This window comes from Macaca nemestrina, chromosome 9 (genome assembly GCF_043159975.1).
Source record: "Macaca nemestrina isolate mMacNem1 chromosome 9, mMacNem.hap1, whole genome shotgun sequence".
Classification (NCBI taxonomy): Eukaryota; Metazoa; Chordata; class Mammalia; order Primates; family Cercopithecidae; genus Macaca; species Macaca nemestrina.
The window spans coordinates 122,173,123-122,461,480 of NC_092133.1; the positions used below are offsets into that span (position 1 = coordinate 122,173,123).

Sequence of the window (288,358 nt, forward strand, 5' to 3'; positions counted from 1 at the left end):
TGATCCAAGATCTCTGAGCCCGAGGTGGGTTTGTACTGCACACTGCTTTACAGAATGCCTTGCACATCGTATAGCATTTGCTCATGAGTTTCCATTAACTCCGGGGCAATATACCAGTGCTCCAAACACAAAACACAGGCCAAGACTCCCTGAGGAAGCAACATGGATGTACCCCCTCCATCCTCTCCAAATGAGAATGGCACGGAGTTATAAACATTATTAAATTTTATTAACAAAACTTTGTACACTTTAATACATGTGGAATTTTACATCTAGGTAAAATAACAACACATTCAAAATTTACCATTTATACAAACTGTTACAGAATAACAACCAGTGGGTTAAATAAGTAAAATAAACCACACTGATTTTTTAAATTATCTACAAAATACTTGACTTTAAAATTCCCCTGAACATATAAAAATAAATTAATTTTACTTTTCAATTAAATCTACCAATTAGAAATATTACAAATCAAAATATCAATGTTATCTTATGAATTTTTCACAATACAAAACAGATTCACAAAACTTTATTTACAGAAATGAGGTAAGAACTGTGCAATGTTTAACCAAGAGACATATTGCAGAATTAACATGTTCTTCCAGCTAAGTACACAGTGGAGGTCTAATTACAGCTGGGTCTTTTCCACTAATAATTCACACACCAAAGAACAGTTTGGTGATTACATCCCCCATGGTGGATCACTCTGCGGTACTGTCACATCAAAAGTGTGGCTCCCCAAAGTGGAAGGGCTGTCATACAGGTTTCCCCTGTTTTCAGGAACTCTAGTGGTGAGCTTTTGTTTTAATGGTCAGTAATGGGAAGTGGTTAAAATAAAACAACTCTCTATTCTTACCAAATCCACTCCTTTTCTTGTGACTCATTAGTGGATAAATACCCAGGTAATAGTTTTGCCTGAGCTATCTACAGTGGCACAGAAAGTTCTGAATAAAGGCGGAAGCATGGGAAGGCTGCAGGTGTGAAGGGATGATTCCTGCTGCTCGGAGGACTGACTGTCCCACCCTGCTGTCTAGAGCCCTTGCAGCACAATGGAGGCACTTGATCAAGGGCAAACCCCACCAGCACTTTCCAGAGTGGCCCCTTTCTGAAAGAAGTATTTCGCTTTGAATTGATCTGGTTCCCCCAGCAGCCTCAGAACTCAGTTAACTCAAGGTTTCTTTAAAATATGAGTAGCTCTTAACACTAAAGAAAGCAATTCTCAAAAGAAAATTACCTTTAGCAGATGCAGACATTACCATCCTAACTTGATTACCAAAACTGGCTAAATCCCATTAGAAAGGAAATATTTTTTAACAAAGAATGCCAAGTCCCAGGTGATGCGCTATATATTTGTAATATTGAATCAATGGAACTCCAGAAGAAATTAGTTCCTTGGAATTTGACTTAGAGCAAGCATACTGTAACCCAAACAAAAGAGCGTATTTCAACTTGTACAATAAAATCAAGTAGTTTGTAAATGGAACAAGTATTTAGTTTTGCTATTCGTATCTCCAATTTATAAACCTAGTTGTGTACCAACTATATTCTTGAGTTGATAAACATATTGCATGTAAATTATATCACTTTAAAAACGTATTAAATTTTCTTTCCATGTTCAAAAAATTGGGGTAAGGGGTAGGGGCACGGGAATTCCATTTCAGTGCAACAAAGCAACAAGAAAACTAATCAAAGCCTTACAAGAATGTCCTTGCGGCAATTAATCCTTTGTTGTGCATTAAGTTTCTTGTTGCGTTTCTTCATAGCTGTAGTAAAAGGACTGCAAAGGCAGCCAGATGAAGTGCTAGAACAGCAGGACAGGCAATTTCTAGATGTTTCTCAGGTGTCAACTTTTCTCTTGAGCTACAGGCCCGGTTTTATCACTAAGTCTCTGCAGTTAAACAAAAGAGCAGATGCGTTAGCTAAATCAACTTTTGATAATATACTCCCAATTTGAAACTGAGATAAAATGTGGTATAGAAAGTTATTCCCTTTTTTCTTTTAAGTTGGCAAGGCTACTTGCAACATAATATATAGACATGAATTTACTAGTAAATACTTCAAAAACATTAAATTCAACAGTATAAAAAGACCAAAGAGGTGGGCCCATCTGAGGGACAGAACTTCTAAAGAATGAATGCAGAATTCATCTTCCAAAATCAACTTTTCCACAAAAGTAACATGGTACTGTAGAGAACAAAATTTTTATGGGCCAAGAAAGTCATGGGCTGTGATTCCACATTTGCTATTTGTCCTTGGGCTTTCTTTGCATTTCCTTTTACTAATCTATAAAAAATGGAGTTACAGCCTATTATTACTTTAAAGACTGAAATCAGATGTCACGGTATCTAGCAAGGACCCCAGCACATAGCAGGGTACTGAGCAAACAGCACCTCCCAGCACTGTGTTCCTCTATTATCTCATTAAATTACTGTGATTTTCCATTAAATACATTTCATATTGTATAACCTAGGAAAAGTTTGTAATTAGTGCATTTCTTAACACAAGAAAAAAACTTGTGAAACACAGGGGGAAAAAATGCTACCAAAGAACTCAATACAGAATCACTGAAAATTGCCCATGTCAGCAGAACACTGGAGAGGTAAACGCCGTGTGTGATGACAGGAAGTTGGCGAGACAAGAGGGCAAACAGAAAGCATTGAAGAGTTCATGAAAAACAATCCTCTATTTTGAATAATTCTCATTACTAAGTACAAACTAAAGTTTCTGAAGACTAAAAGCACAGTAAACAAAATTTTCAAAGTAACGGGAAACAGCAAACACTGCAACTTTGAACACTCATTTGCCAAGTCTCCCACCTCAGTCTCTCCCTTCTTCCTTTTCCTGATGTCCAGTCTCCATTCTACATCCCCATAGCCTTCCTCTAACAGGGTTCTGCCCTGAACTGGAATTTAGGGGAAACATTTATACTCCAGTAAAGTAGATCTAACTGAAGGGGAGAATTAATAGAAAGAAACGGCCTTAAAATGGGTTCTCCTGTATGTGTAGAATACTGTTCCTGCATCCATTTTTAATTTAACTTTCACATTGAAAGGGTAAGATGCCATCACTTACATGAAAATAACTAAAAATTTGAATTCCATTATAGATGTGACTGATTTACTTTCTCTTAAGTAATCTGGTAAAATAATTGGATTGTGTGCCCTAAAATGTATGTATTAATCTTGGTAATAAATATACTTAATCAGTAAAAAGCACTTTAGAGTAAAATAAAAATATTTTCAAGTTACATAGACTGGTTCTATAACTAAACAAAGCTTCTCAGAAAGCGCCAACCATTGTCTTTTGATTTGATTGTCCCATATGACTTGCTAACTAAAATATACTGTCATCTTGAAAATTGCTGAATTATAAAACAGCCTTCAAACCTAATGTGCAAATTCAAACTGATACACTTAGGGGATGTATAAATTGGCTTAGATCCTTTGCCTATAATATCCATCTGCTAAAAGCAACGGGTTTTAAGAAGAAATGATCAGGGGAACAGAATTAGGCTGGAAAATGATCATCTCTGATTATTCAATACAGTTCTTGTTTCATTAGATGTAGTAAGGAAAACATACTTACTGCTACTTTCTGACTTGCATTATCTCCATGGATTGTGAGAAATGGGTTGGCGGTAGCTGTGTGAAGTGGGGGTGCCTGTGTACCTGCAAGAAGGTTGTTGATGGGTATTTGTGTTGGTCCAGGGATCTGCAGCTGCTGAAGTTCAGGCTGGTGGTGCTGCTGGTGGTGATGTTGCATTAACTGATACAAAAAGGCTTGATGTTGTTCCTTAGGGAAAAACGTGAGAGAAAGTGAGTTCCCAAGCACAGAATTCAGCAATCAGATGAATCTGCCTTTTGTTTTCTTTCCTTTAATATTAGATATTTGCTAAGAAAGAAAGCAAGTATCTAGGAAAATATGCTGTACTAGATAATAACTATCTGCTATAAAATGTCAATATCTTCAGTGAACAGCTTATTTTTAAAACAGGACACACATAGGAAACTTCTATTAGGTTATCCGTGATGATCAATGAGGGAATGCAGCAGCTTAGAGAAATCAAGGTGGACATTTGAATGTATCATGCGTGGTCAAACCCTTTCCAAACTTAAAACAACTTTAAAGTTCCCGTTCCTGCCTGTCATTAGGGTGCTTTCTTGACACAGTTACAGACCACTCTTTACAGCAAGCACATACTTCATGCAGCATATATTTATAGATTTCCTGAGCGCTTACTAGGTGCCAGGCACTGCTTTTGGTGCTTGAAACACATTGAGCAGGGAAAGGCAAATAAATGAAAACGTTCAAATGTGATTACTGCTCTGCGTCAAGGGAAACAGAATTGTGATTGAGAAAGTCTGGAGGGAGTAGGGTTTAATGGTCAGGTTGTAATTTTAAGCAGATTAGCCAGGGCAGTTTTCATTGCGAAGTTAACATCTGGATGAAGATTTGGAGATGAGGGAATTAGCTGGGTGGATATGGGGGTGGACGAGGATTTCCAGGCAGTGCCAAGGGCCTCCAGAGGGGCAGGTCCAGCAGGATCCAGTAGCAGCAAGGACCTGGGGAGGGTGGAGGGAGCCAGGAGGAAGTGAGAAGAACGCAGAGCTTGCAGTGGCAAGGCATGGCCAGCCTGGCTTGTATTCATAGTAAAATGGGAAGGTTTTGAGAAGTGGCAGAGTCTGATTTCAGGATGGAGTCAATGTGGGGTGTCAGAGTGAGGATGGAGCTGCCATCAGCTGACGTGAGGAAAACGATAGGTGGGGCAGGGTTGTGCAGGAAGATCAGCTGTTTGGTTTTGGACACGTCATGTTAGAAATGTCTTTTAAGATATGCCAGTGGAGGCCCGGCGTGGTGGCTCACGCCTATAATCCCAGCACTTTGGGAGGCTGAGGCGGGCGGATCACGAGGTCAGGAGATCGAGACCATCCTGGCTAACATGGTGAAACCTCATCTCTTAGTAAAATACAAAAAAATTAGCTGGCCGCCTGTAGTCCCAGCTACTCAAGAGGCTGAGGCAGGAGAATGGCGTGAACCCGGGAGGCGGAGCTTGCGGTGAGCCGAGATCGCACCACTGCACTCCAGCCTAGGCGACAGAGCGAGACTCCGTCTCAAAAAAAAAAAAAAAAACCAGTGGAGCTACTGAGTGAGCAGATGGATTACAGGAGCTTGAAGCTCCACAGAGAGGTCTGGCTGGAGATGTAAATCAGCACAGAGATGCTATTTAAGGACAGCGATAGGAGATCACTGAATTCCACCTTGGGCGCACTCAAGAGGGTGAAGAAGAGGACCAAGAAAGGATGCTAAAGAGGAATGACCAGTTATAGGAAGACACCAAGATGATGTGGTATCCTGGAAGCTGAGGGGAGGAAATGTTTCAAGGAGGAGGAAAAGTGATCAACTCTGTCAAATGCTGTTGCCAGGTCACATAAGATGAAGAATGAGAACTGACCACTGGATTTAGCACCATGCAGGTCATCTGGGGGAAGCAGGGTCAAGCAAGAGTGTCGGGCGGAAGCTGTGCGGAGGCTTCCAACAAATTCTCACCTACATCGTTTGATCCCTGTAAATGAACAAACTTTAGCCCACAACACTGGCGGATGAAGGAAAAAGTACAGTCCTTTAGTCCTCATGGTCTCCAAGCAATAATTTGTGCTGAAAATTCCTTAACCAAGTTCTGGAAATGAGACATCTACACGTGCTATTATTAGAGTAAAATCTTGATTAATAGGAAGACACCCAAACAAATTGAGTTTTAGTACTCATATTAAGATGAGGCAACAGATAAGAAAAACAAGATCCCAATCTTAGTGTCAGCATTTTTTTTTTTTCTTTTTTTGAGATGGAGTCTCGTTCTAGTCGTCCAGGCTGGAGTGCAGTGGTGTGATCTCGGCTCACTGCAACCTCTACCTTCCGGGTTCAAGCAATTCTCCTGCCTCGGCCTCCTGAGTAGCTGAGATTATAGGGACACGCTACCATACTCAGCTAATTTTTGTATTTTGGCCGGGTGCGGTGGCTCAAGCCTGTAATCCCAGCACTTTGGGAGGCCGAGACGGGCGGATCACGAGGTCAGGAGTTCGAGACCATCCTGGCTAACACGGTGAAACCCCGTCTCTACTAAAAAATACAAAAAACTAGCCGGGCGAGGTGGCGGGCGCCTGTAGTCCCGGCTACTCGGGAGGCTGAGGCAGGAGAATGGCGTAAAAACCCAGGAGGCAGAGCTTGCAGTGAGCTGAGATCCAGCCACTGCACTCCAGCCTGGGCGACACAGCGAGACTCCGTCTCAAAAAAAAAAAAAAAAAAAAAAATTTGTATTTTTAGTAGAGACGGGGTTTCACCATGTTGGTCAGGCTGGTCTCGAACTCCTGACCTTGTGATCTGCCCGCCTCGGCCTCCCAAAGTGCTGGGATTACATGCATGAGCCACCATGCCCGGCCAGCAATTAAGAATTTATATACACTCATATGCAGTGTGCCTTTAACACCCCTCTAAAAACAGACTGAAAATCATTCTCCAAGCAGCCCAACTACATGAAGAGTGCTCGGGAAATGGGTCTGGAGGAAGCCCCATGACTGTCCACAGGGCCAGGCCTGCCCTGCACCTGAGCCACAACCCCACTTGGGTCTCGGTCCATACTTTCTCCCCTTCTCCAAGTTCTCTATTTCCCATCTCCCCTCTCATCTAACCGTTAACACCCATCTCCCTCCCTTTACTTCTTTTTTTTTTTTTTTTTTTTTTTTTTTTTTTTGAGACGGAGTCTGGCTCTGTCGCCCAGGCTGGAGTGCAGTGGCCGGATCTCAGCTCACTGCAAGCTCCGCCTCCCAGGTTTACACCATTCTCCTGCCTCAGCCTCCCGAGTAGCTGGGACTAGGCACCCGCCACCTCGCCCAGCTAGTTTTTTGTATTTATTTTAGTAGAGACGGGGTTTCACCATGTTAGCCAGGATGGTCTCGATCTCCTGACCTCGTGATCCGCCCGCCTCAGCCTCCCAAAGTGCTGGGATTACAGGCTTGAGCCACCGCGCCCGGCCCCTCCCTTTACTTCTAATTAAGAAAATCAGAAGCATTGAAAGTGGGATTGCTTCAACCCTCCACATAAAACCCACCTCCAGTTGTTCTGCCTGCCCTGCTGGTGCAGTGAAATACTGTTCTCATCTCCTCCTCTGCTAGCACCTTTCTTCTCTCCTATGCCAGAAATGTCCCATCAGCATACACACATGCTGTCACATTCAAAATGAGTCAAAACTGCCCCGTGGTACTACTACATCCGCCTCCTTCTTCCCTTTCCTCTGCTTTCCAAAGTGACATGTCTTAAGGTGCCCATATGCTATCTTTACTTCCTCTCCCTCCCATTTTCTTTTGAACCATTTACGAGGTTTTTACTTTTATCACACCCAAACTGTAAAAAGTCTCTAGACAACCTTTAAGAAACAGTTCCTGCCACCCAGGCTGAGGTGCAGTGGCATGATTACAGCTCACTGCAGCCTCAACCTCCTGGGCTCCAGTGATCCTCCCACCTCAGCCCCCCAGTTAACTGGTATCACAGGTATGCACCACCACGCCCGGTTGGTCAATTCTTTCTTACCCTACCACAGAAGCATTTTACACAGTTGACTCCTCCCTTTCTGGAAACATTTCCTTCACCTGGCCCCTAAGATGCCACAGTGTCCTTGTCTAGGCTCACTGGCCACTGTTTCTCAATAGCCTTTCTTTACTGGCTTATTCTTTTCTAGGGTGTCCAGGACTCAATCTTCATGCTCTAGGAGTCTGCATCAAATCTCATGGCTCTCATCACCTGTGCAGCACTAACCCCAGATTTCTATCTCTAACTGCATCTTTGCCTGGGACTCCAGACACCTACTATGCAACTGTCTTATCTCCACTTGACTTGCACATCTAAAGGGATTTCAAACTTAGTGTGTCCATGACACCTATTTTTCTCTCCAAAACTGGCTGGATTCTGTTCTTCCACATCTCAGTAAAAGTCACTATCCAACCATTCAGAATTCTTCTTTCTCTTGTATGTCCAGCAAACAAGTCTTGTTGGTTCTATCTTCAAAACATCTGGGCTAGGCACAGTGGCTCACACCTGTAATTCCAGCACTCTGGAAGGCTAAGGGCAGATCACTTGAGGTCATGAGTTCAAGACCAGCCTGGGCAACATGGTGAAACCCTGTCTACAAAAAAAAAAAAAAAAAAATTAGCCAGGCATGGTGGGACATGCCTGTAGTCTCAGCTACTCAGGAGGCTGAGGCAGGATAATCACTTGAGCCCAGGAGATGGAGGTTGCAGGGAGCCCAGATTGTGCCACGGCATTCCAGCCTGGGCGACAGAGCAAAACTCCATCTCAAAAATGTAACTATATATACCACAATTCCAGGCAGTTTTCAATACATAGCCCATACTATTTTAACACCTACGTCTCCTGCCTGGGTCACTCCCTCCCTGTTTCCACTTTTGCCTGTCTTCACTCCCCCACACCCTATAATACACACAGACTATTCTTCATATAGCAGCAAAACTAATCCTTCAAAATGTAAATCATTATTTCACTATTCTGTTCAAAACCCTCCAATTCTTAATCCTGAAAAAAATGGAGAATGAAATAAGATAAACAAAACTGAGATTGTCAGTGCCGGGTGAGAGGAGGAGGACTACACAGGTCTTCAGGGTGCTCTCCGCTCTACTTTTGGTACACTTGAAATTCTCCGTAATAGATTTTTTAAAAAATCGCCAGTGGCTTTTCATCGTATTCAAGATAAAGTCCAAATTTCTTGCCACAGCCAAGAAAGGTTGTATGCAATCATCTGAGACTCCCTGCTTGGCTCTGACCTCTCCCACCCTTACCACACTGCTGCTGCCTCCTCTTCCACACACAAGCATGCCCAGGCCTTTGACAGCAGTTGCCCCTTTACCTCCAACATGATTTCTCTCTATGGCGTACTCCCTGAGCTCTTAGGTCAGTCTGTGCTCAAAAGTCACCCCTTGCAGAGGCAGGGCCATCCTATATAAAATGGTCCTCGGTTCCCTATGCTCTTCCCCCCTTATTCCACTTCCTTGTTCTCCTCAGCATTTATCAGAACCAAAAAGCGTTCATCGTGTCCATCCATCTCTTATATCAAAATGAAGCTCCGGGAAAACACACACCACATCTCATTCGGCACTGTGTTACCAGAGCCTATGGAAGCACCATGCCACGTGCCCTGTCACTTTTAAGTTCAGGAGTGAATGTGACATCACTGCAGGTATCACAGCCTGTATACCACATGGCAAGAAAAACTTTTTGGATTATGCATTCAATAATGTTATTTAACAAGGAGAAATCTATACCCACACTGAATATTACAGCTTAGAACACATGCTCCTAATAAAATATTATCAAAAGAAAGAACTTACTGGTGTGAGCTGTTGAGAATTTAACAACTGCTGAAACTGCTGTTGATGAATAAGTAATTGTCTTTGCTGGTCAGAAAGTAATCCTAGTCCTGAGGCACTGAAAAATGATTACAATTCTTACTTTTTACTACACACCTCTAACGCATTTTTAGAAGTTTAAACATGAAAGACAACTTTTCAATTTGATGTTTAATAACTTAAGTACAATTTTTAATCCAAACACTTTGAAAACAATTATGTACAAATTGTGTGTGTGTGTGTATATATATGTATGTGTACAGCTAAACAAGAATTCACATTGTCAAGAAATGTTTTTATTATAAAACAAATAGGCCCTACCTTATTTTATGGAATAGAAATTTACATGTGTTTCTAACAGGCATATGTAATAATTTATCTTTAATTATTCAAAGATAATTTAACTCACACTAAGTAAACACATATTTGAAACAAAGAATCCAAACATACTACTGATTTGACTTATCCTTTTCTAATGGTCCCAATGGTAAAACTAAACACCAATGAAGAGAGCTAGAGGAAACAGCTTTCTAGTACCCACTGCAAATCCATTTAAAAGTATTTATTCCCCCAAAAGTATGTTTAATAACAACATAGTATGTTTAATAACAACATAGCTCTAGTCCCCTAGTTTTGAACAAGCATTCAAATGTAGTTCCAGTACAGTGAAACCAATGAGTCTCACTTCCTGGGAATTCAGATAAATAAATGACCTTTATCCTATACCAAAATCTTTGATTAGAATATTAAAAATATTACATACATTTTAAGAAACTAATATTCATGTTATCTCCACTATATTACCTTTCTTCAGAATTTGATACAGGAATTCAATATACAAATAAGAAAAACTAGTATTTAAAAATAGACGTCACAGATTAAGACTAATTTTCAGCACAAAACATATTTAATGCTGTCACTATAAGTGAATTCATTTAAATCTAAGTTTCAAAAATAAATGTACTCTGTGTATAATATACTTAAAATTTTTGGCAGACTTCTTAAGGTATATCTACAAAGAAACACATTGAAAGCCCCAATCTAAGGCATAGACAACACTGGTACTCCGTTAGTTACACTAAAAAACCCAAAACATACTTAAGTTTCTTACCTGTTAGTCAGTGTAGCTGGCATTGGATGTGTTGCATTAGGTGGTACAGTTGTGTGAGTGAGAGGGGTAGGGTTCTGGGACATTGTGACAGGAGTCTGCATAACCCCATTTAAAGCTCCTACAATGCCATTAATTGCCAGTTGGTTACCTGGCAAAGCTCCAATTATTCCACCCACTGCAGACACGGCAGGAATGGTGGAAGTTACAGGCTGCATTCCACTAGCTAGTGCCCCCACTGTCACACCATTGACCTGCTGAACTCCACTCACTCCTGAGCCTTGTTGAGCCGGACTCTGCCCAGCAGGAGGTGGGGTAGAAAGAGCTGATGAGCTGCTGGTGCTTTGTCCACTGGAGGTTAAGTCCTAGCGTAAGAAGAGAAACTAAATTTAAAGAACACAGTAAAACTGTTTAAAATAATTTAAAACCATTTGACATAATATACTATTATTTACAAGTAAATCACACAGATGAAAATAACCACACAAAAATTACCTGATTTAATACAGGAAGAGAATTATCAGGTAAAAAGCTGTTTCCTATATGAGGGCTCTTACTGCTGTTCAAGGAATCAGTAGTAGGAGCTAGAATAATAAAAGACAAAAAGAAACCTATTTACCCTATTAAATTACATTATGTGTAAGATTAAAGGCTTATTTAAAAGCTTATGCTGAAGCCCATATCAAAACCACTTAAACATCAAATCTTGCTATTCCTAACTGACTTAAACAGGAAAAAAAATCTATATTGAATACCATCACTTTAAATCAATAATGAGATCATTAGACATTTAAGTAAATGTTACCATTATATTATGGACTAAGGAAGTTACAGTAAATTCAAGTTGATCACTTAACAGGATTCTTTATGCCCTTGAAAAACGACCTATCATTCCTTTTCTACATCTTCATATAACTGGTGACCAATTATTACTCACTTATAATACAAATAACATTGAAAGCCTATTTTCTTTACATACAAAATAAATATTTTCACACTTACCAGTCTGTGCTGAAAATGTGTGTATTTGATGAGACGGACTAGGATTTGCTGTTATTGTTGGAAAAGGCACTGAAAGCTGTGCATTCAATAACTGAAGCCGTTCCTTTTTGGCAGTCAAGTTTTTAATTTGTTCCTCTAATCTTCGGTTTTCAACTTGAAGTTGGTGTAATGACTTCAGCATTCCTAAAACTAGCACACATTTGGATAGTTTTTAATAACAAGTACACACATGAGACTAAGTATTTTACACAGTGCCAGTAACCTTAGAAATTAAGTTACAATAGAACAGTAGAAATTCTGTAAAGTGTTTCTAAATGATTAAGTTTTGTTCCTAAATTTGTATGTGGGATTACATTTCCTATCTATGTATTTTTATAAGCACAAAGGCAAAGTGTTCCTGGATGTACCTTCTGGAAACTTTGTTGCCACATACCAAAACACACACACCAGCATCAGGTAATTTTCCATTCTCAGTGAAAAGTGATGACATTTTATTTTTGTCAAAATAAAAGCCTATTAAAAATTCAAGAGCCTGTCACTATTTTTCATTGAAGTCATATATAGAATGGTTAAGGATCGCACCAATACCCTTTACCAAAATAACAAGCACATGTTTTTGTTTGTTGTTCCATTTAAACGAAGTGCTGCCATCAGACTTCCTGGCAGGAAGCCCCTAATCCCAGCTGCTCAGCATGTTGCTCTGCAGGTCACCCAGCAGGGAGCGCTATGTGTGCGCCCAGCCACGTCTCCAGTCCTGGAGAAAGGCGCATCCCCTGTGAACAGGCTGGCTTTCGGTCTGGCCCCCATCACCTCAGGTACTTCAATTCCTTCCACAACTTGGACCTCCCAACTAACAACACAGAGTGTTACTGTTAAGATTTTTGAAGTGTCCATCACATACTAAAAAGTTGTATTTGTTTAACATGACCTCAGGGCCTTCAGAAGATACAACTCCTCTGGTACAGACACATCTGGCCATTTCCCAAGGATTTAGCTTTTATCCCTTCCCTCCAAGATCCCACAAAGAGATCTTAGTGGGCCCAAATGAGATGCAATAAGACTAAGCTAAACCTATCCTCCAGCTATCGTGTTTAAAGGATTAGCCCGGCATGAAATTTCCTCACAATTACCATTTTTTGTCAGGTTACCATTCACAAAATACCAATTTATGGCACTTAGCCAACAATAAGCAAAATGTTTCAATAAAATGAAGCAGCAAAAGTTTATACTCCAAAATGACGAAAATCACCTATTTTTCCCTAAAATTAAGACAAGGCCACATCTCCAGCTAACCACCACCTATTTTAACTCTGCATTTTACACCCATGGCCCTAACACTTAAAATGGTGAAGATACTGAAATATAGATATATAGTACATGCTCTATAATCCAACAGATGATAAGCATAATATATATTAATTATAGATTTAATTCAGTAATTATTAGTCTTCCTCCAAATTATGAAGAAGCTAGCCGGCCATACTTGACTATATGTTTTTTTTGTTTGTTTTTTTCTAGAGACGAAGTCTCGCTCTGTCGCCCAGGCTGGAGTGCAGTGGCGCGATCTCGGCATCCCCTGAGTTCACGCCATTCTCCTGCCTCAGCCTCCCGTGTAGCTGGGACTACAGGCGCCCGCCACCATGCCCGGCTAATTTTTTTTTGTATTTTTATTAGAGACGGGGTTTCACCGTGTTAGCCAGGATGGTCTCGATCTCCTGACGTGATCCACCCATCTCGGCCTCCCAAAGTGCTAGGATCACAGACGTGAGCCACTGCACCCGGCCGACTATATGTATTTTTTAAAGTAAGTTTTCCAGAGGTGAGCAACGTTTTCTTCAAACAATTAGGCTAAGAGAAGACAGTGCTCATATATTTTAGTAAACTGGTAAGAACAAAGTACAGTGGAGACACAAAGTACCGATATGTATAATCATGGTAAGCACCGAGACAATGCTATATATGAGCCAGGCAGTGGTCCTAATATTTTTCATGTCATTTAATCCTCACAATAACCCTCTGATATGGGTGCATTATTATTCCCAATGGTAAAAATAGGAGACTAAAGAACTTTAAAAAACATGCCCAAGATTATACTATTAATAACAGGTAAAGACAGGATTCAAATATAAGCAGTAACACTATAGAATCTCTTCTATTAAACCACTACCTTATACTTTCTCTCACTGTATTATATGAAATGTATATCATAATCCCATTACTACTCTGGATGAAAAGTGACTTCTGCATCCATCTGCCTGTTTGTCCATCTGCCCATCCGTCTTGACTTACACGTAAGAAAATGAATACTTACTGTCACTAGGAGTACCCTGTTCTAATAAAAACTGCTGTCCTTCACTCCACTGCCTCTCCAAAAGCTGTTCTATGCTGGCTGCTACTGGAGGCAGATTTTCCAAACTGCTGTTGCCTGGTTGATCATAGCGAATCTGTAAGCTGCTTACAGGGGATCTGTTGAAAACAATTCTCAAGTTAAAAAGAAGGGGAATGCTTTTAAGAGAGTGCAGTTTCTTACCTAAGCTGATCCCTTTTCTCCTGTATGAGTTATAACATCAAGCTGCCTATGCCAGAAGTATCAGGTTCCTGGATTTAGAAAACCATAATCTACCCTAAAATTGAGTAATTATCATTCTTCCTCCCAATATTATAGAATCAAGGGAATAGCTAGCCATCATAGATAATTAAAAACCACTAGAAAATATAAACACACCACCAACAATCTCTGAAATAGGCTGTAAAATAACTTGGTATGGCATAAGACAAAAGGGTGAAAGACAAAATTAGACTTAAAAATAATTTTCCAGAAGAGAAAAGAGTTCCACCACTCTGCTTTGATATATTTGCTATCACAATAACCCTGAACAATTATAATACTGTGAAAGATATTTGAATTTACAACCAACTAAAATCTCAAATAGCACTAAAAAGAAATGTTTAACAATCTTGAAGCAGCCTTTTGTTATAAATTAAAAATTACTCATTTTCAAGTATTTTCACAATTAAGAAATAAGACCAAAGCATTTTTTTTCTTTCATTTCTGGAAATAGAGTCTCACTGTCAGCCATGCTAGAGTGCTGTGATGCAGTGATGGCTCACTATAGCCTTGACCTCCTCGGTCCTGGGTTCAAGCGATCCTCCCACCTCAGCCTCCTAAGCAGCTGGGACCACAAAATCACACGCTACCATGCCCAGCGCTTTTTTTTGGCGGGGGGTGGGGGGGGGTAGCGGGGAGGTTGGGCAGGGGAGACGGAATTTCACCACATTGCCCAGCTTAGTCTCCAACTCCTGGGCTGAAGTGTTCCTCCCACCTAGGCCTCCCGAACTGCTGGGATTATAGGAATGAGCCACCATGCCCAGCCCCCAAAGCAATTTTCATTCGATCCTTTTACATGAATATTTCTAAAATGTCTTAGATCTATACTTGAAATGATAAACAACCCTCTAAAACAAATAGTACTTGTATTAAGATGAACATGTAATGTTCTCTCCACTTTTTGTTTTAAATTAGTAAGTGTGGCCATTTCTGATCTCCAGCTACCATGCTAACATAATACATTTAAAGAGCTTTAGAATTTCCAATGTGTTTGTATATATCTCATATGATCTCCACAACAACCTAGTGAGAAGTTGAAGCCTGGTCCATTTTCAAATGAGGAAACAGGATGGAGTTTTAGTGACTTGTCCACACACTGCTGGTGAGGTGACAAGAGCTGGGCTACACAACTCAGGTCTTCTAACAACCCACTAGAATTCTTGACACTGCCTTAATATGCTGCTCTACAAAATTTTCGTAAGATGTTAAACAAATGGGGTTTTTATTCCATATGTAAACATTATGGGCTACATACAATTGGCCATCCCTCTGCAAATAGTACATTATGCCAGAATAATTTAGGCTGTTACATTTCAGGCTGATTTCTAAAGAGTAATATAAAGTTGGAAATAATATGCTAAAAATAATTTAGTACCATTTGTTAAGTCCCATTTCACTAATGAAAAGGAAACACTATACTAAGCAAAATAGCACTAAGAGATTTTTAATAATTTCTCGGTAGCTTGTAGTATTTCAAGTTTAAAAGGGGGACAGAGAAGTGCTCTTCCACTAAACACCGAGCAAACATCCATTAACTTTCTTCTTTGAAAAGAAAAACAACATAGAAGTAATCACAACATAAAATCACAGACTAGTTAGATAATTTTATCACTGTGTTCTTCAGATTCCTGGTTTCCAAAGAATGAATATTTGATTTTCTGCAGAGTTCAATCAGGGAAAATAACACTACTTTTAGTTCACCCAGGAATTATATAGGAAAAAAGGCACCACTAGAGATGTACCATTAGAAAATAAAGTTAGTGGTTACTGAACTAATCTCTATGATAAAGAAGATGTTCCTTAACAGACATTCCCCAAATATATCAGCAATACTGTTATTCATGATCTGTCATCACATGAAAAAGTTCATTTTGGAAAAAGAAAAATTTGTAGACATGGAGTCTTGCCATGTTGCCCAGGCTGGTCTTGAACTCCTGGCCTCAAGCAATCCTCCCAACTTGGCCTCCCAAAGTGCTGGGATTATAGACATGAGCCACGACGCCTGACCAAAGTTTTCATTTTTAATCACATTTCTCCCTTACTTAGAAGAAAGACCCTAGAATGGGTTTTTCTCTTACTCTCCTTTCTCACCCATTCTCACCCAGTCTAACACCATGCTTGAGGGAGGGTTCCTAAATTAGAGAACACGGAGAAAACAAAGAGAAGGCACAGAAGGGAAATAAAATTAATAGATAGCCATCACCAAAGTTCCATTCTCCCCTACAAACAGACACAGTATCTCATACAACATTCTCCCCATTTAGAACAGAAGGAATATGCAGTTTGGTAACCCCAAATATACTAATTATATTTTAATAAATGGTACCTGAATACTGTCATAAAATAATTTCAAAAAACTTGTAATACATTTGCTATAACTGATTCAAACAATTTAAGAACTAGTAGGAATTTAGTGATCTACCACAGGACTTTACTGAATTAGGAACTGGAGACTAAGGGATTAAGTGCTATACCTATAACAGAGCTAAAACGAACCCAAAGTTGAAAGTCTTGGGTCTACAACTTTAAGAGATCTTGAAACTATTTTATGATCAAAAAGAATTATTCAAATCAATATACAAGTAATAAATAAGAGTTCGAACTGATTGGAAACCAAAGGAAAGGGATTTGTTTTACTTAGAAATCTAATGGTGTTTAAATTAGTATTTAAATTAATTTGGAATCATTTTTCTTGTCTAGACATGCTTCTTATCTGTAGAATGCTTTTATAACCTCACAAATGTACACTCTACTGATATGAGATAAGAAAGTTTCCAAATCTCAGTTTCCTTTGCCTATACTTTGCAGTGTAAATAGTGCTTACCGTGGCGAGAGACTTCCTCGGGGTGAGCTTCCTCTGCCAACTAGGTTGCGGCTATTGTCTCCAAGATCTTGATCTGTAGTGTAAATATTTCAGAGCTGATAAAGTGACTCTCACTAGATAAGAGGTTTTAAACTCTTGCCCTGATTTTTCCTAAAACATACATTAAACCTTTACCACTATCTTTGCAGTTCCCATGAAAGGAGAAGATCTAGCATGCTGCTAGTTTAGAATTGCTGAACTGTGGCATGTAAGGCGTTGTCCCTACACGTTTTTGTGGGTGTAGAAGGCCATGGATTATGTTCTGTTCTTTCATTCCTTTCAATTTTACAGCACGGAAGCGTGGTTTGCATTTGCTGTACCCTCCCCTCAGCCACTTTTAATTTCTACGGTTAAAGTAATGAATCACAGCTGTGGACAGCTAATCTGTATGCTTATCACAGCAACTCCGTATGCTTTGTATTTTTTAACACTTTGCATCCCAAGACAAGCCATAAAACACATTTACATAGAGCTGCACACCAAGACTAAAATTATGGTGTTAGAGCCTTACACCAAGAATAAAATCACATACAACACTAAATTTCCAAATTGACAAAAACAAGCAGGAATACAGAATCCTGAATTTTAAAGAAAAAAAATTAACTTTTCAAAATATTCCTTAGGTAATATCAAATATCTCTGCTTGGAAAGTAACTTGTATTTCCCCTGCAGTTACTTCCTTATAAAAATCACCTTATCTGGCCTCTTTCAAGGTTGTCCTCTTATTCTGAGTCAGGTAACCTCTGACCCTTAATGAGTAAAGACAGACTGATCCATTCTTGGTGAACTGCTAAATCCATTCCCTTCCCCCAAACAGGCATGACTACTTGGACATGTCAACCAATCCTTAAGGATGGAATGAAACAAAGCAAATCCAGTGGCTCATTAAGACAGTACAAGAGACAAATGCGACAAAACGTCAACTGGTGAACATTCACAGGATTACTAAACACTGCAGAAATTCTCTAACAGGATTTTTTTAACCAAGTTTGTGTAATACAATTTCATGAATTATGCAAATAAAGGTTTAGGCTATTCACAGACAAGCCCAGTGTTATGTTACTTTCATTGCATAGAACTGAGAACTGAACACATCAATCACAAAAGTCACAGGAGACACTGCTGCATTCCTGCCTGCTGATGGCTCTGCTGAAACATTTCCATTTCAGACAGTAAAAAAAAAAAAAGTACATCGCTATTTTGCAGCACAGCATACTATTGACTTCCAACTGTGATTCTTTTTTATTGTAAATTGACAATTTGTAATTATATAAATTTGGAGTACAAACTGATGTTATGATATATGAATGTAATGTGGAATAATAAAATCAAGCTAGTTAACATATCCATCACCTGAAATATTTAACATTTTCCAACTGTGAATCTTTTTTTTAAGTACAATCCTCTATTAAACCACATCCCTACATGTTTTCAAATAAAATGAACCAAAAGGGGAAAAAACTTGAAGTAGGTGAGAGTAGAGTTTTAGAGTTTACTAATTCTTGAAAACTTACCTGTTGGATTGTTTTCAGACTGAGCTATAAGAGCTGCCATTGATGAGTTTGGATTTAATCTATTGCCATACATAAGAGACGGTGCCTGACTCAGCGAAGATCCAGATAGGGTATTTGCCTAAATGGAAAAAATTACAATGATAAATGAATTATATTTGAAAATATATTAAAGTTTTCCCTTCTAATAGATCTAGTAATTATATTCTCCAACTTAAGAATATAAGCAAAATGTGTGACCTTCTGAAAAGCAAATTTCATTCTTACTTGTTTTACCATTTCAACATGTCAATTTTTTAAAAAGTTACATAACTACAAAAAAAATTTTTTTTTTTTTTTTTTTTTTTTTTTTTTTTTTTTTTTTTGAGACAAAGAGTTTCACTCCTACCCAGGCTGGAGTGCAATGGCGTGTTCTCGCCTCACTGCAACCTCCACCTCTAGGGTTCAAGCAATTCTCCTGCCTCAGCCTTCCCAGTGGCTGGGATTACAGGAGGCACCTGCCACCATGCCCAGCTAATATTTGTTTTTTTTTGTATTTTTAGTAGAGACAGGGTTTTACCATGTCGGCCAGGCTAGTCTCAAACTCCTGACTTCAGGTGATCCGCCCGCCTCGGCCTCTCAAAGAGCTGGGATTACAGGCGTGAGTCACCGTGCCTGGCCATAACTACACATTTTTTAAAAAGAAGGATTGGCACATTCAAAGGTAACTATTCCTACTTTTAATTTTCAACGTATCTAGCAGATACCAAAGCCCAGTGGCACAGTAGCCATGTGGACATGTGACTAATTAATCTTATTAAGCCATCTATAACATAAAAGCAGGAAGACAACAGGTATCTAACAAAATGCTTCAATCTCTCGTATCACAAGCTGGCTAAGAAGGTCAAAAGTCCAACTTTTACTTCTAGTATTTTAACTACACGGAGCTGTATTTCCATTGCTTAACTCTGTCATCATTAGTAAAACCTGCACACTATTTTGTTACTTCCTGTTTTGATAGACTTGGAAGCCTGCTGCTTTTTCTGTTTTGTTTTGTTTTTATTTTAAAAGAAAGCAAACAGGCATCCCAAGTATGTTTTCTATACAATGCAGGACTCAACGAATCACAGCTTTGCCCTGACCCCATATAAGGCACTGTCTTTTTGGCAGCAAGCCAGCTCTACTAACTGAAGAGCTCGTCCAAAGTTTGTAATTCATTCATGTTGCTAACCACAATTCTGAAGGCCTCTACTGGGACCTGTGCCAAACAAGCGAAAATGAACCCTTAAACAGATGAAGCTAAGGAGGCTGGCCAAACTATTGCGTAATCCACTGTAATAAAAATGCTTTCTTTGATGTGCATGCTCTCTCCCACTTTCCAAGAATATTATGAACTTAAAATGTGACATTTTGGAGGCAAATCTCTTGTATACAAAATGCTGTTACTCACAGAAGACTCCCAGTGGCCTGAAATAATTTTCAGATTTAACAGAACCACAAATGTTAAAGTAGAATTGTTCTTTTTCATGAATGAAATCAAACTGAAGCTTTTATAAACTAAAATCATTGCATAGTTATTTCAGAACAAAACTCTTGAAAGTATCAAAGAACTAAAGCACTTCTATCATAAAGAAGCTGAATAACAAGAACAAAAGATGTGGGACATTTGGACATGTGTAACTGCACATTAGAGACTAAGACAACACAGTAGTTATAATAAGCAAAATAACACAGAGAATAAGCTGTATTTCTGGACAGACTCACATCATGACATTGCATCTTGGCCTTTAGCCCACTTACAAAGCATGAAAACACAGAAACAGTCTCTGGGATGTACCATCCTTGCTTTCTATTATCTCAAAGCGTGTATTTTATAGTTCACACTTTAATGTGTAAATTAAATCTGTCAATTTCTGGGTTTTGTTTTTTCTCTTATTAAAAATAAGCAGACAAAGTCAGTAAGTTGGTACTCTGCAGTCCTGTTTAACAATCAACTGTCCCTCAGGAAAAGGTAAGTTATAACTTCAACATGAAGATCGTGCTATTCACTTACCATGTATTTAGTAGTAGAGGGCACATAAAACACACAGTTTATAAATAGAGATACGGTTAAGATTTTTTTTATCTCTCCAGAAGTCAATTCTTTGGGAATCTTAGCTATTCATAAAACAATATAGAATACGAAAAATACAAACAATTCAACAGAAAAAAAACAGATATTACCAGTCCCGTCTATTAAAGTCTCAGATCCTAATACTTAAAAATAGCTTTTGTAGAGCCAATTTACTCTTACTGTAGATACAATTCTAAAAAAGATCCACTACACATTTAATAGATTAGAAATGGAAAATTAATTAGACGGAGGAAGAAAAAGTCTTATCTTGAGACAGTTTGTTGGCAGCAAGAAGTAACAGCTGACCACAGGACAGGGGAGAGGAAAGTATGACCAATAGAGAAAGCACAGTACAGAATGCGAATGGGGTGGTCCTTAAAGAAGACACTGAGGATGGCATTCTCATTTGAGTTTATTATTAACTTTATAAAGGGTACCTCTAGATGCCTTAGCACTTCCAAAGCAAGGAAACACTCTCAGCCTTTTGACTCCTGTTCATACAGTCATCTGTGTTACATATCAATATACCACTTGGAATACCTTTTTACTTTCAATTATCAGTCTCATCAGTTGCCTTGGATAAGAATCTAAAGATCCAACTCTTACTAGAACTAGAAATATACTCTTTTTTAGGAAGGGTTCCTTCTGCCAAGGGCTTTACATTAATATTTATCCTTATTAGCTTCAAATTTCAGAGGGGTGGCATTTTCTTGATCTAGTCTCTGAATTATCTTAGTTTCCCTATTTATTATGCCCGCTATATATACTAAAGATCAAACTAGAAAGGACTATGGCACAACTAATTTGCATGACGATCATCAGAAAGATAAAGTATCTTTAGCATATGCTAAAGAAGGAAAGTATCTATTTTTAAAAGATGGCTGGCGAAAGTTAATACAATAAATGAAAGTATTATTGGAAACGACCAATTTCCCAAACGGGACAGCTAAAATTAATCTGGTAGTTGTTTTGCTAGTAAAGACATTTATCTAAACAAGAGACTTTCAAAAGAGAAATTATAAGTTATTAATTTGACAAGACAGAGTCATTTTGGTGTATAAAAACATCTACATTCCATATTAATTTCTGCTGGGAAACTCAAATCATGAACATCATTTTAAGGTTGGTAAGATGAGATACCAAAGACTACACAAATGACTATCACTGCTTAGCCTACATTTCTTAACTGATGTTTGGCACAGTTAATACTGGGACCCTCGATGAGTCTTTTGGAAAGACTTGGTGCCTCCAAGCCAACAAACCCCCACCTTTTAGTGGAAAGATACCGAACCTTCTTAGCACTGAAGATGGAGAAGTGGAAGAGCTGGGAAAAGAAAGACGGCTTACTGAAGAGAGCACACACACAGTGTCTGGCGTTTCATTGACTCAAAAACCTTTGCTGCCATTAATAAGCGAAAGCACTAAGATTCAGCAGAAAGGAAGTCCATGTTAACCAAAAGTAGTAAGGGTTATGAAGCATAAAGGGCATGAAAGATTTTATATTAAAAAACTGGAATAAGAAATAAAGGAAACATTAACATACACATACTTCTCTACAGCATACTTTGGAAATGGATTTTGAAAAGTGCATTGAAAGCGAATTACTAATGTACCAGAAGACTGATTCAGAAGATTTGGTATAAAGACTAGAAATTCTTTTTGGAAAAGAAGTACCTATTATATGACATTTCAATCTTAATCTGCCCAGGTAAGGAGAATGGCTATTGTGAATATTCTCCTTGGATCTGTTGGTACTGTAAGAATATAAGTTAACACTAGGGGAGGCTGACTGAAGGATATCCATGATATATCTAACTCTCTGTACTGTCCTTGTAACTTTTCTATATATCTAAAATTATTTCAAATCAAGAATATTGCCATAACAAACTTAAAGAGGAATCTTTCAAATATATATATAAAATTATGTAAGGATCATATATATAAGAATATATGATTTTTTATATATATGGATGTATACATCCTTCATATAATATCTTAAAGAAGAATCCTTCCTCTTTCCCAAGACCAGTAACTGACAAAAATCACTTCTGCTCAAGATGTTATCTAACATTTATTCTAACACTCTAGTAAAAACCTCATTAAGAGAAGTGTGGCCGGGCGCGGTGGCTCAAGCCTGTAATCCCAGCACTTTGGGAGGCCGAGGCGGGCGGATCACAAGGTCAGGAGATCGAGACCACAGTGAAACCCCGTCTCTACTAAAAATACAAAAAATTAGCCGGGCGCGGTGGCGGGCGCCTGTAGTCCCAGCTACTCAGGAGGCTGAGGCAGGAGAATGGCGGGAACCCGGGAGGCGGAGCTTGCAGTGAGCCGAGATCGCGCCACTGCACTCCAGCCTGGGCAACAGCGTGAGACTCCATCTCAAAAAAAAAAAAAAAAAAAAAAAGAGAAGTGTAATTATTTTACAAGATGGACTGAAAGACCAGTAGATTAAGAATAAATTCAATAATTACTGAAGTAAATTTAAGTCACTTTTAAACAATATATGTTCAGGTGTCTGAGTTAAAGAATATCCTTAGCAAATTTAGAATAACTTAATATATTAAACATCTGCAAGTCTCTACCAAGGCAGTATTCAGACTCAAATAAAAGAAACTTAGTATTTCCTAAGTAGACTAGCATACCATATTAAAATATTAACAAGATAAAAATATATTTCAGCTTGAAATTTCTCCTGTTAACAGTTTACCTCTTATATTTTCAAATGTCTGCCTATGACTACAGAGATGTTTTAAAAGAACTTGCTTATAAAGTAGTAACTGTCAAATTCCTAGGAACTTGGCTCATTCTAAAGGAGTTGACTGCATGGGGAAAAGGGCTAAAGTCTCCTCAATTATCTGCATGTGAAACTTAAAAAAGTGGGCACTGTTTTGGTAGATTTTTTTCCTGCCTAATGTTGATATGGGCAGAATAATAAGAAAAATTAGGTTCAAAAGACTAATACCTATGAAAATATTTCACCTTTGTAAAGCACTGTATTAATAGCAATGTATCATCTAGAGATAGATCTGAAACTTCATACTTCAATCATACAGGAACAGGTTATATATAGCAAGCATTTTTTTAAAATGTACAATTAACCTGTCAATAAACATTAAAGTCAAGTGATTCAAAAAAGCTCTAAAGTAGCTGCTTCAAGCTTTTCAGCCCTGACACATGACTTAAAAAATGCAATCTTCCAAAAATATTCAGGCTCACTAAATTGAGTATTTACTTTTTAAATTCCTAATTCATATATACTTTCAGGAGGAAAAACATTTTATTATCACCATATAAGCCAAGCTATCTCATTTTGGGTAAATTATTAAACCTCTCTGTCCTCAGTTTCCATCTGGAAAATGAGGATAACTGTATCTACCTCATAGAAACACTGTGAGAATCGAGTTAATATATGCAAAGGGCTTAAATAATGCCTGACACATGGTAAGCGCTCACATTTTAGCTTAACTTTAAAAATTATTTTCACAAGTTATTGTGGTTTCTATTTTTCCATTAAAATCATTAGAAAATATAACTTACCAATTATATTCTGAACTGTGGCTATATTTCAAAGATTAAAACCTATTTCCCTAAGAAAAATTAGATAGCATAAATGCCTCATTATGCAGTGATGTTTTAAACTATGTATTTGATAATAAAGCAATGCTGCACATAGAATGCAAGGACTTGAATGTTTCTAGATCCAATTTATATTACTGTTTGAATTGCAGAACACAATATATTTGATTAGAAAAGTTTCCAGGAAAAACATGAATGAACATTAGACATGGATTAGGGAACAATGGAAAGTTTCACATATTCTCCAGCTCAATTCAAACTTACATTTACTAAGAACATATTCTGATAGCAGACCCATTTCTGTGTCAGCTACCACCAGCAAGGCTTCAATACTCAGCATGTGATGAGAGGTGAAACCAAGTGTGAACAACTTTCAGGTCCCATGAGTAGGCTGACTGTTGAAGCTGTCAGGTTCAATTGCATCATTCCACATTATTCAATGCTCCAAACTGCTCCCTAATTGTTAGGAGCTTAACGTATTCAAAACCATTGTTTAGGCTAATGCCAAAATGCCCCACAATGAGTTTCCATAAAGTAGTAGGAGGGAATGAAGTGTAGTTAAACCATCACTGAACACTCATGATCAGACAACAGGACTGTATAGATTAACCAACCAATTCTAAGTAGGTTTCTTAATTGGTTAATATCAATATGGGTCTTACCTTTCTGGGAAAAAATTACTTTAGGACAAAGGCAGCTCTGAAATAATTTTGGAACTGGAAAAGACCTTAATCCACAGCTGAACCTATAATGGCTAAAATTCATTTATCTATGTTAGCATGAAATTATATGAGTTTTAACAGAAATTGTTAATACTATTTCCAATACAGAAAGTGTTCCCGTACAGTTTCTTTTCTCACTGGTAATCAGGCTGAAAAGTAACAACTGAAGTCATAACCATGAATTCTAAAGTATTTTATGGTCTGCATTTGAACTTCATAAAGCATCTGTACAGCAGGTACAATAGGTATTTAAAGTATTCCCATTTTACATATGGAAACACTGAGGCTCACAAAAATTAAAAGACCTGCCCAAGGTTATATGAATGAGTAGCAAAACTCCTGGAACCCTGGACTTTTGCTGACTCAAATTTCTGCTCTTTTGCATTGCATCACACAAATGGACACAATAAAACTGCTAACAATGTTTTCGAACGAGGTACCTCTTAGCATAAGAGGTACATAATTGGGAAATTCATTTTAACAGTAACAATTAGTAATAAGAGAGCAGGCTAAGGAATCAGGCTGTCTTAATTCCAGACTTACAGATATGTGACAGTCACTGTGACTGAACCTTTTTATCATCTGATAACAAGAGATGTTACCAAGCTTATAAAAACTGACTGCTCAGAAAGGTAATTTCCTTAAAATTATAAGCCATTATATTATTTAAATCAGAAGACATTTACATTCTGACTAATTAAGTATAAACACAAATGTCACCCCAAAAGTCAGCTGAATCTGCCTGAGAAACTAAACCATTTTCTCAAGTAGAATTTAAGGTCCTTATTAGACATCATCTGAAAAGAAATCGGAGACTACATCTAAGACAACTTCCCCTACATAAACACACACATACATAATAATATTGGAAAACAAAATATCCAAAGCTAATTGAGATGAAAGTGTCACAGAAATCTGCAAAACTCTAGTCAATAATTGTATCTTTTTGGTTTTTTTGTTTTTTTTTTTTTGAGATGGAGTTTGGTTCTTGTTGCCCAGGCTGGACTGCAAAGGCGCGATCTCAGCTCACCGCAACCTCCGCCTCCCAGGTTCAAGCAATTCTCCTGCCTCAGCCTCCCGAGTAGCTGGGATGTAGCTGACATCACAGGCATGCGCCACCACACCTGGCTAATATATATATATATTTTTTTTTTTTTGTAGTTTTAGTAGAAATGGGGTTTCCCCATGTTGGTTAGGCTGGTCTCAAACTCCTGACCTCAGGTGATCCGTCCACCTCGGCCTCCCAAAGTGCTGGGATTACAGGCGTGAGCCACCGTGCCTGGGCAATTGTATCTTTAAAATATCAAAATATGCCCAGGCGAGGTGGCTCACACCTGCAATCCCAGCACCTTGGGAGGCCGAGGTGGGCAGATCACAAGGTCAGGAGTTTGAGACCAGCCTGGCCAACATGGTGAAACCCCATCTCTACCAAAAATACAAAAATTAGGCAGGCGTAGTGGTGCACACGTGTAGTCCCAGGTACTCAGGAGGCTGAGGCAGGAGAATCACTTGAACCCGGCAGGGGCAGAGTTTGCAGTGAGCCAAGATCATGCCATTACACTCTAGCCTGGGCAACTGAGTGAGACCCCGTCTCAAAACAAACAAACAAACAAAACAACAACAACAAAAGAAACACGAAATATCTGCATTTACTAAATATCACATAAATAAACCTTGGAAGTTTACTTTACTTTAAATGATGTTTAAGTCTACATCATTTTGTTTAACAGTAACACGGGATAGGACAAGAAGCCACGATTATCACATGAAGATTGTATTTCAAAAGCAAAACTCAGAAAGTAGGATGTAACAGAATGCAATTACATTTCACTGCATTCAGTCTTAAGTTCTTCTACTAAAGAAATCATCCATCAAACAAAAAAAAGCACCTGCATTCTCCCAAAGACAGAATGACTGTAGAACTATGAAACAGTGGGATTTGAAAGGCGAAATGAAAAATTAATGACACTCCTACAAAAACGAATTTATACCTCTACTCCTGATCCAACAAGGGCAGAGCACATTATTAACAGTCACATGGACAGGAGTCCACTCTTTCCGCAATGTTAAGAAACTACTCTATTACTGATACACTAGTATGTAGTAAAGCAGGCTTCCTATCAATTATTTGTGAAAGAACCATTACTCTAAAAACAAGTCTGTTGAAAGGAAAAAAAAAGGCGGGGGGTGGGGGGGGGTGGTTTAACACTTAAGAATATAAAATAGAGGCCAGGCGCGGTGGTCCACACCTGTAATCCCAGCACTTTGGGAGGCCGTGGTGGGTGGATCACCTGAAGTCAGGAGTTCGAGACCAGCCTGACCAACATGGTGAAACTCCATCTCTATCAAAAATACAAAAATTAGCCAGGCGTGGTGGTGGGTGCCAGTAGTCCCAGCTACTCGGGAGGCAGAGGTTGCAGTGAGCCGAGATCGCACCACTGCACTCCAGACTGGGTGACAGAGCAAGACTCCATCTCAAAAAAAAAAAAAAAAAAAGAAGAAGAATATAAAATAGGTTTATCAAACAGTTTTTTAAAGTTTTTTCCCCCAAAATTTGTGCTATCAGACTCCCCCCCACCCCCAATTTTACAAGTGTCTCCTTTTCCCCCCAATTAAAATCATAAATCAACTTATTCTAAGTTTTTAACTTCTACTAGCCCTTCCCAATCTTAGCTCCTTTACCACTTTCCAGGGAACAATTCTTAAGATACCAAATAAGCCAATGTAGAGGTCTGTTTACTTAAAATGTGTATCACAAAAAGCAAAAATGACCTCTGGATTTTATCCTGCTGGCACCAATCCAATCAATAAAAACTACTTTCATTAAGGGCATGGGGGCACAAAACGGTATTCAAGTTTAATATTTCCATTATCTATCAATATTATTAAAGTTTTTGCTTGCAAGTGTGATGGTTTTCTTAATAGTTGTGGTAAGACTTCTAGAATTCCTTTTTTTTGTGGCGGGGGGGGGGGGGGGGGGAGACAAGAGTCTGGCTCTGTTGGTTGGCCCAAGCTGGGGTACAGTGGCGCGATCTTGGCTCACTGCAACCTCCGCTTCCCGCATTCGAGCGATTCTCCTGCCTCAGCCTCCCAAGTAGCTGGAACTACAGGTGTGAACCACTATACCCGGCTAATTTTTTAATTTTTTAGTAGAGACAGAGTTTCGCCATGTTGGCTGGGCTGGTCTCAAACTCCTGACCTCAAGCGACCCACCCACCGTGGCCTGCCCAAAGTGCTGGGATTACAGGCATGAGCCACCATGCCTGGCCTAGAATTACATTTTAAATATTGATAATTTTTATTCACCCATTTATCTTATTGCATTGCTCTCAAATCAACTACTTAGAGCAACCCTAAATAAAACACTACGATGTGACTATCTAAATACAATTAATGTATGACTTGAAAACAAACAGGGTCTATATAAGAGTGAAACAGGAATAAACTTTATCATTTTGAAAAAAAAGATTCAACTGCTAAGTGTCCTATCAATTTTAAGAGTCCTATCAATTCTATTTAAATATTTCTGTATCCTTTCTTTTGCACATTGCCTAGAAAATTTCACATTTTTCACATTCGACACCATTATTATTGTCTCAGGCGGCTAAATTGAAGTAGTTCAGCACTCACTTCAACTGAGAGGTCAACGTGCCTCAGTTGCCTGGAGACTGATGGTTGCTACAGCAGCACCAGATAAGCCAGGCTAAATAAGCTTCAGCTTGAAGACAGAAAGCATTTACTGCTGAACAGAAACACAGATGCAGGTATCTCAGTACACAGCATGTAAATCTAACTGGATGATCACATTTGTAAGAGACCCATCTTTCTGAAAACTGGAGAGGGGATTTTAATTGAACTGAATCCTGGGTTACTTACAACTATGATTTCTTTGTTCTTCAGATGAGTCACATGTTAAGTGGAATTTTGCCTCTAGCTATAAATTTCTCTTCACTACCACTTCCCTAATGCCAACCCCCTGGCTCACAAACATAATGAATGAGAAGAAATGAGGATTTTTGCTTAATTCAGCTGGGAATTAACCAGAGAATAATTAAACAGACTTTTATAAAGACACAAAAGAAAAAAGCACATTGAAAATGTTCATGTGAGACTTTGTCCAAGGATATAAAACTATCAACAGCATACGGTTACACTTAATTAAAAGAGATAAAACCATTTATAAGAGCCATTCTTTCATTTATCCTTTCACCCTCTCTAACCCCAAACCCCTGTTATGGCTACCTCACTTTTAGTGAAATGAACCACAGAAAAACTCTGCTAAAGTAGTCAAACTCCTTTAACTCAATTTGGGAGGTTCACCAAATAGTTCACTTTCAACTTCAAAGATGATACTACTAAAATCATGCCATTGATTTTCTGTGCTGAACTGTCTGGGGTTGATTCTAATAGGTAATTTTAATAGCAACTGCTTGCACTGTGCCATTCACACAAATGCATCAAAATAACCTAATGCTGTGCTTGCTGGAAAAGCGTATGTATCCTAACGACACACGCAATGGAAATTATGCACACATCCATAAAGCTTAAGTTGACAGGAACTTATAAACAACTATTTTAACTAGTTGTTCATTATTAGACATTTGTCCCTGTGATCATTTTCTTGACCATTAAAAGACTACTAGAGCTTTGGAGAAATGAAAATAAAATTATACATAATTCCAAATAAATAAAAATATATATTTTGGAAATCTTAAATGATTATCTCTAGGGAAGGGGGGTGTAATGCAGGTGGGTTGGGTACAGCTTTCCCCCTGCACTGTCCTGTTTATAAAACAGGATTACAATTTCTTTTATTTGACTCTTACTTTTAAAACATCTTGGCCAGGCGTGGTGGCTCACACCTGTAATCCTAACACTTTGGGAGGCCGAGGCAGGCAGATTACCTGAGGTCAGGGGTTGAAGACCAACCTGGCCAACATGGCGAAACCTCACCTCTACTAAAAATACAAAAATCACCTAGGCAAGGTGGCATGCGACTGTAATCTCAGCTGGTCAGGAGGCTGGGGCAGGAGAAGCACTTGAAACCAGGAGGCGGAGGTGCAGTGAGCCAAGGTCACGCCACTGCACTCCAGCCTGGGTGACAAGAGTGAGACTCCGTCCCCAAAAACATCCTATAGACTAGGCCACCTATCAAACTACAAATCTAAAGTCAGATAAAAGGGGTACACAAATGGAAAAACCTGTATATTCATCATTATTTACAATATTTACAAACACTGTTCTCTCCCACTAGGAGGAAAAATGTCTAGTGCTTGAAGCGATCATTCAGTCTTTTAACCTATATTCTCCTACACTGGTTTTTTTAAAACTTTAAAAAGATTTCATATATTATTTGTGTAATTTTAAAAATTATGAAAGGAATTTTAAAAATCACAAGAGTCCAAAACTGGCTCATATTTTGTGGATCCTACTTTTTTAAAGAAAAAATAAAAGCTCCTCTGAAATTATATTTTATATCATTCGGACAAAATTTAAAACCCAGAAATTAAGAAGAATTAGTTGGTGCCCATACATTCATCCATCCTCTCTCATGAATACCATGTAAAAATACCTATCATTTTCACTAACACATTACTACAAATTGAGATATTTCATAAATTCCTGTAGAAGGCCCTATTTCATTTGTTTGTCCTCTAATGAAACTCACTTTAAAAATGAGAAACCCACCTACTACCTCTCACATCATAGTGTAACAACTTACCTGAGTTGTAGCAACAGCAGGGGCTGCAGATGACACCGCTGAGGGAGAGAGTGCTCCTACTTGTTGCAAATGCCCAGAAGACTGCTGAGGTAAGTGAGAGCTGGAGACAGGAGTACTAGATCCCGAGCCAGATACTACATTTGGAAATGATACTGCTACATCATTGCTGTTATAAATACCTGCAAAAAAAACCAAATTTTATTTAAATATAACTTAGCAGTCAAATTTGTTACAGACACACATAATCAGTAAACTTGCATTTCCTCCTGGATCCCTCCTCCAATTATAAATTTTATTGTTGGTATTTTAAAAATATTGTGCTAGTACTAAACAAATAAACACTGGCTTTTCATGAAGCGGTTCCCTAAAAGAACCTACAGCATTTTTATTTAGCAAAAAGGCTTTTGTTAAAAGCAGGGGATAGCAGGAAGAGCTTTGTAAAAAATATATAATGGATTTTAGGAGTTTCTAAGAGCAAGAAAACATTTCTTAAGTAGAGGAATGAAGCAATTAGAGTTCCATAAAAATCACCTAATGGGCCTTCCAAAAGGCAAATACTAAGGCCCCAGAAATCATGACTGAGAAAGTCTGAAGTAGGAAGAGACCTTGTTCTAGAAAGGTGACAGGGTAGAAGTTAAAATGGAATAGGCCCAACTTGAAATTCAGAAACCAACAGAGGAGCTGATGACATTGGTGGGAGACAGGCGTGGGAATAAAGAATGTTGGTAGATTCTAGAGACATTCCAGAGATAACACAGACAGGACTTTGTGACTGACTGTATGGGGCAGCTGCAGGGATAGGAGAGGAGGAAGGATTAAGACATGATGAACTGGGCTATGAGTTGGCAGCTCCATTTACTCCAGAGAACATAAGAGGTGAAAATCATGGGAGACTTGATGAAATCACTTTGAGAGGAACCATGGGGATAAAAGCCAGAAATAAGGTGGGAAATGGAAGCTACTCATTCTAGAAAAGAGGATTTGGGGGGGGCGGGGGAGGGGAGGATGAGCATAAGTTAATAGGAAACAAGTTAATTTTTTTAGAAGTGCTGATTTTTAAAAAAACAGAAAATCATGCTCAGCATAGACAAGGAGAGGCTTTCAGGATAAAGAAATGGGAATATCTATAAACCAGCTGTTTTCAACAAGGGGTGATTTTGTAGGACATTTCACAATACCTGGAGACATTTTTAGTTATCAAGCCTGGAGGGTGCTACTGGCATCCAATGGGTATAGACCAGGGATGCTACTAGACATTTTACAATGCACAGGACAACCTCTACAAGAAATAACTGGCCCATAGTGTTAATAGTGTGGCAGCCAAGAAAACTTGCTATAAACCAGAGCTCCTGGGAGGCCAAGAGGGAAGAAGAGCCTGAGACCCAGGTACAGAAACAGGAGGAAAGAATGAACCTAAGTGGGCTGTAGAAAAAAATATATAAATAAATAAAAATTACCAATTGTAGCCCTAGAGGGCAACAATAATCAGTAATTTATATCAACAACACAATTTACTTTGTTCTAAAGAACATCAACATAGCCCGGACAACAAAGGGAGATATTGTCTCTACAAAAAATAAAAATTAACCAGGCATGGTGGCACACGCCTGTAGTCCCAGCTACCATGGGGACTGAGGTGTGAGGATCACCTGAGCCTGGAAGTTCGAGGCTATAGTGAGCCATGCTGTGATTGCACCACTGCACTCCAGACTTGGCAACAGAGCAAGACTCTGTCATAAATAAATAAATAAATAACGTTACTGACATATAATAAATTAAAGCACCTACAATCTTATTCAAACAGGGAAAACAAAACAATTCGGATATTTTAACAGGCCTTAGAGCTATAATTAAGGCTTCGAGATCTTTTTTATATCTACAGTTTCTCCAGAAAAAATATATTCATTTAGCCAATGCATTCATACTCCAAACATCATTGAACTCATTATTTGCCAGGCATTATTCTAAGCCCTGGAGATAAAAAGGCATTCAAGATAGGTAGTCTTTGCCTTCAAGAAGTTGCGTAGAAAAAAAAGGCATTACAAACAGCTGTGAAGAGCACAACAACAGAGACATCCTCAGGGGGCTAGGAACACAGAAAAAGAGGTATCTAATTCAGACCTGGAGTGAGAAAAGTGGTGAGCCAAAAAACGTACTGGAAGAGATGTTGTTGCTTTTCAGGCTAATTTCTTTTCTATCTTTTGTTTGTTTTCTGAGTCTTTTGTTTGTTTTCTGAGACAGTCTTACTCTGTCATCTATACTGGAGTGCAGTGGTGCAATCATAGCTCACTGCAGCCTTGACCTCCTGAGCCAAGCGAACCTCCTGCCTCAGCCTCCCAAGTAGCTGGGACCACAGGCGAACACCACTACACCTGGTGTTTTGTTTTGTTTTTTTTTTGGGGGGGGGTAGTCGGGGCAGTAAGAGATGGGGTCTCACTATGCTGACAAGCTGATTTCAAACTCCTGAGCTCAAGTGGTCCTCCCACTTGAACCTCCCAAAGTGCTGACATTACACGCATGAGCCACCATGCCCAGCCTCAAGCTAGTTTCTTTTTTGAGGTGAAGTCTCACTCTATTGCCCAGGCTGGTGTGCAGTGGTGCAATCTCGGCTCACTGTAACCTCCACCCGCAGGTTCAAGTGATTCTCCTGCCTCAGCCTCCCTAGTAGCTGGGATTACATGCACGTGCCATCACCCTCAGCTAATTTTTGTATTTTTACTAGAGATGAGGTTTCACCATGTTGGCCAGGCTGGTCTCAAACTCCTGACCTCAGGTGATCTGCCCGTCTTGGCCTCCCAAAGTGCTGGGATTACAGGTTTGAGCCACCACACCTGGCCTCTCAAGCTAATTTCTAAAGGCACTGCAGAACACAGGTGAAGGACGGTTTGGGGAAGAAACATGCAGTAGAGAGCAGGATAAATTCTAAGGACTTGGTGACTACTTAGACCTGAAAATTCTATTAGACTAATAGAACTTGGTGACTAATTAGACCTGAAAAATAAAAATAAGGGTAGAGTCACCAATGACTCTTAAGCAGCAGTAAGTGCATGTAGTGATACCATTCACTGAAACAGGAACAGCAACTGAAAGCAGTGTTTGGTTACTGTACGCAAGTAACTGTGCTAGCATAAGAACTCAATGAAGTAAATATTACTCCCATTTCACATATGAGCAAACAGAAGTTTAAAGAAATAAAGTAACTTGCTTGGTGGGCTAGTAGGTGGTGAAATATTGATTCAAACTCACAGGTGTCCTATAAATGAAATCACTTCCTAATACAAATTAGAAGTTCAGGGTCACGGTCTTTGAGATGCCTGTGGGTGACAGAACTCCTATATATAGCACACAATGGGATAAGCCTAAAACCCAGCAGAAAATTCAGATCTGAAGACAAATAAAATCTAGGAGTGAGAAGCATGGTAAGTTACAGTAAGTAAACTTGCAAACTAAAAATACTTACTATTGGTCTGCACTATGGTTGAAATTTTAACCAGTTGCTCATAATTATTATACAAATAAGAAATTTCCCATTAAGAATTCTGGATGTCTAATATCTCTTGAAAAACTGAAGATTTGCCAACACTGGATACTATATTATAAAAGAGCAGCAATATGACCAGAGCTCTGAACAGGGCATGGAGACTTTAATCCAGCATCTCCATCATCCCTGACCATGTCACTCATTTATGTTACCTACGTGGCCCCGTAAGTATTTTATTTACAACTCTTGATACGAACAGAATGGTCAAGGCCAAGGAACAAAAATGGGATCACCCAGGGAAAGTTTTCAGCATGATCAAGAGAAGAGAACCAAAGACAGAACCCTAAATAACATTACCATTTAATGGGTAAACAAAATTAGATCACAAAGGGCAAACTTAGAAAACTAAGATTGGCCGGGCGCGGTGGCTCAAGCCTGTAATCCCAGCACTTTGGGAGGCCGAGACGGGCGGATCACGAGGTCAGGAGATCGAGACCATCCTGGTTAACACGGTGAAACCCCGTCTCTACTAAAAAATACAAAAAACTAGCCGGCCGAGGTGGCGGACGCCTGTAGTCCCAGCTACTCGGGAGGCTGAGGCAGGAGAATGGCGTGAACCCGGGAGGCGGAGCTTGCAGTGAGCTGAGATCCGGCCACTGCACTCCAGCCTGGGTGACAGCGCGAGACTCCGTCTCAAAAAAAAAAAAAAAAAAAAAAAAAAAAAAAAAAAACTAAGATAGAGAATCTTATAAACTGCTCTAAGAATTTCAAAGGAATGGCTGGGTGCAGTGGCTCAGGCTTGTAATCCCAGCACTTTGGGAGGCCAAGGTGGGCAGATCCCTTTGAGCCCAGGACCAGCCTGGGCAACATGGTGAAATCCTACCTCTACCAAAAATACAAAATTAGCTGGGTGTGGTGTCAAGCGTGGTGGTGTGTGCCTGTAGTCCCAGCTACTTGGGAGGCTGAGGTGGGACAATTGCTTGAGCCTGGGAGGTTGAGATTAAGCCAAGATTGTTCCACTGCACTCCAGGCTCAGTGACAGAACAAGACCCTGTCTCCAAAAAAGAAAAAGAAAAAGAAAAAGAGAGGAAAGGAAAGGAAAGGGGAAAGGGGAAACAAAGGAGAAAGGAAAGGAAAGGGAAAGGGAAAAGGAAAAGGAGAAAGGAAGAAAAAGAAACAAGTTTGGCTGAGAAGGACAGGAAAGAGCATGTTAATGAAGTGATTATTTATAAACCTTATATTCCAAATAACACATAGCAGAGAAAAAGATATGCATTTTTAAAGGTTGCTACTCCATAGCTAATTCAACAAATACTGAGTTTCTACTGAATTCAGTGTTTTCAAAGTATCTTAGAAGATAAAATACTGCAGTCAGATGCGGTGGCTCACACCTGTAATCCCAGCACTTTGGGAGGCTGAGGCAGATGTATCACCTGAGGTCAGGAGTTTGAGACCAGCCTGGCCAACATGGCGAAACACATCTCAACTAAAAATACAAAACTTGGCCGGGCGCGGTGGCTCAAGCCTGTAATCCCAGCACTTTGGGAGGCCGAGACGGGCGGATCACGAGGTCAAGGAGATCGAGACCATCCTGGCTAACACGGTGAAACCCCGTCTCTACTAAAAAATACAAAAAACTAGCCAGGCGTGGTGGCGGGTGCCTGTAGTCCCAGCTACTCAAGAGGCTGAGGCAGGAGAATTGCTTGAACCCAGGAAATGGAGGTTGCAGTGAGCCGAGATCCGGCCACTGCACTCCAGCCTGGGTGACAGAGCGAGACTCCGTCTCAAAAAAAAAAAAAAAAAAAAAAAAAAAATACAAAACTTAGCCAGGTGCATGCCTGTAGTCCCAGTTACTCGAGAGGCTGAGGCAGGAGAATCACTTGAGAGGCGGAGGTTGCAATAAGCCAAGATCACACCACTGCACTCCAGCCTGTGCAACAGAGCAAGACTCCATCTCAAAAAAAAGGAAAAAAAAAGATAAAATGCTGATTATCTAGTTAATTTGAAAGTGAAAAGTGTACTACACAGGGAGTCTCCAACTTCTAAAATTAGAAGACAAAAGTTAGCTGGAGGCAGCATGCTGAAATTGAAACAGCAGAAGCTTTTGACTTAGACAAAACTGGGTTCAAATGCTGGATCTGTCACCTATGTGACCCTTAATCAAACTACTTAACCCTTCTGAGCCTCTATATTATTATTCTCTATAAAACAAAGATAATGGCTACCTTAAAGACTTTTTGTGAGATTTTGAGAATATCCATATAAAAAAGCTCTAGCAATGCCTACCACAGAGTAAGTTTCAATAAATGGTAGCTAGAGCCATTCTGGTGTTAATGCTTTCATTAAAAATGTACCTGTAAGTCAGGAAAGTACAATGTTTTAACTAGCAGGTCCTCCAATGTCTCTACTACACTTTGAAAGCTGCAATTACCATCACAACATGCAGCAAAACATCTTGGAAGAATAATATTGAGAAGCAAAATCATGGTGATTAAGGATCTTCAATCTCAAAACTTAAAATTGTTTTTATATTATTACATCAACCTATACTTACATAGGAAATTACGCAGCTAAATGTGCAATCCAGTAATCACACTATGGAACAATATCTGGTACTCAGTTTACTGGTAAAAAAAAAAAAAAAAAAAAAAAAAAAACAGAGCAAAATGTTCTTTCCTATCAAGGCAGGAAAGCTTAAAATTCTAAATCTTTCTTTGAAAATGAAAATAAGTATTCCTTTCAACTTTCTTGCTCCTCAGGTAGCACTGGTACAACATCCACCTTAAATTCTTCTGTATCTGCTTTCTATTTAACTTCACTCTATTTTCATCTTATTTAAGTCATATACTGTTTTTTACTAAAATCAAGGTGGTATTCAATTAATTAAATAATTGTTTAATTAAACAATTAAATGTTACAATGCATGAGCTCTAGGAAAATACACTGAAATTCATCTGTTCAGGATAGGGAGGAGAAACAAAGCTGCAGAATGATACAGAGGGTGGCAATGACATACTGATTCCTTCCTTTCCTTCCTTCCTTCCTTTCATCAAACAAATATTCAGTAGGTATGAGGAATCAGGCTAGGAGCTGGAATAATGTAGGGAGCAAGAGAGAAGATTTTAGCTCTCTGGGAATTTACAATTTAAGGAGTGAGGCAAACATTAAAACAAATACATGAATATAAATTCCAACACATACTATAACAGAAGAGAAAAAGGTACCACAAGAGTGAAATATTAGGAAGCAAGAAAGACCTGTCTAAAAAAATATTTAAGACAAGTCTTAAAGGTTAGGTAGGTGTTAACTGGACAAAGAGTAAGACAGAAAATCTTGTTCAAAAGACCCAGAAATATTGAAAGAATTAAAAACAGGTAATTCAGCTAAAGCCTTGTGGAGAGGCTGGTAAAAAGACAAAGCTGGAAAGAGGGGAAGGAACAGATCATAAGGCCTTGTGAGCCATGTAGAGGTGTTCAGAATTTTTGCTAAGATCAATAGGAAGACACCAAAGGAAAATAGTAGGACTCACTTTTTTAAAAGATCATCCCTCTGACTCCTATGTAGCAAAGGGACTGACGGGGATGAGTGGAAACAAAGATATTTTTTAGGAGGCTATTTCACAATTTGGATTAAAAATTATGTCCCACCAGACAAAGATGGTAGTAGTACTGAACAGGGACAAGGACTTGCAGTGCATCTAGAAGTTAGAATCATCTAAACTTGATGACAAATTTGATTTGGTACAGGGCAGAAGATGATGAGTCATGGGTTTCTGGCTAGTGATTAAAAGTGCCATTACTGAGGTGGTAAAAACTGGAACAGGAGGAATGGAAGTTTTCTTAAATGCCAGCCTAGGACCACGTGTTGAGGCTCTCCAACATTTCAAGGATGGGTCCTGGAAGAGGAGTTCATACAGAAAATTGACACCAGTGAGATAAGAAGAAAACCATGACTATGGTGTCACTGAAGCAAAGAAAGAGAGCCTGACGAAAGAGATGGCACTGACTTCTCAAATGCTGCATTTTCAGTCCACCAGATGTGAAAAGATGGAGACAAACAGTGATCTCAGGAGAAGAATATAGTATGAGTAGAAGCCAAAAGACTTCTACTTGTTTAGACTTAAGTTTTTATTAGTAAGCCAAGGCAATTACTCAAGATTGATAAATAAGACAGAAGTATACCTGTCTAATGACAGAAATAATAATGTTCACCAACCTGAGTTCCTATTTCCCACTTTCAAACTGCCTAGGAGGTCAAATAAGTACCCATCCAGTGGCTTACTCAGGAAAAAGACAGTGAATGGAATAGTCTTGAGGAGTATTTAACCAAGTAAGTAATTAAGCCTGTAAGTTATCCCTAACCCACATCCCGAGAGACTGAATTATTTATTCTTTCCTAGAGGTTAATATGGTGTGAAAATAGTTAAAAGTCCAAATCCTGCTCCCTCATGCAAATAACCTCACACAACCTCATATACCTCATCTATAAAGTGAAGGTGGTACCAACGATTTCATAGGGCTGGGGCAAGGATGAGCTTACATATGCGAAGCATACACTAATATTGTCCTCAGGCCCCTGATGGTATGTGCAGGCATCAGTCATGGTAGACGTCTACCACATAGTAAACATTTGACAGTGTCCATTATTATTATGAATTCATTATTAAGAATTAAATAGGATTGAGAGAGGGATTTCAAGATGGCTGACTAGAGGCATTTTGTACTTGTCTCCTCCACTAAGAATGAAAATAGTAGGTAATCACAATTTGAACAGATTGTCCAAGAGAAAACACTGGAATTCAACAGAAAACTAATAAGACAAGGAAGGAAAGGGAAGCAAGGCAGCCTGCTTGGCCAGGAGCCAAGAGAGGCTCCCTAATGCAGGAAAAGGACAGGTTAGAGACCCTCAGCTGTCAATGTTCCCACATGGACTTCTGCAATCCTAGCCATGGGAGAGCCCCTAGATCCTTGCAGGCTCTGAAATAAACATAGGGAGCTGCGAGGAGATTGTGTTGACAGCACAGCCACAGGAAAGATGCTTGTGCTGTATCCCATACATGTTCTAAGACCTAAGCAGCAACAGCAAGGCACCAACTTAAGAGTCTTCTCCCCAACAGACTATGCACTGTCCTAGCGCCCAGCAGTGCTAGGACTGAGGCCAAGAGATACACCAGCTGCTGCTCCCACGGAGGAGGCATGAAGGAGCGAAGCGTGAGCTATTGCATACATGGCTGAGATGTGGGGTACCACTGCTAGGGCTGATGTGTGAGTGTTCCCCATCTGCTGGCCTATGCTTGCCTCCACTAACACGGCCCTGGGCTCTCCAGCACAGGGCAACAGTGTGACCAATGCTGTCCGCACTATCTGAATGTCCCAACCTCAGCCCATGCCAAGTCTGGAGCACACAAGTCCAGAGTACAGGGGACTGCCCAGCGCAAACCAACATCATTTGCACCTGAACACTTGTCCTGAGGATCTGAGGTTAGGCCTACCCACACCCTGCTGCTACTGCCACAGCTGGCACCTATCTGCACGTACCATCTGCAGGCCTGGAGACTGGCCTGCCCGGCCCATTGTAGCCACCGCCAATACAAGCACACTCTTCCTGGGATCCAGAAGGTTGTCCCATCATTGCCACTGTCCACGAGCACCACATTGGCTGGCCACAGACCCGAGAACCGTCCAACTGCTACCGCTACTGGCATCTGAGGAAGTATGGGTCTCCACCTAGAGGCACAAGAATCAGCCTACCTGGATCCACTAACACCAGTACCAGCATATGCCACCCTGGGCCCAAGGTCAGGCATGCTTGGTCCACCAATGTGGTGCAAAGGCTGGTCTACTTGGCATCCTAGTCCCCAGCAAAACTTCACCACTGCCTCCACTAATAATTGCACCCTAAACCACTGAGAAAAATCACAGACACTGCTGATACTGTTTAAGCCAAATAAATCATCCAGAGATTACATGACTGCACAGATTCAGAATCAAAACTACAGTGCCTACCCAAGCAACACCATAGATATATCTTCAAGAAAACGTTCTCCCCTATGAAAGCAAATTTTAAAAAAGTGGGAGAAGCTATTATCACATCAGATGCACAGGTATCAACATACACAGGAAATATTAAAAAGCCAAAAAAAAAAAAAAGAGAGAGAGAGACACCTCCAAAGGACACACAATAATTCCATACCAATAGATAGCATTAAAAACAGTTTTTAAAAATACTGGAAAAATAATTCAAAATTTTAATACTAAAGAAGCTGTGTGAGATACAAAATAATTCTGAAAATACAAAGAAATAAGAATAGTTATTCAGGACATGAATACTAAATTAACCAACAAGATATATATATATAGAGAGAGAGATATCGAGAGAGAGAGAGAATTTAAAAAGAACAAAACAGAGGCTGGGCGCAGTGGCTCACGCCTGTAATCCCAGCACTTTGAGAGGCCAAGGCAGGCAGATCACTTGAGTACAGGACTGCAACACCAGCCGGGCCAACATGGCAAAACCTCATCCCTACAAAAATACAAAAATCAGCCAGGTGTGGTGGTACATGCCTGTAATCACAGCTACTTAGGAGGCTGAAGCAGAAGAATCGCTTGAACCTAGGAGGCAGAGGCTGCAGTGAGTTGAGGTCACTTTAGCCTGGGCAACAGAGCAACACTCCAACAAAAAAAAAAAATCAACTGAAATCCAAAATGTATTCAGAAGTTTCAACAATAGACTAGATCAAGCAGAAGAAAAAAATTCATAACTTGAAGCCAGTCTTCTGAAATAACCCAGTCAAAATATAGTGACCAAATATTCCAATAATATGGAAAACCAATTCATCAAAATACTAGATTAAAACTTCCCAGGTCTGGGCCGGGCATGATGGCTCACGCCTGTAATCCCAGCACTTTGGGAGGCCGAGGCAGGTGGATCACGAGGTCAGAAGTTCAAGATCAGCCTGATCAACATGGTGAAACCCTGTCTCTACTAAAAATACAAAAATTAGTTTGGTGTGGTGGCATGTTCCTGTAATCCCAGCTACCTGGGAGGCTGAGGCAGGAGAATTGCTTGAACCCGGGAGGCTAAGGTTGCAGTGAGTGGAGATCATGCCACTGCACTCCAGCTTGGACGACAGAGAGAGACTCTTGTCTCAAAAAAAAAAAAAACAAACAAACAAAAACAAAAACAAAAAACAACTTCCCAGGTCTGGCAAGAGATACAGACATCCAGATATAGGAGGCTCTAAGATCCCTAAAAACAATGCATAAATTTAGGTCTTCTCTACAGCACATTCTACTCAGGTTGTCTAAAGACAAAGACAAAGAATTCTAAAAACAAGAGAAAGGCATCCAGTCACCCATAAAAGAACCCCCCATCAGACTAACAGATGTCTCAGCAGAAATCTTACAGTCAACAGAGAAGGGGATGATATATTCAAAAGTGCTGAAAAAAAAAAGAAAAAAAAATCTTTCAGTCAAGGATATTATATCCAGCAAAATTACCCTTCATAAATGAAGGAGAAATAAAGTCCTCCAGACAAGCAAAAGTTGAGGAAATTCATCACCATTAGACCACCCTACACGAAATGCTCAAGGGAGTTCTAAACCTGGAAGCAAAAGGATGACATTTGCCACCATGAAAACATAAAAAAGTACAAAATTCGCTGGAGCAAAGCAAAAACACAAAGAAAGAAGAAAGAAAAGGACTCATACCACCCCTACAGAAAACCACAAAACCACAATGACAAAAAGAAAGGAAAAGAATATACAAAACCACAAAAAAAAATTAACAATAGGACAAAAACAAAACCTCACATATCAATAATAACCTTAAATGTAATGGATTAAATTCTCCACTTACAAGATATCAACTGGGTGAATGAATTAAAAAAAGATCCAACTATTTACTGTCCACAAGAAACACACTTCACCTGTAAGGATGCATACAGATGGAAAGTAAAGGTATGAAAAAAGATATTTTATGCAAAGGGAAACCAAAGGAAGTAAGCAGGAGTAGCTATACTTACATCAGATAAAAGAGATTTTAAGAAAAAAAAAAAAAAACTGTAAAAAAGATTAGGTCATTATATAATGACAAAGGGATAAATCCAGCAAGAGGATATAACAATTCTAAATATACATGCACCAAACTGGAAAATTCAGATTCAGAAAGCAAGTACTACTAAACCTAAAGAGAGGGATAAAAATAGTGAGAGACTTCAACATTCCACTGTCAACATTAGATAGATCACTGGCACAGAAAATCAAAAAACAAACATTGAACTCCAACTAGACTTTAGACCAAATGGACCTAACAGACATTTACAAAACATTTTATCCAACAACTGCTCTCATCAGCACATGGAACATTCTCCAGGACAGACTATATGTCAGGATACAAAACAAATCAAAATCGTATCAAGTATCTTCTCAATTTACAATGGAATAAAATTAAAAATCAACACAAAGAGGAACTTAGGGAACTACACAAATACATAACAATTAAATAACATGGCCAGACACAGTGGCTCACACCTGTAATCCCAGCATTTTGGGGGGCTGAGGTGGGCTGAGGTGGGCGGATCACGAGGTCAAGAGACCAAGACCATCCTGGCCAACATGGTGAAACCCCGTCTCTACTAAAAATACAAAAATTAGCTGGGCGTGGTGGTGGGCACCTGTAGTCCCAGCTACTCGGGAGGCTGAGCCAGGAGAATCACCTGAACCCGGGAGGTGGAGGCTGCCGTGAGCCGAGATCATGCCACCGCACTACAGCCTGGCAACAGAGTGAGACTCTGTTTAAAAAAAAAAAAAAAAAGGAAACAAGAGGGGAGGGGAGGGGAGGGGAGGGGAGGGGAGGGGAGGGGAGGGGAAGGGAGGGGAGGGGAGGGGAGGGGAGGGGAGGGGAGGGGAGAGAGAAGAGAAGAGAAATGAAGTTAAATAACATGACCAGGTGCAGTGGCTCACGCCTGCAACCCCAGCACTTTGGGAGGCTGAGGTTGGTGGAATTCCTGAGCTCAGGAGTTTGAGACCAGCCTGGCTAACATGGTGAAACCCATCTCTACTAAAAATACAAAAAATTAGCCAGGCATGGTGGTACATGCCTATAGTCCCAGCTACTCAGGAGGCTGAGGCAGGAGAATTGCTGGAACCCAGGAGGCAGAGGTTGCAGTGAGAAGAGATCGCATTACTGCACTCCAGCCTGGGTGACAGAGCAAGATGGATCTTAAATATACATATATTTTTTAAAATAACACAATCCACCATTGCGCCAATGAAGAAATTAAGATGAAAATTTAAAAATTTCTTGAAACAAATGAAAATGGAAACAGCAAAAACAGCACTAAGAAGTTTATAGCAGTAAACATCTACATCAAAAAAGTAGAAAGACTGCAAATAAACAATCTAATGATGCACCTCAAGGACTAGAAAAGCAAGAACAAATCAAACCCAAAATTAGCAGAAGAAAAGATATAATGAAGATTAGACAAAAATAGAGACCCCCCTCTACCCCCCCCCCAAAAAAAATCAATGAATTGAAAAATTGGTTCTTCAAAAAGGTAAACAAAATTGATAAACTGCTAGCTAGAGCAGGCAAAAAAAAAAAAAAAAAAAAAAAAAAAAGAGAGAGATAAGAACCAAATCAGCAAAATCAAAATTGAAAAAGGAGCATTACAACTGATACCACAGAAATACAAAAGACAGCAGAGAATATTATGAATGCTAACAAATTAGAAAATCTAGAGAAAATGGGTGAATTCCAAAAAACATACAACCTACCCAGACTGAATCAGGAAGAAACAGAAAGCCTGAACAGACCAACAATGAGTAATGAGACTGAATCAGCAATAAAATGTCTCCCAACCAAAAAAAAGCCTAGGACTGGATAGATTCAATGCTGAATACTAACAAATGTATAAAAAGGAACTAATACCAATCCTCCTCAAAGTATTCCAAAAATTCAAGAGAAGGGAATTCTCCTTAACTCATTCTACAAGGCCCTGACCAGACAAGGATACAACAACAAAAAAGGAAACTACAGGCCAATATCCCTAATAAACATAAATGCAAAAATCCCCAACAAAATGCTGGCAAACCAAATTCAACAAAACATCAAAAGGTAATACACTGTGATCAAGTGGGATTTACACTTGGAATGCAAGGATGGTTTAACGTAATAGACATCACATCAATAGAATGAAGGACAAAATCCATATGATCATCTCATAGATGCAGAAAAAGCATTTGAAAAAATTCAACATCGCTTCATATTAAAAACTCTGAAACTAGGCACAGAACAACCATTCTGCAAAATAATAAAGGCCATATATGACAAACTCACTGCTAACATTATACTGAACAGGGAAAAGCTAAAAGCTTTTCCTCTAAGACCCAAAACAAAACAAGAATGCCCACCTTCACAACTTTTATTCAACATAATATTGACAATTCTAACCAGAGCAATCTGCCATCAGAAATAACAGGCATTCAAGTTGACTTCCATATGGAAGTAAAATTCGCTACTTTGCAAATTACACGATCTTATATGCAGAAAACCTAAATACTCCACCAAAAGACTATAAGAACTGATAAATTTAGTAAATTTGGAGGATACAAAATTAACATACAAAAACCAGTATTGTTTCTCTACACCAATAATGAAATAGCCAAAAAAGAAATCAAGGCAGCAGTCCTGTTTACAATAGCGTTTTAAAAACAAAAAAAACAAAAAACAAAAAAAACCACAAACACATTAACCAAGTAGGTGAAAGATATCTACAAGGAAAATTACAAAACACTGATGAAAGAAATTGAAAAGGATACAAACAAATTTAAAGACATCCCATGCTCATGAATTGGAAGAATCAGTATCATTATAATGACCACACTGCCAAAAGCAATCTACAGATGCAATGCAGTCCTTATCAAAATAACATTTTTCATAGAAATAGAAAAAACAATTCTAACATTCGTATGGAGCCAAGAAAGAGTCAGAATAGCTGAAGTAATCCTGAGCAAAAGAACAAAGCTGGAGTCATCATGCTACCTCACTTCAAAATATATTACAAAGCTACAGTAACCAAAATAGCATGGTATTGGTATAAAAACAGATACCAATGAAACAGAATAGAGAATCCAGTAATAAACCCACTTTTTTACAGCCAATTGATTTTTGACAAAGGCACCAAGTACATACACCAGGGAAAGGATATCCTCTTCCAAAAATGGTGCTGGGAAAATTGGATATCTGTAGGCAAAAGAATAGAACTGTACCCCATTTCTCACCATACAGAAAAGTCAACCTAAGATAGATTACAGACTTAAACATAAGACCTGAAAGTATAAAGCTACTCGAAGAAAACACAGGGAAAACACTTCAGGACATTGGTCTAGGCAAAGATTTTATGGCTAAAACATCAAAATCACAAATAGACAAAATGGGACTACATTAAACTAAAAACCTTCTGCACAGCAAAAGACATAATCAACAGAGGGAGACTAACTGTTGAATAGGATTATCTGCAAAGTATTCACCTGACAACAGACTAACATCCAGAATACACAAGGAACTCAAACAACTTAACAATTTAAAAAGAAAAATAAAAGATACCATTAACAAGTGGGCAATGGACATAAATAGACATTTCTCAAAAGATGACATACAAATGCTGGGCACGGTGGCTCACGCCTGTAATCCCAGCACTTTGGGAGGCCAAGGCGGGTGGATCACCTGAGGTCAGGAGTTCGAGACCAGCCTGGCCAACATGGCAAAACCCTGTATCTACTGAAAATACAAAAATTAGCTGGGCATGGTGGCACGTGTCTGTAATCCCAGCTACTAGGGGGGCTGAGGCAGGAGGATTGCTGAACCTGGGAAGCGGAGGTTGCAGTGAGCCAAGATTGTGCCACTGCACTCCAGTCTTGGCAGAAAAGCAAGACTCCATCTCTGGGGGAAAAAAAAAAAGGAAAATACATACATGAAAAAATGCTCAACATCACTAATCAGGGGAATGCAAATCAAAACCACAATGAATGAGATATCCTATTACTCCAGTTAGAATGGCTATGATTAGAAAGACAAAAATTACAGAGGTTGCTGAGGATGTGGAGAAAAATAAACTCTTCTTATACACTGTGGGTAGGAATGTAAAATTAGTACAACCACTATATAAAATAGTATGTATATTTATCTAAAAAACTAAAAATACAACTTCCACATGATCTAGCAATCCCAGTATCAGGTATTAAAACCAAAGTAAAAGAAATGAGCGTACCAAAGGGTTACCTGCACTCACATGTATATCACAGCATTATTCACAAAAGCAAAGATATGGAATCAACCTCAGTGTATTTCACAATGGACAAATAGATAAATTAAGTATGGTATATATACACAATGGAATACTATTTGGCCATAAGAAAGAATGAAATCATGTCATTTCCAACAATATGGATGGAACTGGAGATCATTATGTTAAGTGAAATAAGCCAGGCACAGAAAGACAAATACCACATGCGCTCAATTCATATGTAAGACCTGAAAAACATGGAGACAAAGAATAGAATAACAGATATCAGAGGCTGGGAAGAGTGTGAGGGTAGGAGGGAGAAATGAAGAGAGGTTGTTGAATGGGTACAAACAGTTAGATAGAATAAATAAGTTTTAATGTTCGACAGAAGGCTAGCGTGACTATTGTTAGCAACAATACATTGAATATTTCAATGAAGCTAGAAGAGAAGATTTGAAATGTTGCCAACACACAGGAATGATAAACATTCAAGGTGATGGATACCCCACAGACCCTGACTTGGTCAGTATACATTCTATGCGTGTAACAAACACTCAAATGTCCCCCATAAATAGGTAAATTATTACACAGCGATAAAAGAAAATGTAAATAAGCAAGTATCTTTAAAATAAACAGAATAATATATACAATAACTAAACACTTCTGCTGTTAATTACTCTTCCCTTTTCCTTTGGCAACTAATGAATAAATACAACAGTCTTTATCTTTGGTTTTCCCTTTCTAGACTGTAGAGTATATCACCATAGAGTTAATCCATTCATTACTTAGAAATGGTAAAATACAATTTAAGTTAGACCTTTCTTTCCTGAGACTCTCAGCAATCTCAATGGAATACTGGTGTTCCTAAATCTCTCTAGGCAAGCGTTAACTATTTCATGGGCTGCTCTATTTTTGCTTTATTTAAAGATGGACATTTTTATTCATTATGTATTGCTTCTTTTGACATGATCTATAAAATTGAACACAATCATTTTTAAAATTTGAAATGCATGCAAAAGTAGGAAAAAATCATCAACAAACTTTTCTTTTGTTTTTGTTTGTTTTCAGATGGAGTCTTGCTCTTGTTGCCCAGGCTAGAGTAAAATGGCACAATCTCGGCTCACTCCAACCTCCGCCTCCCAGGTTCAAGCGATTCTCCTGCCTCAGCCTCCCGAGTAGCTGGGATTACAGGCGCCTTCCACCATGCCTGGCTAATTTTTGTATTTTTAGTAGAGGTAGGTTTCGCCATGTTGGCTAGGCTGGTCTCAAACTCCTGACCTTAGGTGATCTGCCCGCCTCAGCCTCTCAAAGTCCTGGGATTATAGGCATGAGCCACCATGCCCGACCTATTTCTGTCTTTTAATTCTCTAAATTAACTATACACACCTAATAAATTCTCTCTTTTTTTTTCCTTAAATTGGACAGAATTCCCTTCTGTGGATTATGTAACAATCGACTCTAATTAATGGTATAATAAGTAAAGAAATAAGATCCTCAAAGATGAAACCAGGAAGTCAACTCGTGTAGAGTCTCGCAGGCTATAAAGGACTTTTAAATTTAAACCTAACAGAAAGCCAGAAAGCCATTCTGGAAAACCAGGAGAGTGGCATGATTAGAATTACGGTTTTATAAGATCACTTTGGCTATAGTGTGGATGACGCCCTGAAAGACAACAGAGTGGAGTCAGGGAGATGACTTAAGTAGCTATTGTAATATTGTAGACAAAATATTTTAAGTACCAAATTCTGGCCAGAATTATGGAATGAGAAAAGCAGCAGCTCAGGGAATTTTGATACTAAATTTGGATACAGGGAAGCCACCAGAAAACCAAAAAGAAATTGTGGAAGAGATGGACACTCATGCTAAGCATAATGTTACAAAAGCAAAAAAATTTAAAATAACATTAAAATAGAAGGTGTTTCTAAAAGAAGTTCTTAGGCAAAGACAAATCTGCATAAAGGTCATCTAAGATGAAGACTAAAAATACCCACTGACTTGGCAATGTGAGAGCCATTCCTGACCTGACTGGAGTGGTAGTTGTAGAGGTCACTAAAAAGTGATTGAAAAAAATCAATCAATAGGAGAATTTCTGTTTCTAGCAATAACGCAGACCAGACAACCTAACACCCTTCCTAATTAAAATTACCTAAAAATGAGGGTACATGTTCTCAGGATCTCCTGAGGGCTGTGTCATAGGGAAAAAAATATTACCTAAAAACGAATACCCGAGTCCACTAGAAAAGGAAATATCTAGGGGTCAAGAATAAAAAAGGAAACTTGAAGACTTAAAATTCAAAAAATAAATAAATAAATACTCAAAAAAATAAATACTCAAAAAATAAACAATAAAACTTAAAGGTCAAACAGCCTGCCATAGCAGAGTCAGCCTGTCTCAATAATGTACGAACTTTGGTTTTAATGCCCAAAAGGAAAAGAGATGAGACCTCGGGCCTCTAATGGATGGATGGAAGGATGAAACTGAGATCCTGTTTATATGGCTGAGACTGTCAAAAAGCTACACTTTCAGTGGAAGGGTAGACCACTCTAAAAAAAAAAAAAAAAAAAACCCCACACACAAAAATCACCCAAAAACCACATCATAGGGAGAAAATAATAACACTTGTCCAATTTGGTCTATGCTCTGGATAAGTGGTAAAAAGTCTGCCATATGAATTTATAGCCACATAGTCTGTGTTCAAGTAGACTTTGGTTTGATAAATCCCAACATTAAATTAATATAAGAAGGGGCAGGGTGGTGAAGCAAACACAAATTTGACTGAAGGAATATATCCTCAACCTGGGATAAAACGTAAGTTCACAATCCAAAATAAGGAAACATGGAAGCAACCAATCTCCATGAAGACAAATTAGCAGATACGAACACTTAGACTGCCCTCTAAGAAACTTCGAAAATAGAAATGGCAAATAAAGATTATAAGATAAATATTTTAAATAATTAAGAACCTAAAAGGATGCATTTTTTAAATGTGAGAAAAGAATACTCTATATAAAAAAGAGGAACAAAGAATATCTTGCAGTGGTAGGCAGAATTCTAAAGACAGGTTGGTGTTTCCTGTCCCCTAGTTACTCAGTGAAATGCTAATCTAGGTACTGCTATGCAGACTGAATTAAGAATATTGGTTAGCTGACTTTGAAACAAATTATCCTGGGCTATCTAGAAGCATCCAATGTAATCACATGAGCCTTTGAAAGCAGAAGAGGAGCTGGGTGCAGTGGCTCACTTGAGGTCAAGAGTTCGAGACCAGGTTGGCCAACAGGGCGAAACACCTGTGATGGCGCACGCCTGTAATCCCAGCTACTTGGGAGGCTGAAGCACGAGAATCGCTTGAACCCACAAGGCAGAGGTTGCAGTGAGCCAAGATCAGGCCACTGCACTCCAGCCTTGGGCGACAGAGGAAGACTCTGTCTCAAAAAAAAAAAAAGAGAGAGAGAGAGAGAGAGAAGGTAGAAAGTCAGTGAAAGATGTGGCAGAAGAGAAAGTGAGAGATGTGGCAGAAGTGGAAGTCAGACAGATTCTAAGTGTGAGAAGGATTCAACTCAACTGCTGGCTTGAAGACGTAGGGACATGTGCAAGGTCTTTATAAAAGCCTCTAAGAGCTAAGGGTTTCTTCCGAAGCCTCGATAAAGGCCCAGCTGGCCAGCACCTGGATTTCAGCCTTGCAAGACACTAAGCAGAGAACCCAGCCAACCCAAACTTCTACTGGTAAAATATGATAAATGAAAGCTAACAAATGTGTGTGGTTTTAAACTGCTAACTTTCTGATAATTTGTTATGTCAGCAATGGAAAACTAACGTACTTACAGTGCCAGAAAGTAAGGAAGCAGTCAAAGAATAGCAGGGATATGTCAAAAGAATAGAGAGCCAGCTCAAAGGGGCTCCCATTGGCTAACCTGAACAATTTTGAGCACCACAATAAATCATGAATAATAAATTATAGCCCATAGGAATCCTTAAACACATACTGATATACACTGAAAATCTGATGAGGAATAGAATATTACATATAGTGTCACAATTTATTCCACAAAATAATTACTAATTGTAAAGGGGGAAAGAAAACCTTTACATTGGGAAAGCCTGATTATGTGTCATTGATGATATGCACTGCAAAGATGATTTCTATAAAATTAATGCCCCCCAAAACATAATCTGAATTTAGTAATAAAAAATGAAATCCAAAACAACTACCCTGTGATCTCCAAAAACACTGACAACTGTCAAAACTTGAATGGCATTTGAAAACCAGATGGTAGTAATATAGCAGTGTTAATTTTCTGTTCTTAATAGTTATACTGTGATATTGTAGGAGAATGTCCTTGTTTGTAAGAAATACATAAGCATTCAGTGCTGATGGGATACTGTGCACAACTTACTCTCAAATGGCTCAGAAAAATAAAGTTCTCTCTACTACACTTGCAATTTTTCCATGAGTTTGAGATTGCTTCAAAATAAAAATATTTTCAGATGTGGGAAAAAAACTACATAGTTCTTTTTTAAAAAAGAAAGAAACAGAAAACCAAACTCGGTTCATTTTAAAAGAGACTTCAAAGAATTCAAACTTCTGGAAGAAAGAACGGAGAAAATGGTAAGATGCTGTATTTTGAAATATAATGGCTAAGACTGCGTAGGTTATCAGTGAAACACATGAATTCTCTCAATCAGGAAGCACAGTAAGTCCAAGGAAGACTTAAGTCATACATAGACATATCACAAAAATAAAACAAATGATCTTAAACGAGTGTGTGCTGGTAGAACAGTTTCAGAGGTAGGTGCACAAACAGGAATAAGTTAAAGTAAATTGGTTTTTGTTTTTTTTTGGGGGGGGGCTGTTTTCAAGAGGAAAGATACTAAGAGCACGATTAATGAAAACATAAGAGATGGTGGAAAAAAGAGGGTGAGGAAACTAAAATGACAAGGTTTTTTTTCCCCCCCGGGAAAGACATCTAATATCTTGAGTACAGGGAAAGTGAAGGAAGAGTATGAGGAGTTAAAAATATATATATTAAACAGTCATAGCAAAAAGTAAGTTTCCAGGCCGGGCACGGTGGCTCATGCCTGTAATCCCAGCACTTTGGGAGGCCGAGGTGGGCGGATCACAAGGTCAGGAGATCGAGACCATCCTGGCTAACACAGTGAAACCCCGTCTCTACTAAAAATACAAAAAATTAGCCAGGCACGGTGGCGGGCGCCTGTAGTCCCAGCTACTCGGGAGGCAGGAGAATGGCGTGGACCTGGGAGGCAGAGGCTGCAGTGAGCCGAGATCACGCCACTGCACTCCAGCCTGGACGACAGAGCAAGACTCTGTCTCAAAAAAAAAAAAAAAAACCCTAAGTTTCCTAGAGAAGTATATTGACATTGCAAAGCAATTTAAATGTCAGCTGCGACTGTTATGAATCAATGAATGACAGGAATTTTTATATAGTGTGATTTTTTTCTCTATAAACAGTAAGCTCGAATAAAGTATAAAACTATGAGTCACCAGGTTAATGAAGGAGAGTACTTCAACTAAGAGATGAGACACACCTAAATGAGTACAATCATAAGCCTAAGCAAGAAGCATCATGAAACATATATACTACACAGTGATTTTTTTTTTGTTTCTTTAAAAAGAGTAAAAGAAAGATTTAGTGGGGGAAAAAGTATCAAGTAAAATGAAGAACATAATCTCTTTTTTTTTTTTTTTTTTTTTTTTGTTTTGAGACGGAGTCTCCCTCTGTTGCCCAGGCTGGAGTGCAGTGGCCGGATCTCAGCTCACTGCAAGCTCCACCTCCCGGGTTTATGCCATTCTCCTGCCTCAGCCTCCCGAGTAGCTGGGACTACAGGCGCCTGCCACCTCACCTGGCTAATTTTTTGTATTTTTTAGTAGCGACGGGTTTTCACCGTGTTAGCCAGGATGGTCTCGATCTCCTGACCTCGTGATCCACCCATCTCGGCCTCCCAAAGTGCTGGGATTACAGGCTTGAGCCACCGCGCCTGGCCGAAGAACATAATCTTATCAGATATGGTGGTTATCAACATCATTTGCCATTCTTCATGAATATTTTTGTTTTAAATAAAAACAAAAAAGAACGGCCATATTCAGTTTTAGAAAACAGAGACAAGAAAACACAATACTCTTGAACCATTGATTTTAATACAACCACTATGGCCAGGTGTGGCAGCTCATGCCTGTAATCCCAGCACTTTGGGAGGCTGAGGCAGGAGGATCACTTGAGCTTAGCAGTTGGAGACCAGCCTGGGCAACTTAGTAAAATCTCATCTCTACTAAAAAGGAAAAAAAAAAAAAAATTGCTGAGTGTAGTGGTGTGTGCCTGTATTCCCAGCTACTCAAGAGGCTGAGGCAGGAGGATTGTTTGAGCCCAAGAAATTGAGACTGCAGTGAGTTATGATGGCACCAATGCACTCCAGCCTGGACTAAGCAAGACTCTGTCTCAAAAATAATAGAAAGATGTGGCAGAATAGGTCAGGCACGGTGGTTCATGCCTGTAATCCCAGCAACTTGGGAGGCTGAGGTGGGGAATTCACGTGAGGCCAGGGATTTGAAACCAGTCTGGGCATCAAAGCAAGACACTGATTAAAAATAATAATAATAATAATAATAATATAACCACTGTGATAATTTTGTCAATCCCTAGTACTTGCAACTTTTTGCTATGATAAATATCTCTATATGTCTAGTCTTGTCATATTTTGTACATTTCCTTAGAACGGAAGTCACTTCTATTAAAGTCCTTTTATTTTTTATTTTTCTAAGACAGGGTCTCATCTGTCACCCAGTCTAGAGTGCAGTAGCATGATCTCAGGTCACTACAGCCTCCGCCTCCCAAGTTCAAGCAATTCTCATGCCTCAGTCTCCCAAGTACCTGGGATTACAGACGTGCACCATCCCACCTGGCTCTTTTTTTTCTTTTTGTAGATATGAGGTTTCACCATGATGACCAGGACGATCTTTTAACTCCTGACCTCAAGTGATCTGCCTGCCTCAGCCTCCCAAAGTGCTGGGATTATAGGCATGAGCCACCGTGCCCAGTCTATTAAGTCCTTGGCACCACAGTCTTGGTACTTTCCTTCTTTCTAGGAAATTTTCTTCATCTGATTTACCCATTTATTATTCTGTTTCTTGGCTGTAACCATTGCATTATTACCCCTTTACTGTGTTCTTTGCTTTGACTATTATAAAATATAGCTGAATATATAAAATTTCTCTTTTAAAATTTTGTTTCAAGTTACTACTATCTTCCCTCATGTCTTATGTTTATTATGCTGATTTGTTTTCTCTCTATAGTTCTATAAAAGACCTAATCTGGGTGGAAAATCAGATTTTATATTATTGGCAACATGAAATAAAGTTTTTTGGTTTCCTAAGCCAAAGCTATAAGCTTTCAATACACCTTTGAAATAAAATATTAGTTGCTACTAATGCATGCATGATGGAAAAAAGTATGAGAAGAAAAATTCCAAATACCTAGCTGTTATTATATAAATATGCTATTCTGGTAGGAATGGACACATACATATATCCAGAGATATATATCCATATATATATCAAGAGATCCTGAAATAAAATGACCCTCTGAGTGTGAAACAAGTATATCAGCCATCTATAGAAACAGCCCACTGAGGACATGGTCTACAACTCCAGGTTTAATGAAGGTGATTGGGACATAGTTTCTACAAATGCAGGACCAGAGTTAAATGTGAAAGGAAGCTGCAAAGCAGTCAAATACATTATAAGAGTGAAAAAAAGTATTATCAAGATTATAATATTTAAACATGATCAAACTGCCTTTATTCTGATGTCCGATTCACTAAGCAAGCACTTTCCAATTATAATTTGTTTTCCCAAGAAGATTACCATAAGGAAGAAGAAGACAAGCAACATTTGGCATTCTTGGCAGTTATGTTATTTTTTTTTTTAAATCATAGATGATTAAATGACATTCTTCCTTACCTTCATTTCTGAGATTCTGGCTTGAGTAAGCCCATTTGATGAACTCTAGGTATACTGACAAAAGTAAAAAGAGGATAGTAGAATAACCTGTGCAAGAAATGATAAGCACCTGAACCAACATTGAAGAAAAGATGAGTTTTGAAAACAATGAAGAAAAATTAAATATAAAAGTCATGTCTAGAAAGCCTCAAATTAGTAAATTAGAAAAAATGTTCAGAAGGCAGCACTTGGTGATTTATGTAATAGTAAGGAACAGGCAGAGAAAATGACACATAGGCAGGCACAAACAGTAACTCCAGGATAGAGGTATTTCGGACAAAAAAATACAAGAGGAGAGGAGAGAGATCACTTCTCAGGCGATATTGAGAATTTAAAATAAAATAACTAGCTGAGATGCATAACCTTTGCATATTTAAGTATTATTTAATACTCTTATTTAATCATTAAAGCCCTATTCTGAAGTACACTAAAGAGAAAACGCTTTTGTAAACACATTCAAGTTACTACACATACCTGAAAGAATCAGTTATTTTAGGGGGAATCTATTTTTAAAATTTATAATAATTTAAAAATTCATTAATTCAAATTAAGAAGGTTTTAGAAAACTAATTCGGTTTGGTCAGGGGTTTTCTGACAGCGAATGTTTCCACAGTGATTCCCTGTCTTCCTTCAAACTTAATTTTTCTACATGTTCACTTGATCTCTTCCCATCTGTTCCAGATTCTATGAAATATCACTCCTTGAATCTTAATCTCCTTCCTACTATTAAGATTTCCCTATCTTACAATACACCTGATTCAACCTCTTTCTCTGTCTTCTCTATCCACATTTCTCAGCCTACACCAGTCTCAGAGTTTCAGTTACTACCCCCTAAGTGGCTTTCAATTCTCTTTGGTGCCCAAGCTCTGTGCTAAACATCTCTACCTAAATACTGTGTTAGTAAATGAATACCCATCCTTTCCAGCTTCTGTCATCACCAGTTCTTCTTGGGTAATACACATCTCATCAGTTTGACTTCCAAGATCCTCATTCAGGCCATCAATAAATTTGGTTAGATTATAACAAAAAACTATTGGGTTACTCTGTTTCAGCGTTAGCTCTTTTCCATCTTTTTACATGCTACCCACCAGTTGAAGCTTCCTAAAGTACAGGTTTGATTATCTTTTTTCCAACTCAACACCAACTGCTTTCAATTCCTTGGACTAATAGCTAATGTTGTTATTTTTCATGTCAAATATCAGTGTCTTGGAGGTAAAACATGCCAAGAAAAAAAAAATGTGTATATATATGAAAAACACACATACGACATATATTAGTTTACACAGCCTGTGTATTCTCATTCTATGCCATTGCTCATGCTAACTGTATATAGCTCAGACTAAGAATCTAGCTCTGATCCCTATATCTCCAAATAACAAAAATTTACATATTCTTTAAGCATCAGGTCAAATGTTACATTACCTGGATAGCTCATTCCCTCAGCTGAAAGCAATTTTCCCTGGCCTTGAACTCCTCCTGACCATTAAAGAAGTTGTAAGTACATCCCTTGAAATTATTACTTATATATTTATTTTAGATTTCTTATAAGTACATCCTTTTATATTTCTTATAAGTACATCCCTTGAAATTACTGCATATGTGTATATATATGTATTTTTTTACATTATATATATGTGTGTGTATATATATAAAAGATATATATATTTCTTTTCCTTTTAGAGTGTATGTTCTCAAGGGGAGGACTCATATGCCACATATTTATCTTTTGCAGTATACTTATTTCCCCAAAGCAACTAACCAGGACCTTACATATAGACATAAAGAAAGAACATAATATATTCTTGTCAAATGATAAAAAACTAAGACAGTCTCAAGAAGGAAAGTGCCATACTGAAGATACAGCCTATAAAATTAGCTTTATCAACATGTTAAAAATGAGGATTTTAGGGGAGGGAAATGAGCGGATGCATACCTCAAGTGGTTAAGAGTAGTAGATTTCATTCTGTAGATCAGAATACACATGTTCTCTCTGAACTGATCCAGAGTATTTGAGATATATGTTAAAGAATCAGAGAATTATCATGATTATAAAACATGAAATATGGTCTCATATTCTTCCTGATCTCAGTGAGAGAAGGGACATGGGTGTAGAAAGTGGTCCTTACAAAATCAGACCTAGGAGCCTAGGTCCTTACAAGTAAAGTTTTAGAAATTCTAAGATCTATCTACCATGACTTAAGCAACATGACAAATCCAAATAAGTACAACGATAAGAACTTATAGTTCATCCCACCTACCATCCAAGGTTAAAGATAATTCCTTTCAGGCATCATTTTTTTAATGAGTACATACTGCTAATACTGCTTTGTATGGGAAGGTTTCCAAGCTACAATAGGATTAATTTAACACTACTATGTTTAGAACCATGCTGGAGTTTGGTACATACCTATGAATTTAAGTTCTTGCTTTGTTAGTGTAGAACTGTCATCTCTGTCTAAAGAAAAGACACACTTTAATTTCAGCTTTTTAATCACCACTTCCTAAAAACAATCATGATAGACAAGTTGAAAAACTGAAGATACTATGATGGGGGCAGGGGTGCAGCGTGGGGGTGGATCATTGGGGTTAAAATCCCATGAAACCTATGTAAATTTAAAAAATAGCAGTGCTCCAAATAAAGCGAGTACTAATGGCATTACCATTTAACATAAAAGTAATTATTATACAACTCATTCCCATTTGCACTGCTTCCCTCACTCAATTGGAACTTTTCAGGTTCCACCCCTCTCGTAGTTTCAATGAAACAGTGTAGATTCATTTTGCATTATAAAAGTTAACTTGGATACTGGAAACTACTTTTTCTCCCCAGTGGTGGACTCACCAGCCAAACGTGAAAACTATTTTTTCTCCCCAGTGGGGGACTCACCAGCCCAATGTGTTTACCCCTTAAGAGTCTTTGAAGCCTATCTTCAAGGAACCAAGAGCAACAAAGTAGCCTGGATACTTTGAAATGGAAAGTCTTATCTATAGTGTAAGTCTTAAACTATCTTACTATCAAGGCTGTATTATATTAGTCAAACTCTTTCCTACACAGGCATAATCACAGCCCTGCCAATAAGACTTCTTATCATTTCATCATGTGTTCTATCTCCCACAAACTCATCATAGCTCCTTACCATTTTTCTGATTCAAGACAGCAATTCCAAGGTCTAGGTTTACTACCCATCAGGTGCCTTTCTTTAGAATTTCATTTCAACTCCGTACAATCAATGTGCTTTGCAGCTCTTTACTATGCCCAAGGCCTAGTTCCCTTCCCCTTTTTTAACCTAATTATCCCTTACCAAGTGATTCAGTTTGCGTGTATTGAAACAAACTTAGTAGCACTTGATGTATCCTAGGATGTGACAATTTACTGTATAAGCATAAAGAACACACTAACTCATATAAAGAAACAATGTCTGTTGTGATTAAAAGGAAATCAGATTTAGAATGAGTAGATTCTCAATCTCCATACTGCTCACAGCGACAACTCATCCCCCATCAGTAATATCTCATTACACATAGTGAATCTCAAATGATATTGGCTTTGGAACAATTATATGAGTATTACTCATCCCACTTCCATGGAATCCTATCCACTTAATGCTTCCCTGAAATAAAAAAGGGACACATATGAAGGACAAAGATTCAGTTTCTTATAAACTAGTCTGACAAGCCTACGTAGAACCCTGTGCTTGAGGAAGAATGTTCACCTCTAAAATCAACTGGCATTTATATGTATACTCATCATAAAGCACATATATACGAATAATTGGTTAACATTACCTCCTCCAACAAACCCTATTTGTTTAGTGAGCACAGCTGTCTCAAACCAGAAGCATCATAATTAAAGGGAATTTAAAAGCGCAATAAATGGGACGTGGAACTCAATTAGCAATATACTGCTATGAAACTTGACCTAAGTAAGCTCTTTAGTACTTTATTTATTCATTCATTCATTTATTTTTTAGGCAGAGTCTTGTTCTGTCACCTAGGCTGGAATGCAGTGGTGCGATCTCACCTCACTGCAACCTCCGCCTCCTGGGTTCAAGCGATTCTCCCCACCTCAGCCTCCCAAGTAGCAGGGATTACAGGCATGTGCCATCACGCCTGGCTAATCTTTGTATTTTTAGCAGACAAGAGGTTTTGTCACGTTGACCAGGCTGGTCTCAAACTCCCAAAGTGCTGGGATTGCAGGCATGAGCCACCATGCACGGCCCCAAGGAAATATTATATATTAACAGTCATAGATATTGAGATTAAAGCATATGTCTTGATTTGTTCTTTCTCAGAGAGGATCTTAGGACTTAAGGTGATTCTTTTGGGTATGTGAAATAACTTCATAAACTTTTGAAATTGGGTGTTTTCAGGTAAGGAATTAAGGATAATATTGATACAAAGAAAAGTACTTTAGGAAAACACCTTACCAATTTCAAAAACCAATTTAGGTCCACTAGGATAAATTGCATACGATCAGAGAAATTTAGGAAATTTAAAAATGGAAGAAATAATATTAAAATTATTGTCCCAACAGAGGAAAAAGGAAACAGAAAAGTTACGAAAGGTATATTATATATGTAAAGATATATTTAAAGGTATGCAAAGATATATTATGTAAAGGAAATTCCGGAAACTTTTAAGGCAGTTTGGAAAGGGTAAAACATAGTTATTTAAATATCTTAAAGAATACTATATGGAGAATTAAACAGATGCCCATAAAAGAAAGTGCCTTGTATTTCATGTTTGGTTTTGTGGTGGTGCCTTGGAATGATGCAGCCTAAGAGATTTCATGATCTTAATAAATTGTAAGTTTAATTTCTCTATTTCACTTAATAGAAGTATTTTAAATGCTTGTAAAAATGATGAAACAAGTAGTATGTATTAAAAGATTATAGTTTAGTTTTATAGTCCAGTTGAAAACTAGCATATCATCCTCCTAGTTTTCATTGTCATGTCTCAGGGATGATTTTGCTCTAGTGTTTGCCAGGTTCTTTAATAATTTATTTATGAGCTTTTTTTTTTTCCTGACTGGACTATAAACTCATTTAGGATCGAAGTTGGCTTTTATTCATCTTATTTTGTCAGTATTTAGCTAATCATCTAATAGGCTTGCCATAACTGTTGAATGAATGAAAACAGCTGTTAATTGCTACATTGTCCTAGAATAAGTTCCATATATATTCTTGGGAATATGTTCATTTTCTTTGGGAATTAACTTTGTATTAGACTATCTTGTCTCTTTCAGTATAGTAACTTGGTTCTTTGCTAAATAGAGTTGTTTCATACATTTGTTTTGGCCTTTCTCACTTTTAATATTATTTTGAAATGCTGGTTTAAAGTAGCCAAAGAGGCCGGGCATGGTGGCTCATGCCTGTAATCCCAACACTTTGGGAGGCCGAGGTGGATCACTTGCAGATCACTTGCAGCCAGGAGTTTGAGACCAGCCTGGCCAACATGGTGAAACCCCGTCTCTACTAAAAATACAAAAATTGGCCAGGCGTGGTGGTAGGCACCTGTAATCCCAGCTACTTGGGAGGCTGAGGCAGGAGAATCGCTTGAACCCAGGAGGCGGAGATTGCAGTGAGCTGAGATCGCACCATTGCACTCCAGCCTGGCAACAGAGTGAGACTCTGTCAATATTTTCTTGGTCATTACACTTGTATTAATTTTTCCAGAATAAGTTTTGTGAAGTAATAAATTTTAGTTTTATAAAGTTCTATTTAAAACATTTTGAAATGCATCAGTTGCCAGAATAAATGATGAAAATAATTCAGAGTTTCAACTGTCTAATGAAAGATTTTTTTTGAAATTTCGCAAATGTGAGATAAATATGACTAAGATATATTTCACAGAAACAAAAATAAGTGCCTAGAGAAAGAGTAGAAACCAACTGGAGGAAGTATTAGAACATCACATACGAGAACCCGAAAGTATTGAAAAAAGAAAGGGTTCTTTTTTTTTCTTTTGAGACGGAGTTTCACTCTTGTTGCCCAGGCTGGAGTGCAATGGCATGATCTCAGCTCACCGCAACCTCCGCCTCCCGGGTTCAAGCGATTCTCCTGCCTCAGCCTCTTGAGTAGCTGGGATTACAGGCATGCATCACCATGCCTAGTTAATTTTGTATTTTTAGTAGAGACAGGGTTTCTCCATGTTGATCAGGCTGGTCTCGAACTCCCGACCTCAGGTGATCCACCCGCCTCGGCCTCCCAAAGTGCTGGGATTACAGGTGTGAGCCACTGCACCCGACCAGAAAGGGTTAATTCTATCAAAGAGTCTGAAAAAGAAAAAACTTTGCAGGAAGTAAATAAAACTACACTTAGTTTTAATGACTACTTTTACTAGATAAAGTTGGAAGTCCACATCAACAGATACAAACAAGGTCTATGTCAGAGATGTTGCATATAATAGTATAATGTATCAGGAAACTACAAATAGCTTCTATTGATGCAACGTAAAGTTGGGGAGAAGAAGGGATGACACTGGAGAGTCAGATTACAACGAGATGAAGAAAAACTCCACATGCCATGTGAAGGAGTATAAATTTTATCCCGTAAGTCCCAGAAAATTCTCTAAGTAAGACAGTTTAACATGGTCTGATTTGCACTTTAGATTGACCATTAATTCCAGTAGCATCTAGAAAAGGGACTGGATAATGGAACGAAGGTTAGGAGTTTGCTGAAACAGTTCAGACGACAATATAGGACATTACCAAGTGGGCAGTGGAAATATAAAAGAAAAGGAAGTTAAACTGATCAATAATAGAAAAAAGCTTTTTTAAAAAAAGATGACTAGGAAAATGAGAGGGCAGAGTTGAGGTTAACTTCCTAGCATAAGTCTGGCTGAGGTGGCTGAGTACCATACGGAAATGAAGCTTCTTAGGTTTTTGGAAATATAAATCTGCAACTCAGGAGAAAAGTCTAAATTGGAGGCATAGATTTGGAAAGCTAATAAGCACAGGAGATATTTGAAGCTGTAGGTATGCAGATTTTCCAAGGGAGTATGTAAAAGAGTCAAGGAGAAAATACTGTGAGAAAAACAATCAAGGACTAATCAAATAAATCATAAAAAGCAGATATAATCTCAGAAAGAAATGTATTAGCCAGGCATGGTGGTACACACCTGTAGTCCCAGTTACTCAGGGGACTGAGGTGGGAGGATCACTTGAGCCCAGGAGTTGAAGGTTGCAATGACCTATGATCATGCCACTGCACGCCAGCCTTGGTAAGAAAGCAAGATTTTGCTTCTAAAAAAAAAAATAAAAACTTAGAAAAAAAAACTAAAAATATATAGCTGTAAAGAACTATGTTCATAAAGATAAAAGATTCCAATCAATAATCCAACCATCCATCTTAAGTAACTAGAAAAGGGTATGGCTGGGCGTCGTGGCTCACACCTGTAATCCCAGCACTTTGGGAGTCCACCTGGGAGAACCCAGGAGGCAGAGGTTGCAGTTAGCTGATATCACGCCACTGCACTCCAACCTAGGCAACAAGAGCAAAACTCTGTCTCAAAAGAAAAAAAAAAAAACAAAAAACCCGAACACAAAAAAATTTCAAGAGAAAATAAAAGAGAAAGAAAAGCTAACCGTTGGGGGAGAAAAAAGAGAAAATACAGTACAAATTTTTCCAACAAAGTCCAAGAGACTCTCCCTCAATCACCCACAGGATAAACATCATTCACTAGGTGTCAATCCTACACTTGCACTTGCAATGAAAAATATAAATCCATTACATTGGTCCCATGATGTCTACTTTCTTTGAATCCCAAGTTTATTTTCTAAAGATGTTCAGGATTAAAGAATAAAAGAACAATTCTAAATTTACTTATGCAAACTGAAGATGATGTTAAACAACTTCAGCTTTTATACTTCTCTCCCAAAGAACAGTAACAAGTTTATTTTATTTTCAAGGATGCTGCCAATCACTTTTCCCTGTAGATACCTAGTGTTGAGGGACTCCTTGTTATCAAGAGTATTCATTATCTAAGCTTCCACAAGCACAGGTTGCATAGGGAGGTAAGAATTATGAATCAATCTATTAATTAATAAAAAATAACTTATAAGATAAGCCTCCCACCCTAACAGCGCCCACCCTTAAAGCAACAAGAGTGTCTATGCCTGCTCATTATGCCATTAGTCTCTTGTTGGCTGTAGATACTGTAAACATCTGACAATAAAATCCAAGCGCAACACATATTGACTGCAAATTAAACCACATTAGCAAAATATGCAAGATTTCATGAAGTTAATGAAAAATGTATTGAAAAACTGCTTGGAATCAAGCAGTCTTGAACAAATGAGTCTTGAACATAAACAGTCTTGAATAAATGAGATCAGTTAATAAATGAAAAAGAAAATCAACAAAGTCGACACTACCCTCAAAATGAGAATTTTTGAACATCAAAGGGTTATGAAGGTTCTTTGAGGAAACTGAAGAAACCTCCGAACATTTTTTGCAAGAATAATCTTCATTATAATTACATTACAAAGACAGTATTTGCCTTATATGCTGATTTCAGAACGCAATGCAGCAAAAGATACAACTCCGCTGTAAAAAACCTCGTACCAAACCAGATGTAATTTAAAATACTATCTTCCATTTATTCACTATGTGGAATATGGGGTTAAATAATTAAAGTATTCTATATATTAATAAACCCAAACCCTAAAAAATAAAATTCATATTCCAAGCAAATTCTTCACGTAGGTACCAATAATTACCTGCACTGGCAAGAGAGATCTCAAAAGAACTAGAAAAACCATTTGTAAAAATAAAAAGATTTTCAGAAACTTTAAACGCTATTATCATTTTGCCTTAAAAAGAAACAATAAAAGCCAAACTGATGAACCATATTGACCTATCATCCTCTTATTGGCAATCTACAAAAATTTTTCACTAAGGTGCTGAACAATTGACTCACTGCAGCACTGGATTTCATCTAATCAATAGAACATGCCAGCTTTCAATCGAGATTCTCTACAAAAGGCAACCTTTGTGATAAACGAACCACTAGAGAAGATTCTAATAAAACTTACCATTGTGTATTGCATTCAGCAACTCTGAGAACGCTTTTAAGTAAGGAAAAAAGGACTTCAGGTTAAGATCATTCTCAAACACACAAAAGAAATACATAGCCATAGACTGAATCAGTATAATAAAATTTCAGTAAGTCTATCATGTATCATTGTTTGAATCATTAAAACTGCAAGCTTGGCTCCATTTTTACATGGTATAAATTTTTAAATATTGTATTCCACTTGCCAACACATTATCAACTAAATTGAGATATGTTAGATATATTGCCATAATGACAATAATTTCCTTAGTAATAAATATGTATTTCAAATCACTTTTAAAAGACATTTATGTCAACGTAATGTCTTGCTAAAAGCGAGTCACTATAGGATGCAATTCTATATAGGTAAATCTGCCTTAGGGCACACTTAACAATATTTATCATAAAGAAAAACCTCATTATATCATCTAACCCTATCGAATATTCTCATTTCCTAGACTTCAGTATAAGAAAGCCTCAACACATGTAGAAGACTAATCAAGAAAGCCACCTAGTGCAAATATACAAATATTGAAACATTATAAGAATAGAAAACAAAATGTTAAAAAAAAAAAACATTATTTCAAGAAGGAGGTGAAGTTACAATTCTGGAATAAAAGCACCATAATAAAGGACCAGCAATAATTAAAATTTATACACAATTTGACTGTACTATGGGCCCATAACAAGACAAAGCAGTATATTATCTCTGCAGGAGAAAAAATATGTTCAATTAAGAAAAACTTGCATTTTGGAAAATTAAAATTGAGCGGTTCCCAGGTGGCATAACATACTAGAAAGAGCACCAGAGGAGACAAAAGGCCTGGGTTATCAACCCAGTTAGACAACTTACTAGTTGTTGGGCAAGCTCCATCATGCCGATACTGCATGGAAATTTCTGTTGAGAGGAAGGAAAAAGGAAATCAGTGAATAAATTGTCAGTGACTCAAGGGTAAAAAAAGAAATAGGCTGGAAAAATGGAGAGAAATTCACCTAAAAGTGTAGTTAAGTAGGCCAACTAGAACTTCAAAAACAAAAATTATAAGCTAATAATTGGGATGTGAGGGGGAGAACCAAATGTGACAGAATTCTCATAAATCTTAATGGGAGTGTGTGGAATGTATCTGTGTGTTTTTACAAAGAGTGAGGAAAAGACATAAGGGCTTACAAATGAATCTGTATAACAAGTGTCTGAGAATATAAGGCTTCATTAATGCGAGAAAGTATGATTCGCAACATGATACACTAATACGCTTTAGATTTTCGGGTTTTTTTTTTTTTTTTTTTTTTTTTTTTTTTTTTTTTGAGACAAAGTCTCACTCTGTAGCCCAGGATGGAGTGCAGTGGCACAATCTCAGCTCACTGTAACCTCTGCCTCCTGGGTTCAAGTGATCCTCCCACCTCAGCCTCCCAAATAACTGGGACTACAGGTGCACGTCACCACGCCCAGCTAATTTTTGTATTTTTAGTAGAAACAGGGTTTCACCATGTTGGCCAGGCTGGTATGGAACTCCTGACCTCAAGTGATATGCCTGCCACGACCTCCCAAAGTTCTGAGATTACAGATGTGAGCCACCGCTCTAGGCCTAGGTCATTCATTAGATGGGAAGAGTTTGCCAAAAACATTTGAATACTGTTTTCATGTGGAAATCACAATTTAAGTATGATAATTTAGTTGCTATATGAGCATAAATACATTATGACTTACATAGCAGCATAAAACTCATTAAGTTACACTTAGCTCACTATCTTGAACCATTCATTTTTGAGAAAGATGGCTGCGTGTGGTGGCTCAAGCCTGTAATCCCAGCACTTTGAGAGGCCAAAGTAGGCACATGAGGTCAGGAGTTTGACACCAGCCTGCCCAATATGGTGAAACCCCGTCTCTACTAAAAACATAAAAATTAGCCGGGCATGGTGGCGCATGCCTGTAATCCTAGCTACTTGGGAGGCTGAGGCACAAGAATCGCTTGAACGTGGAAAACAGGTTGCAGTGAGCCGAGATTGTAACACCGCACTCCAGCCTGGGCGACAGAGCAAGACGTGGTTTCAAGAAAAGAGAAAGATAACAAATGAATAAGACATTATTACCCTTACTCTTTTATTCCACCGAAACAAGAACAAGCAGAAGGTGCAGAGAACAAGGCAATAAAACACTACTAAAAGCAAAATCTGCTCAGAATATGAGAACTTAATTTCTATATGGCTTTCTAAGGGAAATATAACTGATAAAACTGGACCAAGGCTGTGACTCAAAGGACCTGGGTTTGCTAATTCTGGAAGCAACTGGTATTCCCTTATGGCTAACACTGTTGGCAAAAGTTTTTTAAAGGAGGGATACCTGGGAATTCCTTGGATATTATTTAACCAAAAACGTAGCCCCCAAATCCAAAACTTTTTGAGTGCTCCCATGACTCTCATGCTCATTGCAGCATTTTGGATTTCTGATTTTCAGATTAGGGATGCTCAACTGGTAAGTATATATAATGCAAGTATTGCAAAATCCCCCAAAAATCTGAAATTCCAAACACTATGGTCTCAAGAATTTTTAATAAAGGTTACTCAATCTGTACTTTGAAAGGACATAGTACGTCCCAGGAAATGCTAAACCATCAACCTCTTGCACTTTGAGTTCTTTATGCCTCGTGTTCCATTACTGGAACCTAAATTTGTGGGAGTTCTTTATATCCTACTGCTCAAGGTCATCACCAGGGTCTGATTTTTCACATAGAAAAAGTTGCAACCTCCAGCATAAATGGGTTAATGAATATCAGACTTTTCTCAGAGAAAATAACAAGATGATTTTAGTGAAGAAAAAGATGTTCTCAACTTTCACTTTAGTAAATCATAAATTTTTGTAATGTGGTGAAGATAAATAGCAAGGAGGAAAGGACAGATTGTCAACTCTTCCAAAACGGTTTTTGATGTTTCAAAAGACCCTGTGCCTAACTGTTCAGAACTCAAAAGAACGTACATAGAAAAGAGTTCAGTCAAAAGACGAACAAAACCTATAAGCCCCAAACTTAAAACTCTTAGAAATCACTTTTAAAAACACACTATTTTTCCATTTTGTACAAGTCATTATAAAACAGGTCATTTATCAGGACACACTTCAATCCATAATAAAAATTTTACAATCTAAACTCTGAATCAAACATTTTATAGGTGTTTTTCTAGGCTTCTACTCTAATTTGATCTACGGTTCCCAGAAAAAATGTACTCTGCTACAATTTGAACATGTCATGAGAGAATTTTGATCACTATTAAAACTAATACTTCTAGCCAATAATTTCAAGAGGGAATCACAACATTAGAACCTGACTCTACTCCTGCTTTACATCCTAGTCGTAAAGGAGAAATAACAACATCAACAGGAGCTATGCTATTTCACAAGGCTGTTCCAAGGATCAAATGAGAGAGTAACTAAAGAGTTCCTAAGAAACTTAAACGTACTCAAATAAGACATTATATAAGCATTGCTAAGCTGAATGAGACAGGATTTTTTTCCTTTCCATTAATGAAATTCTTTAATAACGATAATTAGCCACAATAGTTGTTTTAAGAAAAAGATCATTAGCTTATCAGTCTGATTTCTTCAGTCTGGCATTCATTTCTCCATGAACCCATCCTACCCTATAAACATTACCTTCACAGTGCCACAAACACAAGCTTCCTGTTCCTATTAGGCTTTTCCCTCAAACAGACCTTTACTTTCTTTTCAGGTAATGTTGGCCTTCATTTTCTGCCTACTTCAAAGTACAATTCAACCTCTCCATGATCTTTTCCAACTTAACAATATTTTTCATCACAAACTGGCAAAATAAATACTACATGAAAAGCTCTAAAAATAGCCGGGCCCAGGGACTCATATCTGTAATTCCAGCATTTTGCAAAGCTGAGGCAGGTGGATCATGAGGTCAAGAGATGGAGACCATCCTGGCCAACATGGTGAAACCCTGTCTCTACTAAAAATACAAAAATTAGCTGGGCGTGGTGGCACGCACCTGTAGTCCCAGCTACTAGGGAGGCTGAGGCAGGGGAATTGCTTGAACTCGGGAGGAAGAGGTTGCAGTGAGCCGAGATCGGGCCACTACACTCTACCCTGGGTGACAAAGCAAGACTCCAACTCAAAAAAAAAAAAAAAAGAAAAGAAAAGAAAAGAAAAAAAGCAAAGTTTTACAAATAATTTGTGTTACAGCTTAGCTATTAACACTCAGAGGGCAAGTACAAAATCATACAGGATACTACTAACCACATGACATACACTCATGAGAAAACTAATGGTATTCATTCATTTTTAAAAATGATGTTTAACATTTACTATGTTCAAAGCACTGTGTTGGAAGTGGGGATACAGTTGTGAATGTCAGAAACAGCCCCTAGCCTCAGGACTATTATAGAGAATGTTACAGTTTAACGTGCTTACAAAGGTCATCTTCGATATTACTAAATTATCAACCTGTCATTCAAGAAAGTCAATCTTTTAAAAAGAGCATCATGAAAAACAATTTGTGATGATGTAATACATAATACAGTTGTCTTCTGTATTTGCGGGATTCCACATCTGGGGATTCAACCATCCTTGCATAGAAAATATCTGGAGGAAAAAATTGAGTCTGTAATGAATGTGTACAGACTTTTTTTCCTGTCATGATTCCCTAAGCAATACAGTATAACAACTATTTACATAGCATTTACATGATACTAGATATTATAAGAAATCTAGAAATGAATAAGTACACAGGAAGATGTGCATAGGTTATATGAAAATACTATGACATTTTATAACAGAAACCTGAGCATCTTGGACTTTGGTATTTATTTGCAGGAGGTCCAGGAACCAATTCCGCATGGATGCCAAAGGATGACTGTATACATTTTCTCCTTCCTAGTTATTTATTATATGGGGGGGGGAAGCTTCTTGTTTCCCCAATTACTAAACGATTTCTCAATTTCAAATTAGTTCGAAGGAAAAATTAACTTTTCATACTAGTAAGAAACACTAAGGCCGGGCGCGGTGGCTCACGCCTGTAATCCCAGCACTTTGGGAGGCCGAGGCGGGCGGATCACGAGGTCAGGAGATCGAGACCATCCTGGCTAACACGGTGAAACCCCGTCTCTACTAAAATACAAAAAATTAGCCGGGCGCGGTGGCGGGCGCCTGTAGTCCCAGCTACTTGGGAGGCTGAGGCAGGAGAATGGCGCGAACCCAGGAGGCGGAGCTTGCAGTGAGCCGAGATGGTGCCACTGCACTCCAGCCTGGGCGACAGAGTGAAGACTCTGCCTCAAAAAAAAAAAAAAAAAAAAAGAAACACTATTGCCAAAAGTTAAATTATTGGTTCAAATTTGTTCAGGGATCTCTTTGCTTAAAGTAAAACTGACGTTACAATAGTGTGGTGTTAGACACTCATCAGCAAACACCTGTTAAACTGTCTAATTAAACGGCTCTGGACCCAGGGAAAATGCATATCTCCATCACTTAAAACCTAAGAGAATTCTGTCTCAGTTTCTTGTCCTATATAAGAAGGAATAACACTTAATGCTTATTAACTGCTTAACACAGTGTGTGGCACACACTCAGTGTTCATCAGCAGTTAGCAATTCTTAACTTATTATGACTAAAGCAGTGTAATTCCTAAATATTCATGGCATGAAGCCAAGCCTCTTCTGGATAAGGATACACTTTTTACTATTATCAATAAATGTTCTGCACTAAGTCTTAAAATGTTTATTAACATATATAAAACTAAAGAATATATCTCAAATAGTTTTCAATAATCTTATTCCATGATTATAGCTTTAACAAGACATATAACATCTTCAGAGTAATTTTGTTTGTTTGTTTGAGATGGAGTCTCGCTCTGTCTCCCAGGCTGGAGTGCAGTGGCCTGATCTCGGCTCACTGCAACCTCTGCCTTCCGGGTTCAAGTAATTCTTCTGCCTCAGCCTCCCTAGTAGCTGGGACTACAGGTGCGTGCCACCACGCCCAGCTAATTTTTGTATTTTTAGTAGAGACGGGGTTTCACCATGTTGGCCAGGATGGTCTCGATCTTTTGACCTCAGGTGATCCGCCCGCCTCAGACCCCCAAAGTACTGGGATTACAGGCGTGAGTCACCACGTCCAGCCTCAGAGTAATTTTTAAACACAACGTTTTAAAAATTTCTCGGCAGATAAATTTCTTAGGTCATTTATTTTTGTGAACTAATACTTATAAGAATTTCCCCCTAAATTACTATATTTACCTAATGGTAAGAGATACAAATCCTTTTTTTCTGCCACAGGAGTAGCACAAACACTGCCCTCTGAAAGCAACCATCCTATAAGGAACACTACTCCTTATACTTAACATCTCCCCAAATCTGTAACAGATAGGAAAATATTTTCAGGGATGTAAATCAATATCTTAATTTTATTAATTTGGAGACGTGTTTCAAATAAGCATCCAAATGTAATTTCTGAAATTTAGAAATTATCAGACTATGCTTCAAAACTACAGAAAATCAGTAAAGAGGTCTCCCTACAAAAGCAAATCTAGCTTTATCTTCTCAGTAAGGTACTCCACGTGATTAATTACGCCTCTTGCTAAAAATGAAGAGAAATTCGATTTTTTTTATTAGATTTGTCTAAAGGTACTTTTTGTGACAAGGGGGCTTATTGCTAAGCCCTTCTAGTCTCCAAGGAAACATATAAATAAAAGCATACATTCAAATATGCAATATATTTAAACCTTTTCTATGAACTTCTTTCTCACTACAATTTATATATATTTTCCCCCTCTAAAATAGTGAGCCTCAACCAGAGGTAGTTTTGGTCCCCGGGACACATTTAACACATTAAACAATGTTTGGAGACATTTTTTATTCCCACTGTGGGAAGGGAGAGTGTGATGATGCTCTTGGCCTGTAGGGGGCAGGGACTGGGGATTCTGGTAAATATCCTGCAATACACAGGGTAACACATGAAGACTTGTCGGATCCAAATTGTCAGTAACGCTAAGATTGATAAATCCTGCTCTAGAACCATCCTTAATGCATATGTAGATTCCACTCATTTCTGAATACAAAGAAACTCCTGGCTACGTGATCTTGGGCATCTTATTTTAGCTTTCAAAGCCTTAGTGTCACCAGCTGTAAAATGAGGACATTTCATAACCGTTGTTAAATGAGATAATAAATGTTAACATAACTGGCACATGACAAATCACAGTTATAGTTACTATTTCTCACATCTGACCTTTACATATAATATTTTCTCTCTTGGAGTGGTCTTTTTTCTGTTTGTTTACTGAAGTTAGTACTCTGTATTCACAACTATTAAAACAATCTAAAACTCTGTATTTATAAAATAAACATGAGCATTCTTCATTAAATTGTATCATTTTTCCACACCATTTCCTACCTACCCTTGCCACCAACTAACAGAACAAATACAATCCATAATTTATCTTAGCTAAATTCTTGTTATTTCAACAATCAGAAATCTAAAACTAGAAGAAAGGTTTCAACATTTATTGAAAACCATTTATCTTAAATTCAAGATGCAATTTAAAAGATAGATGCTGACATTTCAGTTAATATCAACTGTTAAGGGTCTGTCTAAAAACATGCATTTTGAAGAAATTTTTAAAAATTGAAAATAATATTCATAACACAAATTGCAAGTTACAGAAACATCCCAATGGTGTGAATAACAATGTATATCAACTCACTTGTCGTATAATAAAAAGAATGGTAAAATTATGAAGTATATTTGAAAACAAAATGAAATCATTTCAGATACCTCCTGAAATAAAATGTGACTGCTAGATTCCACAAACTTAAATCATTTATCACTGATATAAAAATGTCCCAGGATAGAGTAATTCAAGTAATACCTGTGTGAGAAGTCATTTAGAAAATGATGACTAAGGCCGGGCGCGGTGGCTCAAGCCTGTAATCCCAGCACTTTGGGAGGCCGAGACGGGCGGATCACGAGGTCAGAAGATCGAGACCATCCTGGTTAACACGGTGAAACCTCGTCTCTACTAACAAAAAAAAAAAAAAAAAAAAAAAATACAAAAAAAAAAAAAAAAAACAAAACAAAAAACTAGCCGGGCGAGGTGGCGGGCGCCTGTAGTCCCAGCTACTCGGGAGGCTGAGGCAGGAGAATGGCGTAAACCCAGGAGGCGGAGCTTGCAGTGAGCTGAGATCCGGCCACTGCACTCCAGCCTGGGCGACAGAGCGAGACTCCGTCTCAAAAAAAAAAAAAAAAAAAAAAAAAAAAAAAAAAAAAAAGAAAATGATGACTAAAATTGAAGTTTAGAGAAAGGGAGCTCAAAACAAAACAAAAAACAAAGGGTAAAAACACTCACACCCTAAATGTAAATTCTGCATTGGTTTTTTAAAAATACTGTGCAGGTGAAACAAAAATAGGAAATAAATTCTAAGCGTTTTGTAAGTAATGAATGACTGACCAATAGACTGTTTAGCCTACATAAGTAAAATCAAATTAGTGCCGAACATCTTTCCCAAAAACCAAATCATCTAAGATTTTAAGACATTTTTGTATTTTCCATTAGAGAATTTAAAAACTAAAAAATTTCACTTTAATTAAATGTCATTTAGTAATTCCAAGTATTATCGTAACAACAGTTGAAAACATTTTGAGACGGAAGAAGGGAGGTGGTGGGAGTGAAGGAAAAAAATAATAGGCAAACCCCTACCTGAACCAACTGGAGATGAGCCAACACTGAGGCTCTGTAAACTTCCATTCCTGAGCAATGTAGGAGACTTCTGCAGACTAGAGCTTGTTATGCTTCCTGCAGCTGATGCTACAGATGATGTTGGTGAAGCAGAAGAAACTGAGAGATGAGAAACATTCTCTTGATTTTTGTTTCCTTTGGGTCTACCAGGTCCATGCTTACTTTGTTTATTTCCTTTCCTTTTCTTTTCCTTTACAGTTTCTTCTTCTATGCCAGAAGTTTGAGCCCGCTTATATCCTGCTGTAGGAAGGCTGGAATTACCCAAATCTCCAGGTGAATTTTCAAAGCTTTTAGGCTGTGAAATAACAGCTGAGGTTGAAGGGAGACCAATTAAGGTACTAAAACTATTTACCCCCCCTTCCTGGCTTCCAGACTCTCCTTTATGTACATCTTTGGTTGTTGATGACTGTTGGGAGTGAGAGTAACTGTCATTACGCAGATCTGAGTCTGTAAAGCTCAGGAAATCCTGGGGAGACTGTACTGAACTTCCAGAAGATGATTTTACACTGCCTGGAGTTCCTGAAAAACTGCCTGTAGTTAAAAAAAAAAAAAAAAGGGCGGGGGAGGGGGGACAGAAAAATTGGATGCTAAAGTTCCCATAAGCAGCAGACATGATATAATCATTAAAGAGAAGAGAGAGTTAAAAAAAAATTAACTACAACACTTAGGACATCAGTATATTAAGACTTGAAAACTTATTACTGAAGTCAAATTTATCCCTAAAATTACCTTTAAAAATACGTGTCATTTTATAGATGGTATTAATGTTTACTGTGGAATTGCAAGCTATTACTTGTAAGATATAAGATGTTTTTTATTTCACCTACCTTTTGCCACAGCAACATCCGCAATTCTCCCCCTAACACCTCATGTATGCCTGAGGAAGGACTAAAGAACAGTAGTCTCCTTTCCACAGTCATGCAAGAAGACGTTAACAAGACTATAATCTGACTCTAAATGTATAGGGGAACTTCTTTTTTGAATATTGAAGGTATGACTGAAAATGTTCCCAATATACAATAAGAACCTAAAGACGTTTCCTAGGTTATGAGTTCTAAGTTTTAAGACATACCAGTCATTGTTATTGTTCAGCTGAATCTACCACAATAGAAAATGGATTTGACAAAATAATGATCATATGGAATCTAATCTATGCCTCACATTCTCCCAATCCAATTTTCATGGAACTTCATAAAGACATCAGCCATCACTGCTTATTCTTTCTTTAAAGAACATCAGTACCCCACCATGCCATTCTAAGATATAAGAACCTTAGGCTGGGTACAATGGCTCATGCCTGTAATCCCAGCACTTTGGGAGGCCAAAGCAGGAGGATCATGAGGTCAGGAGTTCTAGACCAGTCTGACCAACATGGTGAAACCCCGACTCTACTAAAAATACAAAAATTAGCCAGGCGTGGTGGCATGTGCCTCTAATCCCAGCTACTCAGGAGGTCGAACCTGTCTCTACAGAAAATTTAAAAATGAGCTGGGCATGGTGACGCATGCTTGTGGTCCCACCTACTTGGGAGACAAAGGTGGAGGCAAAAGCTAACTGAGGGTCTGAAGCGGGAAGAATGCTTGAGCCCAGGAGGTCAACCTTGCAGTGAGCCATGAACACACGGCTGCCCTCCAGCCTGGGCAACAAAGCAAGGCCCTGTCTCAAAACACACACACACACACACACACACACACACACACACACCCTAGAAAACAGGTTAGTGTGTTAATCTGTTAAACCTCAAACTTCGTAACAAATGCATTATTAATCAACAACTTATTTACTAAGACCTATGTAAATCCCCTAAAAATTGTCCAGTATTTATCTACTAACAAATGTAAAATGTAAACCTTAATTGTATTTATTTATTTAGTGGGTTTTGTTTTTGTTTTTTGTTTGTTTGCTTTTTGAGGCAGGGTCTTGTTCTGTTGCCTAGGCTGGAGTGCAGTGGCACAATCACAGCTCACTGTAGCTTCAACCTCCCTGGGTCAAGCAATCCTCGCGCTTCAGCCTCCTGAGGAGCTGGGGCCACAGGCGCACATCACCACACCTGGCTTATTTTGTTTGCCTCTCCAAGGAGACAGGGTCTCACTCTGTCACCCAGGCTGGAGTGCAGTAGTGCAATCTCAGCTCACTGCAGCCTCAACCTCCTGGGCTCAAGCAATCTTTACACCTCAGCCTCTGAAGTAGCTGGGACTACAGGCATGTGCCACCATGCCCGGCTAATTTTGTATTTTTTAGAGAGACAGGGTTTTGCCACGTTGCCTAGGCTGGTCTCCAACTCCTAAGCTCAGATGATCCACCTGACTGAGCCTCATAAAATACTGGGATTACAGGCATGAGCCACTGTGCCCAGTTCACACACAGCTAATTTTTAAATTTTTTATAGAGATGGGGTCTTACCATGTTGCCCAAGCTGGCCTCAAGAGTTCTGCCCGCCTCAGCATCCCAAACTGCTAGGCTTATAGATGTGAGCCACCATGCCTGGCCAACCTTAATTGTTTTTAATGTTCAGGAAATATAAATAAAGAACACTTATAGAAAAGATGCAGGAACAGTGGCTCAATCCTGTAATCCCAGCACTTTGGGAGGCCAAGGCGGGAGGATCACCTGAGGTCAGAAGTTCGAGACCAGCCTGGCCAACACGGTGAAATCCCATCTCTACTAAAATACAAAAATTGGCCAGGTATGCTGGCATGCACCTGTAATCCCAGCTACTCAAGAGGCTGAGGCACAAGAATCACTTGAACCCGAGAGGCGTAGGTTGCAGTAAGCCGAGATTGTGCCACTGCATTCCAGCCCGGGCAACAGAGCAAGATTCCATCTCAAACAAAAAGAAGGGCTGTTCTACAGAACTCAAAGCAAAGCTCCAGCTTTTATTATTTTTCTCCCCAATTTTAAGCATTATTCCATGTCTAGTTAAACATTAAAATTACAATTCAACTCTGGAAACACAAATCATATTATAAAAGGAAAGAAAAAGTACCAGAAAAATTTAATAGGAAACACTATCTTTAAAGTAATCTTACTATAGCAACTAATCATATAATAATCTAGAACATCCATTAGTTATAAGTTCCCAAAAAAAAAATAATTCTTTTACAAAGCATAACTATTATTAACCATCTTAAAGACAAGTATTTTAACTAAAACATCACTAATACCTTGAGGAAAAGGGCTAGCTGCTGACACAGTTGTTCCTGGATTTCTTCCACCACCAGGCTTTCTTCCCCTTTGACCTGAGCTGTGAGCTGAAGATTTCTTCCCTTTGCCCTCTGACCCTCTAGTCTCTGAAACATCTTTTCCACTAGAGGTGTGTGCAGAGACTTCCTGGAAATTTGCATTTGTAAATCGTGCAGTAGTATCTTCCAAGCGCTTCAGTGATCCAGATATAGAGTTGTTGCTAGTGCTTGTATAAGTCTAACATTTTGATTCAAAAGGGAAGGAAAAAGAGTTGATTACATTTTAGTTACAGAAAACAATAGGTGACACATTAATAATAAGAACTTGCAGAATAAACACAAAGTTTCTGTTCTAAAAATAAGTCGGTTCACCTAAGAAAATCATCCAAAAACAATTTAAGTCATTATAATTACTTAAAAAAAAAAGAAGAAGAAAGAAAAGAAAAAGCATAGATAATTTAAAGATGGCTGTTTCAGGATCAAATTGCAACAACTAGTAAAAGTATGTATTAGTTATATTTATGAAGTGACACACAGTAATACTGAAGATAAGCATTTGTCAAGCAACATCATTTTTTTTTTTTTTTAACAATGTCTACACTTCTTAGACATGAAATTAAAATAAGCTTTAGTGTTCAACACAGGAAGGTGACAATAAGGGACTAACGTGCTACAAATCCATTAGAGGACCATATCCATGAGTTTATAAGGCTAGCGGAGGACAGAGCGAAACTTTTTAAAGAATTCAGGTGAGGGTCCCTTTGCAAAAAAAAACAGAAAGATTTGAAACAGAAATCATTTTTCCAATTGTTATGTTGAGGAAAAAGTTATATATTGCAAAGGTAAGATTTTATAACTATCCCTAAAAGTGGCTCTCAATTATTCCCTTGATCTGCATTTGTTAAGGAAAAAGGATGAAGATCTGTATTAACAGTTTCCAGTTTTAGCAATCATTTTTATTACAAGGTATACCCAAATAATGGTGAATACATGAAAGTATATTATACCAGATGCACATTAATCACCATGTTTTGAAATCAAAGGTTTATAAAGTCCACTAGGGCAAAGGTTTTGATGTCGCCATTAAGTTCACTAAAGTATCTGAGGCATGGACAGCATAAAGTTCACGAAGTGCTTGCAACATAATCGGCACCAAAGTTTTGTTGGATAAGTGAATACTTTTTTATTGTATGTATCTAAAATCTCTGCTATAAAAATGAAAAAATTTGAAAATATGCAAAAGTGAATTTTCCCACATACAGCCACCACTCAACACAATCAATCAGATGAATATGAAAAACGAGAACATGACAATAAAATCAAGTTTCAAAATGGCTGGCATTTTTAGCAAAAACAATTTCAAAAAGAGGAATAAGAGAAAAAATTAAGTGTTTGGAAAACCAAATCTTTCTTGCGGCTTTTCTATCAACCTGTTGCCATCCCCAGGCCCCATTATCTCAGTGTCAATAACGGATATGCATCATTAAATAGAAGAAATATTTCATAAAAACAAAGTACTCCACTATTCTAACAAACTACAATCCACAAACAAGAACAAACGTTTCAAAGTAAGTTTAAAAGGAAAAAAAATCCCATTTTACAAACCAATCACATTTAAGCTGATGAAACTTCATGGCTTACTTTAGAAATATGAACCTTTTCCATGCTGGGCAGGTCAATTTGGAAACCACCCCACCTCATTTTTCAAATACTTTTTCCAATTACTTGAGTTGATCCTGAGGTTCTCCATTCCTCTCACATCTGATCCTTGCATGACCTAGTGAAGTTTAAAAGTCATCTAAGAAAACACAGTGGTGTTCTTCACTCACGTATTTTTGTTCATGTATCAAATAAAGAATGGAGAGAAAATTGGGTAGAGTACTATAATGAAAATACACTATTCACTTCCACATGACAATCTACATTAGAGATGGTCATTTTTCCCACTTACTTGACAGAACGTCCTTGCTCAAACCCTCAAGTATAAATCTGTCCATAAAAACCCATGAAAACATGACATTTGGAAGAAACAGTATTACAAAGAAAGCAATGAATAAAGCAATCAAATTTCAGTGACAAAAAAATCACATTAAAACCATAACTGAACATTTTTAAAATGTCCAAACCTACATTTCAGAACATAATCAGACTTAATATGAAAAAAATGAATTTTAGCTTTAGATGTTAACAATTTTTAAATTATACATAATGACACTCACTAAGGCAATGCAGGGTTCATTCAAAGAGAAACCTCTATTTTAATTCCACGTTTAAAAGTGATTTTAAAAGTACTTATTCCATAATGTGCTGTTGGGACAATATGGCACTAGGGAACTCCATTATAAACGTACAACAATCAACTCAAAATCGAGGAAAAGACAGGTAAAAGGAGACCAGAGGGAGGTAGGAGATGGCTGAAAGACACACTATGAGTAAGCCCAAGACTAAATTCACAAAATCTTGTTTCCTCACTTTTGTATTCTAAATGTCTATCATAGTACGAACATCTCACTGCTCTGAGTGTAATTCTTGTACATAATAATATTTATTTTTTCAGGCAAATTGGACCACAAAATGCAAACTACTTCATTTGCTGCTCTACTGAAAAATATAAGTTCTTTTGTAGTTGTTCTTTTCTACTGGAGATAAAACTGGATATCTGGCTGTATTGAGAGTCTCTGAAGTGCTGCATAAATACTTTGTTCTACATTGTGATTTATAGGCAACTTAATCTTTTAAAAGGCTAATTCAGAATACATGTAATTTTTATTTCATGGCCAACTATTAGTCCAAAGATAAGCTGCAACACCAATATACCTACACAATACCATTAAGTGGGAACAAAAATTATTTACTTCAAACAAAAATTTAAAACTAGATCCAAAATTAAATAACGACTCTATAACAAGTAACCAAAAAAAGCAGCTATGATTATTTACAAAAGGTATGGTTGCCTCAGATTAGTCTACAAGGCTCTGTCATCTAAATTGGTGACAAGAAGTGACCATTAGAAAACATAATGTACTGCTTAAAATTTTTAAATAAAATTATGTACTATTCAAGTGTCCCATAAAAACCCACATACTTTGTACCAAGCCTATCTTGAGACTACAACATGTAAATTACCCAACATAAATCACCAAAAAAATGATTTAAAAAAAAAAAAAAAAAAAAAAGAACAGTGAGCTGTAGAACAACTTTAAGTAGCCTAATTTACATGCTACTAGACTACTCAAAAAGAATGGGGGGATGAAAACAAACGAACAAAAAATCCCCACAAAACTGAAGAAATAATAGTAGGAAAAATTGTAAAATTGATGAGGAAAAAAAAACCTCACAGTTTAAGAACCTCAAGTAACCCCAAGAAAAATAAATATGAAGAAAAGTAAATGAACTCAGTTCATTATCAAATTGTTTATCATTAAAAACCAATGATAAAGAGGAAATGTTACAAGAAACCAGGCTTTTCTTTTCTTTTTTTTTTTTTAAGGATGTCTTACATGCCAAAAACAAAGATAAGAATGAAAGCAAAATTTTCCCTAAAAACATTCAATCTAGAAAACAGGTGAGTACTAAAAGAAAAAACTGTCAACTTAGAATTCCACGGGCAACTATTATAAAATATCTTTCTAAAACAAGTACAAAATAAAGGGTTTTTTGGATATAAAAGCTGAAAGAACTAATCACTAGCAGACCAACACTACAATAAATGCTAAAAGAACTATTTCAGGTAAATAATAAATGAAATGTGAATATACCAAAAAGAATGAAGAGCATTAGAAATATTAATTGCTAATGGTAAATGTAGTACAAAGAGATGAAGCAAGATGATGTGAAATTTCTCATCACACCACTCAAAACTGTGCAAATTATAATTTATTTATTTCTGGAATTTTCAATTCAATATTTTTCACACCTCAGTTGACTGAAGGTAATTGAAACTGTGAAAAGGGATAAGGAAGGAGTAACAGACAAATATAGTAAAAATGATAAATAATAAAGAATTGTTCATAACTTTTTTTTTTTGAGACGAGTCTCGCTCTGTTGCCAGGCTGCAGTGCAGTGCTGCGATCTTGGCTCACTGCAACCTCCACCTCCTGGGTTCAAACGATTCTCCTGCCTCAGCCTTCCCAGTAGCTGGGACTACAGGCGCATACCACCATGCCCAGCTAATTTTTGTATTTTTAGTAGAGACAGGGTTTCACCATGCTGGGCAGGATGGTCTTGATCTCTTGATCTCGTGATCCACCCGCTTCGGCCTCCCAAAGTGCTTGGGAGGACAGGCATGAGCCACCGCACCTGGCCTATTTTAAACTCTTTATAAGACAGCTGATGTAGAGCAAAAGGAGTAACAATAAATTGTGAGTTTTGTAACATATGTTAAAAAAAAAAAAAAGTGATAAAAATAACACGAAACCAAAAGGGTAGAAGTATATAGCTACAAGGTTCTTACACTATATGTAAACTAGTATAATTCTGCTTGAAGGTAAACTCTGATGGACTAATGATGCTATACTGTAGTCTCTAAAACAATGCAATGGAACAAAAAATTATTGCAAATCAGGCAAAACTGAATCACAAAAAAGGTTCAATCAAACATACAGCAGAGAAAGAGAAAGAGAGAGAGAGAAGGAAAGAGAAATGATGGGCAAAAAGAAAAGGATTAGCAAATGTTAGATTAAAATACAACTACCCAGAGGCCAGGTGCGGTGGCTCACACTGTAATCCCAGAACTTTTGGAGGCCAAGGCAGGCAGATCAACCAAGGTCAGGAATTCGAGACCAGCCTGGCCAACATGGTAAAACCCCATCTCTACCAAAAAATACAAAACTTAGCCACATGTGGTGGTATGCACCTGTAGTCTCAGCTAATCAGGAGACTGAGGTGGGAGAATTGCTTGAACCCAGGAGGCAGAGGTTGCCATGAGTTGAGATCAAGCCACTGCACTCCAGCCTGGGAGACAGAGCAAGACCCTGTCTCAATAATAATAATAATAATAATAATAACAACAACAACAACAACAAACAACAACAACAACAACACAACAACAGTATTATAGTAAAATACAACCACTCAGAGAATCGTATTATATGTAAATTCTCTAAACATCCCAATTAAAAAGCAAAGATTGCAACAATGAATGAATAAACTCAAAACATGACTATACGCTGCTTTAAAGAAACCTATTTTAGCTCAGTGCAGTGGCTCACACCTGTAATCCCAGCTACTGGGGAGGCTGAGGCAGGAGAATCCCTTAAACCCGGGAGGCAGAGGTTGCAGTGAGCCAAAATCATGCCATTGCACTCCAGCCTGGGCAACAAGAATGAAACCCCCTCAAAACAAGCAAGCAAACAAACAAACAAAAAAGAAGCCTACTTTAAGTTAATTTAACTTCAGGCCAGGCGTGGTGGCTTGCGCCTGGAATCCCAGCACTTTAGGAGGCCGAGACAGGTGGATCACTTGAGGCCAGGAGTTCAGGACTAGCCTGGCCAACATGGTGAAACCTCATCTCTACTAAGAATACAAAAGTTAGCCAGGCGTGGTGGTACACACCTGCAATCCCAGCTACTTGGAAGTCTGAGGCAGGAGAATCACTTGAACCTGGGAGGCAGGGGTTGCAGTGAGCTGAGATCATGCTACTGCACTCCAGCCTGGGTGACAGAGTGAGACTCTATCTCAAAAAAAAAAGAAAAAAGAAAAAAGAAAGAAAAAAGAAATCTATTTTAAATATAAAGGCACAAAGAAAGTATAAGCATGGGAAAAGAAACATCAAGCTAAAGCTAATCAAAAGAAAGCTAAATTCACTATATTAATATCAGCCAGTAGATTTCACAATAAAGAATATTAACAAAATACAGTGGCGTACTCATCAAGAAGATACAAAAATCCTAATTGTTTCTGCACCTGCTCACAATAATTGACAGAACAAACAGGCAAAAAACAAGTAAAGATATAGACAACTTAATATAAATCAACTTGACCTAATGGACATTTACAGAAAAACTCCACACAACTACAAATGAATACACATTCATTCTTTTAAAAAACACACAGAGCCAGGCGCAATGGCTCACGCCTGTAATCCCAGCACTTTGGGAGGTTGAGGGGGTGGATCATGAGGTCAAGAGATCGAGACCATCCTGACCAACACAGTGTAACCCTGTCTCTACTAAAAATACAAAAATTAGCTGGGTGAGTCCCAGCTACTCAGGAGGCTGAGACAGGAGAATCACTTGAACCCGGGAGGCGGAGGGTGCAGTGAGCTAAGATCGCGCCACTGCACTCCAGCCTGGGGACAGAGGGAGATTCCATCTCCCAAAAAAAAAGCCACACAGAATATTTAACAAGATAATCCATGTTCTGCATCAATAAACTTAAAAGGAATGATATAATATAAAAATATTAAATTAGAAATCAGTAACAAAGTGAATATCCAAATATTTCTAAACTAAATAACACACTTTTAAGTAACTCATAGGTCAAAGAAGAAAAGGAAAACCACAAAGCATTTTTTTAAACTAAATAAAAATGAAAACACGACATATCAAAATTCATAAAGCCCTACTTAAGAGGGAAGTTTATATCGTTAAATGCCAATACTAGGAATTCTGGTTACTCGTTGAGCATATGAGGAGGAAAGAGAAGTCTTTGCTCTACCCTAAAACAAATACAAAGCTCAACAAACTGAAAATCACCAACTCTTACATTAGTGAATGGAGAGGTCATAGGGCAAACTGCTAAACAAAAAATTGGGGCTTATACCTGTAATTCCAGCACTTTGGGAGGCGGAGGCAGGCAGATCACAAGCTCAGGAGATCGAGACCATCCTGGCCAATAAGGTGAAACCCCAACTCTACTAAAAATACAAAAAAATTAGCCAGGCGTGGTGGAAGGCGCCTATAGTCCCAGATACTCGGGAGGCTAAGGCAGGAAAATGGTGTGAACCTGGGAGGTGGAGCTTGCAGTGAGCTGAGATCATGCCACTGCACTCCAGCCTGGGTGACAGAGCGAGATTCCGTCTCAAAAAAATTAGCTGGGTGTGGTGGAACATGCCTGTAATCCCAGCTACTTGGAAAGCTGAGGCAGGAGAATCACTTGAACCCGGGAAGCAGAGGTTGCAGTGAGTCGAGATCACGCCATTGCTCTACAGCCTGGGCAAGAAGAGTGAAACTCAAGTCTCAAAAAAAAAAAAAAACATGGCACATTGGCACATGTATACCTATGTAACAAACCTGCACATTGTGCACATGTACCCTAGAACTTAAAGTATAATTAAGAAAACAAAACAAAAAAAAAACAGAAAGACAAATCAATGCACAGAGAGACTTACAACTTACCTAAGCAAACCCAGCAGCTGAAACCTCTGCAGGAACCAGCATCAGGGAAAGAAAACCTAAACTATTTTAACTGATAAACTGATAGAGGCACAGTGTGGACAAGGCTGAAAAAGAAAACCTCCAGGGGGACCCGGTCTTGGAGGACTCTCACACTTTTGTGAATTTTACCTCTAGGACCTCTAGCAGGCCCTCAGAGTGAATACCGGAGAAAGAGTCCCCCAGAGATCCCTCCAATAAAGGGGGAAAAGGAACCATTTTGAAATAACCAGAGCTTTGTTTTTCCTAACAAGGCCTGCTTTCAGGAGAAACTATTTAACGAGATTCTAACCTGTGGAGGTTTTTGTCAGAGCCTAACTAACCTAGGGAAGGGAAATGTACAACTTCAGGCGACTCTAACCATCATCCTGTTCCACTTGCAGGAGAAAAAAATAACTAAGAAGCCCCTATGCAGTTCACCAGGGGAGGTTCACCTAAAGACTGAAAATTATAGAAGTATAGGATGCCTCTTGTTCCCCGCAATTTACTAGTGTGTTACTAAAGGTCTATTTAGAGTGTAGTTCCTTTTGACAGGACATAATGTTCAACATGAAACAACAACACAAAAGGCAAAAAATGCAGTTTAAACAAAGTGAAAAACCATTAGAAACTAAGTCAGCCATGTCAGGAATGTTGGAATTATGAGACCAAGAATTTTTAAAATCTATGACTAATACGATAAGGAATTTAATGGAAAAGGCAGACAACATGCAAGAACATATGCATAATGAAAGCAAATCAGAAATGCCAGAGAGATCAAAAACAAACAGAAATGAAGAATGTCTTTCAGGGAATCATCAGCAGAGTGGGACACAACTCAAGAAAAAAAATCTCTAAGCTTGAGGATATGACAATAAAAACTTCCAAAATTGAAACGGAAAGAGAGAAAAAGACTGGAAAACAAAAGCAAACAAAATATTCATGAATGCTGGGATGTATACAAAAGGCATAACATAGTTAAAATGGGAATACAAGGAGGAGAAGAAAGGAGAAGCAATATTTGAAATCATAACATCAAGAAACTTCCCCTCGAACAAATGTCAGTAGCCAAACCAGCTATCAAAGAAACTTAGAGGACGCCAAGCAAGATAAATGCGAAAAAGGAGGGGGAAAGGGAAGTACACCTCCACTCTCAAAGATTAAAATCCATGAAGGAAGCCAGAGGAAAACACGTTACCCACACAGGCACAAGTATAAGAATTATATCTGAATTTGCCTCAGAAAACATGCAATCAAGGAGAGGGTGAAATAAAACACTTAATGTGTGATGACAGGGTGGAAAAAAAAAAAGACAAGAAAATGCAATCATATAAAATACTCAGTAAAAACCACAAAAGCTGTGAATGACAAAAACAGTAACAAAAATGTAAAAATGAAAATTAGTAATAAATATGGTAGATATTAACCCAATTATATCAATAGTCACCTTAAATGGCAATGGTCTAAATACCCCAATTAAAAAATAAAGATTGTCACAGATCCAAAACCAAGTAGCAACTGTATGTTGTCTAGAGGAAACCTACTTTAAATATAAAGACACGTAGAGTTTAAAGGAAACAGTGCTCGCTTCGGCAGCACATATACAAAAATTAGAATGATACAGAGAAGATTAGTATGGCCCCTGTGCAAGGGTGACACGCAAATTCGTGAAGTGTTCCATATAAAAATAAATAAAAAGGAAATGGAGAAAGATATACTATGCTAATGCTGATTTTTTAAAAGCAGAAATACTGTATTAATTATGAACAGAACAGACTCAAGAGCAAAGAAAGTGATCAGGTCTAAAGAGAGTAATTACGTAAGATAAAGGTGTTGATACTTCAAAAAGACATAACAATCCTTAATGTGTATGTGACTAACAAAAGCGGTCAAAATACATGAAGCAAAAACTGATAGAAATTGATATCACAGCCAGAAATTAACAGATACACTAGTGAGAAAATCAGTTAAGGACACAGTTGAGCTAAACAGTACTATCAATCAACTGTATATAATTGACATCTGTAGACTACTTCATCCAACAACAGCAAATGACACATTCTTCTATTCTCCAGCTTACATGGAACATTAACCAAGATGGACCACATTCTAGACCATAAAACACACCTTAACAAATTTTAAAGAACAGAAATCATACAGTGCCTTGCTTTCTCAGACCACAATGAAATTAAACCAGAATCAATACCAGAAAGGTGGCCATAAATCCAAAAATACATGGAGATTAAACAAGACACTTCTAAATAACATATAAGTAAAAGAAGAAATATAAAGAGAAATTTAAAAATATTTGGAACTAAATGAAAATAAAACATAAAAATTTGTGAGATGCTGGGAAAGCAGCATTTAAAGAGGAATTTATCGCACTGAATGTATGTATTAGAAAAGAAGAAAGATAGAACAATCATCTTTTTTTTTTGAGACACAGTTTTGCTCTTGTCACCCAAGCTAGAGTGCAATGACGCTATCTTGGCTCACAGCAACCTCCACCTCCTGGATTCAAGTGATTCCCTGCCTCAGCCTCCTGAGTAGCTGGGATTACAGGCGTCTGCCACCACATCCAGCTAATTTTTGTATTTTTAGTAGCTACGGGGCTTCACACCATGTTGGCCAGGCTGGTCTCAAACTCCTGACCTCAGGGGATCCACCACACCAGGGGTGTGTGTGTGTGTGTGTGTGTGTGTGTGTGTGTGTGTGTGTGTGTGTGTGTGTGTGTGTGTGTGTGTCTGAGATGGAGTCTTGCTCTGTAATATGTGTGTGTGTGTGTGTGTGTGTGTGTGTGTGTGTGTGTGTGTGTGTGTGTGTCTGAGATGGAGTCTTGCTCTGTAACCCAGGCTAGAGTGCAGTGGTGAGGTCTCGGGTCACTGCAACCTCCGCCTCTCGGGTTCAAGTGCTTCTCCTGCCTCAGCCTCCCAAGTAGCTGGGACTATGGGCCTGCACCACCATGCCCAGCTAATTTTTGTATTTTTAGTAGAGAAAGGATTTCTCCATTTTGGCCAGACTGGTCTGGAACTCCTGATCTCAAGTGATCCGCCTGCCTCAGCCTCCTAAAGTGCTCGGATACAGGCGTGAGCCACTGCGCCTGTCCTTAATCTTCAGAATAGAAAAAGAAGAGCCAATTAAGCCCAATGTAAGCAAAGAAATAAAAATTAAAGTGGCCAGGCGTGGTGGCTCATGCCTATAATCCCAGCACTTTGGGGGCTCAAGCGGGGGCAAATGGCTTAAGCCCAGGAGTTCAACACCAGCCTAGGCAACATGCGAAACTTATCTCTACAAAAAATTACAAGAAAAGATTAGATGGGCATGGTGGTGTGCACCTCTAGTCTCAGTGAATCAGGAGGCTGAGGTGGGAGGATGCTTGAGCCTGGGAGGTCAAGGCTGCAATGAGCCACTGCACTCCAGCCTGGGCAACAGAGCAAGACTGTCTCAAAAAAAGTTTAGGCAAGGTGGCAGAATACAAAATAAACAGAAATTTCAACAGGATTTTTATACACTAGCAAGGAACAATCAGCACTGTGGTAACCTCCAAAGAAATTAATAGGTGGTTTGTTCAAATCTATTGGGGTCTAACATGGATGGGCTGAAGAAGAGAAACAAAAAGAGCAAGAATAAGGCCAAGCATTGTGGTTCACCTATAATCCCAGCACTTTGGGAGGTCAAGGAGGGTGGATCACCTGAGCTCAGGAGTTCGAGGCCAGCCTGGCCAACATGGTTAAACCTCATCTCGACTAAAAATACAAAAATCAGCCAGGTGTGGTGGTGGGCGCCTGTTAATTCCAGCTACTTGGGAGGGTGAGGCAGGAGAATCCCTTGAACCCGGGAGGCAGAGCCTACAGTGAGCTGGGATCACACCACTACACTCCAACCTTGCCAACAAAGCAAGACTCCGTCTCAAAAAAAAAAGCGCAAGAGTAAGAAGAGCAAAGTAGCCCAGTGAAGGGCACCAACTTTCCTGCTTTTACCAACGAACCACTGAATTGCTATTTTTCCTTTGGTTTTTACGTGTTGCCTCAAATCTAGGTTTCTGTTTCTCCACAGTAACTTTTTTTATGGTCATTCTGGAGAGAAGAAGGGTGGCAATGTTCACATGTTAGTTGTGATAAGAAGCCAGTTTCTTTTAGATTTGGCTAACCGGTCTAGGCTTCATGACTATATACTCCTGAATTATAGTTTAAAAGCTTATAAAAGAAAACACAAAATAATTCATAAACTAAATTTCATAAAGAACGTCTGCTCTTCAAAAGATTAAAAGAATGAAAATATAAGCCACAGAGTGAGATAAATATCTACAAATGTGTATCTGATAAAGGACCTGCATCCAGAATACATAGTCTTACAAAAGTCAGTAATAAGAAAACAAGCCAATAAAAAAAGGCAGGTGGTGGGGAGATCTTAAAAAACACTTCACTAAAAATAAACAAATAACAAATATGAAGATATTGACTAAGCGCAGTGGCTCATGCCTGTAATCCCAGCACTTTGGGAGGCCGAGGTGGGAGGATCACAAGGTCCGGAGACTGAGACCATCCTGGCTAACACAGCAAAACCCTGTCTCTACTAAAAAAATACCAAAAAATTAGCCAGGTGTGGTGGCGGGCGCCTGTAGTCCCAGTTACTTGGGAGGCTGAGGCAGGAGAACGGCATGAACCCGGGAAGCAGAGGTTGCCGTGAGCCAAGATCACACCACTGTACTTCAGCCTGGGTGACAGAGCGAGACTCTGTCACACATACAAAAAAAGCATATATACCTACCATGGTGAGTCACACCTACCATGTGGCCCAACCATTCCACTCCTTGGTATTCATGCAAGAGAAATAAAAACATATATCTTGTAAGATTTATACAATATTCATAGCAGCTTTATTTGTAACAGCCCAAAACTGAAAACAACCTGAACGTACATCAATTGTTGCATGGATAAGCAAATTAATAGTATATCCATACACAGAATTGTAGTTAGCCAAAAATTGAACTATTAAAAGATACAACAAGAACAAATCTTAAAATAATTATGCTGAAAGAAGCCAGACAGAAAAAGCATACATACTATATTTTTCCATTGTTTAACATTATAGAAAATTCAAACTAATTTAAAGTGACAAAAAGCAGATCAGTAGCTACCTGGGGAGGGATGTGAAGACAGGGAGGAGATTAAAAGAAGTCACAAGGAAACTCTTGTCTGTGATTGTGGTTATAGTTTCACTAATGTGTACATATGTCAAAATGTTACCAATGTTTCTATTTTAAATATGTGCAACATTTCATGTATATTTATGATACATTAGACTTTTGAATACCTTATGGCCCTAAGATTGTGTGTGTGTGTATTTCCTTCAAAATTAAATTTACTTTTTAAAAAAGTTTAACTTTCAAATATAATTGTGTTGTAAAATACAAGAAAAGAACAAAGAGATAAAGTGACTTAATAAACAAATATTAAATCTCCACTTGGATTTCATTATAACTTTAAAGTTCTAAAGATTTCTTTAAAAGATGATCCTTAAAGAAACATTAAAATTTTTAAATTACACAAAAATTAACTTATTTTACCAAAAATTTCTTCTGAAAGTCTTAAAAAATCAGTACAAAATTTAACAGCTAATTGAAAAAATTTACTTAAAATTAGGTTCTCCTTTATCCTCTTTTAAAAATGTTGCAAAGAGAAAGAGACAAAAACCTGATCATGTATCTCTGGTACACAAAAAACTTCCTTAAAACAAACAAAAACTGTACTTTAAAAGCTAAATTACCTCAAAATTCAAACAACTAAAAATTGTGAGCTATTTATAATGACGCTCAGAAATAATGACGTCTTCTAATAATAATGAAAGGTAATGTGTTAAAGATTGCTTTTAACAAGGTGTGATGTTCAATTTTGTCAATTTAAAAAGAGAACTGTGGCTTATAAGCATCTACAAATTTCTTTACCAAAATAACATTGACAGCAAGCAAATCTCTATTTGGTCAAGAACGAAGACTTTCTCCCTTTTTTTTTTGAGACAGAGTCTCACTCTGTCGCCTGGTCTGGAGTGCAGTGGTGCCATCTTGGCTCACTGCAACCTCGGCCTCCTGGGTTTAAGCAATTCTCCTGCCTCAGCCTCCCGAGTAGCTGGGATTATAAGCACGTGTCACCATGCCCAGCTAATTTCTTGTATTTTTAGTAGAGACAGGGTTTTATCACGCTGACCAGGCTGGTCTCAAACTCCTGGCCTCAAGTGGTCCACCCACCTCGGCCTCTCAAAGTGCTGGAATTATAGGCGTGAGCTACCCCACCTGGCATCTCCCCTTTTTTTCCTTGGCAATATCCTCTTCTACCATGGGAAGAAGGAAACCAGTCTGAAGTGCTTAGAAATACTATAAATTGGGGAAATCAGGGGAGTAACCACACTTCCCTAAAAACATAAGCTGTCTCTACTTGTTTTGTCATATTAAAGGACTCCCTACATCAAGTTCCTGCAGACACGGAAGCCTATGTGTTCCATCTAATTATCTTTTACCTAAGAACTGAAATCCCCCAATCATAGAAACAAAGAGCTATGGTTTCTGGAAAATACACTTACACTTTTACTCCCTTTGATAACAACCTTAGTGAACAATGCTTATGTGTCACCGGTGGTCCACTACCATCGCTGCCAAAGATTTGTGTGAAAATACTATACTAGCAAATTACAGTTGCAATATTTAAAAGGTGATAGTGATAACACATTAATATAACATAATATTAAAGTAAATATTTGTTGCTAATTTCTAGTTTTAAAACATTTATAGTACAAAAAGGTTAAAGGTTAGTCACAGAAAAAGTGCACTAAAAAATATAAGGCAGTATAATCTAAGTTAATAAAGAAATAAATGAAACAGAATTTTTTACTAAGGCAAAACAGATGGTAAACTAAGGTTAAAAATGTGCAAACACTACATGATACAGACATTTAAAAATTACAGTAGCGAATTAAAGTTCCCTTGACTTTCAATTTACGTGTGCTCTACCACCATCAACCATGGAGTCTACACATTGTGTACATGTATCAAAATATTACATGTACCTCCAAAATATGTACAACTACCATATATCAATAATTTTTAAAAATCCATACAGTCTAGAAGGAGCCCTAAAGATCTGGGTAAAACAGCCTTTCTTTCCCTGAGCTATCCCTATCTTTCCATCAAGAGAAGAGTGTGGTGAACCAACAGTAAAATGACACCCTTCCCCCAAAAGGAACCTATGACTGAAGTCTTCTACCAGCCATCAGGATCAAGAAGGAGCCCATACTACCTCTCTACCCAACCTCTTCAAACACTCAAGGCCTCATCTTATTTGCCTGAAGTCTCCTAGGGTCAATCTGATAATGACTTTCTCCCTGTTTTTATGTCAGTCATCAGGACTCCAGGTCCATCCTCACCTGCCTCATCCCCACACAGTTGTGAACCTCCCCTATTATGTCCACACCTGCCACCCCTCCCCTTCAACAGCTGAAAGCCTTCCACTGTGCTCTGAGAACAAGGTGCAATGTACCCCATCCTTTTCTCTGAACATCTCTTCTGATTCTTGTTCCAACAAAAATGTAGATCGACCTTGAAACCCACTGTTTAATCTGTAGCTATCTCAATGTTACTTTGCTACCACAGCTCTTGTATCACTGGGTATGGAAATGAAGTAAGTTTCCTCATTCCTCAGTGTTAATTCTATAACTCTCTAAAACCTTCCAACAAAAAATTCTCATGTCACCAGACATTAGCAACCATTAGGTTTCCTCATTAGGGTAGGATATAGCAAACTACAGGCCCTCTAGTCATCCGCCTGTTTTCGTATAGCTCAACAGCTAAGAATGATTTTAACATGTTTAAATAGCTTTTTTAAAAAATCAAAAGAAGACTATTTCATGACATATGAAAATTATATGAAATTTAAGTTCCAGTGTCCATAAAGTTTTGCTGGAACACTGCCACATTCACTTGTTTACAAAGTGTCTATGGCTACTCTGTTCTACAGCAGCAAAGGTCTGAGCACTAAAAAGAGCCAGTATGGCCTACAAAACCTAAAATATTTAGTATTCAGCCCCTGACAGAAAAAGTTTGCCAACCACTGCCGTAGGACCTACATTACTGTCAGTCTTCAACACTACTATTATTTTACTTCTTAGAGAATTAATATACATCTAGACAATCTTTTATAACCTCCAGTCTCTCTGTTCCTTGACAGCCTCTCTTCCAATGATCTTCTCTTCTGCCCCACATGAGCCCCTCATGACCTGATCACATCCTAGATTCTGATACGATTAAATAATCTCAAACCCTCAATAATTTCCATTTTATACATCATACTCTTAAATACCACTTCATATTTCTAATTCACTCTTTACTACTTCAACAATCTTTGGGGTCTTACTGAGTTGCCCAGGCTGGTCTCAAACTCAATCAATCCTCCTGCCTCAGCTTCCCAAAGTACTGAGATTACAGGCATGAGCCACTGTGTACAGCCTTCAACAATCCTTTAATTTCACCAGAAAACATTAACCAGTATATACTATCCCTCATCTATTGTCCTCATTTCCCTACCCATTGGGTTTAAATATAATGATCCATCATTATAACCCCCCTGGCATTTACCCTCACTCATTCACTATATTAGATGGTAAAATAACAACCTGACCAAATCCTACTTTGTGCCCACATCCATAGAGATGGACAAGAACAGAGAAAAACAAAAAGCTGTGTAAATCTGCCTCACTTTTAAGTCTTGACCATGAACCTCAGGTGGAATATTGTGACTACCCAGAAATCATAGTAAAACATCATCGCAATTTTCTTTTGCATTATTATAGTTAACTATCTCATGCCTTTTTTTCTTCGCTCAAATCTAATACTACTCAAATCATCACAACTAAAAGCATTGCTTTTTACTGAAAAAACTCTGGATTTATCAAAAGATATTTTCCCCAAAATCCCATCCCTTCTCATATTCTAGGGGACATCACTGTAGCAATATTCCTGTCTATCATTTCATTACTCCTCCTCTCTATTGAATCATTCCTATTAGTGTACCTAACATCCTATTATTTATGTTATTTTAAAAATACCCTTCATTATCTCCACTTCCCTATTCTTCTTCTCCTCTTCACGGCAAAGCTCCTCATTTATACACACTGTCTGACTTTTCTATCCCATTCTCTCTATAAAGCACTCCAATCAGGCTTGTGCCTCAATCAGTACTTTAAAACTGTTAAAGGTCAGTAATGACCTCCAAATGACTAAATCAAAGGGCTAGTCCTTAATGTACGACACAGTTCACTTATCCCCACCTTTCTTTAACTTGGCTTCCAGCACACCACATCCTCTTAGTTTTCTTCCAAACTCTGGCCTCTTCTCAGTCTCCTTTGTCAGTTGTACCTCCTCTTCCAGACCTTTCGACACAGGAGGTCCTGGGCCTCCTAAGGCCTATTCTCTTTTCTACCTGCACTCACTTCTCCCTTAGTGGTATCATTCAGTCTTGTGACTTTAAATAACTCCATATGCATACAATTCCCACATTTAATATTCAAAGTTGAGACCTCTTTTCTGAATACCAGACTAGGTATTCAGCTGGCTAGTCAGTATATCTACTTAGATGTCTAATATTAATAGATATATCTCAACCCCAAAATATCTGTGGAAGGCAGGACAGCACCCCTCAACTAAGATGTCCACATTCTAATCCCTGAAACCTGTGAATATGTTATATTACATGGCAAAAGGGGCTTTGCAGATGTAATTAAACTTATGGATTTTAAAATAAGGACGTTATCTTGGACTTTTCAGGTAGACCCAATCTAATCACATGAGTTTAAAAGGAGAACTTTCTCCAACTAAAAGCAAAAGACATGCAAAAAAAATTCCAAGTATAAGAGGAATTCAACATGCCATTGCTACCTATGAGATGGAGGGGATCATGTAACACATGGCACAAGGAAATAAAGAGAGGCTCTAGAAGCCAAGGGCTGACCCCCACCTGACAGTCAGCAAAGAAATGGGCACCTCAATCCTACAACCAATCACAAGGAATCGAATTTTGCCAATAACCTGACCAAGCATATAAGCAGATTCATTATGCCAATAACCTGACTAATGGTAGAAACAGATTCTTGCAGATAAGAACCCAGACCATCCAACACCTTGATTTTGGCCTTGAGAGACCCTAATTAGAGGAAATAGCTGAGTCCACCGAGACTTCTGGCCTACAAGATGACAACTAGTAAGTTTATGTTGTTTTAAACTGGTATATTGTAGTAATTTCATCTGCAATAGAAAACTAAAACCGTATCCCAAACTGAATTCCTCTCTTTCCCCTCAACCTGGTATGCTCCCCCATCTTTCCTGTCTTTGTTAACAGTAACTCTGTATCTTCTAGTGATCTGACCCAAAATCTTTGGAATCATCCATGGATCCTCTCTTTTTCATATGCCTCTAACTTATCTGTAAGAAAATCATGTGGGCTCAACCTTTGTTTTCAGAATCTGATCACCTATCACTACCTCTATTGTTACCGCCATCTCTCTTTGGATGACTAAATACCTTGCTAATGGCCTCCCTGCTTCCATTCTGACTTTCCATAGCCTGTCCAAAACAAAGCAGCCAGAGGTCCTTTCAAAATAAGTCAGACCACATTACATCTCAATTCAGAAACCCCCAACAGCTCACTTTTCGATCAAACTAAACACAAAGTCCTCACACTGGTTTATACAGCTTTGCATAATGGGCCCTTCACCCTAGACTCATCTCCTACTGCAGTTCCCGACTTGCTTATTCTGTCCCAGTCTCCCTCTATTTTCATATTAACCACGAGATAATAATTCTAATAATACTTAATAATTACTAATTCTCACTATGAACCAAAAACTGTTCTAATTGCTTTACATGTAGTCTATCATTCAATTTCATTAATAATTTCCCCCACTTTACAAATGATAAAATTGAGTTACACCAAGGTTAATTAACCTAAAGACTCAATCAGTAAGTGGCAAGGCCAGAATTCAAAATCTCAGGTGAATGAAGTCCACCCACAGCCAAAATTATCTGTCTCAATGATGGTTCCCACTTGTTATCCTTACTTAACAACAGGCTTTGGAGACAAGCACAGAATAAACAGAAGGTAGAATAAGGTAAGAAATGAGAATTCAGGCTAGGAACAGTGGCTCTCGCCTGTAATCCCAGCACTTCGGGAGGCCGAGGCCGGCGGAACACGAGGTCAGGAGATCGAGACCATCATGGCTAACACAGTAAAACCCCATTTCTACTAAAAATACAAAAAATTAGCCAGGCGCGGCAGCACGCGCCTGTAGTCCCAGCTACTCAGGAGTCTGAGGCAGGAGAATCACTTGAACCAGGGAAGTGAAGGTTGCAGTGAGCTGAGATTGTGCCACGGCACTCCAGCCTGGGTGACAAAGCGAGACTCTGTCTCAAAAAAAAAAAAAAAAAAAGAGAGAGAAATGAGAATTCTAGGCCAGGTGCGGTGGCTCATGCCTGTAATCCTAGTACTTTGGGAGTGCTGAGGCAGGCGGATCACCTGAGGTTAGGAGTTCAAGATGAGCCTGCCCAACATGGTGAAACCCCGTCACTACAAAAAATGCAAAAATCAGCTGGGCATGGTGGCAGGTGCCTGTAATCCCAGCTACTTGGGAGACTGAGGCAGGAGAATCGCTTGAACCCGGGAGGCCGAAGTCACAGTGAGCCAAGATTGCGCCACTGTACTCCAGCCTGCGCAGTAAGAGCAAAACTCCGTCTCTCAAAAAAAAAAAGAAAAAGAAAAAGAAAAAAAAGAAAGAAAGAAATGAGAATTCTAAGTTATGTGGTTGAAAATGATATGTGGTTGAAAAGCTGGGAAAAGTTAGGGAATGAAAACAGTTTTTAGAGGTGAAAATCAGCAAAATACCTACTTATTACATAAAACAAAATATGATTCTTAAAACTTACTTTTTCTGTAGTAACAGTCAGGGATGGAACCAATGCAGGTGATGGTTCGGGCTGCTTCTTGTGTTTTTGTTTGTGTTTGTCCTTCTCTTTATATTTCTAAAAACGAATATAAGTAAAATCCAATTTAAATTTGAACTATAACCCCATATATGCAATAATTTTTTTATAACTAGTAATTTAAAATATTAACAAATACTTCTATCAAAAATCACTTTCTCTGATCATCGTGTTGTTTTACAAACAAGTAATACCAGTGTGAGTTTCTTTTTAAGTAAGTTCAGCTCTTTTATTCTTGATCAGTCTAAAATAATACTAATAAACAACTGAAGTCTGTAATTATTTGCCACATTTACATTCAGCAAAATATATACTTTTTCTTCTTAAAAACACCAAATACGGCTGGGCATGGTGGCTCACACCTGTAATCCCAGCACTTTGGGATGCTGAAGTGGGCGGATCACGAGGTCAGGAGTTCAAGACCAGCCTGACCAACATGGTGAAACCCCATCTCTACTAAAAATACAAAAACTAGCCGGGCATGGTGGCGAGCGCCTGTAATCCCAGCTACTCAGGATGCTAAGGCAGGAGAATCGCTTGAACCCAGGAGGCGGAGGTTGTGGTGAGCCGAGATTGTGCCACTGCACCTGAGCCTGGGCAACAGTGTGAGATTCTGTCTCAACAACAACAAAAAAAAAACCACCAAATACTTTTGTGAACAATTAAAAATAGCACTTTAAAGTTTACATAGCACTTCACATCTGAACAGTACCCGATTTTTCTCTACCATGAGAATTTCTCCAGAAACTAGAGGCACAGAAACTCCAGCAAAAAATTCTTTCCTGGGTTTACTCAAAAAATAGATGAATTAGTTATCTCTAACAACAACAACAACAAAATTAGATAAAGTTAGGGTGTGCTCTAAAGTGCTAAAACTGATGAGCTAAATATAAAAAGGAATTCAATAAAATAAAAAATTAATTACATATTGCAAGTCAAACTTAATGTCAGATAATTTTAACCAAAATGTTCTATTGTGTGAATCACTAACTACTGTAGAGTTATACAGGTTAGAGTAGAAATTGCCCTAGACTGAGCTATAGGATTCAGCTCTTAATCCTACCCCTTAATTCCCGAAAATTCTGAGAATATAACCGAAAGTCCCAAATCTGAAGAGAGGCAATTTTATGTGTTCTTACCTACTAAACTACTTTTTCTGCCTAAAGAATAGTATTAGCTTCAGGGGAGAAACAGGAAAAACTGAAGGTGAGAGGAGGAAAAGTGAAGAGGTGCTAACTGGAAGTAAAGTATCAAGGCTAAGAACTAATTACATAAAATCCTAGCAGGCCCAGTGTAGTGCCTCTCCTCCGTAATTCCAGTGCTTTGGGAGGCCTAGGTGAGAGAATCACTTGAGGCCAGGAGTTAGACATCAGCCTGGGCAACATAATGAGAACCCATCTCCACAAAAAGCACAAAAATGAGTTGGGTGTGGTGGTGCAAATTTGTAGTCTTAGCTACTGGGAGGTTGAGGCGGAGGACCCAGGAGGTGGAGGCTGCAGTGAGCCATGATCATGCCACTGCACTCCAGCTTGTGGGACAGAGTGAGACCATGTCTCAAAAAGTTACAATTAAAATAAAAAATAAAACAGAATCCTAGGGTATTCCCCATAAGACTAAGATACACCTGAACATCTGAGATATAGAACCTGGTGCAAGACATTTAATAACGTACTGTGTTAAAAAAGGGAGCCCAGCCTGGAGTTATACCAAAAAGTGCATACTGCCCTAAGCCAAGCTCTTTATACTGCACCCCTCCTCCCAAGCTTTTATACTGTACCCCTCCCATTCCCACAGGCTTCAGAAAAATGCAAAATACATAGCCCTTAAACCATCATCTCAAAAACGATGAGAAAATTTTCAAAAAATTACCTACATTATAATGGAATAAGTGTCAAAAGTGAGTCTACCAAGCATAAACAACATTTTTAAAATTGTACGGCAAAGAAACTACAGGCAAAAAAAAATACAGAGTCTAACGTGCATGAGATAGCCAAAAATCACAACCTAGAAGCATACAGAACTGAGTATGAAGATATTTCTCAAAACTGTCCGCATGCCAAATAAAAAATATAACATGAGTTCAAACAAAGCTCAAGAATGAGATAAAATAGGAAAAGGTAAGAAGGGAGATAATCAAAGTAATAAATTTAAGACAAAAACAGTATCATTACAGAATAAGCAAATACAATAAAAACAGCAAGGAAAAGAATACGCATTGCCGAAAATTTTTAAAGTGTTAAAAGAAAGGTTTGAAATAATCACAGTAATGCAAATTTTAAAAAAGGTATTAAAGCAGGCACACAGCATCTGATAGGTATAAAAAACAGAGATAATCAAACATAAGGATAACATGTGTCCCTCAAGCAGATAATTCAATGAGTGGGGAACAGAAGGTATATTCAAACATAAAATTCCATAAAACGAAAATGGGAAAAAAAAATTCTGAACAATTCTGTTACAGATTGTGCAGCACCAAGACTTACTGTAGTTAAACTTAGCAGAATACAGGGAGAGGGAGGTGTCGTTAGTCATCTCCACAGCAATATTCCAGGACCATTATGTTTTTAGGAGAAATAAAATGTGACCCAACAATATTATATACAGCCAAGATACAGTTCAAAAATTAAGGCAAAAGAAAATGCCCTCCATTATGAAAGAAATCAGAGAACACAAGTTCTAACAACTTATTCTTGAAAAAAGTTAATAATAAAATTCAGCCAATTTAAGAGGTACAATGAACTTACTGGAGAAGCTGTGGTAAAAAGACTAATAGTGAGCAGCTAACAAATTTAAATACAAAACAAATACCTACACAACTATCAGGATTATGTTTACATAAGAGAAAGTCGCTACCTGAAAAAATATAAATGTCTTCAAAAACAAAACCCTGGCAGGGCATGGTGGCTCACACCTGTAATCCCAGTACTTTGGAAGGCCGAGGTGGGCAGATTACTTGAGGTCAGGAGTTCGAGATCAGCCTGGTCAACATGGTAAAATCCCGTCTCCACTAAAAATACAGAAATTAGCTGGGCATGGTGGCATGTGCCTGTAGTCCCAGCTACATGAGAGGCTGAGGGAGCAGAATCGCTTCAACGGGAGAGGCAGAGGTTGCAGTGAGCCGAGATCGCACCACTGCACTCCAGCCTAGGTGACAGAGTGAGACTCTGTCTCAAAAAAATAAATAATGAACAAATAAAAATTAAAACAAACAACCTGGATAGCAGGAAAAGCAAAATGACTATAGAGATACTAGCAGCCTTCACTGTAGGAGCTCAATATAAAATCTGACGCATGTAATTAAAACAAAACATAAGTCTGCCAAACAGTGACTAAACATAAACCTCTTTCTTGCTGACAAAGTCCTGATTTCTTAAGAAAATTCACGATCACCTTCTCATGTCCTCATAAAAGTGTATCTATTCCCCAGCCTAGAGGCAAACATGGAAGAGTCCAAGGCAATTAAAAGGAATTTTAAAAAACCATTCTCTTTAGCCACTGACTGCTTTAGGCCTGGAATAGGTTTCAATCAGGATAATAAAACAGAAGTTAAAATTTTCTTTCTTTTTTTTTTTTTGAGACAGAATCTTGCTCTATTGGCCAGGCTGGAGTGCAGTGGCACAATCTTGGCTCACTGCAACCTCCGTTTCCCAGACTCAAGCAATTCTCCTGCCTCACCCTCCCAAGTAGCTGGGATTACAGGCACGTGCCACCACGCCCGGCTAATTTTTGTATTTTTAATCAAGACGGGGTTTCACCATGTTGGCCAGGCTGGTCTTAAACTCCTGACTGCAGGTAATCTGCCCACCTCAGCCTCCTGAAGTTCTGGGATTACAGGCGTGAGCCACCGCTCCTGGCTGCTGCTGCTTTTTTTTTTTTTTAAACGGAGTTTCGCTCTTGTTGCCCAGGCTGGAGTGCAATGGCACGATTTCAGCTCACTGCAACCTTCGCCTCCGGGTTCAAGCCATTCTCCTGCCTCAGCCTCCAGAGTAGCTGGGATTACAGGCATCCGCCACCACGCCCGGCTAATTTTTTGTATTTTTTGTAGAGACTGGGTTTCACCATGTTGGCTAGGCTGGTCTCAAACTCCTGGCCTCAAGTGATCTGCCCGCCTCAGCCTCCCAAAGTGCTGGGATTACAGGGTGAGCCACTGCACCAGGCCAGATGTTGAAATTTTCTAGCTGTTCTCATTCTTAAAGGTCTTCCCTTCCTGCCTTTAGATGCTCAAGTGTTAGACCATGATCCTCAGAACAACTGCAGTGACCTGGCAACCATGACTGCAAAAGTCAAGAAAATCACAAAAAAGTCAACAATGCTGTGCTACAGCTGAATTGGCTATTGTTAAATTAACCAATCTTAGAAAAGCCTAGCATCTGAACCTTCATGAAGTAATAAATTTCGAATTGCTTTAGCCACTCTGATTTGAGTATTCCATCACTTACAGCTAAAAAGCACCCCAACTAGAAAGACAGTCTTACCTCTTCAACGTCTTGTTTGCTTTTGTAATTTCTTTTTTTTTTTTTTTTTTTTTTTTTTGAGACAGAGTCTTGCTCTGTCGCCCAGGCTGGGGTGCAGTGGCCGGATCTCAGCTCACTGCAAGCTCCGCCTCCCGGGTTTAGACCATTCTCCTGCCTCAGCCTCCCGAGTAACTGGGACTACAGGCGCCCGCCACCTCGCCCGGCTAGTTTTTTGTATTTTTTAGTAGAGACGGGGTTTCACCGTGTTAGCCAGGATGGTCTCGATCTCCTGACCTCGTGATCCGCCCGTCTCAGCCTCCCAAAGTGCTGGGATTACAGGCTTGAGCCACCGCGCCCGGCCGCTTTTGTAATTTCTATTATTAAACATAAAGGTATCTTTGAGGAAATAGTATTTCTTGTGGTAAAGGAGGAAAAAGATTTTTTTGATCTCATTCTTCCACCCAGGCTGGAGTGCAGTGGTATGATCATAGCTCACTACAGCCTCAAACTCCAGGCTCAAGGCATCCTCCAACCTCAGCCTCCAGAGTAGCTGTGATGACAGGCACATACCACACATTCAGCTAAATTTTGTTGTTGTTGTTTTTGTACAAAAAGGGTTTCTTTTCCCTCTATACAGTCAAGTAAATCTGCCTTTGGTGTTTAAAACATCACTAGGTTTCACTCAATTTAATAATTTTTTTCTATCCTTTTTATGTATGTATGTATATCTCTATGCATAGAAAAAATCTGTGATATTTGCTTAGTAGTAAGTGATAGCTATTTCTCAATGGTGAGATATGTAGTGGGATTTTGTTTTTTAATTTTCATTTTTTAAATGCTCTGTCTTCTGTCATTCTCTGTAATTACATACAAATTAACAAGAATGGGCGAAAATGAGGCAGAGACAGCCTATTCGCCAAACTCATTTCTTTTTATTTGGCATGTAACTAGACGTTTCCCAGCTTCCTTTGCAGTTACATGTGGCCATTGCACTGGGTTCCAATCAGTGCAGTCTGAATGAAAATGATGTGTGTCACCTCTAGGCCTGGTCCTTAGTAGCCCCAAATTTCTAGTATCCACACTGGTTACATAGATAACTGTTACATAGATAACAAAAATAAGCATTCAAGCCATAGAGGCAGCATTTTAAAGAAGGTAGTCACAAGATGGAAGAAACCTAAGCCTGTGATTCACAGCTTAGAAGAATGTTGTCTGTCCATCAAGGACACCTCTTTTGAACTTAGCTGTGAATCAAAAACATTGTGTAAAGTCAATCATAATTTGAGAATCATTCATGTGTCAGGAAACCATACTGCATGAGTCTTTCCTATTTCTGCATGTCTTTTGAGTTAGGCTAATGGCAGCCCATTATTCTGAACTATCTTTTCAAGGTTGCTCATATAGTGAATAGCCTCAGAAGACAGAAAGCAAAGGTCAGCTACGCTTACTGTCTATTACAAAAGATTCAGGTGCCCTAAGCTCAGGGCTCCTCTCCTGTAATGCAACACACAGCACGAACAGATTTTATCTGGCCCTCTTTGCAGTGCCCTATGGGAAATGGCCAAAAATTACTGATACTCTGGTTACAGCTATTGCTCTAAGTAATAAGTTGTCTATCTCTTGACCCAGAAGTTGCATCTCTTAATTAGATACTTTACAAGTAAGGTCAAATGACAGACTTCTGTGATATGATATATACATATACATATATACACATACATACACACACATATATATACACACACATATATGTATACATATATTGGTTTTGTCCACAGTCCCTGAGTCACAACTCCCATAGTCCTTGTTATTTTTTAAGTAACTAAAAAAACAGGTGTATCTTTTGTTAAAGTATTTGGCCTTTTGTCCTTGGTTCCTGATGCAGCTTCAGAACAGCATCAGAGTAACAAAGGTGAAATGACAGTCCTTTGTTATAATGGGGTGCTTTAGGCCTCAGAAAACAGAATCTCTCTCGGACCCTTCCTACCCTCCTTTTTCTCCCCAAGACAGGCCATAAAAATTAAAAATATGCTCTAAACTTCTCCTACTTTTCTATAATGGAGCTGGACATAAAGAAATTCTCTGACCTACCCTGTCTGATTGTGGGTCATAAAACCCCCAATTCAGAAGGGGTTCTGCCCCAATACCCAGAAGAAAATAATGTTGCACAGAGAGACCAAGAAGCATTGTGAACATACAGGCCTGCCTGGGTTTCCCTACTCAGTCTATTAGTGTTCGATCATACCTTTGTCCAATCACATTTCTATACAGGTGTCCATGCTTCAATCATGCCTATCCAGTGAACTCTGTATAAAAGGCCCAAGAGGATGGGGAAGCTCTGCCTCCCTATCTCCTGACATACTGCACACTATTCATCTATTCATCTGTATACTTTTGTAATATCCTTTATAATAAACCAGTAAACATAAGTAAGGGTTTCCCTGAGTTCTGTGAGCCACTCTAGCAAATTAATCCAACCCAAGGAGGGGGCTGTGGGAACCCCAAGTCATAGCCAGGTGGACAGAAGCACCTGGGGCTTAGAATCAGTTTCAAAAGTGAGGCTCAGTCCTGTGGGACTGAGTTCCCAAATTGTGTAATCTGATGCCATCTCCAGGTAGACAGCGTCCAAACTGAACAGAATTAGAGGATAAGCAGCTGATGTCTGCTGCAAAACTGATAGCTTGCTTGTTGGTGGGGAGAAATCGCTCTACATTTATGGGTCACAGAAGCATTCTGTATTGTGAGACTACAGCAGGAGAAACTGTTTTTTCTGCTCCACCTCTTTCATAGTTCTTCACAGTTTGGTGATGAGAGAATATGATGCTGTTAGGGGCATGGCTATTCGGAAGAGGAAAATTAAAGGCCTCACAGGCCAATTAATGGGATCTGAGCAAAGTCAAAAAATGAAAAATTGTACAGTCAACTAGGCAGTTAATGGGTCTTCATTTTATTGCCTGAATAATGAAGAGAAACTGAAGAGGTGGCTGCAGGTTAAGCACCAGAAACTATGTTTAAAGAGAGCTGCCCAAGGATGCTCTGCTGGCAGCTAGCCTACTCTGGTTAGGTGGAGAGGACTTCCTCACCAATTTGGCAGTCAGCTTCATTTCTACCCCACTGTAACAATTAGGTGACCTCAGTGCTTTAAGAAGAAAAATAATTAGAGATGGGGATGTGCACTCCCTATCCCCAAGAGGCCTCAATGGCCACATGCACTCATCCAAGCATGCTAAAAGGAATTTGAGGAGAGGAAAAGATACGATTTATTTTTTTAAATAGAGATGGGGTCTCACGCTCCTGGGCTCAAGCAGTCCTCCCACCTCGGCCTCTCAAAATGTTGGGAATACAGGCATAAGCCACCGTGCCCAGCCAGAAAACACAAATTTTTAAGACTCTGTTGGATACAGGCACCCAGATCACTATCCTACCCAGGATTCAGTTGGCAGGATTCTCAGGGGGTAAGGAAGCTAACATGACTTTGTAGGTGGGGTCTTTGGGCAATTAAACTGTATATTCATCATTGCCTGGACATCTGAAGTATAGTGTAAGAGGAAATGATATAACAGAAGTCAGCAAATTATGACACCTGAGCTAAGAGTAATGTTGCATCTTTAAAATATTCCTTAGCACCCCCACCCTCCCCCCCAAAAAAGAAGAATATATGATAGAGACTAAATGCGGTCCACAAAGCCCAAAAACATTTACTATCTGGTCCTTTAGAGGAAAAGTTTGCCATCCCCTGTATTATATGCTTATCTTTACCCATCCATAAGTGCAAAAGGTATTCCCCCAATCAAGAAGAGCAACACGTAGAAATACTAATGAGACATATAAATCACTCTCTGAACCATGTCTCTTTCCTGGGTGGTTCAATAGAAACAGCATAGGATTCCAGAAGGACAAAGGGAAGCCACAGCTTCGATAAAGGACTCAAAGGTTCCAGGGGTAGGAAGAGATGCAATACCTCAACACAAAAGCCCTACAAGGCCAGTGAAAAAAGGCTAATAAGAGCTGGAAGCTAACAGTGAATTAGTGCCAAGTGAGTTTAGTTATTGCTCTTATACCCCCAGCTGTTAGACTAAATTCACTACACAGACTGATGGTACTTGGTAGGCTGTTCTGGACATTTCTAATGCCTCTTTGCCATAACATTCATGCCCAAGGATCAAGATCAGTTTACATCCATGTGTCAAAGTCTCCAATATGTCTGAAGTGCTTTCCCAGAGGCGTGACCTAAACTCCCTTGCCACTTGCCACAGATAAGTATGTCGGGACTCAGTACCTCTATCCTATGATTGCCAAAGCTCTCACTATTGGCTGTTAAATTAGAAGCCTCAGTCTCAATAGCTCTGTAATGTTATCTCCTCTGTCAGCATAGCTGGTGGAAAAACTCCAATAACAATCAAAGACCTGCTCAACAAGTTTCTGTAAAGTATAGAAACAGATTTACAACACCAAATTCCTCTGCAAGTCAAGGAAAAGCTTTGGTCTCTTCAGACTCCCACCATCGAAAAGTAGGCTGAACACCTTACTGAACTCTTTCAATAACAGGGGCTCTATGATGGTCACTTCAACATTCTGCTTATCCTTTAAAAGTCAGCTATCCTGCAAATATGCATCATATGAGAGTAGCCCAAAACCAACACACTGTGTTGGAAGCTAGGCAGCAAGATGAAGCACATTCTCTACCTTTGGAATCCCACAGTCCTCATTATGCTTTTAAGCTACCTGTTTGTATGAATTATGATTTTGCCAACTGAATCCTCTGGCAAAAAAGCCTCCATCCACAGGCGCCCACCGCCCTCCATTTGGACTTGATGCTCCAATGACATGGCTATTAAGTGCACTCCATTTTCAAAAGGAGCTATTAGGTTGCTACAGAGTTCTTATTGAAACTGAACCCACGAAGGCCTTTTGAGGAAGGAAGAAAAAAGAAATGATGGCTTTCCAGGACTTCAGCAAACATTTCTTACTCCATTAGTACCTCCTGATTGTGTTTCCTATTCCTAATTGCCTATAATGTATACACAACTATCATATTATAGTCAATGCAACTAAAATTCGTTAAGTACTCACAAGCTGTCAACAACACTACCTTTCTTCTATTACCTCACACCTGACACTCAGGATTTTTTTTTAAAAGCTACTAAAAATACAAAAATTAGCCAACGTGGTGGCACATGCCTGTAGTCCCAGCTACTTGGGAGTCTGAGGCAGGAGAATGGCTTGAACCCAGGAGGCAGAGGTTGCAGTGAGCTGCGATCATGCCATTGCACTCTGGCTTGGGCAACAAGAGCGAAACTCCGTCTCAAAAAAAAAAAAAAAAGAAAAGAAAAGAAATCATATTAGACATTGTAAAAGAACATTAAAACATAAAAAATATAGATCGGCTTTGAGACGTGATACAGTCTGACAGTAAGACATATACATATATAAAGACAGTATAAAAGTGAAATGAAAATAGAAGAAAATCATGGGCCGATCACAGTGGCTCAAGCCTAGAATCTCAATACTGGTAGGCCAAGGTGGGAGAAGGATAGCTTGAGCCCAGGAGCTCAAGACCAGCCTAGGCAACATAGGGAGACTCCATCTCTACAAAAAATTTAAAAACTTAGCCAGGCACAGGTGGTGCATGCCTACGGTCCCAGCTACTCCAGAGGCTGAGGTGGGAGTATTGCTTTAGTGCAGGAGGTTGAAGCTGCAGTGAGCCCTCATCATGCCCCTGCAATCCAGTTTAGGTGACAGAGTGAGACTCTCATCTCAAAAACAACAACAACAAAAAAAATCCATGCAAAAAAGAGAGATACAGTACGAGTCATATAAGTCAAAGGAAGTCTAGCTTCACCAGAAAGGCAAGGTTAGGTTAAGTGCTGAATTTGGGTACAAGAGGAGCAAGAAAGATTAAAACAAAGAGAGCTATGATTTGACAGAAGAGGAGAAAATAGAGCAATGTAAAAAAAAAAAAAAAAAAAAGCCAGGTGCGTGGCTCACGCTTGTAATCCCAGTACTTTGGGGAGCCGAGGCAGGCGATCACCCAGCTACTTGGGAGGCTGAGGCAGGTGAGTATCTTGAACCCAGGAGGCAGAGGTTGCAGTGAGCCGAAATTGCACCACTGCACTCTAGACTGGGAGACGAGCGAAACCACATCTCAAAACAAAAACAAAAACAAAAAAAACAGCAAGACAAAATGGTGGCAGCAACATAGTTTCTCATCCTTTCTGAATCCCAAATATAAAAACAAAGCAAAAAACCTATAATCCCAGCACTTTGGGAGGCCGAGGTGGGCAGATCACTTGAGGTCAGGAGTTCGAGACCAGCCTGGCCAACACGGTGAAACCCCATCTCTACTAAAAATACAAAAATTAGCCAGGTGACATGGCATGCACCTGTAATCCCAGCTACTGAGGAGGCTGAGGTAAGAGAATTGCTTGAACCCAGGAGGCAGAGGGTGCAGCGAGCCGACTCCGTGCCACTGCACTCCAGCCTGGGCAAGAGTGAAATTCTGTCTCAAAAAAACAAACAAAGCAAATAGATAATAAAACCAAAAACTCATAGAATAACACAACAAAACTGAGTGTAAAAGCATCACCATCAACCCCAAAATACAAGCAGGTAAGGAAAAGAGTTACAAGGCCCACATGGTAACAGCATTCATGAGGAAGAAGGAAGCCACAAGAAAACCACTAAATATTTAGTCAACAGTACTTACTGGAAAGCATTGAGAGCCAATTTGAGAAAGGCAGCTGAAACCAGGAAGAGTTCTGCACTGGCCAGTAACAGGTAAGCGTATGGGGCACACAGTAAGAAGGACTGGTATGACCTCTCAAACTGCTGAAGGGTCCATTCTAGGACAGAGATACACTCCAAGTAGATAGGCTACCTCCACTAAAAGAAACCAGCATTAGAAAATGAGCTGATTCAAGGTCTGGGGCAGAAAAGAAGACAAGATAAGCCTACATTATCTGTTTTACTAGAAATTAAGGAAATGCTTATAAACTGTTGAAAAATTTCAAAAGGGCACAGTTGCCAAGTTGAAGGACTCCCATTGGCCAAATGTGGGACAATCTGAGCATTGAGATGAATAATAATAGGAATTACATAACACGGTGAACTTAAAAAAATAAACTTGAGTCTACTTGATAATGGAGAGATTAGTCAATGGATGGATGTTTGGATGGACAGATGAAGTTCTTCATAATCAAAGCATGCCAAGAAATAAATATGGAAGCATTGATAGAAACAGAAAATCATCACATTATTACCACCATAGTTATAACAGATTCAGGCAAAGATCATCAACGGATATATCAAACACACTGCATGAAAGACTACTGGGGAACAGACATTTCAAAGCTTGAAGTAACATTTCACAGGGAAACGAAAGCTTCACAGTAGATCTGACAGACAACACCTTAACCAAGTGATCAAACTTAGTGCCACGGATGATGGGATAAAATAATATCATGTGTCCCTTGATATAATACACTGAGAACAAGACATCATCAATGTGATATTTCCATCAAATATGCTTAACACGAATCTTTTCAGGAGGAAACAAATCAGACAAATCCCAGTTGAGGAACATTCTGCAAAACAACTAGTCTAAACTCAAGAAAATGTCACTGTCATGAAAGGCAGAAAATCCTGGTAACTATTTTATTTTCTGAGACTGAGTCTCGCTGTGTCACCCAGGCTGGACTGCAGTGGTGTGATCTCGGCTCACTGAAACCTCTGCCTCCTGGGTTCAAGTAATTCTCCTACCTTAGCCTCCCAAGTAGCTGGGATTACAGGCATGAGTCATGTAACTCGGCTAATTTTTGTATTTTTAGTAGAGATGGGGTTTCTCCATATTGACCAGGCTGGTCTCGAACTCCTGACCTCAAGTGATCCACTCACCTCGGCTTCCCAAAGTGCTGGGACTATTTTAGATTAAAGGAGACTAAAGAGACAACAACTAAATGCAACGTTTGATATCTGACTCCTGCATCAATTTCTTCTTAAACTGGCTACCAATTAGGACATTACCCGAACAACGAAATGCTGGGATATGGATTATATGTTAACAGTATTAATGTTAAATTTCCTAACATAATTACATTGTGGCTATGTAGAATCAACTTCTTAGGTGATAACATGCCTAACTGTGTAGAGAAAAAGTGTCACAATGTGAAAAACTAATTCTCAAATAAATCCATAATAATTTTTTGAGACACGGTCTCTGTCATCCAGGCTGGAGGGCAGTGGCACAATCTCACTCAGCTTTTGCAGCCTCGACTTCCTGGGCTCAAACAATCCTCCCACCTAAGCCTCCTAAGTAGCAGGGACTACCACAAGTGCATGCCACCATGCCCAGCTAATTTTTGTATTTTTTGTAGACATAGCTTCTTGCATGTTGCCCAGGCTGGTCGGTCTCCAACTCTTAGACCCGCCTTGGACTCCCAAACAGCTGGGATTACATGCATGAGCCACCATGCCTGGCCTAAAAATCTCCTAACCAAATTGGGAATATACTATGTATCTTTCACTTATATTAAAAACATCTTTGCAGTTCACTAGTCTTCTAAAATCATGATTTTAAATCATAAGTGTTATAATAATAATGTTGGTTAATACTAAGATGCTCCTGTGTTTTCTGTCTAAACAATCAGGTTTTCAGTTAATATGTGCCAGGACATTTTACATGTACTAACTACTTTAATTTTAACAACTCTATGAGGTAAGCACTAAAATCAACTTGATGCAGATTAAGAAACTGAGACATAACATAATGCCCCATTTTACAGATATGCCATAATTTATTAATCTGTTATGGGCAATTTACATGATTTCTAAATGTGAGCTACTATAGTGATGAACAATCATATACACATCTTTTAACTTTATATGCAACACCTGAAAGAGTTAAAAGGAACTCTAAGTTCTCTGACATGCCATATTTAATAGATCCTAAGATATTTATATATTTAAATAAATCTCTAAAATCAGGTTATGTATTATAATATTGCTGTGTCATAGTTTACTTGGCATGATTTTTTTCTTAGTGGCACATAAAATGAAGGTGCATCCTACAATCAGTAGCAGATTAGATTATATACCACAGTTAAATGGCTTTTCAGATAAATCAGACCTATCGACTATTAACACTCTCACTGCTTATAGCTACATTTCTGAAAAAATAAACAAGAGAAGCCATAGAAAGGAGCAGAAAAGTTTTTAAAAATAAACTGGATTCTACTGGTGTTATGCCCCCAAAATACAAAACTTTAAACAAACTGTTCAATATTGATTGTGACTCTCCAGATTTTTAAATTCTGTTTTCCCAAGAATTAAGCATGGTGTCTTGAATTCAGTAGACGCTTTGTAAACATCTATCAAATCTAATTAAACTTTCATGTCCCTATTCTTTATCTATAAAACTGGAAATGAAAACTAGAAATGGAAATGCCACAGGTGATAAATACATTTTAAAAGTTTATACTATTAATGGAAAACAACTGGCTATCATTACTTCATCTCCATGATGCTATAATTAGATAGCTGGAATATAATTCTAAACACCTAAATGAATTAGACCTGAGTCTTTGCATTACATCTCAGCCTTCCAAGTTGCAAAAAATAACTCTATTAAATATAGTTAATCCTCAGCCAATTCAGTCATAAAATTCTATTTCATGGACATGCCATTTAATTGATGCAAACTATTACTGTTTGTCTTCAACATCTGTATTCAAGCTACATTTCAAAAAGGCTATTCACATCTACTTTCACTTTTTATCTTCTTTTAACAAGTTATTTATCCCTTCTAAGCAAGGAGGTCTTTAAAATTTCTTCTCCCAAATACTACTCAGTTAAATAATAACTTCCTGGAACAGAACAGAGGATTGATAAGGCATATTCTGTATTAGCATTCTTTTGAAAACATGTGAAAACTTCACTATTGTACTAAAACAAACAAACAAAAAAACACCCTTGAAGTTGTAATATAGATTTATCTTTCAAAGGGGATATGATTATTATTACCTCTGATATCGTTTGGCTCTGTGTCCTCACCTAAATCTCATGTTGAACTGTAATCTGCAAGGGTCGGGGGAGGGACCTGATGGTAGGGTGATTGAATAATGGGGGCAGACTTCCCCCTTGCTGTTCTCCTGATAAGAGTTCTCACCAGATCTAGTTGTTTGAAAGTATGTAGCACTTTCAAACTTTCCCTCTTCATTTTCTCTCTCCTTTTCCACCATGGTAAAGATGTGTTTGTTTCCCCTTTGCCTTCTGACATGATTGTAAGTTTCCTGAGGCCTCCCGGCCATGCTTCCTGTACAGCCTGCAGAATTGTGGGTCAGTTAAACCTCTTTTCTTCCTGAATTACTCATTCTCAGGGTAGTTCTTTACAGCAGTGTGAGAATGGACTAATACAGCCTCCAAGCAAAGGCAGAAAGACGTATTTTAAAAAAAAAAAAATCCACGGACTTTGTAATCAGACATAGTTCATTTTTAAATCCCAGCTCTATCATTTATTAATAGGTATCTCTTTATCTCTTCTTTTTGTCTGCCCATTACTTTTCTTTAGGTAACTCTTTCCTACTGCATGTGATCTTGGTAAGACCTTCAACCACAGTATCCCGACACCCCTGGACCACCAGAGTGGGTGTGCCAGCGAGTTAAGGCCAACTGTATGAACAACTCACAAAGTCCTCAAATATTCTCAATTTCAACGGCTTTCATTCAGACTCTTCTTCACTATGCCTAAAACCACATTTCAGTGTCAAAAACTATGAAGAGTCTTACTGTACTTGTAAAGTGACAAGTTACTTGTCTTGGACTTATCTTACTCTACTTGTAAAGTGACAAGTTAGTCTACCACAGTTTAATGAATGTAGGCAGAAGATAACACAAGACTCCTGCATTGGACACAGAGGACTTTAATACTCATGGCAATAGCAAAAGCCAGACTGTTAGCATTTGCCTAAATTCCCCCTTCTGACAGGGTGACCTGGGGCCAGATGACATGTATACACACAGTGGACTGAATTACAAGAGAAATTTGAATGACAGTGCCTCCATTTTCCAAGGCTGTTTGCTTGCTATATAAACAACCTTGAACAAAAGCAGTCAGGGCTGACACTCACGAAATGTGTATAAATGTGAGAACCATGGAGAACTGTCTTCCAACACCTGGAAGCTGCCATCACTCAACATATCCCAATCGTTTAAGGATCATTAAATCACAATGATCTACTCTTTCTTCATAACCCTGCAATTAATTCACACTCTTACTATACTTATTCTTGAACCTCACTGAGTCCTCTAGGCCCATGCTCCAACATCTCCTACAACTCTATGTTCCAGCCCTTCCCTAGTTCCACTACATCTATTATCCCACCTCAATCTCATGATCCATTATTTTAAACACTTTTGAAAATAACACACTTGGCCTCCTTATTTGTATACCCAATCTGCCTAGCAGTATCTCTGATAGGGTTCTACCCACATCTACTTTTCTTTGCTCTATTATCCAGGTGACCTAGTTATTCACCTACATGCTTCTCTTCTTTCTTCCCCACCAAAACAGAAGAAGACACAGTATTATTTTTCCTGCCTACTCCTTTTGTCTTCAAATCTGAGATTCTTTTTAATTTTAAGAGATGAGGTCTTACTCTGTTGTCCAGGCTGGAATGCAATGGCATGATCATAGCTCACTGCAGCCTTTAACTCCTGGGCTCAAGAGATACTCCCACATCAGCCCTCCAGCAGCTGGGACTACAGATGCAAGCCCAGCAAATCTGAGATTCTTAAAAGTTAAGTACTCTCACTATCTGTACTTCCTCACACCCACTTTATCTACCAATAAATATACTGAAACTCTACATTGAAACTCCTCTTCAACGACTTCCTTTGTGCTAAAACCAAAGGACATAACATTTATCCTTCTACTACTCAAACTACTCTTTTATTTCCTCTGTAGACTCCACCCCTCCCCGCTACTCAGAATGATACAATTAGAAAATTACCTTTTGTCATGTCAGCTATTATTTATTTCAGGCTAGACTCATCAGTAAATGCTAAAACTTGTGGGTAAAAATTTAATAAGAAACAGGATATGTGCCCAAATCTCAGGGTGTGGTAGACAGCCTCCATGCCCCCAATGATCTTTGCACCTATGCAGTGCCTACCCATACTGAACAGGTTTACCTATGCATCCAATAGAGAGTAAAAATAACAGGATTTTTTTTGTTAAATCCAAGTGGTTAAAATGGCAAATGTTATGTTATATATTCTTACCTCAAAAAACCTTTTTAAAAAAATAAATAAAAACACATTCAGCCAGAAAAAGAAAATGATACTGTGTGACTTCCGAGGCCAGGCCATAAAACACATGGCAGCTTTTGCCTTGCTCTTAGATCAGTCACTATGGGAAAAGTTAGGTGCCATGTCACATGGCACTCAAAAGTCCCTAAGAAACAATTCATGCAGCAAAAAAACAGGCAGCCACCAAATCGTCAATCATGTGAATAAGTCATCTTAGAGAATATCCTCCAGCAGCTGGGTGTGGTAGCTCCTGTAATCCCAGCACTTTGGGAGGCCAAGCTGGGCAATCATCTGAGGTCAGGAGTTGGAGACCAGCCTGGCCAACATGGTGAAACCCCATCTCCACTAAAAATACAAAATTTAGCCGGGCGTGATGGTGCGCACCTGTAGTCCCAGCTAATGGGGAGGCTGAGGCAGGAGAATCGCTTGAACTTGGGAGCGAAGGTTACAGTGAGCCAAGATCATGTCACCTCACTCCAGCCTGGGAGATACAGCAAGACTTCATGTTCAAAAAAAAAAAAAAAAAAAAAGGGCAGGGCACAGTGGCTCACGCCTGTAATCCCAGCACTTTGGGAGGCCAAGGCAGGCAGATCACCTGACGTCAGGTGTTCAAAACCAGCCTGGCCAACATGGCGAAACCCCATCTCTACTAAAAGATACAAAAATTAGCTGGGTGTCGTGGTGAAAGCCTGTAATCCCAGCTATTTAGGAGGCTGAGGCAGGAGAATTGCTTGAACCTGGGAGGTGGAGACGGTAGTGAGTCTGAGCCAAGATTGCACCCCTGCATTCCAGCCTGGGTGACAGAGCTAGACTCCGTCTCAAAAAAAAAAAAAACAAACAACAACAAAAAAAAAAACGAGAGTATCCTTCAACTTTAGTCTGGCCTTTAAATGACTATAATCCAAGCCAACAATGTGAAGGCAATCTGATAATAGACGCTGGGGCAGAAACACCCACTAAATCCAAATCCAAATTCCTGACCCACAGAAGCTATGAGACTATAAATGTTTATTGCCGTTTTAAGCCAGTATATTTTAGGGTAAATTACTGTGCTACAATAGTTAACTAACAACACAGATTTACAGATTACTCCTGGGTATATGTTACCAGGAGAGGGGTGTTCCCATACAATAAAACCTGAAAATGCAGGCGCTGCTTGGAATCAGGTAGTAGACAGAAGCTGACAGGACTTGTAGTAGAGTATCAGCGAAAGCTTGATGAGCAATGAAGACACTGTCACTAGAAACCTCATGATCCTTAGGAGGCTGCTACTAAGGGCTTTAAATGAAAGTAAGAAAAAGGTAACTGAAAATTGGAAGAAGCTGAATACTTCATAATTAGTAACTGAAAGTTTAGGCACAACATGGCCTGTGGTAACATGAAAAATAGAAAATGTATTTAACGAGTTGCATAATTTAACATGGAGATTTCTAGGTATTCTGTGGGAGACGCAGTCTAACTCCTTCTTACTGTTTATAGTAAAAAGCAGGAGTACAGAAATAAGCTAATGGAAAGACTACTGACCAAAAAAGAACAAAGCCTTGCTGGTTTTAAAAATTCCCAGTCTCTCCAGATAGCAAACAATGCTAAAATCAAAGAATGGCTCCCAGAGAAAATCTCGGCCACTGTTAGAAAACAGCTGTATGAAGATTAAAACAAGAGTGTGGCTGTAAACTCCTTTGTTAAGACCTAAGAAAGACAGAAAGCAATACCTCAGATAATCTGAAATAGGACTTTAAGAGATGTCAAGGTCATAAAAAACAATGAATGAGGACATATTCCAAACTGGGAAATACTGAATAGACATGACAGCTAAATGCAACTTATGATTGGATTGCATCCTGGACCTGGAAGAGTAAAAGGTTTCCCCCTTTGGTGTAGATGACATCAGTGGGTGCAATCTGAATATGATCTGTAGATTAGATAATAATCTGTAACAATATTAATTTATTGATTTTGATCACTATACTTTGTTTAGGAAATTCCCTTTAAAACTATACACTACAGCACTTGGGTTAAAGAGGCATTGTATTTGTAATTTACCCTGCAATGGTTCAGAAAGATTCTATAGAGAGTAGAGGAGAAAGAGAGCCAGCAAAAGAGGGTAGAGGGAAGGACATGGTAACATTAATATGGTAAAATGTTCACATTTTTGGAATGAGTGAGTAGTATAGCATTATTATTTGTAGTATTTTTGCAAATTTAACTTTGAAATTATTGAAAAACGAAAAGTTAAAAAAAAAATAAATCCTACTGGCTGCCTGGCTCAACGCCCAAGAATGAAGTCTAAAACTCCTTATAAATTCTTCATAAACTGGCCTCTTCTTAGCTAGTCTCATCTTACCACACTCTTCAGTCTCACCCAACCTACCCTCACATTCTAAACTGATGTTCCTGAAAAGACCTGTCCTCTCTTAACTCTTCACATAAATAGACTCTGAAAGGTTCAACTTGAGCGCAAGATTCCAAAAGGAAAGGACACAAAAAGGACAGAGGTACCAGGTAACTCTCAATGCTAGAAAACTTTTACAAAGACATAGAAAAGTCATTCCAATGATTTGACTGAGAGTTTTATTCCTTTGAGGGCCACAGAAGAAAGTAGTCTAGCTCTCTTCAAAGAGACGAGTAATCCTATTCTATGGTTTAAGTGTAGTGTGTTCCTGCCAAAACTCACGTTGAAATTTGCCAATGTGATAGTATTGAGAGCTGATGGGGCCTTTAAGAGGCATTTGGGTTACGGGACTATCCTCATGAATGTATTAATGCAGCTTTCGTGAGGCTGGGTTGATTCTTGCAGGAATAGATTAGAAGGCTGCCTCTCATGTTTGGTCTCCCATTCTGCACATGTGTACCTGTTTCCCCTTCAGCTTCTTTGCCATGTAAACATAAGAATCATAGACTGGAGGGTAGCATGCACATGTGATTTCTAGTAATTTTCAAAGTGCCTTGTGCTGATTCTCACGGGCCTAGACATCTTCCCCAGCTCTGCCCTGGATTAATAGCTTGTATCGATCTTGATGAAAGAGCAATTGATGCTTTCAGGGAATTTAATGAAGGAGCTCTGTCTGTACTACAGCACTTCAAGGAAAGTGACTTATCACATGTTTAGAACAAAAGTGCATTTTTATGTGGAGTTATGAAGACCTATAGGCAGAGAGAGAAACAGGGGAGCTAGGTGCAAGAGTCCACAAAGGGACCTGATGAAGCAAAGATCAAGGCCTTGCTTGAGAGAACTGGTTATACTCTGAATGTAACCACAGGACAGAGGAAGTATGGTGGGCCTCCATCAAACAGTGTGTACTCTGGCGTGCAACCTGGAATTGGAACAAAGGTATTTATAGGTAAAATACCAAGAGATTTATATGAGGATGAGTAGGTGCCCCTTTTTGAGAAGGCCAGTCCCATTTGGGATCTATGTCTTATGATAGATCCACTGTCTGGTCAGAATAGAGGGTATGCATTTACCACATTCTGTGGAAAGGAAGCTGCACAGGAAGCTGTGAAACTGTGACAGCTATGAAATTCGCCCTTTGGTAAACAACATGGAGTTCGCATTTCTGTGGCAAACAACAGACTTTTTGTTGGATCCATTCTGAAGAATAACACTAAAGAAAATATTCTGGAAGAATTCAGTAAAGTCACAGAGGGTTCAGTGGACGTTATTCTCTATCATCAACCTGATGACAAAAAGAAGAAATGGGAGTTCTGCTTCCTGGAATATGAGGATCACAAGCCAGATGCCGGCTGATGAGTGGAAAAGTAAAAGTATGGGGAAATGCAGTTACAGCTGAATGGACTGACCCTGTGAAGAACCAGATCCAGAAGTCATAGCTAAGGTAAAAGTATTGTTTGTGAGAAATTTGGGCACAGACGAAATATTGGAAAAGTCATTTTCTGAATTTGGAGAACTTCAAAGAGTAAATAAGTTGAAAGATTATGCATTTGTTCATTCTGAAGACAGAGGAGCAGTCGTTAAGGCTATGGATGAAATGAATGGCAAAGAAATAGAAGGGGAAGAACTTGAAATAGTCTTAGCCAAGCCACAGACAAGAAAAGGAAAGAGCGCCAAGCTGCTAGACAGGCCTCCAGAAGCACTGCATATGAAGATTATCACTACACCCTCCTCCTCGCATGCTGCCTCCGATGAGAGGTTGGGGGAGAGGTGGATATGGCTACCCTCCAGATCACTACGGCACGAAGATTACTATGGTTATTATTATCACAACTATCATGGAGGTTATGAAAACTCCCTACTATGGCTATGATGATGGCTATGCAGTAACAGAAAGAGGAGGAAGGGGAGGGCAGGGTGCTCCACCACCACCAAGGGGGAGGGGAGCACCACCTCCAAGAGGTACAGCTGGCTATTAACAAAGGGGGGCACCTTTGGGACCACCAAGAGGCTCTAGGGGTGGCAGAGGGGGTCCTGCACAACAGCAGAGAGGCCGTGGCTGCGGTTCCCGTGGATCTTGGGGCAACCAGGAGGCAATGCAGGAGGCAAGAGAAGGCAGATGCTTACAACCAACCTGATTCCAAGCATCGTCAGACCAACCAGCAGAACTGGGTCTCTCAACCCATCGCTCAGCAGCCACTTCAGCAAGGTGGTGACTATTCTGGTAACTATGGTTACAATAATGACAACCAGGAATTTTATCAGGATACTCATAGGTAACAGTGGAAGTAGACAAGTAAGTGCTTGAAAATGATAATGGCAAGATACGACTGGCTCTAGATCTACATTCTTCAAAAAAATTTTTGCTTAACTATTTCATCTTTAAGTAGCAATTTGCTGCCATTTGTATTGGGCTGAATACATCACTACTGTGTATATACTCAAGTACGTTTATTTTTCCTCTTTTCATAAATGCTCTTGGACATTATTAGGCTTACAGAGTTCTCTTATTCTGGGAGTTATAATGTTTTTTATCACTTCAGGCTTCATTTTAGCTTCAAAACAAACTGAGCACACTGTTAAGTCATGATTTTGCAGAACCTTTGCTTTTGAAGAGTTTCATTTTTTTGGATCTAGGATAAATTACGTAGAAGTATGGAGTATGCTGTAAATAAAAATATAAGCTAGTGCTATGTCTTAGTAGTTTTAAGAAATTAAAGCAAACACATTTAAGTTTTCTTGTACCGAAAATAACCTATGATTGTGTTTTGCATTTTTAGAAGTAGGTTAACTGTGTTTTTAAATTGTTGTAACTTCACGCCATTTTGAAATCTGCCCTACAAAATTTGTTTGGCTTAAACATCAAAAGCCATGACAATTTGTTCTTTGATATGATTGTATTTTCAATTTCTTGTTCATGTACGATTTCAATAAAACTAAAAAATCTATTCAGAAAAAAAAAGAACCATAGATTAAAAGTCAACACAACTCCATTTTCTTCTAACCACTGTAAGTTACTGCAAATCATTGACCTTTGAACAAGTCATTTAAACTCTCCATGAAAACACAGCTTCACAATTCTTAGAGGGCTTTCTAAAAGATTTAAAATTGAGTGGGGTAGAAGTGAGGCTGGTGCTTTTAAAACTTTCTAACAGGTATAAAAAGAATTAGAAAAAACTAACAGAGTCCTTTGACAGCAATAACTCCCTTACTAAAGATCATTCCTAGTGATTTTGACTAGTCAAATCAACTGTGCATTCTATGTATCACTTGTGTTACTGAAGGAAAATACAATTCTGTTTTACAGTTGTGACATATATTTTGTGTGTGCGTGTGTGTGTGTCTTTGTGTGTGTATTTGATCTCCGCCCCCAGTTTCTGGCACAGAACTTCTAAAAACCCTTTGACGTCCTGAGTGATGGGGTGGTAAGAGCATTTTTTGTTATAATAGTTGGTCTTATTCTCAGATTCCTGGCACAGAGCTTGTAAAACTCTTTGAATTCCCCTAGTGATCATAAGCCCCTTTCAACCACACTTGAGTTTACACTAATAAGGTAAATCTTGGAGGATAGATGCTGGTCACCAGAGGAACCAACCATGTGATCAGAGATTTGGAACTTTAAGCCCTACCCTAGTACCTCTGTGGAGGGGTGAAGGGCTGGAGGTTGAATTCAATCACCAATGACCAAACATTTAATAAATTGTGCCTACATAATGGGAAATCTCCACAAAAAATCTTAAAAATGAAGTTCTGAGAGGTTCCTGGTCAGTGAACACAATGAGATGTTGTGTGGGTGGAGCACCTGGAGATGGCATGGAAGCTCTACCTACCTCCCCATAACTTGTCCTATGTGTCTCTTCCATCCAGCTGTTCCTGAGCTGTATCCTTCACAATACATAATAATAAATAGTGTTCTGGAGTTCTGTGAGCTACTGTAGCAAATTACCTAATCTAAGGAAAAGGTTGTGTGGAATCCCTAATTCATAACCAGTTGGTCAAAAGTACAGACGACAATCTGGGACTCGCAACTGGCCACTGAAATGGAGGCACTCTCATGGGACCCAGTATCTATGGAATCTGCACTAAGTCTAGGTAATATCAGAACTGAATTGTAGGACACCCACTTGGTGTCCACAGAGAATTGGGTGATTAATTGGTGTAGGAAAAAACCCACATGATTGTTGTCAAAAGTGTAATTATAGAACAACAGTACGCTTTCCTTTTACTAATCAATATCAACTAACATTAACAGGCATAATAAATATTAGAAGGCATTCTACTGAAATAATAATTCACAATTTGAACTCTTAGTGACTGAATTTAACCCTGACAGACATGGCTTTAAATAATTTCAAATATATACTCTGGTTCCTTTTAAAATATATACCAAATTTTCAATTTTTGCAGAAACTATCCTTTAAATCAGCCTGGGTGGTGGCTCACGCCTGTAATCCCAGCACTTTGGGAGGCCAAAGCAGGATGGCTTCTATGCAGGCATTAGAGACCAGCCTAGGCAACACAGGGAGACCTCGTCTCTACAAATTAAAAAAAAAAAAAAATTGGCCAGGCATGGTGGCACATGCTTGTAGTCCCAGCTACTCAGGAGGCTGAGGGAGGAGGATCCCTTGAGCCCCAGAGATCAAGGCTGCAGTGAACTATTGCAGTGCCACTGCACTCCAGCCTGGGCCACAGAGCAATACTTCATCTCAAAAAAAAAAAGAAAAAAGAAAGAAACAAGAAAAAACAAAGTATCCCTTCCTTATTCAAAGCCATATTTCACCATTAACTTTTCTTCTCCCCTTGCTCGCACTATAGGTAGTACCTAACCAGTGCTAATACAGCTTGAATCACACAGCACTTCTCTGCAAAGCAAAGGCTATATATTTTTAAATTTTTCCTATAACCATATGAAATTATGTTAAAAGTTGTTGTTTATTTCATTTTTAAATAATTTGGATACCACAGTATTTAATATTAAATATAAAATAACAATATCACTTATTTATACTTCAATAAATAGTATTTTTAAATACACAAAGAGAAACAGATGCCAGGATCAATGTGGTGGACCAGGCCTGAGGCACGACAGAAAAGGGACCCACATTCATGGAAAATGAAACTGGTCTTCTTTTGCCCTGCGGGCCTCTCATCTCTCGTTTACCCCCATGGGCAGTACATGAGGCAGGGGTATGGAATCACACTCAACCTCCCTGCCTCTGCCATCTCCCTTGTGGCACCAGTGGAGATGGCGGGGGTGGGAGGGGGGAGAGAAGGGGTCGTCCAACACAGCAGGCACCCCTCGATCACCTCCTTTTTAAAAATTAAATTCTTGCCTGGGCGCAGTGGCTCACGCCTGTAATCCCAACACTTTGGGAGGCTGAGGCGGGCGGATCATGAGGTCAGGAGATCAAGACCACCCTGGCTAACACAGTGAAACTCCGTCTCTACTAAAAACACAAAAAAATTAGCCAGGCGTGGTGGCGGGCGCCTATAGTCCCAGCTACCCAGGAGGCTGAGGCAGGAGAATGGCGTAAATCCGGGAGGCGGAGCTTGCGGTGAGCCAAGATCGTGCCATTGCACTCCAGCCTGGGCGATAGAGCGAGACTCCGTCTCAAAAAAAAAAAAGGGGGGGAAGGGGGGATCACGAGGTCAGCAGATCGAGACCATCCTGGCTAACACGGTGAAACCTTGTCTCTACTAAAAAAAAAAAAAAATTAGCTGGGCATGGTGGCGGGCACCTGTAGTCCCAGCTACTCAGAAGGCTGAGACAAGAGAATGGTGTGAACCCGGGAGGCGGAGCTTGCAGTGAGCTGAGATTGAGCCGCTGCACTCCAGCCTGGGCGACTGGGCAAGACTCCATCTCAAAAAAAAAAAAAAAATCCTTGGCAGGGTATGGTGGCTCACACCTGTAATCCCAGTACTTTAGAAGGCCAAGGCGGGTGGATCACCTGAGGTCAGGAGTTCAAGACCAGCCTGGCCAAACCCCGTCTCTACTAAAAATACAGAAAATTAGCTGGGCGTGGTGGCAGGGGCCTGTAATCCCAGCTACTCAGGAGGCTGAGGCAGGAGAATCGCTTGAACCAGGGAGACGGAGGTTGCAGGGAGCCAAGATCAAGCCACTGCACTCCAGCCTGGGCGACAAAAGCAAGACTCCATCTCAATAAATAAATAAACAAACAATCTTAAAATTGTAAATTTAAAAAAAAAGAATAGGTGCCAGAATGAAGGCAGATAAAAGATAAAAATTCAGAAAGTGGTTCAATGTATATCTTACGAACAGTATCACCAAAATTTAGCTCATAATATACAACACAGATGCTCCTCACCTTACAATGCAGCTACTCCCAATAAACCCATCATATGTTGAAAATTTCCTGTTAAAAATGTGCTTTCAACTCACAGTATTTTCAACTTACAAAAAGTTTATCCTGACATAACTCCATGGTAAAGCAAGAAGCACAATAAATGCGTATTATTTTCATACCACTGTAAAGTCTAAAAACCGTAATTCAAACCATTTCAAGTTGGGAACTGTTTTAAAAATACTAATGTCTGACTGGATTATGAGCATTACCTTTCAAATGCAACACTAAAAACATACTGGGCATATTTTCAAGACAACTGTACTGAACATAAAAAATCTTAAATTTTTTTATGATTTAGGTGCAGTGGCTCACGCCTGTAATCCCAGCACTTTGGGAGGCTGCAGTGGGTGGATCATGAGGTCAGGAGTTCGAGACCAGCCTGACCAACATGGCGAAACCCCGTATCTACTAAAAAATACAAAAATTAGCTGGGTGTGGTAGTGTGCACCTGTAATCCCAGCTACTCAGGAGGCTGAGGCAGGAGAATCGCTTGAACCCGGGAGGTGGAGGTTGCAGTGAGCCGAGATTGCGCCACTGCACTCCAGCCTAGGCAACAGAGTGCCAGCCTAGGCGACACTCCAACCTAAGTGAGGGAAAAAAAAAAAAGCTTAAAAGAGGTAAGGAGAGAAGGATAAAAAGATAGTCTGATAGTCTGTAACACTCAATCTTTTAACTATAGTATCACTTATATCATTATAATCATCCCATATTTTTAAAGTCCTTTCCCAAATATTCCCAAGCCAAGCAAGCATGTCTAACAATAAACTTATAGTATGTTTACTTCATTTACAGTGTGCCTACTTTATAGCCGACCAGTAAATCTGTTGTTAAAAACAAAATGTAAAAATAGATTCAAGTTTGACAGCAAAAAAATCAAGTTATGTTAAACTTATATATGCCAAAAGTAAAATCCAAATAGTATTTACATACTTCTAAATATTAAAGCTAAACAAGTTTGACTAAACCAATGTTTTTTAATCTAGCACCCACTCGACGACCACAAAAAGTTCTTAAAATACAAAATTTAATTCATTCCCAGAGCAAAAAAAGATTTATACATGTAGTCATCAGCACTATACTCACTCAACACAATACCATATTTAATAACTGTCCCTCAAATAACATGACAGGGCATATCTTAAATACAATCATAGAGTAAGCGCTTTTTAAACAAGATAATATGCATGAAATGGCAGAACAGAAGACCATTAATAGACCTTCACAGTTTATAATGAGTCCTGCGTAAGAATCCCTAGTGGATGGCTTAAAAAGCTTAAATAAACTTTCATGGTGCTTATTACTAACACTGCTAATTAAACCAACCCCGCTATTTTTTATCAGCAATCTAATCAACAATAAACAAGACAGGCTCCTCCTATTGTCACTTTATAACAAAACCACTTCAAAAAGAAATCAAGATATATATGTTTACTTGCTGCCTGAGATCTAAAAAACAGTGTGTGTATGTGTGTGTATGTGTGCTTATGTGCGTGTATGTATGTAGGTATGTCACCAGGCACGGTGGCTCACGCCTGTAATCCCAGCACTTTGGGAGGCCAAGGCAGGCGGATCGCATGAGGCCAGGAGTTGGAGACCAGCCTGGACAACATAGTGAAACCCCGTCTCTACTAAAAATGCAAATAAATTAGCCAGGCATGGTGGCATGTGCCTGTAATCCCAGCTACTAGGGAGGATGAGGCATGACAATCGCTTGAATCCGAGAGACAGAGGTTGTAATAATGCGAGATCACGCCACTGCACTCCAGCCTGGGCAACAGAGCTACTAGGGAGGCTGAGGCACGAGAATCATTTGAACCCAGGAGGCAGAGATTGTGGTAACTTGAGATCACACCACTGCACTCCAGCCTGGGCGACAGGGTGTGACTGTGTCTCCAAATAAATAAATGCCTAACAATGACCCTAAAAAGTTATAATTATTTCACTCATAATAGATAATTTACTCTCAAAACTACTTAAGTTTTTTAAATGTTTAACTCAAAAAAAGGCACAAACAAAGTCAAACTAAAATGTTTGTTTTCTTTTTTTTTTTTTTCTTTTGAGACACAGTCTCGCTCCGTCGCCCAGGCTGGAGTGCAGAGAAATGATCTCAGCTCACTGCAATCTCTGCCTCCGAGGTTCAAGCGATTCTCCTGCCTCAGCCTCCCGAGTACCTGGGATTACAAATCACCACCACCATGCCCGGATAATTTTTTTTTTTTCATATTTTTAGTAGAGACACAGTTTCACCATGTTGGCCAGGCTGGTCTCGAACTCCTCCACCTCCCTCAGCCTCCCAAAGTGCTGGGCTTACAGGCTTGGGCCACCATGCCCACCCCAAAATGTTTTTAAACAATTATTTGTTGGTATTTACCAAATCATATCTACAAATATGAAAAAGATACAGGATCTAAATTTTAAATACAGTCTGCAGAAATATTTCCAAAACTAGCATATACCAACTTTCTAAGAAAAATATTATTTTCCAATTGACAATGTCCTTTTTATCTTCACTTCCTTAAAAACAATTCATAATAGATTTTTTTTTAAAGAGACAGGGGTCTCACTCTGTCACCCAAGCTGGTATGCACTGGCACAATCCCAGCACCCTATAGCCTCCACTCAAGCGATCCTCTCGCCTCAGCCTCCTGGGTAGTTGGGACTACAGGCATCCACCACCATGCTCAGCTAATGGCAATATGTTCTTAATGAACAAATTAAGTACAAATGGTTTTCCAGTATTATTTTTTAGTTTATTAAAAAGTATTTCCTATAAAGCAAGTAAAAATGTAAGCAGGAAAACAGGCAAGTCAGAAAAAGACAGATTAGTATTTAGGCAAGCTTTTAGTGTTTTAATTAAAAGACAAAATATTCTCAAACAAAAGATATGACATTTAGCCACTGGAAAAAACAAACCATTAGCACCACTGAAAAAGAAAAAATAGCCAAGAATATATAGAACTTCAAAATTGTTCTATTATAAAGGAAAAAAGCTGATAATTACTTACAGGTGAAGTAATCAGTTAATAATATATAGCAACAAACTATTATTGCTGAAGTCACCTAAAGATTTCACAAGATGACCACAGTAACACATGCAAGAAATCTCTCTCATGCTTTCAATAAAGCTATAATCTAAATTTTCAGTGGCAATGGGTAAAACCATATTCACAAATATGGCATTAAACCTATCCTTTCATTAAATACTCATTAGTCAAAATGTTTCTATATTTCAATGTTTCCATTTAACTATCAAGAACGTATTTTATCTAAAAAGGCAAAAAAAAATTCTATTAAGTAGATGTGCTACAAATTTAGCAACAACAAATCCACTTACTTTTTTCTCTTTCTCATGATGTTTATCCTGAGAGTGAGAGGAAGAATCACTTAAACTTTGATCATATGACCTATTACATCCCCGTTTGCTCTTTTTCTAAAAAAGAAAATATATATACATATATGTATATGTATATAAAATAATCTTTGTGTTAGGCTTAAACCAATTCAACTATGAAGTATTTTTAATGTCTACTGAAATTTTTTAAAGTCTATTTCAATCTATATAATCCAGTTTAGACACCATTCATATATTATCCATTGCATTATAAAAGAAAATCTAAACATTAATGCCATATTTTTGTAAATTAATTAAAATGTGTGAAAATAGATCATCTATTTTTAAATAAGCTACTATATATTTTCAACATCAGCTTAAAAATAAAAAGTTTCAACAAAAAGAGAAAATGCCATATTAAAAAAGGGTGCCAAGACTAGAATAGAAAAGTAAACATTTGAAGTGTTACTTTATGCCACTAGGAAAAGCAAGAAGACTTTTAATCTTATACCATCAGTATTAAGGTATACAGTTTTCTAAAAATTTATCTCTGCAGTTCAATAAATAATCCCTGCACATTATATTTGATAGAACATATAAAGAAAAAAATTTAAAAATTAAAGGAAATGTCAGTATTAGACTCATGCATTTTTCAAAGCATTACTAAAAAGCATCACACATTTCTGTTTAAAATACTTGTACCATTGCATAATTAAGTATGAAGGTGAGAGTTATTTGAGGTGTTTAAAAGTTGGTGGTACCACATCTAATTGGTGTAAACTAGATAAAAATGACTATTAAAAAGTTCAAATTCCATGCAAATGTAAAGATTATACAAACTTATTAATTAAAGACATTTTTCCCAACTATCAAATGGGATAACATCAAGTCTATAATGAGCAATAAGAAAATTCTATTTGCACAAACTTCAAAATCCATTTTTTTATTTATATCATCTCTCATTTAGAAAATGAACATTTCACTATGCTTGTAACACCTAGGAAGAAAAATTTTCAATTTTACAATCTCAAAATTTTTATTAGTCATTAAAATAAATCAAAGCATTCAGCATCAAAGGATATACAGATACACACTCTTAAGCAATTCATATACAAAAACCAAAATATTAAGAGGCCTAAGCTGCTCATTTCGTAAGACAGGAGCCCCTTGTGGTATTTATTTTCAAAAGAAATAGCACTATTCACAAGGGAAATATAATAATTTAAAAATCAGAAACTAAAAGAAAAATAAGCCTTAAATCTTCAGTGTATGAATATCTACCACTAAAAAGAATGAGAAATAGACACTTGGGACATCAGACACACTGACCCTTCAAAGGAACATGGATACAAATATGTAACACCCAATCAAATATTACTAACTCAATCACCATGATCCTGTGTGACAGCAAACAGTGACCAAATGTAAAGAATTCCCAAAGTTGTATTTAAATAAATTTTTCTGAAGGTTTTTAAGCAAGTTACAAAAGAGCCTTACTTCAGTTTTACTATTTCCCAGTAAATAAAAATGAAAATAAGTAAATGGGTAATGGTAATCAAGCAGAAAATGAGAAACAAAGCGATAATCACAAAATGTATAATTGGTGCCAAAAATCCAATTAACTAAAGATGTTAAAAATATAAACAGTTTCCTACAGATTAATTTTTTTCACTAAATGTACACCAACATTCACTATCAATATTAATATATATTCTTTTTTTTTTTTTTTTTGAGACGGAGTTTCAATCTTGTTGCCCAGGCTGGAGTGCAATGACACAATCTCTGCTCACTGGAACCTCCACCTCCCGGGTTCAAGCAATTCTCCTGCCTCAGAGTCCCAAGTAGCTGGGATTACAGGCATGCACCAGCACACCCCGCTAATTTTGTATTTTTAGTAGAGACGACGTTTCTCCATGCTGGTCAGGCTGGTCTCCAATTCCCAACCTCAGGTGATCCGCCCGCCTCTGCCTCCCAAAGGGCTGGGATTACAGGTGTGAGCCACAACACCCGGCCTAATATTAATATTTATTCTAAATGAGAGTATTTAAGAATATTCACCTTTACAAATACACTGAAACAAGCAAAATCTTTTAAAATTACTATTAATAGATCTTTTTACTTCCAATAAAGAACATGCTAAACACAATCTCAAGCCAAAAACTCAAGGACAAAGGAACTGTTACATGCTTTTTTAAATAAAAGTGTCATTCTATTGTCAACACTAATCATAATCACTTCATTAAATCCAAGACAAATTCTTACCAGCTTACTAAAATGGTATTTACAGTAGCCACAGTATTGGACATTATCGGCACCATTACCTTCTTCTTCACAAAGCAGTCCGGCAAACTGAGCGCTGAAAATAAAAGCCAAGTACATTATTGATATTCTAAAATCACAGTACCTGTATATATATAAGCAAATAAAATTTACTTCCAATCATTCATGTTCTGAGAAAATATAACTCCTAAGAAAAAAAAATGAGAAAATAAAAAAGCTTTATTCTAGCTGTAACCAAGTATATTTCATCCCAACCTGCAACTGATCTTTTTTTAAAGTTATGTTTATGGCTTAAAACAAACTCTTCATACAATCTCTATTAGGATGAAGATGTATACATGTTTTATGTCTCCAAATAGACATTAAGTTTAAGATCCATTCTCTTCCCCCTCAATTCCACCCCATCAGTTAACACTTTGTTTTATTTTTTCAATCTGTCACAGGTACAAACGGAAAGGCCATGCCTCTAAAGGGCTAAAGTGATGGTATTTAGCCCATGGATGCAGATTACATAACATTACAAGGAAAACATGCATTCACTCAAGACTCTAAGTGCTTTAAGTCACAGCACAATAAGCAAGATAAACATAAATTGTGCTTTTTTCAGTCAAAAGCAATGGAAGAAATGAAAATGAAACCTAATATCACAATTTTATTTTTTCGGAGACAGGGTTTTGTTCTGTCACCCAGGCTGGAGTGCAGTGCTGCAATGAAAGCTCACTGCAGCCTTGACCTCCTGGGCTCAGGCAATCCTCCCACCTCAGCCTCCCAAATAGCTGTGACTACAGGAGTACACCATCACACCTGGCTAATTTTGTTTTTATTTTTCGTAGAGATGAGGTGTCTTGCTATGTTGTCCAGGCTGCTCTTTAACTCCTGGGCTCAAGCAACCCTCCCACCTTGGCCTCCTAAAGTGCTGGGACTACAGGCTAGCCACTGCACCCAGCTAATATTCTTTTTTTTTTTTTTTTTTTTTTTTTTGAGATGGAGTCTCATTCTGTACAGTGGCACGATCTCAGCTCACTGCAACCTCGGCCTCCCAAGCTCAAGCAATTCTCCCACCTCAGCCTCCCAAGTAGCTGGGATTACAGGAGCGCTTTACCACGCCTGGCTAATTTTTTTGTATTTTTAGTAGAGATGGGGTTTCACCATGTTGCCCAGGGTGGCTCTGAACTCCTGAGCTCAGGCAATCTGCCCACCTCGGTCTCCCAAAGTGCTGGGATTACAGGCAAAAGCCACCGTGCCTGGAATATTCATTTTTGAAAACAAAACGCTGAAGTTTCTAATCATCATCTTTTCAATTTGACCTTTCACACTTTTAACATTCCAAAATTATATTAGTATACAGATCTCATACCCCAAAAACTACTTTCATCTTTGAGAAATTTGGTACAGTCATTACGAGAATTTATAAAAGTCAAAAACCGTTTTCCATTTCACAATAGTAGTATAAAACAGATTTCATATAATCAAACACTAAAAACTCAGGAAATGAGCATGTACCTACACTGGCAATGAGGCACAGACTGATTCTTAAAATTAGTAAGTGCACAGATTATTCCTGACCTTTTTATTTGGAACTGTTACCTATTGTGTAAAATATATTGTTGTAAATAATTTTTGCCCTTGAAATTTTGTTGCTGAAAGGATATATTTTTTTTCTTTTTTTTTTTTTTTTTTGAGACAGAGTCTTGGTTGTCTCCAGGCTGGAGTGCAATGGTGCAATCTTGGTTCACTGCAAATTCCACCTCCTGGGTTCAAGCGATTCTCTTGCCTCAGCTTCCTGAGTAGCTGGGATTACAGGCACCTGCCACCACACCTGGCTAATTTTTGTATTTTTAGTAGAGACAGGGTTTTGCCATGTTGGCCAGGCTGGTCTGGACCTCCTGACCTCAGGTGATCCACCTGCCTCAGCCTCCCAAAGTGCTGGAATTACAGGTGTGGGCCACTGCACCCAGCATGAAAGAATATCTTAAGTAAATTTTTGAGAAGTCGCCATTGTAATATTGAGAATGACAATGGTTACACTACTTCTCACTTGAGACACAGAAGGTAAGGAGGTACTATCATTCACTGAATCCTTGTATTCAGACACTGCACTAAGCTTACCTAGATTAGCTCATTTAATCATAATAACAAACTGAAGGATAGGTAATCAATACCAAAATTTAAAATAAGATGAAACTGAAGCTTACACAGAATAAGACATCAAAACCAGGGTCCACTTACTGCAAAATCACTCTGGTAAATACATTTGGTTATTAGAATTATCTTTATTACAAATAAGTAAATGTTAACAGAGAAACTACACCAATAAAGTTTACTATAATTAATATTTGAGTATCTAAGTCTTTAACTTATGATTGTCATGCAAGGTATTTGCCAAGTTCAGTTCTGTGCAACAATGGAAACATCCTTACCATGTTACATGGAAAGCCTGTCGACATCCATGTTTATTACATGTCATGCAAGCACCAGTGGCTGCTTTGCTTTCTCTTCCTTGTTCATCACAAATGTAGCAAGTCTTGGGGTAAAAAAAAAAAAACAAAAAAAAACAAAAATAAGACAAAAATCATACATGTTCTTAACATGAATCAGAATTTTACAATTATCTTCAGAAATAAAGATCAGGTATACTAACTAACCTACCTTAACTCAAAATATGAATTCATTTTGGACAAGAATCTAATTTTTGCATATAATACAAACAGAAAAATATAAACAAAGACATACAAATAGTCCTATTAAAAAAATTCACAAAGGCATTGTCTTCATCAGTCTCACAAACTTTGCAAGACAGGAAGACTCTTCCCAGGCACCGAGGCCGCGGGCCAGGACACAATCTACCACACCTCTTCTTCCCAACACCTTGTCATCAAAACTGATTCTTGTACCAAGGGTGTAAAAACAATGTTTATCTTTCCCCTCTGCAGGAAGTAATCGTATCTAAGACAGTTTGAAATAGGGTGTTGGGACCTAAGAGACAAAGAACAGCCCTACATGAATGAGCAAGGTTTAGGTCATTTATTTCAACTGTCTGTGAGGAATCCTGTCATTCAGCCCCACCAAGCTGATATATGTAGGCTACAAAAGAAGATACTTTACCTAAGTAGGTCAGAAATGCCCAAGAGATACAAAGTCAATGAACACTCCCAGAAACTTTGACTGACATCTTCCATTTCCCATGTGCAAATAACAGGCAATATTAACTTTTCACAGCTCAAAATCATGACTGGTCATGTGACAGAAGACTGAATTGCAAAAACAACAATCTGTAAGTATCAGTGTATAATTAATAAAATCAGCAGACTGCAAGTAGAGGATATAAAAAGTTATGTCTAACTGCATATGATCAGGTGATACATGTCAAAAAAGAAACTAATTTATAAATAGTAATAAAGTATAACCTAGCCCAACTTCAGTACAACCACATGGTTTCATTCACTCTGCACTGTGGTGCCAAATAACACCATGCAACAATATTTACAAGGACACAGTAAAACAAAAAAACAAAAAACAAAAAACTAATTATCTAACTAGGTACATGATTTCAACCCCTCTATGGAAAAACTAGAATTCGCTGGGCATGGTGGCTCACACCTGTAATCCCAGCACTTTGGGAAGCCAAGGCAGGTGGATCACCTGCAGTCAGGAGTTCGAGACCAGCCTGGCCAAAATGGTGAAACCCCATCTCTACTAAAATTGCAAAAAAAAAAAAAAAAATTAGCCGACCATGGTGGTGGGTGCCTGTAATCCCAGCTACTCAGGAGGCTGAGGCAGGAGAATCGCTTGAACCAGGCAGGTGGAAGTTACAGTGAGCCGAGATCATGCCATTGCACTCTAGCCTGGGCAACAAGAGAGAAACTCCATCTCAAAAAAAAAAGAAAAAAGAAAAAAAGAAAAACTAGGATTCAGACTCAACTGAATTACAAACATCATTTTATATCTCTAAAAAGTAAAATCCCAAATAACAACAAAACCTATCTAGACACACTGAATAAAAGTATTTCTAAGTACCAGTTACAATGGAAGAATTTTACATGCATTTTTTCCTGCAAATGATCAAAAAAATTTTAAAAAGATTAGAGCACACCGAAACAGTAACATTCTATATGGCAAAATTTGGGGAAAATATGCAAAAGAGGCCTCAAATACCTCAGTAACTTCCAAAGAGCGGACAGTGAATAGAAATCATTTTTTTTTTTTTTTTTTTTTTTGAGACGGAGTCTCACGCTGTAACCAGCCCATAAAACTTTAAAATATGATAATTTTTTTTTTTTTTTTTTTTTTTTAAAGAAAGGGAGTGAAACATCCAGAATGGGAGATCTCCCCAGAGAAGTAACCATTTCACAGGTGAAAAACAGTCAAGTTGTCCCTGGAATTGTCCTACTGACATACAGAAAAAAAATTTACCCAAGTAAATCTACTAAATCTCAATAATGACACTAAGAGTCTGTAGCATTTAAGCCACAACTTGCTCCCAGCATCCCCACACCAACAGCTCCCTATGACAAATGGTCCACTCTAGATGGCGTGGCCAAGAAGATGAGGGCTCCCTCCAACTCAGCTTCTAGTCTAGGACTATAGTTTCATCCTATGAGGGCCAGGCTGCCAGTGTCTCTGATCCAACTCAGACCTGGTAGCTCCCATTCACAGATCCCCATCCTCATAAAAAGTCAAGAATATTAGGGCCCTATCATCCCTGCCCCAGCTTTTAGTAGAGTGGAAAGTTCCATATTATGAGAAACAAACTGAAAAAACAAGAAGCTATCATATCCTTCCCTTCTCTCAATACCCTGTTGTAGAGCAAGAGTATCTCTTCAGAAGAAGGCCATTCATCCCATCCCCAGTTCCAGAGCAGCAGGGCAGAGGGTGTACACTTAAGGGGACTGTAAGAACCAAAGAATTCAGCAGTTCTACTTGAGAGGACAGACTTTGCTTTTTAACGGGCTTAGAGTTCATGCTTAAGGGTGTTGTCAAAAATAATGGAGAATTCACAATTTGTGTGTGTGCGTGTGTGTGAAAACATCACACTGTACTCTGCAAACATATACAATTATGATTTGTCAAACAAAAACAAATAAGAAAAAAAAAGAAAACTAATAAAGAGTACCTGAAGTCTATTTTCCAGTGTACTCACTACAATTTAAGTAAAGTCAGAGGGAAAAAACCGAACAATGGAGACTTGTTAGCAATTAGGACAAGAATGATAGTTACAAGGAGAAACAAGTACAACAACTGAACAGCCAGAAGATTAAAAGAGTGAACGAGAGAAAGACAGCAAGAAGGGCCCTCCTGGGATCACACTCATCCCTGGGGTTCTAGAATGTTGTGCACATGAACTTGGCTGCGCCCAATGGGGAGAAATTGTATCAGGATTTGTGACCTACCTAAAAGCACTCCCCAAGCCAAATACAAATGCATCAATCAATAAAGCTCAAGGGGCTACAGTACAACCTCTGATCAAAAACTGCCTGAAAAATTAGTTACTCTGACCCAGGGGCAATTCCTCAAAAGTCAAATTTCCAAGCAAAATCACATTCATACCTAATGGTCAAAAGACTGTGTACAAGCTCAATTGTACACCCTCTAAGAAATGACTGGAAAATAACCTCTGATATCCTTGGAAAATAGTCTCTAAGCAACAATCACCTCCAAAAGGAAAGGGTGAAAATATAACTGGCTAAAAGGTTAAGTACAATAAGTGGTTTATGTGGCCCCAAGGTGTGGCAATCCTAGGAGGTAAAGCTAAAAAAATGGGGCAATGGTGGGGGGAAAGTGGGTCCTACATTTGTTTGAGCAGGGCCATCTGAGGGTGTATACCATTGGAAAAATAGACTTCAGAAAATCAGTCTGGCAAAGTGATTAAGCAAATAAATGACCAAACAAACAATAGTAAGACATACAAGGAGAAAAAGAATCATTATCCAGACAGGCTATATTACCTAAAATAGGTATTCAACAAAAATTTAAAAATAAAGAACACACACAGGAAAAAGGAACAGGAAGAGAAACTGTCTTTGGAGAGTGCCCAGATGTTGGACTCAGGAGATAAAGACCTCAAACAAATGGAAAATCTAGAGTTTAAATTTTATTTAAAACACTCAAAAGCTGATTGAATTGGGAGAAGAAAAAAATTAGCAAACTTAAGAAGAGATCAATACAGATTATATAACCTAAAGGACAGTTTTTTTCTTAGATTATACAACCTAAAGAACAGCCTGAAAAAAATGTGGGACACCATTAAATGCACATATGTATCAACAACCAGAAGGAGAAGAGAAAGGGAGACAGAAACTACATTTGAAAGTCCAGTGCTGAAAACTTCCAAAATTTGATTTAAAAAAAAATTATACATCCAAAAATCTCAACAAACTCAAAATAAGATGAAAACAAAGAGATCCACACTAAAAATTATGAAAGTGGCCAGGAGTGGTAACTCATGCCTACAATCCCAACACTTCGAGAGGCTGAGGCAGGAGGATCGCTTGAGCCCAGGAGTTCAACACCAGCCTGGGCAACATAGCAAAACTCCACCTCTACTTTAAAAAAAAAAAAAAAAAAAAAAAAAAAAAAGGCCGGGCGCGGTGGCTCAAGCCTGTAATCCCAGCACTTTGGGAGGCCAAGACGGGCGGATCACGAGGTCAGGAGATCGAGACCATCCTGTCTAACACGGTGAAACCCTGTCTCTACTAAAAAATACAAAAAACTAGCCGGGTGAGGTGGCGGGCGCCTGTAGTCCCAGCTACTCAGGAGGCTGAGGCAGGAGAATGGCGTGAACCCGGGAGGCGGAGCTTGCAGTGAGCTGAGATCCGGCCACAGCACTCCAGCCTGGGTGACAGAGCGAGACTCCGTCTCAAAAAAAAAAAAAAAAAAAAAAAAAATTAGCCAGGCCAGGCATGATGGCACAAGCCTGTAGTCCCAGCTACTCAGGAAGCTGAGGTGAGAAGATGGCTTGAGCCTAGGAGATCAATAACTGCACTGAGCCTTTATTGTGCCACTGCACTCCAGCATGGGCAACTGAGCAAGACTCTGTCTCAAAAAAAAAAAGCCAAAAATAAAGAGAAAACTCTTAAAACAGAATGAGAAAAATGACCTGCCACATGTAAGATAAATACAATAAAATTAACACCTGAGATCCAATCAGTAACTATGGAGGCCGGAAGGCAGGGGAATAACATATTCAAAATACCCAAAAAAAAGAAAAGAAAAGAAAAAAAACCTGTAAATCAAGAATCCTATAACTAGCAAAACTGTCTTTCAAAAATAAAGGCAAAATAAAACATTTTAAAATAAAAATTTAGAGATTTTCTTGCTCCAGATGTGACAAAAAAGAAAGACTAAAGGAAATTCTTTTAGCTAAAATCAAGAGACACCAAACAGTAATTGCAATCTACATGAAAAACAAACAGCTCTGACAGAGACCATGTAGGAAGTAAAACAGTGTGATTAGGTATTTCTTCTTCATTCTTCTCTTATCTATTTAATTTAAATAGTTGAATTAAACAATGTCTACAAATTGTATTGCCAAGACTGTAACATATACAAATGTAACAATGTGACAATGACAATACAATGAAACAAGATTGGGTCAAAGTTATAAAGAATAATTAATACCTAGGCAGGGGTGGCTCATGCCTGTAATCTCAGCACTTTGGGAGGACAAGGTGGGCGGATCGCCTGAGGTTAGGAGTTCCAGACCAGCCTGACTAACACGGAGAAACCCTGTCTCTACTAAAAATACAAAATTAGCTGGGCATGGTGACGCATGCCTATAATCCCAGCTACTCAGGAGGCTGATGCATGAGAATTGCTTGAACCCAAGAGGCGGAGGTTGTGGTGAGCCGAGATCGCGCCATTCCACTCCTGCCTGGGCAACTAGAGCAAAACTCCATCTCAAAAAAAAAAAAAAAGCACATATTATATAAAACAGTAAGTTTACCAACATATTGTTGAGTTTTTAACATATATAATGTTTATTATAACAACAGCAAAAGGCGGAGGAGGACAATGGAGCTTTACAGGAGAATACTGCTTTCTGCAAGTCTTTATCTTTTTGGTGGTAAAAACTCCTGCCTCAGAGTTGATGGCTTCTGACTCACTGAGGTGGTGGTTGTGGCACTTTCACTATCTTTCTTTCTTTCTTTTTTTTTTTTTTTTTAAGTAGAGACAAGGTCTTGCTATGTTGCCCTGGGTGGTCTCAAACTCCTGGCTTCAAGCAATACTAGTGTCTCTGTAAGGGATGGGATTAGAGGTGTGAACTACCACTCTTAGCCATTTTTTAAATTAACAATAAAGTTGGCTATATCAATTGACTCTTCCTTTCATAAAACATTGCTGTGTAGCATACGCTGCTGTTTGACAGCATTTTACCTACAGTAAAATTTCTTCAAAATTGGGGTCAATTCTCTCAAACCTGGCTGCCACTTTATCAACTAAGTATAGGGGCATATTCTACAACCTTTGTTGTCATTTCAACAATGTTTACACCATCTTCACAGGAAACAGATTCCATCTCAAGAAAGCACTTTCTTTCTTCATCTATGAGAAGATATTCACTGAAGTTTGACCATGAGATTGCAGCAATTCAGTCACATCTTCAGGTTCCACTTCTAATTCTAGCTCTCTTGCCACTGGCCACCACATCTGCAGCCTCCATCAAAGTCTTGAATCTCTCAGTCATCCATGAAGGATACAATCAACTTCTTTCAAACTCCCGTTCATGTTGATATTTTGACCTCCACCCACAAAACACAAATGTTCTTAATGGTACCTAGAATGGTGAATTCTTTCCAGAAAATTTTCAATGTACTTTGTCCAGATCCATCAGAGGAATCACCCTCTATATAGCAGCCATAGCCTTTCGAAATGTGTTTCTTAAATAAGACTTATATGTCAAATTGACTCCTGGATCCAGAGACTGCAGGATGGATGTTGTGTTAGCAGGCATGAAAAGAACATTTTCTTGTACATCTTCATCAGAGCTCCTAGGTGACTATGTACACTGTCAAAGGGCTACTAATTGGCCTACATTCAACATTGTTGTGTCTTAGGGAACAGGGAGGCCTGAGGAGAGTAGAGAGAGATGAGGGAACAGCGAGCTGGTACAGCAGTCAGAATGCATACAACATTTATTAACTTCACCTTATAGTAAGTAACATCAAAGGTCACTGATCATACATAACCATAACGGATATAATAATGAAAATGTGTGAAATATTATGAGAATTAACAAAAAGGGACAAAGAGTCACTAAGTGAGCACATGCTGTTGGAAAAATGAAACCAACAGACTTGCTTACTCCAGGGTTGCCGCAAACCTTCAATTTGGTAAAAAAAGAAAAAAGCCATGCAATTCCTGTGAAGTACAATAAAAAGGAGCCCAATAAAATGAGATATGCTTAAGAAAAAAAAAAAAGATATGCTTATACATCTTACTAAAATTAAGTAAAGTAAGTTAAGATAAAGATAGTAAGCCCTACAACAACCACTAAGAAAATAATTCAAGAAAAATCGTTATAAAAATCATAAAGGGCCGGGCACGGTGGCTCACGCCTGTAATCCCAAAACTTTGGGAGGCTGAGGTGGGCAGATCACGAGGTCAGGAGATCAAGACCAGCATGGCTAACACGGTGAAACCCTGTCTCTACTAAAACTACAAAAAAATTAGCCAGGCGTGGTGGCAGGCCCCTGTAGTCCCAGCTACTTGGGAGGCTGAGGCAGGAAAATGGCGTGAACCCAGAGGCAGAGCCTGCAGTGAGTCGAGATTGAGAGATATATATATATCTCAATGTGAGTGAGTTGAGAGATATATATGTATCTCAAACATAAGAAAGGCCAGGCCAGTAAGCCAAACACCTGTAGCTCCCAGCACTTTGGGAGACTGAAGCAGGAGGACAGCTTGAGCCCAGGAGTTTGACACCAGCCTGGGCAACATAGCCAGTCACTACAAACAATAAAAAACTTAGGCATGATGGCATATGGCTATAGTCGCTGCTGCTTGTGAGGCTGAGCAGGAAGGATCACTTGAACCTGGGAGGTTGATGTTGCAGTGACCGTGACAGTGCCACTGCACTCCAGACAGGGTGACAGAGCAAGACCCTATCTCAAAAATAAAATAAAATAAAATGAAAATGAAAAATAAAAGAAATTAAAATGGTATACTAGAAAGTATCTGTAGGTGGTATCCAACTTAAAATCATTCTACTTAGAGTTTCTCAACTTTACCACCATGATGCAAACCCAACACACAATAGTACAATATTCTCTTGTGATGCTGGGAAGCGGCAGCAAGCCACAACTCCCAGTCAGCCATGCCATCATGAGACTAAACAACCAATGCTTGCTTGTCCAGTGTACTGTGTAGCCAGATGATTTCTCCCAACTGTAGGCTAATGTAAGTGTTCTGAGCATGTTTAAGGTAGGCTAGGCTAAGCCAAAATGTTAGATCAGTAAGGTATATTTCTTTCTTTTCTTTTTTTAGAGATGGGGTCTCACTATGTTGCCTAGGCTGCAGTGAAGTGGCTGTTCACAGGTGCAATAATCACAAACGAAAGCCTCAAACTCCTGGGCTCAAATAATCCTCCTGCCTTATTAGAATGTAAGCTCATCATAACTCAAGAAGCATCTGTACTTAAGATTAAAAAGGTAGGAAAAAAAAATAGGAACTAAGTAGGCATAAGAAAAAAAAAAAAAAAGGGCAGGCTGCCAACCCAGGACCAAGGGGTAAGGCCATGTCAATGGGCCTAGGGAACAGAATATCAAGCCACAGAGAACTATTTTCAAGTCTCAGAACTGAATGGAATTTGTCCTGCAGACTTATAAACCTGCTCTAAATCCCTATTTTCCTTCCAATTTCTCTCTTTTGGAATAGGAATGCTTCTCCACCTGTCCCACCACTGCATCTCAGAAAGATAACTTGTTTTCTATGTATCACAGGTTTAGAAATAGAAGTTGCTATTTTTTTTTTTTAGACAGAGTCTCACTCTTGCCACCCAGGCTGGAGTGCAATGGCACAATCTTGACTCACTGCAACCTCTGCCTCCCGGGTTCAAGCGACTTTCCTGCCTCAGCCTCCCGAATAGCTGGGACTACAGGCAGGTGCCACCACACCCGGCTAATTTTTGCATTTTTAGTAGAGACAGGTTTCACTGTGTTAGCCAGGCTAGTCTTGAACTCCTGACCTCAGGTCATCTGCCCACCTTGGCCTCCCAAAGTGCTGAGATTACAGGTATGAGCCACCAGAGATGCCCAGCAGAGACAGAAATTTTGCTTCAGAATTAACCAAAGTCTTAACCCATCGCCAATTCAGATGATTCAGAAGATGAGATTTGGGACTTTCTGAGTTTATTATATTCAGGTAAGATGTGAGACTTACTTACAGAGTTTACATCAAAATGGATTAATACTTTTGGGGGATATTGGGATACAGCGCATCTATTTTGTATGTGGAAAGAACATAAATTTTGGGGGGGCCAGAAGGCAGTCTGCTATGGGTTGAATTGTGAATTGTGGTCCCCAAGAAATGTATGTGAAGTCCTTAACCCCCAGTATCTTAGAGAGTAACCTTATTTGGAAAAAGGATCATTGCAAATGTAATTAGGATGAGGTCACATGATGGAGTAGGGCAGGCCTCTAATCCAATATGACTCATCTCCTAATAAGAAGATAGCCATATGGAGACAGAAACAAAGGAAGAATGGAATGTGAAGACAGAAGCAGAGATTAGGGTGATTAAAAAAAGAAAAAGAAAAAAAAAAAAAAAAAACCTGTCAACCATTGACACCCATCACCAAAAGCTAAGAGGCATGGAATAGATTTCCCTTATGAGTTCTCAAAAGGATCCAACCCAGCTGATATCTTTATTTCAGACTTGTAGCCTCCTTAATTATGAGAAGAAATTTCTGCTGCTTTAAGCCACCCAGTTTGTGATATTTTGTTACAGCAGCCCTAGGAAACTACTACAGGAGATGTATGAAAAATTGGCTATGAGCTGGTCAGGTTTTAGAATTGGGTGATGAATGTATGCAGGGTGTTTGTTATATTATTGCTTACTGTTTTACATATTTGACAATTTCAGAAATAAATTCTTAATAAACAAAAGAATGTTATAATAAGTAGAGTAAGTATTAAAGTTTTAAAAGCAGAAGCAAACAAATTAGAAAACATTTGAATAAAATTGGAAATAAGCCCCAAAGCTGCTCTTTACATCAGGGATAAAAGAAATTGATCGAGGCCAGCACAGTGGCTCACACCTGTAATCCCAGCACTTTCAGAGGCCAAGGTGGGCAAATCACCAGATATCAGGAATTTGAGACCAGCCTGGCCAACACGGCGAAACCCCGCCTCTACCAAAAATACCAAAAAAAAAAAAAAAAATTAGCTGAGCGTGGTGGTGGACACCTATAATCCCAGCTACTCGGGAGGCTAAGACAGGAGAATGGCTTGAACTCGGGAGGAGGAGGTTACAGTGAGCCAAGATCGCACCACTGCACACTCTGTTGTCTGGGCAACAGAGTGAGACTCCATCTCAAAAAAAAAAAGAAAAAAAAAATTTTGGTTAAGAGTTTAGATAAAGGAAAAAATTCCATTTAAATGTTTATGTGAAGAAAACCGTAATGGATTACATGGCACAACAACAGCTTCAAAAAATTAAAACCAATTTGTAAACATTAATCATCACAGTTACTTATATTCCCTTAAAAATGATCTATATGCCCCTAGTGTCACATAAGACACGTTAATCTAGGAGTCTACTCACTCAGACTTTTTGCAACTAACATGCATTCCTTTGTTTCTTCATCACTGTGGGGAAAAGGTGGTACATACAAAAGGTTCTTGACATAACCCTATAAAAAGATTATCACATGGTGTATTACCTGGGAACTTATATGGTCACAATTCCAGGATACGTCAATGCTTTCAACTTTCAAAAAAAAAATAAATTTGACCTATAATGGGGGGGCCAGTCAGGGGTGGGGGAGAAAGAGGCAAACTGTGTATCCTGGAACTTTGTAGCTGGAAAAAAATTACCAGCAGCAGCAGCCTGATCAAAACTGCAACTTCTTGCCCACCTGGACAACCCATCTCTCTTTTCTAGAAATTAGCATCTGTGCTCAATTTCTAATAATGGACTGGTGCCTAGGTATTCATGTTTGTCTAGGTGAAAATAGCTTCTAAATCCAGGTGCTTACACCAGAATTGCCCTCCTGGAAATTTAGGACTGAGACATCGAGTCAGTTACCTGTAGGGTAACCTGTAGAATCAGATTTCTCAAATTTGACCTGTCTTATTTTGATACCATGTTGCTCAGCAATGTAACCTCCCCTTAAGTATCAGTTTTTGTAAAATATCCTAATCAATTTCTTATCAATTATATAAATACCTATCATCTAGAGTATTCCAGAAGCCAAACGAACATTTAAAAAAAAAAAAAAAAAAAAAAACAGAGATAGGGCCAGGCATAGTGGCTGACTATAATCCCAGCATTTTGGGGGCAGAGGTGGAAGGACAACTTGAGGCCAGGAGTTCACAACCAGCCTGGGCTATATAGCAAGATGCTGTCTCTCTACCAATTCTACCAATATTTTTTAAAAACTGAGTGTGGTGGTGGCACCTGTACTCCTAGCTACTTGGGAGACTGAGGTGGGAGGACCGATTGCTTGAGGCCCGCAGTTTGAGGGTATCATGAGCCATAATTGTTCACTGCACTCCACCATGGGGTGACGGAGTAAGACTCTAAATAAATAAATAAATATTACAAAAAGAAAAGCATTGAGACAGGTAATATTGGTGAGTGAGATTATAGATTTTAATCTCATGAACAATTTTAAGCTAGCTACTATACACTGCCATTTTCAAAAGTTTAGATTGGAATGCTTGCTGCCTTTGGTAGCTAAGAGAAAAGAAATAACAATGAGGGATATTATAGTGCCATTCTTCCACAGTCCTTATCAGATAAATAGGCCTTTGAGTCTTGGAATTGTTGGGAGTAAGAAAGCAAATAATATATCAAGTTGACAAGCACAAAAGACACAAAGAGACCAAGCATGGTGGCTCACGCTTGTCATTCCAACACTTTGGGAAGCCAAGGCTACGAGGTTGTTTGAATCCAGGAGTTCAAGACCAGCCTAGGCAACATAGTAAGATCCCATCTCTACAAAAAATAAAACAAAAGTAGCCAGACATGATGATGCATGCCTGTAGTCCCAGCTACTCAGGAGGCTGAGGTGGGAGGATCGCTTAAGGCTGGGAGGTCAAAGCTACAGTGAGCTGTAATTGCACCACTGCACTCCAGCCTGGGCAACAGTGAGAGACCATCTCGGAAAAAAAAGAAGTGGGGGAGGGGAGGAGAGACCACAAGAAACAAATATAATGAATAATAGTTTACTATTCCTGAGAAAAAGAGAATACCAAGTATAAGAGAATGTGTAACTAAGGGTTGGGGAGAGGGGGCTGGAGAGAGAGAACACATAGACAACAGAGAGAAGTCAAACAGGAAATTTCAAAATGAGAATCAGCTGATATATCAAAAAGAACAAATGAGTTTTTTTACAGATAGAACTGCAAGATTTTGCTTTTCAAAATGATTCAATTCTCCAGAAAAGAAAAATTAATGTAACTAAGTAACTAGTATAAAGTGCCAAGCAAAACTAAACATTTATTAGATATAGACAAATGCAAATATATTCAATGCTTTCATACAAATGTGAATATCTGGGGCCTTATTATCATCTTGTTAATATATGCCAGTGAACAATTTGTAGACACAAGACTTGTTTTACAAACAGGGTAATATGTTCCATGAACATAAGCCGGGAATTTAAAACTTAGTGTCTATCTCTTCATTCTAAGAAATGGTTCAATTAACTCACTGTGTGTGTGTGTGTGTGTGTGTGTGTGTGTGTGTGTGTGTTCTATCTCAGGTAGTGGTGATGCACCTAGAACATATATTCTCGAAATGGAAAACTCATTCTGCTATTTCTTCCTCCCTCTTCTCTGTCACATTAAATTGATCACCAGGCTGGTCAGCTGAAGCTCTTACATATTACTGAATGTCTCTGTCCTGTTGTTCCTACTACTTCAGATCCTCATTAGTACCTCTGGGACACTGTCAGAGTCTAAACAGATTCTAGGTCTCTTGTCTCTTCTATCTTCCATCTCCCAATCCTCCTTCCCCTGATCCATTAGAATGACAGACCTAGGCAAATCCTTTCTGAACATAAAAACCCTTCAATAGGGATAAGCTTTAGGCTCCTTAACACGATGCATGAGGTGCCTGACCCTTGACAGTCTCTCTCAGCATTCTGCCTAGCACATTCAGGGTCCTAACAATACTACCCTTCTCCCTGCCACCTTCCCAAATCCCTCCCCCTGCTCACCACTGTCCTTGTTATTTCCCACTTCAAAGTTTTTGCTCCTTCAATCTGTAAAATTAACAGCCACTCATGTGTTCCTTCCTTTCTCCTCTCTTCACAGTCAGCACCTGGAGGTTTCTTACTCTTAGGAAAAACTGCGACCTTTTCTAAGATACCTCCTCCCTCTTTCCTCAGTCCTGTTAAAGGTTCGGTGGACATTCACTGTACCTCAAAAATCCTTGCACATATTACTGTTTAACAATCACTGATTTATGCACATCTATCCACTATACAGACCTGGTACATACAAGAGGACAAGCCATAAATGAGGACAAGATGAACGGGCAGATAGATGAAATGTTTCGCTTCCCTATTTACCGGAAACCTCATTTTGGGGAGTCCTAAAATCCATAAAGAATATTTAGTGCTTTCAAAAATATCTTTTACTTGGCCAGGCACAGTGGCTTACACCTGTAATCCCAGCACTTTGGGAGGCTAAGGCTGCTGGATCACTTGAGGTCAGGAGTTCGAGCCCAGCCTGGCCAACATGGCAAAACCCCATCTCTACCAAAAATACAAAAATTAGCTGGGCATGGTGGTCCACGCCTATAATCCCAGCTACTCAGGAGACTGAGGCATGATGAGAATCACTTAAACCTGCGAGGCAGAGAGGGTGCACTGGGCCACGATCATACCACTGCACTCCAACCTGAGTGATACAGTGAGAATCCGCCTCAAAAAAAAAAAAAAAAAAATTAGCTGGGTGTGGTAGTGGATGCCTGTAATCCCAGCTATTCCAGGGGGCTGTGGCAGGAGAATCGCTTGAACCTGGAAGGCGGAGGTTGCAGTAAGCCGAGATTTCAGCACTGCACTCCAGCCTGGGCAACAGAACAAGACTCAATCTCAAAAAAAAAAAAAAAACAAAGTTCTGGCCAGCGCAGTGGCTCACAACTGTAATCCCAGCACCTCGGGAGGCCAAGGCAGGCGGATCACGAGATCAGGAGATCGAGACCATGGGAGGTTGAGGCAGGAGAATCGCTTGCACCTGGGAGATGGAGGTTGCAGTGAGCCAAGACTGAGCCACTGCACTCCAGCCTGGGCCACAAAGCAAGACTCCGTCTCAAAAAAAAAAAAAAAAATTGTTTACACAGACACTAAATATACTGATAAAAACTTAATTGCTATCCACTACTATTACTTTTGGAAAAAAATAAGGCAGAAACAGGTTACCAATCTCTAAGACTTCCATTAGGTTTAATCTTACAATTAGATGACATCATGTTTTTTGATGTTTTTGTTTGTTTCTCTGGCCTAGCTCATCCTTCCTATACTTATAAACACTCTTTACTTCAGGGCCATCCAATATAAAGGACTATTTAAGAATATACATATACATATACATATACAAATGATATACTCATCACCTGCTAACTACTCTCTATGGAAACTGTAGCTTTCTAAAAATGAACGCTTCCTTGACTCTGAAGGATACAAGCTTCTACCCAAAAAAGTTCCCAAATCCCTTTGCTGCCACAATCTTCACATTTCTGAAAACTTATTAAAAGGTAATTTTTAGGCCGGGTGCGGTGGCTCACGCCTGTAACCCCAGCACTTTGGGAGGCCGAGACGGGCGGATCACGAGGTCAGGAGATCGAGACCATCCTGGCTAACACGGTGAAACCCCGTCTCTACTAAAAATACAAAAAAAATATTAGCCGGGCGTAGGGGCGGGCGCCTGTAGTCCCAGCTACACGGGAGGCTGAGGCAGGAGAATGGCGTGAACCCGGGGGACGGAGCTTGCAGTGAGCCGGGATCGCGCCACTGCACTCCAGCCTGGGCCACAGAGCGAGACTCCGTCTCAAAAAAAAAAAAAAAAAAAGGTAATTTTAACAAAACATGTCAGTGAAATCATGAGTTAATGCATGTAACAGAAGAAAATATTAGCAGTCAAAAATATAAAAATAGGATCCAATGATTTAAATTTTACAAAAACTGGCCACTGGCCAGAGCTGCTGGCTCACAACTATAATCCCAGCACTTTGAGAGGCTGAGGCAGGAGGATTCCTTGAGACCAAGAGTTAGAGACCTCCCTGGGCAACATAGGGAGATCTTGTCTCTATAAAAAATAAATAGACCAGGCGCACTGGCTCACACCTGTAATCCCAGAACTTTGGGAGGCAGCCAAGGCGGGCGGATCACTTGAGGCTGGGAGTTCAAGCCCAGCCTGACCAATGTGGCGAAAACCTCTCTACTAAAAATGCAAAAAAAATTAACTGGAAGTGGTGATGCATGCCTGTAATCCCCGGCTACTTGGGAGGCTGAGGCACGAGAATTGCTTAAATCCAGGAGGCAGAGGTTGCAGTGAGCCAAGAGTGAACCACTGTACTCCAGCCTGGGTGACAGAGCAAGGCTCTGTCTCAAAAAACACAACCAACCAACCAAACAAATAAACAAAGGAAGTTAACCTATGAGGACACAAAGGATTAGAATGATACACAACGAACTTTGCGGATTTGGGGTAAAGGGTGGAAATGGGGTGAGAGATAGAAGACTACACATTGGGCACAGTGTAAACTGCTTGGGTGATGGGTACACCAAAACCTCAGAAATCACCACTAAAGAACTTAGTCATGTAACCAAACACCATGTGCTCCCCCAAAACCTATTAAAATTAATAAATATTTTAAAAACTGGCCATTATATATTTAACATGTAAAAAATTTCACAGGTCAATACAGTGAATTCTCTGCTATTTAGATATACAATAAAGATATTCCAGCAAATTGTTTTCCTAGTACTCACAAAATTTCATTTTTTCTAAATTCCACAATGTTCTAGTCACATAGCACTATTTTTTATTCTCTGAACATGCCTACCACTTCTTCCCTTTGCACCTGCTACCCTAGGTTATGTCACTTTCTCTGTCTGCAATTTTTATTTGATCCTTTTCTGCACAGGTCAAATGCCTAATTATTCTGCAAAGCCCTAGAAGCTCTTTGTACGCCTTACTCAATTCCTGAGACAAGAATAATCCCTCCTTTCAATATTTACCCATAATACTCCATTCGGCCTTATTGTTATGTAATATATATTTTAATTTTCATACATTTATTTATTTGTCTTCCTACTTGAGGAGGGGAAACCCCCTATTTTATTTATCCTTGAATTCCTGGTGTCTAACACAATGCTTGATACAAAGTAGGACCATAGCAAATGCCCAGTAAATAAATATTCCCAAACGTATCCTTTATTACCTATCATCCATTAAGGACTGATGTCTTCAAAACCATTTTGCAATCATTCCTGTCATTTCAGAATTGCATGCCCCATTATTAGGCATAAAGAATATACATGAACAAAATCTTATTATTAACTTTTTTTATTTTTTGAGACAGGGTCTCACTCTGTCACCTAGGCTGGAGTACAGTCACACAATCATAGCTCACTAGAGCCTTGACCTCCCAGACTCAAGTGATCCTCGCACTTCAGCCTCTCGAGTAGTTGGGAGGGACTACAGGCGAGCACCACCATGCCCGGCTAATTGTTTTTCTTCTTTGCAGAGGTGGGGTCTCAGAATGTTGTCCTGGCTGGTCTGGTACTCCTGGGCTCAAGCAATCCTCCCACTTCAACCTCCCAAAGTACTGAAATTATAGGCGTGAGCCACCACACCCAGTTCATTAACTTTTTTTCTTTTTTGTTTTTTGTTTCTTTGCTTGCTGTTCGTTTTTGAACAGGGTCTTGTTCTGTTGCCCAGGCAGGGGTGCAGCGGCACAATCACAGTTCACTGCAGCCTCGACCTCCTGGGCTCAAGGGATCCTCCCACTGCAGCTTCTTGAGTAGCTGGACTACAGACGCATGTGCCTCCCCACACCTGGCTAAATTTTATCTTTTGTGTAGAGAAGGGGTCTTGCTTGTTGTCCAGGCTGGTCTCAAACTTCTGGACTCAAGCGATACTCCTGCCTGGGCGTCCCAAAGTGCTACGACTACAGGCATGAGCCACTGAGCCTATTCTAACACTAAGTAGAACAAAACAAATCAACAACAAAAATCCAACAAACATAAAGCGATCGCATATAAGAAAAGCTATAAAAAGGAAAGAAATAGAAAGAAGAAAAAAAGTAAACTTGATAAACAGATACACCATGTTTCTGGAAGGAAAGAGTCAATATTATTAAAAAATTCATCCCTGAAACAGTATTTCACTGTAACTCTAATACAGTCTAAATTGTGCTTTTATTAGTCCTAATGTTCATCTAGAAAAATAAATACATGACAATATTTGTCTTACCATGTACTAAAACGTATATAAAGCCATAACAATTTAAAATAGTGTGGTACCAGAATAAAAATAGACACACCAATGGAACACAAAAAAAGTCCAGAAACATACTCAACCATTGAAGAATTTAGTAATGATTCAAACAATATTTCAAATCACACTGGAAAACATAGATTATTCAGCAATAGTGTTGGAAAAGTTGACTAACCAGGTGGGAGGGGAAAGTTAGGCACATATCTTACCATATTCTAAAATTAATTCTAGGCTAATAAAATACTTATATCTAAATAGTTCCTTCTTTGGTCTACCCTCGCTCCTTTTCTACTTGAACACTTTAGTCTTAAAGCCATGAGATGGGGCTGGGCATGGTGGCTCATGCCTGTAATCCTAGCACTTTGGGAGGCCAGAACAGGCAGATCACTTGAGCTCAGGAGTTCAAGACTAGCCTGGGCAACATGATGAAACCTCAACTCTACAAAAAAATACAAAAAACTTAGCTGGGTGTGATGGGTACACCTGTAGTCCCACCTACTTAGAGGGCTAAAGTGGAAGGACTGCTTGAGCCCAAGAGGTGGAGGCTGCAGTGAGCCAAAACTGCACCACTGCACTCCAGCCTGGGTGACAAAGTGAGCCCTGTCTCAAAAAAAAAAAAAAAAGGCCATGAGGTGGGTTCAAGCATAGTAATTATCCATGCTGGGGAGGAGGGGGCAGTCCAATACAAGTATAAGAGCCTGAGTAACGTTGGCTCCCCTAAGGGGCTGGGGATAGTGGTGGGGATAATCTCAGAGCAAGGTGAAAAGATTAACCAAAGTGGAAGTAGTGAACTGAAGCTGAATATCAAATCCCAAGAGGGGTGAAAAGGACTGGCATGCAGGAAAGCAGCAGCAACCCTGAACTGGGTTAGAATAGCATCTGCATTAGGTGGAGCAGCAACAGAAGGTATGTCAAAACAGGAGGTTGATCAAATAAGTAAACTATTAAAAATAGTAAGAGTCAGGTTTCTGTCTGAGAATCATAAACATGGGGGAAAAAATTAAAATGAACCCTGTTTTGTTGGGCTAGATTTGGAGAAGTTACCATAAGCATATGGAGTTCAATATATAGAGATGGTTACAGTAATAGAGAGGTGTGTGTGTATCTATATTCACATAATGAATCAAAAGTATTGTGTGACCTCACAGCTTGTTCTTTTTTTTTTTTTTTTGAGACAGAGTCTCACTCTGTTGCCCAGGCTGGAGTGCAGTGGTACAATCTCGGCTCACTGCAACCTCCAACTCCCAGGTTCAAGCAATTCTCCTGTCTCAGCCTCCTGCGTAGCTGGGATTACAGGTGTCCACCACCATGCCCAGCTAAATTTTTTTTTTTTTGAGATGGAGTCTCACTCTGTCGCCCAGGCTGAGGTACAGTGGTGCAATCTCAGCTCACCGCAACCTCTGCCTCCCAGGTTCAAGCAATTCTCCTCCCTCAGCCTCCTGAGTAGCGGGAATACAGGTGCCCACTACCATGTCTGGCGAATTTTTGTATTTTTTAGTAGAGACGGGGTTTCACCATCTTGGCCAGGCTGGCCTTAAACTCCTGACCTCATGATCCACCTGCCTGGGCCTTCCAAAGTGCTGGGATTAGAGATGTGAGCCACCGGGCCCAGTCAATTTTTTTTTTTTTTTTTTTGAGACAGAATCTCACTTCGTGAGCCATATCTCTTCCTATATATATTCAAGTATTTATATTTATCTATATAGTGGTTGTGGTAGGGATTATAATTTTCTTATCAGTAAATTCAGTCTACTGAGTGTACCACTCTTTTTTTTTTTTCTTTTTGAAACGGACTCTTGCTGTGTTGCCCAGGCTGGACTGCAGTGGCACTATCTCGGCTCACTGCAACCTCCACCTCCCAGGTTCAAGCAGTCCTCCTGCCTCAGCCCCCTGGGTAGCTGGGACTACTGAGTAACTGGGACTAGTAGAGATGGGGTTTCATTGGCCAGGCTGGTTTCAAACTCTGGACCTCAAGTCATCCCGCTGGTTTCGGCCTCCCAAAGTGCTAGGATTACAGGCCTGAGCCATCACGCCTGGCCCACAGTTTTCTACATAGATATAGAAACAATATAGATGTGAATTTATAGAAATATGTATCTCTGCAGGAATGCACACACACATACACACACATTTCCTAGCCATGCTGACTGAGAGTAGCAATAACCCACACCTAGCACCCACTTTGGCTCCTAAATATTATTCCTGCCTAAAAGAAATCAAGGCTCCTCAGAGAAATGGTGATTTCAAAACTACAGCAGGAATAATACAAGATGAGCTTAGATTATACTGCTGTGTCAGAAGTAGAGAAATGCTTCTCTGAAATGATAGGTCAAAAGACACAGAAGTCAGCTTAAAGAGGTCCCACCAGGCAAACCTGAGACAGTATGAACATCAAAATAAATGACATTAGTGGAATATGACTTATTAAAATAAAATAGCATAAGTCCATACTAATAGAAATACTAGGGAGTAAAGAAAGCTTTACCTTACAGTGGAATGTCAACTGATGAATGTAAAAGAAAGGGTGAAATTAGAAAACCTTGCCATCAATCCTAGTCATAAATTAGGTCAAGAGACATCAATGAATGCTAAAATTAGTGAGGAAAAGGCACAAGGAACAAGATGTTTATATACGAAGAACTTCCCCCACAAAATCCACACTGACTATGAAGAGAAAAAAGATTAACCTCACAGTGGAGAAACCTGACAGACACACCTTAACCAAGTGATCAAGGAAAAACTGAAATCATGTACCACCTGATAGGATGCAAACAAAAGAACACAGAATCATACATGCGATACTCCTGCTAAAAACATAACTGTATTTAATCATGATGAAACATCAGGCAAATCCAAATAGGGGGTCATTCTACAAAGTAACTGGCCTGTTATATTCAGAAGTATCAAAGTTATGAAACTCAGGGAAAGACTGAGTTACTATTTGAGATTTTAAAAGACCAAAGAGGCCCGGGCGGGGTGGCTCACACCTGTAATCCCAACACTTTGGGAGGCTGAGGCAGGCAGATCACTTGAGGCCAGGAGTTCAAGAGCAACCTGGCCAATATGGCAAGAGCCTGTCTTTACTAAAAGCACAAAAAAATTAGCTGGATGTGGTGGTGCAAACCTATAATCCCAGCTACTCAGGGGCTGAGGCACAAGAATCACTTGAACCCAGGAGGTGGAGGCTGCAGTGAGCCGAGATTGCACTACTGCACTCCACCCTGGGTGACAGAGCGAGACTCTGTACAAAAATAAAAATAAATAAAAAGGCCAAAGAGTCAAAATGCAGTTTGTGATTCTTTTGCTATAAATATGTCTACAGAAACATGAATGGGTTCCAAAGATCAGACAGTAATAATGTATCACTGTTAATTTCCTTATTTTGATGGCACCTTGTATATTCCCAAGAGAATATCCTTCTTTATGGGAAATTCTGAAGTATTCAGGGGCGACAGCATATTATATTGGTAAGTTACTCTCAAATGGTTTAGGGAAGGAAGAGTTCTTTTGTACTATTCCTGCAACCTGTTTGTAAGTTTTAATGCTTTTAAAATTAAAAACAAAAACAAGGTTTTTAAAAATGAACTTCCAAAGCACTAAAAAAAAACAAAAAGTACATTAATATAAAGATTTTCTTTGCAAAGCATCAAAGGCAGAAACAATAAAGAGTATTTGCATAAATGACCTCAAAAATGTAAACTTCTGCATTAGAAAAAATTAACCTGCTAGAATCCCAACAACTATGAAAATGTAATAAAATTAAAAACCAAACATTAAATTATGGGAAAAAACACGCACAACAAATATATAAGACAAAATAATATGATCTCTAAAACACTTTGTAAAAAAAATTATAATATTAAAACAAACAGATATGGAAAGGTCAATTAACATACATGAATAATCTTCAAAAAAAAAAAACTTTAAAATAATTAACCTTACCAGTACTCAAATAAACTCAATCAAACATTTTAATATTTTTTTTACTAGAAAGAATAGCAAAGTTTTTAAAAGGGTAACACAGTGTACCTAACATAATATAGAGTTATGAGCAATCTCACATATAGCTTAATACAGGGTAACTTCTGGAGGACAATTTCACACAATGTATTTACTGAAGCTTCCAAAATGTCCACACACTTTTACACAGATGCTAGCAGTGTATACTAAATGCCAGACATCAACTAGGCCCTTCAACCACAAAGGGTTGCTTAATTAAATTTACTGTTTGGGCCGGGCGCGGTGGCTCAAGCCTGTAATCCCAGCACTTTGGGAGGCCGAGGCGGGTGGATCATGAGGTCAGGAGATCGAGACCTGGCTAACATGATGAAACCCCGTCTCTACTAAAAATACAAAAAAAAAAAACTAGCCGGGCGTGGTGGCGGCCGCCTGTAGTCCCAGCTACTCGGAGGCTGAGGCGGGAGAATGGCGTGAACCCGGGAGGTGGAGCTTGCAGTGAGCCGATATCGTGCCACTGCACTCCAGCCTGGGCGACAGAGCGAGACTCCGTCTCAAAAAAATAAAAATAAATAAAATAAATAAAATAAATAAATAAATAAATAAATAAATTTACAGTTTGTTAAATCTCATGATATTCTGTATTACAGACTAAGTATCTATTCAAAATACAGCAGAAACACAATTTATTGACACACAAAAGATGCTGTGTAAGTTTCAAAAGCAAACAAAAAATATAAGCAAAAACAATTCAATTTTTTTGTAAGTATATACTATAAGCAAAAATATACAGGAAAAAACCTGGATGAGCTTGAATGAGAAGATTATGAATGATTTTTGTCTTATATTTATTTATTTGTCTGTATTTTCAAGTTTTTAAAATAAATATTAATTACCTAATCTGTTTTTTTACACAAAAACATTTAAAATCTTAAAGCTGGCTGCTATTTCTTCCAAGGATGGAATGTGTACCTTCAATTAAATAGTAAAACTATATTTAAAGGCACATTGGGTAATGGTGAAACCTAAAATGGAGAGGAGAATAAAACAATAATATAATATGTACTAAATGAAGAAAAATATACAAGAAAAAAGCACACTTTTTTTTTTTAAGGTCAACAATAAAAACCATATCTTGGGGTACAAATAACTTTGGCAGGGGAGACAAGTAACATTCTAATACAGGACTGTTTTTCAAAAAAGAATGTGATACACTGTAATAAATATTATGCAAAATAATAATTAATTCAAATTTAACAGACTCTTGATACTTGAAAGAACAAAAGAAGTAGATAATTCCTAAAAGGCCGATCTCTAAGGATTAAAATATCCTGTAAATCGTAGAATACTAAATACCTAGGTTACTATAAAAGGTAAGACAGTTTTGCTTGCTTTGTACTCCTGTGACCTTAGTAACATATTAATAACATTTTAATAACTGTAGTTTGGTGTAGTAATTTTTTTTCCATATCTCCCCTAAATTTGATGGAGAGCTGTAATTTTAAAAACACAAAAACTTCCTTTCTACTTCCCAGCAGTGATATTTAAACAGTAATAAAATAATATCCACTGTACCTTATTATAACGATCATGCGGAACAGACTGTAAAACAATTGGTTCCATTGTGGAAACATTGGCAAATTGTACCTCTGGAATATACAGGGCACAAACCACATGGGCCCAACCTAAAAATAAATAAATAAATGTCATATTTTCAGTTTTATCAAAAGCAAATTAACATTATTAACTTCCTTAACAGATCCCTCAAATGTCTGTTGAAACAAATGTACAACAAGGACATTAACAAATTCTCATTGCTGTCTTACTTCCATTGCTTGAGAATACTCAAACCACTACTAAAACAAAGCATTCTTATCATTTCCCCAGTTATGATGTACAGTAATATAAATAAAGGGAAACATTCATAAATTCAGATGTCGGCACTAACACTTCTTATACAGGCGACCAAATATTCACATCAACACTACCTCTGAGAACCACTATAAAAGGAGTTTTTAAAAGTTTAATACTTATGATAAAATTTAATAATTTAATCTTAATCATTTTAAACATCAACATGAAATTATTTTTATCTTAGTGTCACTATTTTTAATATTAGTAATAATCATTTCACTATTTTAATTTGAAGTGTGTTAAATTTCCTATGAAATATATATGTATATATTTTTTTGAGACAGAGTTTCACTATTGTTGCCCAGGCTGGAGTGCAATGGTGCGATCTCGGCTCACCGCAACCTCTGCCTCCCGGATTCAAGCAATTCTCCTGCCTCAGCCTCCCAACTGAAGGTATTAAAGAGCTGATATGATAGTGAGGAGTTTCTGGGCTAAAACTGGAAGAGAACGAAAGTTCTAGGTATAGTTTTTGGCCACTTTTGCCCGGGGGACATTTGCCTATTTCAGAGAAAGCAGTGGTGAGGATGAAGGGTACTTTTTTTTTTTTTTTTTTTTTTTTTTGGAGAGAGTTTCACTCTTGTGGCCCAGGCTGGAGTGCAACGGAGCAATCTCGGCTCACTGCAACCTTTGCCTCCCAGGTTCAAGCAATTCTCCTGCCTCCACCTCCCAGGATTACAGGCATGCACCATCACACCTGGCTAAATTTTGTATTTTTAGTAGGGGTGGGGTTTCTCCATGTTGGTCAGGCTGGTCTTGAACTCCCGACCTCAGGTGATCCACCCAACTCAGCCTCCCAAAAAGCTGGGATTACAGGCGTGAGCCACTGCGCCAGGCCTGAAGGGTACTTTTGACAGACTCAGAGGCCTAACAGTACAGGGATGTACATTCACAACCAACCAAGAGAAAAAGGGAACAAGTAAACCCCTCTCCTTTCAGATGCAACACTGAAGGGCAAACCAGGGGTAAGAATACACTAAAAGTACATAGACCCTCAAAGAGACTACACCAGGGCTCTGACCATCTCAAACTCTGAAATTTGACCAAGATAATCTTAAATTACAACCCCCAAGGCACCAAGCAGATGCAAATATACATCTATCCTCTCTAAAAGAAAATAGTATCATCTTGGCTACAAATAATTTCTACCCTTTTTTTTTCTGAGACAAAGCCTTGGTCTGTCACCCAGGCTGGACTGCACTGGCGTAATCTCGGCTCACTGCAACTTCCTCCCAGTTCAAGCAATTCTCCTGCCTCAGCCTCCCAAGTAGCTGGGATTGCAGGTGCCCACCATCACAGCTGGCTAATTTTTGTATTTCTAGTAAAGACGGGGTTTCATTATGTTGACCAGGCTGGTCTTGAACTCCTGACCTCAAGTGATCCGCCAGTCTCAGCTTCCCAAAGTGGTGGGATTACAGATATAAGATACCACACCCAGCCTAAAATTTCTTAATTACATATAATTTCCAGCACAATAAGTACCAAACACATGGACAAGACAATATGAACGAAAATAAGGAGAAACAAGAAAATCAAAACAGATCAGTATTTGAGTTATCAGATAAAGATTTTAAAATAAGTATGCTTACTATGATCAAGTACACACAAGACAAAATTCTAAATTGATGCAAAGAACTGAAAACTATAATAATAAATTAAAATTCCAGAAGTAAAGCGCAAATTTAGAAATCAGCCAGGCACAGTGGCTCACATCTGTAAGCCCAGTACTTTGGAAGGCTGAGGCGGATCGCTTGATCAGGAGTTCAAGACAACCCTAGGCAATAAAGTGAGACCCCATCTCCACAAAAAAAAATAATGAGCCAGGTGCGGCGGCATGCACCTATAGTCCCAGCTACTCAGGAGGTTAAGGTGGGAGGATTGCTTGAGCCCAGGAGTTGGAAGTTGCTGTGAACTATAATTGTGCCACTGCAATCCAGCCTGGGTGATAGAGACCCAGGTGATAGAAAAAAAAAAAAAAATCAATGGGTGGGATTAACAATGGTTTAGACATGGATCAAAAGAGAATTAGTACGAACAAAACAGGTCAGAAGAAATCCAGAATGTTAGCACAAAACACAAAAGTAAGAAATATAAAAAATGGAATAACACACATGAAAAATGTAATAGGCAGACGGGTCTAACACACACGTAATCAGAATCTCAGAGAAATATAAGAGAGAAAAATGGCATGAAAGCAGTATCTGAATTGATAATACCTGAAAATTTTCCAGAACAGAAGACCCAAAGCCACTGACTGAAGAACCACTACAAATCAGAGTAATATAAGATATACACCAAGGGACATTAATAAAACTACAGAAAACTAAGGGAAAGAAATGAAAATCTTAAATTATTATCAAATAATTATCAAACGAAAAACTAGGTAACTAAATAAAGCCAGAAAACATTTTTTTAAAAAAAGATTTCCATTAAAGGAAACACCAAACAATTTTCCTTGAGTAATAGGAAAATGATTCCAGAAGGAAGTTCAGAACTGAAGAAAAATATGAAGAGCGATAAACATGTAGGTACATTTAATATATGATGAACATAAAGAACAATAACGCCTTCACACTCATTTACAATACAAATGACCATTAAATATTAAAACACTGGAAAGGTTTGTGAATGTATGCAGTTTTTGTATAAAACTATAACAAAGACTGGAAAAGGAACAGATAAACGAAGTCTATATGGTTTCATTCTACATTTCGTGTTAAGTGGTACACACAGGCCGGGTGCGGTGGCTCATGCCTGTAATCCCAACACTTTGGATAGCCAAGGTGGGCAGATCACTTGAGGCCAGGAATTTCAGACGAGCCTGGTCAATATAGCGAAACCATGTCTCTACTAAAAATACAAAAATTAGCTGAGTGTGGTGGTGTGTGCCTATAGTCCCAGCTACTCAGGAGGCTGAGGCAGCAGGACTGCTTGAACCCAGGAGATGGAGGTTGCAGTGAGCCGAGATAGTGCCACTGCAGTCCAGCCTGGGCAACACAGCAAGAGTCCGTTTCAAAAAGAAAGAAAAAAAAAAAAGTGGTACACTCAGTAGACTGAATTTACTGAGAAGAAAATTATAATCCCTACCACAACCACTATATAGATAAATATAAATACTTGAATATATATAGGAAGAGATACGGCCAAGAAGGCAATTTAAGGCAATTTAATATAATTAATTAAATTTACATGCAATACTAACCAGTTGCATTGTTAAACTGACTAAAATACAGCACTAAAAAAAATCACAAAAAGAACAAAGAGAAATGAGAAATAAGAGGGAAAATCAATGTTAAGAACAAATAGCAGAAGACTTCTACTTCTGTCCAAGACAGACTAAGATGTTCAAGAGAAAGCCACAAGGGAAACTGGAAAATGTCTTGAACGGAATGGCAACAAACATGAAATTTATCAGAACTTGAGACGTAGGCTGGGGGCAGTGGCTCACGCCTGTTAATCGCTTGAGCTCAGGAGTTCGGGACCAGCCTGGGCAACATGGTGAGACCCTGTCTCTACAACAAATACAAAAAACATTCGCTGGATAAGGTGGCATGCACCTGTACTCCCAGCTACTTTAGGGCCTAAGGTAGGAGGATCGCTTGAACCCAGGAGGTCGAGGCTTCAGTGAGCCAGGATCACACCACTGCCCTCCAGCCTGGGTGACAAACTGAGGCCCTGTCTCAAAACAATAACAACAGCAGCAAAAAAAAAAAAAAAAAAAAACAACTTCTGGGATTCAATAAAAGCAATAGAGAACAACTTACAGCATATATATTTTCATTAGAAAAGAAAATCTAAATTAAAAGACCTAAGGTTCCACCTTTATAAGTTAGAAAAGAAGAGGAATATATAACACATAGTAAGTAGTAGGAAGGAAATAATAAAGAGCAGAAGTTTAACAAAATAGAAAACAGGGAGATGAAATAAAAATTAACAAAGCCTGGCCGGGCGCGGTGGCTCAAGCCTGTAATCCCAGCACTTTGGGAGGCCGAGGCGGGCGGATCACAAGGTCAGGAGATCGAGACCACAGTGAAACCCCGTCTCTACTAAAAATACAAAAAATTAGCCGGGCGCGGTGGTGGGCGCCTGTAGTCCCAGCTACTCAGGAGGCTGAGGCAGGAGAATGGCAGGAACCCGGGAGGCGGAGCTTGCAGTGAGCCGAGATCGCGCCACTGCACTCCAGCCTGGGCAACAGCGTGAGACTCCGTCTCAAAAAAAAAAAAAAATTAACAAAGCCCAAAACTTTCTTTAAAAAGGTCAACAAAATTGAACAATTCTATTTGGACTGGTCAAAAAAATAAAAATAAAAACAAAGAAAAAACCAGAACACAAATCGCCAACATCAGGAATAACAATGAGGTAATTACTGCCAATGCTAGCAAAATTAGCAAAATAATAATAAAGTACTATTGGCGGCCAGGCATGGTGGCTTGCACCTGTAATCCCAGCACTCTGGGAGGCCAAGGCAGGTGGATCACCTGAGGTCAGGAGTTCAAGAGCAGACTGGCCAAAATGGTGACATCTCTACTGAAAATACAGAAATTAGCTGGGCGTGGTGGTGCCTGCCTGTAATCCCAGCTACTCGGAGGCTGAGGCAGAGAATCACTTGAACCCGGGAGGTGAAGTCTGCAGTGAGCCGAGATCATGCCACCATTGCACTCCAGCTTGAGTGACAAAGCAAGACTCCATCTCAAAATAATAATAATAATAATAATAATAATAATAATAATACTATTGGCAACGTCAGTCCAACAATTTCAGCAACTTATACAAAGAAGTCAAATTTCTTGGAAAAATAGACTGCACCAAAATTGACTTAAGTATACAAAAATAGGCTGGGCCCAAGGGCTCACGCCTGTAATCCCAACACTTTGGGAGGATCAGGCAGGAGGACAGCTTGAGCCCAGATGTTCGAGACCAGCCTCGGCAACAAAGCAAGACCACTTCTCTCTACAAAAAATACAAAAAGAAAAAAATATTAGCCAGGCATGGTGTGTCTGTGGTCCCACCTATTCAGGAGGCTGAGGCAGGAGGATCACTGGAACCCAGTAGTTTGAAGCTGCAGTGAGCTATGACTGCATCACTGCACTCTATCCTGGGCAACAAAGACAAACAGGAAGAGGAAGAGGAAGAAGAAGAAAAAGAAGAGGAGGAAGAGGAAGAAGAAGAAAAAGAAGAGGAGGAAGAGGAGGAAGAGGAAGAAGAGGAAGAGGAAGAAGAGGAAGAGGAAGAAGAGGAAGAAGAAGAAGAGGAAGAAGAGGAAGAGGAAGAAGAGGAAGAAGAAGAGGAAGAGGAAGAGGAGGAAGAGGAAAAGGAGGAAGAGGAAGAGAGGGAGGGAAGGAAGGAAGGAAGAAAGCAAGGAAGGGAGGGAAGGAGGGAGGGGGGAAGGAAAGGGGAAAAAGGGAAAGGAAAAAGGGAAAGGAAATAGGGAAAGGAAAAAGGGAAAGGAAGAAGGGAAGGGCAGGGCAGGGCAGGGCAGGGCAGGGCAGGGCAGGGCAGGGCAGGGAAGGGAAGGGAAGGGAAGGGAAGGGAAGGGAAGGGAAGGGAGAAAAAGGAATGTCCCTATACTTTTGCCAAAAAACGAATTTATCAAAAATTTTCCCAGAAAAGTTTCAGTTTCTCATGAAGTTCTATATAGAATTCAAAGAAAAATAACAGGCCGGGCGCGGTGGCTCAAGCCTGTAATCCCAGCACTTTGGGAGGCCGAGACGGGCGGATCACGAGGTCGGGAGATCGAGACCATCCTGGCTAACATGGTGAAACCCCGTCTCTACTAAAAAATACAAAAAACTAGCCGGGCAAGGTGGCGGGCGCCTGTAGTCCCAGCTACTGGGGAGGCTGAGGCAGGAGAATGGCGTAAACCCGGGAGGCGGAGCTTGCAGTGAGCTGAGATCCGGCCACTGCACTCCAGCCTGGGCGGCAGAGCGAGACTCCGTCTCAAAAAAAAAAAAAAAAAAAAAAAAAAAAAAAAAAAAACAAAGAAAAATAACACCAAATTTACACAAACTGTTTCATTTTAAGTGACCAGCATAATCCTCAACAAACACCTGACAAAACCACTATAATTCTTAAACAGAGAATTAAAGTACATGACAAAAATAAAATATATGTCAGGATAAGGGCAAGTGAATTTACAGTATCCTAAGAGTTTTAGAGGATTCAGAAAGGAAAAAAAGCACATAGTAACGTTAACTTTTTTTAAGCTAATAGAGAGGGTAGAATGGAATGAGTGAAACAAATCAGAATAGGAAAGACAAATACAAAACATTTAATGGAAAGTTTATACCAGGTGCAGGGATTCCAACATTCTCAAAGCTGAGGCAGGAAGATCACTTGAGCCCAGGACTACAAAGCTACAGTGAGCTAGGATCCTGCTACTTGCACTCCATTCTGAACTACAGAATGAAAACCTGTCACTTAAAAAAAACAAAACTTCAGAATAGTGAAGGTCTTTCTAACTAATAACTCAAAATACAGATGTCATGATAGATTAATAAACTGAACAAAATTAAAATAAAAAACTCATGCATGGTAAAAAAAAAAAAATTTTTTTAAAGCACAATATAAATAAAGACTAACCAGATGGGTAAAAATTAGTCCAATTCATATCAAAACAGCATAATAATATACGAGGGGCTCCTTATTAACACTCCAATAAATCAAACTAAAAAGATCAACAACTGTGGCTGGGCATGGTGGCTCACACCTGTAGTCCCACCAGTTTGGGAGGCCGAGGTAGGTGGATCCCATCTCTACTAAAAACAAAAAAATCAGCTGGGCATGGTGGCATGCACCCATAATCCCAGCTATTCAGGTGAGTGAGGCAGAAGAATTCCTTGAACGGGGGAGGCAGAGGCTGCAGTGAGCCAAGATCAAGCCACTGCACTCCAGCCTACGTGACAGAGGGAGACTGTCTCAAAAAACAAAGAAAAAGATCCACAACCAAGTCAAAAAGCAGACCAAAGAAGAGAAAAAACAAATTGCTCTTCAAACTATAAAAAGATGTGAACTTCACTAATATTAAGAGAAATGCAAAACTACTGCTTGGATATACAAACTTTTACCTGTTAGATTACCAAAGGTATGAAGAACAGCTCTTTTATTCATATATTGGTAAAACTGGGAACACATATTGGTAAAACTACAGGGCGAATAATTTTGGACTATCTATCAAAATTAACTGCAAAACTCCTTTGACCCAATGTTTCCACCTATGGAAATTAATAATCCTATTGTATACAAGCAATGTGACATATATACAAGAGTTAGTCATCAAAGTAGATCAAAAAGTGCATCAACACTGATTGATTAGATATTAGATAACATGGTTAAAAAGAAAAAAAAAGCTCTATACTGAAAACAAGATAAATTGTTCACGCCAGGTACAGTGGCTCACACATGTAATCTCAGCACTTTGGAAGGCCGAGGCAGTAGGATCACTTGAGGTCAGGAGGTCACCACCAGCCTGGCCAACATCGTGAAACCCCACCTCTACTAAAAATATAAAAATTAGCAGGGCGTGGTGGCACATACCTGCAATACCAGCAACTTGGGAGGCTGAAGCAGGAGAATCACTTGAGCCCGAAAAATGGAGGTTGCAGTGAGCTGAGACTGCACCACTGCACTCCAGCCTGGGCAAATGAGCGAAGCTTCAAAAAAACAGAAAATCAAAGAAAAAAGAAAAGAAAAGTCTCAAAAAAAAATAAAAATAATAAGATAAATTGTTCAGTGAAAAAAATTAAGACGCAGAAGAGTATATAATATTAACCCATTTGTATAAAGATGGAGGGAGTAATTAAGTATTTGTCTATTCACATTTGAATATGCAAAAGAAACCTAGAAAGATATGCAAGAAAGTAGTAATTACATGGTAGCAGGAAAGCTATTGATAAACTGGGCAGATGGGGAACAGGAATAACAGGAAGAGTTTTCAATATATTTTTAAATTTTCTACAATCTGACCGTATAACATAGTCTGAAGATCCAACTGTAAAATATATATAGCTAACCAAAATCATTGTATTTTTACCTTTTATTTACTGATACCATTACTCTAATTTATGCCAAAACTACTTTAGAGGTGGCTACCCAAAATGGAGAAGAGTATAGTAACAGTAGCTAAACCTCTACTTTTTTTAGCTGCCTCATCATACATGCCATGGTCTAATAAACTCAGGTCTACACATTTCAGAATAGTACTGAGTTGTAGAAAAATATGATTTTTCTGACAAAGATAACTGAAAGTGGAGAAGAAAATGAGTAATACACAAGGGTCCATAGGAAAGTATGCCAAATTGTGATACAGAAGTCAGCATTTCTTTTTTCTTTTCTTTTCTTTTTTTTTTTTTTTTGGACACAGGGTCTCACTCTCACCCATCCCAGGGACTGAAGTACAGTGGTGTGACCATGGCTCATTGCAGCCTCGACCTCCCAGGCTCAAGCCATCCTCCTGCTCAGCTTCCCAAGTAGCTGGAACTAAAGGCACGTGCCACCATGTGTAACTAAGTCTTTTTATTTTTATTTTTTATATTTACTTTTGCAGAGACCAAGGTCTCCCTATGTTGCCCAGGCTGGTCTCAGACTCCTATGCTCCAGTGAGCCTCCTATCTTGGCCTCTCAAAGAGCTGGGATTACAGGTGTTGGGCAGCACACCCAGCATAAAAGTCAACATTTCTTTATATTCAAGCAACAAAGATCCTCAGAGTTAAATAAAATTAGCATTCACTAGAAACATCATCTGTCTAGAGATACACAAAAGAGAAAAAAAAGAATCTAAAACAACAGATTTTAGGTCTAACCACAACAACAAAAAAATGTGGCTCATTTAAAAAAAAATAAAAATTCCTAACATAAGAAACTATATCCATTTTAAAAAATAGGCTTTTTTTTTTTTTGGAGACAGTCACCTTTGCCATGCAGGCTAATGAGCAATGGTTCAATCTTGGCTCACTGCAACCTCTGCCCCCCGAGGTCAAGTGATTCTCCTGCTTCAGCCTCCCAAGTAGCTGGGACTACAGGCACGCACCACCACACCCAGCTAATTTTTCTATTTTTAGTAGAAACCAGGTTTCACCATGTTGGCCAGGCTGGTCTCGAGCTCGACCTCAGGTGATCTGCCTCCCTCGGCCTCCCAAAGTGCTGGGATTACAGGTGTGAGCCACTTCGTCCAGCCAAAAAAATAAGAATTTTAATTAGAAGTATGTATTTAATAGATCATTCTGCATAAAACAGCCAATGCTTAAGTTTGTCCACAAAGTAGAAAACTTGTGGGTCAATACAATAAGGATTCATAAATTATAGCCACTACTGTTAAAAATGAGTAGAAAGGCCGGGCGCGGTGGCTCACGCCTGTAATCCCAGCACTTTGGGAGGCCGAGGCGGGCGGATCACAAGGTCAGGAGATCGAGACCACGGTGAAACCCCGTCTCTACTAAAAATACAAAAAATTAGCCGGGCGCGGTGGTGGGCGCCTGTAGTCCCAGCTACTCAGGAGGCTGAGGCAGGAGAATGGCGTAAACCCAGGAGGCGGAGCTTGCAGTGAGCCGAGATCGCACCACTGCACTCCAGCCTGGGCGACAGAGCGAGACTCCGTCTCAAAAAAAAAAAAAAAAAAAAAATGAGTAGAAAATGCTGTTTAATTTGATGAAATAAAATAAACTACCAGGTATCTGAAAATACTCCACTGCCCCAGTTTTCAGTAACATTTTTTTTCAAGAAATCTCTGCACTTACCCCCATTATCTGTTCTTTTTAAAGCTCCATCCTTATGGGGACAAAGTTCACATCTCTATAAAAAAAAAGAAACAGGTAATGAAGAAATATTTCAGATTATCCAAAATGTAGTAGCTTCCCTGCAACTTCAAAACTACTGAAAATGTGAGAGCAGCATTTGTACTATTTGTCCCCAAGAATATTTCAGAACATTCTTCACAAACAGTTGTTCTCGATGACATGTGATCTCCTTCAGAGGACAAGTAATTTTTTTAAAATACATTTTAACTTTTAAACTCCTGCCATGAGCCAGGCGCAGTGGCTCACGCCTGTAATCTTAGAACTTTGGGAGGCCGAGGCAGGCGGATTACCTAAGGTTGGGAGTTCGAGACCAGCCTGACCAACATGGAGAAACCACGTCTCTACTAAAAATAAAAAATTAGCCAGGCGTGGCGGCACATGCCTGTAATCCCAGCTACTGAGGAGGCTGAGGCAGGAGAAGTATTTGAACCTGGGAGGCGGAGGTTATGGTGAGCCAAGTCACGCCACTGCACTCCAGTCTGGGCAACAAGAGGGAAACTCCATCTAAAAGAAACAAAACAAACAAAAAAAACTCCTGCCACAGTTTTCTAAATCTTACATTAATAAAAACACAAAGATGCTGGGATCATTTACCTGGGGAGTGGGAGGAGAAACAAAAAGGTCCTCTCAACACAGGAATGGGGCAAGGCTTTTAATATCTGCCTGTTATCTGTTTACTTCCTGTCTTACGGTCAGCTAGGATGACTGCCGTCAAGTAGGTCTGGTTTCTCTTAAAGAGCCAAACTCAAGAATGTAGAATTTTAATTTAAGTGGCAAGAAATGATTTCATGTATGCTGATTTCCCTTCTGAAAGGAATTAGGCTAATCAGCTATTATTATTCAAAGACAATGGTACTCAAAATTTATTGTGGATCCCTCTCCCTCCCATGCTCAGAATTTAAAACCAAAAATAAATGTAGAGCCAGCACTACCACTTCTTACGAAACACAGTTAAGTTTCAATGGCATTGTCTTACTATGAAGAATATGTTCCTGAAAGTCACACTTGAGCATTATTTATATCCCACTTTGTTTCCAAAAGAGGTTTTGCAGCACACAATATAGTAATATAGGCCGGGCACAGTGGATCATACCTGTAATCCCAGCACTTTGGGAGGCTGAGGTAGGCAGATCGCTTGAGCCCAGGGGTTCAAGACCAGCCTGGGCAACATGGCAAAATCCCACCTCTACAAAAACACACACACACACAAACACGAATTCGCTGGGTGTGGTGGTGGCACACCTGTAGTAGAGCTACTCAGCAGGCTGAGGCGGGCAGATCAATTGAGCCCGGAAGGTCAAAGCTGCAGTGAGCCATGATTATGCCAATGCACTCCAGCCTGGGTTACAGAGTGGACCCTATCTCAAAAAAACAAACAAACAAAAAAAAAAAGTGTGTGTATAAATATATACACACACACACATATATACCTATATGTGTATGTATGTAAAGATACACACACATTACATACATATATACACACACTTTATATATATACACACATATATACAAACCCTACATATAAATATATATACACTTACATACATATACAAATTACAACAAAAAATTAGAGTAGAAAATTAAGTTGCAATAGTTCTAAAAGTACAGAAAGTATAAGCCAAAAAAGCCTACTGAGGCCGGGTGCAGTGCCTCACACATATAATTGCAGCACTTTGGGAGGCCAAAACAGAAGGACCACTTGAGGTCAGGAGTTCGAGACCAGCCTCAACAGCAAAGTGAGACTTCATCTCTACAAAAAATAATTAAGAAATAGAGCCTATTAGCCGGGCGCAGTGGCTCACACCTATAATCCCAGCACTTTGGGAAGTGGATCACGAGGTGAAGAGATCGAGATCATCCTGGTCAATGTGATGAAACCCCATTTCTACCAAAAATACAAAAAATTAGCTGGGTGTGGTGGCGTGTGCTTGTAGTCCCAGCTGAGGGAGGCTGAGGCAGGAGAATTGATTGAAACCGAAAGGCGGAGGTTGCAGTGAGCCGAGATTGTGCCACTGCACTCCGGCCTAGGCAACAAGAGCAAAACTCCACCTCAAAAAATAAATAAATAAAATAGAACCTATTGATAAAGTTTGGATATTTGTGCCTCCAAATCTCGTGTAAAAATTTAATCCCAATGCTGAAGGTGAAGCCTAGCAAAAGGTGTTTGGGTAATGGGGGCAGATCCCTCGTGAATGTCTTGGTGTTTTCCTTGTGGTAATGAGTGAGTTTCTTGCTGTTGTTAGTTCACGTGAGATCTGATTGGTAAAAAAAGCCTGCCATCTTGCTCCCTTCTCTCACCATGTGACACTCTTGGTCCCCATTCCCACTCCCCCATGAGTAAAAGTTTCCTCAGACCAAAGGTGTTGGTGGTATGCTTGTACAGCCTACAGAACTGTGAACCAAATAAACCTCTTTTCTTTATATTAATAATCTACCCAGTTTCCAGTATTCCTTTAATCTAAAACAGACTAATACCGCTATATTTCTTGCCTTTCAGTATTTCACTCTCCTGATTTTCCTATTACCTCTTTGGCAGCACCTTTCTGATCACCCTATCAAACCTTTAAATGGTGAAGTTCCTCAGTGCTCTGGCCTAAGATGTCTCACTATTTCACATGAAACACTAGGCAATCTTATTCATTATCCAAATTTCCATTACCAATAAATTATAAAAGTAACAGTGACTCCCAAATTTTATCTATTTGTATCTGTCCTTAGGTTCAGGTATAAAACTCTATATACTACGTAAACACTTTATTTTATTTTATTTTGAGACGGAGTCTTGCTCTGTTGCCCAGGCTGGAGTGCAGTGGCTCGATCTCGGCTCACTGCAACCTCCACCTCCAGGGTTCAAGCAATTCTTCCGCCTCAGCCTCCCAAGGAGCTGGGATTACAGGTGTGTGCCACCATGTCCAACTAACTTTTTCTATTTTTAGTGGAGATGGGGTTTCGTCATGTTGCCCAGGTTAGTCTCAAACTCCTGGCCTCAAGTGATCCACCCACCTCAGCCTCCTAAGTGCTAGGATCACAGGAGTAAGCCACCGCACCCAGCCTACATAAGACACCTAAAACACTCCACAATTTATGACAAAACCTGCTCTTCCTGCTCTTTCCATATATTGGTAATGATATTTTCAATGACACATTGCTCATGTAAGACACCTAGTGGTCATAATCTTTGACCACTTCATACCTTACTCCCTAACCTCACTTTTAATCCATAACTGTATTGTGCCCTTCCTCTTCCTCAAAACTGGTGAGATGTGCCTATCTCTCTCCATCTCCAGTATTACCCTACTTAAAGCCAGCATCACCTTTCATCAAGACCACTTCAGTCACCTTCTAAATGCAGTAATCCCTCAATTATCCATGGAAGAAACATTCTAAGAACCCCAGTGGATATCTGAAACAACAAATGGCACTAATAAGCACTTGATTCTGTTTTTTGCTATACATACTTACCTATAAAAAAGTTTAATTTATAAATTAGGCACAGTAACAGATTAACAACAATAATAAAATAGAACAGGCCGGGTGTAGTGGCTCATACCTATAATCCCAGGACTTTGGGAGGCCGAGGTGGACAGATCACCTGAGGTCAGGAGTTCGAGACCAGTCTGGCCAACATGGTGAAACCCCATCTCTACTAAAAATACAAAAAAATTAGCTGAATGTGGTGGCACACACCTACAGTCCCAGCCAAGCAGGAGGCTAAGGCACAAAAATTGATTGAACCTAGGAGGTTGCAGTGAGCCAAGATCATGCCACTGCACTCTAGCCTGGGCAAAAGAGAGAGACTCCACCTCAAAAAAATTTAAAAAAAAAAAATTACAACAATCTACTACAAGAAAAGTTATGTGAATGTGGTCTCTCTTAAAATACAGTCTGCGGCCGGGCTCGGTGGCTCAAGCCTGTAATCCCAGCACTTTGGGAGGCCAAGACGGGCGGATCGCGAGGTCAGGAGATCGAGACCATCCTGGCTAACACGGTGAAACCCCGTCTCTACTGAAAAATACGAAAAACTAGCCGGGCGAGGTGGCGGGCGCCTGTAGTCCCAGCTACTCGGGAGGCTGAGGCAGGAGAATGGCGTGAACCCGGGAGGCGGAGCTTGCAGTGAGCTGAGATCCAGTCACTGCACTCCAGCCTGGGCGGCAGAGCGAGACTCCGTCTCAAAAAAAAATAAATAAATAAAATAAAATAAAATACAGTCTGCATAACAACAACAGCATATACAATGGTGGTTCCATGAGATTAAATGGAACTGAAAAACTCCTATTGCCTAGTGACGTAATGATGTAATAGCCATAGTAACACGACAGAGTAATTTTTAAAATAAATTTAGTGTACATTAAGTGTACAATGTTTATAAAGTCTACAGTAATTGTAGCAGTCCATTATCTCACTGCTATAAAGAACTACCCGAGACTGGGCAATTTATAAAGAAAAGAGGTTTAATTGACTCATAGTTCCACATGGCTGAGGAGGCCTCAGCAATCTTTCAATCATGGCGGGAGGGGAAGCAAGCATGTCTTATATAGCAGCAAGCAAAAGAAAGAGAATGTGTACATAGGAAAAAACTGCCACTTTCAAAACCATCAGATCTCAAGAGAATTCACTCACACTCATGAGAACAGGATGGCGGAAACTGCCCCGATTATCCAGTCACCTCCCTCCTTCAACACATAGGGATTACAATTCGAGATGAGATTTGGGTGGGGATACACAGCCAAACCCTATCAGTAGTGTACAAAAATGTCAAAGGCTTTCACATTCACTTACCACTTACTCATTGACTCACCCAGAGCAACTTCTAGTCCTGCAAGCTTCATTCATGGTAAAGCCCTATACAAGTGCAATTTTTTTTTTTAATCTTTCATACCATTATTTTAGCTGTACCTTTTCTATGTTTAAAAACACAAATACTTACCATTATGTTAAGTTGCTTACAGGATTCACTTATGAAATGTACAAGATTGCAACCTAGGAGCAATAGGCTATACCACGTAGCCTAGGTATGTACTAGGTTATACAATATAGCTTTAAGAACATTCTAAGATGATTGTGTAATGATGAAATCACCTAATGAGGTATTTCTAAGAACATACTTCCCTCCTACATTACACAACACATGATTCTACCTCACTGTACTCTACTCACCTATTTTCAGAGGGGTTGACCATGGTTAACTAACTAAGGGAAGCAAAACCGCAGATAATGGAAAATGACTGTAGTCTCCTAATATTCACTCTTAACCAACTATCACCAATCTGCAGAATGAACTTTTCACAAAACAATGTACTTCAGAAATGCAAATCCAAATATACCACTGCCCACTAAAAAACACTTCAAAGGGCTGGGCGCGGTGGCTCAAGCCTGTAGTCCCGGCACTTTGGGAGGCTGAGGCAGGCAGATCATCAGGTCAAGAGATCGAGACCATCGTGGCCAACATGGTGAAAACCCATCTCTACTAAAAATACAAAAATCATCTGGGTGTGGTGGAGCACCTGTAGTCCTAGCTACTCAGGAGACTGTGGCAGGAGAATTGTTTGAACCTGGGAGGCGGAGGCTGCAGTGAGCCGAAATCGCACCACTGTACTCCAGCCCGGTGACAGAGCGAGAATCCATCTCAAAAAAAACAAAACAAAACAATAAAAACACTCCAGTAGTTTTCCTGCATCATATAACCCTTTCCTATCTCCACAACCTTCCCTCTTTCCAACATTTCACGTTATGGGCAATGCTGGCTTTTTATTCTTTCAATTCTATAAATTCTCCACAGCTCATTCCCACTTCAGAGGCTTTTAATGGATTGTTTTTACTCTAAATGGAATATTATCATTCACTACACCCTCTTCTGCGGCTGGATAACTTCTATTTATCCCGCAGGTCCTTGCTTAAAGTCACTTCATCAAAGACAATGTCTCTGAATCTCCAGATGAGGTTAGGTGACATATTATGATTTACCTATGCTTTCCTTCTAGGGATGTATTACAATTACAATTAACTATGCAATTAACTCCTCCACTAGATTACAAGCTCCATGTTATGGCTATAGCTAGCCACTCCTAACATCAGACACAGTCTCCAGGCACAATAACTCAAGAACTACATGATGAAGGGATAAAGGGAACAAAATCACAAACATCCCATTGATGCTATAACCAAAAAGAAAAAAAGAAAAAAAAATTGAATTTTAAAAAATAGGCCAGGTGCGATGGCTCATGCCTGTAATTGCAGCACTCTAGGAGGCCAAGGCAGGCAGATGACATAAGGTCAGAAGTTCAAAACCAGCCTGGCGAACATGGCGAAACCCCATCACTACTAAAAATACAAAAATGAGGCCGGGCACCATGGCTCATACCTGTAATCCCAGCACTTTGGGAGGCCAAGGCAGGTGGATCACAAGAGATCAAGACCATCCTGGCCAACGTGATGAAACCCCATCTCTACAAAAAATACAAAAATTAGCTGGGCATGGTGGCACATGCCTGTAGTCCCAGCTACTCGGAAGGCTGAGGCAGGAGAATCACTTGAACTTGGGAGGTGGAGGTTGCAGTGAGCTGAGATCGCACCACTGCACTCCAGCCTGGCAACAGAGCAAGACTCCAGCTCCAAAAAACAAAAAATTTAGCCAGGCGTGGTGGCAGGCACCTGTAATCCCACCTACTCAGAAGGCTGAGCCACGAGAATCACTTGAACCTGGGAGACAGAGGTTGCAGTGAGCTGAGATCAAGCCACTGCACTCCAGCCTGGGCAACAGAGCAAGATTGTCATCAAAAAAAAAAAAAAAACAGTCAATATTCATTTTTATATGATTTCGATGACACCATAATCCTATTCTTTTGGAAGGCAATTAAGCAATATGAATCAAGAAAAAATCCAATTTAATTACTTCACTTCTAGAGAGCCAAAGCAAATATATATAATGTAAGATACAGCATTTATAAATTACCTTTGTGTCTTTTATATCATTTATATATTTTACTTTCAAGACATGAATATGTATGTACAAAGATATTTTATATAACCATTTATAACCAAAAAACTTTTTTATAAAAGTCTGGCTGGCTGCAGTGGCTCTCACTTGTAATCCCAGCACTTTGGGAGGCCGAAGTGGGTGGATCACTTGAGGTTAGGAGTTCAAGACCAGCCTAGGCAGCACGGTGAAATCTCATCTCTACTAAAAATACAAAAAATTAGCTGGACGTGGTGACGCGAGCCTGTAGTCCAGCTATTCGGGAGGCTGAGATGGGAGGATCACTTCAGCCCAGGGGGTCGAGGTCACACCACAGAACTCAAGCCTGGGTGACAGAGTGAGATCTCATCTCAAAAAAAAAAAAAAGCCTAACGGCATAACAACGATGTAACTAATACACTACTTACAAAGATTTTTAAACAAGTTAAAAAAGAGGGGGGAGGGGGGAGGGATTGCATTGGGAGTTATACCTGATGTAAATGACGAGTTGATGGGTGCAGCACACCAACATGGCACAAGTATACATATGTAACAAACCTGCACGTTATGCACATGTACCCTACAACTTAAAGTATAATAATAATAAATTAATTAAAAAAAAAAAAAGTTAAAAAAGATAATTCACTGGGCCAGGTGTGGTGGCTCATGCCTGTAATCCCAGCACTTTGGATGCTGAGGTGGGCGGATCACAAGGTCCAGAGATTGAGACCATCCTGGCTAACACAGTGAAACCCCGTCTCTACTAAAAATACGAAAAATTAGCTGGGCATGGAGGCGGGCACCTGCAGTTCCAGCTACTGGGGAGACTGAGGCAGGAGAATGGCATGAACCTGGAAGGCGGAGGTTGCAGTGAGCTGAAGATTGCGCCACTGCACTCCAGCCTGGGCAACAGAGCGAGACTGTCTCAAAAAAAAAAAAAAAAAAAAACAAATTCACTGAACATTAAAAGAAAATATACAAAATAGGCTGGGCACAGTGGCTCACGCCTGTAATTCTAGCACTTTGGGAAGCCGAGGCAGGCAGATCATGAGGTCAGGAGTTCGAGACCAGCCTGGCCCACATAGTGAAACCCTGTCTCTTACTAAAAATACAAGAAACAAAAAAAATTAGCCGGGCATGGCGGTGTGCACCTGTAATTCCCAGCTACTCCAGAGGCTGAAACAGGAGAATTGCGTGAACCCAGGAGGCAGGGGTTTCAGTGAGCCAAGATCGCGCCACTGCATTCCAGTCCAGGTGACAGTGCAAGACTCCATCTCAAAAAAAAGAAAAGAAAATACACAAAATAGGCCAGGCGGGGTGGCTCATGTCTGTAATCCCAGCACTTCAGGAGGCCGAGGAGGGCGGATCATAAGGTCAGGAGATCGAGACCATCTTGGCTAACACGGTGAACCCCGTCTCTACCAAAAATACAAAAAAAAATTAGCCGGGTGTAGCGGCAGGTGCCTGTAGTCCCACCTACTCAGGAGGCTGCAGCAGGAGAATGGTGTGAACCTGGGAGACAGAAGTTGCAGTGAGCCAAGATCGCGCCACTGCACTCCAGCCTGGGTGACAGAGCGAGACTCTATCTCAAAAAAAAAAAAAAAAAATACATTAATAGGATTGTGGTAAGGATGGTAAGATTATAAATGATTTCTTTCCTCTATTCTAAACTATACCATTTCCGTTATAATGTGAAGTTTTATGGAAAAATGTCCCTAAATGCTAATTAAATCTGCCCACTGAAGATAAACCTATAATAAATAAAACAGGATGTCTCAGCAACAAAAAAAAAAAAGAGAAAAAGAAAGACAGACACTATAAGCCGAGCATGGTAGCACCAGTCTGCAGTCCCAAATACTCAGAAGGCTGAGGCAGGAGGATCACTTGTGCCTGGGAGTTCGAGGCTGCAGTAATATAATCGCACCACTGCACTCCAGCCTGGGCAAAAGAGCAAGACTTGATCTCAAATTAAAAAAAAAAAAAAAAAAAGAAAGAAAAAACTTTTTAAATACCAAAAATACAACATGTGAAGTGAAAATTTCACTAGGCAAGCTTCAAAACAACAAATCTGAGATGACAAAAGAGTCAGTGAACTTGAAGCTATACCAATAGACAGAATCTAATCTGAGGCCAGGTGTGGCTCACACCTGTAATCCCAGCACTTTGGGAAGCCGAGGTGGGTGGGTCACCTGAGGTCAGGATTTCGAGACCAGCCTGACCAACGTGGAGAAACCCTGTCTCTACTAAAAAATACAAAATTAGCCAGGTGTGGTGGCACACACCTGTAGTCCCAGCTACTCAGGAGACTGAGGCAGGAGAATCACTTGAACCCAGGAGGCGGAGGTTGTGTTGAGCCGAGATCGCACCATTGCACTCCAGCCTGGGCAACAAGAGTGAAACTCCATCTCAGAAAAAAAAAGAAGAATCTAATCTGAAAAAGAAAATACAGATTAAAAAAAAAAAAAACAAAAAAACAAAAACAGGGCTTCAGGGACCCACAGTACAGTACCAAAAGGTCTTACGTGCATAACCAAAGGCCTAAAAAAGAAGAGAGAAAGAATATGAGGCAGGAAAGAAAATTTTGAAGAAATGATGGCTGAAAATTTCTTCAATTTGAAAAAAGACAAATTCACAGATTTAAGAATCTCAGCAAACCTCAAAGAGTCAAATGCCTTGCTAAAAAGCAAACACAGAGGCAGAAATCTTGAAGCACCAAAAGAAAATGTCACATTACACAAAGGGAACAGTGACTGGATAAACGGCAGATTTCTCATCATAAAATATGGAAGCCAAAAGAAAGGAAACTAAAATAATTAAATTGCTAAAAGATAAAAGCACTGTCAACACATAATTCTATATCCAACCACAATGCCCTTCAAAAATAAAGGTGAAATAGGTACTTTCAGATAAAAGAAAGCAAACACAACTTATCACCAAAAGATACGCCTTGCAAGAAAGGCTAAAGAAATTCTTCAGAATTAAGAGAAATGAGGCTAGAAAATGCAAATCTTCAGAAGACAAAGAAGACTACCACAAATGGTAAATATCTGGGTAAACTTAGAAGACTTTTAGCTCTTAAGTTCTTAACATTACGTGATTATTGAAAGCCAAAATTACATTGTTGTTTTCCAGGGCTTATAATATACGTAGTTCCAACACACATGACAATAGCATAACTGACAACAAAGAGGTGATATAAAAGAACAACTTACAACCTTTGTATACTTTATGACTTGTACAATATTACCCATAAGTGGTAATACTATAAAAACAGACTGAAAAGAGTAAAGAAATTGCTACGGGAATGTGCAAAAGAATTAAGTTGAAACCCTTCCTAATATTATATTAAAAAATTACCCCTTCAAAAGTGAATCGCAGATCTAAATGTAAGAGCTAAAACTATAAAACTTTAGAAAAAAACATAGGAGGTAAGTCTTCAGGACTTGGTTGAACAACAGTTTTTAGACATAACACTAAAAGCAGAGGCAATAAAAGAAAAAATAACTAGAATTTACCAAACCTACAGACTTTTTTGCTACAAACAAAACTATCAGGAAAGTAAAAGGATAGAAGAAATATTTACAAGTCGCATGTCTGATAAATAGTTTGTAACCAGAATACAGAGTTCTTCTACTCAAAAATAAAAAGCTATACAGCCCAGCTAAAAATTGAACAAAGGATCCAAATAGACACTTCTCCAAAGAAAATATATAAATGACCAATAAGCACATGAAAAGATGATTAACGTCATTAATCATTAAGGATTAAAAACCAACACCAGGGCCAGGCGCGGTGGCTCAAGCCTGTAATCCCAGCACTTTGGGAGGCCGAGACGGGCGGATCACGAGGTCAGGAGATCGAGACCATCCTGGCTAACACAGTGAAACCCCGTCTCTACTAAAAAATACAAAAAACTAGCCGGGCGAAGTGGCGGGCGCCTGTAGTCCCAGCTACTTGGGAGGCTGAGGCAGGAGAATGGCATGAACCCGGGAGGCGGAGCTTGCAGTGAGCTGAGATCCGGCCACTGCACTCCAGCCTGGGCGACAGAGCATGACTCCGTCTCAAAAAAAAAAAAAAAAAAAAAAAAAAACCAACACCAGGCCGCGTGCAGTAGCTCACGCCTGTAATCCCAGCACTTTGGGAGGCCTATGCGGGTGGATCACCTGAGGTCAGGAGTTTGAGACTAGCCTGGCCATCATGGTGAAACTCCGTCTCTACTAAAAATACAAAAATTAGCTGGCATGGTGGCGGGCACCTGTAATCCCAGGTACTCAGGAGGCTGGGGCAGGAGAATTGCTTGAACCCGGCAGGCAGAGTTTGCCGTGAGCCAAGATATCACACCACTGCACTCCAGCCTGAACAACAGACTGAGACTCCATCTAAAAAATAATATAATGAAACAAATAAATAAAAATCAACACCACAATGAGATACTACCTCATGCCCTGTAGGATAGCTAAAATCAAAAGCCAAACAATAAAAAATGCTGGCAAAGAGATGGAGAAATTAAAACCTTCATATATTGTTGCTGGTAATTTAAAATTTACAGCCTCTTCATCAATTTTTCAAAGACAGCATGAAACAAAAATCCTACGCCTAAGAGAACTGAAAACAAATGTCTGGATTTGCAGACAAATGTTCATAATAATAACATTATTCATAATACTGCAAAAGTATATACAACCTAAATGTCTATCAATTAATGAATGAGTAAAGAAAATGTAGTATAGCCATGCAATAGAATATTATTTGACAACAAAAGAGAATGAAGTTCTAATGCTACAAAACAGATGCTTGTACATTACGCTAGGAGAAAGAAGCCACTCACAATACACCATATATCATGATTTCATTTATATGAAATGTCCCAAATAGGGATAGAGACAGAAATGAAGATTAGTGATTGCCAGGAGCTAGGGAAGTAGGGTAATAGAGAGTGACTGTTAATGGGTCAAAGGGCTTCTTTTTGAGGGGATCCAAGTATTCTCAAATTGATCGTAGTGATGTAGAGACTGTCTCAAAAAAAAAAAAAAAAAAAAAAAAAAAAAAAACTCAGCCAGGTGCGGTGACTCATGCCTACGATCCCAGCAGTTAGCAATGCTGAGGCGGGCGGATCACCCGAGGTCGGGAATTCAAGACCAGCCTGACCAACATGGAGAAACCCCATCTCTACTAAAAATACAAAAATTAGCCAGGCATGGTGGTGCATGCCTATAATCCTAGCTACTCGTGAGGCTGAGGCAGGAGAATCGCTTGAACCTGGGAGGTGGAGGTTGCGGTGAGCTGAGATCGCACCATTGCACTCCAGCCTGGGCAACAATAGCAAAACTCCGAATCAAAAAAATAAATAAATAAATAAATAAATAAATAAATAATTTTAAAAATTAGTTTATTAGCACAGATAGAAAAGTAAAACTCAAACACAAGGTATCTGTAAGAAACACACTTTAAGTGAAGAGACAAACAGGTCAAAAGTAAATGGATAGGATGGGTACGCGGTGGCTCATGCCTGTAATCCCAACACTTTGGGAGGCCGAGGCGGGCACTTGATCACTTGAGGCCAGGGTTTCGAGACCAGCCTGGCCAACATGGCAAAGCCCCATCTCTACTAAAAATACAAAAACTAGCCAGGCATGGTGGGACACACCTAGAGTCCCAGCTACCAGGGTGGCTGAAACAGTCAAACTGCTTGAACCTGGGAGGCAAAGGCTGCAGTGAGCCGAGATCACACCACTGCACTCTAGTCTGGGTGATAAAGTAAAACCTCATCTCGAAACAAACCAACAAACAAACAACAACAAAAAAAGATGGTGAGTGGCTACATAGTAAAGAGAGGGAGGGGCATTTCACAGTAAGTCAGACAATGAAGAAGTCATAATAATTATAAATGTATGCACCTAAAAACAAGGCTTCAAAATAGATGAAGCAAAAATGAGCATAAGGCATAAACACTCGGAATACTCAGTGCCCCAAACAAGGTAAGATATTTTCACATTCCTCTTTGTGACTGACAAAACCAGACCAAATAATAATCATCATCATCATCATCAAAGCAATGTTAAAACCACTATAAACATTCTTTTCAGGTAAACTTGGTACATTCCCCATGAAAGACCACATACTGAGCCACAAAGCAGAACACAATAAAATGAAAATAATGGAAATCATACAGATTATGTTCCCTAACCACATTAGAAAAAAAGATATAAAATTAATGACTAGCAGCCAGGTGTGGTGGCTCACGCCTGTAATCCCACCACTTTGGAAGGCCAAAGCAGGCGGATCACCTGAGGTCGCAAGCTCAAGACCAGCCTGGTCTACATGGTGAAACCCCGTCTCTATTAAAAATACAAAAATTAGCTGGGCGTGGTAGCGGGTGTCTATAATCCAAGCTACTCAGGAGGCGGAGCTGAGACAGGAGAATCGCTTGAACCCGGGATGCGGAGGTTGCAGTAAGCCAAGATCGCACCACTGCACTCTAGCCCGGGTGGCAGCACAAAACTCTGTCTCAAAATAAAATAAAACAAAATAAGTAGGGTTCTACCTAAAGAACCTATATGAAAGGGTAAAGTAAGCCCAAAGTAAGTAGAAAAAAAAAAGAAATAGTAAAAATAAGAGCAGAAGAAATGAAATAGAAAAGTAACAGAACATTTCAAGTCAAAGTTGGTTCTTTTGTCAGAGACCTCTGAACCAGAGTGCCTCTATCTTGAACAGGGGCTGCGTAAAACAAGTCTGAGTCCTGCTGGGCTGCATTCCCAGTAAGTTATGCATTCTAAGACACAGAATGAGATAGGAGGCTGGCACAAGATACAAGACATAAAAACCTTGCTGATAAAACAGGTTGTAATAAAGAAGGGAGCCAAAACCCACCAAAGCCAAGATGATGACCAAACTGACCTCTGGTCATCATCACTGCTCATTATACACTAATTATAATACATTAACATGCTAAGAGACACTCCCACAAGCTCCATGACAGTTTACAAATGCCAGAGCAATGCCAGGAAGTTACCCTATATACTCTAAAAAGGGGAGGAACCACTAGTTCTGGGAATTGCCCACCCCTTTCCCAGAAAACTCAAGAATAATCCACCCCTTGTTTAACAGACAATCAAGAACTACTCATAAAAATGGGAAACCAGCAGCCCATGGCACTGCTCTGCCTGTGGAGTAGCCATTCTTTTATTCCTTTACTTTCTTAATAAACTTGCTTTCACTTTACTCTATGAATCCGTCTCAAATTATTTCATGCACAAGATCCAAGAACCCCTCTCTTGGGGTCTGGAATGGGACCCCCTTACTGGTAGCACTTTGGAAAGACCTACAAAGTTGACAATCTGCAAGCTAAATTCATTTTTTTTAAATAGGAAGAATACAAATTACCAATATCAAGAATAAAATGGGAATCACCTCTATGATCCCAAAGATATTAAGAGGGCCAAAGATTATTATTAATGACTTTATGCTAACCAATTCAACAGCTTAGACGAAAAGAAAAAATTATTTGAAAATGAAACTCATCAAAACTGATAAAACAGAAAATCTGAGAAGCATTTTAAGTTCAATTCATTATCAAAATCCTTCCCAAAAAGAAAACTCTACACTCAGATTTTTTCACTGATAAGTTCCTTCAAACACTAAAGGAAAAATAGCATCAATCTCACACACACATTTCCAGAAAACAGAGAAGACAAGGCTTCCCAAATCATTTTCTAAGTTTAGCATGAAGAATACCAATGAATATACCAAAAATACCAGCACCTGACAAAAAGCAACAAGGCTGCACCAAAATCCCTCACATACAAAGATGCAAAAATATTTACTATTAGCAATTTAAATCCAACAATATATAGGAAGAATAGGCCAGTTGCAGTGGCTTACATGGATTACAAAAGTAATCCCAGCACTTTCAGAGGCCAAGGCAGGAGGATCACTTTGAGATCAGGAGACCTGCCTGGCCAACATGGTGAAACCCTGTTTCCACACAAAAAAATTAGCCGGGCATGGTGGCTCATGCCTGTAATTCCAGCTACTCGGGAGGCTGAAGCAGGAGAATCACTTGAACCCAGGCGGTAGAGGTTATACTGAGCAGAGATTGCGCCACTGTACCCATCTCCAAAAAAAAAGAATACACCATGACACCAAATGGCATTTAGTATAACATTTGAAATAAAAGCAATGAAATCTACATTAATATCTTTAAATATATAGCATTATCTCAATACAGAAAAAGCTTTTGAGAAAACTCAATATCCATTCATGACACAAACCCTCAGGAAGCTAGGGCTAGCCCTTACTCAGCTGTGTATTCTCCATGGCATTGCATGACTATTCCTCTTGGGGTCTGTGACTATAACAAACTATCTTTTCAATGGCAGTCATGCTGGGTTGTGTTGGCCTTGCCATATCTAAATAGTAATAAGATCTGTATTTGAAAGCAATCTGATAAACTTCATCAGTAAAACCCCTACAGCTAATTTATAATTGATGGTGTAACACTGAATGCTGTCCTCAAAGAATGAAAACAAGATTAAGTCCATTCTGTAAGGGAAGAGAATAAAAGGAATTACAACTGGGGAAAAAAGAGATAAAACAGTGTTTTATGACAATCATCTATTAGAAAAATCTAAGTAATCTTAGTAGAATTAATAAGACTTAAGGTTGTAAGAAGTCAATACACAAAAATTCTATTTCCAACAAAACATTAGAAATTTTCATAATACTTTATAATTGCTAAAAAAATGTATTTAATATTTTAAAATAGCATCAAAAAAAGACAAAATACTGGTGGCTCATGCCTGTAATCCCAGCACTTTGGGAGGCCAAAGCAGGCAGATCATTCGAGGTCAGGAGTTGACCAGCCTGGCCAACATGGTGAAACCCCATCTCTACTAAAAATATAAGAATTAGCTGGGCTTAGTGGTACATGCCTGTAATCCCAGTGGCTTGGGAGGCTAAGGCAGGAAAATTGTGTGAACCCAGGAGATGGAGTGAGTCAAGACTGTGCCACTGCACTCCAGCGAGGCGACAGTGAGACTTTGTCTCAAATAAGTAATTTTAAAAACAGAAGACATGCAAGACCAAAGGCTAAAAGCAACAAACAACTGCTCAGACAAAACAAAAAAGACCTAAATAAATGGAGAGATATACTATACTAATGATTAAGCTCAATGGTTGTTAAGATGTCGGTTCTCCTCAAACTGATGAACAGATTCAAGACAATTACAATCATGATCCCATCAGCCTTTTTCGGAGAAGACAGAAAAGAGAGTATTAAAATTTATATGGAAATGTGAAGGACGTAGAATATGCAGAACTCCGAAAAAGAAGAAAAAGGTTTTAGGTTTTGCAATTCTGACTTCAAATATAAAGTTACAAAATAATCAGAATACTCTAACAGGGCTAGACAAACAGATTTTTGGAGCAGAAGAAAGATTTCTAAAAGAGATACCACTTATGCAGTCATGTGATGTTCCCAAAGCAACCCAGTGAGAAAAGGAGACTGTTTTCAACAAATGGTGAAAAACAACTGGATAGCCATATGCAAAATACTCAAACCTACAAAAATAATTTCAGATGCATCACAGACCTAAATATAAATTAGCAAAAGCAAAACCTTTTAGAGGAAATAAAGGAAATTACCTTCATGACTTCGAGGTTAGGCAAAAGTGTCTTAGCTCACAGTAAGCAATAACTACAAAAGAAAACACTGATAAATTAAACTTATCAGATACAAATATTTCTGCTCATCAAAAGGTACAGTTAAAATAAATAGGTAAACCACACAGACTTGGCGAAAGTATTTACAAAACATTTATCTGACAAAGGATCAGTATTTAGGACATATAAACACCTTCTGCAACTCAAACAGCTAAAAAAAGAAAATAAAGAACAGTAAAGGCTAAATGAACAAACTCATCACAAAAGAGAACACACAAATGGTCAACACACAAGCTAAAACGTGCTCAATATCACCAGTTATCATGAAAATGTAAATTGAAACCACAATGATACCACTTCTGGTCAAGATGGAGTGAATAAAGGGGACCAGATTTTAGCCTCCTTGCGCGAAATAATAAAAGCCTAATAAAATGAATGAAACAACAGCACTGAAGATATTGGACAAGTAACAAAAGACAGTGATCCCTGGAAGACAAAAAAACAAATGGGCCACACGTGTGCCCAGCTTACTGCCTTGAGAGCGTTTCCAGGTCGTGGAACAGGGAGGAGGAACCCAGGCAGAGCCTGTGGTCTCCCCAAGTTGAGAAAATGGAGCTGGAAGTCCAAGCAGGCCAAGGTGCCTAGAGCTCACAAGGGAGACCAGCACTGAGTAGAGAGCTGGAGAGAGAGAGAGAAATGAAGAGATCTACAAAGGCTCACCCTACAACTTTTGGTTGAATGACAAATCAGCACGCGCAATGTAAAGGAGCTATCCAAGGGCAAGGTGAGAAATCACCAAAAGAATTAGAGGTAATAGCATCCAGAACTGATATAAGGATGTGAATAGTATCCATACCCAAAAGTCCAAAAGGAAATGATGTGATATAATTTATATCACACTGGAGATATGACATCGGAGTACTAAGAAAAGGCTTCAGAAGGAGGAAAAATTAACCCTAAACATGGCCCTGGTCCAATTAAAGAAAACATAAAAGACCCAACAGAAAGAAACTGTTTTCAAGCAACTTAATAATGCCACAGAACAAAGTCCGCAAATACTTTTAAAAGGTAAACAAAACTAGAGAAACTAGAAAACAAGGTAAAATTCACACTGGCTAAAAAGTCAATCAAAATTTGTAAGACTTACATAGAAGCAGGAAATTACACCCCATAATGAAACAAAAAACAAACCAATTTCGAAATGAAACAGAAAATAGAATTAGTAGACAAGTCCTTTAAAACAAGTATGATGATATATCATATGATCAGAAAGCTAGAAGAAACATATTAAGTAAAAATATGAAATATTTTTAAAATTTGAACTTCTAAAGATGAAAATTACAAAGTCTAAGATGAAAAATACACATTGAGATTTACAACACGTGAAACCAAAATTACTAACCTAAATGAAACACAGAAAAAAAAAAACACTAAAAAATATAATACATGATAACAGAAATAACTTTAAAGAGGCCAAACATACTTGTAACTAGAGTCACAAAACAGGAAATAATATAGAAAAAAGAACTTTAGAAATCATGGACAACAACTTTCACATATTTGATGGAAATTGTAAGCATATATAACAAGGCAATCTTTTAATGAACTATCAGTCACTAGAAACATGAAGAAAAGTGGCTGAGCAAAGTGGTTCACGCCTGTAATCCCAGCACTTTGGGAGGCTGAAGTGGGAAAATCACTTCAGGCCAGGAGTTCAAGACCAGTGTGGGCAACATTGCAGAACCCCATCTCTTAAAACACACACACACACACACATACACACACACACACACAAAATTGGCATGGCATGGTGGCTCACACCTATAATCCCAGCACTTTGGGAGGCCAAGGCAGGCAGGTCACCTGAGGTTGGGAGTTCGAGACCAGCCTGATCAACATGGGCAAACCCTGTCTCTACTAAAAATATAAAATTAGTTGGGCATGGTGGTACAGTGCCTGTAATCCCAGCTACTCGGGAGACTGAGGCAGAAGAATTGCTTGAACCCGGGAGGCGGAGACTGCGGTAAGCCAAGATCATGCCATTGCACTCCAGCCTGGGCAACAAGAGCGAAACTCCGTCTCAAAAAAAAAAAAAAAAACAAAAACAAAAAAACATACACACAAAAATTAGCCACGGATAGTGGCACACACCTGTGGTCCTTCCAGCTAATCAGAAAGGCTAAGGCAGGAAGAGGTCAAGGCCATAGTGAGCCATGATTGTGCCACTGCACTCCAGCTCAGGCGACAGAGTAAAAGCACATCTCCAAAAAATAAGGTAAACTATGACCAAAATGACTAAAATCAGAAACTTAAATTCTAATGCAGCCAAAGAAAAAGGTCTTATTACACACTACAAAATCAAAAGAAAGTTGAAATTGTTGTAATACTATCATGTAAAGTAGACAGAAATAAAAATGTTATCAGGAAAAAAGAGCATCATTTTATATACATTAAGAGTTTAATTCATCAAGAACACACAAAAATCCTAAACATTTATTTACCTATTAATAATGGGGCTTCAAAATAAATAAAGCAAAAATGAGAGAACTGTAAGAATAAATGAAAGAATCTACAATGATATTTTAAAATTTCAGCAAACCTCTCTATGTAATAGAACCAGGCCAGGCGTGGTGAATCACACCCGTTATCCCTGAACTTTAGGAGGCCGAGACAGGATTTCTTGAGCACAGGAGCTCAAGACCAACCTGAGCAACACAGGGAGACCCTGTCTCTACAAAAAGATTTTTAAAAATTAACTGGGTGGGCTGGGTGTGGTGGCTCATACCTTGTAATCCCAGCACTTTGGAAGCCTGAGGCGGGCAGAACACCTGAGGTCAGGAATTCGAGTCTAGCCTGGCCAACATGGTGAAACCCCATCTCTACTAAAAATACAAAAATTAGCCAGGCATGGTGGCGCACAAGAGTAATCCTAGCTACTTAGGAGGCTGGGGCAGGAGAATCGCTTGAACCCGGGAGGTGGAGGTTGCAGTGAGCCAAGATCACGCCACTGCACTCCAGCCTGGGCGAGAGCGAGATTCCATCTAAAAAAAAAAGAAAAAAAAAGAAAAAAAAAAAATTGGCTGGGTGTGCTAGCATATGCCTGTAGACCCAGCTACTGCGGAGGCTGAAATGGGAGGATCACTTGAGCCCAGGAGGTGGAGGCTTAATGAGCTATGATTGTGCATGCCACTGCACTCCAGCCTAGGTGACACAGTGACATACATCATGTTCAAAAAAAAGGAATGATAATAATAATAGGACCAGTAGACAGAAAATCAGTAAGGATACAGAAGCTTCAATAACACCATTAACCAAAAGCACCTAACTAACTATAGAACACTCTACACAAACTACCAGAATACACATTCTGTTCAAGTGCATTTGGAACATTCACCCAAGATATACCATATTCAGGCCAAAAAAACAACTCTTGGTAAATTTAAAAGGTTTCAGGTCTTACCATGAACTTTTTCTTACCACTGTTATATTAATTTAGAAATCAGTGACAGGAAAAAAAAAAAATCAATAGACAATCCCAGTATTTGGAATGAAAACATACTTTTAAAATAACCAATGGGGGCCGGGAGCGGTGGCTCACGCCTGTAATTCCAGCACTTTGGGAGGTCGAGGCAGGTGTATCACAAGGTCAGGAGGAGTTCAAGACCAGCCTGGCCAAGACGGTGAAACCCCATCTCTACTAAAAATACAAAAATGAGCCGGGCATGGTAGCAGGCGCCTATAACTGCAGCTACTCAGAAGGCTGAGGCACAGAACTGTTTGAACTCGGGAGGTGGAGGTTGCAGTGAGCCAAGATTGCGCCACTGCACTCCAGCCTGGACAACAGAGCGAGAATCTGTCTCAAAATATAAAATGAAATAAAATAACCATGGGGTAAAAAAAAAAAAGACAAAAATATCAAGTATTTTTAAGACAGTTAAAGCAGTAATTGAAAGAGAAATTTATACAATTACATGACTATATTAAAAAAGAAATCAGTGATTTCACCTTCTTCCTTAAGAAACTAGAAGAGCAAAAGAAAGATCAGAGCAGAAGTCAATGAAATAGGAAACAGAAAAATAGGGCACACTCAATGAAATCAAAGGTTACACTTACAGTTCTGGGAAGACGGAACGGACATACTTTTCCCTATTCCTCCCACTAAGTACAAATTTAAAATGTGAACATTACAAATAAAACGAATATTCTCTGAAAGGTGGAGAGAAGGCAAATTAGCTCAGGATCACAGGGCACAAGGCACAATATAGCAGTAAATTCCCTGGGTATTCTTCTTTTTGCCTAATGTATACTACTCCTGGAATGGAAGAAGTGAGTACATCAGAAACACCGATGGGCACAGACCAAAAAAAAGGAACCTCCAACAGGGCCAGACACAGTGGCTCAAGCCTATAATCCTGGCACTTTGGGAGGCCGAGGTGGGTGGATCACCAGAGGTCAGGAGTTGGGAGACCAGCCTGGCCAACATGGCAAAATCCCATCTCTACTAAAAATAAAAATTAGCCGGGCATGTTGGCAGGTGCCTATAATCCCAGTTACTCCAGAGGCTGAGGCATGAGAATCGCTTGAACTCGGGAGGCAGAGTTTGCAGTGAGCAGAGATCGCGCCACTGCACTCCAGCCTGGGTGACAGAAAGAGACTCTGTCTCCAAGAAAAAGAAAAGAAGCCTCAACAAAAGCCTTCTCTCTCCAGACCAAATTACCAGTAAAGTGGTATGTTAATAGTACGTTAACCAGAAAGAAAACTTTTGAAGAGTAACTGCTCTAATCCAGGATAACACCACAGAAAAACTAGCCCCACCCATACCAGCAATGATTACATGAAGAACCTAGATATTCACCCTTATGAGACTGTAATGAAAATAATCCAAGATTCCCACCAGGTACTGTCAGAGCAAATTAAGCAGGAGACTGGAACTTTCATTCCAATTGGCTAGTCAATGAGCATCCACTCCCTACTGTATCAGTGGAGAGAAGTGGGGAAGCCTGGACTTCCACCACCATCTGCCAGTAATAAGGCATCTCTCCCTGTCCCTACTGGAGTGGTAGCAGAGAAGACCTAGCAGAGAGTCAGAACTTTCACCCACACACAGTAACAAATGAGGCCACATCCACCACAGAGATCAGGTGGGGAGCCACAACTCCCAACTCTGCAAAGAACTAAAAGGGAGTTTGCCTCAAATGTCAACACAGACAAGGCAGAGAACCTGAACTTCATTCCCTACCTGGCTTAACAAGGTGGCACCAACACTCTACCCATTAGATAAGTGTAAGAGAACACTAGTTAAAACAGTTAAGTAAGAGGCATAGTCTCATGACAAATACAAAAATGCCCAGGTTTCAGATTTGTGATACCAAAATGATACCAAGAATTGGCGGGGTGCAGTGGCTCACGCCTGTTAATCCCAGCACTTTGGGAGGCCGAAGCAGGAGGATCACGAGGTCAGGAGTTCGAGACCAGTCTGGCCAACATAGTGAAACCCTATCTCTACTAAAAATACACAAAAAATTAGCCGGTGTGGTGGCGGGTGCCTGTAATCCCAGCTACTCAGGAGGCTGAGGCAGGAGAATCGCGTGAACCCAGGAGGCAGAGGTTGCAGTGAGCCAAGATTGTGCCACTGCACTCCAGCCTGGGCAACAGAACGAGACTCCATCTCAAAAAAAAAAAAAAGATACCAAGAATTGGGAAGATTTCAAATTGAACGGAAAAAGGCAATAAACAAATGCAAACATCGAGATATCTTAATTCTAATATCTCACAGATGTATCAGAATTAACCGAAACAAATTTTGTTTGTTCGTTGTTTTTTGTTTGTTTTTTGAGACAGTCTCGCTCTGTTGCCCAAGCTGGAGAGCACTGGCATGATCTCAGCTCACTGCAAGCTCTGCCTCCCAAGTTCAAGCGATTCTCCTGCCTCAGTCTCCTGGGTAGCTGGGATTACAGGTGCCGCCATCACACCTGGCTAATTTTTGCATTTTTAGTAGAGACAGGGTTTCACCATGTTGGCCAGGCTGGTTTCGAACCCCTGACCCCAGGTGACTAACCCACCTTGGCCTCCCAAAAAATATGTTTAGGCCAGGCGCGGTGGCTCATTCCTGTAATCCCATCACTTTGGGAGGCCGAGGTGGGTGGATCACCTCAGGTCGGGAGTTCAAAAACAGCCTGACCAACATGTACAAACTCCGTCTCTACTAAAAATACAAAAGTAGCTGGGTATGGTGGCACATGCGTGTAATCCCAGCTACTTGGGAGGCTGAGGCAGAAGAATCGCTTGAACCTGGAAGGCAGAGGTTGCGTTGAGCTGAGATCATGCCATTGGACTTCAGCCTAGGCAACGAGAGCAAAACTTTGTCTCAAAAAAGAAGAAGAAAACAAAATTTCAGTGGAACAAATATCCAAACCATATCAACAAACTAAAATAAACAGATATAAAACACAATAAAGAAAAATGGTTTTGGCATAGTGAATTGGGATAGAAAAAAAAAAAAAGACAAGAAAAATGGAATTCCAAAAATGTTCAAGTAACCCAAAAGAAAGCAGGAAAAAGAACAATCAAAAAACAAAAACTAAAATGAGGCATGGTGGCTCAGGCCTGTAATTCCAGCACTTTGGGAGGCCAAGGTGGGTGAATCACCTAAGGCCGGGAGTTCAAGACCAGCCTAGCCAACATGGTGAAACCCCATCTCTACTAAAAATATAAAAATTAGCCAGGTGTGGTGGCACATGCTTGTAATCCCATCTACTTGGGAGACTGAGGCACAAGAACTGCTTGAACCCAGGAGGCAAAGGTTGCAGTGGGCCAAGATTGAGCCACTGCACTTCCAGCCTGGGCAAGTAAGACTTTGTCTCAAAAAAAAAAAAAAACAAAACAAAAGGAGAGTCTGACAACATCTGTAACTATGTAAATGACCCAAATACCTAAATACAGCAAATAAAAGACAAAAACTGGCCAGGTGCAGTGTAATGACCATAATCCCAGCACTGTGGGAGGCTGAGGAGAGCAGATCACTTGAGGTTCGGTGTTCGAGACCAGCCTGGCCAACATGGTGAAAATCCGTCTCTACTAAAAATACAAAAAAAATTTTAGCCAGGCGTGGTGGTGCGTGCCTGTAATAGCTACTCTGGAGGCTGAGGCAGGAGAATCATTTGAACCCACTAGGCAGAGGTTGCAGTGAACCGAGATCATACCACTGCACTCCACCCAAGGTGACAGCGATACTCCGTCTCAAAAAAAAAAAAGAGACAAAGATTGACAAAGTGGATTTTAAAAACATAACCTAAAGCCAAGCATGGTGGCTCACGCCTGTAATGCCAGCAGTTTGGGAGGCCATGACAGGAGGGTCTCTTGAGCTCAGGAGTTCGAGACCAGGCTGGGCAACACAACAAGACCTCGTCCCTACAAATAATAAAAATATTAGCCAGGTGTGATGGTGCACATGTGTGGTCCCAGTTACTTGGGAGGCTGAGGTGGGGGAACTGTTTGAGCCCAGGAGGTCCAGGTTGCAATAAACCATGACTATGCCACTGCAATCCAGCCTGGGTGACAGAGCAAGACCACGTCTCCAAAAAAAAAAAAAAAAAAAAAGGCCAGGTGCAGTAGCTCACACCTGTAATCCCAGCACTTTGGGAGGCCAAGGAAGGCAGATCACAAGGTCAAGAGTTTGAGACCAGCTTGGTCTACATAGTGAAACCCCGTCTCTACTAAAAATGTAAAAAATTGACCAGGCATGGTGGCGGGCACCTGTAATCCCAGCTACTTGGGAGGCTGAGGCAGGAGAATCACTTCAACCCGGGAAGCGGAGGTTGCAGTGAACCAAGATGAAGCCATTGCACTCCAGCCCAGGCAACAGTGCAAGATTCCATCTCAAAAAAAAAAACAGAAAAGAAAAAGAAAGAAAACATAACCTAACACTATTTTGTGTACAAGAAATTTACTTCGAATAAGCATGCTGAAAGCAAAAAAAAATTAAAAAGGTATATGATGCAAACATTAATTAAAGAAAAGCTGGAGTGACTATATTAATATCAGAAACAGTATACTTCAGAGCAAAGAAAAAGTACTAGAGACTAAAGAAATTATTTATTGAGAGAGGGTCAATCCACCAAGAGGACATAACATTCCTAAATGTGTGTGCACCAAAACAAAAATACAAAATATATGACAGAAAAACTGATGGAAGAGAATGGAGAAACGCATAAATCCACTATAGAGACTTTAGTATTTCTCTGTAACAACTGTTAAAACTACACATGTATTCACACAAGGAATATTGAATTTAACCCCATGAACTAACTGGATCCATGACATTTAGAGAACATTCCACCCATCGAGGGTGGAATACTTTTTTTTTTTGGAGACGGAGTTTCGCTCTTGTTCCCCAGACTGGAGCGCAATGGTGCGATCTCAGCTCACCGCAACCTCCGCCTCCCATCTTGGCCTCCCAAAGTACTGGGATTACAGGTGTGAGCCAACGTGCCAAGCCTTTTTTTTTTTTTTAGACAGAGTCTCACTCGGTCACTCAGGCTGGAGTTCAGTGGTGCAATCTCAGCTCACTGCAACCTCTGTTTCCTGAGTTCAATCAATTCTCCTGCCTCAGCCTCCCAAGTAGCTGGGACTACAGGCATGTGCCACCATGCCCAGCTAATTTTCGTATTTTTTTAGTAGAGATGGGGAGACTCTGTCTCAAAAAAAAAAAAGAAAAAGAAAATAGACAAAAGTGATGAACAGAGGATATATAAAAGTATTAGTGCTTGTCTCAGGAGCACATATACCAAAATTGAATCAATACAGAGAAGATCAGCATGCTCTCTGCACAGTGATGACATGCAAATTCTTAAAGTGTTCCATATTAAAAAACAAACAAAAAAAAAGGTACCAAATAAGCACCTTAAAAGATGGTCAACATCATTAGCCACTAAGTAAATACGTATTAAAAACACAATGAGGCGTGTGTAGTGGCCTGTAATCCCAGCACTTTAGGAGACCAGTCTGGAGCACAGCTTTAGCTCAGAAGTTCAAAACCAGCCTAAGCAACATAGCAAGACCCCATCTCTCCAAAAACGTATTTTTAAAAACATTGGCTGGGTGTAGTGGCATACACCCATAGTCCCAGCTACTCGGAGGGTTAAGGCGGCAATGAGCCATGAGCATGACACTGCCCTTCAAAGCCTAAGTAACAGAGCAAGACCCTGTCTCAAAAAAATAATAATAATAGGCTGGGCGCAGTGGCTCACGCCTGTAATCCCAGCACTTTGGGAGGCCGAGGCGGAAGGATCACGAGGTCAGGAGATCGAGACCATCCTGGCTAACATGGTGAAACCCCGTCTCTACTAAAAATACAAAAAATTAGCCAAGTGCGGTGGCAGGCGCCTGTAGTTCCAGCTACCCGGGAAGCTGAGGCAGGAGAATGGCATGAACCTGGGAGGCAGAGCTTGCTGTGAGCCCAGATCGCGCCACTGCACTCCAGGCTGGGCGACAGAGCAAGACTCCATCTCAAAAAAAATAAAATAAAATAAATAATAATAATAATACACACAATGAGATATCACTAATGCCCATCAAAATTAATAAATGAAGACTTATGTTCACATGAAAACCCGTGTAACGTTTATAGCAGTTTTATTCTTAATAACCTACAAGTGGAAATAACTGAGATTATCTTTCAGCAAATAAGTAATTAAACAAAACGCAGTATAACTGTAACAAATACTAAGCAACGACCTGGAGGAATCTCCAAGGAATTAAACCTAGTGTAAAAAAACTCAATCTCAGAAAGTTACATGTTGTTTTGTTTTGTTTTTAGACAGAGTCTCACTCTGTCACCCAGGATGGAGTGCAGTGGCACAATCTCGGCTCACTGCAACCTCTGCCTCGTGGGTTCAAGTAATTCTCATGTCTCAGCCTCCCAAGCAGCTGAGATTACAGGTGTGTGCCACCACACCTGGCTAATTTTTGTATTTTTAGTAAAGACAGGGTTAAACTATGTTGGCCAGGCTGGCTTCGAACTCCTGACCTCAAGTGACCCACCCACCTCAGCCTCCCAAAGTGCTGGGATTACAGGCTTAAGCCACACTCCCGGCCTCCAAAAAATTACAAGTTCTATCATCCCATTTATATAATATATAACATCCTTGAGATAACAAAATTACCAAAATGAGGAATACATTAGTGGTTATGACTAAGTCTGGTGGCAGGAGGAAAGCGGGTGTGGCTATAAAAGCACAACAGGAAGGGAGAGGATTCTGGGAAGATGGTGCAATAGGAAGCACCAGGAACCTGAGGTCGGGAGTTCAAGACCAGCCTGACCTACATGGAGAACTCCCATCTCTACTAAAAATACAAAATTACCCGGGCGTGGTGGCGCATGCCTGTAATCCCAGCTACTCAGGAGGCTGAGGCAGGAGAATCGCTTGAACCCAGGAGGCGGAGGTTGCGGAGAGCCAAGATCATGCCATTGCACTCCAGCCTGGGCAACAAGAGCGAAACTCGTCTCAAAAAAAAAAGAAAAAACAAGTATATATAAGTCAGCAATGAAGAAAATGCAGGACTTATACACAGAAAAATCACAAAACTTTACTGAAATAAACTGAAGACAACATAAATAAATGGAGAGACATTTCATGTTTTTGGATTGTAACACCTTAATGTTGCTAAGATGTTACACTCCAAAGCAATCTACACATTCAATCAAATCCCTATCAAAATCCCAAGAATGCTTTTTGCAGAAATAAAAAAAACATACATTCTAAAACTCATGAAGAATCTCAAGGGACCTCAAATAGTCAAAACAATCTTGAAAAGGAAGAATAAATTTGAAGACATCACACTTCCTGATTTCAAAACTTACTACAAAGCTACAGTAATCAAAATAGTGTTGCTGGGTGCGGGGGCTCATGCCTGTAATCCCAGGCAGGCCGAGGCGGGCGGATCACCTGACATTGGGAGTTTGAGACCAGCCTGACCAACACGAAGAAACCCCATCTGTACTAAAAATACAAAAATTAGCTGGGTGTGGTGGCACGCACCTGTAGTCCCAGCTACTCAGGAGGCTGAGGCAGGAGAATCGCTTGAACCTGGGAGGCAGAAGTTGCAGTGAGCCGAGATCACGCCACTGCATTCCAACCTGGGCAACAGAGCAAGGATCCGTCTCAAATAAAAAGAAAAAAAGAGCAACAATTATAGAAACATTTAGAAGAAAACACGGGGAAATCTTCACTGCACTAAATTTGACAATCATTTCTTGGATATACCAAAAGCACAGAAAACAAAAACTAAAAAAAGATAAATTGGACTTCATCACAATTAAAATCTCTGTGCATAAAAGGACATGACTATCAACAGAGTGAAAAGACAACACACAGAATGGGATAAAGTATTCACAAATCATATATCTAAGAACGGTCTGGAATCTAAAATTAGATACTGGGTCTAGGATCTAGAAGTAGATAAAGAATACTGATATTTCAACAACAGAAAGTCACACAAAAAGGGCAAAGGACCTGAACAGACATTTCTCCAAAGAATATACACAAATGGCCAACAAACAGATGAAAAGATGCTTGTATCACGAATCACTGGGAAAATGCAAATCAAAACAAGATACCACTTCACATCATTAGCATGGTTATCATCAAAAACCAGAAAACTGACCAGGTATCATGACTCACACTTGTAATCGTAATACTCTGGGGGAGGCTGAGGCAGGAGAACTGCTTGAGTCCAAAAGTTCAAAATCAGACTGGACAACATAGTGAAGCTACCTCTCTATAAAAATCAATAAAATGAGGTGGCAGTGGTGGTGGTGTGTGCCTGTGGTCCCAGCTACACAGGAGTGTAGGTGGGACAAATGCCTGATCCCAGGAGGCTGACACTCCAGTGAGCCATGTTCAAGCCACTGCACTTCAATGCTGAGTGACAGAACAAGACCCTGTCTCAAAAACAGTAACAACAACAACAGAAAATAACAAGAGTTGAAGAAAACTGAAAAAGACTTGAGTGGAAAAAAACTGAATCTTCATGCATTGTTGGTAGGAATACAAAATGCTGAAGTCTCTGTGAAAAACATTTTGGCAGTTCCTCAAAAGGCCAAACAGGCCGGGCACGGTGGCTCAAAACCCAGCACTTTGGGAGGCCTAGGCCGGCAGATCATCTGAGGTCAAGAGATTGAGACCAGCCTGACCAACATTGGAGAAACCCCGTCTCTACTAAAAACACAAAATTAGCCAGGTGTGGTGGCACACGCCTGTAGTCCCAGCTACTCGGGAGGTTGAGGCAGGAGAATCACTTGAAACCGGGAGGCGGAGGATGCAGTGAGCCGAGATCATGCCATTGCACTCCAGCATGGGCAACAAGAGTGAAACTCTGTCTCAGGAAAAAAAAAAAAAAAAAAAAGCCAAACAGAATTACCATACGATCCAGCAACTTCACTCCTAATGTATACCCCTCCACTCAAAAAAAGAGATTAAAACAGATGCTAGAATACCAATGTTCAGCTTAGCATTATTCACAATAGCAAAAAGGTAGAAACAACTCAAGTTTCCATCAACAGATGAATGGATAAACAAAATACGGTATATACATAATAATGGATTATGTAATATTCAGCTATAAACAAGATTCAAATTCTGATACATGCTACAACATAGATGAACCCTGAAAACATTCAAAGTGAAATAAGCTACATACAAAAGAACAAATATAAGATTCCACTTACATGAGGTAGCTAAACTAGGCAACTTGATAGAAAACAGAAGTTACCAGGGGCTACAGAGAGGGTGAAATGAGAGTTATGCTTATGGGGTACAGAATTTCTCTTTGGGATTAGTTCTGGATATACTGCTGATGATTATAAAATACTGTGAATGTACTTAATGCCACTGAACTGCATACAGAAAAAATGGTTAAAATGCTATATTTTGTATTATGTGTATTTTACCACAATGAGTAAGGAAAATCTGAATAATCAGATTACCATGTTCATGGATTGAAAAATTCAAAACTATAAAGATGTCCATTCTCAACAGGCGCAGGGGCTCATGCCGGTAATCCCAGCACTTTGGGAGGGCAAGGCGGATCACAAGGTCAGGAGTTCGAGACCAGCCTGGACAACATAATGAAACCCCTTCTCTACTAAAAATACAAAAATCAGCCAGGCATGGTGGCAGACGCCTGTAGTCCCAACTTCCTGGGAGGCTGAGGCAGGGGAATTGCTTGAACCCAGGAGTCGGAGGCTGCAGTGAGCCGAGATCGCACCACTGCACTCCAGCCTGGGTGACAAAGCAAGACTCTGTCTCAAAAAGAAAGAAGTCCATTCTCCCCAAATTGATATACACAATCAATGCAAACTCAAAACACTAGCAACATTTTTGTGGAATATTATGGTTCAAAATATTTATCAAATGCAAAGAGCTAAGAAGTGGCAAGATACTTAAAATAACAACAAAAAAGGAACACAATATAGAAGGACTAATTCTATCTGATATCTTGTATCCAGTTATTATTAATATGAAGCTATAGTAATTTTAAAACTGTGGTTCTCTCACAAAGGCACATAAAAAGAACACAAAGTCCAGAAAGAAATCCATACAAATATTAATAGCTGATTTATGACAGTGCCACTGTGGAACTGAGAGGAATAGTGTCAAAACAAATAGATGTCTCTATTTAAAATTTTAAAAACTAAAAATGTTTTGAAAACAGGTTGGGCACAATGACTCATGCCTATAATCCCAGCACCTTGGGAGGCCAAGGAAGGAGGATCGCTTGAGGCCAAGAGTTTAAGATCAGCCTGGGCAACGTAGCAAAACCCCACCTCTGTTCTTTAATTAAAAATCTAGCCGGGAGCGGTGGCTCAAGCCTGTAATCCCAGCACTTTGGGAGGCCGAGACGGGCGGATCACGAGGTCAGGAGATCGAGATCATCCTGGCTAACACAGTGAAACCCCGTCTCTACTAAAAAATACAAAAAACTAGCCGGGCGAGGTGGCGGGCGCCTGTAGTCCCAGCTACTCGGGAGGCTGAGGCAGGAGAATGGCGTAAATCCGGGAGGCAGAGCTTGCAGTGATCTGAGATCCGGCCACTGCACTCCAGCCCGGACAACAGAGCGAGACTCCGTCTCAAAAAAAAAAAAAAAAAATCTAAAAATTTTTTTTTTAATTTTTTTTAAAAAAAGAAGATAATAAACTTGCTCAGTCATATATTTAGTTCATCTAAGCCCATGATCTCTTTGATTTTTTCTTTTTCCTTAGAGATAGGGTCTCACTCTGTCACCCAGGCTGGAGTACAGTGTCAGGATCATAGCTCACTGCACCCTTGATGAGTGAATGAATAGTTTATGTTATTTTAGGATATTTATATGTACTGAAACCTAAAATTTTTAGAAAAGGATTTGAGGCAGTCTACAATAAAGGACAAGTATTGTAACAATTAAAAGAAGAAAAATAAGGGCGTGCACAGAGGCTCACGCCTGTAATCCCAGCACTTTGGGAGGCTGAGGTGGGTGGATCACCGGAGGTCAGTAGTTCCAGACCAGTCACGCCAACATGGCAAAACCCCGTTTCTACTAAAACTATAAAAAATTAGCCAGATATGGTGCCAGGCACCTGTAATCCCAGCTACTTGGGAGGCTGAGGCAGAAGAATTGCTTGAACCTGGGAGGCAGAGGTTGCAGTGAGCCCAGATCGCACCACTGTACTCCAGCCTGGGCAACAGAGCGAGACCTCTGTCTCCAAAAAAAAAAAAGAAAAATAATAAGAGCCAGTATGATAGACATCTATTGTTTTTCTGCTTCATAAGCATCCCCTTCTTTTGCAAACAGCACCCACCCCCCTGCATTATGGAAACTGCTCTTACCCCTGACTCCAACTATGTAGTTCTAGTGAGGGTTGCCATTCACAGTACCCTCCCCACTCCAGCCACAGAGATGATGGGCACATGATCCAAGACAGGCCAATCAGAGTCCTTTCCAGGATTCTTCAAGAAAGCCCCTTCTTCTGGTAGAAGGGGCTGGAAACAAGAGCTGCCAGCAGTCATGGTTCCAGCCTCATGAAGTAGAGTCTGTAGTGTGAGAGAATGAAATCAACACGCAGAGAAACAGAGATAAGAGGTGAAGTCCTAAACCCCATGGAAGGAGAAAGAGGGAACAAATATACTAATAATGATATTAATACAGCTGATGTAACTAAAGACCAGATTTGGTGCTAGGCTGCCTGGTAACCAGGACAAAAAGATAAACAGAATGTATTTCACAGATCTATCAAAAAGGAGGAAATATACCAAATACGCAAAGGAGATAATTTTCCTGATGCTTTATTATTAAAAGAACTTCTTGTACATGGATCTTTTATGTTAAGAGTCACTGAAGAACAAAATGGACAGTGTCCATGATGAAAGTGTTATATCAAATACAGATTTTATATGCTATTACTTATAATAACTGAGTTATATCTCAATCATTAAGCACAAGGGAAAAAATAACGCAGTAGGCATTTGAAGAAGTGAATACATCAACTAGTTTTATTTTTTCAGGAAGCTTGTCAGCGATGAGGAAAAGATAAAAGGGCAAAAATGTAAATGGAAAGCAGAATTCATGAGACGATTCAAAAATGTTTGTGAGTTGAATGGGAAAAAAATCAAGTAAACAGGATAGACTGATGACTAGTACTTGGTAAAACAAGACCCTGTCAGAAACATAAAAAGACCACATCAGAAACACAAGTAGTTAATTCCACTTAAAGACTACCACCTCTCCTTCTTGAAACGCCAAATGACAACTGAGATAAAGGGCATAAAGCCATAAATATAAAAAAGACTATCCCTGGAAACTTGAAAGGACATATGACAAGTGGTAAATGACTTAGGACCAAACAAAGCCGCTGCAGTAAGTAAGACAAGTCCAAAAGCAATGCATTAGAGCACCAGAAACTGGAGGAACATTAGATACCAGGCATTGGGGGAGGGGAGATGGGCATGCACAGTGATGTTCTATGTATCCAGGAGGGACGTTTCCAGATGAGGCTAACCAAGAGGAATTGCATATCATCTGAAAAGCAATCAAAACAATCCCCTTATCCACTACATACTAACACATAACTGGCTCTCACTTGCCCTAGAAAACTGCAAAGGTTAATTTTCTAGAGAGGGTAAATGTAAGAAATCTAGACTGAGGGACACCAGGAGCAGCTGAAGAAAAACAAGAATCACAAAAGTGTAATTCTAAATCCTCAAATTCCAACATCCATCTGGCTGAAGGAATATTGGTAACCAGGTTTGTCAACCCCAAACAGGTGATCATGATCAGATGTATTTCTCTCTTAATAAGCTTAGAACCCCGCTAGATCATTTATAATGAAGTCTATCACTCAATAATGTCTCCTCACACAGAACTTTCAATCCACTCATTAGGAATTTGTCTTAAATTTGAGGCTGGGCACAATGTCTCACGCCTGTAATCCCAGCACTATGGGAGGCCGAGGCAGGCGGATCACCTGAGGTCAGGTCAAGCATTTGAGACCAGCCTGGCCAACATGGTGAAACCCCGTCTCTACTAAAAATACAAAAATTAGTCAGGTGTGGTGGCGCATGCCTGTAGTCCCAGCTACTCAGAAGGCAGAGGCAGGAGAATTACTTGAACCCAGGAGGCGAAGGTTGTGCAGTGAGCCGAGATTGCACCACTGTACTCCAGCCTAGGCAACAGAGCAAGACTCCATGTCAAAAAAAAAAAAAAAAAAAAAGGCCAGGCCCAGTGGCTCACACCTGTAATCCCAGCACTTTGGGAGACCAAGGCGGGTGGATCACCTGAGGTCGGGAGTTCGAGACCAGCCTGACCAACGTGGAGAAATCCCGTTTCTACTAAAAATACAAAATTAGCCGGGCATGGTGGTGCATGCCTGTAATCCCCACTACTCGGGAGGCTGAGGCAGGAGAATCACTTGAACCTGGGAGGCGGAGGTTGCAGCAACCCGAGATCATGCCAGCCTGGGCAACAAGAGCAAAACTCCCTCTCAAAAAAAAAAAAAAAAAAGTCTTAAATTTAAATCAATGGCTGAGAATCACCAGATTTTTACATAAAGTCACTAACACGAAAGACAGGCCAAAACAATACAAAAGAAGACTTCAAGGAGCAGAAGAAAATTTCGTAACTGAAACAAAACAAAAACCTCCAATTAAAGTATCAGCTAGGCATTGAGAGTCATGCCTGTAATCCCAGCACTTTGGGAGGTTGAGGAGGGTGGATCACCTGAGGTCAGGAGTTTCACACCAGCATGGCCAACATGGCAAAACCCAGTCTCTACTAAAAATACAAAAATTACCCAGGCATGGTGGCAGGCGCCTGTAATCCCAGCTACTGAGGAGGCTGAGGTGGGAGAATTGCTTGAACCCAGGAGGCGGGGGCTGTAGTGAGCCAGTATCATACAACTGCACTGCAGCCTGGGTGACAGGCAAGACTCTTGTCTCAAAAAAATAAAATTAAATTAAATTTAAATGAAAATAAACTGTATCCAAGAAACTTGAACAGAAGATTACAAAAATAAGGAGCAGCCAGAGAGCATAAAGAGTCCTTAGAAATTAAAAAGTATGGCCAGGTGCGGTGGCTCACACCTGTAATCCCAGCACTTTGGGAGGCCAAGGTGGGTGGATCACCTGAGGTCAGGAGTTCAAGACCAGCCTGACCAACATGGTGAAACCCAGTCTCTACTAAAAATACAAAATTAGCTGGGCATGGTGGCGTGCGCCTGTAATCGCAGCTACTAGGGAGGCTGAGGACTGAGAATCGCTTGAACCCAGGAGGTGGGGGTTGCAGTGTGCCGAGATCACACCAATGCACCTTAGCCTGGGCAACACAGCAACACTCTGTCTCAAAAAAAAAAGAAAAGAAAAGAAAGAAAAAAGAAGAAAGAAAGAAATTAGTAATAACAGACTTGAAAAATTTAAGTGAAGGGGCCGAGCCCGGTGGCTCACGCCTGTAGTCCCAGCACTTTGGGAGGCCGAGGCAGGCAGATCATGAGGTCAGGAGATCGAGACCATCTTGGTCAACATGGTCTCTACTAAAATACCAAAAAAAAAAAATTAGCCGGGCATGGTGGCACGTGCCTGTAATCCCAGCTACCTGGCAGGCTGAGGTAGGGGAATCGCTTGAACCCGGCAGGCGGGGGCTGCAGTGAGCTGAGATCGCATCACTACACTCTAGCCTGGAGGCAGAGCAAGACTCCGTCTCAAAAAAAAAAAAAAAAAAAAAAAATTAAGTGAAGGAGTGCCAGGAGTAGTAGCACACCTACAATCCCAACACTAGGGAAGACTGAGAGAATCACTTTCTTTTTATTTATTTATTTATTTTTTTTTGAGACGGAGTTTCGCTCTGTTGCCCAGGCTGGAGTGCAGTGGTGCGATCTCGGCTCACTGCAAGCTCCACCTCCTGGGTTCACGCCATTCTCCTGCCTCAGCCTCCCTAGTAGCTGGGACTACAGGCACCTGCTACCACGCCCGGCTAGTTTTTTGTATTTTTAGTACAGACAGGGTTTCACCGTGTTAGCCAGGCTGGTCTCAATCCCCTGACCTCATGATCCGCCCGCCTCAGCCTCCTATAGTGCTGGGATTACAGGTGTGAGCCACCGCGCCCGACCCAGAGAATCACCTTTGTCAAGATCAGCCTGGGCTACACTGTCAAGATGCTGTCTCAAACAAACAAAAAAATTTTTAAGTAAAGAGTTGGAAGAGAAAGTGGGGAATCACCTCAGAAAGTAGAGTAAAAAGAGCTATACAACTGAAACAGAAAATACAAAAATTATAGGATCAAATTAGAAAAGTCCAACATCCAAAATTTTTTAAAAATACAGAAAAGGCAAACAAAACAGAATGGAGGAAATTTTCAAAGGAATAATTCAAAAACTTTCTCTCTGACCTAAACTCACATTCCGAAATGTGAGCTAACAAATCAAAAGGATCACTGTGTACCTAGTACAATGTGTAAAAGAAAGCACACCATCGTGAATATCAGAATAACCAGGTTAAAGAGAAAAATACTAAATCCAGAGAGAACTACCACACACAAACGATTAAAAAGAAATCAGAATAGGCCAGGTGCAGTGGCTCATGCCTGTAATTCCAAAACTGTGGGAGGCTGAGGCGGGTGGATCACTTGTGTTCAGGAGTTCAAAACCAGCCTGGCCAACATGGTGAAACCCCATCTCTACCAAAAATACAAATTAGCCAGGCATGGTGGCACACGCCTGTAATCTCAGCTACTCGGGAGGCTGAGGCAAGAGAATCACTTGAACCCAGGAGGCAGAGTTTACAGTGAGCCAAGATCATGCCATTGCACTTCAGCCTGGGTGATAGAGAGAGACCCTGTCTCAAAAAAAAAAAAAAAAAAAAAAAAGAAAAAGAAAAAGAAAAAGAAATCAGAATTGCAGCCGGGTGCAGTGACTCACGTCTGTATCCCAACACTTTTAGGAGGCCGAAGCAGGTGGATTACCTGAGGCCAGGAGTTTGAGACCACCCTGGCCAATATGGCGAAACCCCCATCTCTACTAAAAATACAAAACTGGCCAGGCGCGGTGGCTCATGCCTGTAATCCCAGCACTTTGGAGGCCGAGGTGGGTGGATCACGAGGTCAGGGGTTCGAGACCAGCCTGACCAACATGGTGAAACCCCATCTCTACTAAAAATACAAAAATTAGCTGGGTGTGGTGGCGGGCGCCTGTAATCCCAGCTACTCAGGAGGCTGAGGCAGGAGAACTGCTTGAACCTGGGAGGTGGAGGTTGCAGTGAGCCGAGATTGCACCACTGTACTCCAGCCTGGGCAAAAGAGCGGGACCCCATCTAAAAAAAAAAAAACAAAACAAAACTGAGCTAGGCGTAGTGTCACACGCCTGTAGTCGCAGCTACTAGGGAGGCTGAGGCAGGAAAATCTCTTGAACCCAGGACACAGAGGTTGTAGGGAGCAGAGATCGCACCACTGCACTCCAGCCTGGGTGACAGAGTGAGACTCCATCTCAAAAAAAAAAAAAAAAAAAAAAAAAGAAAGTAGAACTGCTTTGGACTTGCTAACAGTAACACTAACAGCTAAAAGGCAGTAGAGAAATACCTTCAAATTCTGAAAGAAAATGATTTCCAACCAAGAATTCTATGTATTCTGTCAAACAATCAAGTAAGATAGCAATCCCATTTTATTAACCATGCAAACCCTAATTTCTCATGTGCCTTTTCCTATGAAGCTGCCAGAAGATGTGCCTTCTTAAATATAAAGAAACAGGGGAGTAGGGGGCTAAAAAACAGGGAATCCAATATAAGCAAGAAGAAAATGCCAAGATAATGGTGAAGGGATGTTCCACTATCTATATAGCAAACCTAAAGAGCAAACAGTCCAGATGGGAGCAAGCAGATGGTACCCAGAAGAAGGTCCCTGGTTTAAAAAGGAAAGGAAGGGGGAGGAAAGACAAGGGAAAGTAAAAGAGGAGAGAGGAAAGAGGGAGGAGGAAGGGGTAAGGAACAAGTGAGAAGAATAAAATCAAAGAGCGGAAAAAGAGGAGAGGGAAAGAAGAGGAAGAAGAAAATAAACAGGAAAGATGATAAAAGGAAGGAAAGGAAAAGTGAATCTATAAACTACCTAATACAATAACCACGCAGATTATTTAAGCAAGCAATGAGAGATGCCAGGCGTGGTGGCTCACACCTGTAATCCTAGCACTTTGGGAGGCCGAGGCAGGTGGATCACCTAAGGTCAGGAGTTCGACACCAGCCTGGCCAACATGGTGAAACTCCCTCTCAACTAAAAATACAAAAACTAGCCGGACGTGTTGGCGCCTGTAATCCTTGGTACTCAGGAGGCTGAGGCAGGAGAATTGCTTGAACCCAGGAGGTGGAGGTTGCAGTGAGCTGAGATTACCTCCACTATACTCCAGTCTGGGTGACAAGAGCAAAACTCCATCTCAAACAAACAAACAAAAAGCAGTGAGAAGATATACAAAGATTTACTCTTATAGCCTTAGAAAAAAAAAAAACACGAGGAAAGTTGAAATACAGGACAAATATTAATTACAGAGAAAAAAAGAAAAATTAACACCAGAAAGTAATAACACTGCTGTATACTTTTGTCTTCGAAATTAGCAAAAACCAGGAACGGTAGCTCATGCCCGTAGTCCCAGTACTTTGGGAGGCCAAGACTGGAGGATCCCTTGAACCCAGGAGATCAAGACCAGCCTAGCAACATAGTGAGACCCCATCTATACAAAAAATTCAGAAATTAGACAGGCATGGTGGTGTGTACCTGTAGTCCCAGCTACCTGGGAGGTTGAGGTGGGAGGATGACCTGAGGTCAGGAGTTCGAGACCAGCCTGGCCAACATGGTGAAACCCCGTCTCTACTAAAAATACAAAAATTGCCCAGGGATGGTGGTGCGTGCCTGTAATCCCACCTACTTGGGAGGCTGAGGCAGGAGAATCGCTTGAACCCGGGAAGCAGAGGTTGCAGTGGGCTGAGATCACACCACTGTACTTTAGCCTGGGCAACAGAGCGAGACTCTGCCTTAAAAAAAAAAAGAGAGAAAGAGAGAGAAACCATTAGATTTAAAAAAAAAAAAAAAAAAAGTCTAAACACAAAAACAGAATAAACAGATACACCATATGCTAGGCAATTTATCAAAGTATATCTACGTTTTCAACTCTCTTACTAGTTTTGTAGGCAGGTTAGAAAAGAATACAAACAAGTATTAAGCACCTACGTCATTCCTGCCCTTATGCTAGGCTTTTCTCACATTAAAAGGAAAAGGAATTCAAGAAACAATCTAGTAAAAGTGGCTGTGTTATCTATGATGGTAAGCACCAAATCTGTTAATTTTTGAAAACCACCTCTTTGAAAGCTATAGGAACTTAGGATATTATGCTGAGTTTAAAATCAAATACTAGATTATGAGTCAGCAGTAACGAAAAAAAATTTAGTAAATGTTCAACTTTAAAGACATTCTATTTAAAGTGTACAGGCTAAAAAGCTTGTACAGAAATAAAAAAGTTATTTGTATTATGTAAAAAAAAAAAAAGATACAATCTGAATACTTTTCGGTACTCACCGTGGCTTCTTGCAATTAGAAATCAAAGATAAGTTGGCCGGGCACTGTGGCTCACACCTATAATCCCAGCACTTTGGGAGGCTGAGGCAGGCAGATCATGAGGTCAGAAGTTCGAGACCAGCCTGACCAACGTGGTAAAACCCCGTCTCTACTAAAAATACAAAAATCTGCCGGGCGTGGTGGCACGCACCTGCAATCCCAGCTACTCAGGAGGCTAAGGCAGGAGAATCACTTGAACCCCTGAATCCGGGAGGCAGAGGTTGCAGTGAGCTAAATCACACCACTGCACTCCAGCCTGAGTGACAGAGCAAGACTCCATCTCAAAAAAATAAATAAACAAATAAATCAAAAATAAATCTGAAAACAATTTTTAATTGTTTTCACATAATTTTTAATTATGTGAATAAAGGTAAATCTCCAGGTGTCAGAAATAAAAAAGAATTTTAAAGCTAAATGACGCCGGGCACAATAGCTCACGTCTGTAATCCCAGAACTTTGGGAGGCCGAGTCAGGCAAATCACTTGAGGTCAGAAGTTCGAGACCAGCCTGGACAACATGCAAAACCCCATCTCTACTAAAAATACAAAAATTAGCTGGGCTCGGTGGTGCCCATCTGTAGTGCCTCAGGAGGCTAAGGCAGAAGAATCGCTTGAATCTCGCAGTGAGCTGAGATAGCATCACTGCACTCTAGCCTGGGTAACGGCAAGACCCTGTCTCAAAAACAAACAGCTAAAGGAATCAGTATTAATTGAAGCTGAGGCAGTTAACGAAGCTATCAGAAATAATACTTTAGAGGGTAGGACTGACTATGACAGCAACATAGACTAAAGATACGGAGAAAAGCTCTAACTGGGTTCCCTACACAAGGACAAGAGCTGATAAGGGCCCATGTCATAACAGGAAGAGACTCTAGAAAAACATGCCCTGGACTACTAAGACTAGAGAAGCTGCACAGAAATTAGATGCTTGCTCCAGACATGAGTAGACGAGTCATTCTAGAAATCCAAGGGGATGCTGAGAGAAGGTATGGGGCCCAAAATTCATTATCTAAAGGATGCAGAAATTCAAGTCAAGAAAAAAACTTAAGAGACTGGCTTGGAACAATGAACCCCATTAGGCAAACTGTAACAGATTCTGCAGCTATCAATCCCAGTCCATTTTCTCCTTCTTCCCTACTAACAAAACTCTCACTTTAACCAGTTTATCAATGGGTCCAACTTTATGACCGCATTTTGCAGGCTCCATAACAATTAAGAGCCAGTAAAATTAAACATAAATTGTTGAGCAGAGCCTCAAGAATTAATTTAAGAGTACAACTCAGGGCCAGGCGCGGTGGCTCACGCCTGTAATCCCAGCATTTTGGGAGGCCAAGGCAGGCAGATCACCTGAGGACATGAGTTCGAGACCAGCCTGGCCAACATGACGAAACCCCATCTCTACTAAAAATACAAAAATTAGCCAGGCGTGGCGGCACATGCCTGTAATCCCAGCGACTCGGGAAGCTAAGGCAGGAGAACACGGGAGGCAGAGGATCGCAGCCACCGTGCTCCAGCCTGGGTAATAGAGCAACACTCTCTCTCAAAAAAAAAAAAAAAAAGAGTACAACTCACTTAGAGAAGCACACTTGAACTTACTCTCTCCCCTTTCTCCCCTTCTTTCTGCCTGGAACTTATTTTGTAGTCACAATGACTGCAGTTCCAGCTGCTGTGCTTTGACCAAGGGAGACCCCTGAATATGAAAACTATGCACTAAGGATGATACAGTAGGAAGAAAGAAAAAGCATACTCTCTAATGACTTAAGAGAGCTGTCATAAAAGCTTCAAAATGTCTTTTGCTTTTAAGTAAAAAACTAACTGGCCGGGCACAGTGACTCACGCCTATAATCCCAGCAGTTTGGGAGGCCAAGGCGGGCGGATCACGAGGTCAGGAGATGGAAACACAGTGAAACCCCATCTCTACTAAAAATACAAAACATTCGCCAGACATGGTGGCAGGCACCTGTAATCCCAGCTACTGGGGAGGCTGACGTAGGAGAATTGCTTGAATCCAGGAGGTGCAGGTTGCAGTGAGCCAAGATTGCGCCACTGCACTCCAGCCTGGGTGACAAAGCGAGACTCCGTCTCAAAAAAAAAAAAAAAAGAATAACCTCCTGACTTTAGAAACCATTATAATCTGGTCAGCCAAATACAATTCTTAAAAGACAGAGAGCAAAGGCAAAAACCCCACAGTGACATCTTCACAACTCATGGTAGAGGAACAGCAATCCCAAGAAAGACAACTCCACCTGAAGATTAGCTTGCAGTCAAAAATTGCACAATATATGAAGACGTCTATCACCAGAGTTAACAAATGAAAGAATTCCAAAATCTGAGAATCTTTACAATAAGTATGTTTTAAATGTTCAAATAAAAAAACCGAATATAATTCTTCAAACAATAAAGCAAGATACCCTGAAAAAAGAGACAAATTGAAAAATAAAATCACACAAAAATTCTAGAAATAATTTACTCAGAAAAAAATTAATTCATTGAATTAAAAATAAGCATAAATCTGAAGACAGAGTTAAAGATATTATCCATAATGCAAAGATAAGATAGAAAGGCCGGGCACGGTGGTTCACGCCTGTAATCCCAGCACTTTGGGAGGCTGAGGTGGGCGGATCACGAAGTCAGGAGATCGAAACCATCCTGGCTAACACAGAGAAACCCTCGTCTCTACTAAAAATACAAAAAATTAGCCGGGCGTAGTGGCGGGCGCCTGTAGTCCCAACTACTCTGGAGGCTGAGGCAGGAGAATGGCGTGAACCCGGGAGGCGGAGCTTGCAGTGAGCCGAGATCGCGCCACAGCACTCTAACCTGGGCAACAAAGTGAGACTCCATCTCAAAAAAAAAAAAAAAAAAGATAAGATAGAAAACACGAAAAACAAATTAAAAGACACGAAAAACAGAATGAAAATCTCAAACATATACCTAAAAGTTCTAGGAAAATAGTTAATGAGAAGGTTACAGTATTTGAAGAGATAGAGTAGAACATAAAAAATGGAAGGACACTGAGTCCTCAGAATGAAAAAGCAGACCAAGTCTCAAACAGGATAAACAAACTCAAAAGACTGTTTATCAACCAACAGACACCAGAAGACAAACTAGAATAAAATCTTTAGTTATAGGAAAATAGCTATTATCAAAGGATTCAAACTAGCTCCCGACAGAGCAAAATAATGAAATTCGTAGACACAAAAAGACTAATAAAGCTTTCTTTCTTATTACTTACTAGCCTCAGACCCTGAGAAAAATATCAAAACCTTCAAAAGAAAAAAAATGAACCCATAAACAAGGAAAATAAAAGGCTAGGTTGAACAAAAACATCAGTAATATTAAGCCTAATTATAAATAACTTTTTTTTTGTAAACACATTATTATTTAAAAGATTCAAAGTAAGACACACAGTGGCTCAAGCCTGTAATACCAGCACTTTGGGAGGCCGAAGAGGGAGAATCACCTGAGGTCAGGAGTTCAAGAACAGACTGGCCAACATGGTGAAAACCCATCCCTACTAAAAATATAAAAATTAGCCGGACGTGGTGGCATGTGCCTGTAGTCCCAGCTATTCGAGACGCTGAGGCATGAGAATCACTTGAACCCATAAGAATCACTTGAACATGAAAAGGCGGAGGTTGCAGAGAGCCAAGATCACACCACTGCACTCCAGTCTGGGCAACAGTGAGACTCCATCACAAAAAAAAAAAAAAAAAAAAAAAAAAAAAAAAAAAAAAATGGAGTAATTCCAGCTAATCAGAAGGCTAAAGTGAGAGGATCACATGAGCCCAAGAGTTTCAGACCAGCCTGAGCAACACAGTGAGACCCTATCTTAAAAAAAAAAAACTAAACAAAACAGTAGAATAATAAAGACAACAATACAACAGTAACACAGATTGTGCAAGGGAAAAAGAACAAAGGGAATCAAGGCATCCCAAGGACCTTCGCTTTGTTGAAAAGGAGTACGGATATTAAGACTCAGAAAAACATTAAGTATGCATGTTAGAACTTTTAAGTGCAATCACTAAAAGAAAAGAAACAGAGCATATGACCTCCAAATCAGCAGAGAATTAAAATAAAAGAATGAAGGGGTCAGGCGGGACAGCTCATACCTGTAATCCCAGCACTTTGGGAGGCCAAGGCAGGAGGATTACCTGAGATCAGGAGTTCGAGACCAGCCTGGCCAACATGGTAAAAACCCCATTTCTACTAAAAATACAAAAATTAGCCAGGAGTAGGACTGGGCGCAGTGGCTCATGCCTGTACTCCCAGCACTTTGAGAGGCCCAGGCAGGCGGATCACCTGAGGTCAGGTGTTCAAGACCAGCCTGGCCAATATGGTGAAACCCCATCGCTACTAAAAATACAAAAATTAGCTAGGAGTAGGGCCAGGCATGGGGGTTCATGCCTATAATCCCAGGACTTTGGGAGGCCGAGGCAGGCAGATCACCTGAGGTCGGGAGTTCGAGACCAGTCTGATCAACATGGGGAAACCCCATATCTACTATACAAAATCAGCCAGATGTGGTGGTGCATGCCTGTAATCCCAGCTACTCCGGAGGCTGAGGCAGGAGAATAGCTTGAACCTGGGAGGCGGAGGTTGTGGTGAGCCAAGATTGCGCCATTATACTCCAGCCTGGGCAACAAGAGCGAAACTCCATCCCAAAAAAAACAAAAACAAAAACAAAAAAATTCACTGGGTACCCATAATCCCAGCTACTCAGGAGGCTGAGGCAGAAGAATCGCTTGGACCCAGGAGGCAGAGGTTGCAGTGAGCTGAGATTGTGCCACTGCACTCCAGCCTGGAAGACAGAGACCCTGTCTAAAAAAAAAAAAAAATTAGCCAGGAGTGGTGGGGTGTGCCTGTAGTCTCAGCTACTCGGGAGGCTGAGGCAGGAGAATTGCTTGAACCTGGGAGGTGGAGGTTGCAGTGAGCAAAGATCACACCACTGCACTCCAGCCTGGGCCACAGAGTAAGACTCCATCTCAAAAAAAAAAAAAAGCAAACTAGAATATTTAAAATCTAAAATGTCCTCTCTGCCCAGGAACGGTCATTCACACCTGTAATCTTAGCACTTTGGGAGGCCAAGGCAGGAGGGACTGCTAGAGCCCAGGAGTTCGAGACCGGCCTGAGCAACATTGTAAAACCCAGTTACTACTAAAAATACAAAAACTAGCCAAGCATCGTGGCACATGCCTGTAATCCCAGCTATTCACGAGGCTGAAGCACAACAATCACTGGAACCCAGGAGGCAGAGGTTGCAGTGAGCCGAGATCACACCACTGCACTCCAACCTAGGTGAGGGAGCCAGACTGTCTCAAAAAAAAATTAATTTTTTAAAATTCCTCTGTACCGGCCGGGCGCGGTGGCTCAAGCCTGTAATCCCAGCACTTTGGGAGGCCGAGACGGGTGGATCACGAGGTCAGGAGATCGAGACCATCCTGGCTAACACAGTGAAACCCCGTCTCTACTAAAAAATACAAAAAACTAGCCGGGCGAGGTGGCGGGCGCCTGTAGTCCCAGCTACTCAGGAGGCTGAGGCAGGAGAATGGCGTAAACCCGGGAGGTGGAGCTTGCAGTGAGCTGAGATCCGGCCACTGCACCCCAGCCTGGGCGACAGAGCAAGACTACGTCTCAAAAAAAAAAAAAAAAAAAAAAAAATTTCTCTGTACCTCATCAAAATTATATCAGTAGATAAAATTTCTAGTAAGTCACTTCAGCCTGTAGTAATTCAGAATAAATGCTCGCTAAATAAAAAATAGGTCGGGCATGGTGGCTCACGCCTGAAATCCCAACACTTTAGGAGGACAACACAGAAGGATCTCTTGAAACCAGGTGTTCGAGACCAGCCTGGGCAACATAATAAGACCTTGTCTTTACCAAAAATTTTTAAATTAGCAGGACATAGTGGTACGTGCCTACAGTCCTAGCTACTCAGGAGACTGAAGTGAGAAGATTCCTTGAGTCCCAGAGTTCGACGTTGCAGTGAGCTAAACTCACACCACTGATTCCAGTGTGGGCAAAGAGCGAGACCCTGTCTCTAAATACATAAATACAAAAAAAGTCATGAGAAAGCGTGTTTAATTTCTATTTTGGGAGACGGGGTGCTTTTTCTAAATAATGAATGTCTATCTACAAAGAACTTCCCTTAAAAACCAAACTTTCCTCAACCTCATTTCCTTTCATTTTTCTCTTTCCTTATATTTTCCACACAACAATCAAATCCTCGGCCGGGCGCGGTTGCTAACGCCTGTAATCCCTGCACTTTGGAAGGCCGAGGCGGGCGGATCACGAGGTCAGGAGATCGAGACCATCCTGGCGAACACGGTGAAACCCCGTCTCTACTAAAATAAAAAAATTAGCCGGGCGCGGTGGCGGGCACCTGTAGTCCCAGCTACTCGGGAGGCTGAGGCAGGAGAATGGCGCAAACCCGGGAGGCGGAGCTTGCAGTGAGCCGACATGGTGCCACTGCACTCCAGCCTGGGCGACAGAGTGAAGACTCCGCCTCAAAAAAAAAAAAAAAAAAAAAAAAATCAAATCCTCTACTGTCTTCCATGCCCTATAACCAGGGTTCTACCCAAACGAAGAAGCTGTATTGGCTGTTTCAAAAACTTTTCTTAGCCCTTCAGCATTCCTGGCAGCACCGTTACTATCAACTTTTCTTTCCTGAACACCTAGTTGTCTCTGTGGCTGTCTCTGTGGCGACTATACTTTTTAGGTTGTTTTCCTGACAGTTCACTATCAATCCTTGGTAATCAGTTCTCTTACTCTCCCAAATGTAAACATTTCTCCTCTCTACAAAAAAAAAAAAGGCATGTGGTTCCCAGTTTTCCCTCTATGCAGTTTCAACTCTGACTTCACTCTGTAACTGTATCCTAAATTTCCAATACAAAAATCTTTTTTTCTTTTTTTTGAGATGGAGTTTCACTCTTGTTATTCAGGCTGGAGTGCAAGGGCGCGATCTCGGCTCACCACAACGTCCGCCTCCCAGGTTCAAGCGATTCTCCTGCCTCAGCCTCCCAAGTAGCTGGGACTACAGGCATGTGCTACCACACCTGGCTAATTTTGTATTTTTAGTAGAGACGGGGTTTCTCCATGTTGGTCAGGTTGGTCTCAAACTCCCGACCTCAGGTGATCCGCCCGCCTCGGCCTCCCAAAGTGCTGGGATTACAGGCATGAGCCACCACGCCTGGGCTCCAATACAAAAATCTTAGCAGCATTAAAACCAACATGCCCAAAATAGGTCTTTCTTTACTCTTCACTTGCTCTCCTTCCTCTACTACAACTGCTCTAATATTTTTTAATGGTATCACCATTAATGAGTGAGCACCTTGATATCTAAGAATCATCTCTGATTATTCCCTTCCCTTTACCTAATATCCATTTGTCATTTCATCCTTCAAAATGCTCCCTTCTTTTCTACTCCCTTTCTATTCCCACATCTTTATAGTAGTAGCATCCTAAGTCCATCTCTAACCTTCCCTTTCAAGTTCATTCTATATAGCACCAATTTACTTTTCTGAAAATGCTCCTTTACTTTTCTGAACCTTTACTGCTCAGTATCTGTCAGGGTACTGCCAGGTCATAATCCCCCTTCCCTGAGAAGTGAACTATCTCCAGTCCACAGAGTTCTTCCTCTGTCTGAGTAACTTGACCTTATTGTCTCACCACAGCAAAATGGTCCAGAGTTAGGTACCTCATCTAAGCCAAACCAAAGTTGGGTTTTTGTTTTATTGTTTCTTAAAGGAACATGAGATTGGGACTGAATTTACTCGCTTTTGAGACAGGAGACGGAAAATATCAGGAGCTGAGCTATCGTCATCTTTCACCAGAGGAGGCAACATGGTGGTTAAGAGGTAACATAGTGGTTAAGAGCTTAATCACATCCCAGACTCTCATAAAACATCTGTTTCTCTTAAAACTATAGTATCCTTACCCGTAAAATGAGAATAACATCCACCTCATAGATGTGATAGGATGCTTAAATGAAATAACTGGCAAAAAACATTTAGCACAGTATGTGGCACATAGTAAACACTTAAAAAGTTAGCTACTCATTGTTGGAACAAGTAGCACAGTAAATCTGCAGAAAAAAAAGAATGGAAGCAAGTATGCAGACAAAAGTAGAAAAAAGATTCCTAAGACTAATTCATGTCCCTTTCTGGGTCAAATACATTTCCATGTTAGGGTTCTTGGCTCCTGTGTCCTTAAAAGACAATGCCCTTTCTTTGCTTATCTGTTTCTTACAAAGGACCTGCCTTTTATAATTATACACTACAGGCCGGGCACAGTGGCTCACAATGGTAATCCCAGCACTTTGGGAGGCCGAAGCGGGCAGATCACCTGAGGTCAGGAGCTTGAGACCAGCCTGACCAACATGAAGAAACCCCATCTCTACTAAAAATACAAAACTTAGCTGGCCGTGGTGGCACAAGCCTGCAATCCCAGCTACTCGGGAGGCTAAGGCAGGAGAATCGCTTGAACCCAGGAGGCAGAGGTTGCGGTGAGCCAAGATCATGCCATTGCACTCCAGCCTGGGCAACAAGAGCTAAACTCCGTCTCCAAAATATATGTATATATATAACACACGTATATTTTATATATATATATATATAATCACACACTACAGGAATGTAGAAAAGGTTATGCTTTTGCCTCTTCTTTAAAAATCCATGGCCAGGCAACGTGGCTCACGCCTGTAATCCCAGCACTTTGGGAGGCTGATGCAGGTGGATCACCTAAGGTCAGGAGTTCAAGACTAGCCTGGCCAAAATGGAGAAGCCCTGTCTCTACTAAAAACACAAAAATTAGCCAGGCATGGTGGCACGTGTCTGTAACCCCAGCTACTGGGGAGACTGAGGCAGGAGAATCGCTTGAATCCGGGAGGCGGAGGTTGTGGAGTAAAAATACAAAATTTAGCCGGGCATGGTGGCAATTGTCTGTAATCCCAGCTACTCTGGAGGCTGAGGCAGGAGAACTGCTTGAACCCGGAAGGTGGAGGTTGCGGTGAGCCAAGATCACGCCACTGCACTCCAGCCTAGGCAACAAGAGCTAAACTCCATCTCCAAAAAATATATAAATATATGTATGTATATACACAATATACATATATATGTATGTACATATGCTTATATACATAATGTATATTACAGAGGTTGTGGTGAGCCGAGATCGCGCCATTGCACTCTAGACTAGGCAACAAAAGCGAAACTCCATAACAAAAAAAACAAACAAAAAAAAAACTAGCCAGGCATGGTAGCAGGCGTCTGTGTCTGTAACCCCAGCTACTCTGGAGGCTGAGGCAGGAGAACTGCTTGAACCCAGGAGGCAGATGTTGCAGTGAGCCAAGATCACGCCATTGCACTCCAGCCTGGGCAACAGAGTGAAATTTCGTCTCAAAAAAAAAAAAAATCCTTAATGTCACCCACATCCCACCAAATGATGTTAAAATAAAATGCCCTCCCACAAAAACTTCTTTTTCTTAAAGAGACAGGGTTTCACTTTGTCACCTGGACTAGTGTGCAGTAGTGTGATTATAGCTCATTGCAACCTCAAATTCATGGGCTCAATGGATCCTCCTGCCTCAGCTTCCCACATAGCTAGGACTACAAGTACACCACCACATGTGGCTAATTTTTTTTTTCTTTTTGTAGAGATAAGGTGTCACTATGTTGCCCAGGCTGATCTCCAACTTAGGTGTGATCTCTCACCTTGGCCTCTCAAAGCACTAGGATTACAGGCACAAGTCATGACACCCAGCAGCATCTAATATACTTTTTTTTTTTTTTGGAGACAGTTTTATTCTTATGCCCAAGCGGGAGTGCAATGGCACGATCTCAGCTCACTGCAACCTCTGCCTCCTGGGTTTGGGCGAATCTCCTGCCTCAGTCTCCCAAGTAGCTGGGATTACAGGTGTATGCCACAATGCCCAGCTAATTTTTTATATTTTTAGTAGAAACGGGGTTTTACCATGTTAGCCAGGCTGGTCTCAAACTCCTGACCTCATGTGATCTGCCTACCTCAGCCACCCAAAGTGCTGGGACAGGCTTGAGCCACTGCACCTGGCCCTAATACACCTTTCAAGATAACTACTTTATTCACATTGACACTTTGACCATGTCCTTAGAGAGAATAAAAGAGAAGCAGGTAACAAGTGGCATTTGAGGCAAATGATGCTGGCATTCTGACACTCCCTATTCATTATCTTCTCTCTCTTAATACCCACCTTATTTTCTTATCTCTTCCAGCCTTCAATCTACTGTGACACCCCCCGGAACAGCCACATCTCCTTGTCAGTGTTTACTAATAAACCATAGGTTCCACTGTGTAGTGACCTATTCACCACAAACCGTAACATGACACAAAGAAAAAAAAGTCAGAGTAGCTCTATAAAGAATGGCCATGCGCGGTGGCTCAAGCCTGTAATCCCAGCACTTTGGGAGGCCGAGACGGGCGGATCACGAGGTCAGAAGATCGAGACCATCCTGGCTAACACGGTGAAACCCCGTCTCTACTAAAAAATACAAAAAAATTAGCCGGGTGAGGTGATGGGCACCTGTAGTCCCAGCTACTTGGGAGGCTGAGGCAGGAGAATGGCATAAAACCCAGGAGGCAGAGCTTGCAGTGAGCTGAGATCGCCCCACTGCACTCCAGCCTGGGCGACAGAGCGAGACTCCGCCTCAAAAAAAAAAAAAAAAAAAGGTTTAACCAAGTCCCCAACTTTCTATGATTGATTTCATCCTCCATTTGCTAAATCCCATTAGAGTAACAGCTGTAATTCTACTAAAGTGCATTCTCACACAGAACCAAAACATACCATCAGAACTATAAAAAAATTGCTCTGGCCAGGCACGGATGCTCACACCTGTAATCCCACCACTTTGGGAGGCTGAGGTAGGAGGACTGCTTGAGCTCAGGAATTCCAGACCAGCAAGACCTCATTTCTAATAAAATTCAGGCCGGGCGTGGTAGCTCACGCCCATAATCCCAGCACTTTGGGAGGACACAGCAGGCAGATCACCTGAGGTCCGGAGTTCGAGACCAGTCTGGCCAACATGGTAAAACCCCATCTCTAGTAAAAGTACAAAAATTAGCTGAGTGTGGTGGTGAATGTCTGTAGTCCCAGCTACATGGGAGACTGAGGGAGGAGAATCGTTTGAATCCAGGAGGCAGAGGTTGCAGTGAGGGGAGATGGCGCTACTTCACTCCAGCCAGGGCGACAGAGCAAGACTGTTTAAAAAAACAAAATTAGCTGGGTGTAGTGCTGCAGGTCTATAAGTCCCAGCTACTTAGGAAGCTGAGGCAGGAGGATCACTTGAGCTCAGGACTTCAAGGCTGCAGTGAGCCATGATTGCGCCACTGCACTCCAGCCTGGAGAACAGAGCAAGACTGCCTCAAAATAATAAAATAAAAATAGCTCTGAGACTCAACATACTTTTATAAGCTACTCAAGCATTATTTCTTTTTTTTTTTTTTTCTTGAGACGAGTCTCGCTCTGTCGCCAGGCTGGAGTGCAGTGGTGCGACCTCAGCTCACTGCAACCTCTGCCTCCCAAGTCCAAGCAATTCTCCTGCCTCAGTCTCCCAAGTGGCTGGCAGTACAGGTGCACACCACCACACCCAGCTAATTTTTGCATTTTTAGTAGAGGTGGGGTCTCACCATGTTGCCCAGGCTGGTCTCAAACTCCTGACCCCAGGTGATCCAACCACTCTGTCCTCCCACAGTGCAAGGATTACAGGCATGAGTCACGGCACCCAGCTCATTATTTCTACTGGTCAAAAATTGCCCAGGCAAATACAAAAGCTTCTGCTTTTGCTATATGCCTAGGTAAAGAAGCTGTAATGTTTGTTTTCTACCTTCAGTCTAATTCCATAATCAACATCAAAAGAAAGGACTTGCTATAACAAGATGTCTTGGAATAAATAATAAATCGATAAACATAGTAAGATTTAAAAAAAGGAACTATCACATTTTAAATGGTAGTATGTTTGCATAACTAACGAAAATAAAATCTATTTCTGATATTTCCAGAAATCCAAATGGGAAAAATGCTTGTGGCCACAAAGGATAAACACACCTCCCTCATTTTGTTTTTTGTGAGATAGTCTCTCACTCTGTCACCCAGGCTGGAGTCATGGTTCACTGCAGCCTCAACCTCCCAGGCTCAAGCAATCCTCCTGTCTCCGCTTCCAGAGTAGCTGGGACTACAGGTGGAAGCCACCACGCCCAACTTATTTTTTTTTTTTTTTGAAACAGTGCCACTCTGTCACCCAGGCTGGAGTGCAGTGGCACAATCTTGGCTCACTGCAACCTCCACCTCCCTCATTCAAGTGATTCTCCTGTCTCAGCCCCCAGAGTAGCTAGACTACAGATGCGCACTGCCATATCCAGTTAATTTTTTTTATTTTTAGCAGAGATGGGGTTTTACCAGGCTGGTCTCGAACTCCCGACCTCAAGTGATCCGCCCTCAGCCTCTCAAAGTGATGGAATTACAGGCATGAGCCACTGTGCCCAGCCCCAACTAATTTTTAAAATTTTTCTTTTGTAGAGACTAAGTTGACCAGGCTGGTTTCAAACTCCTGGACTCAAGCAATCCTCCTGCCTCAGCTTCCCAAAGTGTTGGGATTACAGGTGTGAGTCACTGCGCCCGGCCTATCTCCTTTTTTTTTTTTTTCTTTCCTGAGAGTCTTGCTCTGTCGCTCAGGATGGAGTGCAATGGCGTAATCTCAGCTCACTGCAACCTCGCCTCCCAGGTTCAAGCTATTTTCCTGCCTCAGCCTCCCTAACAGCTGGGATTGTAGGCGCATGCCACCACGCCCAGCTAATTTTTCTAACTTTTTTTTTTTTTTTGAGACGGAGTTTTGCTCTTATTGCCCAAGCTGGAGTGCAATGGCGCCATCTCAGCTCACTGGAACCTCTGCCTCCCGGGTTCAAGCAATTCTCCTGCCTCAGTCTCCTGAGTAGCTGGGACTACAGATGCACGCCACACCCAGCTAATTTTTGAATTTGTAGTAGAGACAGGGCTTCACCATGTTGGCCAGAGTGGTCTCCATCTTTTGACCTCGTGATCCTCCCGCCTTGGCCTCCCAAAATGCTGGGATTACAGGTGTGAACCACTGCACCCAGCACCTCCTTCATTCTTATAAGAGGTTTACAAAAGTTCTGAAATAAAGTAGCCACCCAAGTAAACAACAACAACAACAACAAATATCATTATGTTGGTTTGCCAAAGGGAATGAATGCCTGAAATCAGTGAGTGTTCAAAGTTAAACTACACACCCAAAGATACAGTAAAAAGAATATGATAGTCACTAAAATTACTGTTTTTTTCCCATTAAACAAAACCTAACAGAATTAACAATGTAACTTCCTTATGTTTCTATTTCCATTATATTTTAACTATGATTAACCAGAGAAACCTTCAAACTTCAAGCTTTCTTGATTCTGTAACTAGTTAACAAAGTCCAAATATGACTACATATTTCTATGTTTTCAAAGTATCCAAAATATACTCACTTGATTCCATTTGTTTTTCAGTTTTACAAAATTTGTTTAATACTCCAAGTCAATATTTGTCCTAAATTATCTCTTACATTATGATATTTGAAGAAATGACTGACAACCCCGCAAACTACAACAGGAGTGCAGTTCCTAATTTCCAAAGCTACTCACTAAAGTTTAATGTTTTTGATAAATAGTCCTTACCACTCTGGCTGCTCTCTCCTGAGATTCACATTTCCTGCAAAACCATGGTCCAGTGGGTACTTGAACAATGCCATAGCAAGCTGTTGAAAAATGAAATGTATTAAAATGTTAAGATTCGAAGAACTATAGAAAAATCAAATACCCTTTCAAAGCCCTATTAATCTACCTGTCACTATTCAAGTAAACTACCTCTTTACAAAGTAAAACAGTTCATATCCTATTTATCACACATACAGCTTACTTAATTAAAAAGTAAAAATTTTAAATGCAACTCTTTGGTGTTACTCATCTAAACAAATCAAGGCTGGGTGCAACGGTTCATGCCTGTAATCCCAGCATTTTGGGAGGTCGAGGTGGGAGGGCTGCTGGAGCCCAGGAGTTCCAGAACAGTCTAGGCAATACAGTGAGACTCCATCTCCACAAAAAAAAAAATTTTTTTAATTAGGCCAGGCGCAGTGGCTCACACCTGTAATCCCAGCACTTTGAGAGGCTGAAGCAGGCGAATCACCTGAGGTTGGGAGGTGAAGACCAGCCTGACCAACGTGGAGAAACCCTGTCCCTACTGAAAATATAAAATTAGCCAGGCGTGGTGGCACATGCCTATAATCCTACTACTCAGGAGGCTGAGGCAGGAGAATCACCTGAACCCAGGAGGCAGAGGTTGCAGTGAGGTAAGATGGCACCGTTGCACACCAGCCTGGGCAATAAGAGTGAAACTCCGTCTCAAATTTAAAAAAAAAAAAAAAAATTAGCTGGGCATGGTGGCATGTGCCTATAGTCCCAGCTACTCAGGAGGCTGACCTAAGCCTGTGAAGTCAAGGATGCAGTAAGCCATAATCACACCACTGTGCTCCAGCCTGGGCAACACAGGGAGACACTATCTCAAAAAAAAAAAAAAAAAAAAGTATGCTTATTTCTAACTACATAATGATGTGAATGCTCCAAATGATCTAAGTATACATCACAAATCTAATCACAGTCTTGTTTTAAAATTGGTTTGCAGGCTGGGCGCGGTGGCTCAAACCTGTAATCCCAGCACTTTGGGAGGCCGAGACGGGCGAATCACGAGGTCAGGAGATCGAGACCATCCTGGCTAACATGGTGAAACCCCAACTCTACTAAAATACAAAAAAAATTAGCCGGGCATGGTGGCAGGCGCCTGTAGTCCCAGCTACTTGGGAGGCTGAGGCAGGAGAATGGCGTGAACCCAGGAGGCGGAGCTTGCAGTGAGCTGAGATCCGGCCACTGCACTCCAGTCTGGGTGACAGAGCGAGACTCCTTCTCAAAAAAAAAAAAAAAAATGGTTTTCAAAGTTAATAATTAGCTCAAAACTGAAAATTTTCCAAAATTCTAAAAACACTAATAACCAAGCAGACTTTTGTATGAGCTTGCTAGGCAAAAATCTGAAAATATCTTAAATATTGGAAAGCATTTAAAGAATATAAATTCAGGTCGAGCACGGTGGCTCATGCCTGTAATCCCAGCACTTTGGGAGGCCAAGGCAGGCAGATCACCTGAGGTCAGGAGTTCGAGACCAGCCTGGCCAACGTGGTGAAACCCCATCTCTACTAAAAATTTTTTAAAAATTAGCTGGGCATGGTGGTAAGCGCCCGTAATCCCAATTACTTGGGAGGCTGAGGCAGGAGAATCAGTTGAACTCGGGAGGCTAAGGTTTCACTGAGCCGAGATCACGCCACTGCACTCCAGCCTGGACAACAAGACCAAAACTCCATCTCAAAAAAAAAAAATTAGCCAGGTGTAGTGGCAGTGCCTGTAGTCCCAGCTAATCAGGAGGCTGATGCAGGAGAATCACCTGAACCTGGGGGGTAGAGGCTGCAGTGGGCCAAGACTGCTCCCATTGCATTCCAGCCTGGGCAAGAGAGGGAGTCTCTGCCTCAAAAAAATATAAAGAAAGAGAGAATATAAATTCACAAAGCAGAGTACTACCCCCTGTATGATCACGGCAGAACATAAATTCAGTAAACTTTTTAAAACTCCAACTAGTTAAACTTCTCCAAAAGCTAAACTTCTATTTCCTATTAAACATTTGTAGGACCAGGCAAGGCATCTCATGCCTGTAATCCCAGCACTTTATGAGACCAAGGCGGGCAGATCCCTTGAGTTCAAAAGTTCGAGACTAGGCCAGGCGCAGTGACTCACGCCTGTAATCCCAGCACTTTGGAAGGCCAAGGCGGGCAGATCACCCTGAGATCCGGGGTTCAAGACCAGCCTGACCAACATGGAGAAACCCCATCTCTACAAAAAAAATACAAAAATTAGCTGGACATGGTGGTCCATGCCTGCAATCCCAACTATTCGGGAGGCTGAGGTAGGAGAATCACTTGAACCTGGGAGACAGAGGTTGCAGTGAGCCGAGATGGCACCATTGCACTCCGGCCTGAGCAACAAGAGCGAAACTTCGTCTCAAAAAAAAAAAAAAAGTCGGCCGGGCGCGGTGGCTCAAGCCTGTAATCCCAGCACTTTGGGAGGCCGAGATGGGCGGATCACAAGGTCAGGAGATCAAGACCATCCTGGCTAACACGGTGAAACCCCGTCTCTACTAAAAAATACAAAAATCTAGCCGGGCGAGGTGGCGGGCGCCTGTAGTCCCAGCTACTCGGGAGGCTGAGGCAGGAGAATGTCGTAAACCTGGGAGGCGGAGCTTGCAGTGAGCTGAGAACCGGCCACTGCACTCCAGCCTGGGCGACAGAGGGAGACTCCGCCTCAAAAAAAAAAAAAAAAAAAAAGTCGAGACCAACCTGGGTGACGTGGTGAAACCCCATCTCTACCAAAAATGCAAAATTAGCCCGACATGGCTGTCCTGGCCTGTGGTCCCAGCTACTGGGGAGGCTGAAGTGGGAAGATGGCTTGAGAGGTCAAGGCTGCAGTGAGCTGTAATAGCATCCTGCATGCCAGTCTGAGTAACAAAGTGAGACCCTGTTTCCAAAAAAAAGAATTTGTAAAATGTGTCTGACTATAAATGTTCTATCAGTCAAAAAACACGGCACAGGTATCAAAAACACGGCATAGGTATCCAAAACACAGCGTCAGTGCCCCAAAACTTTATTCAGGTGTACTGCTAGAAAGGAAAATTTAAGATTTCAATGAAAATTTTCTATACTGGAAAACAAAAATTACTATCAAATTTTGATAGTTTATCATCCAATTCATAATAAATGGCCTTCAAAATGCCAGTGAACACGGGATGACCTTAAAATCAGTATCTGGTTTTGTCGCACATTGTATTCACTCCCTAAAAAAGCAAGACATGCAACTTTGCTCTTCTTTAAAAGTCTACGGCCAGGCGCAGGGGCTCACGCCGTTAATCACAGCACTTTGGGAGGCTGAGGCAAGAGGATCACCTGAGGTCTGGAGTTTGAGACCAGCCTGGCCAACATGGCGAAACCCCGTCTCTAAAAAAAAAATACAAGAAATTAGCCGGGTGTGCTAGGGTGTGCTTGTTATCCCAGCTACTCGGGAAGCTGAGGCAGGAGAATTAATCGCTTGAACCAGGGAGGCGCAGGTTGCAGTAAACTGAGATGGCGCCACTGCACTACAGCCTGGGTCTCAACAAAACAAAAAGTAAAAAAATAAAAGTCTGGGAACAACAGCATTCTCAGAGTAAGTTAGTTCACTACCTCAGAATCATCACCACTGCATCTAAATCTCCCTTCCCAAGTGTGACATTCGTTTCTCTACAAAATGCACTTTAGCACATGTTCAAATTTTTCTGTCTTCCCTTTAGCGGTAGTCCTTTCCAATAGACGACTAAAAATATCTGCATCACTTAATGCCAGATTCAGAAATGCGAAGGGACATGGAGCCACCAAAAAAGAATGTAGACTGTTTTGTCCTGGATTCCTTACCACGTGAAATGGGGACAAGTCGGCCACTTCAAAGGCCAGAAAAGTATCTTATTAGTGTCTCGGCCTTCTTGTATATCCAAAAGCCTCACCAACTGCTAACAACCAGAAATAAACTAAGAGGCTCCCCAAAAGTCACTTAGCACCGCCACCTCTTCTCTTCAGCCACCTAGGCTGCTGGTGGCCTGCCGCGGCCACCCCACAGGCGCTGCAGCAGCCCCGCCATTCCCGCACGGTCAGCAACGGACTCTGCCATCTCCTCCGCAGGCAGCTACCGGGCAGCGGCGGTAGGGCCCGAGCCTTCTGGCTCGGGGTGCAACGGGCTCCGCATCCCTACCCATCTAAAGAGGCGAGGCGACTCCCGGCCTCCCCGCCCTAGCGCCCAGTTCCCGAGCCCGTCTCCACGCCACAGGAAGTCTGCAAACACTGCGGCAGACAGGCGGCGGCAGGCCAGAGGAAAGGAGGACGCTCCACTCTCCCAAACCCACCCCCCATGGCCCCAGCGACCCCAGGAGGGGCGCGCGCCGCCCCCGCCCCCGCCCCTAACCAGCCCGGATCTCCAGGGCGCGGCCGCCGCCCTGCCCCGCCCCGCCGAGTCAGCAGCCCCCGGCCCCAGGCACAGGCGGCGGCCGAATGACACTTGAGAGAGTGAGAGCGGAATCACATGACAGTCCGGGCCACACGCACTTTCTCCCACATGCGAGGCCCACACCCCCCGCGCCCTGGCGCGGACCCTCCGCGTCCCTCCCGCGGCCGCGGCACGGGGCGGGGGCGGGGGCGCCGGCGGTTGCGGCCCAGGTGGGGGCGGCGGTGACCGTTGGGCGAAGGCCGGCGCGCCCCGGCGGGCGGTTGGGTGTTTACCTTGATGCACCGCGACGCTGCAGCCGTGCCCGTCGCAATAAACCAGCGGGTTCTCGGCCCAGCCTCTCTCGTCTGAGCAAACGCAACAGCCTCCAATCATCTCCTTCATACTATGGGAGACCTCGTCCTCCAGTGACACGGGCCGGTCGCTAGAGACCATCTAAGAGGGAGTTGGGGGGACCATTAAAAAACACATGCAAGCCGATTAGTACTTCCCCCCAACACAGCCCCCCGCGCCCGCCCCGGCGTCCCCCGCCCGGCCCGGCCCTGCCGCCCACCGCTCGCTCACTCGGGCTTTGCCGCTCAGTCACTCACGTTCCGCACAGGAGTCAGGAGCCATGTCCTTGCTGATTCCCCCCACCTCCCCTCCACCGCCTCCTCCGCCTCCTCCTCCTCCTCAGCGTCTTCCCTCCCCACCTCCACCCGGCCGCTAACGCGGGCGCCCGGAGAGGGCACACATAATCAAGTAGGCCTCCGCACAGGCGCACTGGGGGGGCTCCCGCTGGGCCAGGGGCAGCGAGGGAGGGGAAGGGGGCTGCGCTTCCTCCTCCGAGCGTCACTCGGCGTGCGCGCCCGCCCTGCGGCCGGCGTGAGGGAGGAGGCCCGGGCGAGGCGAGCCCTGCGTGCGCGCCGCCGTGGCCGGCCGGCTGCCCCCGGCCTACCTCTGGGGCCCCGTCCCCCTCCCCCGCGCCGTTCGCCGCCGCCGAGGTGTGCTAGGGGTGGGCGCGAGGGGAGCCGGCGGCGCGCGGAGGCCGGAATGAGCCGACGCGAGGGCGCGGGGGCGCGCACGCGGGGGCGGGGACGTTAGGGCCGCCCTCTGCAGCGCTGGTGGCGAGGGCCGCGTGTGCTCGTCGGGAAGAGGCCTGGGAGGTGGCGGGGGAGGCGGACGACCAGGGCTGGGAAGGGGTTTTCTCAGAATCGCCAGAGGGCACTCCCCGGGGGCATCATCTCCCTGCCCTGGGAACCTACCTGCCGGCCTTTTCCTCCAGGACTGGCCCGTGGGTAACGAGGGTGGGGCGAGTGTGCCAGCTCCCATGAAGGGTGTAATGAAGCATGGCTTCCTGCAGTTGGCCGCGCTAACTTCACAGGGCTGCCGCAGCCTCTCCACCCATTAAATTCACGTCCTGGACTCTTCCCAAAGTTCTCCCGCTGGAAGTCCTACAAATCTGCCGCCCATTTACGCACTACATGGGCCCCAGTGGCAAACGAAAGTGCATCACAGGCTGAAGGTCAAAAGCCCGGGTTAGGGCTGCACTCGGAGAGGGAACGCCAAGGAGCCCCTCAGCTCGCTGTGCAGGACAAATGGTTGTTTATCAGGAATTAGCAATATAGTATGATGATCTGGAAAATGCAGTTGTCCTACACCAAAAGGAAGAAGGAACTCTAGCCCTCCTAGTCAGTCGCTAAAAGATAACGCCATCAGACAGTGGCGTCCAGTTATGATGGAGGATTCCTCTGATCCGGGTCTTTTCTCCAAATTTACACTTGGAAATGTGAGGTCATTTAAAAGTGGCAGAAAGATGAGAGCTCCCACCTCACAAACAAATGGAAAATGGATTAGGCCTATCTGCATAGATTAATTAGCTGGATACTGAGCAGTTTTAAACTAAAATCTTCCACTGTCGCCCTGTTCCTTATGCATCCCTATAAGCCCAATATTGATGTTTAAGCAAAAAATGTCTAATTAGAAAAGTTTAGCATGAAATCAGAATTATGTATAGATTGTTTAAATGACAAGCCCAGTTAAAAGGCGAATTCATGACTTTTGATTAATACGTTGCAGGTACAAAATGGTTCTTTCTCAGGAATTCGCATTATAAATGTGCTGATCTGGAAGATGCACTTTTGCAGTGCTAAAGCATAGAGAATCCAAGTTCTCCTAGTCGGTCACCAAAAGATAATATAATGGTTTGGGCTTTAAAAGCCTTCTAAATGTTCTTCTGATAAAGGGGGGAAGAAAAGGTATCATGACTGTTTTTCTATTTCAAATTGCTAGAAATCTGTGCAAGAGTAATAATAGGTATACAGCACAATGAGAGCATATATAGCAAATTCAGATGTTTTAAAAGCTGAAATATACAAAGTAATGGCAATTAAAACGTACACTAAAACAATGAGAATTCACATAGTGCATTTAGAAAAGGTGACTATAAGACTACATAATGTGAATTCTTTTTTGGGATGGGACAACAATACATTTCTGGATATATAATAATTATATTTTTTAACTGCCTTAAAAATGTATAAAACTAAAACGGCCTTCAAACAAAACTATACTGTTTTGTGTATCTTAACCATATATTTTATCTTCACCCTTATACAAAGGACACCAGCTCAATATCCAAGTCCTGTTCAGACTCTTACTATAGAGCAATTTTGAGTTAAAAATCAGTGTGAAACTTCCCCTCCCAAACACTGCAGCCAAGCCTTAATGCATTAAATTATTTAAAAATACATTTGTTTTATTTTTAATGCATTGGAGCTTAGTTCTTGTGAAGGAATGAATTTGTATATAAAGAAGGATGGGTACCTTGCCCTATTCTTTAACAGTTAAAACAAATGTAAGTAAACACTTGCTATTTCCTAAACAAAACAAAAAAATTTATCATTTGTAAGAGGTTTCAGAAATTTTTAAACATAGGGAAAATATATTATTTCATAACAGGCCTGTATATAAACAATACTATCTGAAACAAATTTTGTTAAAGATGTATACATAAGTGTTCACAAAATATAATTCAAATTATTCAAAACAAATTTTAACATACGTTGAGTATGAAAAGTATATGAAAAAACATGCGTGTAAATAACGTATATTGTTTCATACGTTGAGTATGAAAAGTATATGAAAAAACATGCGTGTAAATAACTCATTTTCATTTTAAGTCATGTACCAGATATCAAACTTTTTCTTATATATCTGAAGTATAATATTTTGTATATTTCTATAAAATGTTAAGTGAAAAGGAAGAAAAGCAGACAGTATAAAACAGTAAAACAGTTCAAATATGCAATTAATTATTCATTCAGTAAATATTTATTGAACATTTACTGTATACTAGGGACTGTTTTGGATATGGGGAATATAGCAATGAAAAAGTTGTATTTGTCCTTTGTGAGACATACATATATAGTCATATATGTAACAATTGGCTGAATATGCTAATTTTCCTACCTCAAAAGGGATAAAACTTGTAATTACATTGGCAGAGTTGTTAAAGTGCAAGTATGCTTTTTAAAATACTTAGCAATATGAAAATAAATTACCATAGGAGTTATAAAATAACTGTGAAAAAGAACAATTTCAGTCATAAAATGTTACCCTAAAATTTTATATTCTCAAAATATTTTACATTCTCAAAATATCCTTGAAAAAAGTATATGTAGTACCTCTAGGATAAAATGAAACCCTATTGTCTCTAAATATTGCTTCACATAAGAGCAGCTAACTCAGTACCAGCCCGTCTGTTTCTCCAAACTAATCATCTGAGGGAAACCACAAAAAACTCAAGTAAAAGTATTTTATGATGTAACCTCTAACCCTACTATAATGGGAAGATGTATTTTTGCTCTATGGGTAATATATCTTCCGATAATTTTCTTTATTCTTTAAGGTAGGCACCAAATTTCTGTATTTGCTTTTCCATATTTACATAAGTAGGTATTATGAAAGAAATATTTAAAACCATATTCAGTTCAGAGGTTAGTACTATTCATATTTATCTCCTTTGTAAATTAAAGTTGTATTTGCCTTCTATTTGTGCATATTATATTTATTCTATTGTACCCATTGTCAAGGTATATAAATTTCTACAATGGGGTGTAGAAACTGAGGTCTATTTCTACATCCATAAGAGGTATACTTCTGTAATGCTGAGGCTAGATACACTTTCCTGAACTCAGATTCTTGACTTCCATAGTGTGTAAAATTCTATATTGGCTCTGCGACTAAGTTTTTTAAACAAAAAGCAATTAGAATTCCTGCATCTGCTAAACCTCATTGAAATCTATCATCTTGTCTCTAAATAAATTAGTTAGAGAACTCAAAAAGACACTCTCTTATGATCTGTGCAGACTTTCAGATATATCCTCTTTTACATAAAGGAATCTCTGTTTTTTGTTTTGCTCATTTGGTACCCAAGAGTTTTTACCTTTTACATTAAAAGTTTATTATGAGCCATATATTTATGCTAGTACGATTAATATACTGAAGTGTTTCTGAAACTAGCGTTGTTATTTATGTCACCATAAATGAGTATTGTGTCTTTATAGATGCAAAACCACCATGGCACCTATATCACGGAGGACTATTTGAAATTTCATATCAAAATATTCTTTGCAATTAGGTTTGAATTGAGATTCTGTTAACAGCTTTTTCAAAAATCTAATAAAACTTGTAAATCTTACTAGGTGATTATTTTTTACTCACCATCACACCTAGCAAGTGTCTTGCACGTAGTAGGTCCAGAGTAAATGTTTGTTTAATGTCCTAAATTGGTGTTTAAAAGCTAATTACACTCTGAGTTTTATTCTTCAAAGTAAAGCAAGATTTTATTTTGTATGTACAATTGAACTAAAATTTGTAAGTAATGATTAACAAAAATTTTCAGGTGAATTGGTTTCTCTGAAGATTTTCAGTAGTTGAAATTAATATCAGTTTTTAGATAGTTTAGAATTGGCTATTCTAAATAACCCTCAAATGTTTGCCACCTTTTCATGTAAAAGTCATCATTTTATTACAAAACAGGCTCCAACTTAGAATCAATTATAATTAATATTGTTGTTAGATACACTTAATTTTCTGAAAGTTTGGTAGATAATTCTGAAATTTAAATTGTGTATAATCTAAATAAAAATATTTTTAAGAATCAAGGTCTAATATTTAAAAGGTTTGGTTTGGTTAACTGTGTTTGGCCTCAGAGCTATTTGTTTTGCTATAAAAATTGATATCAAATGGCTGTATTTACATTTTTTGAGTAAAACACCATGTAATTATCAATATAAAAATGCTATCTAAAAGATGCCTTTAGGTATTCTAGGTGTTACATAAACCTCGTAACGATTCAGAGTTGAACTTTTTTTTTCCATGATGCAGCAATACTGAAAGGTGTTATATTTTGACTTTTCAGAGTATCATCAATACAGTGTGTATTGTAAGGTCCATGTTCTCATTTTTTACTGACACTGAAGATCTACATCTCTGTTATAATTAAAGTGTGATTAAAGTGACATATTTAGGTGTCTGTTTATATGCTACGTAAGATTATCTAAGTGAAAAGATTCTGGACGTGGAAAAGAGGAAAATCAGTTTTTGAAATGGAAGAGAACCTTGAAAGAAATGCAACATATCTTAGACTGAAAAAAAAGAAGAAATTAAACTGAATTTATAAATACTATTTGGACCAAAGAAGATCACTTTTTAAGATTTAAATGTTTTCCTCTCCAAAAGGGGCCACTGCTTACCAAATCCAGAAACAAGCCCAAGAATATGTTAATTAAGTGCATTGTGTCCCAGAAAGAATGAGGTTGACAAATTCATTTTTTATTCCTTCGATTAATAAACTGTTTGTCTAGTACATCTTAGATTTTTTAAATCTATAATGTGCATATTTACCTCTTGAAACTGTACAGTAACAGTGCCAAGGACCAACATGACCCCATAGGGTGAATCTTATGAAGCTTAACATTCCTGGCGAATTAAACACACAAGCCTCGGATCACTTTTTGTCAGCCTTATTTTACTGCGGCGCTTGAGAGCCAGAAGGTAGGTAATTTTTATATGGTGGCACTTTACCCCAATTAAAAAAGCAATGATCGTTGGTACAAGCAGAAGTGGAAAATATAATGACATAAAATTAAAGAAAGGTATCACAAAGACTGACCAGGAATGCTACTGGTCCCTCTCCATCCCCACCCCCATTCATGCCCTTTTTCCATCCATTTGTTGTTTTTCTCACAAGAATATCATGACTCCTAAGCATATTTTTACTTTAAATGAAACAAAAAATGTCTGAAACAGTGAATGATATAAAACGATTCACCTTTTACTATCAACTACATAACAGATAAACATGTAAAGCTATTCTAAATATTCAAAGACTTATAAATAAAAAATGTAAATTGATGGAGGAACTGTGGGAGGATGAGTGTGAAACGAATGAATAGATTGAAAATACTTGATTTTCAACACCGATTTTTTTTTTCTGTTCAAACCTTTCCATAGTTACGCCTCAAATGATTTCTTACATAAGAATTTCTCCCTGTATCTCGAAATAACTGAATGATTTCCATGAGGAAACGCAAGTTTGGAAAGAAGACCCGCAAAATGAAAGTGTTAAAATGCAAGCAACTTCTATAGCATTTCAAATGCAAAAATACAACCATCACTACCTTTAACTGACTCTTAAGGGGTCTTTTCAAACAGATGCTATTTATGAGCATCATCTGTTAACTTCTTCCTTGTAATTCAAAACTCTGTCAAATGTTTTCATGATGACGTGTAAATATAATATTCCATTAAAGATCAATTCTAATTGATTTTTTAAAATCTACCTTGGGAAACAGTGCTTCATAACACACAGACTAGTAATGAGTATTTTAGAAGGAATTTCCGCAAAGTCTATCATAAACCTAAGTCGAAATTACTCTCTTGCCCTACAAAGGTTTGGACCACAGGATTGAAATTATTTCTTCTTGGCCTTTCACGCACGATGACTTTGGTCTTGTCGACAAGACTCGCAAGCACTTGTTGGAAATCTTCATTTAAAAAAAAACAACTGTGACGTTGGCCAGAAATATTTCTTCCACATGCCTCACAAAGGAAAACAGTTTATTAAGTGGATTGCAATTATTTGTTTCCAAAACGTGGCTTAAAAGCAACTTAAACGTTTTTCCCTTTTGAAATTCCCTATTTTGAAAACGCACTTCACGTTAAAGGAAGCCCGTTTTTGAAAGAGCTAGCTCAGCCTTTCCTTTTAAAACTAGACTTCTTGTGTACAAAGAAGAGCTGCGTAGTCGGTAATAAGGATAGCGAAACGTGCTTTTCCGAATTCCTTTGAAGCTTTTTTTAAAAATGGGTTTTTGAATCCATACATTTCAAGATATTTCAAACACTATATAATCGACTGTAACTTTCCGGATCCAGAACAACTGCCCACGTGTGTCTCTTATCTATTTATCACTTTATAAACATATCTAAGTTGCTTTCCCGTTTTCTCATAACGTGTGCATTGCAGGCTTGCCCGGCTTCCTTCAATTTCGCAGCACGCTGTAAAGGCTCCTTCCTCCGAGGTCTTCAACTGGGAACCCCCTTGCTGGCTGAGTTTGACGATAAAACTTGCCGCGCCGGCCCGACCCGACCCGGCCGGAGCTCAGGAGCCCGGGGAGGTGCGGGCGGGGGTCGGGTTGGCCCGCTGGACCCCTCCCTCGGTCAGGACGCGCTCGGCTAACGGCGGCGCTAGGGCAGAACAATGGGGGCGGCCCGGCGGGCGCGAGGAGCCGAGTCCCGCTTCCTTCGCCACGCCAGACCCGCGACCGGCCCCCGCCCCCCGAGGCCCTCCCCGCCTGCCTCTACGCGCTCGCCCGTCCCGCCGCGCCTTCCTCCAGCTGCCCGGCCCGACGCTTGCCCCGCCACCCGCACGCCTTCTTCCCCGCCCGGGCCTGGCTGGCCCTCCTTTCCCCGACACCGACCCACGGCGCTTCTTCCCAAGACTCCAGCTTCTTCCCCGCAGCCGCCGCCTTCCCGCCCTTTTCTGAATGTATTTTTACAGTTTCCCCCTTGATTTCCAAAAGTGGCTGAGAAGTCTCACTTCCATCTTAATGTTGATTTGCTATTTTCCCTCCAGAAAAGATTTCCTCAGGAAACCCCAAATCTAGAAGGAAATACAGCAAACCCCAGAACGCTTTTAACCCTTAAGACATTTTGTCTTTAAAAAAATTAATAAACGCATGTATGTCTTAAAACCGGCCAGAACCATCCCCTCGCTCTTTTATTTCCTCCTGTAAATGCTATTATTTTAAACTCTCCATCCAGTGCCTTCGGACGAGAGGGCAGAGAATGTGCCCGGCAGCACGCAGCAAATCAGAGGTTTTCTCTTACGCCTCCTGGGACTGGGGAAAAAAGTGGAACGTGGCCGAGGGAGCTTCCAGGGCAGAAAAGCGACACAATTCGCTGGGGACGCCGCTGGGCCAGGCCAGGCGGGGGAGGCACGGCGGGGGCATCGAGGGCTCTCGGGCTCCGGGCCGGGGCGCCGCTGCCAGAAGGGGAGGCGGTTTTAAGTCGTGGGGGCTGGGAGGGCGGCGGCGGGTCGGGCGTGACGAGACTTTTGGAGGCAGGATGGGGCGGCGGTGGAGTTGCCTGGGCTTTCTCATACCCCCCCAACTCCACACCCAAAGAAAAAAAGGAAAGTTGGAGGCGGAGAGGAGGGCAGCCATTCCCATTTCCTCCCCGCGACGCCGCGGAAGGGATGGGGCCGCGGCGGGCAGAGAGAGGGCGCGGGATGAGGTGGGCCAATCGCAGTCAACAGGTCCAGGCCTCAGTGGGGCAGCTGAGCCGGGAGGCCGGCGCCCCCTCCCCTCGGCTCCCCGTCCCTCCCCTCCCTCGCAGGCCCGGCGCGGCAGGGGAGGCCCAGCCCTCCCCGCCCCACGCGGACTCGCTGCGGCCGACTCCGCCGGGGCAGTCGGGGTGGGGGTGGGGCGGGGGTTCCCCGCCGGAGAATCCTCCCCCGGGGCTGGCGGCGGGGGCGGGGCCGGGGACGGAGAGCCGGGAATGGAGGATTAGGAAGGACTCCAGCTCGGCACGAGCGCGGCCCGCGCGAGGGATCCTGGGTAAAAAGTGGCCGCGCGGCACCGGGAGAGCGCGGAGAGGAGCCGGGGTCAGAGGTCAGGGCCCTGGAGCCCCGCGAGCAGAGCCCCCCACGTGAACGCAGCGAGCAGGAGGAACCTTTTTGTTTTCAACCGCGCCAGCATGCTCCCCTATTGACCGAGCTGCTTTTCCTGGGCTGCTGGGGAGAGGAGCTCCATTGCGGATCTCCTGACCCCACCCCTCCTTCCACCGCCAACACACTTCCCAACTCAACCCTTCCTCTCAACTCTCATCCCAGCCCCCCCGTCCCGAGCTTGCAATAACGCAGTAAATTTGCTTTAACAACAAGTGGGGGTGGTTGAATTTACTCCTCCCTCTCCTCTCTCCTCCCCCTCCTCTTGCTGCGGCTCTTGACACTACTACAAACCAGGGCTATAAACATAAACATGTGTCACTGTAACAGGGCAGGTAATATACGGATTTTGAGGTGGGCTGGGGTGGAGCGGGGCTTGGTCGCCGCTTGGAGGGCAGTAAAAAATCGCGTTTCACGTGCTCGACGGCTTTGGGGACTCTCCCACACATCGATCCATTTATATAATGCCGAAGGCACTCGGTCACTTATTCAGCCACGCAGACCCACAAAGCCAGAACGCGGATAACCAGCGTACCCCAAAGCAAATGCATTTCAGTACGAATCCCTCTCCTTTCCCAGCCAGAGCTGCCATATCTTCTATTAGCAAACAGTAACGTGATACTTGAATCCCCTTTCCTTTTTAAAAATTCTTTTCCAGATAGCCATGAGCTCATTTTTCGACCTAGATAGTACATCTCTCCCATAGCCACTACCTACACGTTTTGTGCGCAGAAACCCCTTCAAACAGCAAGAAAGACTATTTAAATGACTGAGTTCGAAATCTGGTGTGCAAAGGGTATTCCTTGGGCTTTGCCTCCGTGCATTGAGCAACTTCTGCAAGTTGCTGAGACTGGCGCGGTGGAGATCCGCCCCAGCAAGCCTTTTTTATTGTTATTTAGTCTATATCTGCCTCTCAACTTTTTTCTCATTCTTAGTTCAACAAGCCAGCAACCACTACTTAAGGTAGAGTAAAGCGCATCCCTTCCCAAGCTTTTTGGCTTGAAACAGAGGGAGATACAGAAAATGTTCAGATGGGGAAGTGGTTCCCTTTGTTCTTTCATTGTTTCTCTACGAACTGGTGGATACAAGGACAAACACTTACCTTCTCTTCTTTTTGCTCCAAAAACCAGACGTTCCCATCAGCCTTAAAATACACAATCCACCTTGAAAGTAACTATGGATGTCGGGAGAGTTTGTATTCCATTCTTTTTCGCTCTCTGCCCTCTTTTAGCGTAGGATTAAGTTGCCGAGCACGTTGCTGCAAGCTGTAGCCCCCCCCACCCCCCACCCCCGCCTTAGTGAATCGGTCACGTTTAGGACCCTCTAAGTCCATCCTAATTCTGCCAGTAGAATTAAGGATATTGGAGCTCTAAACTTTCAAAAGGAAAGGGGCCTGCAACTCTCCAGAAAACTTACAAATATCCCGAGATTTTTTACCATTGTGTTTTTGCACCACATTACCAAACACTATTTGCCAATAAATAATAGATATGTCTTTGAGAAAAGTATTTTTTTAACTTTATACTTAGCAATGCGCTGCTTAGACAGATGGAGTAAAAGGCAGGTTTGTATCGGCATTTAACGGAATGAGTGCGTTTTCCCTAACGTTTGTTGTGCCATGTGTTTTTTTTAAAACAAACAAAACACTACCCCAACTGAGAAAGGAAGTAGAAGTTTGAATTAAAATGTTGTGGAACAACTTTAAAGGAGACGTTTACTTGAAATTTATTAGTGTAAAAATTGGCCTCAGAAGTGAAAAGTAAGCTTTTCAAAGTTAAAAGACTTAATTTTCACCCTATGATTCCATAATAAAAAAGCGAATTTTCTGGTTAATATGTGATACTGTCAGTGTTGAGTGTCCAGCTTTTTGGGCATTAGTGCCCAAACCTTGCTCAAATCTGATTATGATGTGATTTGCTGATGTCATGAATATGAAATGATACTTGTATATCCATAAATTCGAAGTTGTGATTTTTTTGTTTATTTTTCTTTTTTCTTTTTTTTTAATCTCCCGCTTTTTTGTAGGTTCCCAGTAGCTGCAGCAGTGAAAGACAGTGATTGGCTCCAGTGCTCCTAGAAGGATTTGGGCTGAAGCCAGGGGAACAGAACCAGAAGAGGATTCCCTTTCCAGAGACCATCAGGCTCCTCATGTCTTGTCTCTCCTCTCTCCCCTCCTGGTGGCTCAGGATTTCAGTATGGCTGAGCAGCCCATAGGTAGGCCTCAATGCTTGGTGTCACCACTTCAGTCTCTACATGTTTGGCCCTTGTGTAAAATAAACAAAACTTGGGCAACCCTAACAAATTGTGGTTCTGGGTATTTGTGTATTATTTAATATCTGAAGGTCAAACTCTACTTTCTCTGATTTTTTTTCTTTTGCATTCAGGATGAATTGTGAAAGGCCCTTGTGTCTCATAGGAAAATATTGCAACAAAACAAGATAATTGGGGGGAAAGGCGGTTGCAGTAGGAAAAGTGGCTTTTCTTTGATAGCATTTAATTGGAATTAAAAGATTCTTGAGCTGTAAACATTCTTTATTTATTCAGCACACATAAGCAGGCATTGTTTTATCACCATCATAATTATGGTGTCCTTTAAACTGGCTGATAGCAGGAAAGATAAGGGAATGTGCTTGCAGATTCAGATCAAGTCTCACTCCTTTCTTTCTTTTCCTCCCTGTCCCCTTCCCCCCACCCTCCCCATTCCTTCCTTGGTCACTAGGGTCCCCCACAGCCCTTGAGATGAGAAGAGCAGGAAGATTGTAGCCTAACTGTTTCTTACATCATGAAAGTGATTTGTACCTCACTCTAATTTGATGCAATCCATAACCTCCTTGTCTCCTATGTATATAACTGGTTTTTAGCTTGCAATATATGTTATCTGGAGGTGCCTATTGCTCACCTGTGTAAAGTCTCATCCACTAGGATTTGTTGCTTTACCTTTGTCTAATTTAGAGAGCACACTCTTAGGGCTTTTTCAGAACAAAGCCTCACAAAAACCCCTTTACCTCCAAGGATTTGCAAATTTATAAAGGCTGCATTGAATTCAAGATGGGTCAGGGGGCAAAAAAAGGGTAGAAGGTCACTGCATTTTGATTATGGGTCAGTAGACAACATGGCATATACCCTGTGTCCCAAACTTCTGTTAAAGACAGGGTTTTTAAATGCCTAAGAACAGAGGGATGGGCCCTTTTGGAAACTTACCCTGATTTGTTTAAATGAACCAGAAAGAAAAAAAATTAAGGGAAATATACTAAGTTATCATTTGTTTCTCAATTTAGCCATTTTCTACTCCTCCATTCCCATTTTCCCATCCCAAAAAGCAGAGAAGATGTGATATTAGACAAACTTAGCTAAAGAACTGTTGAGATTTTATTGTCTTATATTCTCAACTAATTCAGCCATATGAGACTTTATGATTATTTTAAACTTTTATCTTGTGAATATTATAGTTACTTTTAGTTAACAGCACAAGGGGCTTCTTTTATTCTTTTAACCAGCATACTTACATTGTTGAGGCCTTTGTGATGTTCCTTACTCTTTTCTGTCTGAATTCACTTTGAACAAAATGTGCCCAGCAATCACTAAAACAAATGTATATGGTGAAGAGTTGTGGGGAGGTGGGGGGGGGGGGTTGGGAGCGGTGATCCTCATTTAAATTATGCATGTATGGGTGAAAGCTTGGAAGGAAAAGGATTATTTTAATGCTCTTCAATACTTTAATTATATGACAGTTGTAGTGTAGAAATGCAAAAGTACTCTTAGGTTTTCCTTCAGGTTTTCAAAAGAACTTTCCCCATTAGTAAACTACTCCTGCAAATTGCTATTGCATTTCCCAGCTAACCATTTAAAAGACTGTAAATGCCGTGTGCATTACTTCGCTCCAGAGGAAAGAGGTCAGACTGAATTGCAATGGTATTTAAACATAAAATACAGTGAAAATAAATCAAAATAGAGCATCTGAAGGTAAATCTAGCACATTCATATGGGATAAGTAAAGACAAATATGTTCATATTTTCATGGCCCTTCACTTTAAAAACTGAAAGTGCTGATTTTTTACAATAAATGCAGAAGTAAGTGAACATTAGGAATATATTTCAATCTGTATTTGCTAAAGAGGATTTTCCTTTTGCAAGCAGCTTTGTTTTCAAAGCTAAAGCACTTTTTACAATAGTGTGTAGATTAGGCATTCCTCACTGAGTAAATAATCACATTTAATTAAACTCAATGCATATTATACATGTGCCTGAATTCACAATAATTCCCTGGACCCACAGAGAAGGATATAGATATAAATGTTAATTTGGACATATCTATCCACATATGTACATGCATTTGAAAAACATAGAAGTTGATACATCTTTTCTTAAAAAGAATTTGAATACAGTCCATTATCTGAATTGGGTTCATCTTTTATTGTAGAGGCAGCTGACATGGTCAACAAATTTATCAAAGAAACCCCCTGGCTTTTGAAGAATAGTACTTTATACATCTGGATCTGCACATCAGGCAAAGTAAGTAAATTATTGCATAACTTTAAGCATAATTGATAACAGACACCTTTAATTTTTCATCCCCATTCTTTTGGCCAGCTTTCGCATTAATAATCTAAGCCATAAATGTTGGTAGCTATTGATCGAAATCCCCGGTGTGCATGCAAATCCATCTTAAAGTCCCCTGCCTTTCATGTGTGAGCACTCAGGGGCCTCTGCTAGATCTTTTTATCGGGATCGACCCCCAATGTGCCTGGAGAAGACCCCGGATATGCAACGTGTGCTGATGGCCACAAGAAAGCTGTCTGTCACATTCTGTGTTTGTGTGTGTATGTGTGCGTGTGCGTGTGTCTATGCACTCACTCGAGCAAGAGTGCTGGAGCCTAACACACACATACACACAAGGATGGGGAAGTTAAAGGAACAAAAGAATGTATTAAGAAGAAAGATGTGTAATAGTAGTATTAAAAATGTATAAGCGTAAAGGTGTCTGAGTGTACATATAGATACTTGCACAAAGTCAAATCCCCTAGCCTTAATTTTTCTCTATTTCACCCAACAGATTTGCCCTTAGTTAAACAACAACAACAAAAAAAAAACTTAATAAGCTACTAGTTTTCAAAACTACCTATATTGCCAATAATTTTAAAGGTGGAAAGAGAGGAAGAGAGAGGAAAAGAAGGTAGTTTTGAAATGGCTACTAAATCATGTTGCTATGTGTAGGAGGACTGGGGGAGGGGGAAGAGAGAGAGAGAGAGAAAATCTAAACAGGAATGGAGAACAACTAAAACTACCTGGAAAAAAAAAAAAAAAAAAAAAAAAAGATGCTCTAGCCAACCTTTTGTACTGTCTTCTCAAAGGCTTTTTCTGAGTTTACTATTTCTTGGCTGACTCTTTGGTCTAAATCTTAAAGCTGGGGGAGGGGAATGGGCGGGGGTGGGGGTGGGAGGGAGAGGGCTGGCAGTACTATATAAGTGCATCAGAAGGAATTTTAATACATTATTGTTGCTGGCAATAGAAAGACTCTGGTCATTCTACTTTTAGAAACAAACACGAGCATCTGCTTTTCCTGAAAACTTCGCTTTCTGCTTAAACCTTGTGCATTTTGCCTCTTGTGAAAGTGAAAGAGAAAAACGCAGTGTAATAGATCCAGATGCAAAAGAAAGCCAACTCGGTGGATGGTATTAGCTGTGACGAGGCATTGTTCATTGCTGCCTCTCGGTTACGTTTAAAGCCTGAAATATCACGAGATCCATTCAATGATCCTTCTTTCATTCAAGGGACAAAAATGTAATTTGCTGTAGCTCTGATTTCTTGGATGGAAATGCTAGCCTTAGATTTCAAAGGCAAGAACTAGACATCGCGGTTTGTACACACATTGATTAAGTTGAAGAGCGGCGATTACATCTGTGCTGAGTGCAAAAGTAGTTCAGGGGCTGACTTTTCAAATCCCAACCTCCTGAGTTACAGACTGTCTTAAATAGACTTCCTTAATTTCCGGATGCACTTCTTGAAATTCCCAATTCTCTTCAAAATTCCTGGGAAATTACAAAGGAGATGAGGGTGGGGGTGGGGAATTATGGCCGAGATTTCATCTTGTCAAGCAAACTACCTTTTTGTATGTCTGATTCCTCTGTTTTTATCTTTCTGTTTTCTTTTTTGGGCCATACCTGCTCGTGCCAGCCAGACCAGAGCAGAGGAAGCTGGAACTTTTGAATGTGAAGAAAGAAATTATTGTATAATTTTTTTTCTTGCAGGCTCAGAAATATCCGTTTATTCTTTTAATCACGCGGATGTGTCTATTTTTGGAGGAACAAGGAAACACATAAATGCCTGGGTTGCATTTATGTTGTAGTTGCAAACACCGAACAGTTAAGAAGATTTTGCCGAATTTTGCAAAGCAGCCAACGAGCCGCCTTGGGATCGTGGTAATGCGACTGGGAGGACCCTTGCTCTCATTTGGCAATATTTTGGATATCCTTGAAAATGACACCAAAATATGCCTTAATTTGACTAAGAAGAGGTTAAACCACATTGATTTTCATCCAAAGTGATTTTGTTAAAGCAGATGCTTGACTTTGATGGAAAAACTGGGAGTTGTGGAAGATTCACCTAAACTACCAACCCAAAGCATCACAAACCACTGAAACAGTCTGCATCGTACATCAGCACTTTCTTTTCATTGTTATTACGTAAAACCTCTGGAAGCACCTTGGGCGTTTGACATTTTCTTTTCTTTGCTGCAGAAGGAAGCAATCTGCTCCCTGGAATTCTGACCTGTGGTGAACAGGACCCTGGCAAAGGCTTTGCTGGGGACTCTTGGACGATCCCGCCTCTAATCCAGTACGGTTAATTGTGGAAAAGTGTACACATTTCTGGCTTATCTATGCTTTGTTATGGGTCTGACGTGAAACTACCTCCTCCCCACCCCACCCCCCAGCAGAGAACCGAAATCCAGTTGAATTGTTACAGTGTTTCAGAGCTGGAGCCTTGAACTGCTTCCCTGGTCAAATAACTTTGTTTCTGGTTGTAAAAAGGCATTTCAGGGGGAAAAAAAAAAAAAAAGGAAAATCGAGAGAAATTCCAAACGTAAGTCCGCACTGGGGTGGTTCACGGGGCGGGTTTAACTTTGGAGCTCCTAGCCGGTCTTCTTCCCCACTCCTGTAAGGGAAATACCAGGCTATTCTGCACATTTTCGCTTAAGCTCCATTTTCCAAAAGGAAAAGGGGGTGGGGTATATCTCTTTCGGCTTGATAATGTTTTTTAAATGCTTTTCTTTGAAATGATAATAGCTGTATCGGTAAAATGCAAATAAAGGAAAAAATAGGCAGTATTTCTTTAAAGGCGAATATACGGTGCGGGTTTTTTTTTTTTTTTTTTTTTTTTTTTGGTTTTTTTTTTCTTCCTTAACCGTACACACACTGCTTCTGATGAAGTCTGTGAGTCAGGCTGTTTCTGAGCTCCGATAGTTTAATGGAAAGATTTATATACCGACTGTATTATTTACTTTGGGAGGGGAGGTGGCAGTATAAGGGTATGCTAATTAGTGGGAGATTTTGGGGGGAAGGGGTGGAATATCAATTTTTATTGCATCACCTGTCAGGAGTGTCCAATCAGCGCTGGCTTTAGGGGAATTAATTGATGAAGGTGTCTCCGGACGAGCTCACTTCACTCTGTCATTTTATTTGTAGCTAAAGCAGCGGCGGGAATAGCAGCTGCATTTCTTTTCTCTTTCTCCCTTCACATTCCATTATCATAGTGCTCCAATGGAGAAGGAAGGAATAGAGGGGCCCAGGTACTGATCTGCATCGGGGACTCAGACCAACACACTGGCAGATCAGAAACCGGATGGTTTTTTCCCTCTTTTTTAAAAAAACGAAAACAACAACAACAAAAAAGCAAGAATCAAGTCAGTGTAATTTCATGGGGTTTCCCCCCCCCCCAATAATTTCGCCTAGAGTTTGGCACTTCCTTCGCCGGGAATAACAGTCTTTGTTATTTTATTAGCAGGATGCCTTGAGACACACGCAGCATCTGGCGGAGGATTAACATACATACATGTGTATGTATGCGTCACGTATATATTTACTGCAAATGGTGGGGATCATTTAGTGCCCGAGATGGGAGACCTGAAGTCAGGTTTTGAAGAGGTGGATGGCGTGAGGCTCGGCTACCTCATCATTAAAGGGAAGCAAATGTTTGCCCTCTCCCAAGTCTTCACAGATCTGCTGAAAAACATCCCGAGGACGACCGTGCACAAGCGCATGGATCATCTGAAAGTGAAGAAGCACCACTGCGATCTGGAGGAGTTGCGGAAACTCAAGGCAATCAACAGCATCGCCTTCCACGCAGCCAAATGCACACTCATCTCCCGGGAAGACGTGGAAGCGCTCTACACCTCCTGCAAAACCGAGCGCGTCCTCAAGACCAAGCGCAGGCGGGTCGGCCGGGCCCTGGCCACAAAGGCGCCGCCGCCAGAGCGCGCCGCCGCCGCCAGCCCCCGCCCGGGATTTTGGAAGGACAAGCACCAACTTTGGCGGGGCCTGAGCGGAGCCGCGCGGCCCCTGCCAATCAGCGCGCAGTCCCCGCGCCCGGGCGCCGCCGCCGCGCGCCCCGCCGCCCATCTACCTCAGATTTTTAGCAAATACCCCGGCTCGCACTACCCGGAGATCGTGCGTTCGCCCTGCAAACCCCCTCTAAACTATGAAACTGCCCCGCTCCAGGGAAACTACGTCGCCTTCCCCTCGGACCCGGCTTATTTTCGGAGCCTGCTGTGCAGCAAGCACCCGGCCGCCGCCGCCGCCGCCGCCGCTGCCGCCGCCGCCGCCGCCGCCGCCGCCGCTGCCGCCTATTACCAGGCATCCGCGGCCGGGCCCCAGCCCAAGGCAGCGGCGGGCGCCAGAGGCCCGGGAAGCCTGAGCTACCGCTGCAAACGCAAGCGCGGCGGCACCAAGGACTGCTTGCTCGCGCCCCACGCCGGCGCGCGGCGCCTGCTGCTGCTGCCCAGGTCCTACAAAGCCAAGGCGGCCGCGGCGGCGGCGGCGGCGGCGGCAGCGGCTGCGGCTGCCGCCGGGGCCACTTGCCTGGAGAGGTTTCATCTGGTCAACGGTTTCTGCCCGCCTCCGCACCACCACCACCACCACCACCATCACCACCACCACCACCACCACCGGGCCCAGCCGCCGCAGCAGAGTCACCACCCCCCTCACCACCACCGGCCGCAGCCCCATCTGGGCAGCTTTCCCGAGAGTTGCAGCAGCGACTCCGAGTCCAGCTCCTACTCGGACCACGCGGCCAACGACTCGGATTTTGGCTCCAGTTTGTCCAGTTCCAGCAACTCTGTGTCCTCGGAGGAAGAGGAGGAGGAGGGAGAGGAGGAGGAGGAAGAGGAGGAGGAGGAGGAGGGGGGCAGCGGGGCCTCGGATTCCAGTGAAGTCAGCTCGGAGGAGGAGGACTCGTCCACCGAGTCGGACTCCAGCTCCGGCTCCAGCCAAGTGTCAGTGCAGAGCATCCGATTCAGGCGTACCAGCTTCTGCAAGCCTCCCAGCGTGCAGGCGCAGGCCAACTTCTTGTACCATCTGGCCTCTGCCGCCGCTGCAACCAAACCCGCTGCTTTCGAGGATGCCGGCAGACTTCCCGACCTCAAGAGTAGTGTCAAAGCGGAGTCGCCGGAGGAGTGGAATCTGCAGAGCTGGGCCCCCAAAGCGTCTCCGGTGTACTGCCCGGCCAGCCTGGGGAGTTGTTTCGCAGAGATAAGGAACGATAGGGTATCTGAGATTACATTCCCACACTCTGAAATTTCCAATACTGTAAAGAGAACTGACCTGACAATTAACTGCCGGGCAGAGGGGGCCTCTTCACCTAGCCCAAAGACAAACAATGCATTTCCACAACAAAGAATACTCCGAGAGGCTAGGAAATGCCTACAAGCAACTCCTACTACAAACTGTGCAGATAACAACACAATAGCTGCTAGGTTCTTAAATAATGATTCTTCAGGAGCAGAAGCAAATTCAGAAAAAGATTCCAAAATCCTTCATTGTCCTGAATTTGCTACGGATTTGCCCTCTTCGCAGACTGATCCTGAAGTGAACGCTGCAGGAGCAGCAGCAACTAAAGCCGAGAATCCCTGCACTGACACAGGTGACAAGACATTGCCATTTCTGCACAATATTAAAATCAAAGTAGAAGACAGTAGTGCTAATGAAGAATATGAACCTCACCTTTTTACAAATAAGCTAAAGTGCGAGTGCAATGATACAAAGGGTGAGTTTTACAGTGTGACTGAGAGTAAAGAGGAGGACGCCTTGTTAACCACAGCCAAGGAAGGTTTTGCATGCCCTGAAAAAGATACTCCTTCCTTAAATCCACTGGCTCAAAGTCAGGGCCTTTCATGCACTTTAGGTTCTCCAAAACCTGAGGATGGGGAATATAAATTTGGTGCCAGGGTAAGAAAAAATTACCGGACACTAGTACTGGGAAAGCGACCTGTCCTTCAGACACCTCCAGTCAAACCAAATTTGAAATCAGCTAGAAGCCCTCGTCCTACAGGTAAAACTGAGACACATGAAGGAACACTGGATGATTTTACAGTTATAAACAGACGCAAAAAGGTAGCCAGCAATGTAGCATCAGCAGTGAAAAGGCCATTTAATTTCATGGCAAATTTTCCTTGTCCACCATCACTCATTATTGGGAGAGATGGGGACTTGTGGCCGGCGTATTCCTTAAACACCACTAAGGATTCTCAAACTCCTCACAAGGCCCATCCTATATGGAAATGGCAGCTGGGCGGTTCTGCAATACCTCTTCCACCTAGTCACAAATTCAGGAAATTTAATTCATAAAAATGTTTTGGAAGATATTTTCTTGAAGCATATTACCTTCCTTTTGTTGTAAACTGCACAGGATGGTTTGTACAAGTCCGTTAATGTGTTACACCCCCTTTGGAGTCCTGGTTTATCGCATTTTGAAGACAGAAATCGGATTACTTTTTTTCTGTTGCGGGTTTTTTTTTTTTTTTTTTTTTTTCTGGAGTAGGGTGGGGGTGGGGTGGGAGAAGGGTTGGTTTACATTCCACAGACTACTTCAGGCTAAAGACTCAAGTAAAACTCAGTTATTACCGTAGAGCTGGAACACTTTACTGTTTCAATGCTAATAATGCACCCGGTACCTCAATTCAACTGCTACAAATAAATGTCAAAAGGTTGAATAATAAATATTACAATGAGCCATTAAGTTTATGCACTAGATTTCAGAGCTGAAAGTGTAACTGTTAATTCAGTGAAAGTTTGTTAGGTTACATGGTTACACAGTGAGGTGAGGTGAGGTAGCAAGAAGTTTCTGTGAGCCCAAAATGTTATTTTCTGGAGCTCTTGTTTGTGGGGTATCTTTTTCTTTTGACTCCCCTCATTCTCTCTTCAAGAGTAGTTGCACTTAACTTTTTTTTTTTTTTAGTGGAAAGATTGGGGTGTGAGTCCTGATTAAATGCTAGTAAAAGCTGCCTCATACATACTGAGTAAAATAAATATGGAATTGTATTTTTTTTGTAAAGGGTGTGATTTTACTTTTAAAGCCACTCCTTGCAATTGGAAAAGTCCGTTTTGTGTTCTCACCCAAAGGTTTTAAATAAGGTGACTCTTACTATAGTCCTGCTTATCTTGTGGTCTGAACATGACTCTTCAAACTCCCAAAACAATTGAAATATGGTTTTTTTGGTTTGTTTTTTTTAGGAGAGAGTCTCGCTATGTCGCCCAGGCTGGAGTGTAGTGGCACAATCTCAGCTCATTGCAACCTCCACCTCCCAGGTTCAAATGATTCTCCTGCCTCAGCCTCCTGAGTAGCTGGGATTACAGGTGCGCGCCACCATGTCCGGCTAATTTTTGTATTTTTAGTAGAGGCAGGGTTTCACCACGTTGACCAGGCTGGTCCCGAACTCCTGACCTCAGGTGATCCGCCTGCCTTGGCCTCCCAAAGTGCTGGGATTACAGGTGTGATCCACCATGCCGGGGCTGAAATATTTCTCTTAATAGCAGAATATTTTATGGTTGAACTCTTGATAGTGACAAATCAGTAAATACAACCAAGAAAAAGAAAATGAGAGGTCAGAGTTGCAATACCCCAAATGAAAAATAACAGTTTTTTCAGGGCTTTTTGGTACCAGAACTCAGGCACTTGGATTTTATTACCTTATATTTTTTCTGCATCTCTCTAAAACTTCTGTTTTCAGACCATCCTGTGTATAGAGCAGGAGAGTTTCTACTGCAAGTGACAATCAGAGGTGACTATCTATATTTGCACTTAAAATCAAAGTAGTTCAACATGCAAATGCTAGGGTCTAGCCCTGGATAAGGGCCATGCTGGTGTACTGTGTTGTGATGATGGAAGCAGTAAATCAAAATTATGGAAATTTGCACTGTTGAAAAGCATGCTTTAGCTTTATTTTCAATTAAAAACACTGTTTAAAATTCCTGGTTCCATACATTTCTACTTATTCCAGATTGAAGAAGGGTTAACAGGATTGAATGGTTTTGTTGACATTTTCACTTGTAATGTTTTTACCTGAAAGAAATGCATTTATTGGGTGTAGTGTTTTGTTGTAATACTATGTGACCGAGGCCAGTCAGGTTCTGTGCAAAACACTGGTGGATTTCTTTCTAAGTAACAACAAAACTTTACAAACTTGTTACAAATCAAGTAGGAAAAGTTTCAGGCTTAAGAAAGTGAAGCAGAGATCAGTGATTGTTTTAATGAAAGTTGAATCTAATAATTTCTGGCCCACCTCCTTTAGTCTGACAACTTATGTATCTCAGATCCTTGCTATCTTGAATCTAAGAAGTTGCATCTATAGATCATAAATCACAAAACAAAACAAAACACCAATGAAATGTTTACTGTGTGAATTTAAGTCACTATTTCTCATGGAAATTCAGTCTATTGTTTTTGTTTTTCCTTAACCTTTTAGTTCCTATTCCCTTTGAAATTTTCCTTTTGTCTATAAATGTTTCAGATAGATCTGGATGGTCTCAGCCCCTAATTGCTGAATATGCTGTGTGGTTTTCCTCTTATTGTAAAGGACTGAGGCTGAGAATACCTGCATCCAAATATATTTGGATGGAGTAAACAGATGCTTTCAACTGCCTTCCTTTCTTTCCTTCTTGAATGTTGCCATGCCAGGTGTAGGTTCACTGGATTATTTTTTATTGGAATGGTAGATATGGTCAAAGTAAAAATTTGGGGATGGTATCCTTGAATTCTTGTTTGTATATAATTCCAAAGACTAGTCCATGTTATAGTTAAAGCCCCAGAAAGCTAAACAATTGGCTTTATAGTCTGAGTTCTTTTCTCTTTGGAAGGCAATACAGAATTTAGGTGCAGTAAGTTGTCCTGAAAAATCAATCTGGTAAAAAGTGTGACACACACATTGGAAGTGTGTAATTTCTACTCTTTAATTACTTTTAAGTTAAGAAAGTTCAAAGTACGGTGACTACTACATGTACACTAGTACTTCTCTAGTTGGCTAAGGACTCATTGTTCCTAAATTATAAAGCGAGAATATATTTGAAGTCTACAGATTTTGGGTGTGGAAGGACTGTAAGATGGAATAAGCATAATTTAAAACAAATATACCCTATGGAATTTGTGACATAAAATATTGGCCTGCAGCTTTGACACTTAGTCTCTAACCCTCATAGAATCAATAGTTTCAGTTTATAGGAGCTGGAGAATGAACAGCATGGAGGCCGAGGCTTTCCAGGGTGATACCATCAAAAGGAAAGAAATTAAATAGTCAACACAAATTTCACCCCACAGTACTACTATAAGCCAGCCAACCACAGCAAAACCTGAGTTAGTGCTTCCGTAAGGAAAGAGTACCAAATAGTATGCAGTAACTTGCAAATACAAGGTATTCTTTCAATTCCTGCTAGCCCTTTAGTTGTTTCCCCATTCTGATGTGGGAATTATTCTCAGTACTGTTTATATTATTTTGGTTGTTTTATGATTAATGACAATATCTAGACTTCTCTAAGCTGCTATAAATGTCCCATTTGTTCAGAAAGTTAAGCCTTATTGAGAGAAAAACAAGTTAACTCCATTGATAGATTACGTTTTTACATTTAGATGTTTTCAGGGCATAGAATTAAAAACAAACAAAAAAACAAGCACTATATGGCTCCAGGGTGACTGATTCCTGTGTCTAAAGTCCAACATTTAGAGACATGAGGGAAAAAAGCAGGAAAAGGCTCTTTTTCTAACTTTTTGGGTTAACAAACTTATTTTTGGTCTCCTATAAAAGTGATTTCCTGGTAAGACTGTGAAATGAAAATTTAAATTTTTTTAAAGAGATGTGTGTACTCTGTCTTCCACAGTTAGGTTATCCGCCTTTATAGAAAATGCAGCTTGCTCTTTTTCAACTATTTACTTTTTAAAGTGGGTGTTCTTTTCTACTGGCTTACTTGATTACAGTGGAGTAATCTCAATAATGGTTGTTTATTTGAAAATCAACAAGGAGCCACCACTAAACAACAATAACACAAACTACATGGGGCTGGTGTTGGATTTTTATCTTTTGTGTGTCTGGGTGATTTTCAATGGTCTAGAAATTCCTCAAAGTTCTAATCAACAAAAATTGGGAGTTTCTGCTGATATGAGAATGACAGTTTTGTTTGCATGCAGGAAGAGATGTAGAAACTAATTCCTCAAAAGCATTTTTTTTTTCTTTCAAAAACAAAAACAAAAATCCTTCATGGTAAAGTTTTTTTTTTTTTTTTTTTTTAAATAAAGCATTAGCATCTAAAAAAATAAAGAAAATGTGGTGAGTTTTGCTTCACCTTAAAAATAACTTCCTGCTGGGAAGGATGTAAAAAGAAGGAGTTCCCAGAGCCAAACTAGGAAGGGAAAAAAAAATGCTTCCCATCAACTAACCTCAGGAAATTGGCAAGGAGGAACAGGGCATCCACCTTAGCGAGTCCACCCGGTCACCCCAGTCATTCCAGGATTTTCCCCTTCCCTGTAAGGAAGAACTATTTTTGATGCTAGCTTTGGTTTTGGTTTGCTCCCTAGGCCAAAGGGCATTTTGCAAACTAGCCTGGGGGATGGGGACGTAGGGCAGATCTAGGAGGTGGGGGAGGGCTGTATTTTACCTGTTTGGCAGGCCCTCCTTTGCAAAAAAGAAAAAAAAAAAAAAACACAGAGTAGGTGGGGAGGGCTTAGGGGGGCTCAGCTATCATTCTTCGCCCATGCCCTGGGCCGCCGCTCTTCTCTCGCTCCTTTTCAAACTGTGGCGGCCTCACAAGCTCCTACTTTAAAAGGCCTGAGATGTTTTGCATGAAGCCCTCACAATAGGGGTTGAGGGAATTGACAGTTTCAAAAACAAGGCGTTCAGTCCTTTCCAGCTGCCGGGCCCGCTCGCTCGCACCAACTCCTCGTTCCTCTCTGCTGGTGGCGTCCTCCGGGGCGCGCGGCCGCCCCCACCCCGCCAGCCCGCGCTCCGGCCGGCCCACCCCGCCCTCAGGCTGTGTTTGTAAACAGCGGTCAGTGGCCGGGGGCTGCTGGCGCTGGCTTGGGGCCTGGCGGGCTGGGAGGGAAGGCAGGGGCCGGCTGATCGCGCGATGGGCTGCGGGCTAAGGGCCGGCTTGGGGGCCGCGGGGGTTTCAGGGTCCCTTTCCCCCTCGCTTGCCCCCGGCCGCCGAGCTCTAGGACGCACCGCGCTAAACCTAGGGCAGCTCCGGGCTCTCTGGCCAGGGCCACCACCACAAAAAAGATGTTTAAGTGCCGCCATTTTGCATGGTGGCAAACAAATTTCTTTGTGACTTTTGTTTTCCCGCCCAGATCTTGCTGTCCTCTGAATGGGTGACGATGTCGACCCCCGGGGCGGGCGGCAGGGCCCGCGCCGCGGCAGCTCCTGCGCAGCCTCTCGGCCAGTCGGCCTTGGGACCAGGCCCGGCGGGAGCGGGGGGCCGCAGGGCGCGCGGGGGCCGGCCCTCGGGGCCTGGAACGCCTCCCCTCACTTGGCGCTCCTTTTGTGTGTCCCGAAGTCATCGCCCACCCTGGCACACGCACACGCAGCCTCGCCGTTTCTCACCTTCTCGCCTAGGCCTCATCTCCGCTCCCCAGGCAAATGGGGCCCAGCTCTTCGCATTGGGAGGAGGGCTGGCCAAGGCCTCCAAAAGGCGCGTGTGGATCGCCAGAGGCAAAGGGTTGCGGCTTTCCCCTGGGTCAGCGTGGCCGCGAACGCCTTCTGGGAAGTGGCCCAAGACCAGAGGCCCTGGGTGGTGGGGAGGGCGCGGGGGGGCGCAGGCAGGGCCGGGCGCAACTCCCACAGTGGGAGAAATGGGATGAGGCCCGGCTGGCTGGGTTTGGCGCGTGGTTCCCGTCCCTGGGTACCTCTCCGTGCATCTGCAAGGGGAATGATGGCCTGGAAACGGGAAACGTGAGACAGTGACCTGGAAAGCCACCCTCGGTTGGGGAGGTTGGAGTGCAGCAATGCAAACAAAGCTGCTACCGGGGAAGAGGGGAAACAGAGGTGCACCGCAGCTAGGTCACAGGAAAGTGCAACAAGCTTGTTTTCCCGGGTGTTTAAAATGCAGCCCCAGTTGTAAAGTGTGTGAAATTACGCACTGGTCTCTTAAAGAGTGCCTAATTTATAGTAAATAGCAAGGTCTTTGTAAATGGCTTTATTATGTTGTTTCTTGTTAATTGTTGAGAAAATCCCCATTGTTGAGTGTGAAAGGCTTTATGAGCTAACCTGGTCCTCGGCGCAATCACAGGGCAGTAAATGGCCGCTCGGCCTCCAAGGCCCCGCGCGGGAGCCGTCGCCGGCCGAGAGTGCCTCGGGGACCTCTGGAGATGCTGCCTCGGCCTGGGAAGAAAGTGGTCAGGCTTTCCAGGTTTTAATTAATGGGAAGGCGTGTTTGGAACTCTCAGGCCCCCAAAAGCAGCTGGTTGAGTGCGGCAGGGGGAACCGGGCGCGCCGGGGGACCCCGGCCGAGAGGGCAACCGGGAAGCGGAGGGAGCCCCGGCTCCCCTCTTCGGTCACAGGCCGCCGGGGGTCGCGCCTAGGCCTGCGGGTCCGGGGCGCCGGCTCGAGCCGCGCTGCGGTGGGATTAGATCTTGGGCTTTGTCTCCAGTTCTCCAGACGCTTGGAACGCGGAATCGGGCCGGTTCGGTCAGGTCTGCGGAACCCAAAAATGCCTACCGGGCCTGGAGACCGCAGGGTCTGCGGGACAGAGCAGGCTCCGGGGACAGCTCCAGGCCCCAGCTCAGGCCTCTTGTCTTTTGTTTAAAGGGATCTCCATCTCTCTCTTCTTTCCCTCACCCCGTTTCTTTCCCCCCTCTCGCCCTCTCTTTTTCTCCCTCTCTCTCCCTCTTACACACACACACACACACACACACACACACACACACACACACACACTCCATTAGAAACTAAAATGAAATCGGAAGACGAGAAATAAGAGAAAGGGGTTTTGGTTTTGTGTGTTGAACAAGGAAAAAGAATGTCTTTTTTAAGATAAAATATTCCTATCTCCTTTTCCCATCTCCTCCACTTCCCTTTCCACCCAGTTGGGACCTGGAAAGGGTATGGGCAAAACCAGGCAGGCGCTGGATTCCTTGGATTAACTTTGAGGAGACGACCCGTTGGGGTCCTGCAGGACGGGAGAGGACAAGCGGAGAGTGCCTCCCCGGCCTCGGCCCCGAGGCCTTTCCCGGGATTTAGGACCCGGTGGGTCGGGGGAAAAGCAGCAGCCGCCTCTCCGCAGCCTCTGAGCTCTGGCAGTGCAGTTAGAAGGAAGACAATTCCTTACTGGGCCCACAAGGGTGGAAGAAAACCTGGGTTAGGTGGGCTGCATGTGAGGGTTTAGACATCAGCTAATGCAAATCACAAGGAGATGTTAATTCCAGTCGGAAAAGCCTATATTCAGCTATCTTCCTTCCCTTCTAAGATGGCCCTCTGCTTGCTTGCGCGCTAGCTCTCACCAAATTAGCTATTACGTGAAATCCCCCTGGGTTTAAGGCACTTGTTTCACGGATTCGCGTACAACCCATATTAACTATGCACTTTCTGCTATTCCTCTTGTGACTGTCCTTGCCTCTTCCTTCTTTGCGGAGAGTATGATGCATTTTATTTTAGCCCAATCGATGCGTGCAAATACTGGGATAACACAACCCACACTTCTGCAATGGAGGCTGTTTTCAAAATTGAGTTTAGGGATCAATACTAAGTCGAAATGCTCCAAATTGCACGAATTCACCAAATTCAAGCCCTGGGCTTCCAAGCCCCTATCCTGACTGATTAACGCACTCTCAGATAGCTGTGCTTCCACCGTTCCTGCCTCTCAAAACAGGATGTTCTCGTCTAGTGTATTTGGCTTTCCCTAAAGATCACTCGGGTTTGCTTGGAAAAACACGACCCCAAAACCTGTGGTGTGAAACTCTTGTCGATGGCTTCCGTACAGGTCTCCTCTCACATTTGCCTTGCGGACTGCCATCTCCCTTTCTTTACTTTCCTGGGACCGAACAGCAGCACCTAGCAGTGCCATGCTCCGAAAACGTTTGCTCAGCTGAATAAATGCTTTACTGGTCAGGGAGCAGCCCTATCCTGTGCCACTACTTAGCTCCCACGCTGTCTTCTTCGCCCAGAGCTGAGCTGCTTCAATTGCAGCACAGCGAGCTCTCTATTCTTTTCGGGCTGCGGCCATGGCTGCGGGGCGACTGGTGCCTAACCGGGTGTGTGCGTGTGGCGGGGGCGGGGGGCGCCAGGGGGACAAGGTGGGGAAGGGCAGTGGTTGTCCCCTTTTGCAAGAAATGTTTAAGGCCGTAGAGGTGTGTATGTGGGGGGTGGGAGGGATTCCAAAAGAGAATCAGAAGAGCTTGCTGCCCACAGATGTGTATGTATATAGTCTAAAAAGAATATATGGGAAACAACCCAAATACCTAGGATGCCAGGGTGTCCCTGATTCCTTAATTCCTGCTGTCTGGATCTTCCTTCAGAGTAGATAACTGGAACAAGAAAGAAAAAGGTGGAGAGATAATAGCAGACAGTCTAGAGGCCTTCCAGTAAGATGCAGTTATTCATCTAATCATTGCCATCAACACGTTTGTGTTGGACCCTTTTTGCATGGAAAAGGCTCAGCAGTCAGTTGACTTAGACCCTAAAATATCACCAGGCTAGCAGAGGGCAGCTCTGCAAAGGCCTTCTCCAGCCCCAGTGCACAGAAGGAAGGGAGGGAAAAGAAAAAAAGAGAAACCACCTGAGTGGCAGCTTACCCTCATCTTCTTCAAGCCACCAAAACAAACAAACAAACTCAGAATTCTCCGGGAGGCTGGGAGAAGCACATGTAGGGCACCGGAGGTTGAAATGGAATTTCTGTTGTTAGTGCTTGCCCTCTTTAAGATCAGTTTAAGTTGGTTCCAGGAAAAACACAATACTTGTGGTAAGTGATGAACAGTAGAAAGGAAACACTGTGTGGAAGAGAGGCTGCACTGAATGGAGGTAGCTGACCTCCTCCCCCTTTCCTGTGAAAGTTAGATATATAAGAGCTCTGAAGGCTACCACTTGGTCAGTAGGCAGGGGTTCCATTCTCAGCAAGGGCCTAGATTCTTGGATATTCAGGAATAAAGACACATTTTACATTCATTCTCTCATCTCTCCCCCCCACACCCCACCCCGCCACCGCCTCCCTTCAAATGAATACCCTGATTGTCAGTGGTGCAAATGTCTGAGATTAGTTTTCTTCCTCTACGTTGGGTCCAAATATGCAGACCAGTGTGGCTGGTTAAGCTTTCAGATGTCTAGTTATCCTATCCATTCAAAGTCAAACCTGCATGATATAATGGGAATTGCCTTGAACAGGTTTATTTACCTTTCTCTCCTTTTCCCTGTATCTTCTGTTTTCTCTCTCCTCCTACTCTCTCAGCTTTTCCCCTTCTTCCCTTCCCCCTACCTAACCCTTGCACCCAGGTGAAGGCTACGTTGGGAAATACCCATATTTAGTAATATTTGCCCTAGAAGTGGAAAGAGGGTAAGATCTGGACTTAAACCAATGCTGAGAGAAGCAGTGTGGGAGCCTGCAGTGATCCTGAGCTTCCTTGCTGGGGTGAGGGGCCAGGGCTTTCCAGCCTCTTGTCCTGCATGTGCTGAGCTATTCTGGTTAGGCTATAAAAAACAGCATGTATCTCAAGACCAGGAGAGCTGCACTCCATAAACACATGGCTATGGTTCTAACATGGAGCACATTGCCAGATGCAAATGTAAAGAGATGCTTTTAATTTTGTTCCCAGTGTTATACATCATGTGGCAAATTGGCCTTCAGGAAGCCAATTTTTATTTTTTTCTGTTAATAATAAAGACTTTTTAAACAAACTTAAACATTTATGATTGATAATTAAAAGGGTGTACATCACTACTACCGGAATGTTTCTTATCTGATTTTAAAGAGAGGTGGGATCTCTTTTTTTTTTCCCCTTTCCTAAATAAGGAAGATTTGTAAGTGGAAGATCTTGGTTAACATTCAAATCATTCAAATTGTTCAATTGTTTTGCTACTCATGACTTTAAGAAAATAAAAAAAAATTTAATTATTGTGTTTTTTATCCTTTTACATCTTTATGCACCATAAATTTAAAAGTAAATTAGGAAATTAGTTACACACTTCTGTCATCTTCTTTAAAGAAACTACCTCTGAAACATCTACTTTCCCTAATACAGCCAGTATTTCTTATTATCTTATACATTTCAGTCTGTTTGTAATTTAAGATTACCATTAAACAGGAGAAAAACAACTTATTTTGTAGAATGTAAGTCAGAAAGAAATATAACTTATTTTGTAGACTTAAGGAGGTTACAAGTATTTCTAAAATTTTGTCCTTTCTGTGAGTCTCTAACTGGTTTATCTGAAAAGGATCTGATCCTACCACACATGAAGGCACTACATATAATATCCTGACACAACAGAAGGATTTCTAGATGAATTGGAAGCATCCTGATTGTGAATATCCTATCTTTTCCTGTTTTGAACCACTACTTTAGTGTATACTCCAAGATTGATTTTAACTGTGATCTCCTTCAAGAAAAAAAAAAAAAAAGTGCAAAAAAATAATATTAAGAAAAAGAGAAGACCGGGCATGGTGGCTCATGCCTGTCATCCCAGCACTTTGGGAGGCTGAGGAGGCAGGCAGATCACTTGAGGTCAGGGGTTTGAGACCAGCACGGCCAACGTGTTGAAACTCCATCTCTATTAAAAATACAAAAATTAGCCCGGCATGGTGGTGGGTGCCTGTAATCCCAGCTCCTTGGGAGGCCGAGGCAGAAGAAACGCTTGAACCTGGGAGGCAGGCGGAGGTTGCAGTGAGCGGAGATCAGGCCACTGCACTCCAGTCTGTGCGACAGAGTGAGACTCTGTCTCAAAAAAAAAAAAAAAAAAAAAAAAAAAAGAAGAAGGAGGGAAGCAGGAAGTCTTTTATAAATTCGGTTAGAACCATTGATCCCAGTTACCTGCTATAATGTGAATGGAATCATTATGGCTGTTGCATTGACGTGGTTCCTTCATTCAGGATCCTGGCCAAAGGAATAGCATGTCAACGTGTAAAATTCTAGCCAAAGATAAGCCATTACAATGGAAATCGTGATGTGCAAAGTCTCATTGAAGCCAATGAAACTGAGTGTAATATCCATATAGCATTCTCATCTGCTTGCTCCAGGATTTAGTATGCGGCTCTGCATCGAAATGAGATTATGCATATAAAATGCCAATATAGAATACACTGCCCAATAAAACATTAGAAAAGCAACTTACAGCCCATATACATGGGCTTTACTTAAATTTGAACTTCACGTGCAAAATAAACCACAGTGCCATCAGAACACTAAATCCACAAAATGTCCTCACTCTGGTTTTTCATGCTTCTTTCTGCATGATTCCCTCAGCCCCCCTCCTATTCAAACACAGTTCTTTTAAGGGCACTCTTCAAATCATCTAACAATTCCCAAAGGGTATTCCAGGAGTCTCTTAAAGTGTCTTTCTAAATTAAAAGGCTCCAAACAATTTAAGTGCATTTTTGAACCAAAAATATCAGAAAATATTTGGGCTTGCAAACCTATGGGTGTGTAACCAGAAGAAAGGGACGAAAGAGAAAACACCCCCACAGTGGATTACAAGGTTATGGGACAGGTCACTAGGAAAGTGAAATAAAACTGAATGTTAGGTTGGGCTTGTAAATTATGCACCTTTCAAGGAAAGAGGTTTAAGGTCTCTTCACTGAAGGGTTTTTTCCCATCCATTTTGCTATTAATTCTTAACTCTTGGTAGGCAGTTCTTTAATGAGGTTGTTTGTGGCAGGTTAATTTTATCCAATCTACTAAGCTCCTCATTTTCCCTTTTAAGTGCACTGCTGCCTACAGCTTTCAGCATTTTCCATACCAGAATAAACGTGAAGTTGCCTGGCTGGGCTGAGAATTAAAGGCGTTTTGTGGACAGATAAACAGAGGACCTGGACAGATGGGAGTGGGAGGGTAGAAACTGGGCTGAGTTGAGGGCATGAGGGAGAGAATTCGGTCTTAGGAGAGCAATGACCCTAGGAGTGTCATATATTAAATATTGCAGCAATCGATTTCAATACCCCAAGTGGACATGGGAATAAAAATTCACCAACAAGCTGAAGTGATTAGGAATGCTTTGTTGTGAGGGGAAAAATGTGATTTTCTTCAGATCCTTTTTGTTCAGGTTAGAAGAGGCCTAGACAATCCAAGTGTAGGCCCTGGACTCCCCATTTGGGATATAGCCCGAAAGGTTAGTCATATCTCAATGGTGCTTCTGCTTAGTGAAACGATGAGCCTTTGTACCAAGGGGATTAAATATCAACCACAATTATGGGCTGGTCACTCTAGGAGCTTTCCTCCCAAATCAGAGAAGAGTACATTTTGGAGAGGCTGCCTCTTTCCTCTGTGTTAGTCTTTGTTTCAGCATCGGGACAAAGCAGTTGCTTTGCACAATTCTTCTTTCACTAAAATCCAGGGAAAGATGCACAATATAGTTTACAGAAGGTTGATTCACAATAGCAGGCCATAAAAACAGCCTTTGGTGCTACGTAGGGAAGAATATTTTTGAAATGTCATTCTGGGGACAAAAGTATGAAACTGTGATCCATGCAGGGACAAATACCCACTACCACACATGATTTCATTAGTGATTTCATAATTGGGTGGGATTTTCTGTTATTTATTTATTTTTTTTAACTGAATCCAGCTCTTAGGCATTCATGCTATGAACTGTGTTCTCTCAGTCCAGGAATCTGTTTAGGGATTTGGGGTAGTCACTGTGGAGGCTGCTTGGAGCCGGGGGATTGTTTTCAGTCACAGCCTGATGGGCAAAGCCTGGGCTCTTCACACTGGGGACACCAAGTCGGCTGCTAGGGACACACTGCTGGATGCCTGCATGCAGCAGCGGCAGCTCCTGCAGCTGCCTCCTCCTTCAGTGTGGCTGCCACAAATCTGAGAAAGACATGCAGCATCATACAAAGGATTTCTTTAATGAGGATGACTTCCTCAGAGCGACTGTAGACTGTGGTTCTGCTCTGGCCTCTCTTTCCCTCTACTCCATCTTTTCCTACCTGCGATATCCTTCCTTATACAGAAGGCTGGGGTTGGAGAAAGCAACAACCCCCATCCCCCAACACATACACACACAACCACTACTCTCTCTCTGACAACCCAGAGGCTGATTTCTATTTTACCCTGGTAGTTGAGTGAGGATGGACTGAGTCAGGCTAGAATTGCAGAGTTGGGCAAAAGCAAACATATGTTTATACATATCTACACCTCCTCCCTTCTCTACCATGGTCTTCTACTCTCATCACAAATGATGACTTGCTCTTACTTGGAGTTTGGTTGTAAGTACTAGATGTACTTGTCTATAAGGACCTCCTTACCTGGGAATGGTCCAGGCAGGAGGAGGAACCCTAAGCCCATTTCTTGGGAATCTAATGTGGGCTGACCTTGGCTGGATTAAGGCTGAGATTGATTATGCAACAAAGCACCTAGGTTTTCGCAGCTTGAATCTCCCTGGCTTTCTGTGGAGTGATGACTGGCTACAGGGAGGCTATTATGCCTTATAAAGCTATTTATCTCCCCGAAGCTACATGGCCTATTCCTCTCTTCAGATTGGGGAGAGGGGTAGGTTGGGTCCAGTCAGGTGCAAGAGTAAAATTCACTCAGAAAAGTTACTTTGAGAAAGTGTTAATAGTTATTGAAATCAGTTATCTCTCTTTTAGAGTGTGGGAAACACTGAGTTATGGGGCAATTTGGATAAGAAAGGAATCGTTCCATTTTGTGCTGATCCCCTTTGGTCATCTTTTATTCTGCATCTCCCCTGCTCCTCTTCCTCCCTGCCCCCCATCCTTCTCTTCCCTGCTTCTTCTTCTGCCTTTCCTCCTCCTCTTCTTTATTTTAAATCATGTCAGAAGAACAAGCAGGTCGAAAGCACCAATGGGCTTACACTGTGAGGGCCTCTGCTGCAGCTGAAACAAGGCCTGGCTGTGTCTGGGCAGGTGGCACAGAGAGCAGAGATTCTTGTTCTTGTGTGACCAAGGGGTAATCTGGAGACAAGGAATCACCTTGGGGGAAGACATGTGGGTGGGGTCTCTCTGTCCCAGGTCACTGAGGGAGTTTCTGGGCCCAGGGCCTAAGCGAAGAACCCTGAAGGCCTGCTCTGGTGTAGGGTACCTGTTGCTGGAAGCTGTGTGGGGAGCCTCTGGCCCCCCCGGCCTACTGTAAGTCCTGGGGTTAGGTCGGGCTCCCCCTGGGGTTGCTGGATTCACCTGTCATTACGCTCACTGCCCAGGGCCCCTGACAAACCTCCACAATGTGGGGCTGAACAAGGGCGCTTAAGGTTCACTGATCTGTGTGTAGAACTTTGCAAAACTGCAAATAAGCGAGAAAATTTGGCTATTCTTGTGACGGGAGATACAAGTTTGCACTTAACATGGAAGCATGAGAAAAAGAAGGAGGAAAAACCCCTTCTGGCCCAAAGCCCCACTGTAATCTCCAGAACAATTTCATTTCCTCTGCAGCACCCTGGCTACCCTCGCCCAGGCCTCAGAAAGGTCAGGGGGAGAAGGAGCTTAAGAGCAGGGTGGGGACGCAGAGGGGTGGCTAGGCCGTTGGCCAGGTCGCAGGTGACGGCCGGCTGTGTGATGCGAGCCCGCAGGATGGAAGGCCGCAGGACGAGGGAGGGGCAGAGCCACGGCTTTTGGAAGGGTTTGGTGTTTTCTAGAGGGCTTTTTCTCAGGAATTTGCACGGTCCGCCTCTGGGGCGGCTTATTGGGGCTCTCCCCAGCCCCTGCTAGCAGAACAGGTCGCAGGGAGCTCAGGTTTCCGCCGAAGCCTCGCGCCCCCTGGCCGCCAGCACTCCGCCGGCCTCTGCCAACAGGCCTTTCCCGCTTGCTGAGAAAGGGAAAAGCGCGCGCCCCGGCCCCGGCGGGCTGAGATCACGTTTGTGCCGAGCAACTCCGGTACTCCCGGGGAAGCCAAACTGCTCCCTAGCAGCTGCGTCAACCTCGCACGGCTGCGCGGGCCGGACAGCTTGTTCCCCGGAAGGGGCTCCCGCAAGCTGCAGCCGAGATCCCCAGTGGTTGCGCGGCTGCCAGGAACCTGCGGGTCGCAGAGAGAAGCAGGCCGCGGGAAGCATTACCTCTCCCCTCCAAAGGGGAACTTGGAACTTTTGAACCCTTTACTTTAAAGTGATCGATCGTGCTCCACCAGAGAGCGGCTCCACCCCCTGTTCCCATCTCCGCCGCCTTCCCTTGTCACCTCGGCTCTACTTAGCCGAGGTCGCGCGGGGCGCGCGGGGTCGTGCGTTTGGCGCTCTGTGCTGCCAACGCGAGCACCCAACACCTAAGCGGCTGTCGCGATTTTGGAGGAATCCCGATCTGAGAACCCAGAACTGGGACATTGGTGCGTTCCTCCTTGCCCACAGCCCTCTAGGTGCAACACGCCAGCGACGGCTTTTCCCAGGAAATCCGTCCCTGCCCCCCTCCAAAAAAGTCCTCGCAGGAGCCGGGCTCCGCAATGGGAGGCTTCAGGGAACGGAGCACTGGGGCTCAAAGCCTCCACGAGTTAAGCTGATTATTAATTTGTGCTGGTGGGAGCCGGTAGCACGCTCGACGCCTTTGGCTTTGGGAATTGTCCGGGAGCTGGGACGGAGGCAGGAATGACCCAGGGTTGCGACTGGGAAATGCGAGTTGCGGAGGCTCCCGGACGTATCTGAGTGGGCTGGGTAGAACTCCGGGAGCAAAGGTTAGCTCTTCCTCGCCCCCAAATAAATTCCTAGTTAACTAGTGTAGACTAAACACGTTAATAGTATTAAGTGGTGAAAATAGGGTTGAAAGTGGGGGCATGTCAACTGGACCCAGATCGGGTCATACTTCTCCTCTGGTGACAAATCAGGGTGCTTCCAATACGAAAATAGAAAATAGAAATGTAACATTCAACTGGACGAATTAATTTTTGACGGATTTACGGTATGATTTTCTTTCAAGCAGTATTCATTGGTTCTTTCCATCCATAGTGCGGTCCAAAGACAGAAATATAAACAACCACTTTTTGCTTTGCGGAAACCCCTTAACAGTATCTCCCAAAGAAAGATCAAGACACTTTGTGAATTTTCCCCAGATAATGCCTCATATTCCGAATGACTGATCAGAGAACTCCGGTATTGTTAAATAAAATGAGAGGAAGGCGAGTGACGTGGGAGTCGAACAATGGCATTTCTGAATCAGTTTGCTTGATTGACATTTGGGAGCTTCATGACCCCAGGGAATAGGACTCATTACGGTGAATACACCAAAACATCAACCAAGATTAGAACTCTAGATCCTGTTTTAATCCCATTTCAGTCCAAATTATAGTGGGAAAATATAAAATCCAAGTGGCTCTCCATATATATCACTCTGTTATATATTGACCTAAAGTTTTAATTATACTAAGGGGGAAATAAAAGTGGAAACCCTATATATTTTCCAACACTTTAGATAGAGCACTGACAAGGAAAATGCATGGATTTGGTAGTGGAGGTACTAAGAATATTTGTGTGGTATAAAACATGTCATACTTGGGAGACACTTTATCGGAAAAATAAGTAGAGAGTTTTTTGTATATATGAGAAAAATATTATAACCCTTTCCCCTTAAAAAGTGAAGATCATTGATGCCCCAAAATAACTGAGGCAAAGAAATAATTAGATATCTTAAAGCTACAGTCTAAATTTCCATAACTGTTTGGAAGACTTCTCTCCAACATGGGAGGGGAATTTGTTTTTTAATGTCAAAGGTTGTGTTAGTGTGTACATTTAACCCAGGAAATTGTAAGAACTATCTTCAACTCAAGTTGGAAAAAGGGAATGTGTTTGAGCAAAGTCTATTTTTAACAACAGAAAAGTGTGAGTTAAAGTGGACTGTGTGTTAGGTTGGGAATATAATCATGGCAAATTCACTATACAAGTATTTTTGATTCTTCAATGGAACTATCCTCAAATTTTAGAAACTTGAAAAATTGAAGTCTTAACTATTGTGTATTAAACTGAACCAAGAGATCACAGAAAGACAAAGCTGTGGTAAAAGATGTTATAATTATATTCTCACATATTTAGTAGGAAAATCACAGCAAAGGAAATGTACCAGGAAGATATGAAATAGAACAAATATGTTACAAATAATGGAGTAGAAGGAGTTGCTGCACAATATAGCTTCACAATCTTATATTTTGAGGGGTAGGTTTTAATGAGAAGCCTCTGCATTGCATGGGAACTGGCAGTCAGAAGAATTATTTATGCAGTAAGAAGGAACAAAAATTAATTATTAGGAGCTCAGTAATCACCAAATAAACTCTAAGCTTGGAGGTTAAAAATAGACGGTTATCTTCATGTTCAATTATACAGTATCAATTACTAATACAACTGATGTTTCAGTGTCTGAGAGAGACCGGATACCATCTTCTATGGAGATATCTTGGTATTAATTAATGACTGCTTTATTCTCATGATTTGCAAGGAAAAATAGGGGTCGTGTCACATTAAAATTAAGATTATCTTAGTTTATCTGGGCTCTTAAACAAAGATCATTCAAAGTAATTATATTTTGAATTAACCGACGTAGGCAATTTATCTAGGTTTTTTTGTTTGTTTGTTCAAAGACAGGAAAATAAAGATCAGAAATAAGCAAAGTTTCATTTTGAAGATAGAAAGAACCAAACAAACATGTCTTGACTTTTGCAATATTTCCCTTGCTAAAGGGGGAATGAGGGAACTGTAAAAGACGTGACTTTGCAAAGTCAAGTCCTTTTTAAAAGACTCGGATCGAAATTCTTGCTATGCAACAAGGATTCAAGTTTGATTAATTTTCTGCAAGCGACGTGACAGCGGTGTTTTAAAAGATTAATTAAAATTGAAGTGATACGGAGCAGGAATTCAACCTGCAGAGGCGTCCCTGGCGCCTTAGGGGGCTTTGCAAGCGAGTCCCAAGCCCGAACTGCGGGCTTTCCCGAGCCTGGGACGCAACTCCCCGTCTCCTGGAGAGGAACGCGGAATTTGGCAGGGCGCCCGCCTGGCCGCCTGGCATCCTGAGCTGGCCGCCAGCTCTCGGGGGGTGGGGCCGGGGTGTGTCCTGGGGAACCCGCTGCTGAAAGAACAGCTAGCGCAGCTCGCGACGAGCCCAGTGAGGACCAGGGTCACGCCGAGAGGCCGGAGGGGGCTCCAGGCAGCCTGGAGCTGACGGCGCCGGGCTGCGTCCTCTTCACCTGGGGGTGGGTGGTGGGGGCACCTACTTTGTGACCCGGCTGGTGCCGAGCTCCCTCTACCGTGGGAGCTTGCAGGGGTGCGGGGGTGTGAGTGGCGCTCCGCGGACTCGCGTCTACAGTACAGAGGACATGCAGGGTTCGGCCGGGGGGCGGCTGCACCGGGGCCTGCCTCGTGGACCTGGACTCGGGACTCCGGGCGGCGCTGCCCGGTGCCATTGCCTCAGCCACGTCTCCCACCTCTCTGCTCTGTTTCCCGCCCCACCTTTCCCTTACTCCCGCATCCCTGTCCCCTCGCTTCCCTCCGCGACGCCTCCATCCGAGTATGAAACGAAGCTGAACGCATTGGTAACTGTGCTCAAGAAGATACAATCGCGGGAGCCCTCAGGGTGGCGCACGGCGGAGAGGCGACGCGGGTGGCGCTGCAGAGGGTACGGTGGGGGGCGGGGAAGAGGGGGGCGTTCGTGTGCAATTAGCTTCCCCAGGGCGCGGACCACGGTGTCCCCTTCTCTCCAGCTGGGGGTCTTGGGTCCTGGCGCTGAGAGGGCGCGCCTTGCCTCGTTGCCCGGGCAGTGCACCCGTGGGCCCCAGGGCGACGCGGCGGGGGCGGCCCTTGCGACCTGCGGCGGCGCCAGGAAAGCCCTGCCTCTGCAGCGGGTCCCAGGGGTTGGGCCTGGAAGGGTCCCTGGGAATGCTCCGCGCCGAGAAGGCTCTATGGTTTCTCCTCCCCCACACGTCTCCCTGTCCTCCCCTCTTCCCGGGGACCTCGGAGGTGGCGGGGAGGTGGGAAGGCAGGCGGGCTTGCAGACAGTGCAGGCTGGGGAGCCGGAGCTCGGGAGCTGGGGGAGTCCGAGTGAGAACGGAAGCACGCGATGGAAGGGGCCAGGGGAGAGGGGGACGGCACCGGGGAGGGCCGGGGTGCGGGGCAGGCGGCAGTCCCTTCCCCTCCGAGTGGCGCGGGGGACCTCTTCCCCGGGGAACCCCCACCCAGCCGTTCCCAACCTCGAGAACAAAGGGTCTGGGAAGCACGATCCGGGTCGGGGAGCGGAGGTGGAGGGAGGCAGGAAGGCAGGCAGTGGGGGTAGGGGAGGGCGTCTCCCCACGTTTCCTCTCGCGGCCGAATGATGGAAAGCTCCCTCCTGCAAACGCCTCACTGAGGCCGCTTCTAAATCCGGGAGGGCTCGGGTTCCTTACCTAACGGCTGCACTTCGATCCCTTCCTCCCCCAGAGTCCCCACCCCCTCCGGGGACCGGGGCCCCGGAGCTGCCAGGCCCGCTGCACGCGGCGGCGCGGGAGAAACCACGGGACAGCAGCGCCCCCTGCAGGTACCGGGCGTCTCCACAGCCGCTGCGCCGACCCTACTCTTAAGGTGGCACCACCGGGTTCCCAGCCCGCGTGCGCGGCTCTCATGGTCCGCAGCCCGCAGCCCTGGCTCCATCGCTGCATGTTTCCCTCGAGCAGTGGGCCTGACCGTCTGGAACGGCCGGAGTGTGCTAATCCCTGCTGCTATCTGCTTGATCCCTTGACCCTACCACCTGCAGGACTTCGTCCGCGGATGCCCAGATAGCGATTTCGACAGGCGAGATTGAAAATTCCCTGCGAGTATATAAGGATGCGTAAGTCTCGCTTCAGGGAGGAACGACCAGAATGGCATTTCTTTAAGCCTAAATCAAACTTTTATTTTCGTTTATAAAAAGCAGAAGGCCAGCAGGAAGGGGTCGCGGAGGATTGGCACTTCCACAACCGTAGGACTCTTGGATACAAGTTTTTAGGGTGAGACTGGGCGGTCCGGGGTTCTCCTTCGGCGCTCCTATCTCGCAAACTCGTGGGCAGGTGCGGTGCTAGAGGCCGGGGGCAGCGGCGGACCCGCAGGGTAACCTCGTCTCGCGCACCTCTCGAGCCCCCAGCAGCAGCCCACTCTCGTCCGCATGCTTTATTTATTTGGTGATACCAGGGAAAGTGGAGAAGATCGAAGTGCAGTTTTTCTTTTTTCTTTATTTTTAACTGAATGGTATTAAGTTAATGGTATGTGTATGTGAACTTATGGTATGTGTATGTAAATGGTATGTGTATGTGAACCCACAATCTCTTGGAAATAAGTGTCCTCAGCGAACTCCAGATTTCTAGGGGAAACCTACGTGCCCAGAGCAGGAAACGCACAAGCCAATCCAGGTTCCGGTGCCATCCGCAGTAAATTCCCTTCCTTTTGCACCAAATTCCTCCTCTGCTTCCAGGAGAGGGACCCCCGGGACTCCCGCACACCCAGGACCGGGAGCGGCTGAGCAGAGGGCAGGTGCGAGGGCGCGGGGGAAGGGAGGCTGCCTGCGGACCTGGGGCGCGCAGTTTCCCAGCACCGTGGGAACCTCCAACCCCGGGGCGCTCGGCCTAGGCTCCGCCCTGCCAGGCCTGGGGCCCAGGGGCCCACCTAGTGGGTCCTACCTCGGGGAAACCGAGTCCGCGAGCGGGTCTGGCCGCCGCGAGGGAAGCTCGCCTGGGGAAGTGCCGCGCGGGGTCAGACCCTCCCCAGGGGTTGCAAACCGCAAGCGAAAGTCGAGAGGGGCTGGAGCTTTTCCTCTAATCCGTTTTACACTGTGAAAACCGCAAGCCTGTCGCCCAGACGGCCCCTTTTAAATTGGGAAGCAAATAGACGAAAAACCAAAACAAACTTAGGAGCGGACTTTTCCCAGCTAAGTTTCCCCTCAATAAAAAGCTCGCTTTCTGGGAAAGAGAGAAACTGATCCGCGCTCACTTTTGCTCTCTTGGAGATTCTAGGGGCACTGGGGCGCGCAGGACGCGCGGCGACAACCCCAGCGCGCATGGGGCAGCCTGGACTGTGCCCCTCTCACCACCTCCTTCCCAGGCTTCTCCGTGCTTCGCTCTCCACTGGGGTCCCGCCTCTCCACGGGTCACGCCGAGGTCATATGCTCCTTGCAAGGGGTCCGTGCTTTCTCGTTTGGCCTGAAAGGCACATGTTGGCGCTCGATGTTGGGGCGCAGTGTGTGGTGCGCGTTGATTTGTCTGCTGATCTGGGTTTCTTCCAAGCACCGGGCAGGAAGTGTAGGGGTTTGGGTCGCCAGTCCAGGCGCTCGGGAAACCTCCAGGCCAACCAGAAGAAACACTTGCAGATACCTTTCTAACGTCACAGTTTCCCCCAGGGGAAAAAGCAGAAGTTGCCGGGCACATCACCCAGCACCCGGGCAGACTCTCCACTTACCTCGCGCCCTGCTAGGGGGTGCTGGGGGCCTTCCAGGAACCCCTAGATGAGCAAGCAAAGCCGCAAGAAGTGGGGTGGGGAACGCTCACCAGATAAACCATGCGCCAGACTTAATCAGCCCGTAATGCATACTTTAAATCTAGGCCAGGTGGGCTGAGTCTTGGGATAGTGAGTGTCTCCTTCCTGTGTTGATGTATTAAGGATTCCATGTGGACAATTATTTTTAGTCCAATTTGTGGTCCTGGAGATAGAAAGAGGAAGAGAGAAGAAAGACAGAAGAGCTTTATTGTTTTTATGTTAAAGAAAAGAACCTAGAAAAAAATGCTTGGTTAAATTGTGGAGAGGAAGGGAAGGAAGGAAAAATGAAGGCTTTTCTTCTTTGTTCTTTAAAAACCCAAGCACTTTCTTTCGGAATCAAAATGTAGAGAGGCAGTCAGTCTTGGAGCATGTTTTTGCATTTGAGGATACTATTCATTAATTCACTTTTTTTTTTTTTTTTTTTTTTTTTTGAGACGGAGTCTCGCTGTGTCGCCCAGGCTGGAGTGCAGTGGCCGGATCTCAGCTCACTGCAAGCTCTGCCTCCCGGGTTTTTACGCCATTCTCCTGCCTCAGCCTCCCGAGTAGCCGGGACTACAGGCGCCCGCCACCTCGCCCGGCTAGTTTTTTGTATTTTTTAGTAGAGACGGGGTTTCACCGTGTTAGCCAGGATGGTCTCGAACTCCTGACCTCGTGATCCGCCCGTCTCGGCCTCCCAAAGTGCTGGGATTACAGGCTTGAGCCACCGCATTAATTCACTTTTAAAGCATTCACTGAGTTGAGCACAGTTTTAAAAAGGTTCTGTCTCACCCAGATCCTGTTTGAAGCTCAACTCATTTTGATTGAAAGAGATTTGAGATAAAAATTTCAGAAGAGAAAAATGTGTGTGTACACAGGGACATATATACACGTGTAACAGGGATTGTATTCCTTCTAGTCTAAGATAAGAGATTCTATGGTAAATTATAAAAAATTAGTTTTTTTTTCTAGTGTTGTATTGTAACCAGAAAGAAGAGTGCTGAATTATCTGTTTCTCCATTTCCCAATAATAAATCTCCTAGGAGAGATAACTTTTTGCAATTGTGCCCCCACCCACTTTCTCTCTGGCTTGCTTGATTTCCCACATACGAATACACACGCAGCAGATACATCATGCACAGACTTTTTCTTTTTCTTTTTTTTTTTTTGAGACGGAGTCTCGCTCTGTCGCCCAGGCTGGAGTGCAGTGGCGCGATCTCGGCTCACTGCAAGCTCCGCCTCCCGGGTTCACGCCATTCTCCTGCCTCAGCCTCCCGAGTAGCTGGGACTACAGGCGCCCACAACCGCGCCCGGCTAATTTTTTGTATTTTTAGTAGAGACGGGGTTTCACCGTGGTCTCGATCTCCTGACCTTGTGATCCGCCCGCCTCGGCCTCCCAAAGTGCTGGGATTACAGGCGTGAGCCACCGCGCCCGGCCCAGACTTTTTCTTAATGTGTAATCTGTAAATCTAGGCCCATATAGGTTTTCATTGAAGTTGGGAAACTGTTGAAGACTTACTTTCGTTCTTCACGGTGCTTGCACTTTGCCAAGGATCTTTGGTAACCAATAAAGTGATCATGTTCACTCTGAATATATTTCTTTGTGATTAAATGGAAAAGAGTATTCATGAACTGCTTAAACAGTATTTTTATACCAAAACAACACATAATGAAAAATGAGCTATAGTTGTTCCAAATGTTCAGAATAGCAGCTTCACATTTGCAGTCATATTTTGGCAAAACTATTTCACATTAATTGAAAATGACACAATAGTGCATGCATTCTGTGGAGGGATGCTTATTCACTTAGCTGCACCATCAAAAATTTAAACTATCTGGTTCAAATGACCTGCAATGCCTACTGAAGGAAGGGTTGGAAAATTAGGAACTATGGACTTATTTGTGTGTTATTTTAGCCTTTTCGTGAAGCTTGAATTAAATCTAGTTTTTGTGAAAAACAAAACTAAAGCAACATAAGAATCCCCCTTAAGTTGGTCTTGTAAAATCATATGGTTTTTTTTGTTGTTGTTGTTTTGGTTTTTTTTTTTTTTTTTGGAGATGGAATTTCGCTCTGTCACCCAGGCTGGAGTGCAGTGGCACAATCTTGGCTCACTGCAACCTCTGTCTCCCTGGTTCAAGGGATTCTTCCGCCTCAGACTCCTGAGTAGCTGGGACTACAGGCGCTCGCCACCACACCCGGCTAATTTTTTTGTGTTTTTAGTAGAGATGGTTTTTCACCATATTGGCCAGGCTGGTCTCAAACTCCTGATCTCGTGATCCGCCCACCTCGGCTTCCTGAAGTGCTAGGATTACAGGCGCGAGCCACCACACCCGGCCATATGTGATTGTTATAAAAAATCTGTACCTTAAAGATATGTTAGTGAAACTAGATGGATACAGATATAACTATTTCCCTTTTTTTATTTCCCAGTGATTTCTCTCTCTCAAATGTAAGACATGTAGGACTCCAGAACATGGACTGGGCCGGGCGCGGTGGCTCAAGCCTGTAATCCCAGCACTTTGGGAGGCCGAGACGGGCGGATCACGAGGTCAGGAGATCGAGACCATCCTGGCTAACACGGTGAAACCCCGTCTCTACTAAAAACACACACACACACACAAACTAGCCGGGCGAAGTGGTGGGCGCCTGTGGTCCCAGCGACTCGGGAGGCTGAGGCAGGAGAATGGCGTAAACCTGGGAGGCGGAGCTTGCAGTGAGCTGAGATCTGGCCACTGCACTCCGGCCTGGGAGACAGAGTGAGACTCCCTCTCAAAAAAAAAAAAAAAAGAACATGGACTGTAATTTGTTCTGATAATAGGAAAACCAATGCTGGTTTTCTCAGCGTCATAGTTATCAAGGAGAAATGCCAAAATCATTAGATAAGCATCATCTTTTCTATCACATCATTGTCTACATGAAATTTCATCTTAGAAAATATGCAAGAATATTATATTTGTTTCCAAAGCTTGGAAATACAATATAATTTGAAGTATTGAAAATATGATTCCTGGTTGACACCATCTTAGAAGTTGCAGAGGTATCTCTTTTTGAGACGACTTTAATAATGACTGACTTTAATAATGTTACAAAGCAAGGGAGGATTTCAATAGCAAGCAAGATGTGATGAATGGGCATGAGGAACAATGAAGCTATTGACAAAACATGCTAACTTTTAGAATTCTATCTAAATTATTTTTTTTCCCCAGTGCAGAGGAAGACACCCAAGTGTATCAATGTTCATCAGAAGCAGGGTAATAAAAATGTGAGTGACAGTTAATGGCCTGTGACTGTAATATGATTGTTAGTGTAGGTGAGTGAATATATTGGTTCCTGTTTAAAGAAGATCAGTGGTCCACAGTCAAGATAAGTGAAGTTTGCAGAAAATCGAGGCCCTGAAAGGAAAAGACTAAAGCAAACAAACAAAAACAAACAAACCCACCACCACCACCACCACCACCACCACCAGAATAACTGCACTTGACTAGTATTTTAAAATAATAATAAAACAATTTCAGTAATTAAAAAATCATTTGTTTTCTGTCTTAGATTTGACTTGAGTCAGTTGTTCCTGCTAGCTATTTAGACGAACTATATGGAATATCGCTTAATAGGCAGAAGTGCTGATACAATTTCCTCTTAAAGGATCTGATTCCTGGCATCTAAAGGAAACTGGAATTCAAGTTAGTATTAGAACTTGAATTTGTTCTGCCAGAGTGAAAATTGGTTCCATTAGGCCTCAGTCACAGAATTCTTACAGACCTGGCTAGAGCTGTAGATAGATATATACAACTAGCTGAAAATCATAGTCTTAAGTAATGCTGTATGTGCTTTGGAAAACCATCCGGGCGTTTTCATTTTTTTGTTTGTTTGTTTAATGAAAGTTTCCTAATTTTACAGTTCTCATAAATCTGGAACAAGTCTAATTAAGGTCATCAAGGCAAGTGAAAACCTAATGAACAACCCTTTGGAAATAACATGGTGAGAATAATTTAAGTGTGAAATATTCAATTGCGGCAATGTTTAGCAAGGATTCTTTCCTTCACATTTTTCTCACTCATTTGCCCATACTTCCTTCTCATTGCAGATTTATAGTTCTCTTAGGGAGGCTCCTGGAAGAAGTGATATATCAGACAGACATACTATTCAAAAGCTTAAAACTTAGCATCTGACTATGTAAATAAAAATAGAAAAAACAATGACCACAAAAAAGCAAAGTCAACTTAGATGAACAATTCTGCCCAACATATTATTAAGGAGAATGGGAAGGTCGGGCACGGTGGCTCAAGCCTGTAATCCCAGCCCTTTGGGAGGCCGAGTCGGACGGATCACGAGATCAGGAGATCGAGACCATCCTGGCTAACCCGGTGAAACCCCGTCTCTACTAAAAAATACAAAAAACTAGCCGGGCGAGGTGGCGGGCGCCTGTAGTCCCAGCTACTCGGGAGGCTGAGGCAGGAGAATGGCGCGAACCCGGGAGGCGGAGCTTGCAGTGAGCCGAGATCCGGCCACTGTACTCCAGCCCGGGCGACAGAGTGAGACTCCGTCTCAAAAAAAAAAAAAAAAAAAAAAAAAGAATGGGAAAAATATGTATGTCATCTAAAAGTTCATACTTTATTCTATACAGGAAGATTTCAAATAAATTTGATTCATAATACACATATACATTTATCTACATCAATATAATGGCCTTTCATAAATTACGTAAATTGATTGGAAATCAATCAATTTACTGATTGTGGCATGTTCTTTATATGAAAATATTCAGTAGCTTCATGAAATAATTGTTTGCACATTTTAAGAATTTTAAAATTTCTGAGTGGGGCACAGTGGCTCACGCCTGTAATCCCAGCACTTTGGGAGGCTAAGGCAAGAGAATTGCTTAAGCCCAGGAGTTAGAGGCTACAGTGAGCTATGATTGTGCCACTATACTCCAGCCTGGGCTACAGAGCAAAACATCGCATCTTAAAAAACAAAACTGTAAAATTTCTAGTGAGAAATAGAAAAAATTTCTAGTGAGACAAATAGAATATTTGAAAAATTAAAATAATTTAAATTCTCCATAATTTTTCATAGAAATATGTTTTCTATTTTCCTTTTCAACAGAAAATTTGTCAACTTACTATTTTGGTGTCAGTTTTTCCTTGTATGTGTTTTATTTCCTTGTGAGCAAATGTTGTTAGCTAAGTTAATAGTAGCAGATACAGCAGTCATAAAATCTCAGAGGTAATGTTTTGGCATGGGCAGTAATTCAAATTAGAACTATTGATGGATAATTCAGAAAGCTTTTTAGTAATTCTTTTCTTATTCTGTATTCACCTTGTTGCACCAGATTTTTTTTTTTTTTTTTTTTTTTTTTTTTTTTGAGAGGGAGTCTCGCGCTGTCGCCCAGGCTGGAGTGCAGTGGCCGGATCTCAGCTCACTGCAAGCTCCGCCTCCCGGGTTCACGCCATTCTCCTGCCTCAGCCTCCCGAGTAGCTGGGACTACAGGCGCCCGCCACCTCGCCCGGCTATTTTTTTTTGTATTTTTTAGTAGAGACGGGGTTTCACTGTGTTAGCCAGGATGGTCTCGATCTCCTGACCTCGTGATCCGCCCATCTCGGCCTCCCAAAGGGCTGGGATTACAGGCTTGAGCCACCGTGCCCGGCCGTTGCACCAGATTTTTAACTTCTTTTGTCTACAACATTAGATCTCACATTTTTAGGATGTAAAAATAAATGCTCTCTTCAACAATTTTTGTAACTTGGAACTTGAACTTAGCCTGTTCAAGTTATTTAATAAATAGTTAAAAGTAGATGAAGGAAACAGTTTAGGTGGGGTATGCCTGTAAACCCAGCACTTACGAGGCAGAGTCAGGAGGATTGCTTGAGCCCAGGAGTTTGAAACCAGCCTAAGCAATACAGGGAGACCCCATCTCTACTAAAAAAAAAAAAAAAAAAAAAAAATTAGCCAGGCGTGGTGGTGCATGCATGTGGTCCCAGCTATTCACAAGGCTGAGGTGGGAGGATACCTTGAGCCTGGTGGTTGAGGTTGTGCTGCAGTGAGCCGTGATCACGTCACTGCACTCAAGCCAGCCTGGGTGACAGACTGAGACCCTGTCTGTCTGCAAAGGAAAAAAAAAGGAAGCAGTTTTTTTTTTTTTTTTTTTGCTGAGTAAACAAAAAATGGAAGACTATTTTTCAGAATGAATTTAGGTATTTTTTAGTTGTTACAAAATATCTGCTGGCTCCAAAAAATCATTGAGTAACAACAACAAAAAAAGCCCCATGAAAAGTTAATGCCCACCCAGCCACTTAAAAGTAGTTCTGTAGACTTTACCAGAAGCTGCTTGTCAAAGTCCAGCGCTTACCAGTTTTTTTTTTTTTTTTTTTTTTTTTCTGCTCGATTCAAAGGAGATTGCTTTGCCCTGTGGGAGTCTTGCTCTTCCCAACAAGCGTGGAAAAAAAATGCAATAGGCAGTTCCAGGAGTGTTGCCTTTGACAGCATGTCTCAGGGGACTTAATATTCTAGGTGGCAAGTGGCCAAAGTAAGTAGGAAACTTAGGTAACTGCCAAGCTACAAGACTGAAGGAAGTACTGCCATAGCAAACTAGAAAGAGGGAAAGAAAGTTTCTGTATTAAAAAGAACAGAAAATTACATGGCTGATGATGAGTGAGAATTATGCCTGGTGTGTGTATGTGTAGAGAAAAGGATAAACTTTTGGAGATGTTTATAACAACCTTATAATTTGAGAGAAGCTTTGTTTTTTTGTTTTGTTTTGTTTTTGCAAGAAGGTCTCACTGTCACCCAGGCTGCAGTATGATGATGTGGTCATGGCTCATTGTAACCCTGAACTCCTGGGCTCAAATGATCCTCTTGTCTCAGCCTCTGGAGTGGCTGGAACTACAGGCATGAGCCACTACACCTAGCTACTTTGTAAAAATTTACAGTGATGGGGTCTCACTATGTTGCCCAGGCTGGTCTTGAATTCCTATCTTCAAGTGATACTCCTACCTCCCAAATGATGAGTATCCCAAGTGATACTCAGCCTCCCAAAGTGCTGGGATTCCAAGCATAAACCACAGTGCCTGGCCCTGTTTATTTGAATATTGCTTTCCTTAATGCTTTAGAAACCAAAATTATATCATTAAATACTGACATTTGTCTGGACTCTAAAAATAATATAATGCCCAATGATTGTTTTAGCCGCCACAAATTAATCCACTTCCAGAATGCATAGCCCTTTGCAATGTGACTTTGCCACTTCTCCCATCCAGAAGTGGAATCTTCTCTTTCCCTTGGAATGTGGCCTGGTCTTGCCAGTTGCTTTGGCTAATGGGTTATTGCAGAAGTATGTTGTATAGTTTCTGGAATCTAGACCCCAAGGAGCTTTTGCAACTTCCATCTTTGTCCTCTAGAAACACCATGCCACAAAGAAGCTTGGGATGAAGGATCATGAGGTGAGAGGAGTCCAGCACCCAGCACACCCACTGGGAGCTACATGCGTGAGACCCCACCCAATCAGCAGAACCATACAGCCAACAGAATCATGAGAAACAAAAAGTCATTGTTGTTCTAAGCCACTAAGCTTTGGAGTGGCTTATTACACATCAATAGGTATCCATGCTTGCAACTACTACAATCATCTAAATTTGAGAGAGGCTGGGCCCCGTGGCTCACTCCTGTAATCCCAGCACTTTGGGTCACTGCAATTTCTGCCTCCCAGGCTCAAGTGATTCTTCTACCTCAGCCTTTCGAGTAGCCGGGATTACAGGCGCGCACCACTACCACCCGGCTAAGTTTTAAAAAATGTGTTGTAGGCTGGGCGCTGTGGCTTATGCTTGCAATCCCAGCACTTTGGGAGGCTGAGTTGGGTGGATCACTTGAGGCCAGGAGTTCCAGACCAGCCTGGCCAACATGGTGAAATCCCTTCTCTACTAAAAATGCAAAAATTAGCCTGGACTGGTGGCATGTGACTGCATTCCCAGCTACTCAAGAGGCTGAGGCACAAGAATTGCTTGAACCTGGAAGGCGGAGGTTGCAGTTGGGGAACCGAGATCGCGCCACTGCACTCCAGCCTGGGGAACAGAGCAAGACCCTGTCTCAAAAAAAAATTGTTGTAAAATATACATTACATTTACCATTTTAAGAATTTTTAAGTGTATAGTTCATTGGCATTAAATACATTCACATCGTTGTTCAACCATCACCACCATCCATCTCTAAAACGCTTTCCATATTGCAAAATGGAAATTCTGGGTCCATGAATCAATAACTCTCTATTCTTTAATCCCCTCCTTCCCACCGGTTTCTGGCAACCACCGTTCAACTTTCTGTTTCTATGTATATGATTGCTCTAAATACCTCATGTGAGTGGAATTATACAGCATGTGTCCTTTGGTGACTGGCTGATTTCACTTAGCATAATGCCTTCAAGGTTTATCCATGTAAAAAAGTCTTCCCTTTTAAAGCTGAATAATGTTCTATTATATGTATATATCACCTTTTACGTATCCATTCTTCTGTTGATGGACACTCAATGGACACTCAGGTTGCTTCCACCTTTTGACTACTGTGACCAATGCTGCTAGGAACACGGGTATACAAGTATCTGTTGGTGCTCCTGCTTTTATATTTTTATTATTTATTTATTTATTTATTTATTTATTTATTTATATTTTTGAGACAGAGTCTCACTCTGTCGCTCAGGCTGGAGTGCAGTGGCTGGATCTCGGCTCACTGCAAGCTCTGACTCCCGGGTTTACGCCATTCTCCTGCCTCAGCCTCCCGAGTAGCTGGGACTACAGGCGCCCGCCGCCACGCGCCCGGCTAGTTTTTTTTTGTATTTTTTAGTAGAGACGGGGTTTCACCATGTTAGCCAGGATGCTCTCCATCTCCTGACCTGTGATCCGCCCGCCTGGGCCTCCCAAAGTGCTGGGATTACAGGCTTGAGCCACCACGCCCGGCCGCTTTTATACATATATATATATATATATATATATATATATATATATATATATATATTTTTTTTTTTTTTTTTTTTTTTTTTTTTTTGAGACGGAGTCTCGCTCTGTCACCCAGGCTGGAGTGCGGTGGCCGGATCTCAGCTCACTGCAAGCTCCGCCTCCCGGGTTCACGCCATTCTCCTGCCTCAGCCTCCCGAGTAGCTGGGACTATAGGCGCCCGCCACCTCGCCCGGCAATTTTTTTTGTATTTTTTAGTAGAGACGGGGTTTCACCGTGTTAGCCAGGATGGTCTCGATCTCCTGACCTCGTGATCCGCCCGTCTCGGCCTCCCAAAGTGCTGGGATTACAGGCGTGAGCCACCGCGCCCGGCCCGCTTTTATATTTTTAATGATTATACCCAGAGGTGGAATTGCTGCATCATATGGTAATTCTATTATTATTATTATTTTTTTTTTCTGAGACGGAGTTTCAGTCTTGTTGCTCAGGCTGGAGTGCAATGGCTTGATCTCGGATCACCGCAACCTCCACCTCCAGGGTTCAAGCGATTCTTCTGCCTCTGCCTCCCAAGTAACTGAGATTACAGGCAAGGGCCACCATGACCAGCTAATTTTGTGTTTTTGGTAGAGACGGGGTTTCTCTATGTTAGTCAGGCTGGTCTTGAACTCCCGACCTCCAATGATCCACCCGCTTCAGCCTCTCAAAGTGCTGGGATTATAGGCGTGAGACCCCGCGCCCCGCCGGTAATTCTATTATTATTATTATTTTATTTTATTTTTTTTTGAGGCAGAATCTCGCTCTGTCATCCAGGCTGGAGTGCAGTGGCGTGACCTCAGTTCACTGCAACCTCCGCCTCCCGGGTTCAAATGATTCTCCTGCCTCACCCTTCTGAGTAGCTGGGATAACAGGTGCATGCCACCATGCTCAGCTAATTTTTGTATTTTTAGTAGAGACAGAGTTTCACCATGTTGGTCAGGCTGGTCTCGAACTCCTGACCTCAGGTGATCCACCCTCGTTGACTTCCCAAAGTGCTGGGATTACAAGCATGAGCCACCGTGCCTGGCCCTCGGCCCTATTTTTAATTATTTTAGGAACCACTGGATATGACTATTCTTTTGTTGTTGTTGTTTTGTTTTGCTTTGTTTTTGAGACTCGCTCAGGCTGGAGTGCAGAAGCACAATCTTGGCTCACTGCAACCTCTACCTCCCAGGTTCAATTGATTCTCCTGCCTCAGCCTCCTGAATAGCTGGGACAACAGGCGTCCGCCACCACACCCAGCTACTTTTTGTATTTTTAGTAGAGACGGGGTTTTGCCATGTTGGCCAAGTTAGTCTTGAATTCCTGACCTCAGGTGATCTGTCTGCCTCGGCCTCCCAAAGTGCTGGGATTACAGGCGTGAGCCACCATGCCTGGCCAGCAAAGGGTTTGTTGTTGTTGTTGTTGTTGTTGTTTTAATGTTTTGAGACAAAGTCTCACTCTTCCACTCAGGCTGGAGGGCAGTTGTGGGATCACGGCTCACAGCAGCCTCGGCCCCCTGGGCTCAAGTAATCCTCCCACCTTAGCCTCCCAAGTAGTTGGGACCACAGGCGTGTGCGACCACACCTGGCTAATTTTTGTGTTTTTAGTAGAGATGGGTTTTTTAGTAGGCTGATCTCGAACTCCTGGGTTCAGCCTCCCAAAGTGCTGAGATTACACACATGAGTCACTGCACCCAGCCAGCAAAGGGTCTCATAGAGCCCTGAGGCCATCCCTTACTCTGAGAATGTTTTGCAGGCTGGATCAGCTGGAGATGCGAACAAGTTTTGCTTTCCAACAAAAGCAAGTCCTGCACGTTCTGTCTCCTCTAAATTCGGCTTGCTAGCCACAGCTCCTTCTTTACCCTCACCTCTCTCGCAGCACTTTATCACATGCAGCTAGGACTAACTGGTGCTTTCATCATTCTACTTGAAAAGATCCAAAAGTTCATTAGGCACATTTTCTGTCTTCCAAGTTGCCACGGGTGACAGTTTTGCCAATTTGTTTCACTGCTGTATAACACAAACCACCATTTCCAGTTTGCAGTAGCAGTTTTTCACCTCTTTCCCAACCGCTGCTAATGCTTCGTTAATGATTTTCCCAGTTTTTGCTAACAGTTTTCATGCTGCTTTTTCAACCTCTACCCATTGCCCCCTCCTGAAACCAAAGCCACATATTTTAGATTTGTTCAGGCTTCACTTCATGCCCAGTACAAATAATGATACCAGTCAGGGTTCAGTTAAGGAAGCAGAGAGGTCAAGACTATTGCAGAAGTGGAGTATGGGGGGAAAAAAGAGCACTGAAGAGATAAGGGATTTATTTTAGAAATTAGAGACATAAATCTGGGCAATATTGCAAGACTCCTTCTCTACAAAAGAAAACAAAATTAGCTGGGTGTCGTAGGATGCACCTGTAGTCCTACAGTACTCAGAGGGCAGATGTGGGAGGATCGCCTGAACCCAGGAGTTGGAGGCTGCAGTGAAGTCTGATTGACAGAGAGAGAGAAAAAATTAGACACATTACACAAATGTAAGAGAAATGAGGGAAGTTAAGTTTTGGGAGGGAGCTGAAGGGTCAAAAAGAGTCATTGACATCTGGGTGCAGTGGCTCATGCCTATAATCTCAGCACTTTGGGAGGCTGAGGCAGGAGGATCACTTGAGGCCAGGTGTTGGAGACTAGCCTGGGCAACATAGTGAGACCCCACCTCTAAAACAACAACGACGACAAACTAGCCAGGTGTGGGTGGCACATGCCTGTAGTCCCAGTTACTTGGGAGGCTGAGGTGGGAGAATCCCTTGAACCCAGGAGTTTGAGGTTGCAGTGAGCTATGATTGCTGCACTGTCGCACTCCAGGCTGGGAGACAGAACAAAACTGACTCTAAAAAAAAAAAAGTCATCATTCAATTGGCTGGAAGCACGGAAATGGGTAGACAAGTCGGGGCTGCAAAGAAATGTGAGAGGCCAAGCACCATTCAGGCCCTGCAGTGGGGACTTACAGGGAGAGCTCACGGATGGGTCTCTGGGAAGCTGTCACCTCCACGGGTCTGCACGCGCACACTACACCCAGGTGGTTTACCTGGGGCTGCTGTTGGTCTTATGGACAATGATTGGGAGGTTGAGCTGAATGCAGTGTGAAAGAGAGTGACGATCAGCTGGGGCCTTGCCAGGCAGCTGGGAGTCTGTCCACACACGAGACTGTAGATCTGCCGAGGGCAATGACTGCTGCTTCACTTCTGCTTTCTAAATTTCACTCAAGTTCCTTTTTTGGTCAATTCTAACTTGGAACAGACCAGGAAAGGGATTTTGGGAATTGTCATTAATTACGTTGACAATAGTAGAATCAGTGCAGACTGCGTACATTTTCCCATGTCTCCTGGGAAAATGGTACCACTCTGAGGTCCATTGTGAGAGGCATAAAAGTTATAGAAATCCAGGCCAGGCGCAGTGGCTCACACCTGTAATCTCAGCATTTTGGGAGGCTGAGGCAGGTGGATCACTTGAGGTCAGGAGTTTGAGACCAGCCTGGCCAACATGGTGAAACCCTGTCTCTACTAAAAATACAAAAAAATTAGCGGGGAGTGGTGGCAGGCGCCTGTAATCCTAGCTACTCAGGAGGCTGAGGCAGGAGAATCACTTGAACCTGGGAGGCGGAGGTTGCAGTGAGCTGAGATGGAGCCACTGCACTCCAACCTGGGCGACAGAGTGAGACTCCGTCTCAGAATAGAAAATAAAGTAAAATAAAATAAGTTATAGAAATCCAGGCACGTGCTTGGGGGGAGTGGAATAGAGAGGAGTGAAGGATAGCGCTGTTATGTTTTTGAATGATTTGTCCAGCTCTATTTTCTGTTGGAAAATCGAATTCAGCCTGACTGTCTTTGTTGTCCGAGAATTATCTATTATCTACGCTTGTGGTTTTCTCTTTTTTTTTTTTTTTTTTTTTTGAGACAGAGTCTCACTCTTTCGCCCAGGCTAGAGTACAATGGTGAGCTCTCAGCTCACTGAAACCTCTGCCTCCCAAGTTCCGGGGATTCTCCTGCCTCAGCCTCCTGAATAGCTGGGATTACAGGCATTTGCCACCATGCCCAGCTAATTTTTGTATTTTTAGTAGAGACGGGGTTTCACCATGTTGGCCAGGCTGGTCTTGAACTCCTGACCTCAGGTGATCCACCCACCTTGACCTCCCAAAGTGGTAGGATTACAGGTGTGAGCCACCGAACCTGGCTACACTTGTGGTTTTCAACATCTGATTTCACATTTACTTTTAGGCCCCCCATCATCTGTCTTGTATTCCTGCTACTCCATTAAAAGTGATCTTATTAAGGACACTAGCCAGAAACAGTGGCTCGTGCTTGTAATTCCAGCATTTTGGGAGGCTGAGGTGGGAGGATTGCTTCAGCCCAGGTTGAGACCAGCCTGGGCAACATAGTGAGATCCCATCTCTCCAAAAACTAAAAAAGAAAATTAGCTGGGGGTGGTAGATGCACCTGTAGTTAGTCCCAGCTATGTGGGAGGCTGAAGTGGGAGGATCCCTTGAGTCTGGGAGGTCGAGGCTGCATGCAGTGAGCTGAGATTGTGCCAGTGCATTCCACCCTGGGTGACAGAGCAAGACTCTGTTTCAATTAAAAAAAAAAAAAAAATACTAATGACTCTTGGATACTAAATCCAGTTGGTAATTTTTGGTTTTCAATTTATTTGATTTTTTTTTTGCGGGAATAGAGTGAGGAAAGTGTCAACTGTAACTGTTTCCTCCTTTATATTCTTTCCGAGGTTTCTTCTTTCAGGATTTCTCTCTCTCTCTCTCTCTTTTTTTTTTTTTTTTTTTTGTTGAGATGGAGCCTCGTTCTGTCGCCCAAGCTGGAGTGCAATGGCTCGATCTTGGCTCACGGCACCCTCCACCTCCCGGGTTCAAGCAATTCTTCTGCCTCAGCCTCCTGTGTAGCTGGGATTACAGGCATGTGCCACCAGGCCTGGCTAATTTTTGTATTTTTAGTAGAGATTGAGTTTCACAACGTTTGCCAGGCTGGTCTCGAACTCCTGACCTCAAGTGATCGGCCCACGTTGGCCTCCCAAAGTGCTGGGATTACAGGCATGAGCCACTGAGCCTGGTCAAGATTTCTTTTATTCTGTCTGTCTCTTAAATATGTGTATGCAGGGCTCTCTTGTATCCACTGTTGTGTGGAGTTGGCTCCTAGCAGCTCATAAAAACTAATTGGGTGCATCTCTTCACAACTCTAGGCTCAGTGATGACAAGCTGGTAGTTTGAAGTTGACCACAGACATCAGCAAATGCTACAAATCAGGCCTCCTTTAGCTGGAGAGATGATTGTTAAACACTTAACTGTCCATCACTTCTTCCATTCCTGCTCTTCACAGCCTGCCTGGGTAATCCCCAGTTACAGTCTCAAGCACCATCCCTATACTGATGCCCATCACATCTTTCATCTCCTGTTAAGATCTGTCTTTAGGCCTAGTTTTCCAAATAACTCTGACTTCACTTGGCTGTTCCCCAAGCATATTACACTTCCCCTTAAAACTGCTCTTTAAAAAAACATTCTTTGGCCAGGCACGGTGGCTCACGCCTGTAATCCCAGCACTTTGGGAGGCCGAGGTGGGCGGATCACAAGGTCAGGAGTTCAAGACCAGCCTGACCAACATGGTGAAACCCCATCTCTACTAAAGATATAAAAATTAGCCAGGTGTGGTGGCATGCACCTGTAATCCCAGCTACTGGGGAGACTGAGGCAGGAGAATCATTTGAAACCTGGAGGCGAAGGTTCCGGTGAGCTGAGATCACACCACCGCATTCCAGCCTGGGTGACAGGGCGAGGCTCCGTCTCAAAAAAAAACAAAAACAGGCCGGGCGCGGTGGCTCAAGCCTGTAATCCCAGCACTTTGGGAGGCCGAGACGGGTGGATCACAAGGTCAGGAGATCGAGACCATCCTGGCTAACCCCGTGAAACCCCGTCTCTACTAAAAAATACAAAAAACTAGCCGGGCGAGGTGGCGGGCGCCTGCAGTCCCAGCTACTCGGGAGGCTGAGGCAGGAGAATGGCGTAAACCTGGGAGGCGGAGCTTGCAGTGAGCTGAGATCCGGCCACTGCACTCCAGCCTGGGTGACAGAGCGAGACTCTGTCTCAAAAAAAACAAAAACAAAAACAAAAACAAAAACAACAACAACAAAAAACATTCTTTGTCTCAGTATACAACACCATTTTCCCCCTCTTGCTCACCCTTCATTGCCACAGTCTTCATTCACACAATTTTTTTAAACAAGTTTATTTTTAGAGGTGGGGTCTTGCTTGTTGCCCAGGCTGGTCTTGAACTCCTGGCCTCAAATGATCCTCCTACCCTGCTCTCCCAAAGTGCTGGAATGACAGGCATGAGCTACTGTGTCTGGCCTCTAATCTGGTCTCTATGCCTCAGCCCAAATGATCTTTCAGAAGCTAAGATGTGGTCACATCACTCCCTTGTTTAAAACCCTTGAATGGCTCTCCACGTGTGCCATGTAAACTAAACTGGATAAAAACCCAGTTTAGTTTACATGGCACACAGACTCTTTATGCTAGGGCCCTGCTTACTTTTTTAGTCTCACAGCTTATCACACCTTCCCCTGACATTTTTGACTCCAGTCACTTCCCACCAAGATCCTTCCTCTGTCACCCAGGCTGGAATGCAGTGGTATGATCTTGGCTCACTGCAACCTCCACTTCCTGGGTTCAAGCAATTCTTGTGCCTCAGCTTCCTGAGTAGCTGGGACTACAGATGCATGCCACCACGCCTGGCTAATTTTTGTATTTTTAGTAAAGACAAGGTTTCACCATGTTGGCCAGGCTGGTCTCGAACTCCTGACCTCAGGTGATCCGCTGGCCCAGCCTCCTAAAGTGCTAGGATTATAGGCGTGAGCCACCGTGCCCAGCCAGTCTGGGGCTTTTAATAAATATGCAGTGCTCTGTATCCAAAATGCTCACTCTCCACCTTCACCTCCATACACTCCCTCATTCTTTTTTTTTTTTTTTAAGGCAGAGTTTCGCTCTTGTTTCCCAAAGCAATGCAATAGCGCCATCTTGGCTCACTGCAACCTCTGCTTCCCAGGTTCAACCGATTCTCCTGCCTCAGCCTCCCGAGTAGCTGGGATTACAGGCATGTGCCACCAAGCCCAGCTAATTTTTGTAGTTTTAGTAGAGATGGGATTTCTCCTTATTGATCAGGTTGGTCTTGAACTCCTGAACTCTGGTGATCCACCCGCCTTGGCTTCCGAAAGTGCTGGGATTACAGATGTGAGCCACCGCGCTGGGCATCACTCCCTTATTCTTTAACTCAGAAATCATTTCTGTGTGGCAGAGAAAATGCTATGTGTTCACCAAACCATTTCATTTCCTTCCTGGGACACAGAAAACCTATATTATCCATTTCCCTTTCATCTAGGTGGGGCCATGTGACTGGTTCTGGAGAATGGAGTGTAAGTGAAAGTTGTGGATTTGGCCGGGCGTCGTGGCTCATGTCTGTAATCCCAACACTTTGGGAGGCCAAGATGGGAGGATCACTTGAGGTCAGGATTTCGAGACCAGCCTAACCAACATGGCAAAACCCTGTCTCTACTAAAAATACAAAAGTTAGCTGGGTGTGGTGGCACATGCCTGTAATCCTAGCTACTCGTGAGGCTGAGGCAGGAGAATCACTTGAACCCGGGAGGCACAGGTTGAGCCATGACCGCACCACTGCACTCCAGCCTCAGCAACAGAGCAAGACTCCATCTTAACAACAGAAAGAGAGAGGGTAGAGAGAGAGAGAGAGAGAGAGAGAGAGAGAGAGAGAAAGAGAAAGAAAGAAAGAAAGAAAGAAAGAAAGAAAGAAAGAAAGAAAGAAAGAAAGAAAGAAAGAAAGAAAGAAAGAGAGGAAGAGGAAATGTGTTGGTGCAGAACAAAATATAAATATTTAATATTAATTAATTGTGTTAAATCATTGATATTTAGGATTCTGGTTTTACCAGCTGGCAATAAGTGTCCTGATTAATGTACTTTGGGAAGTTTTTTCTATATTTCCTTTAGACTTGGTTGGATACCTCTCTATCTGTTTCCGAAGCACTCTGTATTTATCCTTTTTTTTCTTCTTGTAGTGATGGCATCTCGCTATGTTGCTCAGGCTCGTCCTGAACTCCTGGGTTCAAGCAATCCTCCTGCCTCAGCCTCTTAAAGTGCTATGATTACAGGCATGAGCTACGTGCCTGACCACAGAATCCCTCTTTTTTTTTTTTTTTTTTTGAGACGGAGTCTCGCTCTGCCGCCCAGGCTGGAGTGCAGTGGCCGGATCTCAGCTCACTGCAAGCTCCGCCTCCCGGGTTCACGCCATTCTCCTGCCTCAGCCTCCCGAGTAGCTGGGACTACAGGCGCCGCCACCTCGCCCGGCTAGTTTTTTGTATTTTTTAAAGTAGAGACGGGGTTTCACCGTGTCAGCCAGGATGGTCTCGATCTCCTGACCTCGTGATCCGCCCGTCTCGGCCTCCCAAAGTGCTGGGATTACAGGCTTGAGCCACCGCGCCCGGCCCAGAATCCCTCTTTTAAAACTGTCCATCATCCTCCAATTATTCCAGAATAATAGGGGCTTATTCAGTTCAAAGCGATCAGGTCTGCTCTCAAACATCAAGCAGCAAAAAAGCTACAGAATTAAATCAGTTCCTCAGCGGGCTCTGGTTTAGGGTTGCTGCTTTTTTTTTTTTTGAGACAGAGTATCACACTGTTGCCCAGGCTGGAGTGCAGTGGTGTGATCTCAGCGCACTGCAACCTCCGGCTCCTGGGTTCAAGTGATTCTCCTGCCTCAGCCTCCTGAGTAGCTGGGATCACAGGCATGCGCCACCACGCCTGGCTAATTTTTGTATTTTTAGTAAAGATGGGGTTTCCCACGTTGGTCAGGCTGGTCTCAACCTCGTAATCCACCCACCTCAGCCTCCCAAAGTGCTGGGATTACAGGTGTGAGGCACCACGCCCGACTGGATTGCTGCTTCTTATATCATCACTTGTTGGTTAGCACTGCTGAAGGGTGATTCAGCCCAGGCCCGGCCCCACTGCTGGAATGATGCCACTGCTATTTCAGGTCTCTGCAGATACCCACATACGGGCTCCCAGAGAATCTCTCTATTCTAGTTCACATTCATGCTCAGTCATTATTCCCAAGACAGAATTACTGGGACAAATCCAGAGATCCAGAGATCCAGAAATCCAGAGAGGTTTGGCATCCTCAATTTCACACTGCAGGAGCGATTCCTCCCATGTAGCCTTCTAGGCCCCGGTCACCTGTGCAGAATTCTTCTCTGTCTCACCGTGCGTTTAACCCTTTGAAGCCTTTGATGTCCTTTGTTCCCACCAGTTCTCAAGGCTTCTGAGTGGTTGCAAGGACATTGAATCTCAAACAGAAGGGGCCAGGGTTTGTTTGCTTTCTTCCCAGGATGCTTCTTGGTCCTCATGCAGATTTACTCCTAGTGACTACCTCTGTATACCAAGCTTCGAAGGACAGACTTTGTCAAGGCACAAAAGGTCCTTTTACCCCTTCTCCCAGAGCAGTAGGTGCCTGTTCATCATATATTTACATAACTAAGGAAGGCCAGTCATCGATTTTCCCTGAACAAAAAACAGATACGTTCTAAAGTGACTTTTTCTGTTCGGTGAAACCAGAAGTTCTTAAACTTTTTGGTCTCAGCATCCCATTTCTACTCTTAAAAAAAAGAGCTTTGATTTTGTGAGTTCTATTTATCGATGTTTACTGTATTAGAAATTAGAGAAACTTTAAAAAATATATAATCACTAATTCATTTTAAAATAACAAAAGCCCTATACATGTTAGCACAAATGACATGTATTTTAGGAAAATAACTATTTATTCCAAAACAAAAAGGATTTAGTAAGAAGAATGATGTTTCACATTTTTGCAAATTTGTTTTATATTTGGTCTAATAAAAGACACTTGGGGCCGGGCACTGTGGCTCATGCCTGTAATCCCAGCACTTTGGGAGACCGAGGTGGGTGGATTACCTGAGGTCGGGAGTTCGAGACCAGCCTGACCAACATGGAGGAACCCTGTCTCTACTAAAAATACAAAATGTGCCGGGCGCGGTGGCACATGCCTGTAATCCCAGCTACTAGGGAGGCTGAGGCAGGAGAATCACTTGAACCCGGGAGGCAGAGGTTGTAGTGAGCCAAGATGGTGCCATTGCACATCCAGCCTGGGCAACAAGAGCAAAAAAAAAAAGTCACTTGTTTCTTATAGTTGCTTTTGCAATCAATGTGTTGCAATGTTATTTTGGTTGAAGTAGTTGAAGAAAATTCAGCCCTCCATAGACATAAAGCTGGAAAACAGAGGAGTATTTTAGTAGCATTTTTAGATAATCATAGGTGTTATTCTTTGGTCCCTTACCAAAACTTGATAAGTGGTAATTTCTTAAAATGTAGTTGCAGTGTAGAATCTGAATTCATATCAATGAACTTTTTGTGGGTTTTTTGTTTGTTTTTGTTTTTGTTTTGAGACGGAGTCTCCCTCTGTTGCCCAGGCTGGAGTGCAGTGGTCGGATCTCAGCTCACTGCAAGCTCCGCCTCCCGGGTTCACGCCATTCTCCTGCCTCAGCCTCCCGAGTAGCTGGGCCTACAGGCGCCCGCCACCTCGCCCAGCTAGTTTTTTGTATTTTTTAGTAGAGATGGGGTTTCCCTGTGTTAGCCAGGATGGTCTCGATCTCCTGACCTCGTGATCCACCCGTCTCGGCCTCCCAAAGTGCTGGGATTACAGGCTTGAGCCACCGCGCCTGGCCTCAATGAACTTTTTGTACTCTTACATTAAAATTCATTGATTTATTTTGCTCTATGAATGGATCTTTTGCCCATACATAATTTTGTAACATCATGCACTGGTTATGTGGAAAATATTGGTTCCCTGAATCACGCAGATCTTCCAAGTATTGGTGCTTTACATTACACAATATTAAAAGAATCACATTTGTTATTATCACCATTGATCTCAGCAGAAAAGTTTTAAGTATTGGGAAGGTTTTAAGCTCACAGTGGCAGACTCAAGTTTTTGAAAATTCTAGTTTTTGCTTGAAAGCTCAAATTTTATTACTGGCAACCAACAGTGTCAGCTGTATTCCTTAAAGTGACAGATTCACTTCATTTAATATTGAGACAATGTGCCAAACACCGAAGCCTAAATAATCATACATCTCTCAGTTGTTCTTGCAAGTAAAAATGGTGTTCCAGCTGAGTGTGGTGATGCACGCCTTAAATCCCAGCAATTTGGGAGGCTGAGGTGGGCAAATCACTTGAGCTCAGGAGTTCAAGGCCAGCCTGGGCAACTTGGTGAAACCCTGTCTCTACAAAAAAAGTAAAAATTAGCTGGATGTGGTGGCATATGCCTATAGTCTCAGCTATTTGGGAGGATGAGGTGGGAGGATTGCTTGAGCCCAGGAGGTCAAGGCTGTAATGAGCCCTGATAGTGCCAATGCACTGCAGCCTGGGGGCCAGAATGAGACCCTCTCTTAAGAAAAGAAAAAGAATAAGAGGGAAGGGTCAGAGGGTGGGATCCTTTGAAAATGAGATTTTGGAGGTAGAGAAAAGCTGCTCAGGCTGGGCACGGTGGCTCATGCCTGTAATCCCAGCACTTTAGGAGGCCGAGGCAGGCAGATCATGAGGTCAGGAGTTCGAGACCAGCCTGGCCAACATAGTGAAACCCCGTCTCTACTAAAAATACAAAAAATTAGCTGGGCATGGTCATGGGTGGCTGTAATCCCAGCTACTCAGGAGGCTGGGGTAGGAGAATTGCTTGAACCTGGGAGGCAGAGGTTGCAGTGAGCCGAGATGGCGCCACTGCACTCCAGCCTAGGCAACAGTGTGAGACTCAGTCTCAAAAAAAACAAAAAAGAAAGAAAAAAAGAAAAAAACTTCCCAAGGATGGGCGAGATGGCTCACGCCTGTAATCCCAGCACTCTGGGAGGCTGAGGCGGGTGGATCACTTGAGATCAGGAGTTTGAGACCAGACCGGCCAACATGGTGAAACCCAATCTCTACTAAAAATACAAAAATTAGACAGGCTTGCTGGTGGGCACCTGTAATCCCAGCTACTTGGGAGGCTGAGGCAGGAGAATTGCTTGAATTTAGGGTTCAGAGGTTGCAGTGAGCTGAGATTGTGCTCACTGCACTCCAGCCTGGGTGACAGAGTGGGACGCCATCTAAATATATATATATATATAAAGAAGGCTGGGCACAGTGGCTCATGTCTGTAATTCCAGCACTTTGGACGCCGAGTTGGGCAGATCGAGACCAGGAGTTCGAGACCAGGCTGACCAACATGGTGAAATCTCATCTCTACTAAAAATACAAAAAAAAAAAAAAAAAAAAAAAAAAAAATTAGCCAGGTATGGTGGCATGAACCTGTAATCCCAGCTACTCAGGAGGCTGAGGCAGGAGAATTGCTTGAATCTGGGAGGCAGAGGTTGCAGTGGGCCAAAATTGCGCCACTGCACTCCCAGCCTGGGTGACAGAGCAAGACTCCATCTTTAAAAAAAAAAAAAAGAGGAAAGAAAGAAAAGAAAGAGAAAAAGCTTCACAAGATGACATGTGAGAGAGGGATTGAGAATTTAGCAGGTACAGGACATTGGAACAAGAGATGAGAAGAAAGTTGTTTTCTATAGAATCCCCAGATATATTGGAGGGGGTCCCAGGTGTCCCGTCATACATGAGATAGTATTTGAATCACCTGAATTCAAATATCATGGTATAGAATTGTATTAGGCCATTCTTGCATTGCTATAAAGAAATACATGCCGGGCACGGTGGCTCACGCCTGTAATCCCAGCACTTTGGGAGGCTGAGGCAGGTGGATCACTTGAAGTCAGCCTGGCCAACATGGTGAAACCCCATCTGTACTAAAAATACAAACATTAGCCAGGTGTGGTGGCAGGCGCCTGTAATCCCAGCTACTCGGGAGGCTGAGGCAGGAGAACTGCTTGAACCCCAGGGGGCGGAGGTTGCAGTGAGCCAAGATCAAGCCACTGCACTCCAGCTTGGGTGACAGAGTGAGACTCCGTCTCAAAAAAAAAAAAAAAAAAAGGCAATAAGAAATACCTGAGATTGGGTAATATATATAAAAAAAGAGGTTTCATTGGCTCATGACTCTACAGGCTGTACAGGAAGCATAGTGGCACTTGTGTCTGGGAGGCCTTGGTAAACTTCGAATCATGGTGGAAGGTGAAGGGGGAGCACGTGTCTCACATGGTGAAAGCAGGAGTAAGACAGAGAGCTGGGGAGAGGTGTCACACACTTTTAAATAACCAGCTTATGTGAACTCACTCACTGTCGTGAGGGCAGCACCAAGGGGATGGTGCTAAACCATTCATGAGAAATCCACCCCCACGATCCAATCACCTCCCATCAGGCCCCACTTCCAATACTGGCGATAACAGTTCGACATGAGATTTAGGTGGGGACTAATATAGAAATTCTATCAGAATAAACCCTGCAGGATGGAAGATTAGCATCCAGGTGGCTGACCTCTGGGTTCCATTTTGGGATCCTGTCTAAAGCAGTTTTGAACTCTGGTGCCATACCCAGCTGCGTGTCAGCTTTAGTCATCCCTCTAGAGCTGAGCTAAGAGTGCATCTTTGCTAGGAATACTACACGTAACCAGCCATTGCTAACAAATTCACCTGCACAGGATATTTTAGTTCTTGAAGGAGACTTCAAGGTCAGATAATTTTTTTTTTTTGAGATGGAGTCTTGCTGTCTCCCAGGTTGGAGTGCAGTGGTGCGATCTCGACTCACTGCAATCTCTGCCTCCTGGGTTCAAGTGATTCTCCTACCTCTGCCTCCCAAGTAGCTGGGATTACAGGTGTGTGCCACCACACCAAACTAATTTTTGTAGTTTTAGTAGAGACGGGGTTTCACCATGTTGGCCAGGCTGGTCTCGAACTCCTGACCTCAGGCGATCTGCCTGAGACCTCCCAAAGAACTGGGGTTACAGAGAAGTTCTTCTAAACTGCTTGAGATGATGCTTGAAGCAATAGTTTAAGAAAGGAAGTTTCAGACTGGGCACAGTGGCTCAGGCCTGTTCAAGACCAGACCACCCTAGCCCAGATGGTAAAACTCTGTCTCTACTAAAAATACAAAAATTAGCTGGGTGTGGTGGTGCGCAGCTGTAATCCCAGCTACTTGGGAGGCTGAGGCAGAGAATTGCTTAAACTCAGGAGGCAAAGATTGTAGTGAGCCGCGATCGAGCCACTGCACTCCAGCCTGGGTGCTGTGTGACAGACGAGACTTTCTCTCAAAAAAAAAAAAAAAAGGTGGTTTTAGGCAGAAGGTATGCAGTATTGTGTGAACTTCCTAGAGTGGTCAAGACCAAAAAATTCATCGCAGAAATGGCAAGTTACGGAGGATCACAGGTTCCTGGGCAGGCAGGCTTTGATTGGTCTTTGTTTGTTTGTTTGTTTGTTTGTTTTTTGAGAGACAGAGTCTTGCTCTGTTGCACAGGTTGGAGTTCAGTGGTGCAATCTCAGCTCACTGCATCGCATCCTTCACCTCCCAGGCTCAAGCGACTCTCCTGCCTCAGCCTCCTGAGTTGCTGGGCTTATAGTTGCGTGCCACCACACCTGGATAATTTTTGTGTTTTTAGTAGAGGTGAGGTTTCACCATATTGGCCAGGCTGGTCTCAAACTCCTGGCCTCAAGCCATCTATCCACCTCAGCCTCCCAAAGTACTGGGATTACAGGTGTGAGCCACTGTGCCCGGCCTGATTGGTCCAGTGTTCTTACCCTGCTCCACTTGCTAGGAGAGGACTCTCTAAAGACTGGGTCTAGACTACAGGGCGAGCAACTGGACTATAGTGGAGCCACTGGAGGAGGGAGGAAGGACATGGCCAGAAATAGTGAATATGGAATTAGGACAAATGTTGAGGACTTTGATTTAGTGACTTGGCCACACCACAGAGATGCCCCAGTAGTGGCAGATCTCTGGGAGAGAGAAGTGATGGACAGGGACTGAAGTCATGTACAGGCTTCAAAGCTTTAGATGCCTGGTGGTGTTGGCTGGTTGCTGGCACCACTTGGGTAAGCTGTTCTCTATTGTGGAGGTAACTGGAACTCATACATAAAAAAAAGAAAGTTGTTGTTTTTTTTTTTTTGAGACAGGGTCTTGCTCTATTGCCCAGGCTGGAATATAGTACTATGATCACGGTTCACAGCAACCTCAAACTCCTGGGCTCAAGCAATCCTCCCACTTCAGCCCCCCTGAATAGCTAGGACTACAGACATACACCACTGTGCCCAGCTATTTTTAAAAAATTTTTTGTAGAGATGGGGTCTGACTGTGTTGTCCAGGCTGGTCTTGAACTCCCGGGCTTAAAGAATCCTCATGCCTTGGCCTCTCAAAATGTTGGGATTACAGATGTGAGCCACTGTGCCTGGCTCAAATTTTTTGATTGAGTACTAACTAGAAGGAGAAAAGACATCCCCATTCCTGTTACTAGTAGACAGAGTTTTGAAAAGAGCTCTAAGGAGGGCTTTGTAGGGAAAAACAGGCTTAATTAGAGTCAGTGACTGCTGCCACTGTTCACAGTGATAAGTAGCATATGTAGGAGTCAGGAATGAGAGTTGAGCCTAAGAATCCAGTGAAACCAAGATATCAGAATTGGAGGTCACTAGGAGAAATGCAAGCCCTCTCTTCTCCCCAAGAATCCTCGAAGATATTAGGAGGGACATTAGTTTTCCCCTGTAAAACTAATGGTGAAGTGGGAAAGTGAGTTATTTTAATGTAAAATTTTTTTTCTGGCCAGGCGCTACCATTTGTGTGAGGAAAAAAATAATGTGTAAACTTCTATGTTAAACAAATGTTTAATATCTTTTGAAGAATACTCAAGAAATTGATAACAATGGTAGCTGAGAGCCACTAGGATTAGTGGCTCACACCTGTAATCCCAGCATTTTGGGAGGCCAAGGTGGGCGGATCACCTGAGATCAGGAGTTCAAGATCAACCTGACCAAAATGGTGAAGCCCCGTCTCTACTAAAAATACAAAAATTAGCTGGGCGTGGTGGGCGGCACCTATAGTCCCAGCTACTTGGGAGGCTGAGTCAGGGGAATTGCTTGAACCCAGGAGGCAGAGGTTTCAGTTAGTTGAGATCATGCCACTGCGCTCCAGTCTGGGTGACACAGCAAGACTCCGTCTCAAAAAAAAAAATTTTTTTTCTTTCTTTATTTCATTGTAAATGTTTTCTTGCGTAAACAATTCTTATGTAATTGCTTACTATTATTATTATTTTTGAGACGGAGTCTCGCTTTATTGGCAGGCTGGAGTGCAGTGGCGCGATCTCAGCTCACTGCAACCTCCACCTCCCGGATTCAAGCAATTCTCCTGCCTCAGGCTCCCGAGTAGCTGGGACTACAGCTGCGCACCACCATGCCCAATTTTTGTATTTTTAGTAGAGATGGGGTCTCACCACGTTGGCCAGGATGGTGTAATTGCTTATTTTTAACATTTATTTTATTTTGATATTTTATTTTATCTTGAGATGGGGTCTTAGTGGGTTGTCCAGGCTGGTCTCAAATTCTTAGGCTTAAGGGATCCTCCTGCCTCACCCTTGCGAGTTGCTGGGATTACAAGCACATGCCATCATGCCCAGCTCATTTTTTAAACTAACCTTAATTTTTAAACAGGTATTACATACACATGGTATAAAATTTAAAAAGTTCAAAAGGGTATATAATGAAAAATAAGCATCCTTTCCTCTCAGTTTCCTAGCTATGTAGGTATCATTGTTATCTTTTTTGTTTGTTTGTTTTTGAGACAGAGTCTTGCTGTGCTGCCCAGGCTGGAGTGCAGTGGTTCAAGCCCAGCTTACTGCAACCTCTGCCTCGTGGGTTCAAGAAATTCTCCTGCCTCAGCCTCCAGAACAGCTGGGATTACAGGCACACATCACCAGGCCCAGCTAATTTTTGTATTTTTAGTAGGGACAGGGTTTCACCATGTTGGCCAAGCTAGTCTTGAACTCCTGACCTCAGGTGATCCACCTGCCTCAGCCTACCAAAGTGCTGAGATTACAGGTGTGAGCCACTAATCTTAGTGGCTCCCAGCCACCATTGTTATCAATTGCTTGAGTGTTCTTCAAGAGATATTAAACATTTGTTTAACACAGAAGTTTACACATTATTTTTTCCTCACACAATTGGTAGCATACTTTGCATAACCTTCTGTGTTTTTTTTTTTTTTCCATGTAATGGTATATGTTTGTTACATCTTTCCATATTACTACAGATAGAGCCCCCTCCTCCACTTTTAATAGATTTTGGCTGCATAGTATTTCATGGTTAAAAGTACCATGATTTACTTAACTAATCCTTTAAAAGTAATTTTACAAATGTGGCAATATGTTTATAGGATAAATCCCTCAGAGTAGAATTGCTAGATAAAATACATGTATGCTTAAAATTTTAGTAAACATTCTCAAATGATCTGCTTTACGGATTGTATTAATTTGCAGTTCCACGGGATAATTTTTTTTTTTTTTTTTTTTTGAGACAAAGTCTTGCTCTGTCGCCCAGGCTGGAGTACAGTGATGCAATCATGGCTCACTGCAGTCTCGAGTCTCAACCTCCTGGGCTCAAGCAATCCTCCTGCCTTAGCCTCCTGAGTAACTGGGACTACAGGCGTGTGCCACAACACCTGACTTCCACAGGATATTTTAATCTTTTTTTTTTTTTTTTTTTTTTGAGACGGAGTCTCACGCTGTTGCCCAGGCTGGAGTGCAGTGGCGCGATCTCGGCTCACTGCAAGCTCCGCCTCCCGGGTTCCCGCCATTCTCCTGCCTCAGCCTCCTGAGTAGCTGGGACTACAGGCGCCCGCCACCGCGCCCGGCTAATTTTTTGTATTTTTAGTAGAGACGGGGTTTCACTGTGGTCTTGATCTCCTGACCTTGTGATCCGCCCGCCTCGGCCTCCCAAAGTGCTGGGATTACAGGCTTGAGCCACCGCGCCCGGCCCACTCTTTTTTTTTCTTGAGTTGGAGTCTCTATCTGTTGCCCAGGCTAGAGCGCAATGGGGCGATCTCCACTCACTGCAACCTCCACCTCCCAGGTTCAAGCTATTGTCCTGCCTCAGCCTGCCAAAGTGCTGGGATTACAGGTGTGAGCCACTGCGCCTGGCCTTCTGTCCACTCTTTAAGCCTTTTTCTTCTGTTTTGTGTGTTTCCCTGGGTGATTGGATACTTTCTGTGACTTCGTGCTTCACAGATGCCTTCCAGATCTGTATCTTCAGATGCAAACCCATATCCTCTTTGTGCCCATCTGTATCTACTGTTTAGAGAGACAATCCCATTTCTCCACTCTAGGAAAGTCTTAGAGACAGGAACAAAAATTTTTTTTTAATTTTAATTTTTTTTTTTTTTTTGAGATGGAGTCTTGCTCTGTCACCCAGGCTGGAGTACAGGGGCATAATCTTGGTTCATTGCAACTTCTGCCTCCCAGGTTCAAGCAATTCTCCTGCCTCAGCCTCCCAAGTAGCTGGGATTACAGGCACTTGCCATCCTGCCCGGCTAATTTTTGTATTTTTAGTACAAGACAGGCTTTCACCATGCTGGCCAGGCTGGTCTTGAATTCCTGAACTCAAATGATCCACCTGCCTCAGCCTCCCAAAATCCTGGGATTATAGGTGTGAGTCACTGTGCCTGGCCCCTAGGAGTACATTTTGATGTATTTGAGGGAAAAGGAATGCTCCGTCCATATGAAGATGGGGAAGTAGTAGAAGCTTCAGAAGAAGCCAGTGACTGGTCAGGGTTGAACTGCAGTTCACAGTTTGACATCTTGGCTTTATATTGGAGGGTGAAAACATCATAGTCCCAAAGGTCTTTGCTGGAAAACGAAAATAAAGTAGTGAGTGTACCATTGCTGCAGCTTGGCAATGGACCTTCCAGGCTCCAGTTTCTTTCTTTATAATCCATTCTCCAGCCCACTGTGAGTGAGAGTTCTCTTTCAAAAATACAGTTTCCACTTCCAGCTTGAATGTCTTGCCTTCGTGGCCTCCAGAATAAAATCTAAGTGATTTAGCACAAGTTCATTAGACATCTGCAATTCTATCTTCCCTTCAAGCTGCATGATTTTTCCATTCTTTCCTCCTGCCCCATTTTTCACCTGTCCCCCATCCTTGTAGCCATGCTGAACTTCAGACTGTGTGATGTCTCCTTTTTCTTCCTACTTTACTTATTAAATGGAGATCTGGTTAAAGAATGCCTTCTCTTCGCCAGGCGCGGTGGCTCGCACCTGTAATCCCAGCACTTTGGGAGGCCAAGGCAGGTGGATCACGAGGTCAGGAGATTGAGACCATCCTGGCTAACACGGTGAAACCCCATCTCTACTAAAAATACAAAAATTAACTGGGCATGGTGGTGCTTGCCTGTAATCCCAGCTAGTCGGGAGGCTGAGGGCTGAGGCAGGAGACTCCCTTGAACCAGGAAGTCAGAGGTTGCAGTGAGCGGAGATCTTGCCACTTCACTCCAGCCTGGCGACAGAACGATACATTGTCTCAAAAAAAAAAAAAAAAAAAAAAAAAAGAACGCCTTCTCTTTATGAAGACATCTCTTTACTTTTTCTCATTTTTTCATAAAGACCTCTTGAGACAGAATCACTCTCTGTACTGCTGGGGAAGTGTGTATGTCGTTGCACCATTGCACTCATCACACTACACTGCAGCCATCTACCTACGTCTGCTATCCTGTTTGACATGCACTTCCATGTGGGCAGGGTCTAAGTGTCCTACTCATCTCTATAGTCCCAACAATTCACAATGCCTGGCATGTTTTAGGCACCAAATACAAATTTGTTGTATCAATGATTGAAGACCCACAGTCTAGAGTAACAGTGTAATTTGGGGCAAATATTTTATTCTCATCTGGGATCAGTATTCTTTTTTTTCTTGAGACAGAGTCTTGCTCTGTTGCCCAGACTGAAGTGCAGCGGTACGATCTCAGCTCACCACAACCTCCGCCTCCCAGGCTCAAGTGATTCTCCTGCCTCAGCCCCTCGAGTAGCTGGGATTACACTATCACC

General features: G+C 41.3%; 3 protein-coding genes, 2 non-coding genes and 1 pseudogene across 24 annotated transcripts; 5 read left to right on the forward strand and 1 right to left on the reverse strand.

Annotated features, from left to right (window-relative positions):
- Positions 1-207: 207 nt before the first annotated feature.
- On the reverse strand, positions 208-219,412 carry LOC105480072 (MLLT10 histone lysine methyltransferase DOT1L cofactor). 16 transcript variants are annotated; one of them, XR_011608212.1, is made up of 26 exons: positions 218,646-219,008; positions 218,357-218,516; positions 213,633-213,712; positions 161,142-161,196; positions 151,075-151,184; positions 128,296-128,399; positions 125,858-125,951; positions 123,599-123,694; positions 94,694-94,789; positions 75,359-75,614; positions 72,156-72,725; positions 64,307-64,351; positions 63,434-63,466; positions 56,807-56,854; positions 30,621-30,799; positions 18,512-18,629; positions 16,959-17,031; positions 13,838-13,992; positions 11,527-11,715; positions 11,020-11,108; positions 10,528-10,889; positions 9,399-9,495; positions 8,092-8,179; positions 7,109-7,187; positions 3,672-3,795; positions 208-1,891 (listed from the first exon to the last, which is right to left on the reverse strand). XR_011608212.1 is itself a non-coding variant. In XM_071070401.1 (25 exons), exons 2-25 carry the CDS (start codon positions 218,514-218,516, stop codon positions 3,765-3,767), a joined length of 3,207 nt encoding a protein of 1,068 aa, XP_070926502.1. In that variant the 5' UTR covers positions 218,646-219,008; the 3' UTR covers positions 3,617-3,764. The 16 variants fall into 16 exon arrangements, 14 of the variants coding, with proteins under 14 accessions (XP_070926499.1, XP_070926506.1, XP_070926498.1 ...); XR_011608213.1 differs by lacking the exon at positions 7,109-7,187 and having other exon boundaries at positions 218,646-219,007; XM_071070401.1 differs by lacking the exon at positions 208-1,891 and having other exon boundaries at positions 3,617-3,795.
- LOC112426393 (U6 spliceosomal RNA) lies at positions 84,309-84,415 on the forward strand. The gene has a single exon (XR_003017694.1). It is a non-coding gene; the product is annotated as a U6 spliceosomal RNA (small nuclear RNA).
- On the forward strand, positions 114,566-116,194 carry LOC105480049 (heterogeneous nuclear ribonucleoprotein R-like; annotated as a pseudogene).
- LOC112426397 (U6 spliceosomal RNA) lies at positions 186,578-186,684 on the forward strand. Its single transcript, XR_003017698.1, has one exon. It is a non-coding gene; the product is annotated as a U6 spliceosomal RNA (small nuclear RNA).
- Positions 219,413-227,095: 7,683 nt separating the features above from the next.
- Positions 227,096-238,314, forward strand: LOC105480047 (SKI/DACH domain containing 1). 5 transcript variants are annotated; one of them, XM_024792247.2, is made up of 5 exons: positions 227,096-227,847; positions 229,318-229,506; positions 231,713-231,804; positions 233,541-234,372; positions 235,294-238,314. In XM_024792247.2, the coding sequence occupies exon 5, from the start codon at positions 235,404-235,406 to the stop codon at positions 238,128-238,130; it is 2,727 nt and encodes a 908-aa protein (XP_024648015.2). In that variant the 5' UTR covers positions 227,096-227,847; positions 229,318-229,506; positions 231,713-231,804; positions 233,541-234,372; positions 235,294-235,403; the 3' UTR covers positions 238,131-238,314. The 5 variants fall into 5 exon arrangements, with proteins under 5 accessions (XP_024648015.2, XP_070926512.1, XP_070926513.1 ...); XM_071070411.1 differs by having other exon boundaries at positions 227,096-227,236; XM_071070412.1 differs by having other exon boundaries at positions 227,096-227,182.
- Positions 238,315-256,069: 17,755 nt separating this feature from the next.
- Positions 256,070-261,960, forward strand: MIR1915HG (MIR1915 host gene). Its single transcript, XM_011738497.3, is given in 4 exon segments — positions 256,070-256,499; positions 257,297-257,514; positions 257,517-257,601; positions 257,603-261,960. Coding segments are annotated over 4 exon segments (657 nt in total). The 5' UTR covers positions 256,070-256,200; the 3' UTR covers positions 257,658-261,960.
- The last annotated feature ends 26,398 nt before the right edge of the window (positions 261,961-288,358 follow it).

Coding starts and splice junctions, on each gene's coding strand:
- LOC105480072 (XM_071070398.1), bottom strand. CDS start 218,516: ATGGTCTCTAGCGACCGGCCCGTGTCACTGGAGGACGAGGTCTCCCAT. Junction 94,790..123,598: donor ATCATGAGAAAGAGAAAAAA/GTAAGTGGATTT, acceptor ATTCGTTTTTAG/AAATATAAAGAGAAGGACAA. Junction 10,890..11,019: donor CTCTTCCTGTATTAAATCAG/GTAATTTTTGTG, acceptor TTCTTACGCTAG/GACTTAACCTCCAGTGGACA.
- LOC105480047 (XM_071070410.1), top strand. CDS start 235,132: ATGGTTTTTTCCCTCTTTTTTAAAAAAACGAAAACAACAACAACAAAA. Junction 235,193..235,290: donor AACAAAAAAGCAAGAATCAA/GTCAGTGTAATT, acceptor TTATTTTATTAG/CAGGATGCCTTGAGACACAC.